The sequence below is a fragment of the Oryctolagus cuniculus genome, chromosome 3, assembly GCF_964237555.1.
Source record: "Oryctolagus cuniculus chromosome 3, mOryCun1.1, whole genome shotgun sequence".
In the NCBI taxonomy this organism is placed as follows: domain Eukaryota; kingdom Metazoa; phylum Chordata; class Mammalia; order Lagomorpha; family Leporidae; genus Oryctolagus; species Oryctolagus cuniculus.
In genome coordinates, this window is record NC_091434.1 from 76,873,282 (window position 1) to 77,161,639 (window position 288,358).

Consider the following 288,358-nt stretch of genomic DNA (forward strand, 5'->3'; position numbering starts at 1 on the left):
GTTGGAAGAAACTAAAGACATAATTAAATGACAATCTCCCTTATTCATGAATCGGAAGGCTTAATATTATTAAGAGGAAACTACTCTGCCACTTGAACCTCAGATCAGTGCACTCCCTGTAAAAATGCCATTGCATTAACTGACAAGCTAATCTGAAAAATCTTGAGGAAATTTAAGGACTCAGAATAACTTAAAAAAGTCTTTTAAAAAGAACATAATTGGAAGACTCATAAGTCCTAATTTAAAATTTCAAATTTATTACAAAGCTACAATAATAAAAGTATGGTGGTATAGTATAAGAATAGACATATAAATAGACTAGAATTTAGTCCAGAAATAAATCCTCATATTTGTGGCCAACTAATTTTTGATAAAGTTACCAAGACAATTCAATAGGAAAAGTATAGTGTTTTGAATACTTGATGCTGGAGCACCATGCAAAAAAATGAAGTGGAATTTTTCATCACAGCATGTACAACCATTAACTCAAAATGTATCTTTGGCCTAAATAGAAGAACTAAATCTTCTTTGAGAAAAATATAGGGGTAAAGTTTTGTGACACTGCTGGGGGAAAGCCACCTTAGATGTGATGCCAAAATCACATGTGTAAAAAGAAAGAAATCATACTTTAACAAAAATAAAACAAATTTGGTTCAAAGAGACCATCAAGAAAGTGAAAACAAAAATTCAAAAATGGGAGGAAATATTTGCAAATTATGATTCTGATAAGAAATTCATGTCTATGATATGTAAAAAAGCACTAAAGTCAATGATAAAAAGACAAATGACTCAATCAGAAAATGTGGGTAAATAATCTGAATTGACATTTCCCTAGACAAGATACACAAGCAGGCATCCCAGTAGCTTGTCATGATGGTATGGTAGTTAGTACTCTGTATTGTGGCCTCAGCAACCTCGGTTTGAAGATACACAAGCAGTCAAAAGGACATGAAAACATTATCATTAGCCACTTGGGAGATGTAAATTAAAGTCATAATAAGATAAAGCCATAATGAGATACCAATTTGTACCCACTGGAATGATTATAATTTAAAAAGACAGATAATAATAACTGTTGGGAACCCTCATCCATGACTAGTGAAAAATTAAAGTGGTGCATGCACTTTGGAAAATATACTGGCAGTTCCTCAAGTGATTGAAAATGGAGTTCAATATAAGTCACCATTTCCAAACAAATGAAAACATATCTATACATAAACTTATACACAAATGTTCATTTTGGCACTATTCATGAAAAGTGAAAACAATATAAATGTCTATGAACCGATAAATGGATTAAACAGAATGTATATACACATAATAGAACACTATTAAAAAAGGAAAAAATCCTGTGACATGCTACAATATGTATGAACTTTAAAGTTTTATGGTTAGTGAAATTATTGATTCATATCAAAATACATATTATATGGCTTACATATGAAGTCTAGAATAAGCAATCCATAGATATAAGTAGGTAGTACTTAGCCAGAGCTGGAAAGAATGAGTTGTGTTGAAAAGTGATTGTTAATGGATATAGGTTTTCTTTGGGAGTAATGAAAATATTCTACAATTAATTATGGGGCAGTGAGTTAACCATTGCCTGGGATGCTTGCATCCAGTATCTAAGTACCAGTTCAAGCCCCAGCTACTCTACTTCTGATCATGCTCCCACTAATGTGCCTAGGAAGCAGCTGATGAAGGCTCAAGAACTTGAGTTCCTGCCAACCATGGGAATTCTGGATGGAATGACTGGCTCCTGGCTTCATCCTGGTCCAGTTCAGGATGTTGCAGCCATTTGCAGACTGCACCAGTGAGTGGAAGAGCGTTCTGTCTCTCCTGCTCTAACTTGTTCCTCTTTCTATTCCTCTGCCTTTCAAATAAATGATAAAATCTTAAAAAATAAGGAAATACAATAAAAGTGATTATGGTGTTGGTTGCACAATTGTGTGTATGTATGTTAGAAACCAATACATTGAAATAAAAATTGGAAAAGCATTGAATTACTATTCACTTAAAAAATGAATATGTGAACTGTATCTCTATATGATTATTAAATATAGAAAAATGAAAATGAAAAATAGATATTTTCAGATAGAAAAAGCCAGATAATTAGTCACCAGCATACTCATCAACAGAAGGCATATACTGTAGATGAAAGTTTGATGACTTCAGAAAGAATGAAGCATAAGAAAAGGATAAATAGCAAGTAAAACCAGATGAGTATTGATTATGTGAAACAAAATTAGATCTGTGGAGACATAATACACAGACACACTTGGGAGAGATTCATACACACAACAGTAGCACAGAAACTCAGAAGAGGGTAAATAAGATCCTCACGTTATCTGAAACCATGGTCAAATTACTATATATTTTGACAAATCAGTAAAATATGTTGTAATCTCTAGTAAAATCATTAAAAGAATTGTAAAGATATATATTACTTTCAAGATAACAAAACAGAAAATAGCATGCTTAAATTGAGTAATTTAAGCAGAGTTTAATAAAGCAACAGTTTATAAAGGTATGAGGAAATTTAAAGAAAACATAACACAATTCAACGAAAAGAGGTAGCATATCAAGAATGGTGAAGAGTCTGAAACTTTACTCAGTTTGTCTGCTGACAACGTTTTTTAAAAAATATTTATTTATTTATTTGAAAGTCAGAGTTACACACAGAGAGAATCAGAGCCAGAGAAAGAGAGAGAGAGGTTTCCATATGCTGTTTCACTCCCCAATTGGCCGCAACAGCCAGAACTGCGCTGATCTGAAGCCAGCAGCCAGGAGCCTCTTCTGGGTCTCCCACACGGGTGCAGAGGCCCAAGGACTTGGGCCATCTGCTGCTGCTTTCCCAGGCCATAGCAGAAAGCTGGATTGGAAGTGGAGCAGCGGGGTCTTGAACCGCAGTCGATATGGGATGCTGGCACTGCAGGTGGTGGTGGCTTAACCCTCTATGACACAGTGCTGGCCCAAGAAAACTTTTACTGCTAGTTCCATGGATGCTGTCAGAAAACACAAGACACAAAGGATAGCTTCATCATTCACAGAAATGGCGGTAGCCAGAGCATTAGCACTGATGCAATGTTCCAGGTTTCCATTCCCATAGGATAAAATGGAGAGATGTCATGACCTCACATGCAGGGGACTGCAAGGCCGTGTAACTACTCAATGGAACTTCTAGTGTGTAACTGTTCAATCTCCTCCTGGAGATCTCCCTTGCATAAGCCCAACCAGAAGGCAGGGGACAAGAAGTACTTTGATATTATCCTAAAGTAGATATTTTTTGGATCCAGTACAAGGTAGAGAAGGATGAAGTGAAGATCTGATAGAAAAATAGAGGAGCGGGGAGTGGGGGAGGGGATGAAATAACAAAATAATTCTGAAGAAGGATAGAAAAAGAACATGGAACTGGTCAAATAAGATAATTACCTAGTAGAGCAGTAGATTTAATCTAAAATGTCTAAGAACCTTCATCAAAAGCAATGACTGCAGATAGCATAAAAACTCAATGAGCAAATATCATATGTCCTTTACAAAAGACAGCCCTAAAACCTAGAGATACAAAAGTGTCGACAGTGAAAAACATGGAAATCGATGTGCATGAAACATCGGTCAAGAGGCTGGCACTTGGTGCAGCCGTGGACGTTGCTCATGATGCCAGCATTCCATGTCTGAGTGCCTGCTGGGTTGGAGTCCTGGCTCCACTTCTGACCCAGCTCCCTAATGAATCCCCGGGAGGCAGCAGGTAATGGCCCAAGTACTGGAGTCACTGCCACCCACATGGGAGACCCAGAATGAGTTTCCAAAGTTGTCTTTGGTCTGGCCTAGCCCTGGCTGTTGTGGGCATTTGGGGAGTGAACCAGCAGATGGAAGATCTCTCTGTCTCTCTGTCTCTTACTCTATCTCTGCCTTCTAAATAACAAAAGTAAATAAATTTAAAATTTAAAAATCTAGTTGTATGAGAGTACTTCAAAAATTCATAGAAAATGGAAATAAGAATACATTTTTTTGGTGTCAAAAATTTCTGAAATCCACATATATGAGGGGTCTTATAGAAGTTCATAGAGGGACCAGTGCTGTGGTGTTGTAGGCTAAGCCTCTGTCAACGGCTCTGGCATCCCATATGGGCACCAATTCGTGTCCCGCTTGCTCCTATTCTGATCCAGCTCTTTCCTATAGTCTGGGAAAGCAGTAGAAGATGGCCCAAGTGCTTGGGTCCCTGCATCTATGTGGGAGACACAAAAGCAGCTCCTGGTTCTTGGCTTCAAACTGGCCCAGCTCTGGCTGTTATGGCCATTTGGGGAGTGAACCAGTGGATGGAAGACATTTCTCTCTCTCTCTCTCTCTCTCTCTCTGTAACTCTACCTCTCAAATAAATAAACAATCTTTAAAAAGAGTTCATAGAAAGTGTATATTATGAAAAACTATGTAGATTTCAAAATTATTTGCACTTTAAACTTATGTTTAAATTCTATTTTCTATGACCTTTTGGAAATACCTTCATGTTAATATCAAGAAAGAATCAAAGGCAAAAAATTACTCGAGAAACAGACACCTTGAAATGCTAAATGCTTCAATTCTGGGGCTGGCCCTGTGGCACAGCACACCTACAGTGCTGGCATCCCACATAGGCACTGGTTCTAATCCCAGCTGCTCCACTTCTGATCCAGGTCTCTGCTTTGGCCTGGGAAAGTAGTAGAAGATGGCCCAAGTCCTTGGGCCCCTGCATCCACATGGGAGACCCAGAAGAAGCTCCTGGCTCCTGGCTCCTGGCTCCTGGCTTCGGATAGGTGTAGCTGTGGCCGTTGTGGCCATCTGGAGAGTGAATCAGCAGATGGAAGACCTCTCTTTCTCTCTCTGTTTCTCTCTTTCTGCCTCTGCCTTTCTGAAACTCTGCCTTTCAAATAAAATAAATCTTTAAAAAAATAATAAATGCTTCAATTCATCAAGAAGACCTTTTTATAAAATTCCATACTAAAATTTATCCCTAAAATACAGCCTAAAATATATAATGCAAAAATAGAAATAAAACAACAGCAAAAATAAATTCAGAATTATAATGGGAGAGTTGTTTCAGGAAATGATAGAACTAACAAAAAAATCAATAAGTATATAGAGTAGGTAAACACATTTGACCTAATTGGCCTACACATACAGCAATAAATCAAACAATGGAACACCCCTTACTTTCGCATATACACCAAATATTTTAAAAGTTGGCCACATGCTGAACCATAACACAAGCTTCAACAAATTTCAAATAACAGAAATAATGTAGAGCATATTCTTTGATAATAAAACAATTAAATTATATGCTTTAAAAAACCAGAACAAATGACAGCTAGCACAATCCCTATCACAATGGAAAATATGAAATATTTTGAATTGAAAAGTCATGAAAATACAAGTTACTAAATCTTGAAAACCACAGCTAAAATAATGTCTGGAGAGGGGGAAATATATCTTCTAATGTAAATATTACTAAATAAGGAAAGCTAAGTAGCAATGATTCATAAGCATCCATGACAAAAGAAAGAATTATTCCTAAAGTTAATAATACAATCTTGAAGAACAAAATAAAAAGCTTTGCTCTATTAAATATTAAACCTTATAAATTAGAGTAATTAGCAACATAATATTGGCTAAATCTGATCGATAAACCAATAGAATAGACAACCAAATTATGACAAAAAAGGTAAAGTTGTGAGCAAAAAAAGAATCTTTCCAATGAGTCAAATGACCTAATTATGCAGAAAACAATAAAACAATTTGTACAACTTTACACCAAAAGAAAAAAAAAGAATCTCAGGTGGGCCACAGATTTAAAATGAAGGGCAAAACAATACATTTCAAGAATTTATAGGAAAATTTCTACTCAGGATATTAAAAATATATTCATGAAATGAATAAATTTGGCTATCTGTAAGAATTTATGCTTATAAGAGGCCATTAAGAGGTCAAAAATGTAAGCCCTAGATAAGAAAAAGATACCCAGAATCCTATAATCAACCAACAGCTAGTTATCAGAATATAAAATGAATATAAATGAGTAAGAAAAAGACAAATAATTCATCATAAAAAAACAGAGGATATGGTGTGAATATTTGTTCCCTTGAGTTCAGGGGTTTGGTTCCTAAAGTCTCATGTTGATAACAGCGTAGAAACTTCATCCAATTATGATGCTTGGAAGTGGACTCTTCGGGATGTGATTAAAATGGGTTGGGTTGTTAGGGGGACCCACCATGATTTCAATCCTGGTGACTTTATGAGACACACAGACATGGACACACACATACTTGCTGTCTCTTGCCCTGTGATGCCCTATGCCATCTCCAGACTCTGCCAACAGGTACACCAATGGCCAAAACAATGAGGCCAGCCTAATCTTGGACACCAAATTTAGTTGCCTTAGATATTTCACTGTAATAACGAGAAGCTGGCTAATAGAATCAACAAGAAACTTGAGTTGGCCCTTAATAAAAAGACATCCAGATGACAAATAATCACAAGGAAAAGCGCTTTACCTAATTAATAATTAAAAAATCAAATTCCACAATGAGATATGTTATGGGTTGAACAGGACTTGGCTCCCCAAACTCATGTATATGTTTAAATTCTGAAGTCGTATGTTAAGGGTTGATGGACTAAAGATGGAGATTTGATCTTGTTGTGTCTGAGAGGTGGGCCTGGTAGGAAGTCTTTAGATGATTGGGGCTTACCTGCACAAGAATATTGGTTACTTAGGCCAAGTTCAGCCTATCATCTCTCTTTGCTTTCACAGATCAACTAAGTATATCCACTCTGCCATTGCCAGTTCCTGCCAGATACCAGTCTGTGCAGGTGACTGATCCTGAACTGTGACCTCCAAACTATAAGCTGCAATAAATATTTTCCTTCCTTCCCAAGAAATTTTAGTTACAATAACCAAAAGTTGACTAATACAAGATATTACCATGTGTTTATCAGAATGTCTATCGTGAAAATTCCAATAATACATTCATTGTCAAGGATGTGAAGCACTGGGTTAAGCTTAGGCATTGCTGATGATATGAAAGCTGGTACAATCAATTTGGGAACTGGGCAGTCTCTACAAAAGTGTGCAAATATCATGGCCTCACAATGCCACTTCTACATATATACCATGCAGAAATGCATATGCATGTGCACTAAGAGAAGTGTACAAAATATCTGTGACAGCAGTGTAAATAATAGTCGAAGTTGGAAACAGTCTAGATGTCTATCTGTAGTGGAATGAATAAATGCATTGTGGTATTTACATACAGTAGAGGAAGAGGGACCATGAACAGGTACTGCAAAGGCCTGGAAGAATATCACAAATGTAATGTTAAGGGTCAAGCAACAAAGGGTCGAACTGTAGGATTCCATTTATAGAAAACCTAATCCATTGTGTTTATTGATGGATATTTAGAAGGCTAAACTGCAAATAAAAAAAAAGACTTGATTTCTATGAAAATCTGGATTGCAGGGAGGGGCAAGAGAGAACTTTAGGGGCTCTTTCAATAACTCATTTCATGATGGGATATCAGTATTTTCCTTGTGATAAGTCATCATACTTTTTTTTTTAAAGATTTGTTTATTTAGGCAGAGAGATAACAGGAGAGACAGACATAGATAGATCTTTCATCTGCTACTTCAGATCTTTCATCTTTTAGTTCACTCCCAAATGACTGCAACAGCCACATCTGGGCCAGGCTGAAGCCTGGTGTCAGGAACTCCTATGTGGGTGGCAGGGGCCCATGCACTTAGGTTATCTTCTGCCTTCCAAGGCACGTTAGCAGGGAACTGAAATGGAAGTGGAGCAGCCAGGTCTCAAATTGCTACTCCATTATGGGATGCCATTGTCCCTGGCAGCAGTTTAACCAGCTACACTACAAGGCTGCCGCACATCATACATTTTGCTTGTGAAACCTTTTCTGTTTGTGCGTTGTCTTTCCCAACACAAAGGGTTTAGTAATTTGATTTGCCAAACAGAGGGAGACAGGAAAACAAGGAGGAACATTTTCCTATAGGAGTAAGAAGTCTGAGATTCCTGAACAGAGGCAGGAAAGAGAGGTGCAAAGGGGCAGAAAAGGTACACCATGAGAAGGCACGGAGAGACAAACCGCTTCTTTTGCAATGTTAGAGGCTGTAGTCCAAAGGGATGACAGCCACCGGGAGGCTGGTACTGCTCTTTGGTACCAACAGATCTGCTTTATGGTTTTAGAACTCTTTTGTCAGGTACAGGGAGGAAAATCTCCCATATTAACTTCCTTTTCATTGAAAAATGCCTGTTTTTTTAGGCAGCAGGAGGGCTGCCTCTATTCCATATCGAATAGTTCTTTATTCATAATAATTTCTTCTAAACTCTTGGATACAAAAACTAGTTCTTTTATTGGCTAGCTTCAAAAATATGAATGAGCTAATTGTTTTACATTTTAATTTCCTTGTTTTATTCAGGGAGAAGAGAGAGAAATCTTTCATATGCTGGTTCACTCCCCAAATGCTCACAGCCCAAAATTCAATTCAGTTCTCCCATGTAGATAGTAGGAACCAAAGTGTTTGAGTCACAATCCACTGCCTCCCAGGGTTCACACTACAAGGAAACTGGATTGGAAGTGGTGTCAGGACTTGCATCCAAGCATTTTGTTATGGGATGCGGGCATTCCAAGCTGCATCCTAAACACTGTGCCAAGCACCCACCACTGAATGAACTAATTCCGATAATTCTTGGTACAGATACTCAAGATATGACCAGTAGTAAATTCCATATTTAATGTCAATCTAAAGACCAAAAAGAAAAAAAAAATAAAACCTCTAAGACTTTCATTCTTGGGGACCTGCTCTTTTCCTATTTGACACTGGGGTGAGAGGAAGCACCTATGTATTGTCCCTGGATTTTCAATAATTGGAATGCCTGGAAGGGAGAAATACACTTGAGATCTTATTCCAACCAACAGATACTCTTCCTTGAGGGTTGGATATTATGCTGGGAAGTGAAGCAGGACACACTAGTGGGAGATAATACGGCCAGTGGCCAAAAAATGTGTAGTGTCCACCTATCTTACTCTGCAACCATTGCCTGCCTCACCCTGCTGTCAGAACACCCAAACCTCAATCAACTCATTCTTAGAGTAAAGGGCTACTGGATGGAGTTTTGCAGAAAATTGGGATAATAGTGGTGACTAAAGCTTCTTTGTTTCTTTAGTTCAAGCTATCTGCAAATATATAGCTCCCTTTGCTTTGCTAGAGTGACCACAATATAACTGTATACTTTCACATTAAACTCATTTACAACCTGTGCTTAGAATCCAGACCATAATTCAGAGAATTAGATATGAATGAGGGCTCTGCCTGGCACAGAGCATCAATAAATTTTGGCTATCCTGGTGATTAGTATTAACTAGATCCCTGAGGGGCGCCACCATTGTGTCCTGGCTTGGCCACTGCATTGTATAAAGCGTCTTGGAGAGTACACCCAGGACACACCCGCCATTTTCTGGGCCTTTACTTTGACATTTGGAAAAAAGAATAACTTGGATTTCATAAACTCCTTGATTCAAAGGTTTTCTTTCTTCATGGGATATCCCCTGTTCCTTACCTGCTGGGAGTTACACCCTTCCTAGATACAGCCAGTGGTGGGTGTCCCGGTGGAGAAGGGGACGCAGAGATGAGGGTGTGGGTTGCCATCTCTCTCTCTTTTTAAAAAAGATGCAGTTTTTTAGAAGTCAGAGTTACAAAGAGAGGGGTAGAGAGAAAGCTCATCCATATGCCGGCTCACTCCTCAAATAGCCACTAGGGCTGGGGCCGGTGGAAGCCAGCGGTTTCTTCCAGGTCTCAGGTCTCCGGTGCAGAGGCCCAAGCTTCCGCCACTTCCCCAGGAGCATTAGCAGGGAGCTGGATGGAGAGCAGGGCGGCCCGGACTCAAGCCAGAGCCCATATGAGATGCGGGCACTGCAGGGGGTTACATAAGCCCACATGGCAGCACGGGTTGCCATCTCTTCAGGATGGCGGCGTTTGCTTTTCCCTGGACAGAGGCTGCGGAGGTTAAGACAAACTGGTGAAACAGATGCTAGGGACAGACGTTACCTAATTTGGTGAAAGAACAGAGTGTGTAAAACATTCGCAAACGCTCAGCAGTGCGTGGAGATATGGTCAGGTGTGGGAAGAGCAGGAACAGCTATCGCCCAGAACTTCGGAGGCGGCTGCACGTGAGGTCATTACCATTCCAAGCGGTCCAGGTCTTAGAGAAGGTGCTTCTGGGTTGCAATCCTGACTGCATCAGTTACTAGTACTCTGTGTGAAGCCCCCATTTCCTGATGCGCAAAATAAGGTACGTATTTAATTTCGGGAGCTGCTGTGAGCCTGGGATGGGAAAAGGCAGAGTAGGAACTCATGAAATGAAAACTGCTCTCATGAAAAGAAAATAATCTTTCCAGTTCCAGACCCCTCCTGGTTTACTCATGACTTCCTGAGGAGTCTCAAAATCTCAGTAGTTGTCTATGAGCGTACTCCCTGCTCTCTCTCCCTCCTCTCCCCACGCCGCGCCCCAATCCTTGGCTTCAGAGTGCATGAAGAGGCACCTGGAGACGGACCAGGGCAAACCTGGCCCCGTGGACCCCTGGCCTCCTGGCCCGGTAGCGCCTGTCATGGCGGCCCAGAGACAGCTTAGGTGATCTCAGATCGCAGAGCTGGAAGAATGGAAGAGTCTGAGAGTCAGCGCTGCCCGAACCCCTGCCTCGCCGGCGCGCTCCGCTCCGCTCCGCCTGGCAAGCCGTGCGGGGAGCACGGGCTCCGCTTGGAGCCTGCCTCGAGCAGCGCTGGGCCCGCCCTGGCCCGGGCTTAGCCTGGCACTAGGGCGCCCACCTGGGGAGGCGGCGGTCGGGGCCACCCGAGCAGCGGCGAGCTGAGGTCCTGGGGCGGGCTGCCGAGGACCGACGACACCTCCCCCGAGCGCGCCGGGCCCCTCCGCGGGCCGGGCCGCCGCGCGCGCGCCCTCCCCGCCCCCTCCGCGCCTCGCCCCGCCGCCCGCGGCCCCCACCCACCGGCCGCTCCTCCCCTCTCCCCACCCTCCTCCTCCGCCCCCTCCCCTCCCCCGCCGCCTCGCAGACTGCTCAGCCGAGCTGCTGAGCCGCCGGGGCCGGAGCGCAGGCGGCCAGGCCACCGCACCTGCAGGGCGCTCGGGCCGCCGAGCCGGCATCCCGCCTCCCGCCTCCCGACACCCCGCAGCCTAGGCGCCCGGGCTCCCATGCCGCCTGAGCCCCCGGGCCGGCAACCATGACCACTTCCCTGCAAGATGGGCAGAGCGCCGCGGACAGGGCGGCTGCCCGGGACTCGCCGCTGGCCGCCCAGGTGTGCGGCGCTGCCCAGGGAAGGGACGACGCCCACGACCCGGCGCGGGCCCCCTGGCTGCACGCGCGAGCTCTGGTGCCGGCTCCGGACGGGACCCGCGGCTGTGCTGCAGACAGGTAGGCAGCCCTCGGAGGGCGCGGGGGAGTGTCCTGGCTTGGCAGCGGGCGAGGGGGTGAGGAGGCGGTCCTAGGAGGTGAGCCATGTGCCCAGAGCTGGGCCAAGTTAGAGAAAGTCTCCGAAGACAATTCTCTTGGAGCTGGCTCCTGCCGGATCAACAGGACATTGCGATCTCACAGCTTATAAATAGCATCACCGTTTCATTGAGAGCTCGTGGTCTCTCTCGCCTTTGCCCATCCGTGTGATCTGCAGGGAGTTGTGTGGAGCGGGGCGGGGGGCGGGGAGCAGCGTGGTGGGAAGAGTGGACTCAAGGTTCATTACCCTCTGCCCCTTCTGCGTGACCCTGCACTCTGCCCCTTCTGCGTGACCCTGCATTTAAAAAAAATCTTATTATTAAAAAAAATCGTAGCATAAATGAGTTCACTTCCCCCCTAGAGTCTTAGAAAGACCCCGGCGAGGAAGCAAAGCATGGATTGACATTTGAGCAGTCTTGCCGCTCAGCAGAAAAGAATAGAGGCATTGAAAGGTTTTCCCATCTCCATAGCATTTAGCACTAAGTGCCTTCAGAGTTGCACGTACTTCAGGGAAGAAAACCCGCTAGAACAATACCAAAGTCTGTAGTCCTTTGTATTCATACATTGAAATGGTACTTTTCCCCCCCAGATTTTCAAAGTGCTCCAACTTCTGTGAAGTTAACATTACTCTCCAGTGGACTAGAGTACATTTATACCAGCAAGTTCTGTTAACTTACCTCCTCAAAAACACTGCCTCGCTGTTGAGTGTCTCTGAGCACTTGAAAAATCAACAGACTGTGTGTGGGCAACATTGTGAATGGAATTTGAAGTGAGATGAACCAAAGCTATAATTAATAGATCATAACTTCCAGAAGTGATTAGTAAAATATCATAGGGATGAATTCACTCGGTGTAACTTAGGGACTTTGTCCATTGCACGGATTCGCAGCAGTGTCTACCTCCTCAGGATTTTCTTTGCATTAATAATTACACAATCCACATTTCTGCCTCAGGAAAATTACAGGAGTGCTGAACATGGAGTTTCCATGCTTGGTGACTTATTCGAAGTCCCGCACATTTCCCTAAAAAAGATAGGAATACTATAAGAGATTTATTTTTGTCAGTTAACATATTTTATTTTTACCCACAGAAAGGGCAGCACGGACCTCTTCTGTTTACTTTATGTAATATTAGCGTCATCGCTGAGTGCTGTGTGTTGGCCTTCATGCACTTTTTAATGCTGACAGCGTTTGTCTTTTACATTCCGTTCTATGTAAATTACATCCTATGTTCTCTTGCTGTAGGAGAAAAAAGAAAGATCTTGATGTTCTGGAAACGCCATCTATTCCAAACCCCTTTCCTGAGCTCTGCTGTTCTCCATTTACATCTGTGTTGTCAGCAGGCCTCTTTCCCAAAGCAAATTCAAGGAAAAAACAGGTATGCATTGCTAAACTTTTTAACGATTTTAGGTGTTCTAAATCCATAAGGTCTTTGATGAATTCCAGTAAGTTACAGTACTAACAAAGGATTAGCCTGGGCTAATCTTAATCATTTCACTGACTGGCACAGTCCTCTGGTGTTGCTTTTAATTTTAGGGCCTCAGTTTTCCCAGCTGTATAACAGGAATGTTAAAGCTTACCTCTTGGGATGGGTTAAAAGAGAACGTGAGTATATGCAAAGTGCAGCGTCTGGGAGTTTTTATCATTTGCTGAATAGGTGAATAGGGAGAGCATTAAGTGACGATAGAGTATCAATTTTAAGTCAAGGCTTGGAAGGGAGTGGGGAAGTGGTGATGGGGTAAGAAAAGGCTTGGCTCATTTCTCTTAGCCTGTGTAATCATTTGTATTTTCAAAGTCAATCTCATTTGCTCAGGCAAGTGTTACTGTGAATCTGTAGCACAGGCAATTGGAGTTTAGGACTGCATATGTCTTCTTCATTTCAGTGAATGCCTCAGTCTGGAGGCTTGTGCACAGAAGGCAGATGACCTGTAAGTAATGGTCAGAAGGTGGACTTTGTTTTTCTGATGTTTTGGACTTACTTCAGCAATTAAGATTTTAAGAACCAAGCAACCAAAAAGAGATAAATCATGATGATGCATTCATGAACAATAAAAATAAGGTTTTCTAGCATAATTCATCTCATCATACACTTTCTCCCAGTTTTGAACTAGCAAAATAAAGAGAAATTTTGCTACAAAAATTCTCCTTGTTTTTATTGGAGTAGAAGTGACAGATGTAGGCAACCAGGTACCCGTGAAGAGGGGTCTAATGAGGAGAAGACAGTTCGTCATTTTCCCCACCTACTGTTCTCTTTCCCTTTTCCACATCTCTGTTACCTTTGATGGCTTCAACAATGTGTGTTTATATTTTTACAAATGGAAGAAATAACCTAGGAAGTAGATGATTTCTTCCTAATTCACAGTAATAGAAACTGGAGGATTTGTGCTTGTAGGGAAGTCTGGTATATATACTTTTTTTGGGAGGTGAAATCTAAGTGGTGCATGTGTTTTGCATAAGGATTGGAGGGAGTTACTCTTCAAGTGCATGGGAATATTCTGAGTTGGCATCTTTGATAGGGGAGGCCAACCTGTAAGGGATGCGCCTATACATTTGGTTGGGAAGATAGACGAAGAAGAGATTCTCTTGAAAGATTTGCTATCAGGATGAGGTTTAAAGTCAAACCCCAAGTAAAAAACAGCCCTACTGTCATAAGCCACTTGAGATTTTCCTTTTGGGTGAGGTTGTAAGTTGGAAGGAAGGTTAATAGATTTGATTGCATGCCGTAGTGGGAAAAGGAGATATCTGATAATGACATATAGTCATCTAGGGAAATTCAGTAGATAATTTCATTAATTATAGAGTGTCTGCTATGTTATTCACAACATTCTAGGCACTATGGCACCCAATTGAGCAAAAATGCCATTCAAGGAGTGTTTCCTGAAGTGGGGTTTTCTTTGGGGTTAAGATAGGGAATGGGAGATGAATAGGGTAAGAGATGTAGAGGGAGAGAGGTGTCAGCTGACTCTCACCTTAATTCTGTGAGTGGACACTACCAGAATGCCTGTGACTAAGAGATGTGTTAACTGGACAGAAGAGTGAGAACGTGTGTTGATAAATATACATCAACACTGGAAGAAAAAAAGAGAAGGATGTGCCTAAGTGTATGTGGTCCTCAGACTAGAGGAAGACCTGGAGAATGAGGGTATTTCTTCAGATCATGTTTAGCGCATTGGAAACTGGGAAAATGGTGAGATGCTGCTATTGACTTCAGTCATTTTCTGCGCTGGCCATATGTCCTGTGTCTACAGGGAGTTTCTCAGAGAGTACTGTACCCACATAGAGAGTTGTGCTGCCTCCTGAACAGAGGGTCTTGGCCTAGCTTGTGAGGACCAGTTCCAGGGGGTTGTGCCCACCTTAAAATGGCCATTCTTGTGGATCTCTTCCTTGGCCCAAGGGTTGGGGTCTGTATGAAGGGAAGGCTATCCTAATTTTGCAGAAGAGGAAAGTTTCTGTTTACTTTCTTTGATATTTCCTTTCTCTTCCTCCTAGACTTTGCATCTAGAACAGATTCCCTAGTTTTCATTTCTTTGTATATCCTCAACTCTTTGGAATCAGAGAGATTTTGAGAATAGATGACTCTGTCAGTCAGTAATTTCTCTAATCTCATTATCTTTGTGACACACATTTCTCCTTTTATAAGATGGTCTGCCTGGCCCAATTATCTCTAACCTTCAGCTGAGATGGCATAAGTGACTGGATATGACAGGTTTTTATGAATATTGTTTGTGGTTGAAACATGACAGGAGAAGATGTCTATTTCTTTATATTTTATTTCATTTGTTTTGTTTAACCATCTGATCATTTCAGTAAATTCTTTACTGCTGATAGAAAAAGTGAAGAAGTATATTTTCTATTTATAAGTAAATGATCAGGAATTTTGAGAGAATCCAGACTACAATGTTAAATTTCATCTGGCCCTTCAAAACCACAGTCAAAAATCTCTTTAAAAACCATGAATATTTTTTTCTTTTTCTTTTTTTTTTACAATTTGAAATGGCTATATAATGCATGAAAGGTAAAGCATATTGAAGCAGCAAATAGGATATGCTTTATCTGTTTTCACAAATAAAATGTCCCAAAGCATGCAGCACTGTAGGCTTTCAGTATTACTGGTTTAAAATGAGAGCTAGAATGAGAGAGAATCCATACTCCTTATCCCCTCTCCCTCTTTTTATATTGCTGGCCAGAAATATTCTCTAGCCATATGTCTTTGTGTTTACCAATAGAACAGATTTAAAGTGTTACCTTTCTCTATATATACTTGGTTCACAAAAGTCACTTGTATTAAAAATGAATTGAATTGTGCATTTATATGTTATCTTTATATGTTAATTTCAGATAGAAATTTACTAGGAAATTTCCCTTAACAATAAGCCCTAAACATCTATTATTTGATGAAAAGGAAAGAGTAACAGAACTGTAATCCTGGAAGCAGAATCAGTTTTTGTCTCATGCTTGTCAACCTGGAGGAAGTTTTTATGCTTGGACACAGTGTCAATTGCCTCCTGGGACCATGCAGTATAACTAATTCAGAATAAAGTCTCTTAGGATTCTGAAGATTAAAACACAAAGTAGTGGAAAACTGTGCCATGGGATATTTGAGTTGGGAAGGGCTTTTAGATTATCCAGCATAGTGATCTTTTCAAACAAAAGTTTAAAATGAATGTAAGCAACACCTTGTGGCTGATGGTGGCACAGCCAGGATCCAAGGGGTGAATTTCTTAAGGCTTTAACAGTCCCTGTTTAGGAAGCGAGGAGCATAGAGTAGTACCAGTAGTGAATGTGTGTTGGTGGTGTTAGTTTCAACTTGGCCCCTAATAGAATAAGAGCAGGGGTTTCAAAGGCCCTTGTAAGTGTTTATCTAAGGACTCAGGGTCTCTGTTTTTTCCCCTTCCTGAAATATCACTATCTCTTCGTGTTTTTTCCTCTTCTTTCCTTTCCATCTCCCTACAATTGGCATAAAAATGATGAAGTAATAGGTTATATTGTCAAGTGCGATTTATTACTATGAAAAATAAAATATATCTTCTAAATAATAAAGAAATTAGTTTTCCATAGGCTCTGTCTATGATATTTTCCCCTCAACTATGTTAGGAATTTGCAGAGGATAAGTAGATCTCTGTCCCCCAAATTAAAGGCCTCGTACGTCTTTCTTCTGGGATGTCAGTAGTTATCTCAGTTTGTCTGTGCTCAAGCTGTACATCATATGTGATCCTGTAGGAATCCTGTGTGGCTGTTACATTAATTGACATTGCATATGCTCCTTTCCCTAATATACTCAGAAGTAGAAATAAAGAAATTCTTTCCCCATATTCTCATGTCTCCAGAGTCAAATGATTGAGCTTTCACCTCATTTACTTCATGTGTTCATTTTATAAAAAATTATTTTCTTTCTTGAAGTAGTTTGAATTAAATCTTGTATGGTCTGTCATTGCATCCCTACCTAGTTTTATTTGTATCTCTGAAAAAAATGTGTTTTTCTTAAATAACCCAAATGTCATTATGCCCTAACAAAAATAACAATAATTCCTTGGTATCATCTAAAACCATCCATAATCAAATTTTCTCCATTGGAATGGCACATAAAGTCTTCAAATTACAAACTGGTTATGTTTCAAAAGACTGCAAATTAGCTTTGTGGAAGTTTAAATTCATTTTCGGCTGGAAACAACATCATAAATTGTATTTTGGCCCTCCAAGCTATTTTACACTGTTCTATTTAATGGGAAACGAAACACAAAAATATATGCAGAAAGAATAATAGAAACAGTACTTGTTCCTATTAGGGACTCAAATAAATCTATCTTTCCAACTGTCATTTGCTACTTTTGCATGCTGGCACTTGATGAATATCAGTTTTTCCGAGAGAAGCATTTGAAAGAATACAGATCTTTGTGGTAGGGTTGAAGCAGGCAGGCTAAGCAGCACTTCTCAAAGTGTGGTCACGAAACTATCGTCCTGAGGGTACTTGGACCTCTTGCGAATTCCATTGAAGAATAATCTCCTGGGAAGGACACAGGCATGGGACATATTTTTCTCTTTCAAGTGTATATGTAAAGTCAATGCCACTCTGGTGCTTTACCATTTTAAGCCTCAGACTTTCTGACCTTGCAAAATTGTGAACACCTGTATTTAGTTGAGAGGAGGTGACAGGAATTGGTATTGATTGTTTGGCAGAAACAGAGCCTCAAATGAACTTACCTCAAAGGTTGTGTTTTAGTACCTGAAGGCCAAAAGTTCACTGCTCTCATGAGAGACTGGAATTGGGAACTAGAAAAATCAGCAAAAATCTAAGCAGCTCCTTTCTCTGTTCTTTCCGCTTGTTCTACCTACATGCACAACACATAGTCACTACTTCTGCCTGCTAAGCAACTTCGCTTTCTGACGTTGCTTGGCGGTTCTGCTTGCCCTAATTTCATGTCAACATCTGTGGCCCTGCATGTTTTCTTGTTCGGGTAACTAGTTAGAGTCTCTTTCTGGAGGGAGACATTAGCCTGGTGTGCCCAGCACTTATTCAGTCATTTATGGTGAAAGGACAGAGGGACCTGAACCCTTGCTCACTAAGCGAGGCTGTGGGGATAGATTTTGTGAGGCCATTCATGTAGCATATGGAGGACAGGGAAAGCCACAATGGACAGATAGTGCCCTAGGAGAAAAAAGAAAATCTCAAATGGAAACCAAGAGGGCACAAAAATTGATTCTTAGCACAAATGTGTGATGATCCAATGATTGGTTTGTCTGACTTAGCCTAACCAGTTCATAGTGTCCGTTTCCTTTGCCTCAATCCACCCACTTTGCATGATGCCAGCCCTTCAAGATAATCAGCTTCCTTGGCCAGTGTTCTCAGCTTACATCTTAGTGAGGGCCCTTAGCCCAGAGGATAGGAGATAGCTCAGGGTACTCATCACCTCATGCAAACCTTCATTTGCAGCAGAACACACCCACCTGTACTCTAAAATTTAAATCCCCTAGCAGTTCTTTATCAAGGTTTTATTTCCCGTGTGAAGGTCACCTCTAATTTTTGGTTACTTCCCAAGATACATTTGCAGTCAAACCTTTATCTATAATATGAGTTTTATTTTTCACTTCTTTGAAAGCTCAGCTTTTAGTTTGCTTTTCCCTAGGGGCATACTTTATGTTCTATTAAGAGATGGAAAATTGGAGTCATCATGCTTCAATATAAACTGGGTCTTAATTAATATAAAAAAGATTTCTTCAGTCACAGATGTTACTTTGGAAGATGTCAATATAGCTGGAATAGTAATAAATTCTATTGTACAAGTATATAGTTACATGTACTTGAGTGGGGATAGGCAGACTTGAGAGTCATCTTTTTGGCATTTTAGATAGAGAACAACTCAAGCGAGATGCTAGAAAGTAGCCACAAGCCTTTGCCAATACAAAGGAGTAGAAGGAGAATGGGACTTATTTATAGGACAAATGGGAGAACTGACTTCTTGCTCTTTCTTTTGGTCTATTTAGTATTTTTTCAAGGCCATAGAGGGAAAATACACAAATAGGAGGTTTAATCTTCTTAACCACTTTGCGAATTCTTATATTCCACGAGATCATTAAAAATGATCTTACACTTTTTCATAGATGTAATGCTACATGTGGTGGCTAGGTAGTTATACTAAAGTGTTTTAGCCCATGGAAACTCCAAAGAATAATGCACTTTCAACATCCTGTGCACCATTTTTAATGTTGCTTTTATGAAAAGATATGCATCAATAGGATGTGATTGAAAGATACTGGATTGGAAATGAACAAACCCAGTTTCCAATGTGGTCTTGTTAGATGTGATGTTAGTCCGTTACCAATACTTCTTGGACTGAGTTCTGCAATTTTCTTCTGCAGGTGATTCTGATAGCTCTTGAAGCACCAAAAGTCTTGTGTGATAAATCCAGGACTGGCGTGTGTGAGGAGGGGAGCAGGGCCTCTATTCAGACTTCCCACATGGTTACCAAGCCTCTTTTGATGATAAGCACTTAGGAGTGCATGACCCAAAGGGTACTGGGGCCACCGTCAGGGAGATTATGGGGGAAAGGAGGGTCTGATTGAATGAGAACTTGTGCATCAACATCAAGTTTGAAGTATTAGAAAAAAATCAGAGAAGGCATCACTTGCAGGAGGAGCCAGGTTGAATGCTGAAGGTAAAGTACAAAGGCAAGTATTTAAGAAGTAAGAACATGCACAGAGATGCAAACTTTTGAAGCTGGAGTAGTTCCAGTGTGCACTTGGCTTTTCTTGGCTTGAAGGGTGTGGGGTGATCATAGCCTTTATGTCATTCTCTAAATTCCTCTTGCTCCACCCTCAAATCATCCATTTGGTTGCTCAAGCACAACACCAAGGAGAACATCTTCCATCCATTATCCACACAGTTGTTTTAGGGAACTTTAGGGAATGTAAAACACATCATGTTAACTCCTTGGTTGAAGAATATTTTGACAACTTAGAATAAAATCTGAACATCGTACTTTGGCCTACAGTACTCCACATGCTTGGCTCCTGGCTGCTTCTTAAACCTCATCTGCATTCTACCCTTTGTTTATTATATTCTAGCCATAATCCTATCTATTTCTGAACTTGGCAAACACTATTATTATTTTTTTTTTTAATCTCAGAATTTTAGGCGTAAATGTTTTTGTGCTAGAAACTTCTTTCTCTGGCTCCATTTTATACTTTAGATCTCAACATATGGCACTCTTTTGTTTAAGGAATACAACTTCATACATTTAATATATACAGATTTGGGAACATGATGCTTCCCCTCCCCCATCTCCCTCCCACCCATACTCCTGCCTTTCTTCCTCCTCCCTCTTCCTTTCCCATTCCTATTTTTTAGAGAGATCAATTTTCAGTTAATTTTTATACTCAGAAGATTAAGTCTACACTAAGTAAAGAGTTCACCAATTAGCATGAAGGAAAAAAAAAAACAAAAGCACACAAACAAATAAGAGAAACATTGTTCCCCAACAGCCAAGGCAAGGACTATTCAAAATCATTGCATCTCAAAGTGTCAGTTTCACTCCTATAGATTACATTTTAAGTACTCTATTAGTTACCACAAATCAGAGACCTTATGGTATTTGTCTTTTTGTGAATGGCTTATTTCACTAAGTATAATGGTTTCCAGTTGCATCCATGTTGATGTAAATAACAGGATTTCATTTTTTTACTGCAGTGTAGTATTTCATAGTGTATATATATCATAATTTCTTTATCCAGTCTTCCATTGATGGACATCTGTGTTGATTCCATAGCTATTGTATTTGAACTGAAATGAACAATGGGGTACAGATAACTCTTGTATGCTGATTTTGAGGCGGCCTTTTTGGACCAGCCTATCTAAAACCCTCCCTCCTAGTACATTCCTGGGTTTATTTCCTTGCCTATACTTAACATAATTGGAATAATCTCATTTATCTGTTTGCTCTAATCATTTGTTGTGTTTTCCTTTCTTCAAATGGACTATCTTGGATCTATTGATCTTGGGTTCTTTCATTGAAAGAATGAATGCGTAAATGGATGATTAAAGAAATAGGGGCCCGGGCACCACAGGCTTAGCTGGTAAAGTCGCTGCCTACAGTGCTGGCATTCCATATGAGTGCAGGTTCGAGTCCCGGGTGTTCCACTTCCAGTCCAGCTTTCTGTTATGGCTTGGGAGAGCAGTAGAAGATGGCCCAAGTCTTTGGGCCTCTGCACCCACGTGGGAGACCTGGAAGAACCTCCTGGCTCCTGGCTTTGGATCAGCACAGCTCCAACTGTTCTGGCCATCTGGGGAGTAAACCAGCAGATGGAAGACCTCTCTTTCTCTGCCTCTGCCTCTTTGTAACTCTGCCTTTCAAATATATAAATAAATCTTTTTTTTTAATAAAGAAATAGTTAAAGCCCCCTATCCCTCCCCTGCCCCCCTGTGAAGCCAGCATCACATATGAGCACCAGTTCATGACCCAGCTGCTCCAGTTACAGTCCAGCTCTCTGCTTTTTCCCTGGCTTGGGAAAAGCAGCAGAAGATGGCCCAAATGTTTGGGCCACTGAACAACCCTTGTGGGAGACCTGGATGAAGTCCTGGCTTTGGTCTGGCCTAGCCCTTGCTGTTGAGGACGTTTGGGGAGTGAACTAGCAGATGGAATATCTCTCTCTGCCTCTGTCTCTCCCTTCTCTCTGTAACTCTGACTTTCAAATAAAATCTTTTAAAAAGATGAATAGATAAAACCAATTCTATCAAATTAGATTTTGACCTTCGGTAATCATGATCATTCTTCTTCATTGAATTCTTAAAATTATTTCTAATTCTATTAACAGACTCTGTTTACAAAAACAGTTATATGGTAGGCTCCTAGACGAATTGGATTTTAGCAGTACATATCTTTTGGTTTATTTCTTACATAGGGAATTTTCATTATGTATAATGAAATTAATGGTCATTTTTCTGATTTTATATATTATTATCTTAGTATAGTTATGATGAGAGATGCTCAGTGAGCTGCTATGCTTTTTTCTAGCTTGCTGTGTGTTCACAAAACCCACCCCTTAGAAAAACTCAAGTGGAAATATCAGTTGGGTTTATATGAGTCTGGTAGAGCACGAGGTAGTGCTGGCAAATGTCTTAATTATTAAGTATTAATGTTATTGGTGAATTATTTAGGCCATCACATGGAAATGGGGAGACTTACCCCTTAAATATACATGAAGACTTAGCAAGAGGTGTTCAAACTCATAGATTTACAGGAGTCAGTTTCATCTGGGTCGTCATCTTTTTTGCCTAAAAATTATCGTCCTGAGAATGCACCTGTTTTCACCATGACCTTCTCATCTGGTATATTACCCTGGGGCAGGGAAACCTCTAGGGCATCACATGCAGGGAAAGCTTCCCTTAATGATTAAGCAAAGCACTGCAAATCAGAAGAGTTCCTTTCTTTTTATGCCTTCACCCTACTTCTGCAAATGGTGAACTGTAGCTGGAATTGAAGATTTTAACTGGTGTTGAATTGCTTTGCATTCATATATATGATAGTGTGATGGTAGTAATAGAAAGTTTAATTTTTAAAGCTTTGAGAGAGAGAGTTCCTATCTGCGGGTCCACTCCCCCGAGGCCTGCAACAGATGGAACAGGACCTGGCCCGGAGCCAGGAGTAGGGAACACAGTCCATGTTTCCCACATGGATGGGAAGAACCCAATTATTTGACATTACTCTTGCTTCCCAGGGTCTGCATTGGGAGGAAGTTGGAGTCAGGAGCTGGGGATCAAACACATGCACCCTGAAGGGGGATGCAGATATATTAACATTTAGGCTAAATCCCCACTCCCAATTTTCAATTTCACTTCTAACACGGCTGACTGTTGTTAAAGAATGTAGTATAAAACCCTTGTGAGGGAGTTTCCAAGAATGAATCGAAGGGGTTATCAGTGAGGAATATTGAATGCTGGAAATGACCTTTTGTCATGTATGTAGATGTATTTTTCATGATTCTGAATATGTATTTATATGCATTAGGAGGTAGAAGAAAGTGCACATATAAACTCGGACATGACATAGGTTAGTGCTGCAGGTGAGGTTATCTGGGAAGCCGACTTTGGAACAAATCTAGGTTTGGGTGCAGGAAGTTTTCATAGAGTTATTAGAAACAAGACCTGCAGGAGTGGGCATGGGGAGGAGCTGGGCTGTAGTGCAGCCCCTCAAAGATGTTCATCTATCCCATAGGAGCTCTGGAGCTGCAGACTTACTCAGAATTAGGGCAGATGAGCTGCTTAGGAAATGCCTGACCTGCGGCATGGTTGCTCTCTTTAGCAGAGTGTTGAGGCCTGCCGGGAGACCTTAGCCACAGGTTCTTTGTGGCTGAAACTCCCGGTACCTGGGAGAACAGGCATTTCAGCCATGACGAGGTGGATTTCGTGGTGTGCCACAGCATCTACTACAGTTAGGGACTGATTCTTTTAAATGTAATAGAAATCTTTTCTGGGAGTTAGGAAGTTTTCATGATAAACTGGATAAAACTGAAGGAGAAACTTGTACATGATTTCTTTCAAATTTTGTGTATGTGATTCAATATTGTGGTTAAATCTATGTTAGCAAATCATAATATCAATTATTAACTGAAACTCCAGCCGATTCCCATTCTATTTCACCATAAGATATTTTAATATTTTCCACTTCCTAAAAAATTATATGCTGGCTGCTGGGCTAATGTTTTGAGTGAATACCATTTGCTTTCATTAACAAGGGGAAATTTTTATCTTGATGAATACTACATTTAAAACAAATATTTCTAATTTTGTAGTTGTTTTGTATTTAATTACATTTAGCCAAAATTGAGAGAAATGTTTATTGATATAATTATCAAAATAATTCTGTATGCTTCCTATCTCTTCCTCATACTCCCCAGAATTCTTAGTTCTGTGTTAATTTTTTACTGCATTCAGCTATTTGTCTTATAAGGTATAATCTATAAATTTCTCCCTGATTTTAAATATTTTTTCTCAGGATGTATATTTATACCTCTATTGTAATTGAAAAAGTTGGATTTTATCTGATAGAATGTAAATCTGAATTGGCTGGTTTGAGGGTGAGGACTCACTTTTCAGTTTGCATGTTTGACATTTTCCTTAAATCCAATAAACCAAATATGGGATCTTAAACTTTTGATGAAATTATATTTATGATATATTTTGAGGCAAAATCTTTTTTTTTTAAGATAGGTAATTGAATGCCATTAAAGTCCTGGTACTTTTTTTTTTTAAATATTTATTTTATTTATTTGAATGATAGAGTTACAGAGAGAGATAGAGACAGAGAGAGAGGTCTTCCATCAGCTGGCTCATTCCGCAGATGGCTGCAACAGCCGGAGCTGCGCGGATCCGAAGCCAGGAGCCAGGAGCTTCTTCTGGGTCTCCCATGTGGGCGCAGGGGGCCAAGGACTTGCGCCATCTTCCACTACTATCCCAGACCATAGCAGAGAGCTGGATTGGAAGAGGAGCAGCTGGGACCCAAACCAGCACCCATATGTGATGTTGGCGCTTCAGGCCAGGGATTTAACCCACTGCGCCACAGCGCTGGCCCGGAGACAAAATCATTTTAGTAAAATGAAAAAGAAAGACATCTTGCAAAAAGACGTATGAATAAAAGTGCACTTAGGACAAAGAGAAATAAATCATTAATGATTATGTCTTATTGATAAGTTTTCCAGAAATTTTGGAAGCAAATGAGTTTTATTGGGTAACAAATCATTTTCAAGAGGGTAGTTTACAACTTGTTGTTTTCTAAATTTATTTATTTATTATTTTTGCTGGTAAGAGGAGCAGAGGTGGAGAGAGAGAGAGAGAGAGCGAGCGAGCACGATCCCCTTGGCTGGTTCACTCTGCAGATGCACACAACAGCTGGGACTGGGCCAGGCCAAAGTCAGAAGTTGAGAACTGAATTTGGGTTTCCCACCTGGGTGATACTGTTAGATGTTAAAAGGGATCCTGGTCAGGATAAATGTTTGAGTATTGATTTCCCACTCTAAGCACATTCTAAATTTGGATTATCCTTGCTCAGAATCCGTTCTTTGTCTCTTTGGTCCTCTTGTGTTTTCAGTCTTAGCAGCACACTCATGCCAGTGAAAAGCACATGTACATGAGTGCAGTACATGCTTTTCAGTGAAGCCACATTCACAGTGGAAGATGACTTTCATTCTTGTGAAGGGTGACATATGTGTGTCAAGCACAGCATTCAGATGAAAGGGCTACTTTGGTATTATTTAACTGTGTATTGGCAAGACTCTGGCCAGTATCTGGTTTCTCTTTAGAGCCATTTTGCATTATATTACAGTACTCTTACTGTGCTGTGCCAAGGAAATTAAGATCAGCTGGAACAGTCTGTAGGTCATTGGCTTGGAATCTTAGGGCACTTGGAACTTGATGTTTTGTTTTAATGACCTCATTTAAGCTGAACCTGCCTTTGTCCCAAAGGTATAAGGGCCCCTTTACAAAACCATGTCTGCACCTTGGGAGAGATATGGGAGAGACTCAGGGAAAAAATGACTAAATATTTTAAAATACTGGGTCCACCTCCATGTATGGAGTACTTAAAAAATAATGACTCTTTAGTGGAGAGAAATGAAGAGAAGTCCTCTTCAACATGGATTCAGTCTTCAAGTCCTGTGATATGTGAGACTGCTTTGAAGGCTGAAGAATGTAGTTTTAAGAAAAATGAAAGGAAGAAAAGTTTACAGAACATGTTGCAATTTGTGGGTCTTGTACTCTGGCAGATGCATTCTGAAGAGATTTCCTGTAATTTCTGAATGGATTCATTCCATTATTAAGGAATGAAGAACCTCCTACATAATATTGTCGGAGTGACATTATACATGTATGATGTGTACATGCACATAGGGTGTGTGTTAGAAGACCGTATGGGAAATTGCATGATAAACAGTGCACACCTTTTTCCTTCATTAATATTAATTGAAAATGGGGAAATACTCATCTTCAATGTACTCATTCATTCTCCAAATGCCCACAGTGTTTGGGGCTGGGCCAGGCCTAAGCAAGGCACTTAGAACTCAATCCGGGTTTTTCACATGGGTTGCAGGGACCCAGGTGCTTGAGCCATCATCTGCTACTTCAGAGTTCGTGCATTAGCAGGAAGCTGGAGTGGGAAGCATAGCTGGGACTCTAACCCAGGCACTATGATATGGAATGCAGAAGTCCCAAGTGCTGCCTTAACTGCTACACCAAGTATTAATCCCCTCCATGAATTTTCTGGAGTAAATTAAATTTCTTAGGGTTGTTGCCTACTACGAGATGGCAAAGGCTGTGTAATTACTTCCGCATGAAGTAATTTTGGGAAATTCTGGCAGGAACACACGAGAAACACTGGTGTGGCTTTCAGTGCTTTGGGAGGTCTGTCTTTCTAACCCTCAGGAGAGTTGTTGATCATCTTTCTTCTTGTATCTTTTCCAACCAAGTGCTTTCTCTCTGGAGTTGCTTTGATTTTGTTGGTACCCCCGTCATTGATGTCGAAGCCTTTGGGGTTTAAACATTTGTGGTATCTTCCATTTCCATTTCCATGACCTTGCAGGAAATTGCTCTTGCAGGAGTCTGAAGACCACCTCATTCCTACTTCTCAGTCCTTGCTTTGATGTCTCAGTATTTCTGGACACTTTTGGCTACTCTTTTCTCCTTGAATCACCTGACTTCTACGTCTTACAGGTCTCTGTTGTAGGATTCCATATTGATATTTCTTAGAATTTTTCCCTAGAACTTGTTTTCATTTTACTGCCACAGTGATCTCCTCTACTTCCACGGCCTCAGATATAACTTGTCTAAGGCTGAGCTAGATCTTTGTCTTGGGCTGTTTCCCAGAGATCTTTGCTTGTATACCCAAACACATCTCAAACTCAGAATATTTCAAATTGCTTTAATAGTTTTCCTGTTAACGTGCCCCTTCTCCAGTGTTTCCCTTGATTGGGAATGGAATAATCTCCCATACTAGAAAATCTGAAACCTTAGTTAATCTTTGACTTCTCTCTATTCCTTTCTGTCCTCATCCAGTTGGATACCAAGTCTTTTTGGAAAAAACAACTGTTGGATTTACCTATTTTTATAAGCTCTCTGCCGTTGCTGCAAGGAGGCCAAATCATCTCTTTCATAACTTCTTTGAAACTCTCCTCACTGATTACTCTATTTTTAGTCTTATTCTACTCCTGGAAGTGTAATATTATTAAAAAATTTCTTATTGTAAAATTCATAAATCACAAAGTTAGTCATTTTAAAATGTACAATTCACTGGCATTTAATACATTTACAATTTTTTGCCACCATCATCTTTCTCTAGTTTCAAATCTTCATCAACCAAAGAGGAAACTCTGTACTCATTAAATAGTCACTCATCAACCTTTTCCTGTTAGCCCCTGGCAACCACTAATCTACATTCTGTCTCTGTGGAGTTACCTGTTCTGTACGTTTCATAACAGTGGAATCATATAATGTGTGACCTTTTATGTCTATGTTCTTTCGCCTAACCTGTTTTTGAAGTTCATCCATATTGTAGCATGTAGTAAGATGTTTCTTAACATGAAACAATTCCAAGTGTGTAGAGAAGTAGCTATATTTTTCTTTTTAAGAGCTGATTGTTCATTTAGTATGTGATCACTCCTTATTTTTGCCTTTGTTCTCTATCCTGTTTGGTTTCTCCTCTCCTTCTAGTTTGGGAGCCAATGCTCTGAGTATCCTTTCCTCCCACATTTTTATACCTTCACAACATATAGTACCCTAGCATGTTTTAATGACTTGTGTAAAAATATTTTGTATATATATTTCTGCAACATGTTGTCTTCATTTGACATTTTTGCTTAATCTGTATTAAAGAATGTATTTTTAGTTCATTTTAATTTTATATCATTGTACACATCTATTCGTAAATTTTTGTTTCCCAACTGAAGAAAATTCCCATCATAAGAACCCATAATTTAGTGTATGCTCTTGTGCCTGTGTTCAAGGATTTTTCTACCGTATGCATTTAGAAATGGAATTGCTATAGAGCAGGTGCACATTCAGTTTTGCTAGACCTTGCCAAATAGCTCTCCAAAGCAATTGTACCCACTATATGCATCTCCATTTCCACACTTTCTCATCAACAGCTGGTATTTTTCAGAATTCAACACTTTTGCCAATGTGGTGAATGTAATAAAATTTAATTACTGTGTTAATTTGCATTACCTTTATTTCTTGTAAGGTAGAACATATTTTTCATTTGCTTTTGACTATTAGTCATTCTTCTTTGTGATTTATCTATTTATAAATCATTTTAATTATTTATTTATTAGAGGAAAGGAGAGGTGGGATGAGAGAGAAGGAGAGAGAGAGAGAGAGAGAGAGAGAGAGAATGAGAATGAGAATGAGAACGAACCATCTACTGGTTCACTCCCCAAATGTCTGCAATGGCCAGGAATGGGTCAGGGACAAAGCTGGGAGGTGGAAACACAGTCCAGGTCTCCTATGTGGATAGCAGGAACCCAGTTACTGAGTCGTCACTGCTGCTTCCCAGCATTTTCTTTAGCAGGAAGCTGAATTCAGGGGCCAGAGCTAGGAATTGAATATTGGTACACTAATGTAGGACATGGTTATCTTGATGGCTAGGCTAAACATCCACTCCCAATGTATATTTTTGTATTGAATGTTAAAGATGATTTGTCACAGTTTTTTATATGATATTGGTAGTAATCTTTTTGTGATTATAAACATTGCTATTATCTTTTCTCAGTTATTATTATTAGCTTTCACTTTGTTTGCAGTACCTTTTATCATAGACTATTTTAGTTAAATCTTGTGTGCTTTTGTACATTTTATTTAAGATTTTCTCTCTCTATGTCATGGATGTATTTTCATTTAGTTATCTTTTGTTTTTAAAGATTTATTTATTTATTTGAAAGAGTTACACAGAGAGAGGAGAGGGAGAGGGAGTGGGAGAGGGAGAGAGAGAGAGAAAGAGAGAGAGGTCTTCCATTGGATGGTTCACTTCCCAGATGGCTGCAATGGCCGGAGCTGAGCTGATCCGAAGCCAGGAGCCAGGAGCTTCTTCCCGGTCTCCCACGTGGGTGCAGGGGCCCAAGGCCTTGGGCCATCTTCTACTGCTTTCTCAGGCCATAGCAGAGAGCTGCACAGGAAGTGGAGAGGCCGGGTCTTGAACCGGCGCCCATATGGGATGCTGGCACTTCAGGCCAGGGCGTTAACCCACTGTGCCACAGCACCAGCCCCTCTTTTAGTTATCTTAACATTTTACTTCTCACACTTGTGTCCTTCATACAGCATAATTTATTTTCATGTATGATGGGAATCAATGTTTTCAAATGAATAGCCATTCATGCAAGCACTGTTTATTCATTACTTCTTTTCCCTCAATCATGCCCTTTATTTAGGTGGAAGTAATACTTTCGAATGGCATATCATTGTCACTGTTCTCTTAACACCCTTCCATGGATCCCCCATCACTCTTCAGATACTTCTTTAATAGAGTCCTTGAGGCCCTATGTAGCTGGACCACTTTGCTAATCTCTCTCTATTTCTTCTTTACCCACTGTGCTTTGATGATATTGAACTTCTTTCAGTTTTGTGTTGTGTCCTGACCTAATGAGGATGAGAAAAATGCTGAATTTCCTTTTGCCTGTCTTCTCAGTCTTTAAGTAGCTAGCTCCAGTTATGTCCTTTGGAAGAATAGCTTGAGACTTCTCTTCCCCTATCAGATATGTTGGGTGCCCTGCTTGGGCAAGTCAGTTACATTGCACTATCAATCTGTTTCTTTTCAGTGTTTCATGATTCAGGAAGCTCTCAGAGGGCACCAGAAGCCATGTGTTCCTCAGGAATCCAGTGTATTTCTGTATTTTCTCATTGTGCTGGGCACACTCCAGGTCCTCCATAAATATTTGCCTAATGAACAAGGTTCAGATAATGCTCTCATCTCTCCCCCAATCAATCCTTTCTTTTCTTTTTTCTATTTTTTTCTCTCCTTCCTTTCTTCTTCCTTCCCTCCCTCCTTCCTCCCCTCCCCCCTCCTCTCCTTCCTTTCATTAAAAAAAAAAATTGGAAACAAAAGTGGTTTTGTAAGCAGGTCAGGCCCATGCTGTGGTTACTACTACAGAATAGAATTCTAGAGGAGGACTTTGTTGAGCCACCCATCTTATAAGGTCTAACAAGGTGCTTGATGGAACAGAATCAGTTTTATTCTTATTGATGTGTTCCTTTTTCCCCAATATTAGTTTGGACTTGCTTACTTTATTTCTGAATTGTAAAGTATAGCAATAGTACAAAGTTTAAATATGAAAATGTTTGTTACTTACTTGAGAAAAATGGTTTTTCAAAACTATTAAGACAGAACCCTGAATTGTGAGGGTTTGTGTTGTGTAAAGCAATGTTATTTCCTTTCTCTTATACCTGCTAACAACAGTATCATAATACAACATTAGCAATGATACCATTTTCAGGAAACTTTCAAGTATTATTATACTTATGCTGTATCATCTGATTGTAGTAAGTAGAATATTTAGTTTTTTCCCATTTTGGAGATTAGAAAATAGGTGTAAAGATCAAGGGTTAAAACATACAGATGATGCCTGGCAGCCAGTACTTACTCCCAAGTTCTCATATTTCGCCTCAGTCCCTGTTACCTCACACAAAATCAATAAGTAAATCTCTGTTTATAAACTACATAGAGAATACCTTCTCTGTGCTTTCAATATTGTGGGTGCTAACATAGTGAAATGTGTATTGAGATAATAATAAAAGATGATAATAAAATGACAAAAGATAATAAAAAAGATGAAACTTAACCTTAATCTATTCTGATCCCTCTCTACATCTGTAATGTTTTTCCTATGGTATTGGCACACTGCCTTCAAGAAATACAAAAAAAAATCCTTTTTCTTATTATTTAAATAAATGTCATAAAGTTTTAATATTGTTTTTAATTTTTAGATTTTGAATGATTTTCAGAAACAACTAGGGAAATTGGATCATTCTAAGATCAGGATGTATTCTGACTAAAAAAGCTTATCTGTACATGGGGTGCTAAATTTTCATTGATGAGTTCCTTGTCTGGGATTTAATTGAGATTTAAGCCAGTAAAAATCTTGCCCTGTGGCCTAGAAAACCAATGGACAAGGTAGATGACCTGGAGAGGAATGGATTTCTCAATCCTTTTTTTCCCCACTGGGCAGAGGCCAAGTCACCTGAAGAAAATAAAGATTTGGCAGTGGACCTGTCTTGCCACTGTGTGATCACCATAAGCAAGTCAAATACTCATCATTAGAATAAATGTGGGGCTATAAATATCAGTGCTGAGAATACTGATTTTTAAAGCATGGAATCAAAAGATGATTCAAGTATTTAGAGATTGAATTAGGTTCCATTTTAAAAATGAAATTGACAACCCTTTACTTTAGTTATCAGTATAATTATCCTTCAATCTTAGAAAGGTTGTTTTATATGTATGCTTTATGGTATCAACTATCAAACTTCAGGGGACATAATATCACTTAGAACATTTGATAAAAGTGCATATTCCTGAGACTCATCCCTGCAGAATCTATTTCCATAGGTCATGATATGAGAACTTCTAGCAAGCACCTGCTGGGAGAGTCTTATAGTTCTGGTGCAGATTGAAGACCACTTTTGAAGAAACCCCGTGGCATGATTTTATTGAGTCACTGTTTGGAAGAACATTTTTCCCACAGAGGAAGGATTGGGAAGAATCTGCTATCATGGGAGGAGGTGTTACTCTTGTACCCTTGTACTTTGTACAAATTTGTGGTGGCATAATATTTTTTCTGAAGAATCACATCTATCTAAATATATTTTGTGTGATTAGCTTTTGATTGAGTTTTGTGGTGTCTTTTAAATTAAAATATATTAACTGTTAAATTTTGCCAAAGAACTAATCAACAGGAATTGTCAGTGCTCCTTTCTTGTATTCTTAAGTGGTTGCTGAAGGAGCTTGCACAGGGGGGCGCTGTTTAAGTACGTTTTTACCTGTGAAGAGTTCCAGATACTTACAGCAGAGGGAGCATGCTGTAAAGAACTCCAAGAGCAGTGACCTGAGAGTTTCAACTTCAATTATTCTAAATTGCATTATTAATTCATCTCATTGAGACTGTTAGAGAACTATCACTCATTGAAACTAATGATCTATTTAAGAAAGACAATCTGAAATTCTTGTAAGTTAATTTAAAGGTCTCTTTCAAACCTGTATTTAAACAATTCTGGTTCATTTTCACATTTTCTTGTGAACAGTGGCTGTAGCTAACATCTCTTCTGGGTTGGATTTTTTTTTTTTTTTTTAGTTGCAAGACTGGAGATTCTGATGTCAAAGGGTTAGACATCGACAGATATTTCTTACAGGTTATTTGTGGAATAAAATGTCATAGGGTTTGCCTAAGAATTAAAGGTTTATTTCAGACTATATAAGAGAGCTTCAAAGAATTCATGGAAAATTTCTCTTAATTCCGTTTTTTTCCCCACAAACATTTGAAGCCCTCTTGTATTATATCATTTGCCCTCTTTTCTTCCAAAGTGAGTTCCTATGCAGATATTTTGTTTATAATTCGGGGTCCTTTTTGCATAGCATTTTCCTATACATGCTTTTATCAGTTTGCTGTGAGTTACAATTGACTAAATTGACTTGAACTAGGTTAAACAGGAAAGGAATGCCTTCTTTGTCATTCTTTATCTTAAACTGTCAACTCTTTTTGAAGGTTGAAACTGCTCCTTTTTTATCTCTCCTGTTTTTACTATGAAACACTGCACTTAAAAGTGTCACCATTGGTGTTTCAAATAGATGCAGGCTATGGTGAATGAAAGATGACTATAAATCCTCTAGAACCATGAAGAGCTCTGATTATTCGAGGAGTAGAATACAGCAGAAGTGGCTGTGTGGCAGTAGGCTTTGAGAGACTGGCAGCTTCCCTTTCCAGTTTCATGAGAACTCTGAGCTGCCTCATCTGAGCCTTGCCTGACAATATCGAGAGTACCATGCTGGAGAGGCCACGTGTGAATTCTCTGATCAGTAATGTCAGGTAAGCCCAACTCATTAGCCATCCCTGCCAACAGTTACAGATGACCTTCGTCAACACTGTGTAGAGCAGAATCTCCTACATAACCCTGTCTCCCCATTCAGGAAAACCATGAGATCTAATCAAAGGGTTGTTGTCAGTCCCTGCATCTTGGGGCCACCAGGAAAATCATGAGACGGGCTAAGTTCTTGAGAGAAGAGAAATTGGAAGCAACAGGAGAGATTTTATTTAACCTTTCCCTTTTGTAGGAAAAATCTTTTTTATTTTATTTTATTTTTTTATTTTTTGACAGGCAGAGTGAACAGTGAGAGAGAGAGAGAGACAGAGAGAAAGGTCTTCTTTTGCCATTGGTTCACCCTCCAATGGCCGCTGCAGCCGGCGCGCTGCAGCGGGTGCACTGCGCTGATCCGATGGCAGGAGCCAGGTGCTTCTCCTGGTCTCCCATGGGGTGCAGGGCCCAAGTACTTGGGCCATCCTCCACTGCACTCCCTGGCCACAGCAGAGAGCTGGCCTGGAAGAGGGGCAACCGGGACAGATTCCGGCACCCCAACTGGGACTAGAACCCAGTGTGCCGGTGCCGCAAGGCGGAGGATTAGCCTAGTGAGCCGCGGCATCGGCCTTTTTTTTTTTTTTTTTTTTTGGAAAAATCTTTTCCAGACAGATGTAGTGACATGCTCAAGGTCATCTAAACAGTATAGTCTCAATCTGACTGTTATCCTTGTCTCTAGAAGACCCTGTAAGATCATTAAATTTACACTTTACAACTGATGAGTGAAGGCAGGCATTGTGGTGCTGCGGGTCAAGCTGCCACCTGTGACTCCTGCATCCCATATTGGAGGGCCTGGCTTGAGTCTCGGCTACTGCAGTTTCTATCCAGCTTCCTGCTAACATGCCTGGGAAGGCAACGGATGGTGGCTCAAGTACTTGACTCCCTATTATCCAACTAGGAGACCTGGATGGGGTTCCTGGCTCCTGTCTTCAGCCTGGCTCAGTCCTGACCATAGCCGCCATTTGGGGAATGAAACAGCAGATGAAAGGTCTCTCTCTCTCTCTTTCTCACTCTGCCTTCCAAATAAATAACTAAGTCTTTTAAAAGTTATCTGTTTTTTTTTTTTTTTAAGAAAAGACATATGGATGTAGCCTAGACATAGTTAAAGAATTACTATGACGAATTTTTGCAATTAAAAAAAAAAGCCAGCCCAACCATTCTGTATTGCTTAACTACTATTAGGAAATTTTATATTCCAGTGTAATTATGTTTCATTTAGTACCAACTACAGTAAATGATACTAGAAAAATAATCATACACAAAAAAGTATGCTCATATCATACATAGGCAGTTTCTACAGTTATACAATTTGTAAGCCCCAAATTCCCTGGTAAATTGGAAACTTGGAATGTGCTTTACTGCAGAAGCAATAATAATCAAAATTCAATTTAATACATAACACATCTAAAGTATAGTGCTTAAAATAATCACCCTTATCAGTTTTCTATGGAGAAAAATATTCTCGATTCCAGCTTAGTATCTGTGAACCTGTCAGTGCAACCATTCGTTTGTTTGACTTTGGCAGAAGAACTTCTGTTTGCGGAGTGATGGTGGAGAGCACCTCACCTTGCACCAGCTGGTGGCAGATGTCTTCTTAGTCCTCATAATGAAGGGAAAGAGGGTCCTGGGAGAGTGTGCTGTACTTGGTGAAGAGGGAGAAGCAGGGGAGCAATAGCAGGGTTCAGGACTGCTTGTTGAGTCAGTTTGTTAGTTCAGGTCAGCTCCTAGTGCTTTCCCATCCCTCCTGTTCTGAATATCCTGGGGATTGGCTTACTTGTTTTTCTTTCCAGCCTTCCCAGTAGCTTCCTCATTCAAAGGTCTCAGTTCTTAAGCTCACTAGACCATAGGACAAAGTCTTTCCATTTTTCTGAATGTTTTAATTGTGAGACCATGTTTCCTTTTCTTTTGCTTTCCTTTCTTTTTGCCTTCTGGTTTTTTGTTTGTTTGTTTGTTTGTTTGTTTGTTTTTGACAGGCAGAGTGGACAGAGAGAGAGACAGAGAGAAAGGTCTTCCTTTGCCATTGGTTCAACCCTCCAATGGCCACCACGGCTGGTGGGCTGCGGCCGGAGCACCGCACTGATCCGATGGCAGGAGCCAGGTGCTTCTCCTGGTCTCCCATGGGGTGCAGGGCCCAAGGACTTGGGCCATCCTCCACTGCACTCCCTAGCCACAGCTGGTCTGGAAGAGGGGCAACTGGGACAGAATCCGGCACCCCAACCGGGACTAGAACTTGGGGTGCCTGTGCCGCAAGGTGGAGGATTAGCCTAGTGAGCTGCGGCGCCGGCCGCCTTCTGTTTTGTCTGTTTCTGCTCTTCTTCCTTCCTTTTCTCCTCCTCCTCCTCCTCCTCCTCCTTCCACTCCCTCCTTATCTTTCCCATTCCTCCTTCCCTCTCTTCTTTCCCTTTCCCCTTTTTCCTTCTTTCCTTCCCTCCCTCCCTCTCTTCTTCCTTCTTTCCTCTCTACCCATTTTCTTATTTTTCTTAAAATAAGCCCAATTTCTTTTATGACGTGAAATTGTTAGCCTGTATAGTTATCCAAATTCCTCAGTTATTTTTAGATTTAGGGAAAGTGAGTGGCATTGCTCTGTATCTTTGCTGCTTATATAACTAAGACTAATCCTAAGTATTCCTACTCGATAATACACCTTGGAAAAGAGGGACTACATCACATTTTCTTTTATAATTCATATCATATAATTTTGAAATTTTTAATAATATCTGTTTAAATGGCTGAATTTGGAGATCACAGGTATGCATTTTCTTTATGAATGTATACTGTGAGAGGTTGAAAGACACTGAAATTATTTTAACATTCTGTAAATGCTTGCATATTTGCTCTGTGTTTCTAGCCCATTTGTTGCATGTAAACAGGGTATATGAAATTTTTCATTTTCATTTTATTTATTTTATTTGAGAGATGAGTTAGCAGGGAAAGCAGAAAGGGAGGGAGGTAGGGTGGGAGGTAGAGAGAGTGAGAGAGAGAGAAAGAGGGAGAGAGATGGGAGAGAGAGAGAGACAGCGAGAGAGAGAGAGAGAAAGAGAAAGAGGTATCTTCCAGCTGGTTCACTACTCAAATGCTCGAAAGGGCCACGACTGCCATAGGCCCAAACCAGAAGCCCAGAACTCAGTCCGGATGTTCCATGTGGATGGGAGGGGTCTCCACTACTCCAGTCATCACCTGTTGCCCCTGAGAGTGCACGTTAGCAAGAAGGTGGCCACAGGAAGGGATGTGGCTTGCAGGCCTCTTAACTGCTACTTTCCATGCCTGCCTCTATGTGAAATTTTAATCTGAAATTTTGCCTTTCGCTTTCTGTTTCACCTTTATTTTCCATTCTCACTGATTTTCTGGTTTTGTGGCTTGATTCTCTTGCTAGGACACCATCCAGCAGTGGAACTGTGCAATGACAAAGGCTGATGTGGTTAGTTAGCTAGTAATAAGGGAGTATCTGAAACTAAATGCCTCTGTTCCCTCATGTCAGCTTAAACAGTTCAAGCTTTTGTAGGTTATTCAAAGTCTGTGTTATTAAAGACTAGATCTAATAATCATTTTTTCCCAGTGAATTGTTTTGATGACAAATAAACTATTTTTCTTCAATAAAACAGAATAATTTACACTGTGACAGTTCCAGCATTCCCCAAGGATAAGACAAAATTGTACTGAAAAAGTTCAAGGTAATTTTGAGTTTTGTGTTACCTTGAGCCTGATTTGAAGAATAAAGAGAAGATGCCAAGAAGTCCCAACTTGAAGAACAAAATATTCTGCAAAATGTTATCTTTGTGTATTTACCAGTTTTTTGACCTAGTCATTCCAAACTATTTGCTATTTTTATCTTCTTAGGCCAAATGTACTTTAAATAATTCCTCTAGTCATCAAGAAGGAAAACAGAGCTATGTGAGACGCCTAGATAATAATTTTAAGAGAAACTTAGAATAATAATATAAGGAAGCTTTTGTTAAGGATTTTGTTTTTTTATTCCCTCTTCCCATTTTTAAAGGAAAGCTGACATTCTAAGGGGCTATTACTTTTTCTTATGTTAGGCTTCAGAATGGGTCATATTTTCATTGAGGCACACATTTTTAAAGAGCTTAATGTTTCAAAAGATGAAATAAGACTTTTTACTTTGTTGAAATGATTTATTTCTTTTCCAGATTGTATTAAAAAGTAACTGTTTTATGGCCCCTTTATCACTGTTTAATCCCTTATGTTTGGGAAAAACTAATTTTTAATTGTTTACAGAGCAGAATGCCTCTAGTACTCTGAGTTGGAAGTTCATATTTAGGTACAAATATGAATGTCACTTTTGTTTATATTTTCCACTGAGCATATTCCAGTGCAAGTCATGATCATATTTATACATTATTGCAATAGTGTCTAAGTGTCTTCCACTGGTCTCCTAGATCATACTCTTCTTTTCCCTTGTCATTGCTAAAGAACTCCTTCTAAAACTGTAAATCTGAACATGATTTCCATCTATGCTAATTCTTGGATGGCCTCCCATTGCTTACAGAATGGAGCCCTAGCTCTTTTCTGTTCCTTACAAGGTCCTTTGAGATCTGACTCCTAAACCACTCTCCTTTGTTTGCCATCTTCTCTCTCTCCACAGCTCCAGGCATAGCTAGCCATGCCAGAATAAATCATCCCCTATTCCAAATGGCATATCTTCATGTCCTTGAGTGAAAAGGGTAACATTCTCTGTGTGCCCTACTATGTCTACTGCATTTGTTCTCAAAGGGTCTGTAACATCTGTATCTCCAAGGTTGTTCTGTCTTCTCTTAACCACCAAATCTAGGCCATCCGATTCTTGGGAGTGGGGATCATTCCTTGCCCAACCTTACAATGGAGCCCTTGGCACAGTAGGGTTTAAAGAATGTTTGTTAGCACTCTGGCCTCATAATCAGCCCCTAAGGCATTCGGATCTGGCTAAAAAGCCCATGAGAGTTTCGCAGGCATGGAAAGCCAAGACATTGTGGCAAAAAAAAAAAAAAATAAATAAATAAAAAAAAAAAATAAAATTACCTAAATGAAAGATCTCTGAGTGAGATCCCAGCGTAAAGAACAGGCCATCAAAGAAGGCAGTACCTTTCTCTGAAGAGAGGAGAGAACTTCCACTTTGAATATGGCCTTGTCTAAATAAGATCAGAGTTGGTGAACTCAAGAGGCTTCCGTAGCCTTGGCAGCTTATGACAAGAGCCTTGGGTGATTACTGATGTCATAAATAAGAGTGCCAATTGTTAAATCAACAACGGGAGTCACTGTGCACCTGCTCCTCATGTAGGACCTCTGCCCTTAATGTGTTGTACTATGAAAATTAATGGTAAAACTACTACTCAAACAGTACTCTATACTTTGTGTGTCTTTGTGGGTGCAGTCTGTTGCAATCTTTACTTAATATATACTAAGTTGATCTTCTGTGTATAAAGATAATTGAAAATGAGTCATGGTGAAGAATGGGATGGGAGAGGGAGTGGGAGATGGGATGGTTGTGGGTGGGAGGAAGGTTATGGGGGAAAAGCTGCTATAATACAAAAGTTGAACTTTGGAAATTTATATTAAATAAAAGTTGAAAAGAAAAAGAATGTTTGTTAAATGAAAGAAAGTAGGCTTACTAAACTGAAAACTTATCCATTTGTTTACATATTTATTGATTTATTTGCACGCCTTCAATTCTCTGGTCATCTGGGCTGGTTCAGTTATTTCAGTTGTTTGTCTAATAAATACGTACTTTGTTTCTTTTACATGCAGACACTGAGCTGGGTTCCGGTGAATGATATACACATGGATCTAGTGGGTGTGGATGTAGAATTGGAATCTGGCATTTGAGGAGTAAAACCATTTTCATGAGGAGTTTGCATCCAAGGCCTGATTTTGAATTTTATTGTTAAGTCTGATCTTGAAGAAGAGTAAGGGTACATTTCTCCTCTTTCTCTAAATCCTGCTTTTGTTTTGACAGATTTTCCTTTATTTTAAAAGTTAAAGAAAAATATTTAATGAATATGTGAAAATGTATAAAACATTTATGGTAAGAGTATATAGCTGTAAAATCACTTAAGAAGAAATTTTAGAGGAAATTGATTGCTTTTTTCTGTCCTTAATTAAGACTACTTCAATTAACACACTGGTGATTGTCAAATTGTATGTGAATCCAAAGTTCTCTGTGCACCTGTGGTAGTTAATGAACATTGTTTAAAAGTCTTTGAGTAAATAATTACACACAACCCCTGTACTTTGTGAGAAAGAATATAGTTGATATCATCTTGGAAAGAGAGGCAAGAAAGTGTTACACATGGATCTTACACTCATTAGCTAGATAGCTTTTGGTATCAGCAGACACTACATTATCAAGTAATACAAAGGTACTTTTAAAAGTTCATTGAAATGGAATCAAAAAGTAAGTGTATTTTAGTACCAAAAATTCTTTAAATCCTTGCATAGTTTTTTTTCATAATACACATTTCTGTGAACTTTTTGAAGATCTGTTAAATGCGTGGATTTCCACATTTTTTCCTGTTATTTAACAGAATATTTTGATCAATATATAGCTAACACTGTTTTGTGAATCCAAAAAAGATAGATATTTTTAATTAGATTGGGTGAGTGCTGTGTCACTGTGGGTTAAGCTGCCATTTGCTACACTCACATCCCATAATTGTGGCCAGTTTGAGTCCTACCACCTCTGCTTTCTATTCAGCTTCCTGCTAATGCATCCTGGGAAGCAGCTAATGATGGCTCAACTGCTTGCATCCTGCCACTCAGGTGAGAGACCCAGAAAGCATTCCTGGCTCCTGGCTTTGGCCTGGCCTAGCCCTGGCTGTCGTAGGCATTTGGTGAGTGAACCAGTGGCTGGAAGATATCTTTCTCTCTCTCTCTCACTCTGCCTTCAAGTGGAAGAAAATAAACAAACTATACATCCTAAAAATTGGATGGGCTATAGATACAAGTTGTTTTAGATCTTATCTATTGACTTTCTATCATTGTAACTGAAGATGTCTAGATCTTTGACAACCTCTCTTCCCCTCCAACACCCTTCAGTGTCATAATACATGTTTTGGTAATTTTATTAATATGACTATGTAAATGTCATTCATTGCTATATAATGTATTATGGTTATAAATATTTTATCAGATTTATTTTTTGAAAGTCAGAGTTTTATAGGGAGAAATACAAAGAGAGACTTTCCATCTGCTGCTTCACCCCTGAGATGGCCACAGTGGCCAGGGCTTTGGCCACACTGAAACTCGGGGCCAGGGATTTCAAGTGGGTCTCCCACATGGGTAGCAGGGGTCTAAGCACTTGGCCATCTTCTGCTGCTTTTCTCAGGCCATCAGCAGGGAGCTAGATCAGAAGTAAAAGGCCAGCGCCGCGGCTCACTAGGCACACCGGGTTCTAGTCCCGGTCGGGGCGCCGGATTCTGTCCTGGTTGCCCGTCTTCCAGGCCAGCTCTCTGCTGTGGCCAGGGAGTGCAGTGGAGGAAGGCCCAAGTGCTTGGGTCCTGCACCCCGTGGGAGACCAGGAGAAGTACCTGGCTCCATTAAAAAAAAAAAAAAAAAAAAAGAAGAAGAAGTAAAGCCACCAGACACAAAGAACTGGTGCCTATAAGGGATTTTGGCATTGCTGGCAGCAGCTTTACCTGCTATGCCACCATGCCAGCTCCATGATTATATTTTTATTGTGAAAATTTTCATTATTCCTGAGGTTAGTAATGACTTTGTTTCATTTGCTGCCTTCTCTCTGATCTTATGACCAAATCTAGTCACTCTCCCCAAGAAATCAGGAGAGCATTCCTAGCAGTTTCCATGTGGTGACTGTGTAGGTGTCTGCATTTGCTTCTTCGTCCTGCGACAGCTCTTCCAGAACTTTCCATCCTTCTGCTTCTGTTTGGCTGCTGTCTAGATAGGTTGCTCTTTACAATTGCCACAGCACTGTTCTGCATTTGGGATTTTGCTTTGTCTTTATTCTGAGAATTCCTTTTGTCTCTCTTCTGTATTGTATTCCTTGTTTCTTAGTCTTCTTTCTTTCTTTCCCTCATTCAGTGGTGTAAAAAAAATTTTAGGGATCTTTAGGGATCTTTACAAGTCTGAAAATACCTTTAGAGTAAGCATACAATTCAGCAGTAGTTTTGCTAAACATAGAATTCTTGTCTTTTTTTTTTTTTTTTTTACTCTTTTGAAAGCCTCTATTTGTAGGTTTTTATTTACAAATTGTTAATAATTCCAATTCATTAATAATTTTAGTTCTCTGGGAACTGTTTTTTCCTCTTCTTGAAGCTTTTAGTGCCATCTCTTTTTAAAAATTTATTTAAGAGAGGATGACACAGAAAGAGGGAGAGAGGTAGCAAGGAAGGGAAAGGGGGTGGGAATCTTTCATCTGCTGAATCGTTCCCCAAATGACTGCAACAGCTAGGTGTGGGCCAGCCCGAAGCCAGGAGACAGGAATTCCATCTGGGTCCCTTACATGGGTGACAGGGACTCAAGTCCTTGGGCCCTCTTCTGTTGCCTTCCCAGCCACATGAGCAGAATGCTGGATCAAAAGTAGAGTAGCCAGAACTTAAACCAACATTCCAAGGTGGGTTACCTCCTGCATTGCCAGCAGCAGCTTAACCTGCTGTGCCATAATGCTGGCCCCAATTTCATCTCATCATCACTGACGTTCTGGAAAGTCTTGGTGTGTAACATCAAAAAACAATTTCTTGTGCAGGGCACTTTATACTTTTTCATTCTGGAGACTAGGCCTTTTGATTTACTTTTGTTGTATTATTTCTGTAGTACGTCCCCACCTTCTATTTGTTTTTTCTTTGTTTTGTAATTATTTGATTTGGAGTTTGGACCTCTTGAATCGAATTCATTTTCTTTCTTTCTTTTATTTATTTATTTTTTTGCCTTCGTCCTTTTTTTTTTTTTTTAATCTTATACTTTCTGGGTGATTTTCTCGATTCATGTTTCCTTTTGAAATAATCTTTTTGTTGCAATGATTATCTTTAGTATGTAAGAACTCTTTTATGATTCCTAAATATTCCTTTTTTAAACTTTCATAGTATCATGATGTTATATCTGCCAACTCAGATTATTTGTGGATTCCTTGTCTATCCATTGTGTCTGATTCTTATCTTTGTTCTTTATTGTCCTCCCTTATTTCTCTGATGGAGATACTCATCAAATGTTGGCTTTTGGCTGCCTATTCATGTTTCAAAATGAGGACATAAAATGATGATTGAAAGCTTTGTTTTCTACCTAATGGCTTACATGGTAAGGCAGTGCTAATGAAGCTTACTGGGAATCCACAAGGGAGTAGTTCTCTTCTTGGAGGCCATTTAATTTTTCTGCATGTGCCTTCTCCAATATTCTGCTGGTGGAGGTGAATCTGGTGGCTTAATGTGTGGGAACTAGGTGAGGACAGGGTGCTTGGAGGGTGGGTATCTCAGTATTGGGATGTAAATTTTTTCACCTGCATCTCCTCTGACCCTGGAGTCTCTTTTTTATCTGCCTTGGGCGGAGGTAGTGAGTGGCCTCACTTTGCAGGATGGGAACAAGGGAATGTGGAACATTAAAGATCCATTGGGCAGATACTCGTGCCTATTACTTTTTTTAAAGGTCTAGTCTAGTTCCTGAATATTTTGGGGATTTGTAAGCCTTGGTGAATTGTTGCTCATTGCTTTTACTCTTGGGTTTCAACTCCTTCTGTTCTCCTAAATATTTCTCAAGCTTCCATCTACTGTATGTTTTCATCTGTTAAAGTTCATGGTTAAATCTGTCTTCTGATGTCTTCATAGATAAAGTTTGTTGTTGTTGTTTTTCTTTTTAAATTATTTATTTACTTGAAAGAGTGATGGGAGTGTGTGTGTGTGTGTGTGTGAGAGAGAGAGAGAGAGAGAGAGAGAGAGAATCTTCACTCCCCCAGTTTTCACAACAACCATGGTTAAGCCAGACTAAAGCTAGAAACCAAAGATTCCATCTGGGTCTCCCACATGGATGACAGGAACTCAAGTACTTTCAGCCATCAGGTGCTGCTTCCTAGGCACATTAGCAGAGAGCTGGTAGGAAGTGTCTATCTGGGACTCAAACTAGGCCTCCCAAGTGGTAGTTTAACCTATTGACCACAATATCTGCTCCCTGCTGTTTTTGTTTGTTGTTCTTCTCACTTTGCATGAATTTGAAGAGGAAGAAGATAAAGTGCTTTGGTTATTATTTTGTCACCTTGAACCTTTAAATCCAATGAAACATATTTACTAATTCATTTGATTTTTAATTGTATTCTTCTTAGTATTTAGAAATGCATAAGGTCACAGTACTAAATTATTTTAAATTATTCATAAACAAGTTTTGTTCCATTCTTTATTTCATTAGCCCATGGTACCTCCCTGAGTCCTTGCAAAGATTCATTTTTATCAACGTCTTTTAAGCATCCTCGTGTATTTTTGCTATAAATATTAATAACTCTAAAGGTTTAATTATTATAGGTATGCTTTATTTACTTTGCCTTTGGCCTTAACAGTTTCTCAACAACTTTACTTGAAAGCACTTAAAAAAAAGTGTAGGGCACTATATAACATGAGGTAGTTTGTACTAATTTATATTTAACATTGGTTCTTGCACCTTTGCAATCACATGTTTATTAAACATAAATCCTAACATGGGGAAATGCAAACTCTTGGAGAATCATAGACCAAACAAAAGTTAAGGGCATGGAGGTCGAGCTGAAATACCACAACAGAAACAGTAGAATTAAAAGAAATAAGAAAACTGGGGGTAAGTGGTTAGATCAACTTTCATTAACTGAAGACTACGTCCACATATAGGAAAGTCATCTGTATAACATAATGCTCTATACAAAGCACATACAAAGTGAGCAGATAGAAGGGAGTTAGTCTTTCTGTAAGGTCATTAAGTTATGCTCCTATTCTTTTAGTTTTCCAGATTGTGAGTAGATTGCCATGCACATAAATTCAGACTATGAAGACAAAGACTGTATGAATGCAGTGTGTCTAGTGACTGACACTAGCTGCATGCTTGGATCCAAGCCTGGTGGCATCCAAGAGGCAGGGCCTCCAAATCAGAGCTGGCGTGTTCAGGGCTAGATCCCTAAGGTCCCACTGAGATAAGTTGTCGACGAGGCAGAAACTCTATGCCAAGTTTACCAAGTATGTCTGCTCAGCTTCCCAGAACAGCAAGTACTGTTTTGGAGAAGGCAGTGGATTCAGGAAATAGTTCCTGAGGATTAGAGAGGAATGCTAGGGAAGTAAACTGCCCTGAGGCCTTTGGAAGGCTGTGGGCTACAGTGCACCAGTTCTGGAGGAGACTGTGTCTCCCTGTGTCTGCCCTCTGAGACTTAGCAAAACAGCAGGATGGTGTTGCAGGACCCAGGTATATCTGAGCAGAACGGCCTTTCCCCTTGACATTGTTGCCCTGTCTATTTCTGTCTGCCTCTCTCTCTCTGTCTTTCAAATAAAAATGAAAATAAATGAACAAATAAATTTTTATAGGACTATTAAGGCACTTGGACCTGAGGTTCTGTATGAGGTGTTATTGGTTGGAGGGATGGGTAAGGAATAGTAATTTTTCTTTTTGGCCATGAAGCTTCTGGACACTTTTGTCATTCACTGCATAGACACTTGCATCCTGGAGTTTGGTCAGAACCCCTTATTTAATGGCCTGGGGTGGAAAGTGTCTCACTGGTTTGATGACCATAGAAGCAAATACTAGCGCCATCTCATGTGCTCATTCTCCATGCTTAGTCTTAGAAAGTCTCCATATTCTGCACAGAATATTGATGTGAAAGACTGTTTTTAACTATCAGCTTATCTATTTAACTTCTAGGATGGAGAGGAACTCTGTTAAGTCCATAGACAGAAATTGCTATGTATTATCTCCAACCAATTTGATGTTAGGATAAAAAATAATTTCTTGGGCTGATAGAAACTCATGATGCTGGATAATTTGACTATGTTAACTGCATAACTGATGTAGGATTACAGCCAAGTTTTTGTATGTTACTACACATGTGATTTAGCTGTTTTCAAAATAAATAAAATGGCAGTCCTATAAATATGCATTGGAATAGTGTGAGCTTTAATATCAAAATAATGGCATTAATGTTTTCTATTGATAGAGTGAAGGCTCTATTGTGTCTTGTTTGAAATTTTTGAGAGTTGAAACTACTTCTATAAGTCAGTATCCAAGTAGATTGAGACTTAGGTTCAGATGATGAACACTATGGAGGAGACATGTTTAGTCTCACAGAATTCATCCATTGTCAGAATGCCTTGTGTTATCTATAGGGCATAAATTCAAAGTTGGTTCATGTTAGATTATAATCTAAATAATGCTTTTGTTGCTTTTATCTCCTCCAAACTGTTGCACTTGTTCTATTTGAATGTGGTTTAAAGTTGTGCCATTTATTTTATAGCAGAATTGATATAAGTATAGTTCATTCAAGATAGTCACTGGGAGATGTTTTTGTTTCATAATTTTGGAAGAGCACACTTATTTTTAGATATTGACAACAGTCTTAAACATTCCCTTTTGTGACTGATCTTAATTTCTTGAGAGCATATGCTGCCGAGAGGGAGCAAAAAGTTAACAGTTTTAAGGAATGAAGTGGGCTGACTAGCAAATATCTGAAGACAGTCTTGAGGCTCTGCATCTCTTACATGTAGGGCATGGGATTAGGGGCCCTACAGATAAAGTTAGTTCTCTTTGCACCATATGAAGACCCAAGGAGAAGCCGGCTATCTGCAACCAGAAGGAGGGTTCCTATCAGAACCCAAAATGCTAGCACCCTCATTTTGAACTTTCAGCTTCTAGAACCATGAACCATGAGAAATAATTTTTTGTTGGTTGTAAGCCCACTGCTGGTACTCTGCTATAGCAGTCCAAACTGATTAAGATGGGAACATTGATGGAATAAGGATATAGTTGGATTTTTTTTCTGTTTAGCTGCAAAGTAGAACATTTTAAGCATGCTGTATTTTTTTAAAGGATAAAAGAATTATTGTAGTTTTCATTGAATTAAATGCATTCTAGTAGGATAGTTTCTTGAAACTGAAAATATAATAATATAATCCTCTTGATGCCCAAGTGCTTGGGTCCCTGCACCTGCATGGGAGACCAGGAAGAAGCACCTGGCTCCTGGCTTCAGATTGGCACAGCGCCGGCCATGACAGCATTTGGGGAGTGAACCAATGGAAGGAAGACCTTTCTCTCTGTCTCTGTCTCACTGTCTAACTCTACCTGCCAAATAAATTTTTAAAAAATCCTCTATAAATAGCAGTTATATACTGATCATACATCTTAATACCTATAAAATTTCATTTTTTAAAGATTTATTTATTTATTTGAGAGGCAGAGTTACAGACAGCAGGAGAGACAGAACTCTTCCATCTGATGGTTCACTTCCCAAATGGCGCCAATGGCTGGAGCTGGGCCAGTCCAAAGCCAGGAGCCAGGAGCTTCTCCCAGGTCTCCCACATGGGTGTAGGGAACTGAGCACCTGGGCCATCCTCCATTGCCTTCCCAAGCCATCATCAGGGAGCTGGATGGGAAGTGGAGCAGCTGGGACTCAAACATTTGGGATGCATTGCTACAGGTGGAGGCTTAACCGACTATGTCACAAAATCAGCCCTCACACCTATAAAATTTCTGTAAATGATTCATTGATTGCAGGGGAAACCTCTGTGTGTGATGTATACATCCAACATACAAAATGGGTAATTCTACCTTGAAATTGTAACATGGAGCCAATATGCTGGATTTATTCTCATAGCTACCAATAAATAAATATAATTCAAAAGAAATTCAAAAGTTTAAACAGAATCCAAATCTTTCCCCATACAGCCTTTCCTGCAGGAAGCTGAGCATTCCAAACTGTTATATTGATTTTAGAACCATGCTACTAAGAATAGTTTTCAACTCCTCCCCATTTATGCCAGAAAATAATAGTCTTTACTTTGTGATTAAGCTGTCAAATAGATAAAGGAGGCTGAAAATAAAAATATAGGTTTATTTTAAACATTTTATAATGGAACTCTATATAATGAGACCTATGTTAATAACTTCTGAGACAAACATTTTTTTGAAACATTTCATGCATTCACTGCATTTGTATTTTCTGGTATGTTTGTTAAATCAGTATCATTATCACATAGTCACACTTCATAAATATTTGAACTTGAGGTAAAAAAAATGCATATTCTCCCACAATTGCAGTTAAGAATACTTTTCTCTCTCCACCTACATACAACTCTGTAATGATGTCCACATTTGCTTTTTCAAAGTTTCTGCTGTGACCACTGGCAGAAGCAGCAGAGCAGAACAGATGGTCTGTTGATTTGAGCAGAGAAATTCTTTGGCCCTTATTTAATTCAGAAGTTCTAGCCAATCTGCTCAGGAGAGTCTAATGAGAGAACATAAGGATGCTGCTGTTAAGATGAGGTGCATTGGCAGCATTTCTGCATTTCTTGCCATGGCTGGGCATTGTTGTCAGTTTTCTTATCTCTATAGAACCAAATAAGGATCATGTCAATAATAAAAGTGTTTTTCCATGTGGCGTAACATTTTCAAGAGGCGACTCTGTTTAAATCCTGTTACCTAAAAGGAGATTTAGAACATTGGGAACTTGGGTTTATCTGTTAACATTTGATGAGAAGTTGATAATCTTATTTGGCTAAAAAGCACTTTTGATGATCACCGAGGTTCTGCTAGGGAAGGTAGGGATGAGTAGGTTGGAGGTCATGAGCAATGCTGAAGTTCCCTTTGGAACCAGATGTTTCTTGCAGAAGTTGCCATGACCAACACCATCATTAAAGAGCCTTCCTGCTTACCCACTTCTGGGGTCTACTGCATTGATTCCACTTTATCCACACTCTTGCATGCTTTTAATTCTGTGAGAAGTTTGATGTCCGGTGGTTTCCTTTCCAACTGGTCCTGATTTCTAGAATGAAAATTTGCTTCAGGTGGTAATACAAAATGCCATTTTCTGATCAGTAGGGTTAGCAGACTCTGAACTGGGAAAATAAAAGGGGGTGAAGATGTTTGTCATGAGTTCTTTATTAGAAATTAAACTAATTGGCTGCCTGATTTCCTCTTCACTTCCTTTTTTATTGGCAGTAATATTATTTATTAGTCATGACTTCAGAATTGGCAGATGTAAGCATAAAAGATGATTGTGTAAATTCCCATATTACAGGCAATTCCTTTGTTAAAGGCAAGGATTATAGAGAAATTGCAGTTAAGCTTGTTTGGGGAATACAGCATTCAAATAAACTGAATTTCATTTTGTTAGTAACTAATGGACAACTTTCATAGCAGAGAAACTGCACTGGACAGAGCAATTCACCTGAGCTGATGAATGCCCATCACCATGCTTGAAACAGAAAGGGTGTTCATTAGTGAGGGGCTCCTGTTGAAAGAATGGCTTCACTTGACACTCACTCATTTATTTATTTGTCTGCATATAGAATTCTAGGTTAAAAATAATTTGATTTGCAAAATGTTGAATGTATGAATCTATTGTCATCCAGCATCCAGCTTTGCAGATGAAACGCTTGCAACCTGATTCCTGCTATTTGTAAGAGGTTTTATTATTATTGGTAGTAGTTTTCATTCTTTGCTCTAGAAGCCTTGTATTTTTTCTCTTATTGTTGGGATTTTGATATTTCATCAAAATATGTTTAACATTGTCTTTTTGGAGAAAATTATTCCTGCTTTGTACTTGGTGGGCTCATTGATTCTCAAGCCTGCAGCCTTTTATTCAGCTAAGAGAACATTATGTGTTTCATTATTTTCTCTCTTCTGTTTTCCCCTTCTGGGTCCAAATTTTGCCAAGCATTATGTCAGCCTTATGGCTTTGAGCAAGTTAACCTCTCACATCTTTGATCATCAATTGCATTATTATAAAGTGGAAATTATAATCACCAGGAGGCCAGCGCCCAATATGGTAATTATTTTCTCTCCTTCATATATCTTGTTCCTTTAAGCTTATCATTTTGATCAAGGCACTTGAATCTAAATATAGACTTCTGGCTCTTAAAGTGATGTCTAGGCTGTTTTTAGCATGAAGGTTATTGGACGTGATTCTGTCTTCTTCAAGGTAGCACTGCCTCATTTATGAAAGCTTCTTTGGATATTGTAGCTTAGTTATATGACAGATTCAGCACCATAGAAAAGGGTCAAAGCAAATGTGGAAATGAGAGAATGTTAAATAACAGGGTGATTCTTAGAGTTTGCTTTAATGTAGTCTATAAAGAAAGCATTGGTATCTATAGTTCAATGAATGACTCTGGATTCATCTTCCCCAAAGAACAGCTCTGGTCATGTCACTTTCCTTCTTAAAAACCTTCACTGATGGGGCTGGTGTTGTAGTGTAGCAGGTAAAGCCACTGGCTGCAATGCAGGTATCCCATATGGGCACCGGTTTGTGTCCTGGCTGCTTTATCTCTGACCCAACTCACTGCTAATAACTTGGGAAAAGCACTGGAAGATGTGAAGTGCTTGGACTCCGGCCACCCATGGGACCTAGATGAAGCTCCTAGGTTAAGCCTGGCTCAGCTCTGGCTTTTGCAGCCACTTGGGGAGTAAACCAGCAGATTAAAAGTTCTCTCTCTGTCTCTCCCTCTCTCTCTGTAACTCTAACTTTAAAATAAATAAGTAAATCATTTTTTTTTTGAAAAAAGCTTTTATCAATCTATATGCACATGATTTGTGCAACTTTTGAACTACTTAACATACTACATTGGTTTAACTTTGCACAGGAACTATGTCATATTAACCATAACTCATGTACATTGTGCATTCAGTAAATATGGTTCAATGGATAAGTGAGTGGATATGTTGTAGCCATGCTGCCTTGTAATGTTTTACATTGAGCAAAGTGGATTCACAGTTTGTTTTTTAATGGCACTGATTGGTGGCTGTTGATATTTATTCTGCTTTATTGGGATGTAACTGACAAATACAAGTTGTGTATCTTTAAGTTGTACATGTTTTCATGTAGGTATACACTGTGACAGGACTGACACAAGCAAGCCAATCCCATAACCTTATATAGTTACCTTTTTATGTATATGTGTTAAAACTCTTACAGTTGATCCTCTTCGTAAATTTCAAATATTGATTTTTATAAGTAGCTAGAAGCACTTGCTAATGACACAGGGATACTGTCAGATATTTGGGTAGGAGTTATTCAGCTTCAATCCTATTCTTGTCAAGATATTTTATGAGAAAAAAATGAAAATTAAATAAAATGCTACTGGTGACTGAAAATATTGTGCATTTTAATGACATTTCTTATACCATCTGACTTGTTCTGCCCTTGGAAGTAGTTTAAAAATACTGACATTACATGGGATTGATGGCAATAATTCTGCTGAGAATTGAAGTCTATTTCAAAATGCATCTTCTCTTCTATTTCTTTTCCACTGATGAAATTGAAAATACTGACAGCCAGTGTACTTTCTTTTGTGGTTCTCAAACTTTTTGTTCCCCCAGAAACTTTTTATTTAAGGAATACAAACTTCATGCTTTTCATAAATACAACTTGAGGAATATAGTGAGTCTTCCCACTGTAACCACCCTCCCACCCACACTCCTACCCCTCTTCCTCCTCCCTCTCCTATTCCCATTCTTATTTTTTACTAAGACCTATTTTCAATTAACTTTATACTGTTAACTCTGTACTAAGAAAAGTGATCAAAAAATTGTATTAAAAAAAAACACAACCAAGTGTTCCTCAACAGTCGAGACAAGGGCTGTTCAACGTCATTGTATCTTGAAGTGTTAATTCCACTTCTCTAGATTACCTTTTAGGTGCTCTATTAGTTATCACAGTTCAGGGAAAACATATGATATTTTTTGTCCTTTTGGGACTGGTTTATTTCACCAAGTATGATGTTTTCCAGTTTTATCCATTTTGTTGCAAACAACAGGATTACTTTCTTTTTTCTTGTTTTACTGCTGTATAGTATTCCATGGTGTATATATACACCATAATTTCTTCAGTTGATAGACATTTGTGTTGATTCCAGATCTTAGCTATTATGAATTGAGCTGCAAAAGACATAGGGGTACAGATAACTCTGTCATATGCTGATTTCATTTCCCTTGAGTAAATCCCCAGGAGTGGGATGCCTAGGTCATATGGTAGGTCTATATTCAGATTTCTGAGATACCTCTGTACTCTCTTCCATAATGGCTGTACCAGTTTATGTTCCCACCAACAATGGATTAGGGTACTTTTCCCCCCACATCCTCACCAACATTTATTGTTTGTTGATTTCTGTATGAGAGACATTTGAATTGGGGGTGAAGTGAAACCTCATTGAGCTTTTGATTTGTATTTCCCTGAAGGCTAGTGATACTGAGCATTTTTTTCATGTGTCTGTGGCCCATGTGGATTTCATCTTTTGGAAAATGCCTATTTAAGTCCTTTGCCCATTTCTTAACTGGGTTGCTTTGTTGTTGAGTTTCTTTTTCTCTTTATATATTATAGTTATTAATCCTTTATCAGTTACATAGTTTGCAAATAATTTCTCCCATTCTGTTGGTTGTCTCTTCACTTTGCTGACTGTTTCTTTTGCAGTGCAGAAGCTTCTCAATTTGATAGAATCCCATTTGTCAATTTGGCTTTGATTGCCTGTGCCTCTGGGATCTTTTCCAAGAAGTCTTTGCCTGTGCCAGTGTCTTGCAGGGTTTTCCCAGTGTTCTCTAATAATTTGATGGTATCAGGTTATATTAGATATTTAATCCATTTTTGAGTGTGTTTTTGTGTAAGATGGAGATCCAGTTTTCCCAGTACCATTTATTGAAGAGAATGTCCTTGCTCCAGGGATTGATTTTAGTTCCTTTGTCAAAGGTAAGTTGGTTGTAGATGAGTGGGTTGATTTCTGGCATTTCTGTCCTATTCCATTGGTCTATCAATCTGTTTTTGTACAAGTACCAGGCTGTTTTGATGATAACTGCCCTGTAGTATGTCTTGCAATCTGGTATTGTGATGCCCCTGGCTTTGTTTTTATCCAAAATGGCACCTGCCCTCTCTTGGCTAGTTATAGGACACAGGTGCTGGGTGGTTGGGGAGAGAGAAATATGCCCCCTTTTTTGTCCTTTAGGTTGGCAGGTACACTGTCCCCCACAGGGCTGCAAACCAGACCGCCATCAGGCTGCCCTCAGCTTTATTGCAAGTGGCTTGAGCTGCGGCAGTCTGGTTTCACCTCACTTCAAAGCTGGTGAAAGGGCTCTTAGCTGCTGAGGTCTTAAGTTGCGTGTGTCCACACCCTCCATGTTGTTCCACAGTGTGCTTCTCATTTGCACGGAGTTTCCTCTGCTGTTTTCTCCTTAACTCTTCTCTGAGACTATGTTCTCTCCACTTGGTTTTAACTATCCAATGTACTTTTAAAATTTTATTTATTCAGGGAGGGAAGGAGAGAAGGAGAGAAGGAGAGACACAGAAACAGAGTCAGACAGACAGACAAAGCTCCTGTCTTCTGGTTCACTTCCCAAATGCCCACAATGGCCACAGGACTAGGTGAGGGCAAAAGCCAGGAGCCAGAAACTCAGTCCCTGTGTGAGTAGCAGGAACACAATTACTTGGGACATCACTTGTGCTTTCCAGTGTCTGTATTAGCAGGGAGTTGGAATCAGGAGCTGGAATCTTGAATTGAACCTGGGTACTCAACTTGCAATATGGATATCTAAAAAGCAAGATGTGGGGCTGGCGCTGTGTGTAGTGGGTAAAGCCTCTGCCTGCAGTGCTTTTCTCTCTGCCTCTGCCTCTCTGTAACTCTGCCTTTCAAATAAATAAATAAATAAATAAATAAATCCTTTTAAAATCAATATGAAGAAGTATAGGATAAGGCATTGTATGGAAGTTTATTATATATGGCTGAAAATATGTGGTAGAAGATCAGCCATAATCTTGTGATTTCAGTGAATAGGATGACAGATTTGTTGCAAGTCAACATATTCCTTTGTATTTTGGCAGTAATGATGATTGTACTTAAGCTTTCTGAGGACTTTTGAATTGTAAAGATTTGTTCTCAGTCATCCTTCTGAACAATATACAAATTCAGAAAATGAGTATATTTTTGAGTTATATATTTATTTTTTTACCCTTGTAACTGGATAAATACTTATAGACCATTTTAAACTTAATTTTATACATTAGGTAGAAGCCCTGAGAGTTAGTAGAGGACCTGGGACTAAAAGTCAAGTCTTTCCACTTAATTATAACAGTATTAAATTCTAACAATATTAGCAAAAAAACAACACACTATTATTGCATTAGCCTACAGTTGGGAAAAAGTTTTGGATCCCTAACGTAATTTATTGACTACTATGCTGGAAGTGAAAAACAGTAGGATTATAAAGTTCAAAATTTGTTAAGTCAGGGGCCGGCACAGTGGCGCAGTAGGTTAATGCCCTGGACTGAAGCGTTGGGATCCCATATGGGCACCAGTTCGGGACCTGGCTGCTCCACTTCCAATCCAGCTCTCTGCTATGGCCTGGGAAAGCAGTAGAAGATGGCTCAGGTCCTTGGGCCTTCACCCATGTGGGAGACCCGGTTGAAGCTCCTGGCTCCTGGCTTCCGATTGGCGCAGCTCCAGCCATTGAGGCCAGTTGGGGAGTGAACCATCAGATAGAAGACCTCTCTCTCTCTCTCTTTCTCTCTCTCTCTCTCTGTCTCCTTTCTCTGTGTAACTCTGACTTTCAAATAAATAAATACATCTTTTTTAAAAAAATTTGTTAAATCAAATCATTGCAAGCCAGGGACTTTGTGTGGGTGTGTGTATGTGTGCACATAGCATATATTCTTTCCCATTACTACTATAAAGAAACTGAAGCATTGAGAAAGTAAGATGCTTGCTCAGGATCACATTCTCATTAAGTATCAGAATTGGGATTCCAATTCTGGTCATCTGACTTTAAAGCCTGTCAGTGAAACCCAGAAATGTGATCAACTTTGGTTTCACTTTCTAATGAAGCTTTTTAATGCATACAGATTTTCTAAGACAATAAAGATTAGCTTTAAACCCAAGATCACAACACTAGTATTAGAAAAGGTTTCTTAAACATTATTTTATATCATTGTGGAGCATACCTATGTTACAATTCATAAACACAAACTTTTGTTATAGTGCTGATTAAAATGTCTTACTTGAAATAGAAATATGATGCAAATTTAAAGTTGAAGTGTACACTGTAAATTGAATGAAATGTATTTTTTTAAAAGATTCATTTATTTATTTGAAAGTTAGAGCCACAAAGAGCAAGAGGGAGAGGCAGAGAGAGAGAGAGAGAGGTCTTCCATCCACTGGTTCACTCCCCAACTGGCCTTAACGGCAGAAGGTGTGCCAATCTGAAGCCAGGAACCAGGAGCTTCTTCTGGGTCTCCCACTTGGGTGCAGGGGCTCAAGGACTTGGGCCATCTTCCACTGCTTTCCCAGGACATAGCAGAGAGCTAGATTAGAAGTGGGGCAGTCAGGACTTGAACTGGTGCGCATATGGGATGCTGGTACTGCAGGCAGTGTGTTTACCCGCTATGCCACAGCACTGGCCCTGAAATGTATTTGTTTTGCCTTTCTTGTGAGAGATGTTTCCACTGAGCATAACATTCTAGGTTGGCCTTATTGTTCTCCTAGAATTTTTATAAATTTCTTGTTCTTGTGGGGAGCAACCCGGACTGGACTGAGTTACTGGAATTAAGACTTATTCTATGCATCTGCTCTCCCACAATATGGCGCTGGGAGAGGAGAAAACAGCTTCTACGCAGCTGCCTCTTGCCAACTTGAGTGATGACCTCCAGGAGCTGATCCTGCTCCTGATTGGAGGAGAGCAGCGTACTCGGCGTGTGGGCAGCCGAGTTGGGATTGGCGGAGGAGGACTATAAAGGAGGAGAGAGACAACATGCACAAGGAACATCTAAGGGGAACATCTGAGGGAACACCTGTGCAGCCCCCGAGAGAGCCGGCCGGCGGTGTGCCGCTCCCCCGCGGAAGTGGGGAAAGTGGCCAGGGGGAACCGCCCTTCCACGGAGGTGGAAGGGATGGTAGCCAACCCGGGAAGAACCAGCAGCAAACCCGGGGAGGGCCGAGCAGACGAAAGAACAGCGCAGGGTCCTGTGTCGTTCCTCCACGAAGAGGGGGAGCGACAGTTCTGACTCCTTTTAGTTCTATTCAGAAATCAGATGTCATTCATTTTATTGGCTCTTCAAGGATTTTTTTTTTTATTCAGACTACTTCTAAGATTTCTTCATGTCTTTGTGCCTAGTAATGGTTTTCTTTACATTTCTCTGCTTCATGCATAGTGCTTCTCTCTGGCTTTCCTCAGTGCTGGAGTGTTTTGGCTATTTGAAGAACATTTAAAAATATTGTTTTTATTCCAGTTCTTTTCTACCCTTAAAACTTTGAGTCAAATATACCTTGTGCTCTTTTTCCTCTCCCTTTGCCCTTCTATTGGTGTGAATGTTTTTGTTGAGATATTCCAGTTGACTAATTTTCTCTTTGGCTGTATTCAGTATGCAGTAGGGTCATATTTTGAGTTTTGAATTACATAATTGCACTTTTCAGTTCTAAAATATCCATTTTATTCATTTTTTATTTTATTTTATTTTTTATTTTATTTTATTTATTTTATTTTATTTTATTTTATTTGATTTATTTGACAGATAGAGTTAGACAGTGAGAGAGAGAGACAGAGAGAAAGGTCTTCCTTCTGCTGGTTCACCCCCCAAATGGCTGCTATGGCCGGAGCTACGCCGATCCAAAGCCAGGAGCCAGTTGCTTCTTCCTGCTCTCCCATGTGGGTGCAGGGGCCCAAGCACTTGGGCCATCCTCCACTGCCTTCCCAGGCCACAGCAGAGAGCTGGACTGGAAGAGGAGCAACCGGGATTAGAACCTGGCGCCCATATGAGATGCTGGCGCCGCAGGTGAAGAATTAATCAAGTGAGCCACGGCACCGGCCCCCATTTTATTCATTTTTATATATTAAGTTCTTTGTGAGTTTTGCCATCTATTATGTTGAACACATTAATTCCAATTATTTTGAGGTCCATATCTGGTAACTCCAGGATCTAGATGTTTTTCTGTAAGTTCTCTTTCCAACCCTGTTTCTTTGTTATCCTGTTGATTTTTAATCAAATGCTGGGCACTGTGTATAAAAATGAAGTTTTAGATCAAATAATCTTTCTCCTCAGGATATTTACTCAATTGCCCGACTGGAAAGAGAGCCTCAACCTATCCGTGAGAATAGCTCATATGGCCAAAGATATTGCCACAGGGAAGAACACTGGCTGATGTAGCTTAATGATGCAATATTTAAAGCAATGCAAATTTAAGTAGGAGGAAGGGAGGCCTTAAAAATAGCACCTCTGTCCACTCTGGCCATGAGAAGTGAGGGAGAGAATACAGATACAATGTAAGAGTGTCATAAGGAAAACAGTGACCTTCAGTGATAGTCAGGATTCAGTTATAATGACATAGAAGCTGAGAGAAGAGGTTGACTTTTGTGAGATTTTATTCATGAGTAGTTGTGAGATTTAAAAATTTAGTAAAAGCACGTTAGTAGTTGAGGCAGTGTGGATGAGGAGGTAAGAAATGATGATGAACTTGCTCTTTAGCAGAGATTATGAGGCCTAAGAATGGACACCTTGTGATAAACATCAACAGCGGGGTGAGGAGGAATTGCATAGAGATCTGTGGTGAGAAACTCAAGATAGCCTTGTTGAAACTGGAAGGAAGGAAAATCTTCTCTCTGGTACAGAGTTCTGTATTCTCTTTAGTGGTTTCAATGACCCTGTGGAGGCCAGGGGGAGTCTACATTCATGGAGGTGCTTAGGTTTCATTTTATAATATAAGAGATGAAAAGAACTTGACTTGGGAGAGCTTAGGACTTGGTATTACAATATTTATGGATATTGGGTATGAACAGTGGTGCATATAAAAATGACTCCCAGATTTCTGGCTCATGCAGCTCGATAGATTCTAGTGCCATTCACTGAGCTAGAAACAGGGGAAGAGGACTAGGTTTGGGTGGCAGATGGCAACACCATGACTTTGCTTTGGATTTTTTTTTTTTAGCTTAACGTACATTTGAGTCATCCAAATGGGAATATCAAATAGCCAAGGAAATACTTTGCTTCACAGAGATATCTGTACAAGAGATAGAAATTTGCAAGCATCTGTCTATAAAGTGGTAGTAAAATCTTGGGTCTGAATAGGTTGGCCAAAAGAGAGGATAGCCAGCAATGTCAACATAGTGCTGAAGAGCAAATAGAGTGAAGGATGGAGAGTGTCCATTTTGCTTAACTTTATGAAGATCGTTGATGAAAGGGTTGGATTAAGACCTTTTCAGTAGAGGTCTTAGATTGTACTTTTAGTAGTTTGCTGGCTAGAGAAAGAAAAGAGAGAGATTTTAGATGGAGAGGAATTTTATTATCTTTTGTTTTTAAACCAAGGTGTGGAGCTGGTATTGTGGTGCAGCAGATTATCCCACCACCTGCAATACCAGCATCCCATATTGGTGTGCTGCTTTGAGTCCCAGCTGCTCTCTTTCTGATCCAACTCCCTGCAGATGTGCCTGGGGAAGCAACAGAAGATGATCCCAAGTACCTGGGGCCCTGCCACATACTTGGGGGACACAGATGGAGTTCTAGGTTCCTGGCTTCATCCTGGCCCAGCACTGGCTGTTGCAGCAATTTAGGGTGTGAGCCAGTAGATAGAAAATTTCTTTTCTCTCCTTATCTTTGTTTCACTGCCTTTCAACTGAACTAAATAAATCTTTAGGAGCTAGCATTGTGGCCTACAGAGAAAAGCCACTGCCTGAGACGCTGACATCATACATGGGTGCCATTTGTGTTTCACTTGCTCCACTTTCAATCCAGCTCCCTATTAATGCCCTGGGGGGGGGGACCAGAAGATGACCTGAGTGTTTGGGTCCCTGCCCAAACATGGGAGACTCAGAGGAAGCCCCTGGCTCCTGGCTTCTACCAGGCCCAACCCGGGCCATTGTGGCCATCTGGGGAGTGAACCAGCAGGTGGAAAATCTCTGTATGTCTCTTCCCAATCTTTTTGTAACTCCAGCTTTAAAAGAGAGAGAGAGTGAGTAAGAGAAAGAGAGAGATCTTACATTCACTGGTTCATTCCCTAAATGGCTGCAAGAACAGGGCTGGACCTAGCCAAAGTCAGAATAGCCTGGAACTCCATCCAAGTCTCTCACATGGATACAGGGGCCCAAGCACTTGGATCATCCTCCACTGCTTTCCCAGGTGCATTAGCAGGGAGCTGGATTGGAAGCAGAGCAGCCAGGACCCAAACTAGTGCTCATATGAAATGCCTACATCACAGGCAGTTTATGCCACACTGGCAATCCTTGAAAAGTTTGTATTTATATTATCATTATGTTTATGTAATATATTATGCATCACTACATATAATACTGTAGGAAAATGCTTAATCCTCTTATTTCTTTAAAACTATTTATTATTTCTCTCTGAGAAGTAATAATAAAGCTAATATTTTCTCTCCTCATCTTCTCTTTTGTACTGACTGATTTTAGCATTATAAGATAAGTTACTTAAAATTATTGTGTGATTTATCAGTTTTAAATCATCTTTTGGCCCTTACTTACTGAGAGTCAGCTGATATACTGTGTACTCCCATTCTTCCTTCTCCAGGTTGTCTTCTTTCTTATCAAAAAGTTTTATAATTTCTATATTTTATGGATTATATTATTTATTTTTATGATAAAACTTCATATTTATGCATGATTGAAATTTAGTCCCATAATTCTTTTCACTCTTTTTTAGCCATCTCTTAGATGTATCTTTTAGTAAATTACTCAAGAAGATCCCATGAGAACAAAATTTGACATGTTTGTAAAATGTTGAACAGTGTTGCCTTTATAGTTAATGTTTGCCTGAGTTGCACATCTCATCGATATTTTCTTTCTTCACGGAATTCATTAACTTCACCACATTCAGTGGAGTAACTAGAAGGCAATGTTGTCTGCTGTTGTGGGATGTTGGTGTAGAGAACTAGGATATACCACCTGCCCTACATGCTCACCCCTTAATAACCCACTAGAAGTTTTTGCCTTGCTGTCCACAGGACTCCAGTAATTTCACGAGGCAGTCTTAGTGTTGACTATTTGCTTGGGAAATTGTACGAGCTTTCAGTATGTCTTTTATTACAGAAAATTTTTCTTATATTTTATCTTGTGTGTTTCTTGTTTTCCGGGGTTTTGATTTTCTTCTGTGAGGACTTCAGTTACATGAACTTAGATCTCCTTTACTTGTTTTTACATCTCTATTTCTGTCTAATGCTTCTTAAGTTTCAAACACTTTTTCTGCTCATGTTGACTGATTTTTTCCTTGTTTGCTGTTCAACTGTGAATGCACTGTGAAGTTCAAAGTAGAGCAGCTGAGGTTTCTTCTCTTATTGCCTATTATTTTTACCAATGTGAGATTACTTATATTTTAGGTATTTTTCTAAGAGGGAGTGGGTAATATTGTCACAGGTTCTGGGTTTCCTCAGCCACTGCATTCCAGTATCAAAACTTCCTATAATTTTAAGTGGGGTATGAAAACCTTTATACTAGGATGAGAGAGTGTTGGACGATGTTCAGACTCCCACTTCTCTGCCCTGCTCTTTCTCATGTAGTTCATTGTCTCTCATCTGGTTTTTCTGAATTTGTCCTCACCATCATTTTGCTTGTGTGTGGACTCTGCCATTCTGTATGTTTTTATCACTCCAGTCCCATGGACTTCGTAGATTCTAGAAATCCTTTTGATTTATGGTTTGCTGAAAGTACCTTTCTTATCCCAACCATGTAGAAAAAGAAGAGAGTATCTTCTGTCTTAACAAAGGAAATATTCTCCTGCTTCTCTTCCTTCTCTTTTCCTTATCATTTTGATTTTAAGGGGAGTTATGAAGAAAGGTAGGCAAATTTTGGACAATTTTTCTTAAGGTCAGATTTAATTATTATGAAATTTGAAGATTGTGTAGATAAGGCCTGTATGTTTTTCTGGCCTATACTTTTATTAATTACAACTTAAGTTGCAAGATTGTATACAGGAAAACAGTTTGATGGCTTTCATATATATTTGGCCAGTTGTGCTAATTCTACCTCCCTGGCATCTTTGAAATCTTGCCTTCTTCCTGTTCTCGTCATTTCTGTTTCTCTCTTCGGCTCTTGCACATGTTCCTGGTGGTTTTTCTTGCCTTTGTGCAGCATTCTTAGAAACAATATAGTTCATCTTCCATACTGAGATGAAATTCATTTCATACCAAATATCTCTGCCCTTGAGGATGAGGTTCAACTCCTCAGCCTAACATAGAATGACCATGTCATCTGGATCCTTCCTCCCTGTATTTCCAAATTCATCTTTGTGTATATTTTTGTTTGTTTTAGCTTGGAATTACTATCATTCATGGATCTTTGGGAGAGCTTATCTGATATCTCATGGTGGAGTTAACCCCTATTTTTGTTAGTGATTCCAGCACTTTGTTTATAGCTGGTTACAAAACTTATCACATTGTTCTAAGTCTATATTTATTCTTGAGGTAAAAAGACAAAGAGAAAAAGACAGAGCAAGATAGAGCTAGAGATTTCCCAGCTTCTATTTGCTGGTTCATATCCCAAAAGCCCACAATGGCTGGTGCTGGTCCAGGGCTAGTGGCTGTTATACAATTCAGGTGTCCTGTGTGAGTGGCAGGAGCCCAATTACTTGAGCCATCCTCCCTACCTCTCAGAATCTACAATAATGGCAAACTGGAGTCAGGAGTCAGACCTGGGAGTCAAATTCAGGCACTCAAATGTGACATGTAGATGTCTTAACCATGAGGTTGGAGACCCTTACTGTTGCAAGTGTGTTTAAGTGTCCGTCTGCCTTCTTCTAGATGATATGATTGGCACTCTGCCTGTGGGTTCCACATCTATGCAGTCAATCATGAATCAAAAATATTTGGAAACAATTGTGTTTGTGAAGATGATGTGTATACATTTTGTCCTTGTCATTATTTCTCAAATGGTACAGTTTAACAACTATCTACATAGCATTTTCACTGTACTAGGAATTGTAATTTCAAGTTCACAAGAGGTTATGCATAGTTTATATTGAAATACTGTGCCATTTTATATAAGAGAATAGAACATCTAGGGATTTTGATAATTTCAGGGGGTACTGGAGCCAATCCCTCACAGACAATGAGCGATGGTTTTAGTTTGTCGCTAGGCAGGGATAAAGTTCCTAGACAGCAATTTCAGGTATAGTATTGAAAGGAGCATTTTAAAATACTTGAATGAACTCTGGCTTGGTAATATTTATCTTCACTGTAGCTCCCAAGTCATTCAGTAGTATATTTGAAAGAAAAAACAATATTACAGTTGAAATTGGTGTGAATCCTAGACATTCATGATAGTATGAAAGAACTATTAGGGGGCCGGCACCGTGGCTCACTTGGTTAATCCTCCACCTGTGGCGCTGGCATCCCATATGGGCACCAGGTCCTAGTCCCAGTTGCTCCTCTTCCAGTCCAGCTCTCTACTGTGGCCCGGGAGGGCAGTGGAGGATGGCCCAAGTGCTTGGGTCCCTCCACTTGCATGGGAGACCAGGAAGAAGAACCTGGCTTCTGGCTTCAGATTGGCTCAGCACCAGCCATAGCGGACATTTTGGGGGTGAACTAACGGAAGGAAGACCTGTCTTTCACTCTGTCTATAACTCTACCTGTCAAACAGAAATTAAAAAAAGAACTATTAGAGTAAAGGCAGAAAATGGGAAGGCTGCAAATCAGATCTAGGTCATCAAATGTGAATAAATTGATACTGTGTCACACACTTAAAGAAATGAATGGTCTTAGTAAAGTGATGTGAGCTGAACTAGAGGTTCTGATTTTAGTTCTGTGAATGTAGACAAGCTATTAATTGCCATAACAATCTATTTTAAGGTTTTTCTGAAACTGGAGTTCCCAGGACTACATTGAGATATAGTGTTCACATTGGTGATCATTAACAGAACTGTGTCAGATAGCGAAAGAATATCCAAATGTTCATACATGGAGACTATGTGTTTTTGTTCAGAATAAATCATAAGGCTAACAATTGTTGGGATGAGAAAGAGTGTTGTCTTCCATGTAATCAGAGTGACTAGTCTTTCCGCATTGAGTGTACTGTGTATGGAGAGCACTCTACTAAGTATCCTGGGAGAAACAGAGGATATAAGAGCCAGGGTCTAACCATTATGGATTCTTTGGCAATGGGTGGGAACCATGGGGGTGTGTGTAAGAAAACTAGGCCTTATGAAAGGAATTACAAAAGCAATGCATTAGTAAGTAAAGGACAAGATGTGAGCAATGTAAAGTCAAAATCTTAGAAATGTGTAAGACAAAGAATGATATAATTTAGGGGCTGGGATGACTTCCTGGTGGAATGAATTTTGATCTGCCTTCAGTGAAGATAATGAGCCTGATGAGCAATGAGTTATACTGAATGGGTACACAACAGTGTCCAGGGGGAGATGGATGGGCACAGCAGATGTGTTTTGTGTAAGGCAGGAAATTCTTTGGTTAAAAAAAGAATTTGTAGGACTTGGAAATCCAAAAATATTCTTCGACTTTACAGCTCTTTTTTTGTCTGTATGTTTCTGTATGGACAGTGTTTTGGGTGACAAGGACTTAGAAATGCTCCTGCCCTCATGAAATCTAGATTCTAAATAATATAAAGTACATACACTTAGGAGACAGCAGCTGAAGCTTGATTAAACTAGTATTTGGCAAATGATAGTGATGGTAGAAGAAGGACAGATATTGTTTGAATATGTAAAGTGAAATTAAATAATTCAAATTCTACAGGGCTCTTGAGTAAACTCAGAATCAATTTTTAAAATTATATATATTTATGGAGTAAATTATGATAATTTCATACATATATATATATAAAATTTGTAATGATCAAATCAGGGCAATTAGCATTTCCATCTTTTGAGTTGTTTCCTTTAAAGATTTATTTATTTATTTATTATTTATTTATTTGAAAGCCAGAGTGAAAGAGAGAGGGTAAAGAGAAAAAGAGATCTATCTACTGTTCACTACTGCAACAGCCAGGGCTAGGCCAGACCAAATCCAGGAGACAGGAACTCTATCTTGATCTCCCACATGGTGACGGGGACTCAAATACTTGGGCTATAGTCTTCTGCCTTCCAGGTACATTGGTAGGAAGCTGGACTGGAAGTAGAGGAACTGGGCTTTGACCCAGCACTCTAGTTTGGGATGCAGGCATCCCAAGAGGTGGCTTAGTCTGCTATGCCACAATGCCTGCTCTGAATACTAGCAGTTATTCCTTAAGTGTATTTTGATACCTGTAATTCATTCTTTTGCTGTCCCTTCTCCTCTACATTTCCTAGCCTCTAATGACCACTAAACAAGTTTCTATCTCTATGAAATCAACATTTTAGCTTCTGTATGTGAGTGAGAATATACATTATTTGCCTTTCTGTGCCTGGCTTATTAAACTTTATGTGATGTTCCATAAATGTTGTCACAAATGACAGAATTTCATTTTTTTTAAACTTTTATTTAATGAATATAAATTTCCAAAGTATGGCTTATGGATTACAATGGGTTCCCCCCCATAACGTCCCTCCCACCCGCAACCCTTCCCTTTCCCATTCCCTCTCCCCTTCCATTCACATGAGGATTTATTTTCAATTCTCTTTATATACAGAAGATCAGTTTAGCATACATTAAGTAAAGATTTCAACAGTTTGCTCCCACACAGAAACATAAAGTGAAAAATAATAGATGATTTTATAAGTGATGATGAAATCAGATCAGACCTATTGTCATGTTTAATCCCAGTGAGAGTCAAGTTGGGAATTGCTAATTTCTTCTTTTTTTTTTTTTTAACAGAAGATCAGTTTAGTATACATTAAGTAAAGATTTCAACAGTTTGCACCCCCATAGAAACACAAAGTGAAATATACTGTTTGAGTACTCGTTATAGCATAAAGCCTCAATGTACAGCACATTAAGGACAGAGATCCTATATGAGGAGTAAGTGCACAGTGACTCCTGTTGTTGACTTTACAAATTGACACTCCTGTTTATGGCATCAGTAATCTCCCTATGCACCAGTCATGAGTTTCCAAGGCTATGGAAGCCCCTTGAGTTCTCCGACTCTTATCTTGTTTAGACAAACAAATGACAGAATCTCATTTTTATGAGTGAATAATATTCTGTTATGTATTTGTGTTTGTATCTGTACCATATTTGCTTTATCCATTCACACACTGATGGACACTTCCTTGCTCCATGTCCTGGCTATTGTGAATAATGATGTAATACATGTGGAGTGCAGATGTCTCCCTGTTGTACTGGTTTCCATTCTTTTATATACCTACTCAGAGGTGGGATGACTGGATCATATGGTAGTCCTAATTCTAATTTTTTGGTTAAAGATTTATTTAATTTATTTGAAGGGCTGAGTGACAGAAAGAGCGAGTGAGAGCGAGAGCGAGAGCGAGAGAGAGAGAGAGAGAGAAAGTGATTTCCCAACCATTAGTTCACTGTCCAAATGGTTGTGATGGTTGAGGTAAGAAACCAGGAACTCCATCTGGGTCTTCCACATGGGTGGCAGAAGTCCAAGTGTTAGGCCGGTCCATCTTCCACTGCCTTCCCAGGTACATTAGCAGGGAGCTGGATGAGAAACAGAGAAGCAGGATTCAAACCAATGTTCTGATATGGGCTGCTTGTGCACCAGGCAGCAGTTCACCTGCTGTGCCACCATGCTGGGCTCCTTAATTTTAGTGTTTTGAGGATGTTTCATACTGTTTTCTATAATGGCTGTGCTAGTTTACATTCCCACCAATCAAATATGAGGTCTCCTTTCTCTGCATCCTTGCTAGCATTTGTTGTTTGATTTATTACAGCTATTCTAAATGGTATGAGATAATATCTCATTATGTAAAATGCCTAACACTTAGTAAGTAATTGATATACTTGCTGTTTCACCCTCTCTTTCTACCTCTCAATTCTAAAGATAACTGATGCTATGAAAAGGGAAGATCCTTGAATGATGCATTCAAAATGAAACTTTCAGGAGAACTGTGAATTCACTTGGCCGTGAATGATCAGTGGGGCTTAAAGAGCTAATGAACATTATGAACAAAGAGGTGGAAGCAGAGAACATGTTTTGAGGAGTTTCAGCAAGTTCTTGAAGTTGAGTGGGAGGAGAGGTTTGGAACCTTGCACTTCTCTGGAACCTATGTAGCATTCCTCTTCTGCCCAGATCCCAGCTTGTACACTGTTTGACTAATTGTTTTCTGTGTTGCCATGCTTCAGATCCTCAGGTAAGCGAGATCAGGAGTTGATTAACTTTGAATTTCCCATAGTGGATAGTGTAGGAATTTACATGGGGTAAGGCCCTCAATATGTTATTTATTAACTGGGTTAATAAAACAAATACTTAGGTACATCAGAAACAAAGGCTGATTAAAGATGATTTTTTTTGCTAATATTATATATCAAATTTCACAGTACAATGTTAGAATGATATTGGAGAGGAAAACGTTGGACTTTATTAGGGCCAGATTATGTTTTCTCCCTGGCTTATTGATGTTAATGACTGTGGCTTTAGCTGAGCTCTTTTGCAGTATCTACTTCTTTCTGACGCCATTTCTTAGCTGTCTGTTCTTCTGGTCTTAGTTTCCTCAAATATTGGATGGCTGGTGCTTACCTCATCGAGTTGTGAAGTTAAATGAAAACTACCCCAAAGCAGGTATTTGGCGTAATGGTAGTGACTCTGATTAGAGCTCCTGCCTCCTACATCAGAGTAACTTGGTTTAACAATCAGCTTTGGCTCTTGACCCCCACTCTTTGCTAATGCAGACTCTGCAAAGCAGCAGGTCATGGCTCAAGAGGTTGAGATCCTCCCACATACATGATAGACCTGGACTGAGTACCTGCTACCTGAATTCAGTCTGGCCCAACTTCTGGCCATTGTGGGCATTTTGGGAGTAAATCCGTGAATGGGGCCTCTCTCTATTTCTCCTTCTGCCTCTTAAAAAAATCTATAAAAAAACTAGCTCAGTATTTGGAACATATTGAGTGCTTACATGTATGTTGTTCATGATCATAATAATACTTACTTCTATTATTCTTAATGACACACATGAACACATGAATATATAAATATTTTGGTGACAAAATATACTCCTGTTCAAGAAATAACTGAGAAATAACGTAAATAATATATAGTGCTATTAAATAATATTCTCATATTAAAGAAAAATCTCTGTATGTGTGAATTTGATTTTTGGAGATACAAGTCCTACCTTTGATCTTCAAGGAGAATGAGTCTTAGACTTAATTCTCTGAAGTGAAAGGAGTCCTTTTTACTTTCTTTTTTTTTTTTTTCAGCATCTTATCTGGGCTATTCCAGGCCTTATTCAAGGTTTATTTCCTTGATCCTCACAATAGTTCTGAGTATTAATCTGAGTTTTCTATTCCCATTATAGAGCTGAAGAAATTAAGGCTCAGTTGACAAAGTTAGGGAGGAGCAAGTGACTAACAATGATTAAAAAAAGGATAGGCTAAGGAATTTTGAAACATAGCACGGGAGTACAATAAAGCATAGTCATTAGGGACACTTGAAAAGGATTAGTGGAAAAGGAGACCCCCCACCCCGTCCAGAATGCACATGCCATCTCGTTAGTCTCTTCCTGTGTTGACTATGAAAAGTTCATGGTTCATTTTTCAAAACCTTTATGGCTACATAAAGTCATAATTGCCAAATTTTGTTCTTTGTGATTTTATTGAAGATTTGGAACTTGAGTTTTCAAGTGTTCCAAAGAGATAAACTATCTCACTTCAACAGTTAGTTGTCTGCCAAGTGTCTTTTAAGCCAATATAGAGCAAGCATACTTCACTCTAATAAATAACAGGATTTGGACATTGTTTTGAGTTAAATAATTTATTTCATTATCAGGCTTGATAGTATTATAGAGAAACAACATTTCTAATTTCTCAGTTGCTTACAATTTAAACACAGAGTCAGCTTCGAGACCTTTACTCTTTATCTACATCAGTTTGCAAGGTCTGTGTATTCTTTCCCTCAGTCACTTTTCAAAGCAAATATCATTTCTTCCTTGAAGCCTACCCTGATCTCATCTGTAATGGGTAGTTTTTGAACTTTGGTGAACCGCTGATATTTGACATTTAATCAGTTTTTCTCAGCTAATACTGAAACAGTGCCAAATCTTAATCAATGGTACTTGGCATGTAGTGGATGCTTTGCTTAATGATTTAGTGAAATGAATTGCTTTGATTATGATGGAAACCTAATAGGGTATTAGAGACCAGAGACAACACTTTGTCTAAATTAAGAATAGAAGAATAAAAAAAGCCAAACATTATGGATAATTTTCTTAAAATTGTATAATTACCATGGGATTTCTTATTGTTGGTTTGCCACAAAATGGCTCAAAGTTAGAGCAGGATCTTTTACTTCACAAATGGTAACCCCATGCCTGTATTCATAGGATTTTGTAAGCACTTTTCTTTTTTTTTTCTTTTTTTAATTTTTATTTATTTATTTTTTTGACAGGCAGAGTGGACAGTGAGAGAGAGACAGAAAGAAAGGTCTTCCTTTATCATTGTTTCACCCTCCAATAGCTGCTGCAGCTGGCACGCTGTGGCAGGCACACCTCGCTGATCCGAAGGCAGGAGCCAGGTGCTTCTCCTGGTCTCCAATGCAGGTGCAGGGCCCAAGCACTTGGGCCATCCTCCACTGCACTCCCTGGCCACAGCAGAGAGCTGGCCTGGAAGAGGGGCAACTGGGATAGAATCCGGTGCCCCAACTGGGACTAGAACCCTGTGTGCCGGCGCCGCAAGGCGGAGGATTAGCGAATTGAGCTGCGGCGCCGGCCAGTAGTTTTCTTTTAAAAGACCACAATAAACCTAAGTAAATAAGGAGCAAATTAATGTTCCAAACTAAATCTTTCAGTGATTTTTAAAGTTATTCAGTCTATTCCCTTACCCCTGCTCCCACTTCCATTTTAAAGGATTGAAGGGTTGGAGGTTTTGTAATTCAAAGTAGGGAAACTTGAAGTTGTTTCTCTGTCTCTTGAGAAATTTGAGCTCAGCATGGGTATAAAACACACTCAAGTGTGAAGCAGTAAAGTGAGCCCTTCCTGGTAGCAATCTAGATAATGAAATGGAAGGTTTGTATCTAGGTGGCTGAGAATATTCCATTTTGCCTTGTTACCACAACAGTCATGTTGTAGTGTAGATGTTAGGAGGAGCTCCTCTTCTGCCAAAGGCAGTGGGTTACTGGGTGGGTTATGGCTGAGGAGCACTGAGTAGGTTTAGTAAAACTTGTCAAGCTGTCCATCTGTCAAGAGGGGATATCCCCAGTGTAAAAATTCACGCTAATTTTAAACATTGCAATACTACAGTACTTTTTGCCATTTTGACCATTTTCTCAAAGAAAATTTTCTTTTTAGCCATCAATATTTTTTAACTGTGAATCACCTCTGACTCCCTAAATACATTATAGTACAATGCAGCGTGCTTATTAAAATTTTGAGATACTTTGAGAAGTGACTATTTTTAAAAATCATTTTAATGAAATAAAATAAAAAAATGACACATCTCTGTGCTTTTGAAAAATGCTAGTGCTTGAAATTCATGTTATAGTTTGATTGCCCTCCTTTGTATTTAATAGTAGTATTTAAGTTGATTGTCAATATGATGATTAACAGGTAATATTTAACAGTATGTGACCTCCGTGATAGCTGCAAAGTCTACAGTGCAGAAATTCTATCTATTTAGGAGATGAAATGTATGAATATACATTAAAATCTTTTATTATATCATAAAAATTTAAATTAGCACTTGCTACAAATTCTAACTTTATAATTCCATTGTGCTTCATGTAATATATGTCAAATAATCCACTAATCAATTTTATGAATAGCATAAGTAAATGTAGTTCATTTACATATGTATATACTTTAAATAGACCAATGTAAACAGTTGCTTATCTGCCATATGTTGAAATTCGTTAGTATAGACATAACCACCTTGTCAACAAAGATGGCATTGAATTGCACTGTTTTGGAAAAAAAGTTAAGCGAACTAGATGCCTGTTAATCTGGTTCTTTAAATATCATAAACAAAAGTATCAGAATGTGTTTCCAAGGACAAAGGCGAAATTTTCCGGGCTTTGATTGGTCACTGCCTTGTCCTGTCCCACAGCCATCCTTAATTGGCTTTGAGTCGATTGGAATCACATAAGCAGGGTGACATTTATTACTTCCCTGGTTGTTTCTTTGCACTGAGCCCTGAGATTCCCAAGGAGTAACCGTTAAAGATTTCTTTCATTTCGTCTATGACCTGCAAGGGGAAATCATTCTCAGAAGAGCAGGCATGAGTTTGAGTGCAAGAAGAGTGACTCTGCCTGCAATAACACCACTAGTTCTACAGAAAAGGGTATGTGCCTTCTTTCCCCTTTTTCTCTCTTCATTTCTCTTACTTTTTTGGTTACTGTGTATATATTAATATGTTGGTAGCTTTAGTTTCATATTCTTGAGAGAGGCTGTATAATTCACTGAGGCTATAAGTAACCAAAAGATATATTATTGGCATTGAACTGGGGAAAAATTCTGTGCTAGAACACGGCTATAGTAAGAAAAAAAAAAAAAAAAAACTCCATGTGAAAATAGTTTGGTCTCAATTTCAGGTCATTGTGATTTAGAGTCTGTTGAAGCTTTTTGTTTTGTTTTGTTTTGTTTCTTCTGCGACTTCAGGTCTCTTCCTGTAGTTCAACAGAAAATCTGCTTGCAATTATGTTTTATATTTCTTACTGTGGAATAGTTTCATTTCGTATAATTCTTCATACATCTCTCTCTTTACTGTTGAGTGGACTGTGTAGTTGTTTTACTGTTTAGGTGTCACCAACTTATTACCCTCAAATTTTTATCTGTTTCTATTGATTTTATCCCTATCTTCTTAAGAAAAACTTTCCATTAAATTCCTTTCTGAAAGGGTTTCTGTTAATTATTAACACAATCAATTATATGTATGAGAATATTTATTAGATGCTTTATTTAATATTTTTATAAATATTATTTTCATGTCTTACTTGTAGCATTGCTTTTATACAAGATAGTAAATACGCCATATGATATGGCTATACTAAATTTCTCTTGTAAGTACACTACAAATACAAACATTGCACTGAACTCCTTAAAGAATCAAATCTGTTGCATAGAAAGGGAAGGCACTGAAACCCATTTTGGGCAATGTGGTTTTGAATGGTTTTAGTGAGAGTAGAAACTGTATTCAGCTTTTAATAGTTAACTGTTAACTATTAGTACATTCTGTTAAGTCAAAGGTCATGTTGTAATTTATTTGAAACATGAAAAATCTAACAGCTAACATGTCTTTCTTTTAAAGAAATATCTTTTTTTGTATTGTCTTTGACTTTCAAGTTTGCAGATTGCTGTTTTAACCAGTCGATCGTTTATTATTGGAGCATTTTACTTGGCATTGGGATGGCTATAAGGCAATTTTACCAACATATGTTCTTTATCTTACTTGATGCCTTTCTCTCAAGAAAATTTAATTAAAAATATTTTGCTTTGAGCTTGCGTCTTTATTTTGAATTGAAATGAGCATAGCAAGAATAATGGCAATCTAAGTTCTCTGATTTGTTGGGGGGTGTGAAAAGGTTTATTAATATATATCAGACCCATGCTTTTGAGTTTAGTGCAGTTTAGATTGACCAAGAAACTCTCTGCATGGTTTGTGTTTGATGACATATTGGTATGATAGAAAGCACACCATCTGGACTCTGTTTGGTAGCTGTGTGGCCTTGGAAAAATGATTTGAACTCTAGGAGTCTTTGCTTCCAACCCTGTACAATAATAGCTGAGAGGTTTTTAATGAAACATTTATTTTGTCTTATTTGTATCTATAATTCTGTGAATCAAATAATAATAGTTCATATTTTCATGGTCATAATAAAATTCAAATAATTTTTAAAGATAGATTATAAAACATTTTGGAATGATGCTATCATTTTCAGGAACCGTAGGCCATACATCTAGGGGAAATTTCTGTGAGTAGAACTTGACTAGGAAATGACTTCTAGTACTGATTTGTAAGTAGCAAAACGAAGTTATTTTGGAAAGCTGTGATTTTTATTGATGTTAGATCTGAGCTACCAATGATGCATAATTGTGATTCCTAATTTTTTAATAATAAGCTTCTTGTTAGGTGTTTATTACAATAATTATATAAGTCGAAGTACTCTAAGCCCGAGTCTGTGTTACTCATGTTTAGCGAGTTCACAAACTAAATGCTCATATAATTTAGCACTCTATTCTTTACTGAAATAACTCATTTGCTGTTTCTTTCTTTTGACATTTTAACCCATAGAGGACCCATATGTCTATTACTTTTTTCTGAAAAATCTTAGTATTTTTCATACCAGTAATTGTTTTTTATGAAAAAATACCCATATTAATCTGATCATATCATGACTTCTTTTTTCTTATTCAAGACAAGAAATTACTCTACTCCTGTGGTTCACGTATCATTTTCTATATGCCCACACAATTTAAAAAGATCTTAGAAGTCAGTTCAGCCATTTATCAAATATTTCAGGGACAACTTCTCATTTTCCCAGCAAGGCAGATGCTTTTTCCTTGAGGTTGGCGTAAAGTTTGCTCATCCTGAACAAGTGGCTCTCAGAAGACACTTTACCAACTGAAATCCTAATCATTTGAAGGGTAGAGAGCTTTTCTAAAACTGCTCAGTAGCATGACTGAGTTGTTTTCTTATCTATTAGTGTGTCTGATCTTTCTTGAATTTTTATACATGGTCCTCAGTGTGGTACAACCTGTTGGTCTTTGGGTGGCAGGGTACTTTGTTAGACTATCAATTTCTTACTTTTACTTCTGTTAGAATTCAAGTTCCCTGGCTCTAGTGCATCAGGTTCTATAAAGAAAGTTTAGTTGTATCCCTCAGAAATGATGACATCCTCATTAGTCATCCAGAATGAATCGTTTACCTCATAGCATTTTTCTCAGATACCTACTGGGTTATGCCTTTTCTTTTTGCTTTTCTCTTTTTTCTTTTCTTTCTTTCTTTTTTAATATATATATATATATGTGTGTGTGTATATATATATATATATATATGAGAAGACTGAGTCTCTTGGCTCTTGGGTGTTGAGTGTCTTAAGCAAGGTCACCCAGAAGGTCAATGGCAAAGCTAGAAATAGAATCTAGGTCTTGTGACTTCCAGTGTGTTTCTTCTAGATACATGTTACCTCCTGAAATTAATATGTTAATGAAATTGCCATATGGTGTGTATAATTACCATTCAACTCCAAGTCTGGAATTAGCTTAGGCAAATCCTTTCATCTTCCTCTGCATCTCCACCAACTCCCATATGTTCTAGTATAGAAACCATTTTATTCAGAAAGCAATTGTAAGTGGCCAAGTGAATGTTAAGTGTGTGTGTGTGTGTGTGTGCGTGCCTAATGGAAAGATAAGTTATACCTGAATCTCTAGATTGTCACATCACCTCAGGAAAACATTGCAAGGTCCCTGGGAGTTAACAAAAGACTCCAAAGCATTGCAAGATCTGAATTACAAACTATAAAAATTGATACTATTTTATAAAAAGACTGCAGAGTTAGCTGTCTATATCCTGATTCTGTGGGTCAATGTGCTTTATACCTCTATTGGATTAACGTTGTTTTGCAAATGTTTGCAAGGATGTTTGCATTCTTTATCCACAGGAAAACTATGAGATGTTCAGCAGCACACATGATGCTTGAAGCATCTTCTGAAATCTTAGAGAAAATGAAGCATGATTTTTCCAATAGACTTTTGTTAAAATTTGAATTCTTTAGAAAAATATAAATGTATGAGTATAACAAGGAGAGATACCATTTATGAGAAAATCTAATTCCTCCTTCCTCATATAATCAGAGTCATTGCTGATTTTCTACAAATGATTTTGTAAAGAATACAAATCATCATACCACTATTTTTCGTAGGAACTTTTAAACATATGCAGTCCAAGAGTTCCTAGCATACAGTGTGGGGCAAGACCACAGCTGCACAGGAAGCCTCTGCTGGAGCACCTTAGCCTCCTTGGGCTTCCTGTGGCAGCACTGTCCGAGCTCCCGCTCCCAGGGTTGTGCACCCAGCGCTTTGTCTAAATCTCAGTTCAGACTGTGGTCTTGTCCTAAAGACTTCTAGCCCTTTTCTCTTCACATTAGTCTTCTCAGTGTATTAATTCAATATTCAGTATGATATTCAGTAACATGCCTTTGTTACTCATTTGTCAGGTCAGCAGCTGTTGCCCTATGCCATCAATTTTATTTTAACGTTTATAGTACTTCAAACTTATTAGCTCTCCGTAAGTGTGTGTATATTTTGCTTCTTGGCTTCTCAATTTTGGCTTTTAATTGTGTCTGTGTCTTATTTGTTTTAGTATTCACTTTTGAAAACTTCTCCTTTTCTGCTTTTTGCTCTTGCAACTATATTTTACTGTTTTTGAAGGAACAGTCCTTTAAGTACAGTGCTGTGCTTTGTCATCTGGAAGCAGAATTTAATTTCATGTAAGTGGAAAACTCAAAGGACAGCAGAATTAACAGGGAAGGGATTCATTTTTCTTTCAGTTTGCAAGAAAGATTAGTCCAAAGCTAATGTAGCACCCCACAGTAATCTCAGGCATCAAAACTTCTTCTTGCTTTCTGTTGTAGCTTCCTAGTATGAGTCCTTTTCCCTTTTATGGAAAGATAAATGCAAATCTCCAGTCATCCTGCTCACATTCTTGGCATGGAGAATGGGCAGGACCAAGGGCAGGCTGGCTAGTTTCATCCCTTGTTAACATGCCGCTTTGGGTATTTGGGAGCTTTGCCTTCCATCATATTGTCCAGGATTGTGTCTATGGCCGACTCTGGACACAAAGGAAGTTAGGAAATGCAGGCCTCAAGCTCAGCACACTGCCCCCTCACCAGAATCAGGATTCATTAGGAAGGAAGTAGGAAAGGGTGACCATTGCTTGGCCGTTAGCCACCTCTGCCACAAGTGCCTTGAACTTAATAGCCATTCAATAAATATTTGTCTCTTGGATTTATTATTGTGATGCTAGTGATGAGATATGGTTATACTTTTGGGGGAAGATATTTGGCACAGTGATTAAGACACCGCTTGGGATACCCACATCCTGTATTGGTGTGTCTGGGTTCAAATCCCACCTCCACATTTGATCCAGCTCCTTGCTAATGGCGCACATTGGGTGGCAGTAAGTGATGGCTGAGGTACTGAGGGCCCTGGGGACCGATGCAGGGGACTCAGGTTAAGTTCTGGGCTCCTGGCTTTAGCCTGGCCCAGTCCTGGATGCTGCAGACGTTTGAGGAATGAGCCAGTGGGTGGAAGATTTCTCTATTTCTGTCTGTCTACCTTTCAAATCAATAAAACTAACTTTTAAAAAGAAATATGGTCTTGTTTTTTGAAAAGATATACCCTTTCTTGCATGGAGGTGGCAGGTGTGGTAAGTGGGGAGTGAACAGATTTCCTGAGCAGAGGAGGGTAATGGAAGTCCACAGACAGTGGCCTGAGTCTCGGGGTGCACTTGCCTAGAAGGGGCGAGTGCTGTGGCAGTGGATATGGTTACTGCTTTTTATCTAGAGTCCTCATTCCCTCTAAACCTTGACTTTTCTTGTGCCCTTTTCATTTTTATACAGGATAACCTAGTTGTAGACTGACTCTGGAAGGGTGTCACACAGAAGAATGATTTGGGTGTTTTCGCACAATGTTTCCTCTCCTGACAAGTGAATTTTTATGAAGTGTGGTATAGTAGAAATCATTTGTATATTTTAGAGCTAGGAAGTTCTGAGTTTGAACTCAGCTCTGTCAGTAGCCATTGTATGACTCTGGGCACATTTTTTAAATTCTTTCTGAGAATCAGTTTATCTAGGAGATAAGAATGCATCATCAGGGAAAGTTGTACGAATTACATGGGATAAATATGTAAAAGAATTTGGCACACAGTAGAAGTGTAAATTCTTTTTTTCCTACCTGTGAAGTGACATCATTTACTTATCTTTTAAACAGCTTGAAATTGCCCTGTAACTAAAAATTTAGTTTTTTGTGCCCTGACCCACTGAAAGTCATTACCTAAAAGTTTCCTATAGAGAATGAATCAAATAAAAAGTGATGGTTGATAAAACTTTCAAACATTTTTCCTGTTGTTCCCTTTCTATAATTTTAAGAAGACTCTAATTTGAATTTTTAAACATTAATCCAGCTATTACAGTCAGATATATATTTTTTAAATCTAGAAACATAGATTTTTATACAACAAAGATAGAAGGTTAGATTACTCCGTTTTGGATATTTTCTGGAGTGTTAGGCATGGTGTCGTGTGTGCTGTGTATTTCCACATGTTAAAACTCTACCTAGCATTCAGACATGGTTTCAGTAGGCTAGAGGCATCATTGCAAGGTTGTTTACATGAAGATCACTGCTGGGCCCAGGCATCCAGCACAGAGAAGGCACAAAGTCTGTATATATGGATTAAGCATCCTTAGTCTGAAAAAGAAATCTGCAACATTTTTAAAGTGAGATCTTGGCATTTTATTTTTTATTTTATTTATTTGAGAGGCAGAGAGAGACAGAAAGAGCTCCCATCTATTGATTCAGTCCCCAAATACCCAAAATGGCCCAAACTGGACCAGCTCAAGGCTAGGAATAAGGAACACAATCCAAGTCTGCCACATGGATGGCAGGGACCCCAGTACTTGAGCCCTCACTGCTGCCTCCCATGGTCTGCATTAGCAAGAAGGTGGGATCAAGAGCCAGAGCACATAGAATTTATTTTTCATAATAATTCGTATAGTTAAGAACTCTAAAAAAATAGATTTAAATTAGAAAATGAACCCAGGTACTCCTGTGTGGGATGTGGGTGTCCTAACTTTTGTCATATCTAGTGGGCTAAACTCCCACCCCCAAATCTGAAACTTTGATCTCTTGAGATGATGCCACAACTGGAAAATTTCACACCTGAACTCGCATAATTGGTCTCAGTCAAAAGGCAGATACACTAAAAATATTGTATAAAATTGTCTATGGGCTATGTTGTTAAGGTTTACATGAAATATAAATGAATTCTGTGGTTAGACTTGGATCCCATCTTCAAGATAGCTTATTATGCATATGCAAGTATATTTTCAAAACTTGAAAAAAATGACATATAAAACACCTCTGGTTCCAAGAGTATTGGATTAAGGTTGGTAAATTTACCATTAGCTGGGAAACAAGATTTTTATGAAAACAAGATTGGAGCTCCCTAAATACTGACTTTTTATTGGCATTTCTTTTTTCGACATTTGTCTTTCTGTTGTTTTTCCTTCATGTATTCCCAAGTTTCATTCACTGGGGTGAAAAGCTGCGTACTCAAGTCTTTTCATTATCTTCATCCAGCTCCAACTTACTGCTATGGGCAATTTTGTATACTCACTGCCCTCCACACAGACCACTAAAAATAAAAACTATTACACTCTGGTCAGTATTTACACATTCTTTTTAATTCTCAACACAGCCCTAAAGGGAAGGTGGCCAAACCCATTAGGGTGAGGAAAATTGGCTTGGAGGAGTTTTGTGTCTTCCCCAAGGCACTCACTGAGAAATGACAGAGGAGGGACAGGGATCCAGGAGCCAGTTCTATGCCTGAGAGATCACTGGGCCACACGTGCTACAAAGCTGATCTTCCCGGTGTAGCCGCAATGCCGTCTCCTTGCACCTGCAGGCTAGCACGGCGACACATCCTGCTTTTCTGCCACTCTGCCTCTGGTTGTTTCTCCTTGCTGTGTTTTCAGTCTTTCCTCAAAATGTGATGACTAACTCAACACGTCAGCGTTCCTTAGAGCTCAACAAGACTGTTGGGGTCTCCTGGAACTTATTCCATACATGCCTTATTTTACTCTCAAAAAATTGCAGTAATACTGACTTTAGATGGTAGACATCAGTTTGCCAGCATTTTGCCCATTTTACAGTATGAGCAATCTGGACTCATAACTGATAATAAGCTGGTCGTGCCTAGAACAGACTCCAGAGTCCCAGCTACTGTGGGCACCTGGACTGAACCTCCATGAGAACAGACACTGGGCCTCATATTATTTGGTAAATTACAATGCATGGTCCATGCTTGGCAGGGAAAGGAGATTAAAAATAGCTCTGCTGATGAACAGTCTGAGACTTTTGCTTGGGGCAGTCTGTAGGGCTGGCTGTCCTGGCTGTGCCCCAGCACCCTAAGCCAGATCTTGAAAATAAGAGTCTCTTTTTGGCAGAGAAAGGAGAAAGACTTCTGGCAATTTCAAATACTAATCCCCCCCCCGAAAGGATAAAGATTTTCCACCTCTGTAGAATATTTAAACTGCTTGCTGCTAAGACAGTTCCAAAATGGGAATTCAGATATTGTTCTGGCACAAACAGCATTGTCAGAGAGTGATGATAGCCGCCTAATCTGACATACAACTTGTACATACACATTTAGTTGTGTTTGGAACAGTTATGGAATACTATTTTTTAGTTTCAACAGACAAATTAGCATGGTTAGTCCCATCAAAATTTGAAGAAAAAGTTTGACATTACCATTCTAAATCCCAGGGATAACTTCAAGCCTGAGTCTCCACAATTTTCAAATCCTTGCATAGTTTTATTGCAGTATATTTTCTGTGTATTCCAAAAGAAATATTTTAGCACTGAACTTTTTTTGCACCAGACTAAATTCATACTTTCAATTCCACTTTCCATGAATTTTTGAAGTACGATCACATACTCCTATATGCCTCTTTGTTGGAATTTAAGATGTAGTGTTTGTCATAATAATTCACATAGTTAAGAACTCTAAAAAACAGATTTAGACTTTGTTACAGACTTATAGTTGTATCAAGCAGAAACTTCATAGGATTAACAATATTATGGTTATAGTTTTCTTTTTCTCCCAGAAACCTTTTATTTAAGGAATGCAAAATTCATGGTTTTAATAAATACAACTTCAGGAATATAGTGATTCTTCCCACTGTGCCCACCCTCCCACCCACACTCTCACCCCTCTTCCTCTTCCTCTCCTATTCCCATTCTTATTTTTTTTTTTTTTTAAGGGAAAAGGTTTATTGGGGAAAACCCAGCAGATCGGAGGGAAGGGGCGAAGAGGGAAAAAGGGAGAGAAGGAGAGTATAAGAGAAAGACGGAGAGGAGAGGAGCTAACGAGAGAGGAGAGAAGAGAGCAGAGAGCGGGAGAGAAGAGCCAAGAGACCCCATTCTTATTTTTTTACTAAGATCTATTTTCAATTAACTTTATACAATATGATTAACTTTATACTAAGTAAAGAGTTCAACAAATTGTATGAAAAAAAAAAAAAAAACCACTGTGCCTCAACAGTCTAGACAAGGGCTGTTCAAAGTCATTGCATCTTGAAGTGTTAATATTTTTCCTTTTTCTGTTTCCATCAACTGAGAGATAAAGGCTCCCTCTTCTGGCTGTTTCGGGATTTGCAATTTTTCTAGCAAGATGCTGAGAAAAGTGGGGGAAAAAAAAAAAAACGAAAGCTGCTTTGGGACATTTGTGTATATTTATGTTCTAATGTTTAGTTACCTAATATTTTTATCCAAGATGTGGTATAGAAGCAGAAGTTTAAAGCAGCACAAATTTTGGACAAGCAATTTAGAAAGAACAGAGCTTCAGGTTGGAGCCCAGGGATGGAGTACCCTGGCTGGCTCTGGACCAGGCCGACCTGAGTCCACTGGATAAGGCAATCTCTCCCTAGCCTTAGCTTCATCATTGGTAAGAGAAGAGAATTTTAGCGGCTTTTCCTCCAAACCCCTCTAAACTTTATTGTTTTGTATTTTAAAAAATAGATTATTTGGAAGGCAGAGTTAGAGAGAGAGAATAAAAGAGAGATGAGAGAGAGTTGTTCCATCTGATGGTTTACTCCCCAAATGGCCACGATGACCAGGGCTGGGCCAGGCTGAAGCCAGGAACCAGGAGCTTCTTCCATGTCTCCCACATGGATCTTCTGCTGCTTTCCCAGGTTCATTATTGGGAAGTTGGATCAGAAGTAGAACAGCTGGGACATGAGTCGGCAGTTGTTTTGTATTCTAACAGTATTGAATCCACTTCCTTGACAGGAAAATTCCTATGCTTTATACAGGTTTTGCACTGAAGTAAAACATATTTAGAAAGATGAAAGAAAATTAAAATTATTTGGGTACAAATCAGTTGTTCCTACAGCTGTCATAGCATGGGAGTGTCAGGATCTAAACAGTGATGTTGCATGTGCTACTATAAGTTTGAAAAAAATGATACCCCCAAATGTCTCAGAAAGACTGAACATAGTATCTGTCATTGATTGTATGGCAGCTTAAATTATAAAAAGCATCATTATTTTATGTTTCCAATTAAACTTTAATATAATGTTAATGATACATACCCCTAAGACTCAGAGAGCGAAATGTGAAAATAAAGTGCCTTAAAAATCAGTGAAATAAGTTTGTCCATAAAAGTTCTTCTGTTGATGTCAGATAGGTCAATAATTGAAAGAAAGACTGATGCTTCTTGGCTTCTAATAAACAGTAGTATCTTTCCCCTCCTCATGTTTTACCCATCTCTCTTCTAACACTTCTCCCTCTACCCCTCCCCAAGTTGCCTTTTTCTCACTGAATGAACTTGTTTTTTTTTTTTTTTTTTTAAACTTAGATATGTCTTATACTTATTCTGGAATGAAGTGTTGCTTACAGACTGAAGTGAGATACTAGAAAAATTGTGTGTCCAGCATAAATATGATTTGTCATTTTGTGCTTTAAATATGAATATACATTAGCATTTGTGAAATTTTTTTTTCATTCTGAAGATGAATTAGTCAGTCTTAATGTCTTAGCAGGAATTTCATGAGGTTTCAAAACATAGAAGTACCAGAGAACACCTCTTGGGGAAGATCATTAGACACACTGGTGAGGCCGGCGTTGTGATGTAGCAGGTGAAGCTGCCGCCTGCAACACCAGTATCCCATATGGGTGCTGGTTTGCATCCTGGCTCCTCTGCTTCTGATCCATCTCCCTGCTAATGACCTGGAAAAAGTGACAGTAGATGACCCACGTGTTTGGCCACTGCACGCACGTGGGAGACCAAGAGGAGGCTCCTGGTTCCTGGCTTTGGCCAGACCCAGCCTCAGCCTTTGTGACCAACTGCGGAGTAAACCAGCAGATGGAAGATCTCTCTTTCTCTCTCTCACTGTAATGCTTTCAAATAAATAAATAAATCTTTTAATAAAAAAAGAAAAAAAATTATTGTAAAATTGTGATTTGACCCACTCTGAATTATATTGGATTTAGGTGCCAAAGTACCTGGTGTAGATTTGCGTTTGTAGGGTTGGTAGGGTATTTTACGACTTAGTGTTTTCCTTCCATTTATAATGAAATTGGAGCTGTTCCTTTTGCTTTTCCCTCCTTGCCACACAACAGAACAAACAAAGAAATTCCATTTCTATCTTTGTAGAATTGAGCCTCCTGTTAGCTTACGGCCTTGCTTCTACCCCGTGGTGAGAAGGGAGCCTCCAGGGCTTTTACACAAGGCAGGCAGAAAGGGTGAAGAACAGACTTGGAATCAAAGTCAAGTACAAAAGCTTTAAGGAGATATTTTCAGCCTCCTCTTGCTTGCAGCCTGTCAGGCTTCTCTTGGTTGGAAGCCTAGACAAGGCGTGACTCTGCAGTGTCATTGATCCAAGCTGTCAGGTGTGGCCAGGCTAAGTTGCTTTCATACCAAGTTTTGGGCGTCTCATGTAATGAGGCTGTCCTGGGCCTCTTTACCCCGACACAGAATCAGAAAATCAAAATACCCATGCGTTTTGAGTGTATGTCCAGAACTGCTGCAGAAATGTGGTGACTTAGGTTGAGCCGTGTCGTGAGCTTTAGGATAAGAGCCAGATGTCAAGGATCAAGTGAGAGCAGAAGGACCTGGATCCGTGGAGACTGGATAGAACTGCTCCCCACACCCTGAACCTGCTGCCCATGGTCGCCAGTGTGAGGGGAAGAGCAAGCCTCAGTCTGGTGAAGGCATCTGAGGGCAGATTTTCCCCTTCCTTGTACCTGAATGATGAAGTCACTGGATGGTTCTTTTTTTTTTTTTTTTTTTGACAGGCAGAGTGGACAGCGAGAGAGAGAGACAGAGAGAAAGGTCTTCCTTTGCCAGCCATTGGTTCACCCTCCAATGACTGCCGCGGCCGGCGCACTGCAGCCGGCGCACCGCGCTGATCTGATGGCAGGAGCCAGGTACTTATCCTGGTCTCCCATGGGGTGCAGGGCCCAAGGACTTGGGCCATCCTCCACTGCACTCCCTGGCCACAGCAGAGAGCTGTCCTGGAAGAGGGGCAACCGGGACAGAAACCGGCGCCCCGACTGGGACTAGAACCCGGTGTGCCAGTGCTGCTAGGCGCAGGATTAGCCTAGTGAGCCGCGGCGCTGGCCATACTGTGTGGTTCTGTATCCATATTCTTTGACCAGCTTGCAATTATGTCCACGACAAACACATTTTAAATCTGACTTCCATATTGTTCCCTTTTCCTTTATGCACCTTAAAGAGTATCCTCCTTTGTGGTGTGCCCCTCGCTGGCGTGCAGTGATGGAGCTCTGTTCAGTGGTCCTCTTCCGTAGGACTTCCTGCACCTGCTGTTCCTCACTGCTCTGCATAACTTAGCTGCTGCGATCTTTGTGAAGTAGTCTGTTCACTGCTCCCTGTGCAGTTTTTCTCCTTCCTTCCTTGGTATGTGTGCTTTAACATCAGTCCCACCTTGATGTATTCCTGCCTTTTTTTTTTTTTTTTTTTGACAGGAAGAGTTAGACAGTAAGAGAGAGACAGAGAGAAAGTTCTTCCTTTCCGTTGGTTCACCCCCCAAATGGCCACTACGGCTGGCACGCTGCACCGATCCGAAGCCAGAAGCCAGGTGCTTTCTCCTGGTCTCCCATGGGGTGCAGGGCCCAAGCACTTGGGCCATCCTCTACTGTACTCCCGGGCCACAGCAGAGAGCTGGACTGGAAGAGGAGCAACGGGAACAGAATCCAGCACCCCAACTGGGACTAGAACCCTGGGTGCTGGCGCCACAGTCAGAGGATTAGCCAAGTGAGCCGCAGTGCCGGCCCTGCCTTCTTTTCTGACTCTGACAGAATCCCAGATGTGAAATGACCACAGAAATCACCTGCTCTCCCTTGTTTGGTTAACAGATTTCATGAAACCTCACCTGTGGTTGCTCTTGGCTCTGTGTGTGCCTCTTCTCTTCTAGTGGTTGTGATACTCCATCAAGTTTCAGTGCTACGCTTTTGGAATCCCTGATATTGTCTCATGTGGGGCTAGATGTGATGGTTTTACCATCACTGGAAGAATATTTTTGGTTGTCCGTTGTGCTAGCCCCACAGTGCATTAAGCATCGTCATGGTCCTGTTGGCATGCGGTGTTCTGAGCAGAGCGGGTGATGGACAGTGCACAGAAGTATATACACATGTGTGTGCTGAGCGAAAGGCAGGACCTACAGGAGGAGGTCATTGAAAGCTTCCCCACAGAAAAAATGGATTGTCTGAGATCTGACAGAGAAGCAGATGGTGGGGAGACCGTGTTCTCGTCAGAACGAGCAGCAGTGCAATATTCCTGTGTCCAGAAGGAGTACAGCTTTTTAAAAAATAACTAAGGGGAAAAAACCCTGACTGGAACCAGAGACTAAAGAAGGGATTTCAGGGAATAAAGTTGTGTCAATCAATTCCTGTAATTCTGTTGTTGCTGACAAAATCTGTGTTGAGTTAGTGTCATATAATTAATTAAACATGTAACATTCACAATCAAGTAAAATATGTTTTTGAAGATCGCTTTGGTGCACACCACGTGGGATGCCCACATCCTGTATCAGAGAGCCTGGGTTCAAGTCCTGGCTCTGCTTTTGATTCCAACTTCCTGCTAGTGTGCACCAGTGGAGACGGCAGGTGATGGCTCAAGTACTGCCACCCATGTGGGAGACTTGGGCTGAAATCTGGATTACTGGTTTCAGCTGGCTCAGCCCTGGCTGTTGTGCACATTTCAGGAGTAAACCAGTGGATGGGAGATCTGTCTGTTCCTCTGTGTCTGTGACTCTGGCTTTCAAATAAAAATGACAATAAATAGATATTCAAAAAAATCCCTCTAGATGGAAATAATTTAAGACTTCTTTCGTTACGTGCTTTCTTTAAACTATGTACTGTTTTGTGTTAGTAAATATTTGGCATCTAGCAAAATAATACAGGGAGGAAATAAGAAAGCAACAGCTTTTCCTCAGTGGTTTGGGGTCTTTTGGACAGTGCTTTTGAACTACAACATTTCAAAATCTCTGTTAGAGATTCGGAATAAGAAATAATGACTATATTATTTCCCATTCCCTTCAAGGGAACACATTGAATTTCTTAATTCTAACTATCTGAGAATGTCTCTTCTTATCTGAAAACACTGCATTCCTTATTTGGAAGAACACAAAAACTCAGGGCTGCTCGTGACCTCGATATAAAAATATTACATGTGATTTGGGTACATTGCCTATCTTTTAACTATAACAAAGAAAAAAAATCTTGAAACATTGGAAGATGTTTTATAATCATACTGTAGTTGAATAACAAACCTTTGAAGAGCTATGGAAGTAAGCTCCACTTTGCTACCTAGTTCAGAGCAAACTTCTGAGGGTCAGGTTTCTTATTTTCTGAGTTACATCTCAGTAATGCATATGAGTATATCTTTTATGTAACTATGTGTAAGTTATATGAATTTTAATGTATAATTAATAGAAAATATATTAGTGAATTTTTCTGTGATTAAATATTATCTACTTTTCATCACAGTAATATACTTAAATGTGGTGTTTAGATTAAATATTATTTTTTATGTATTTAAAATTGAATTTAAATTTTCCTAAAATGCAAACATTGAGGATAACCATAGATAATCTTGCCTCAAGTAGCTTTTTTTCTCTTTTTTGTTCTTGCTCTCACTTCACCCTGTGGATTCTTGCTTGTGTATGTAGATTTAGTCTGTACTCATTTTTTTACCTGATGAATGACAATCGCATTTCTCCCCTCTCTCCTCTGAAGAAACACAGAATAAGTGGAGCACACCTAGGGAGTAATTAATTGCTTTCCAACCATGGCAGCTCTGAATCCCCCTTTCAACTCTGTGGCATGGTGATATGACTATTTTGCAACCCTGAGCTTGTTTCAGATATTCTAGAATGGATCCAGATTGAAGAAGGAGGCGGCCATCAATATCTTCCCAGTCCCTCAGGGCACCAGCAAGGAGGGGGAAGGCTGAGTGCGTGATCTTCACTCTATTTGTTCTTATGACTTTTCACAGAATTGGTTCTGAGACTCTGAATTTCAGTTGAGTATTGCCGAGAAATGTTACGTGTGCCTTAGAGGAAAGATGTTACATATTGAATTGACTTTCAACTTCTATCTCTTCATGTATATATTTGTAAGAATAGCCTATACTTTACATTTTTAATATTTTGTCTTTTAGTCTAGAAGCATTAGGGTTCTCAAGCTTTTATTCTGAACAGTTACCATTTGTTGTTGTCTTAATTTTAACATTATTGTGTCTATTCCTTTAAAATTGATTATATTAATTTTTAGTCTCTCTCCTCCACTTACTTCTTAAGGAGGACAGTCTAGGGGAGGAGTTCATGTATAAAGTGTATCAACATGTCCTGATAGGGTGTCAGCCAAAACAGATTTGCTCGACTCAAATTCTAGTGGATCCCTGCAGGGGCAGCTGTGAGCGTGTATTAAATCTGCCTCATGCAATGCCCTGTGCTTCGAGAGAGCAGTGTTTGAAGCTGTAAACTCCTCCAAAGGCCAAGGTTGTTCTGATTGTTAGGATTACAGTGACACAGAAAGGGCTTCCAACCCAGCCAGTGTGTGCGTGCTTGGCCTTCCCTGGGCACTCTATCTGTTTCGGCTGCTGGGATGTTATAAAGAGACTTATCAGTGCCCCATGTCCCTGGCCAGTCAACTTTCAGGCCACTGATGAAACAAAGTTCATTCCTGTTCTTTAGGGTCCAGGCAGGATTTATTCCTGTTGCATACAATTTCAAATGATCTTGTAGATAAATGGATAAGAATAATATTCTTGGGGCTGGTGCTGTGGCGTAGTGGGTAAAAGCTGCCACTTACAGTGCCAGCATCCCGTATGGACAATGGTTTGAGTCCTGACTGCTCCACTTCCTATCTAGCTCTCTGCTATGGCCTGGGAAAGCAGTAGAAGATGGCCTAAGTCCTTGGGCCTCTGCACCCATATGGGAAACCCAGAAGAATCTCCTGGCTCCTGGCTTTTGGATCCCCATTGCAGCCAACAGTGAAGTGAACCAATGTATGGAAGACTTCTCTCTCTCTCTCTCTCTCTCTCTCTCTCTCTCTCTCTCTATTTCTCTCTGCCTCTCCTTCTCTCTGTGTGTAACTCTGACTTTAAAATAAATGAATACATATTAAAAAAAGAACTATTTTCCCACCCATATTTTTAGCTTTATAAAGCAAACTGGGAATTTTGTTCACTGAACTATAAAGGTATAATATCTCTTTATTAAGCAGCATGATTATATTAACTGTAAATCAGTTTACCTCTCCATATATAGAAGAAATAGGATATCAATATTTTGATGTAATTTTAGTGATTCTTAAGAACAGCTCTACTATTCAGTTTTCACATGGTCACAAGTCTTTCACATAGTTTTAATCCACACTAGTCATGTAGCTTTTGTAATGAGTTGACTTTTTTTCTTATGTAGGAACGTTTATTGAAGCAAGGTTTTTGGCAGGAGGCCCGTTCAGCTCTACTAAAGAATTAAGGCTTAGATTGTCTTTTCCTTTTCCATATATTTTAAGGAGGAAGAAATAGAATAAAATGAGACTTTTTAACAAAGGCACCCCATTGGTAGGTTAAGGAAGTTGCATAATCACTGGATGGATCTAAAAGTCTACAGGGATTTACTGTTGGGGAATATCACTCATAGAGAAGTGTGTATTTTGGACAAGTGTCAGAATTAAATAGATCTTTAAAAGTATAAGCGGTTGAAATGGAGTTCAAACAAAACATTTTTCTCTCAGCAGCTGTTACTTATTTTAAAAATGAATACATGCATCTATTCCAGACATTTAAGTGAGCCTAGCCCCTCTAAATTTGTGTGTCTCAATTCTTTACAATTTTTTATTTCTAATTTGCAGTGACTTAGTCTGAACATTATAATGGCATTTCACAATTGGTTAGTTTTTCATTTTTCTAACTTTACCCACTGCTCTATCCTTGCCTTCTTTTTGAGTGTATAGCACATGCATTAGAATGGCTCCAGTTTTTCATTTTATTTTAAAAAACTATTTATTTATTTGAAAAACAAAGTCACAAAGAGAGAAGGAGAGACAGAGAGATGGATATCTTCCATCCACTGGTTTACTCCTCAGATGGCCACAACGGCAGGGGCTGGGCCAGGCCTAAGTCAGCAACTTGTAACTGTATCCAGATCTTCCATTTGGGTGACAGGGCCCAAATCCTCCTTTCCCAAGTGCATTAGCAGGGAGCTGGATGGTAAACGGAGCAGCCAGGACTTGAAGTGGTACTCATATGGGATGCTGGAATATAGCAGGCAGCAGCTTAATCGACTGCACCACAACACCAGCCCCATCCAATTTTTCATTTTCTTCACTTCTCTGAAACAAAGCAGGTAGTGTGGAGGTACAAGGAACGTTTTCAGCAGCCACCAGTCATGCTTTCATCCACCCCACCCCCATGTCCTGACCTGACCTGTGTATTAGAGAACTGAAGTGTGACTCAGCATTGCCCTCCTGGGGAGGAGCAGTCCCAGGAGCTGGTCCTGCCAGTTGTGAACACAGCAGCAAGGCCATGTAAGGAAAGGCATCCTTAGAATTCCACCAGTTTTCTAACACAGATATAAATATGAAAAGCACACCCTTCGGAACAAAACCCACTTAGATGTAGATACAGAAAAATATTGAGACTCTAAACTAAGGGGGGGAATGTCTGGCTGCAGGCTGTATAGACCTGTGAAAACCTGTAATCTGGCCCAGCCAAAGCAACTGCAGATGAGACTCAAAATTCAATAAGTCCATAGCAGGCTAATTTTTAAGTTAATAATTTTATTGATGCCATAAATATCCCAATGCCCTTGGCAGAAAAAAAAAGGATTCCCCACCCAACAGATCTTGGCATCATAGTGAACTACATGTGTGTCTTAACAAAATTTAAGAGAAAAATTCAGAGACAATCACATCTGATTTTGACAGTACATTTTCATCACCTTTCTGATATGCCCTATGGCCACCTCAGTGACTCCAGAACTGCTGTAGTACATTCATTTTACCTAGGATTTTTTATGATGAAAAATTGTATGTCTGTTGTTCATTGAAAAGAATTTTAATTTCCTGAGCATAAAAATGTGAGGTATACATTTCCTGCCAGAAAGTATTTTGAGAGTCAATTTTACAACTACATATTGATTGCCAGTGATGTGCAAACCACTGTGATAAACCACTTTGCAGAATATATGAGGTTCACTCAGTCTGTGGATCTTTGGGAAGCAAGTGTTGCATGGTCTAGGTCCTGACGATGCAATGAAATCAGCAAGTAGAGATTTGCCTTAAAAGGTCTTGCTAGCATAGTTGAAGAGAAAGACATGCAAACAGAAAAAGCACAAGATAAGGGCACATTACTTTGGACACTCAGGGAGGGCTTTCTAGAGAGAGTGCTGTTGGAGCTGGGACCAAATGTAGGTACAGATTTCCCAAAAGAAGTGTGTTGGTGGTGGTGGAACACTGAATTGTGCTTTAGGCAGAAGGCATCACATGTGCATCTAAGAAAGAATGGCTGCAAATGAGTGTTGTGTGTGGTGAGGCTCACAGAATGGCCTATTCAATAAGGCATAGTCCCATTTGGCAGGGCTCTTCCCTTAACTCAATTTGCTCCCAAAGGGCCCCACCTCCAAATACCATCCCCTGCATTTGGAGTTTCAACATACAAATTTGCAGGGGCATGAACATTCAGTCTGCTGCAACATGGCTCGTCCCAAACAGGCCAGTTCTCCCACAGCTGCTGTCTTGGTGAGCAGTGGCATCTGCTTCTACCACGTCCAATAGAAAAGTGGAACTACTCCACTGAGGTCCAGGAGGAAAGAGAGTCCACTCTGATTATGTGAACAGATATCTAGATTGATGCCCATCTGTGAAATAATCAGTCTCCTGGGGGACTCTGGACTTCATTTGTCAAACATCTTCCACCCTGAAGCTGAGGCAGCGGCACACTAATAAACTGGCCCTGAAAATATAAGATTTTAGGAAGTTGGAGGGGGCCTTTGTCTCAGTGGTTGGGGTGATCGTGTCACACATTGGAGTGCCTGTGCTTGAGCCCTGGCTCTGGATCCTGATTCCAGATTCCTCCTGAGTCCATTTCCTGAATTGGTGATGGCTCAAGTAATTGGGTTTCCGTCACACATGGCGGAGACCTGGATCAAGTTTCCACCTCCTGCCTTCCACCTATCCCCTTCCTAGCAGTTGAGAGCATTTGGGAAATTAGCCAGGAGATGGGAAATCTTTATTGCTCTTTCGCCCTCTCTCTGCCTCTCAAACAGATGAACACAAATTAGAAAATTTTAAATGTTTTTATGTAATTTTCTAAGAGAAGATTTTAAGGACCATATAATATTCCATTCTATGAAAGTACTGTAGTCTATTGATTACAGTATTCAACCAAAAGTATAAAGTAGAACAAACAGAAAAAAATACTAAGAGGGATAACATATTAAGTTGCTCATCAACAGTCAGGGTGAGGGCTGATCAAGTCACCGTTTCTCATAGTGTTCATTTCACTTTAACAGGTTTCCTTTTTGGTGCTCAGTTAGTTGTCACCTATCAGGGAGAACAAGTGGTATTTGCCCCTTTGGGATTGGCTTATTTCACTCAGCATAATGTTTTCCAAATTCCTAAAAGGGATCACTTTTCAGTTAAAATTTAAACACCTAAGAATAATTGTGTGTTAATTACAGAGTTCAACCAATGTTACTAGAACAAAAAAAAAATACTAAAATGGATAAAGTATTACATTGTACAATATAAGAGTGGGAATAAGAGAGGGAAGAGATGTGCAATTCAGGACATGCTCAAGCTGACTTACCTCAAACGGTAGAGTTAGAAACATACCAGGGGATTCCAATTCAATCCCATCAAGGTGGCATGTACCAATGCCATCTCACTAGTCCTAGTGATCAATTTCTGTTCACAATTGATCATAATGATAGGACTAAGAACCAAAGGGATCACATAAACAAGAATAGTGTCTGCAAATACTAGCTGATAGAATAAAAAAGGGAGAGTACGATCCAACATGGGAAGTGAGATACACAGCAGACCCATAGAATGGCAGATGTCCTAAACAGCACTCTGGCCTCAGAATCAATCAGCCCTTAAGGCATGCGGATCCGGCTGAAAAGCCCATGAGAGTATTTCAGGCATGGAAAGCCAAAAAAAAAAAAAAAAAAAAAAAAAACTAAATGAAAGATCTCCACGAGTGAGATCCCAGTGGAAAGAACGGGTCATCAAAGAAGGAGGTATCTTTCTCTGAAGGGAGGAGAGAACTTCCACTTTGACCATGGCCTTGTCTAAATATGATCAGAGTCAGTGAACTCAGGGGGCTTCCATAGCCTTGGCAGCTCATGACAAGAGCCTAGGGTAATTACTGATGCCATAAACAAGAGTGTCAATTTGTTAAGTCAACAACAGGAGTCACTGTGCACTTACTCCTCATGTAGGATCTCTGTCTTTAGTGTGCTGTACATTGAGATTTAATGCTATAACTAGTACTCAAACAGTATTTTTCACTTTATGTTTCTGTGTGGGTGCAAACTGTTGAAATCTTTACTTAATGTATGCTAAACTGATCTTCTGTATATAAAGAGAATCGAAAATGAATCTTGATGTGAATGGAAGGGGAGAGGGAGTGGGAGAGGGGAGGGTTGCGGGTGGGAGGGACGTATGGGGGGGAAGCCATTGTAATCCATAAGCTGTACTTTGGAAATTTATATTCATTAAATAAAAGTTAAAAAGAAAGTACTGTAGTCTGCCATTTTTATATTGCTGAATATTTAGGTCTATAGAATTAGAAATAACAGTTGTTCTTAATTCCTTGCAAAGGATTTGTTCCACTGCTCCCTTCATATACCAAAATCTGTGGATGCTCCAGTCCCTTATACAAAGTAACCTCCTCCTGTATACTTTAAATCATCTCTTGATTACTTTTAATGCCTAATACATTGTAAACACTATGTAAGTAATTGTTATATTGTGTCATTTAGGAAATAATGACAAGGGTAATTTTTTTATACAGGAGAGATGATTTTTTTCTCCTGCATCTTTTCAATCAATGATTGTTTGAATCCATGAACATGGAACCTGTGAATAAAGAGAGCTGACTACAGTGCTTTGCTGGATACGTCAATGCCTAAAGCAATTTCCACATTGAGGATAGATTTATCAAGATAGTAAAATTACTGGATCAAAAAATTAAGTAGAATTTCTTAAGGGAATGGGCCTTTAATGCATTTGAGAAATTTTCTCTCATAGATGTACAAAATAGTTTTAGCATTTTAGTTCACCCCATCAATGTAAAAGAGTGGCTTTTTGATGCACTGTCATTAAGAATAATTAAACATTGGTAGGACACAATTGATGTATCATTATAGTTTGTTTTTAAATTTCTTAAATATGAAAAGAATTTGTTTTTGTAAGTTATGTATTTTTATATTGAATTTTCTTGTCATCCCCAATGTGTACATATGTTTTTGTGTTGGCCTTCCTGTGCTGTTGTCATCGGTATTTATCTTTCTGCAATAATTTAAATAACACATAATAGTGGAAATTCTAATACATAGCACAGCTTGGTAAATGTGGAAGAGTGGTTTTAGATGAAACTCTAATTCTGTGTAATTAAGGATAACAGTGGCTGCTTTGATAGATAAACCTAAATCACAGTAAGTAAACACTGTAGAAGTTCATTACATGCTCATGTCAAAGTACCATATGAGTTTTACTAGTTAGGAATCTTCTATGTACTCTTTTAGGGACAAAGGTTCATTCTAACTCATGGCTTCCCTATTCTCTGGATCCTTGTCATGACTTCCATTCAATGAGAGAGGGTGGCAGGAGAGTGGAGTATGCTTATAAGAAATATTTTTGGGCTGAACCTAGAAGCTAAACATTCTATATGATTACATTCCATTGACTAAAATTCAGTCAGATTTGGTCAACATCTAGCCAGTCTTTGCCCCAATTTCATAGCTGAAATGAAGAAATATTTTCATGCAGTCTTATTCTATTCCCTGCTTTTGCTACTGGAGGATATCTGGGAATAAATCACCAGTGTTACTTGGATCATTTACAGAATTTAAATATGGAATGGAAAATTTAAAATATTGCTGAGTCAGGGTTAGTATTGTAGAGCAGCATATTAAGCCAGCACTTGAGATGCCAGCATTCCATATTTGAGTACCAGTTCAAGTCCCGGCTGTTTGCTTCTGAGATCCAGCTCCTGCTAATGTGTCTGGGAAGGCAGCAAATGATGGCTCAAGGGCGTGGACTCCCAGAACCCATGTGCTTGACCCAGATGGACTTTCTGGCTCCTGGCTTCATCCTGACTCAGCTCTGGCTGTTGTGAACATTTGAGGAGTGATCCAGCAGACAGAAGATCCGTCTGACTCTTGTCACTCTGCCTTTCAAACAAATCAATTAATTAAAAAAATCCATAAATTAGATAAATTTTTAGCAGACCAGAGTGGTGGAAAAACGATATTGAATAATCATTGAATGCCCCATAGATCACATAAGAAAAGAAAGTGGAAGTTGTTGGCCAGAGTGACTTTGACACATGAATATTGGATAGGCAGCAATCATTCAAAATGTAATAAACTTAGAAGTAGAATATATATGAGAAATCTTCAGAAATTTCATGGAAATATGTATTATGACAAAACTATGTATAGATTACAAAATTTTCTTGTACCAAAAAGTTATCTTTTAACATTTATTTACTTATTCATTTGAGATGGGTGCTCACATCTGCTGGTTCACTCTCCAAATACCCACAAAGGCTAGGGAGTTGGGGGAAGTCAAAGCAGGAGTAGGAAAGCAATTTTGTTCTCCCACATGGAGCTTCACTATTGCCTCTGGAGATCTCCATTAGCAGAAAGCTGGAATCAGGAGTTGGAGCCAGAAGTAGAATCCAGTTACTGCAATGTGGGATGCAGACATCCTAGCCAGCATCTTAACTGCTAGGCCAAATACCTGCCCCTCAACTTGTCTCTTAATTCCATTTTTCCATGAATGTTTTGATGTTCCCTTGCATAAAGGACTATTATGCAATAAGTTTGTGGGCTTAATAAAATTATATTTTAGTAGAATATCTTTATGAAAAGTCTACTCATGGATGGGGTAAACAATATTAAGCCAAATATCTGATAGGGGTTGATAGTCAAAATTTATAAAAGAGTTCATACAACTCAAAGGTAGAAAAATAACAATTAAAAATGGGCAAAAGATTTCAATAAATATTCCTCCAAAGAAGACATGAAAGTGAAAAACAGGTGTATGGAATGGTGTTCAATATCACTAATCAAGGAAATGCAAGTTTAAACCATGCTGAGATTTCACATTATACTCATTGAGATGGCTATTATCAAGAAGACAAGTAACAAATATCATTGAGGGTGTAATGGAAAGGATGTCCTTATACATTGTTGATGGAAATGTAAATTGTCACAACCATGTGGAAAACAGGAGTTTTCTTAAAAAATTAAAAATAGAAATACTGGTGACCCACCAATCACTACCTCATAAAGATATCTTCTATGTTCATCACAACATCATTCACAAGAGCTGAGGCATGTAAACAATGTATGTGGCCATGGATGTGTGAATGAACAAAGAAAGTGAGATATATATGTACATGTAGTGATGTACATGTCTATATTCTATAGCATACATGCAGTTACAATGAAATGTTTTGCAACCCTAGAAAAGGTTATCCTGCCATTTGCCACAATATGGATGAACCTAGAAACCTACTAAGTGAAATTATCCAAATACCAAAAGAAAAATATTGCATGGATGATCTAACGTGTAATCTTTTAAAAAGTCCAATAAACAGAGATAGAGAATAAAAACATAGTTTCCAGGATCAGGGAGATGTATGGTGGGAAATGAAAAGTTGTAGGCCAAAGTAGCAGATATACAGTAAAAACAAATCTAGAGATTTATATGGTAAGAGTAGTTAGTTTAGGTTATATTATATTTGGCATTTTTGTTAAATGAGTTGAGTTTAGCTGATCTTGTCACACACATGCAAAATGAATAACTATGTGAGATAGGGAATGTGTTAATATGTTTTACTGTCATAACCATTCTACTATCTATGTGTATCTATGTGTATTTTTGTTTTATTAAAAAACAAAATAAAGCAAGAATATTAACCTTTTGTTGTTTCTGCTTACACAGGTGATTAAAGTGTACAGTGAAGATGAAACCAGCAGGGCTCTAGAGGTTCCCAGTGACATAACAGCCCGAGATGTTTGCCAGTTGTTGATTCTAAAGAATCATTACGTCGATGACCACAGCTGGACACTCTTTGAGCATCTGCCTCACATAGGTGTAGGTGAGGACACAGAATCATGGTTTTAAATTATCAAATCACTGTCTTCTTATAATGTAAATCACTTGGAAGAAAAGTTCCTGCAAATGTATACAACTAGAAAGGAATTGTGAATAATCCTTTTCTTTAGTCTTTTCATTATTGCTTGTTGGTGGTTAAGAGATGGAGTACCACATATGGAAACAAGGATAGATGTCGCTCCCCCTCTTCGTGGAGGAACGACACAGGACCCTGCGCTGTTCTTTTTTCTGCTCGGCCCTCCCCGGGTTTGCTGCTGGTTCTTCCCGGGTTGGCTACCGTCCCTTCCACCTCTGTGGAAGGGCGGTTCCCCCTGCCACTTTCCCCACTTCCGCGGGGGAGCGGCACACCGCAGGCCGGCTCTCTCGGGGGCTGCTCAGGTGTTCCTCATAGATGTTCCTGGTGCATGTTGTCTCTCTCCTCCTTTATAGTCCTCTTCCACCAATCCCAACTCTGCTACCCACATGCCGAGTACGCTGCTCTCCTCCAATCAGGAGCAGGTCCTACAGTTTATTGGTTGAACTGGAGGCAGCTGTGTAGAAGCTGTTTCCTCCTCTCCCAGCGCCATATTGTGGGAGAGCAGATGCATAGAATAAATCTTAATTCCAGTAACAGTCTAGTCCGAGTTGCTCCCAGTTGCTCCCCACAGATAGAGGTGTTATATATCCCATACCGCTTCATGTAAATAATGATCTGTGGGAATTTTGGAGGTAAAACAGAGTTCAAATTAATGAAAAGTTAAATTTCATAATAATCTTTCATAGCATGTTAAAAACTTTATGAGTAGTTGATAAAATAAGCTGTCATTTGGTCTGCTTTTGGGGTTGATAGTAGTAACCATAATGGTGGTTCTCTTTATTAGAGGGCATACCCTAAATTTTTCTTGAAGAAATTACTATTTCCTCCACATTTTTAAGACATAATTTAAGAATAACCCTTTTAAAAGTTTTCATTGTAAATGTATCTCTGTATTGTTAACTGTGGAGATTTTTCAAAAATTCCTTTTAAGTTATAAAGAATCCATTCCTCCACAATGAGACAGGATTCTGCATGGATTTTATTCTTTGCTTTCTTATTTTTATGGATATTAATGTTAGAAAATAGGCTCACATATAAGTAGATAAGAAAAGAAGGAGGTTGCTATGGCAATGACATTTGGTTCTTTGAACTCTGTATTAGTTTCCTGTGGTTGCTATAACAAATTATTACAAACATGGTGGCTCAGAGCAACTGAAATTTGTTCTCTCATACTCCTGGAGGCCAGAAGTCCGCAGTCACCATCGTTGAAAAATCAGTGTTGAAGTCAAGGTGTGGTTGGGGGTTGTGCTTCTTCTGAAAGTGTTAGGAGAGAATCCGCTCCTTGCCTCCCCCGCTCCTGGTGGCTGCCTGTATTCCTTGGTGTGGGCTGCGTCTCTTGATCCCAGCCTCTGGGTCAGAGACCCTTCTCTGCTTCTGTCTGCATCAAGTCTCCTCTTTCTTATAAAAACGCTAACACTCAGGGATCCCCCAGATAATCCAGAACAGTTTCATTTCATTTCTTCATTTAATCATATCTGGTAAGACCCCCTCTTTTTTATTTTTGTTTTTATTTTGGGGGCCAGAGAAAGTGACATTCACAGATTCCAGAAATTAAGATGTGGTTATTGGCCGGCGCCGCGGCTCAATATGCTCATCCTCTGCCTGCGGTGCTGGCACACCAGGTTCTAGTCCAGGTTGGGGCGCCGGATTCTGTCCCGGTTGCCCCTCTTCCAGGACAGCTCTCTGCTGTGGCCAGGGAGTGCAGTGGAGGATGGCCCAAGTACTTGGGCCCTGCACCCTCATGGGAGACCAGGAGAAGTACCTGGCTCCTGGCTTCGGATCAGTGCGGTGCGCCGGCTGCAGCAGCCATTGGGGGGTGAACCAACGGCAAAAGGAAGACCTTCCTCTCTGTCTCTCTCTCTCTCACTGTCCACTCTGCCTGTCAAAATAAAGAAATAAAAGATGTGGTTATCTTTTAGAGACTACTGTCAACCCAGTACAAACTTCTTTGCATTATATGTTTAAAAACTTTAATAATCAGTCATCAAATTCATTTTAAATAATGTATCAGTAGCAGTTCAATTATTCCTTTCAATTTGTTTTAAAAAATGTAAAATAATTTTATACCTAGCTGTTAGTCCTTTGCTTTCTCACATAGCTGCCAATACAAGCTGATAAAATTGTTCCTTTGTTTAATGCATTTGAGGGTTTATATCCCAGAGCAATATGCCAGAGCAAGGTTTGCTACAGAGGAGAAGTCTCCTTTTCTCTTATGAAGAGGTATAAAACACATGGTGCTGGCAGAAAAAGCGTTTTCTCACAAAGATTCACTTTGAAAACATTCAGAAAGTGATTTTGCTTAACTCTTCCTGCATTCCCTGGGCCCTTTAGAACGTGTTGGTTTGCTTCTAATTTGACGACTCATCCTAGAACTTGTCAGAGCATCGGGGAGAGGAGAGCGGAAGCCGGTGGAAAGGAAGCTGAAGTCCTTCGCCATCTCCCCAGGGGTTCTGAGCCCGAGCAGCTCCCCAGCTGAGAGCTGGTGAGCACAGTAGTGCCAGCTGTTGGAGACAGCTGAGCCCAGATCATTCCTTGCTGCAGAGAAAGCCAGAATTCTGAATGGTGTGGTGCTGGCCTGTGTGACGTGCTGTCCTTTCTTCCCAAGCAGGCTGATCTCTACATGCATTGTCTTCGTTGCCATTGTGACCAATTTAACTTCTCTTCGTGATCATTGATTTCCTGGAAGTATGGTGTTAATTCTCCATGGGTATTTTCCATCTTCCACATTATTCATTTTCTTATATGCTGGCAGAAATATAGCTGTTAGTTTGCATAATGTATAACTGCAGTATTTTATACTCGAGTTTTTCTTTGGGGGCACTTAAAAAACTTTTTTTAAAATATATTCACTACAATTTATCTGTGACAAACCATGTTGAAGTTTAGTAATAAAAACCTACTCTGTAAATCTGGGAGTGTTTTTCAGTCAGAACTCTGAGAGTTACTCATGTTAAGTAACAAAATATATAAGTCTTGATACAAACGCTTAAAATGGAACACTGAAAATTAATTTGAGAGACATAATAAATTTAAACTTTTAATAATAATGCAAGTATACTTCTCCATCACTGTATTTTCTGAAATAAAATCAAAGATGTGAGAATATTGTGTTCTGGCTTCATCAACCATGCGTCATTAGACCAAAGCATTTGAGATGGAGTTTTAATTTCAGAGCTTTCTATGTTCATTTCCTTTTTTTCTTACACTTGGGTCATGTATTTAAACAGAAAAGTTGCGGACAATAATTCTGCCCCAGTTCTAATATGTGTTAGGTTTAGCAGCTTACAGTTCTTTCGTCTAACACTGTTACAGAGTAACCACTGTTGAGGTGCTGTGGATTTTTCCCAGCCTCAAATAAAAATGGATGTGTCTTTGAAAAATGTTTTGCACTGCTTATTAATAGTCATAGTGTATTCAAATAAGTGGTGTGAAGTAACATTTTTCCATTTGTATTTTAAATGAATGAAAAGCACTAAAGCAGTTTTCCTTTTTAAATATAATATGCAGTTGCAGCTGAACATTGGACACTTTCATTTGTGTCTTCTGTGTGTGCTATGGATACTTAGAACCAGCCTGTCAGCTCTGCATATTGTTCAAAAGACATTCATGATGTCTCCTTAACCAAAATGATCAATTTTAAGTGCATAGAATTCTAAAAACAAAGGGGTGGTACACAGCATTTTAAAAGATATTTTTAGGGACAGGCATTTGGCATAACAATTAAGACACTTCTTGGGACGCCCACATCCTATATCGGACTGTCCAGATTTGAGTTCCCACTCTGCTTCTGATCTAGCTTGCTGCTAATTCACACCTTGGGAGGCATTAGGTGACAGCTCAAATACTGGGATTCTTGTCACACTTGTGGAACAGCCAGATGGAATTTTCCAGGCTCCTCACTTTGACCTGACCTAGCCCTGGCTGCAAGGGGCATTTAGGGAGAAAAACAGTGGATGGAAGATCTCTGCCTTATTTTGTCTCTCTGCATTTCAAAGAAGATTAAAAATTTTAAAAAATTAAGTACTCATGGAATGAGAGCAGTTAAGATGCCTACATCCCACATCAAAGTACTTCAGTTCAGTTCCCAGCTCCAGCTTCCTGCCAATACAGTAGTGGCTCAAGTAGTAGTCTTCCTGCACTGTTATGGAAGGTCTGGTTTGCATTTTGGTTCCTGGGGTTTTGGCCTTGCATTTGGGGAGTGAATCAAGATCTTGTTTTGCTTTCTCTCTCTCCCCCCTCCCCTAAATATTTTTTTTAAAGATTTATTTTTATTTATTTGAAAGACAGAGTTAGAGAGAGGTAGAGACAGAGAGAGAGGTCTTCCAACCGCTGGTTCACTCCCACAATGGCCAGAGCTGCGCTGATCCGAAGCCGGGAGCCAGGAGCCTCTTCCAGGTCTCCCACATGAGTGCAGGGGCCCAAGGAGTTGGGCCATCTTCTACTGCCTTCCCTGGCCATAGCAGAGAGCTGGATAGGAAGTGGAACAGCCGGGACTAGAACTGGCGCTCATATGGGATGCCGGCATTTTAAGCCAGGGTGTTAACTCGCTGCGCCACAGCGCCAGACCCCCCTCAAATCAATTTAAAATTTTTTTCTAAGTTCAATGAAGTGCATATTATGGAAAACAATTAATAAATTTCAAAACTTTCTTGTACCAAATTTGTCTTAAAAATATTTATTTGAAAGTTACAGAGAGAGAGAAGGAGAGACACACAGAGAGATATTCTATCTTCTGGTTCACTACCCAAATGACTGCAATGGCCTGGCCAAAGCTGGGCCAGGTTGAAGCAAGGAGCCTGGGACTCCATCCTGGTCTCCCACATGGGTGGCAGGTGCCCAAGTATATGCACCATCTTCCACTACCTTCCCAGGTGCATTAGCAGGGAGCTGGATGGGAAATGAAGCAACCAGGACTCAAACCGGTGTTTATATGGGATGGCAGGGTTGTAGGCAACAGCTTAACCTGATGAAGCACAGTGCCAGCCCCTAAAATTGTCTTTTAATTACATTTTCTATGAATTTTTGGAAGTACCTTCATATTTATTTTGGCTGAGCAAGAGGATCATGTAGAAATTACAAGTTCTTAAACTCATATACAAAGAAACATTGTTGGCCGGCGCCGCGGCTCACTGGGCTAATCCTCCACCTTGCAGCGCCAGCACGCGGGGTTCTAGTCCCGGTCGGGGCGCCGGATTCTGTCCCGGTTGCCCCTCTTCCAGGCCAGCTCTCTGCTGTGGTCAGAGAGTGCAGTGGAGGATGACCCAGGTCCTTGGGCCCTGCACCCCATGGGAGACCAGGAGAAGTACCTGGCTCCTGGCTTCGGATCAGTGCTCCAGCCGCGGCGGCCATTGGAGGGTGAACCAACAGCGAAGGAAGACCTTTCTCTCTGTCTCTCTCTCTCTCACTGTCCACTCTGCCTGTAAAAAAAAAAAAAAAAAAAAAAAAAAAAAAAAAAAAAAAAGAAACATTGTCATGTTTGGCACCTTAAGAGTACTGTCAATATTTCATATCTTCTGCCCAGAAGTATTAATGTATACTGCTAAGAATCTTAACAGAGAAAATCATTCCAGGCAGCTAATATCTTGACTCTGTTACCAATATTTGATTTTTCTGATTTGGGATAATATATGATATGGTCCTGGTTGTACACATAGCTTAATAGATGTTGAATTTGATATGTCAGCATCGCAACACTTCTCATTCTTTGAAAATGTAATGATCCAGATTTTGTAGCTGGTGTGCCTTTCTTCACAGCCACTGGGTGTCACTGTAGCTCCCCAGATGGAATCCTCTGCTATTAGAGTCACTGAAAGAAGTTGGGGCAGAGAACTTCAGCTTCCAGTCCTCGGAAACTTCATGGGGTCCATGGTTATCTTGCCCCCATTTTATTCCTAATTGAAAACATGTTGTGATGCAGTGACAATTACACAGTATCTCAAGCACATAGCTTTAGACTACATGGGAAGAGGAATTCATCGTATTTTAGTATCATTGCTACGGACGGCTGAGATTTCCTTTGTGAGAATCCTTGTGGAGTGGCTTTAATAAGCAAAATGAATGACTGGAGACTTTTAATGAAACCATTTTTATGTGTGCATCTATATCCAGAAGTTCTCTTTAAGACAGAAAGCAATACATTGGGCAGTGAGGGACACGTTCACCGCCACCTGTTTTTGAAGCTGTTTCTTCTTTTTTTAACCGAAGAGGTACAAGTGGTTTTCCTTTTATCTGGAGCTGATCTGTGGCTGTAGTTCTGTGCTGTTTATAATCTACCAGCCATCACCATAGTGACAACCCTCATCAACAGCTGAAATAATTACAAAGCCTTTGGGACATGTAGCCCTGTGTTTGCTTCTGTCCAGGGAATTCTATGCCTTGACCCCTTGCACTTTGAGGACACATGGTGTCCTGGTGGCACATACACTGGAAATGGAAAATGTTTAGTAACTAATGTGACAAGTACCCATAACTAAGTCTCTGTCCTTGATGTGTTATACAATGTGAATTAATGCTATAACTAGTACTCAAACAGTATTTTACATTTTGTGTTTCGATGTGGGTGCAAATTGTTGAAATCTTTACTTAATTTATACTAAATTGATCTTCTGTATATAAAGATAATTGAAAATGAATCTTGATGTGAATGGAATGGGAGAGGGAGCTGGAGATGGGAGAGTTGCGGGTGGGAGGGAAGTTATGGGGGGGGAGCCATTGTAATCCATAAACTATACTTTGGAAATTTATATTTATTAAATAAAAGTTTAAAAAAAGTCTACCTCCTATTCAACTGACTATTCCTCCACTAATTCTCACAGCCTCCATCCCATCATCGCTTCTCAAGGTGTTATTAGCATTGCAACTAATCTTTTTGCCTCTGACTATTCCAAGGTCATTCATCTGAATGCAGACCTGGTTCTCTTTGCATTCAGGTCCAGGATCCTGTGTGGAGCCTGTAGCACCCTGAGGCCTGCCTGCCCCTCACATCTGCATCCTTTTCTCACCCCCACCTCCCTTATGTCATACTTCAGACAGCTGTTTACAGATTCCTTCATTAACCACAGTTTCTGTTTCTTTGTTCATGTTTTAAAATTTTCAAGAAGCCCTTTCCTGTCCATCTTTGCCTGGCTAACTGCAGTGCATCTTCCAAGGTTTAGTTATTGTAGTTTTCAAATGGTAGGGAAGTATAACCCCTTAGCCATTTCTTAAAAATAACTGTGAAAACAAGATAAACAAGAGAACCTTCAGCTGCCCAAGCTGAGTGCCAGCTGACCTGGTGCCACAGTCTGGGGAGAGTTGAGAGAAAGGCAGCTGGAGGCATCCAGCACTCATCCTTGTGCAGTTGGATGGCCTTTTCCATCTGGGAGCAGATAGGGAGACCCATCTACCTCTTCCACATGCCCAGCTCTCAGAGCAGATTACTGCCTTCTGAAGCTGTTCCTTGGGGTGCTCAGGATACTTGCTGGCACCACCTGTTCCCATACATCCCTTGCCTGAAAAACCACAGAGAGGTGCGAGAGGCATGAAGGGCGTTAGCAAGGAATTGTGTCTGGGGAGGGTGACACTCCCGCAGGGACTGCTGTAGGTAGTACAGCAAGGAAATAAGGCTGTTTAAAGCAGATTATTTACAACAGCATTTAGTTAGAGAAGAAAAACCTAATGCTTAATAGGAGAGTGCTATACATTATGGTATACATTACATTCAATAGAATGTAATATTATGCAGCTTTTGATCATGTTTTTGAAGTGCTTCCTTTGAAGACTGATGGGAGCAAATGTAAGGCTGTAATGATGATAATTGAATAACTGCAATGACTAATTATGTACAATGTTTCCTAAATTCTGCGAAAGTTATATACACATATGCATGAATAGATCCACAGAAAAAGGCATAAAAGGAATATATAGAAAGGTTGAGTGCTTATTTCTTTTTGAAAGGTTTAACAGTGTGCTATCAGTTGTATGCTTTTTTTGTAAAATTTTCTCAAAGGGAAATAGATTATTTTAGTCATCAGAAAAGAAATAAGCATGATATTTGAGGTTCTTCAAACTCAGATTATCTTCCAGAGGCTCCTAGTTGGGCCCAAAATATCTGTTGTCTTTGATGCTGTAACATTTTCTACAGCTATCTTAGTAGTGACCACATTGCCAGACGATGATTCTATGACAGCAGGGAGCCTGCATGCGTGCATCATTGTAACTTAGGGTTTAAGACAAATAAATGTATTTTGAGCTAAGTTACGCTGAACTGTGAGGTATCTTATCAAGTTATTCTCAGGATGGATTACCCAAGTACATGGAAGGAAGAGACTTGGAAACAAAGCTAAAGAAGTCACACGCCATGCGCTGATGGAATTTTATTCTGAGTCCTTAAAAGATGCATTGAGTAACTTGGAAATTAAGGAAGCTGTTTCTAAACTCTTCAGATACTTACCCAGTCTGTTTGAAATAATATATATGCAAACACTTTCTGGAAAAATACAGCTTTCTATGAATATAAGTTGTGATTGTTGGTTCTGAGTTAATACAAAGACTATTTTGATTTGCTGAAGAATGAACTGCAAGGCCTTTATAACCATCATGCTGAAGTGTCACGATTTTCCTATTATTGCACTAGGGGAGTTGATCTGGCAGTGGCAATTTTCTGGGGGATCCTGCTGGCATTAAGTAGTATTCTTAGGTTAAGGAACCTTTTAGAAATTGAGCCCTGTTTTATTCTTTGCTTCTGCAGTTTTTGTTTTGCTTGGTCAGAGGCTGTTCATTTTTATCTGAAAATAAGATTGACAAAATGTATGTAGTTTCTACCCAGCACAGAGAAGTACAAGGAGCATTTGTCTCCTGGAGTTTCCTGTAACAAAGGTATACAAAGAATTGTTTTCTGGGTGAATTAGAGGTAAAAGCCACTTTTGTTTCTTCTCTTATCAAGTGATGAGAAGAGTAGGGACTCAGGTTTCTATTTGAGCCCCACGCTGTACTTTCAGTAGATTCAGCCAAGAAATCCAGGCAGAAGGTCACAGGTGAGCACTTTCCATTCTTGGAGGATTGAGGTTTTTAAAAAGACTTTGAAGTTAAATCAACAGTTTCAGAAGAAACTTCTTTCTTCTTCTTTTTCTCTTGTTGTATTTTTTTTAACAAGAAGTTCCTGAAAATTTAACAGAAAACAAAATTATATAGTTATCATTATTTGGCAATATTTCTCTTGCCAAATAATACCTCACTGTTCCATTAGGAACAAAAATAAAACTTAAGCTACATGCTGTTTTTATTTTTCAAAAGCATTTAGAATTCTTTTTTGAAGCTTTGTTTTCCTTTTCTCTCATTCTTGATTGTTATTTTCACCTACATAACAGTGGCATTTGACAATTATAATTCATTTTTTAAAATAGGCTTGTTTCTGTGACATTTTAATCATGTGTTTAATGTGGTGTTTTAGATAGATTTTATGAAGCTTTAAAAATAACATTTTAAAAATAATAATGATGAATTTATGTGAAGGCTATATGGTATCATTTCCCAAATGGTAAGTCAAAAATTGTCTGGATTTATTTTATGCTTTGAACATTGCAACCAAGACCCCCTTGTTGTAGGATTGATCATGTGTCTTTTAGGTGATTAAAAACATAGTATAATTATTTAGTGGGATTTACCTCTTTGGTTAAAATTTGCGTGGTTATAGGATGGGGATAAAGAAGAGAGTCTTGGGAAACTTTATTGGAAGCCATCTGGCTTTTTTTTTTTTTTTTTTTTTTGACATGTAGAGTTACAGACAGTAAGAGAGAGAGACAGAGAGAAAGGTCTTCCTTCCGTTGGTTCACTCCCCAAATGGCCACTACGGCCAGCGCTGTGCTAATCTGAAGCCATGAGCCAGGTGCTTCTTCCTGGTCTCCCATGGATTGCAAGGCTTTGTATGACCCCAATATCATCACCATCACTTTTCTAACCTCTTCTGATGGCCTCTCCTCTTTGCTCACTCAACTTTGGGCTCATTATCCTCTTTGCTGTGCCTCAAGGACTCTTCTTTTTTTTTTTTTTTTTTTAAGATTTCTTTATTTAAATGGCAGAGTTACAGAGAGGCAGAGCAAAAGAGAGAGAGAGAGGGAGTCTTCCATATGCTGGTTCACTTCTCAAATGGCCGTTAACAGTGGAGCTAGGCCTATCTGAAGCCAGAAGCCAGGAGCTTCTTCCTGGTCTTACATACAAGTGTAGAGGCCCAAGGACATGGGCCATTTTCTACAGCTTTTCCAGGCCATTGCAGAGAGCTGGGATTGGAAGTGGAACAGCTGGGACACAACCTAGCACCCATATGGGATCCCAGCGCTGCAGGTAGCGGCTTTACCTGCTACACCACAGCATCAGCCCCAATGACTTTGTTCTTGCTCTTCCTCTAAACCTGCTTGGCTCATGCCCCCTTCTCCTTAGGGTCTTTGTTTAAACATTGCTTTCTCAATGAGACATTTCCAGGCAATCTATTGACAATGAATTCCTTTTCCCACTGCCCTTAGCACTTTCTCCCTTTTTCTGATCTATTTTTCTCTAATAGTTTGTCAACACCTTTTAAATTTCACATTGTATTGTTGTCTATCTTATTAGAATGAATACTCAATGAGAGTTGGTTCTTTCTGCTTACTGTCTTGTCCACTAAAAAATTCCCAGCCCCAAGATGATTGACTGACCCATTATTGTCCTTCAGTTAATATTTGTTGAATAGATGGTTGAATGAATAAGTCCTCATTGCCAGACTCCATGATATATCTTATAACAAATAAAAGTAGATAAGCTGTTTGAATAGAGTTCACACATACGTATGTCTTAGGGGGTTTGCTATGAAAAATGCTTGCAGATCAGATTGGAAGAACAAAAAGCTAGAGATTTGGAGATAAGAGACAGTGCTGGTCTTAATTCTGAACACCATAATATAAAGAGATCAAAAATCCCTAAAGTCTAAAATCATAAAAATCATAGTCCATAAGGGTTACAATCAGGACTATTGAAATCCTGAAAGCCACAATTCCCATTTCAAGCAGGCTATATAATAGAGGTGCAAAGCTGGTTTCTTGGAGGGATTGGTGAGTTTCTAGTTGTATGTAGGTAGTTGCATCATGGAACAAAAGCCTAGAAACTTTGTAAAGCATAGTTTTGAACGTGTCTGTGAGGATGTTTCCAGGGTAAAGTTGTGAGCATTGGTTTTTTACAGTTCACTATGCTATGCATTTAATCTCTGCACTCTTATTAATACTGGAGGCATGCATTGTGTAAGACTTTTAGACAGTTCTAATTTGTTTTATGCATCTTTTATATATTTGGCTGTGAAAATGCATTATCACAATATAGATTTTCTGTATAAGTATTCTGCATATACATAAAATATTGAAACTTCCTTTCTTAAGGAAATAATTTTTTAATATCTTGGCTTTTGGGCAACTGCATATGTATATCATGGTTATTCATTCTTGCTTTTGATCAACACTGTCACCAGTCTTCAGTTTTTCCATCAGATGTCCACAGTTATAAAGCTGGGTACACATAATTACCAACCCTACTGACACGTTTGTACATTTCACTTTTTGACACATTTTGTTATGACTGTGGTTTACCTACCATTAACTATATCTGAGTGTTTATACTTATAAAAACATGTATTTTGGGGCCGTCGCTGTGGCGCAGTGGGTTAACACCCTGGCCTGAGGCGCCGGCATCCACTTCCTGTCCAGCTCTCTGCTATGGCCTGGGAAAGCAGTAGAAGATGGCCCAAGTCCTTGGGCCCCTGCATCCATGTGGGAGACCTGGAAGAAGCTCCTGGCTCCTGGCTTCGGATCAGTGCAGCTGTGGCCAATGTGGCCAACTGGGGAGTGAACCATCGGATGGAAGATCTCACTCTCTCTCTGCCTCTCTTCTCTCTGTGTAACTCTCTGACTTTCAAATAAATAAATAAAGTCTTTTTAAAAAGTATGTTATTTTTGTCAATTTTATTATGTAAAGTGGCCTATGAAGTGTTCAAGCATGTTTTTGTTTTCTTGAATAAATCCCCTTTTAAACATGAACAAATGGCTTTAAAAAAATTATTTATATAGGAATTAGATTTTCAGGATTTTGGACTTTTGCTGTCGTAGACATTAGGGATTTTTATCTTTGAGGAAACCTTACATTTGGGACTATGACTCAGACCATTCAAGGCTGAGAAGGAAAAGCGTGAAGGCTTCAACTGGAGTGGGAACTGTAGGGACGGGGGTGTGTGCTGCTTGTGTGAGAGACCCTGGGGGGAGACCACCTAGTACCTGGGGCATATGGGAAGCGCGACCAGAAAAAAAATGCAATGAAAAGTTTTAATTCTACATTTTTTCTAGAGAGTGGGCTAAAAATGTCTCTAACAAATGCAGAGTTAAGAGAATTTAGGGGATAAAGAGTTTCAGAAAGGAAAAGGAAGGTGATTTTGTTTTGAAGTTATTCCTTTCATTTTTGGTAAATGTACATAACATAAAATTTACCATTTCAGTCATTTATAAGTGGCATTATATGTGTTCATATGGTTGTACCACTGTCAGAACCATTTATCTCTAGAACTTTCTCTCTTCCCAAACTGAAACTCTTAAATAATAACTTAAATAATAACTCCTTCATAATAACCCCTCATTCTCCTTCCCCTTAACTACAATTTTCCCCTCAATGACCTCTATGAATTTGATGATTCGAAATACCCCAAATAAGTGCAATCATTCAGTATTTGTCCTTTGTATCTGCCTTATTTACTTGCATATTATCTTTTTTTTTTTTATTTTTTTGACAGGCAGAGTGGACAGTGAGAGAGAGAGAGACAGAGAGAAAGGTCTTCCTTTGCCGTTGGTTCACCCTCCAATGGCCGCCGTGGCTGGCGCGCTGCGGCCGGTGCAACCGCGCTGATCCAATGGCAGGAGCCAGGTGCTTCTCCTGGTCTCCCATGGGGTGCAGGGCCCAAGCACTTGGGCCATCCTCCACTGCACTCCCTGGCCACAGCAGAGAGCTGGCCTGGAAGAGGGGCAACCGGGACAGAAACCGGCGCCCTGACCGGGACTAGAACCCGGTATGCCGGCATCGCAAGGCGGAGGATTAGCCAAGTGAGCTGCGGCGCCGGCCTGCATATTATCTTTAAAGTTTATCCATACTGCAGCACATGTCAGAACTGCATTTCATTTTAAGGCTGCATAGTCCATTGTATGTGTGCATTTTGTTATTCATACACTATAGATACTCGGGTTGCTTCCAAGTTTTCCTATCGCAAATAATGCCACTGTGAGCAGAGCTTTACAGGTATCTCATTCAACCTTTTTGAGTGTATACTTAGAAATGGATTGGCTGCCTCTCATAAGGGAATTCTGTTTTACTATTTACTGATGTTGGTGTGAGACAAACTCAGGTGGTAGAGAATCTTGAAGTTAGGGATGGAGCCAGAGTGAAAGCAGTTGCAGACAGGGATTTCACATCGAAAACTCACCAGGTGTAATGGCTGAAAAGAAGAGATTGAAGTCGTTAAGAGAAAAGATGGAAAGAGCTGAGCCAAGGACTGAGGCTTAGGAGAGGAGTGAGGGGAGCCAGTCCATGAGACAGAAAAGGAACGATTAGACTTAGGAACAGAAGCCCAAGTGTTCCTGCACACTGAGCTCACACTCATCCATATTCATTGAGCACTCCTACAAGAACTTCCTTCCAGATGAATAAGCTTCTTTTTAAGTATGACATTACTTTCAAGGGTTTGGGGGTTGGAGGTCACAGATCATTACCAAGTGTTGAATTTCTGAGACACAGATACTTTTCAGAAAGGTCCTAGAGACACTAAAAATGCAGAAAATTTCCATATTCCTTATTTGGTTATTCCCCATTTCCTCTTGTACATTGCACAGGTTTTTTTTTTTTTAATGTGTTGCTGAAGTATGACATACTTCATACCACAAAAGTTGAGCAAAACATATATAGACAACTTGATGAATTCTCAGATATTATCTATGCTTGGGTATCCAACACCCACATTAAGAGCTAAAATATCACCCTCACACTAGAAGTTCCCTTTATGCCTCCACTTACCCAGTGTCTCTTTGACCCTGATTTTTAGCACCATAGGTTAAGTGTCCCTGTTTTGAATCTTATGTAAGAGGATTCACACATTATGTACTATTTGCATCTGAATTCTTTCCTTTAATATTATATTTGTGAAATTCACCCATACTGTTGTGGGTTGTTGTAGTATATATTCCACTGTGAGCTTTTTATGCAGTTTATTCATTTCCATGTCAATAGGCACTTAGATAATTTCCACTTTAGGTTTATTGCAAATAGTACTGCTATGAACATCATCATAGTTCCTATTAAAACTTAGTATGTTCTTTTTCACCTCTTTAAAGCTAGCCTTGCTTAATTCATTTAAATGTCTTCCCACCGTACCTAATTATTTTCATTGTTAATACAAAATATATTTCCCTTAATATTAGTTTTAAAAGTGTAAAGTGCCACAGAAATTGTGTTCCTTATAAAACTGTTTCTGCCTTTGTTACAGTTTTCCTTTTGAAGCATCCATTCTTTTTTTCAGCTATCCAGGATAGGAGTTTCAAATGCATATTGAACCTGTCAAAATTCTTCATCCCTTAATGAGGTGAATCAGTCAACCTTGAAACAAATATTTTAATTTTGACACCATGATGAGTTAGAGGAAAAGAATAGCTCCCATATATTTACTGCAGGCTTGTTGTCAAACTTAAATTGCAATTTGCAGAGTAACCAAAAGAAATTGAGAATTGACAAAAAATGCATTGTGCTATGATGTTTTAATGTACTTTTCCTTTCAGATGAGAGTCTATTTGGTATTAACCATCAATATTACTAATTCAAAATTGGATATTTCAGAATTTGATTGAATTTTTTGTTGACTAAATATACATATATATTTTACATGTTTGTATTGGAATATTTGTATAGATATATATATATATATGAATGAAATTTTAGATGTTCAAAGGAAACTTTGTATTATTTTTAATTCCATTTTGCCACGAACTTTTTGAAGCCCCTTTTGTGTGTGTTTTTCTGTCTATGTATCTGTCAACATACTCACTGAATTATTCTTTTCAGAAAGAATAATAGAAGACCATGAGCTAGTGACCGAAGTGCTATCCAACTGGGGCATGGAAGAAGAAAATAAGTTATTCTTTCGAAAAAATTATGCCAAATATGAATTCTTTAAAAATCCAATGGTAAGTAAAATCTCATTAACACTTATGGAAAATAGATGAATCAGTGAAATCCCATGCAAAGAAGAGAATCATTTTAAATAAAATAGGGTCCTATTTACTAAATTATAGGTAATGATTCTGGTTTCTTTGAAATTATACTCATATTTCTCTCTATTTGAACAATAATTAGTTAATATGATAGGCAGAAATTCAGGAATTTTTTTTAGCCATGCTGGCAAAGTCTGAATTGAGACAAATATGGTTCCTTTGAAAGTACAAAGAAAACCAGTGTTGGGGAATCATTGCTTCTTTTTTTAAAAAAATAACATTTTAGAAATGGATTATTATAGGTCTTTGAGAAGATTAAAAATCATTTTTAATACTTTTCTTTCTTTTTTAAAAGATATGTTTATTTATTTAAAGGCAGAGTTAAGAGAGGCAGAGAGAGAGAAGAGAGAGAGAGAGAGGTCTTCCATCGGTTCATTTCCCAGATGACTGCAATGGCCAGAGCTGCACAGATCCAAGGCCAAGAGCCAGGAGATTCTTCTGGGTCTCACTTGCGGGTGCAGGGGCCCAAGGACTTGGGCCATCTTCTACTGCTTTCCCAGGCCACAGCAGAGAGCTGGATTGGAAGTGGAGCAGCCAGGACTCAAACCAGCGTCCATATGGGATGTTGGTATTGTAGGCAGCAATTTTATCTGCCACTCCACGGCACCTGCCCATGTATTTTAAAACTTTTCATAGAACTTAGGAAATTTAAATGAAAAACTTTGTAAAATAAAAACAGACTGGTGATTGTTTAGACTGCTATAATTTAGCCAGATATTTGAGATTGACAGGGATCTTGCTGTTTCAAATTATTTTGTTTTCAGTGCAATAATTTCCAAGCTAAGTGGAAATAAGATAAAGACCAGTACATTATCAAGTAAATATTCCTTTCATTACAGTTCTCTTTAAAAGAAAATAAACATATGTCACATTCTAATGAAGACTAGAATCTAGAGGAGTCAGAATTGCCTCTGGGCTCATTATTTTAAATTGTTTTTGTCTCTGCAACTGTAGTATATTTTTACACTAAGTTTTGGATAATTGGATTGAAATGATGCTTTATGAAAAATATATAATATGCACCATAATAGAATATTTTCAAACCCTGGCAGACCTTGTAGGCTCTCCTTTATTTTAACCTATAAATAGAAACATAATGGGCTGATCTTTGACAAAGAAAATGGGAGTTCTAATAAAAATTAAATAGAGTTGCAATTTAAAGAGAAAGCATCTTCTTTTGAGTCTTTATTAAAAGCAAGAACTTAAAAGTAATATTTAAAGAAATATGGTTTAGTGCCCACTTTTGACTTTATTTATTTTTTTATTTAAACAAGGCTGGACATTCACTTTGAAGACCCCAAACAGTGTTTCTCAACTGAGGGAGGATTTGTCAGTGTCTGGAGACGTTTGTGGCTGCCACAGTTTGGGAAGGGGCCTTCATAGATGGAAATAGGAATGCCACTAACCACACTATAATGCACAGAACAACCTTCTGCAACACAGAAGTTTTAGACCAAAATGTTAGTAGAAAAGCTATTGAAAACCTCTTTCCTAAAGGAAGAATACTAGAATATATTTTCCCAAACTTGTCTGGCCATAAAATTTACTTATGGGAGTCCCAGTGCTTATTGAAAACACAGGACCTGCCCAGACCTGCTGAATCAGAACCTTCAGGAATGAGGGCTGGGGGATTCCTATTTTAAACAATTGCCCTGGGTGAGTTTTATGATTAAACAAGTTTGAAAAAACTATAGGTGAAAAGGACTGGACTCTTAGCTCCCTTGCCCAGTTTAAGTATTCGTTCTTCTATATGGTGGGCTAAGATCGTGGCATACCTCTGGCCCTTTGTAAAGCAGGGTTACAGTGTCTTAGTAAGTGGGAGGACCATGGCAGGATTTAGTTAGAGATGTGGGTGCAAGCACATTGTCCATGTGAGCGCACTGGTGTGGAACTTCCTGCGGCAGCAGCATCTGGGGGTGTTCACTGACATTTGGCCTCAATTCCAGACCTTCTCAGTAAGATGCCAGAGAGTGAGTCCAGGGATGGGTTTTTCAAAAGCACTGTGAATGAATTTTAGACTGGCTTGAAGGACTTCTGCTTTAGACTACTATATTGGTCAGTCATGCTGACTTTCCTGAAGTGGGTTTGGGGATAATTTAACCTGTATCTTTTCGTCAGTATTTTTTTCCAGAGCATATGGTGTCTTTTGCAACTGAAACCAATGGTGAAATTTCCCCCACACAGATTTTACAGGTAAAATATATTTTCACTAAAATATGTAAGAAATAATAAAATAACGGGAAATTTTGAGGTCCATATTTATACCTCCCCAGATTTTGGAACGTAATACCTTAAGTGATCACATTTTGCTGCAGGAAAAACTACCTGGATGAAAATTTCTCTAAGTCGGTGAAACCCTATAACAATGTCCTTTTTCCTAATTTTGGCCAATTGTCAAATGCTTTTACACATTTTATAACATGTGTAATGAAAGAAAACTTGAGAGTTTTACTCGGTGATTTGTGTTAAGATGTTAGCCTCTAGAAAAATAAAAATCCCCTGTAACATTTCAGCTCGTGTACTTTAGTGTTAACTTTCATAATCATACTCAATCCTACTTAGGTTTAAAATACTGAGCATTATAGGAGAAAAAGATATATTGCATATATGGGTTTCTTGTACTTGTTTATAGTTGTGATTGAAATCCTTGCATTTAATTGTATAAAATTCTAAGCTGGATTAAAATATTAATTTTCTAGTCAAAGAATATCTTTTTATGTCTGTTGGGCTCATTTATTCCAAATGGGCAGTGAGTGGTTTGTGATGGTCATTTTATAACTTGCAGTCTTTACAATAAAAGAACAATGTCAGGTATTTATTTTATTCTGACTGACTAGTAGATTTTACATCATAAGCTCTGTAGTTGTTTTTCACAGGTTGCTACTAAATAATGTTTCTATAAAGTTGCTGTTTGAGTGAAACCTTGGGCACCTCGTTTTCAGCCCAATATACTCTGATCTTAATGAAGGCAATGTTTAATATTTCCAATATATGTATGACTTTTTTAAGTAGGTATGTCTATCACAGATTTGTTTTCTGTTAGCTTTTTAATAGGTTTTATTTAATATTCACTCCTCAGACTATTCTTAGAAATGTGATTTGTCCCAAGAGATTTTTTCTAAAAGCTGCTGCTATGTACAGCTGGGTTCTCAGAGGTACCCCTGCAGAATATAGGGTGAATGGGTAAGCAACTGTGCCCTGAACCCCAGATCTCAACCCTCTAGATGCCTTCCTAGTATAGTACCACACTGTGGTGGCTTGGAATACTATTTTTCTGCCTCCTTTCCCAAATCTCCTATAATATGGTTATATTGCTTTAATGTTAAATTATAAAAACAAGAGAAATGGCAGGCTTTGGAATCAGAGAGCCTTGCCTGTGCCCCTGACCTCTTCTCTCCACTGAGGCAATGTTTCCACTTTTTAAAAGGTTTCTTCTTTTTCTAGTGTGACCTCTATGACTCTCTTTTTAAAATTTAATTGGTTTGGTTTAATAACTTGGAAAGTACTCAAACTAGAAAACCTACTTGCCTGTTTTGCATGTCAATTAATTAATATCTGTGGCTCATTAAATTTAAAAAAATTTAATAATTTACTTTAAAAAACGTAAATATCTACTATCAGCATTTCCCTGAGTAGCCTTTTAAAGTATGTTACATTGTTTTAGTAATAATTTCTCTTCCAGTTTTTCCATTTTGCATTTGTTTATTCATAGGCTTTTCTATTTCCTTCTTTCAGTAAGACACTAATGCATTCCCACTGTCTTTCTGAAGACGCCAAACACAGCCACTCTAGACTCCTAGCATTTTCATTCTTGTGTTCCTGACCAACACATGCCCACTGTCTCACTTAATTACTCCTGTGTGAGAAGCGATTTCAACTCTCAATGACTTAAAGTGCCCATTCACATTTTGCCACCAGTTCTGAGAGGCAGGAATCTGGGAACCGTTGAGCTGGGTGGGTCATTTCTGAGTCCTGTTGCATCAATGGCTGGGCATTGGGAATCCTGTTCTAAGATAGTGTTTTCTTTACATAGGCCTCAGGGCTCCTGAGCCTCTCTTTTTCTCTTTCTTCACATGGTGTCTCAAACCCCAGGACTTTTCCCTTTTACTACTCACCCCTGGGGTGAGTCACATTTCTTACGTGACAGCAGACTTCCAAGAATCATCCATGGACACTATCAGGATAAATAAGTACTACATCTAAGCCGGCGCCACGGCTCAATAGGCTAATCTTCCGCCTGCGGTGCCGGCACCCCTGGTTCTAGTCCCCGTCGGGGTGCCGGATTCTGTCCCGGTTGCCCCTCTTCCAGGACAGCTCTCTGCTGTGGCCAGGGAGTGCAGTGGAGGATGGCCCAAGTGCTTGGGCCCTGCACCCCATGGGAGACCAGGAGAAGCACCTGGCTCCTGCCATCGGATCAGTGTGGTGCACCAGCCGCAGCGCGCCGGCTGTGGCAGCCATTGGAGGGTGAACCAACGGCAAAAGGAAGATCTTTCTCTCTGTCTCTCTCTCTCTCACTGTCCACTCTGCCTGTCAAGAAAAAAAAAAAAGTACTACATCTAGATAGTATCACTTCCACCATATCCTATTGGTGAAAGCAACGCCAGGCTTGCCCAAACACACAGGGTTTAGAATCATACTACACCTCTCCATGGTTCAGTGGCAAGATCACTTTGTAAAGGAACATGTGGGATGGGTGTATTGTTTCAGTCCTCTTTGGAAAACAAAAGGTGCCCTATCCAACCACAGGAGATAAAGAAGAGAGTATTTACTTCAGTGTCGTCAAGGAGGTGAACTTGGCTCAACTTCCTGCTTAACCATCCAAGTTAGGATTGTGGTCATAATGATTGTATCATAATGAAGTTGTTTAGTAAACCTGTAACCAAAGAGCAAACCATGAAAAATGGTGAAAAGTAGCAGGACTTAATAACTCCCTAGATGTGACCAACATTTTGTATGGTGATTAAAAGAGCTTATAATTTTGGTGGTTGCCTAAGTAGTGATTGCAAAGAATGTACATTTTGTGTACATGTTTTCCTTTGGAATTTGTTTTAGGTTTTTGAAAAATGTATTTCTGTTGTATATATATTGTGATTTCTGTAATGGTATTGATGCTGCTTGATTTTACATATTTATACTTGAAATTCTAACATGATTAGTATAAAGCTAAAGCATCATGGACTCAATAATAGTATAAGTACCTGATTTTCTTCCAGATGTTTCTGAGTTCAACTACATATCCTGAAATCCATGGCTTCTTACATGCGAAAGAACAGGGAAAGAAGTCCTGGAAAAAAATTTACTTCCTTCTGAGAAGATCTGGTTTATATTTTTCTACTAAAGGGACATCAAAGGTAAATTGAAAAAGCAGTGAGTGTTATGAATGGTATATTAGCTGTAAATTTAAAACAAACTTTATTTTATTCTATTAATTGATATGGAGAGTTGGTAGTTTTTAGGGGATTTCAAACATTTTACAAAATCTATTTGAATTTTAACTACTCAGCTTTATTTAGGACTTTTTTTGGGGGGCTGCATCTTGTTCATCAGTGAAATTGTGGATAATAGGTCCAGAGTATAGGAAATAATATGGCTTTGAAGAATGCATGTGTTCAGATGTGGAGAAATTCTAAGTGTGGTTATTTAATGCCAGTAGTAACTATTATAAATCCTCATTGACTTGTAGTGGAAGATGCAGCATTTTTTAATGTTATTTTGTTTGAGAGCATAGATAGCTGTAAATGGGGTAATGATGACACCTAAGCATGGAGTTAAAAGTTTGGGTCATTTTGTTTTTTTCTATTGTTAGGTAGAAATGGACAAGTAGGAAAACATGTGCTATAGTCATTATAGTTGAGCAAGGCAGAGCTGACGCTGTTTTTGGGCCTTCTGTTGCTGAGCGTAGCCTCTGTTGGGATCTGGATGCTTTGTTTCAGTCCCACATCTATTGCTCCTTCCCCCCACCACAAGCTTCCTTCTTTCACCTTATCCTAGCTACACAGGCCTGACAGAGTTTGTGCCCTTTCTTCTTTTTCCCTCAGGCCAGATGACTTATCTTGACCACTTTTGAACTTCTGATGATCAATTAGTAACACTCAACTAAGTCATTAGTGCTCTGTAGTCATTTTCTATATTATTTTGTCTCCTTACGAGATTGTAAATCCTCAAGAAAGTTATGATTTTTTGATGAGGGATGGATGTGTTTATCTGTGTGATTGTGTATATGCACCTGGCACAGGGTTACTACATATGTATGTGCAGGTTTCTGCTTGCATACACATAATCAAACACATTTGTGTGTTCCACAGTGCTCAGCACTATGTTTCTATTTATCTAGTCTACATCTGCTAATCCATATAGGCTATGGGAACTGGTTCAAATCCTGGCTGCCCCACTTCCAGTGTCAGCTCCTTGCTAATGCACCTGGGAATGCAGTGTAACATGGCCCAAGTCCTTGGACCCCTCCTGCAATCACATGATAGAACCAAATGGAGTTCCTAGCTCCTTGCCTCAGCCTGGTCCAGCCCAGCTCTTGTGACTATTTGGGGAGTGAACCAACAAATGAAAGATCTCTCTCTATCTCTCTTCTTTCCCTCTGTAATTCTGTCTTTCAAATAAATAAAAGTCTTTTAAAAAGATTTATATGACCATATGGAACTTTAAAATATCAAGGAGAGACAGATTGATAGGGTGGGACCAAGGTAGGCAGAGAAGTTTGGGGAAGAGAAAGAGACAGAGAAGGGGAGAAAGAGGGGGGGGGGGGGGAGAGAGAGAGAGAGAGAAAGAAAGTTGATTAGAGGCACTAATGCTATGACTATTCCAGTAATCCAGGGTGAAGCATCTAAATGGAAATACTCAGAGCATAGCTAATGATCGAGAATCAGATATTTGGTTAATGGTCCTGAAAGGGGATGTGGGGCCATAAAGGAGTGATACTTGACTCTTTTCCATTGTCCCCAAACTATGGTTGCATAGCTTCCTCCTTTCTCTTATATACAATATTCTTTTGTTGCTGTTTTTTGCATGGATATGCACATGGTGTGTGTGTTTCCTTCAGGTATAGTATTTCATGGAACCATGTTACTAATTTAATAACCAGTTGTCTTGAAGAAATGCTTCTAGCACATATAATTTGGCTACTAGTGTTCCATCATACAGGTGTATTTAATGTTTCTTGAATATTCAACCTAATTTGCAGAATTTTCTATGATAAATATTAGGGTGAATATCCATTTTTATATTAAGGTTTTATACTGTTAATTATTTTAATGAAGTTACTGTTTCTCAGGGTGCTTCTAATATATGGATAACATATGAACTGTTTTAAAAATAAATACGTGCTGTATCATTTTTTAATTTTAACATCAGAGCAAGATGGCTTTTGAATCCCTAAATCATGCTTGTCTTATTCTCATTTCAGTGTTTCTTCACTGTAAGCTGTGATAATATCTCTTAAACTCATAAACTCTTATTCTTGAACACTTTCTCATTAAAATCCACTGCCCATAATTTTTTAAAATATTTATTTTATTTATTTGAAAGGCAGAATTACAGAGAGAGGGAGAATAGAGAGAGAGAGAGAGGTCTTCCATCTGCTGGTTCACTCCCCAAATGGCTGCAATGGCCTGCGCTGGGCCAGGCCAAGGCCAGGACTCAAGAGCTTCATGAGTCCCCCACATGGGTGCAGGGGCCCAAGCACATGGGCCATCTTCTTCTGCTTTCCCAGGCACATGAGCAGGGAGCTGGATTGGAAATGAAGCATCCAGGACTTGAACTGGTGCTCATATGGGATGCTGGTAATTCAGGCAGTGGCTTAACTCACTGTCCCACAATGCCACCCCCTCCTTTTTTGTAAAGCCGCCCATCATATTTCTGTTTCACCCTTCACTTCCTTCCACTGCCACCTATTATACAAAAGTGGTCCTCATTCCTCTCCTAGATCCGTGCTCTCATTCCTGCAATGGACTTTCCCTTGGCAGAATTGTGAGCATGTAATTTATATTCTTGAACCATACTTTAGCTCTCTTAAACATAGTAAGAGATATATGCCTTCCATCAATGAACTCATATTCCATATTCTACATATGAAAATGATTTTAAATACCCCCTCAAAGAAAAACAAATGAAGCTTTCTTCATACCCTCCATGATTATGGCCTCAATACACAGTTGGCAGGTTATCTAATGACTACTAGGCCATTTCTACCCAGCAAGAAGACCCTTTCTTTCCTTGTCTATGAGGTCTTGGTTGATGTTTACTTTCTAAAAACGTCCAGGCTGTATGGGAGCTATGATTCTTACAGATGTGGCTATGAACTATATTTACAGAGGAACCTGTAAGGACCCTCCTTTCCATCACCGCCCTACCCCAGACACAAATGCATGCTAAGATTTTGCTAACAATGCCAGCACACCATGCCATAAGTCTTTCTGGTCTGTAGTAGTAGAACAGAAATACATCAAGAGAAGAAACTAATTATATTTCTTAACTACCTTTCAATATCTCTCAAGCTGTCTTTTAATCACATTCAAATTTCTAAGCTGTCTTGACTTCTGCAGTACAAGGGATTTTTAAAAGCCTCCTGGGAGCCGGCGCCGTGGCTCAATAGGCTAATCCTCCACCTTGCGGCGCCGGCACACCGGGTTCTAGTCCCGGTTGGGGCGCCGGATTCTGTCCCGGTTGCCCCTCTTCCAGGCCAGCTCTCTGCTATGGCCAGGGAGTGCAGTGGAGGATGGCCCAGGTGCTTGGGCCCTGCACCCCATGGGAGACCAGGAAAAGCACCTGGCTCCTGGCTCCTGCCAGGATCAGCGCGGTGCGCCGGCTGCAGCGGCGGCCATTGGAGGGTGAACCAACGGCAAAAGGAAGACCTTTCTCTCTCTGTCTCTCTCTCTCACTGTCCACTCTGCCTGTCAAAAAAAAAAAAAAAAAAAAATAAAAAAAAAAAAAAGCCTCCTGGGAAATGCATATTATGAAAAAACTATGCATACATTTTTTAAAAATTTGCATCAATATAAAATCGCCTTTTAATTCTACCTTTTCACAAACTTTTTGAAGTATCCTCCTATCAGTGGACAGAAATGGTTTTATTTCATTTGTTAGAAATCAGACACTTACTAACAATTCCGTTTCTGTCAAGGAATCAGGCTTTAACAGCTATGGCAGGGACTGGTGCTGTGATGTAGCGGGTAAGGCTGCCACCTTCAGTATTGGCATCCCATATGGGCACTGGTTTGAGTCCCAGCTGCTCCACTTCCAATCTGGCTCTCTGCTGTGGCCTGGGAAAGCTGTAGAAGATGGCCCAAGTCCTTGGGCACATGCACCTGAGTATGAAACCCGGAAGAAGCTCCTGGCTCCTGGCTTCAGATCTGCACAGCTCCAGCTGTTGCGGCCCTCTGGGGAATGAACCAGCAGATGGAAGACCTCTCTCTCTCTGTCTCTCTCTCTCTCTGCCTCTGCCTCTGCCTCTGCCTCTCTGTAACTCTGCCTTTCAAATAAATAAATAAATAAATAAATCTTAAAAAAGAAAGGCTATGGCAATAAGAATACATTTCTCCATTTTCCTCCTTTGTTCCAAGGACCTAAACTGGGTCTTTTTTATACAGTTGTCTTTTCTGCCTTATTTTCCATGGAGTTAGGAACTACAGTGATTTGTTAGATTAAAATACTTAACAATAGTGATATACAGAGAAACTACTACCCTACCAGTTATCAGAAATGGAGTATAGCCTACCAGTAAATGCCAAGGTACTTTCTCTGGATTTGAATAGGTTGTTCATATTGCTGAATGGTCTGTGGACTTTTTTTTTTTTTTTTTTTGAACACTGCTTCTCAACTTTCAGTACATATGAATCACCTGGGATCTTGTTAAAAAATGCAGATATTGATTCAGTAGTTCTAGGGTGGGTCCTGAGACTTTTGCATTTCTAACAAGCTCCTAGGTGCTGCTGGTGCTGCTGGCCCGAGACCTCACTATTGTAACAAGGTTTTAGAGAACAAATACATTTTGGCCAGCGTTGATTATGCATTCAACCCCAGATTGAAGAACTTCTCCAAGTTATTAACCTATCACAGAGTAATAGGACCCAGTGATTTCCCATGACCAGCTCTAAATCTCCTGGATTTCCCAGAGAAGAAATAACAAGTCATGAGTCCACTTTATCTTGAAAATCAGGTACATTACACTGCCGGATAATTTCTCTGAAAGTGTTTGTACAGGTTCCCTTCTATTCGCAAGGCCAGGCACTCAGGCAACTGTCAGTGCTGCCTGTGTGGTGTTGTGCAGCTCACAAATGCAAGGAAAGATGGCTTCCAAAGGAACATGGATCCTCGTCCTTCCTTTTTCTTCTCTAACTTGCATGGAAGTGCAAACCGACTTTCATCTCTTTGCTGAACTACCATTATTTGAAACCTGGATAAGGAAAATATTTTTAAAAGTCATTCTTTGCTATACTTTTCTCTCAGATTCTTTGAAATGGAGGTTAAAGAGAATAGGAAGTTTAAAATAAGAATGAATGAAAATATATGTTAAATCACAAGTTTCTACTTTTCTTTCTTTTTTTTTTTTTTTGACAGGCAGAGTTAGACAGTAAGAGAGAGAGACAGAGAGAAAGGTCTTCCTTCCATTGGTTCAACCCCTTAATGGCCGCTGCGGCCTGAGCTACACCATTCCGAAGCCAGGAGCCAGGTGCTTCCTCCTGGTCTCCCATGGGGTGCAGGGCCCAAGTACTTGGGCCATCCTCCGTTGCCTTCCCGGGCCACAGCAGAGAGCTGGACTGGAAGAGGAGCAACCAGGACAGAACCGGCACCCCAACTGGGACTAGAACCCGGAGTACTCGGCGCCACAGGCAGAGGATTAGCCTAATGAGCCTTGGCGCCAGCCACAAGTTTCTACTTTTCAACATAAATACATAAAATTGTTTCTAATTCCTGGTTATTTAAGGACACTGTGACATAGTTTGTCTTTCCTTTGTTTTTTGTGACACTGTGCTAAAATTCTTTAATTTTTGCTTGAGGTATAGACTATGCAATATGATAGAATTATAAAGATTATAAAAATACACCCAATTCAACCCTCACATGTATTTTTATTTTTAAGGAACCACGACATTTGCAGTTTTTCAGCGAATTTGGCAGTAGTGATATATATGTGTCACTGACAGGCAGAAAAAAGCACGGAGCACCGACTCACTATGGATTCTGCTTTAAGGTACAGGCTTAATATTTTGATAGATGAATAAAGCAAGCCTCAGCCTTTTAGGTAAGCTTGAGTTTCTTTTAATTTCTTTTCAAAAAGAGACAGCTTTCTCTTCTATATAGGAAAATTTTAGTGACTTTTATTTCAACAGGTGTTACCTTCGAGATATGCATTAACGATAAACAATGTGCTGTGGCCTTCTAGCCTAACAAAGCAGGAGGGCCCCGAGACCTGAAAATGCTCTGTGCAGAAGAAGAGCAGAGCAGGACGTGCTGGGTGACTGCCATTCGATTGCTTAAGGTAATGTTGCCGGAAGCATCGATTTACGTTACATGCTGCAAGTACCGGAAAAGTTGGAAAACGCCTGTATTTCCAGATGAGAACACTCACCGTGAATCTGTGTGGCATATGAGAAAGAAGGAAAGTAGCTACCCCCAAGTAGAGTGGCATAACCTAATTGATCTTTATGTGTGGAATAGATATTCCATTTTAGATACGTTCTGATTTTTATTTTTGTGGGAGGATTACATACATATCTGGCATAACTGAAGGAAATGGTTCCTGCTCATGGCAGGCGGCATTTTTCAAACATTGGCAGCGATCAAGTGTGTAGTTTAAAATATAACCACCTGTCTATGTTTAATACAATTGTTTTATGATCCATTTAAGTGTTTTATAAATTTCACTCTGGAGTAGTATGATGTAAATTACTGCACAAATTGCCCTATGAATGCTTTTAAAACATTTAATTTTGTGCTAAGTAGAAACTACAACTTTCATAAGTACAGTTTGTTGGTGAGCATTTTGAAATGAGTAAAAACACAAAATTGATTTCCTCCAGAATGTACAAGGGACACGTATTTATTTTTGAAAACTGTGTACCAGTAAATTTAACACAACTTTAAATTTATAAAATTTGTCAACCGTTTCCTTTCTAAGACAATTCTCTGATAGTCACTACTGAGAAAAAATTTTATTAAAAAACTACAATCCAAAGAGTGCTTATCTACATTATAGTTGGTATCATTGCTGCTGAAGTCAACAAAAATACATCATTCATAACTGTAACATCTTTGGTGTAAAATGAATCTTCAGCATTTTCCAAAGTGCTCTTTAAAATTCATGCCTATGCACTGATATATAAATTGCCAATGTATAGAGTATGTATATTATAGATATACTACATACATGATCTATTTATTACCATAAAGAGTCAGATTATTTTTTAAAAAAGCTAACTTTTTGATATATTTAGAAGTAAAAACCAGAAGCAGTGGGGTCTTGTGAAGCCTGTGGGTCTTACCATGTTATTTAGCCTGAAGAAGGGGATGTAACAAACTTATTAATTGACTTTTAATTTGTTCACGTTTTTCCTTCTACTATTGCATTTTTTACTCTCCTGTAATTTGTTAGCCTCTACCAGCATCCTAGGCAAAAGGGAGAACTCACCCTAAAAAAGGGCAGAATAAGAAAAATTAGAATTATTAACTATCATGCCGGGTTTAGAGGAAAGATTTATTTTGTATTCTTTTATTTTTTTAGTTGATATAAAATTTTCATGACATAAAATCATGTCATTTAATGCATTTTAAATATTTGCAACTATGACCTTCATCTCTTTCCAAAACATTTTCATCACCTCCAAAGGAAGCTTTATACTCTAAGCAGTTCCTCCCGAGACCTGGCAACCACCAGTCTGCATTCTGTCTCCATGGATTGACCAGTTCTGGATCTTTCATGTAAATGGAATCATAGAATATATGACATTTTGTATCTGACTTTTATTTGGTATAATGTTTTGCAGTTGACTCACAATGTAGCTTGTCTCAACTCTTCATTCCTTTCCATGGCTGTATAATATTCCATTTTATGTATATGCATTTATATTTATTTGGATAAACACTTTGTTTATCCATTTACCTATTCATGGACATTTTGGTTGTGTTTAACATTTGGCTATTGTTAAACTGCGGCTATGAGCATATTGTGTACTTGCACTGGTTTGAGTATCAGTTTTCTATTTCGGGGGTAAATATAATTGCTGGTGATATGATAAGTCAGTGTTTATATATTTGAAAGGCAGTGTTCATAGAGAGAGAGAGAGAGAGGGAGAGTAGGAGAGTCAGAGAGAGAGAGAGTTCTTCCATCCATTTCCCAAATTGCTATAATGGCTAGGGCTGGGCCAGACTGAAGCCAGGAGCCAAGAGCTTCCTCCAGATCTCCCATATGAGTGCAGAGACCCAAATACTTGGGCCACTCTCTGCTGCTTTCCCTGACCATTAGCAGGGAGCTGGATCAGATGTGAAACAGCCGGAACTCGAACCAGTGCCCACGGGGGATGCTAGTGCTGCAGGTTGTGGTTTAACTGCTGTACCACAACACTGCCCAGAAAGTTTTATTTTTATAATGGTTTAAATAAAGCTTTTGCTTTAACTGTGAAATTTATTTATTTTTGCTGTTTTGGCAGGTAGCTACTATTGTTTGTGAGATGTTTGTTTCTCATATACTCCACTGTGGGGAGGTTGTGATTAGTAGGAGTTCTCATGAAATATAGTGGCTATTGTGTTGATGTCATTATTATAAAATGTGGAAAAAAAGAAAAGAAAAAATAACTTTAGAGGGTCTTGGAGATAAAGTTGTTGAGGCAGGAGTAGCTACTATAGGTAACCAGGGACGTAGCATGGACTCACCCGAGAAGCCTTCTGAAGCTGTATACTACCCAGCCCCATCCTGGAGGAACCCGAGTTCCTGAGTTACATGTGTCTGTGGGATGATGACCCGCTGACATCCCCCAGCCCTCTCCTACCAGTGGTTATGGGGGTGGGAGAGGTGAGGAAGAATCCCTTGCGGTCTCTGGTTTTCTTTGGCTTCAAAATCCTGGAAGTTAGGATAGGTTAGAGAGAGGATCCTCTCTAACCTTGCTAGCCCAGTCTTTCTCCCTTCTACCTTAGGCTCAGCGTTAGACACTTGCCTCAGAACCAGGAGGTGAGCCCATTTTCTCTAATTAGTGTTTCAGTGAGATTGAGGCACCATTGATTGGACTAGGATAGACTAGCATTTTTTGGTAGTAGTGAAAAAAAGATATATGATACCAAAAACACTGACATAAGACAGGAGTTTGGCCCTACACTTGGGATGCCTGCTCGAACATCCTATATCAGAGTGCCTGCTTCGAGGCCTCGCTTCAGATCCAGCTTTCTACTAAGGTGCATCCTGAGAGGCAGTGGTTTTGAGTTAAGCACTCGGGTCCCTGCCACCAGCATGGGAGACCTGCTTGCTCCTCACTTCTGCCTGGCCCAACCCTGGTCTTGTGGGCGTTTGGAGAATGGACCGGCAAATGGGAGATTACTCTCTGTCTCTCCCTCTCTCTTTCACTGTGTCTTTCTGCCTTTCAAATAAATCAGTGCATTTTTTTTTTCAGTGATGCTAATGAGTTTAAAAACGTTTACTCATTTGTAAGTCTGCTTCTCTGGGTGCTAAGAGAACATCCTGCCGTGTGCCATCAAGAGCTTTGTGGAGGCAGAACCTCTAAGAAACATGCTCTGTCATGATCTGTGGGTTGTCTGTCTAGCCTCTGACAGCCTTTCTGCAAGGATTGATGCTGGTGATTTCTTGATCTCACCTGAAGTGTCAGGCAAGGACAAGTCACGAGGTCCACAGTCAATATGCTATAGATTATAGGGTGCAGCCGAGTTTACGTACGTTAAATTTTGAAATGCATGTCCAGGAATTGATGAAATTCATTAAAGGCTGTCTTTAATGCTTCTATTTCTGGGATACTTAGCTTCTTTTTGTCTTGTCTAACTTTTATGTCTCATCTGATAGATCTCAAAGCCCCTTAAAGTTATAGATTCCAAGTTCAAAGATATTCTGAGGTGTTAGTTTTCTATGGCAGCTGTAATTACTGTCAGTGCTATGGCTTAAAACAAGTTTTGGCCTGCATGTCTTTAATTTGGAAGTCTGAAAAAAGTCATGTTCTGTTAAAATCCCACTGTCACCAGTGTACCAGGACCGTGGTCCATTCGGGGGCTCTAGGAGAGAATCCTTTTCTCTTGTTCTTTCCTGTTGTCAGAGGCCACCCAGATGCCTTGGCTGATGGCTCTTCCTCCGCCTTCAAAGCCAGCGACATCTAAGTCCTGCTCACCCTACCATCCACTTGGTTTTGTTTCTTCTGTCTCCCACTTCTGTTTCCCAAGCCCTTTTGATTGCATTGGGCCCAGTTAAACAATCCAGCATTATCATCTTCATCTCACAGTCAGCCTTCATTCCCTTTTGCCCTATAGCCTAATGTATGTTCGAGTTCTTGGGATTACGATATGGACGTCTGTAGGGGAGTGTTGTTCTATCTACCACATCCATTTGCCCTGTTCATTTCAATAATGGTGGCACTTTCCAGATGAAGCAGAAAATGGAAGTGGGAATCCATGAGAAACTTTATCCTGGAGCCAGTAAGAAATCAGACAGGAAAGTGATGTGAACTGCTTCACACTTTGTTATCCAGGTCACAGTAGGCCGAGGCTTGCCGTAGGCTGGCCAGGGCAGACCCAGTGGTGTTCCAACAGAGGAGGGAGTGGCCACTCATTGACAGCTAGGCTCCTGTTTGGTTCCCCTGGCTCATGCAGCTTTAATACCTCCTGTGTCTATTGTGTTATTTCCAACATTTGTCATTGTTCTTAGTGGGAAGGAGCAGGGAGGTAGTCTGTATTATGTTGATTTTACTAGAAATGCCTTCAATTTCATTACACCAGATTTACTAGATACAGCTTATACCAAGAATGTGGCCTCTTAATTCTTGATTCACTTTCTTTTTTCACATTCATGTATAAACTCTTCGTGTAGGTCAGATGGAGGCACTCTTTTTCTCTCTGGAGATCTAGTTATATATAGAATTATAGAAAATCTGAGACTTAAAAATGAGAGATTTGCTCGTGTGTAGTGTCCTAGTCTCACGTTGTCTCTTTCCCTCCCCTTTCTTTAGAACTCTGCCAGCTTCCCTCTAACATATTTTGGTCCCCTCTCTGCCCCTCCATAGGACAGGGAATGTTAAGGTGACCCGTGCCTTACCCCTCGGCCAGAGTTAAATACCTACTAAACGCCTCCAACAGCACAAAGGCAGCTACCTAACCGGCAGGTACCCAGGACAATACATCTTTGAAGAAAACAGTCTGATTAGTAGGTAGAAGGCTTTTCAATCCTGATAAATAAAAGGTAGCTAAGCAGCATGTTTCTTGTGAAAGTGTTGGCTTGAGGTTATTATATATTCTCCAAAATGAACTTGACTAGAAATTAAACTCCTCTGTCTTCTTTTTAAAGTTATTGTAGGCTAAGAGTTGATTTAAAGCAAATTTCATTAGGTCCCATTAATGTCAATCAAACCTTAAATTAAAAAATAATTTTTAGAAGTTGGGAAATAATTGGATAAAGAAGTCAGCACAGAGAATTTTAAATGAATGTGGGTTTGTATTCATGTTAAAAGCAAAATCTTGAAAACAGTGACTCCTTGAGATTCCCTCTGATTTTTTTTTTTTTTTGGCCTAATTACCAAATGTATCTACTTTGCTGGAACTGCTTTTTAAGGAAATAGTCCCTAGTGGAGAAACAACTCTGTTGGGATGTTTAAATGGAATTAATCGTACTGGTGTGATTTAATTCCTAGGTATCTTTCTCTTTATATATGAGACCTAACTTAATTAAGGCAATGGGCAGGGGGACACCCATGTGAACACTCAAGGCCTTGGCAGAGTGGGGAGTGCCCAGGAATTAGGCAGGCAAGCAAGTGGGTAGTTCATGGGCTGGCACCTGGCAGTGCACCAAGTGCCAGCCATCAGAAGAAGGTCGAGACAGGGAATAGAACATGGGACTCTCAGAAGTTTTGTTTTTACTTATTTAGAGAGGCAAAGAAAGGAAGATCTGGAGACAGAGTCAGAAGGTTCCCTTCTGTTGGTTCACTCCCAAATGTTCACAATATTCATAGCTGGGTCAAACCAAAGGCAGGTGCTGGAAACTCAATCAAGGAGTTCCATGGGTGTGGCAAGAACCCAGTCTCTTGAGCCATTACAACTCCCCCCATCCCTGGGCCTGAATTAGTTAGAAGCTGGAGTCAGGAATTGCAGCTGGAACCCAGGTCCAATACAGGGGGCTGGTTTCCTAACCCCATAGGTTAAATGCTTGCCTCTAGGACCTGATTTTAAAATTCATTGTAAGGGTTGGGCCTGCGTTGCATGAAGTGCTTGGGCTCTTGTTCTGCATCCACTATCCCTCCCAGCTTCCTGCTAATACACACCAGGGGAAGTGGCAGTAGGTGATGGCTCAAGTACTTGAGTTCCTACCTCATACATAGGAAACCCAGACTGGGTTCCTGGCTCCAGAACTCTGGCTTAGCTCAGCCCTATTGAAGGCATTTGGATGGGGGTCTCTCTGTGTGTGTCTCATTGCTTCTTTTTTCTTTTAAAATTTTTTTAAAGATTATTTATTTAAAAGATGGAGAGGGTCCAGCACCGTGGCTCACTTGGTTAATCCTCCAACTGTGGTGCCAGCATCCCATACGGGCACCGGGTTCTAGTCCCAGTTGCTCCTCTTCCAGTCCAGCTCTCTGCTGTGGCCCGGGAGTGCAGTGGAGGATGGCCCAAGTGCTTGGGCCCTGCACCTGCATGGAAGACCAGGAGGAAGCACCTGGCTCCTGGCTTTGGGTCTGCGCAGCTCTGGCCGTAGCAGCCAATTGGGGAGTGAACCACTGGAAAGAAGACCTTTCTCTCTTTCTCACTGTCTATAACTCTACCTGTCAAATAAATTAAAAAAAAAAAAAAGAGAGAAGGAGAAAGAGAGATCTTTCATCTGCCTGTTCATACCCCAAATGGCCTCAACAGCCAGGGCTGAGCCAGGCAGAAGCCAGGAGCTGAGAGCTTCCTCTGGGTCTCCCACGTGGGTGGAGGGGGCCCAAGCGCTTGAGACATCTTCTGCTGCTTTCCCAGGCCATTAGCAGTGATACCTCCTTGACAAGTGTGACATTCATATTGTTTCTCAAGACAATAAGTAATTATTATCCAGACCTACTTTGTACCATAAAGTATGGTACCCTTCCCATGTGAAGTTTCTTGTTATTGGACAACTCCAGTGGGTTGTGATATCATTTGCTGCTAAGAATAAAGAGTAGAAATGCCACTTCCTACATACTAATAGTAGTGAACTGGACCTTAACTTGTGTGGGTCCATTTGGAAAATACTTTCTTTTCTTTTTTTAAAAAAAAGTTTTATTTATTCATTTGAAAGTCAGAGTTACACAGAGAGAGAAAGAGAGGCAGAGAGAGAGAGAGAGAGAGAGAGAGAGTCTTCCATCCACTGATTGACTCCCCAATTGGCCGCAATGGTCAGAGCTGTGTTGATCCAAAGTCAGGAGCCAAGAGCTTCTTCCAGGTCTCCCACATGGGTGCAGGGGCCCAAGAACTTGGGCCATCTTCTACTGCTTTCCCAGGCCATAGCAGAGAGCTGGATTGGAAGTGGAGCAGCTCAGACTCAAACTGGCACCCATATGGGATGCCGGCACTGCAGGCAGCCGCTTTACTGGCTACCCACAGTGCTGGCCCCTGAAATACTTTCTTTTTAAATATGTCCTTTCAGGGCATCAAAGTTTATCTTTCAAAATTATTGCTGTTTTACTTATTTGCTTTAAGAATCTCATAATTCTTTATTATACTGGTAATGTATAATCAGTGAACATGTTGATTTTCCTAGACCATCAATGTTTTTCCTCTGTTCACTCTGCAGTATGGCATGCAGCTCTACCAGAATTATATGCATCCATATCAAGGTAGAAGTGGCTGCAGTTCTCAGAGTATATCACCCATGGTAAGCACCATGTTTTTGAACCTATATTGTATTTTATAATTGCATTATGTTAATTTGCCATCATAAAGGTATATTATAGTACATTATCATTTTATTTTTATAAAGTAAAATAACTAACAACATTCTTGTATGATGTTATATTGAACATTTTGTTTTTGAGTTTACATGTTCTTAACTTATATGATAAAATCATAATAAATTATTTCACTGAGGTGTATATATATATGAATTATTTCACTGAGATGTATAATGTTATACATTAAAGAAAATTTTATAGATTTGTAAGAATCATGTGTGTTACTCTCTATCATTACCACATGTGAGGCTTTGATCTTAATAAGATGGTTTGTAGGATATTTTCCCTGTTATTGAAGATTATGCTTTTCTTAATTTTTAGTTTTGAATGTTTTTGATTATCATAATATAGTAAAAAGATGCTAATGATTTGAAAGGCTAAAAGCTGCAGTATGTGCACATATGAGCTCTTCTGCATTCTGGCCTTCTAACAATAATTCTGTTTTTAAGTTTTAAGTCTTTATAAAGCAGACTGCTTTCCAGGAAACCCCAAAACTGCAAGCCAAATATAGGTCATACATTACATTAACTCCAGCACTGCTTCTCAGATTTATGCTAAATGTAACTTGGATATTTATTTGCAGACACACACTGACACATCTTTTCCCTTCTTTCGGATCTAATTTTAATTTCCTTTGCATTAACACAAAAAATTTATTTATGAACTAAAAGTTTATGTTCCACTCTTTTTGCTGCACTCCTTAATATTGAGTATTATGGGAATTCATATGTATGTGCCTGTGTTACAAATCAGTTCATGTGTATTTTTGAAAACTGCATTTCCACTTAGGTTAAAAATATGCTCTTCATGGCTGTGACCAAGGAAGGTGCATTTATCCCACATGTAATGTAGCAGATGAAATGCTCAGTTCTAGGAATGAGGCATGAAATAATGTTGATTATGAAGACTGATAGACTAGAGAGAAAAATAACTCCAATTTTGTAGTTATGTTGCTTTAAGTTATGGAAGAATAACTTCTCATCTTCATATCATATTATGTTTAAACCCTAAAATCAGAAACTAGGAAATGTGATGAATTTTTATAAAAGCAGTCTCTGTAAAGTGAATTTTTTTATAATTTGTCAGCTTACTTATCTTTCAATCCATATGTATATAAAAAGAATAATGCATTTTATTATCTTAATCCTTTCCTAAATCCCTCCAAATTTCTTTTAGAGTCTAATGTTGTTAAGATGAGCTTATTAATCACAGCCAAGTATTTGGAGGCAATTATTGTTTAGTCTCCTCTTAATTCATAGGAAAAAATTTCTAAATGGAGTACCTTCCATTATCATCACTGTCATTAGCATACAGGTATGGTGTTATTCTTGCTGTTTTCCATGGAAAGGGATCTGCTGTTGGTCAGATGTGTTTGAGAGCTGGGTTGATGTGGCTTTGCTCAACACCAAGTACTGGAAGACACTAACTGAATGAATCTAACTGGAGTCGGGATTATAGCAGAAAAGGGTCTGGTGCCTTTGTGGTAAGGACCTGACCTCTATGGGCATTTTTATGATCAAAGGGGGCAGAGGTTGAGAATCATACCTCCACTGTTCACAATAATGCCCCTGTTCTGTGAGGTGTTTGTGTTTGCTTTGCTGTCTGGACAATCTGTACTTTTCTACATGGAAGAAGTGGTGACCTAATAGATCCCAGTTCTCCCCACCTGCCTCTGTTGTCACTCATCAGAGGCCATTTTCAGTGAGCAACACAGAAAGTTCATCTATTTTAGTGATGTTTTTAAAGGAACAATATTCACTTCTAAATTTTTCTAGCTGTTTATTTTGAGAAGGGAGAAGAGAAAGACATACGGTAATGAGCTATGTTCTCTATAGCACATAACAGCCATGATGATCAGCCTTGAAAATGAGGATCAGCAGCAGCAATTTCAGAAAGTCAAAGACATTTTCTTCCATGGAGAGAAAACAGTGTTCGTTGACAAGCAGCAATTGTTAGTATGGCCCTGGCTGGGGTGCTGTTAACATGGCCCCATAGCTGCAAGTTGGGTGCTGGGAAAAGGCCACTCATGCTTTCTCCTTCACTGTTGACCCTGGACTAGAGATTCTAAACTGCAGTTTCTTTCCTGTATCCCCCGACTCTGCTACATACAGAACCCTAGATAGGTAATATATTTTACTGCCTTTACCACAAGCTGTCTGTGACACCATGGTCAAGCCATTGGCACCATGCAGTGTGAACAAAGAGAGATGGTTTCATAATCTCTAGAGAACGTTACATCTCTGGTGTCCCGGGCCTCTGTATGAAGCAGTATTTGGGGAAATTCTAGACCCTTCAAATAGGATGACAGAGTGTGTGGCTACTAGGAGCCCCCAAGGTCAACATTTTACTGGCAAACCTAAGAGTGAGTGTATCTAACCTCATGGTATGGCCCGGATAACCCAGGATATATCCAGGCCTCTTCTTAGAGAGAAAGCCAGGCCACCAAAATCACGGACCCTTTTTTAAGGTCTGCTCTACTATTCCCCTAAGAAGAAAGAGCTGATAAAAGGGACAAATATTTGAGAAATACAACCAGTTCTGAAGTCCAACCAAATTACTTTCCTATGAGAAAGAAATTGAGCTGACGATGACCTTTTGAGTTTAAGTCAGACTCCGCTTTACTTCCATTTCTTTGTCCACCAAAGGTAAACTATTAATTTTTCATCCACCACCTGCCATTCAGTAGAAAACAGTTGCTTTATTTCCGTGTTTTCTCTTTAGTGGTGTTAATGTAACAAATGAAAATATTTCCTATTTGTAGTGCAGTCTCCCTACTATGTCACATAATTATAGAATACAGATCTTGTTTTACATTTTGGCTTCCTGTACTGAATGAAACCTAAAAAAAGGAATGACTGATTATGTTTATTTTTCTTTCCTAACAGTGTTTTTATGTTATCAGGGACTTGCGATTGCAGAATCCATCTTGGCATGTGGAGGTAGAGATATTATAAGGATAAAGCGATCATTACGACTGAGGCTAGTTACTCTGTGGTTGGGGCAGGTGGACGCTTTTCATTAATGTCGGCAAAGCAAAAGTGTATCCAACTAGTCCACAGCCCAGCACAGAAGATCATGGGGTGAGAAGGGCAAACTAAGGTGTGACAGCAAATAGAGATTACAGAGACAGCATCTGTCTGGAAAGAGCAGCTGTCAGTTATAAAAGCTCCTGTAACAAATGAAAGATTGCACGCCAGATCTCTAGAAATATAGATGAACCGTAATAAGATTGTGGGCCACTCCAGCATGGTTTGAAGAGAAAATAAGAAATGCTAGTAAGTGGGATGTGTGATGCAGCGATAACGGACCCCTAAATTTCTTTGTGTGTATGTGTGTGTAAAGCTTTGTTTGAAGCCTACATTTGACAACAGTCTGTTTGACCAATCTAGAAATGACTGAATCCATGTAGATATAAGTCAGTTTAAGCCCCGCGTTCCCTAATGCAGGATGGTTCATACTTCACCATTGTAGCTCCAGTTTTGGTTTTGGTCCTCAATGAATTGGTGGAAAATAACTGTTAAATATTTCCCATGTTTTTTTTTTTCCTTTTGAGGATTTTTAATTCCTCTTCATATTATATAGACTGAGTGAGAATCCTGACCAGTAATTTTGACGTTTGCCTTTTTTATTTTTAGTATTCATGACTTAATGTACATTGTTATACTTTATAAAACATGATTGTCAAGTAGTGCCCCAAACAAACAAAAAAATAAGACCCAGGTTCTGGATATTTTACTTTCCTTTGAGAATGTGAATACAAAATGTAATGAGCAATAAAACAATGACTTCATTATTTCTTTAAATCATATTTGTTTAAAAATGTATTCATCTGTGTCATTTCTTTCATCATTTAGACTTATTTTTCAACTCTCATTTGGTCATATCCTCACAAGATGAAAAAGTGTTCTGGGGGAGGCACTGGTAGCAGAGGGGTGTAAGCCATTGCTCCCGGGGGGACCCACATCCCATATAAGAGTGCCTGGGATGGAGTCCCAGCTCCATTTCTGATCCAGCTTCCTGCTAATGTGCACCCTGGAAGGCCCTAAATGATAGCTCAAGTCCTTGAGTGTCTACCAGTCACAAAGAGATCCTGATGGAGTCCTTGGCTTCTGGCTTTGGTCTGCCCTAGCTCCAGCTGTTGCAGGCATTTGAGGAGTTAACCAGTTCACTCTCTCTCCCTCTTTCTCTGTCATTCTGCCTTTTAAGTAAATACATCTTTAAAAAACAAAAATGTTCGTATATTAAATCATAGAAATCTCAATATAGAATAATCAAATTATTACACACAAATGTTATATTCTAAGTAAGATGAAGGTTGATGAGATAAACTTTTTAAATATATTCTAATTTGCCCTGTTATGAAACAAGAGTACTATTTCTAAAGAGATATTATATGTCAGTCTAACATAGTTTTTGTACATCTTGATTCATAAATCCATAAATAGGTGGATTTGACTTTTAATTAGTAATTGATATATATCAAAGCTTAATAGATTAATTCAGAAGTAATGGCTATTTTCAACCTTCAGAATGGCCATTCCTGTTTCAGTCTTCCTGTTGTGCCAGAGAATATGAAGATAAGGTTGTTCCATAAGAAAGACATGCCTTCCTGGAAAGCTTTTAAACTATTTTTCGGTGCTTAGTTCAATTATCTTGACAAATAACTGTAATTTATTAAATCAAAATGTTTTACAGCACCATTTTATCTTGAATATAATATATTAACTTTTTGATTTATTGCCACTTTTGGAATCCCATTCTAGAATAAATAAATATATAAATAAATAAAAGAAAATTTTAAAAAACTTGTTCATGGTTCAAATGTGTTTTCTTTTTCCAGAGGAGTATATCAGAGAATTCTCTGGTAGCAATGGACTTCTCAGGTCAGAAAAGCAGAGTTATCGAAAATCCCACAGAAGCCCTTTCAGTTGCAGTCGAAGAAGGACTTGCTTGGAGGGTACACAGAGCTTCATTTTCCTCAAAACATTTATAATTTGAGCTTGCTTTACCCAAAAAGTTGAAATTTGTTTCCTCTTCTTTGCACAGAAAAAAGGATGTTTACGCCTTGGCGTCCATGGTAGCCCCACTGCTTCTTCGCAGAGCAGTGCCGCAAACATGGGTATGTCTGTTAACAGTTTTGTGACTGAACTGATAGATGGACCTTTACATGTAGTCACTAAGTGGATATTGTAGAAAGTGCATGCAATGAAATTGTTATCACTTCAAACAAAGCTTTGCATTCATCCATTTTATTTCTTCAGCTATCCACCGCTCCCAACCCTGGTTTCACCACAAAATTTCTAGAGATGAAGCTCAGCGACTGATTATTCAGCAAGGACTTGTAGATGGGTATGTTTGGTATTTTTAATCTCAAAGATAGTGATTCACATCTATTCTACAGATAGTAATTATTTATTCAACACAACATACCCAAAGAGGTTTTGATTTTGGCTTACTGTAATACAAAAGAGCTTTTTTTCTATAAGGGTGGTGCCATTTTATTCTAGCAGTATCTTTGTAATACCTGTACATAGTATGTAACTAGTATTTGTGTATAAGTGACCAAATAGCAGAATAGGATGCTTTGTTCTTAACCAGTATCACAATTCTGTGCCAATTCTGGCTTCTCAGATATTAATTGGTGGGGGAAAACTGAACTTGTTTTTGGATGTCACCATTTTGAGTTAAACATATAATTAAAGACTAAAGTATGGTTTATATCATGACCTTATCTTACATTTTTTTTTAGGCAGAGTTGCAGAGTGTATAAAGTAAAAAGCTATACACACACATAAACATTTTTTTCTGTCTACATCCCTGTTGTCTTTTATTTTTTTAAAAGATTTTATTTATTTATTTGAGAGGTAGAGTTACATGCAGAGAGAGAGAGAAACAGAGAGAAAGGTCTTCCATCTGCTGATTCACTCTTCCAAATAACCGCAATGGCAGGAGTGGGGCCAATCCAAAGCCAGAAGCCAGGATCCCCTTCCAGGTTTCCCATGTGGGTGCAGGGGCCCATGCATCTAGGCCATCTTCCACTGTTTTCTCAGCCCAGCAGAGAGCTGGATCAGAAAAGTAGCAACAGGGACATGAACCAGTGTCCATATGGGATGCCAGCAATGAAGGCAGAAGCTTAGCCTACTACACCACAGCACCTCCCCAGTCTTTTGTCTGAATTTTAACACAAATTTATAAAGTAACATAAATGAATACAAAATGGAATATTTATAATCTGAAAAATTAATTTCTTTCTCAAATTTCTCAGTGTTTCAGAAACTTTCTGTAAAGCCTGCTAAATTTCCTTCCTGTGTGCAGAACAAAGATGGGAGGTTTTATTGAGGTTTGGATGAGAAGTAAAACCAATATCAATTTAAATAAGTGATGATGGGATCTTTTATCTTCAAAGGTTAGCTTAAGATGATGACAAGGTTTTGAAGTGATTTAATACTGACATTTGGATAAAAATGCATCTTCACATGGAAGATTATTAATAGCAAGTCAGCATTTCACTAGACTCTAAATAAGAGAAGATTTTAATATGCTTCTCTCCACGGAGTGCAGTCTTTTTGGTTATAAATTTGAACAAGAGCATAACTACAATCTATTGAGACCAAGAAAAGAAATCACAAAGAATTATTAAAATGTTTGTAGGATTCTAATTTCCTTTATTTCTGAGCCCTGTTTTTGTAAACTGAACTGAATAATTATCCAAAGAATAACACAACTTTTTAAATTTTTATTTCTTAATGGCATTTCTTTGGAAAGATGGTGTCAAGTGGTCCACTAGGTGGTAGTGATGTTCTGTTTGGGAATGGGGAGAGAATTGCAGATTAATTTCCCAGTGAAATGTCCTTTGTCCCAACTCCTAGTGGTGCAATGTCAGAATCTAACACAGCACAAAGGAAATGGGTAATTTCTTCAGACATCTGTGATCCTTCAAATTTGGCTTCCTCTCTGCCTAGGCACAGTGAGATTAGTACCAGAGTCACCAGTGGGGACCATTTACAAAGTGTGTTTGCCAACAATTAGTACAAGACTGATTTTATGCTGCCTTGCCAGTAAATAAGAATATGTGTCTGGCAGCCTTTTTCTCTTAGATCCTTAGGCTGTGTCTGATTTGTCTAGCCTGACATCAGAGAGGCTTTTCCACTGCATTCTTCCAGACTAAAATGCATGTAATTTGGGTGTTTCTTTTACTTAAAACATTTGTGTTTAAACAATAAATGATCTCAAGATTGATTGTTCAGAATGTATTCTTTTCTTACTTTGTGTTGTGTATGTAACTGTGAAAGTCAGACTTAAATGAAGAAAGAGTATCCAGTGTACAGGAAAGGATAAAATAAAGTGAATTTATTCTAAATAATCATCTCTTTAAATGGGGGCCTAATGTGACCCAGAAGTTAAAATAACAATATGCTAATATCTTAGTCTGTGAGTAAAGCTATATGTGAGTATCCAATTTTCCTGTGGAAAAGGGACATAGTACTAATTACTGATGCCAGCATATTTTTATATTGATTTTTGGGAGCAAACAGTCTGACAAATGGGCTGTATGTTTGTCCTATTGAAACTGTATCAGCACCCAAGCCAGTATTAAAGTATAAGATTATATTATGCATTATACCATATCATTTACCAACTTGGGTAATCTTACCCATTGCACCCACAATTAAGGATCCCCAACTATAATTTATGAATATGCTTTCTGGATGTGTTATACACTATAATTCTGTGAAACCCATGAGTAAATGTAAAAACATATTGAAATTCCTTCTCTCTTTTTAGAGTTTTCTTGGTACGGGATAGTCAGAGTAACCCCAAAACTTTTGTACTATCAATGAGTCATGGACAAAAAATAAAGCACTTTCAAATTATACCAGTAAGTAATTTGTGATTTCACATTTGTATATTAGAGATGATCTTAATGCATAAGCTTTTGGAAACTTTAGTTTTCTTTTGTTCCTTTTTATTAAATATAATTTGGAAGCTTGTGCTTTGACTAAAGTTAAGTTTGGCAGAAATGGTTTTATGAGCCTGAATTAATATAAGAAATACAGGAATTGTAAAAATTAAATTTTCTTTTTTCCATGAAATATGATTTAGCAATATTGTATAGACCCCATGCCACCTATTGTTAAAAGGCCACTAAAGATACGTTCTCCTGAATTCTACTAATGGTTCTTTAGAAAACATTATTTTAAAGCTCTTTCTCTTCCATTTTCTCAAAATTGATTTTTCATTGTTTTGTTTTTAATCATTATGGATAAAAACACAGGTGCTATGAAACTGGTGAACATTGAAACTATTCTGAGCACATTTTAAAATGTTCTGTAATTCTGCTTCTGGTGCCACAGTTTGCTGTGGGATTTTGTTGCTTTTGCCGCTGCTGCTGCCACTGTTGTGTGTGTGTGTGTGTGTGTGTGCGTGTGCGTGTATGTATGTGAAGTGCATATTGGAACCAGGTAATATGGAAGATTCAGTCTACTTTCATGATAGGGTTTCTTAAGATTACTAAATTGTTCATGCATCCTTTTGAATTGCTTTTTTTTTTTTGTGCTTATCGAAAGGGTGTAAAAATATCCTCCTTACTTCATTGAGTATGTGGTCAATGTCCCCAGCAAGTGTGAGTTGTTTAATGCCAGATGACTTCACTGCCAAAAAGAAGACAATTGACATTCCATTAATGTAATATTTGATTGTGTCAGAATCAATTTGCTGATGGAAATTATGTGAATATTCATTTTAAATACACTAAGTGAGGCTGTTAAGTAGACCACACTTAGAAATGGAAATTAATTTTTGTAAGTGGAAGCATTAAAATCTTCTGTTTACTTTTACACTGGGTACTACGGCTTTCTCAACGCTCATTGACTCAAAATAGTCATACTACCCAAACTACACAGAATGTTGGCATAATTACAGGTCAGTAAAGTGGAATCACACTGCTTTAAATGAGGAACAGATTATATTTCTTTTAAATGCAATTGATGTTACCTAAAAGAACTGGACATGCCACAGTATTCTTTTCACTATCATTCAGTTATATGAACTTATCAATTTTGGCATGGTAGGGCATGGAGAAAAATTGTGCAATGACATAGGATTGTTCTGGGTAATTTGACCAAATCTTGACCAGTTTGTTGATTTTCCTCCTGCAGATTGAAGATGATGGTGCAATGTTCCATACACTGGATGATGGCCACACAAGATTTACAGATCTAATTCAACTGGTGGAGTTCTATCAACTCAATAAGGGTGTTCTTCCTTGCAAGTTGAAGCATTATTGTGCTAGGATGGCTCTTTAACCAAATCAGAAGTGACTTGTGAAACTATTGAAGGAAAAAGAACTCAAGAAGAAAATTAAGAGAGAGACCATAAATAAGGGTGAAAATGTTAACCATGGGGAAAAGAATGTATTTCATCTCAAGTTACAAGAAAGAGTTATACATTGCAAATAAGCAAAGACTTGGATTGACATTATATTCATCATTTAAAGTTCATTAGTTAAAAATTAAACTTTAGGAAAAAATTGGCTTGATGTGTTCTTGTGTTATTTTACATTACTATACTTTTTTCAAATATGCATACAGATGTACATCAATCTTTCCTTCTCTACTATATAATATTATAACTTTAAAATACAAACTAGGAAACAATAATGGGATTAAAAATGAATTATTTACAGACTGAGCTTTAATTATACTGTTTTTTATTATTAAGAACAGTGAGAAAAACTTGAGTTATCAATTAAAAGGAGCTATCCACAACTTGTTAATAAAACTAAACTACTTCAAATTATGTATCTTCTGATTTATTATAATCTTCAAATAGCATATTTTTACATAGTGTATTAAAATTATTTTGAGATATATAGAGTTGTTATGGATAAATTTATTACATTATTGAATTACTATACTATGAAATCTATACTGGTATTCTGCCTACTGGAACATAGGTTTAGCATGTAATCTATGACAGCACAACATTGTCATCTTGGATAGCTCATATTTGCCCCATATTCTGACTTTCAGAACACTTTAGACAGTCAGTAACAGAACATTAACCCAATCAAAACAGGTGAAATGAAATATTCAAAATCTAGAAAGATCCTCATAGATAACTCCTTGTTTTCTTATTGCCTAGCTGCTTTTCAGTTTCTTACTATGGCAGCTCCAATATGGAAGCCACACATTTTGAAAGCTTTAACAGTCATTTCCTTCTTACTTCTGTGAGATCAGCTGGGAAATTTTGAGGTTGTGATGACTGTTTCCATTGTATTGTGGTGAGGGTATTCATTTTTCTAAAAAAATAGAAAAAGCAAACATGAAATAAGCATTAAAGTCATACAAAATACTGTTTATCTCCTCTAACTGCCCTTTATAGCAATAACATGGGAAATTTTAAAAAGTTTTTTTTTTTTTTTTTTTAAATATTACTTCAGGGGCTGACACTGTGGCATAGTGAGTAAAGCCACCACCTGCAGTACCGGCATCCCATATGAGTGCTGGTTTGAGTCCCAGCTGCTCCACTTCTAATCCAGCTCTCTACTATGGCATGGGAAAGCAGTAGAAGATGGCCCAAGTCCTTTAGACCCCTGCACCTGTGTGGGAGACCTGGAAGAAGCTGCTGGCTCCAGGCTCCAGATCTGCACAGCTCTGATCATTGTAGCCAATGGGGAGTGAACCAGTGGGTGGGAGACTTCTCTATCTCTCTCTCTCTGCCTCTCCTTCTCTCTGTGTAACTCTTTCAACTAAATAAATAAATCTTTAAAAAATATATTACTTCAAAATGCATACTTCTGGCTTTTAAGCCAAAGCCATAAACTGTTGATAATAAAGCATATAAAGGGCCAAGCATAGTGGGGTAGTGAGTTAAGTTGCTGCCTGCATCACTGGCATCCCATATGGGCACTAGTTTGGAGTTCCAGCTGCTGCACTTCCAATCCAGCTCCCTGTTAATACCCCTGGGAAAACAACACAAGATGCCCTGGGTAGTTGGGCCCCTGCATCCATATGGGAAACCTGGAAAGCGCTTCTGTCTCCTGGCTTTGGCCTAGCTCGAGTCTGGACACTTAGGGCCATTTGGAAAGTGAACCAGCGGATGGAAGCTTTCTGTCTTTCCTTCTTTCTGTAACTGCTTTTTTAAATAAATAAATAAATAAATCTTTAAAAAAAATAAAACATGAAAAATTCAGAAAATGCTAATAAAATCAGTTATCACTGAAAATAATTATTGAATTTTAAAATATTAAGTTGATTTTCAACCAAGGAAAACCCAATTCTTAAACACTGAAACTTGAAACATTTTTCTATTATAAACTTCCAGTATGGTATCCACAAGACTTGGAGGACACTTTTTTTTTTTTTTTTTTTTTTTTAACAGGCAGAGTGGACAGTGAGAGAGAGAGAGAGAGACAGAGAGAAAGGTCTTCTTTTGCCGTTGGTTCACCCTCCAATGGCCGCTGCGGCCGGCACACCGCGCTGATCCGAAGGCAGGAGCCAGGTGCTTCTCCTGGTTTCCCATGCGGGTGCAGGGCCCAAGCACTTGGGCCATCCTCCTCCACTGCACTCCCTGGCCACAGCAGAGAGCTGTCCTGGAAGAGGGGCAACCGGGACAGAATCTGGCACCCTGACCGGGACTAGAACCTGGTGTGCTGGCACCGCAAGGCGGAGGATTAGCCTATTGAGCCACGGCACCAGCCCCACTTATGGCTTCTAAATGGACCCAGAGGAGATAAACACATTTGCCCCATTCAACCTCTCAGAATGGCCCAGAGTATTTCTGATTTATTTCCAATTTATAAAAATGGTTTGTGTCTTGAAATGGAATGCATTTTCTTATTTTGTACCTAGTTTAAATAGGCAGAGTCTGAAAATGAAATATTTTAAATACTAAATTCTCAGCAACTTACCAATTTGTGCTTGTCTTTGTTACTTGCTTCTCTAACATTCATAATCTAACTTTTTATTGTGGGACCTAAATTTTGTATATAATTTCTTATTTTGGTCTTAAAGCATGAATCAAAAAAATTATTGAAGAAAGGTTGAAGGCTGGAAGTCACTGTTTTACTGATTCTTTCTGAAAAAAAGGATCTCATGTATGTGTGTATAAGTCCAATATGGCAATAACTCTGAGAATGTTAGACACATCACCATTAATTACAGCATTAAAATGCATTCCTTAGAAAAATGTGAATAACCTTTAGATTGTTTTGCAACTGGACTTGGCTATATTCTGTTACTTCGCACCATCTTGAATGGGGAATTGAATAAGTAAGCTCTGTTTTCTTTCAGTTTTGTTCACATATGGGAGTTTCACTCTACCAGAATGAAAGAACTCAGCAGACCACTTGGTCCATGTTATTCTTTTTTCGTTCTATGAGTATTGAAACATTAGGTAATTCTTTGAAACATCTAGAAGATCCAGTCAAACAGGAAATAATTAATAGGAATGTTTCCATTCAGAATAATTACTTGCTTCATTTGTATAACAGTATAAACCCTGACTGGTTTGATTAGTTTATATGGAGATATTTGTTTTGTTCTAAGTTGGTCAGCATCAGTTCATCAGAGTTACCTATTGTCTCTGGCTTTTGAAAACCAACATTGGAACTTCCACACATGGTGGTCATATTCTGATGGTGATGTCAGACTTCCATGGATAACAGCTTCTCCAAAGAGGAAAGATTGGCACTGGGGACTGAGCGACTGAGGCTTGGTGCCCCAAGCCGACTTCACCATTTAGAAAGCTGTCCTCTCTACTGCCAAGGATTGTGAATCTTTGCTGTGCCGTGGACCTCTTTCTTCAGTAGCCCGGTGTCGCCCAGGCTTCACTGCACAGAATATCTTTAAATGTATACAATAAATACATAGAACTCCTAAGCAAATTAATTATATAGAACCATAACTGTGAGAGTATATGTGTACGTGACAAACCTAGGCAGAAACCCTGCTCTATTTTTTACCTGCCGTATCTCCTGGCTGTGTTACTGTTGATCCTGTAAGGTGTCCAGTTTTCTGTCTTCTACAGGGAACCGGATGAATGATTCACAAAGTTGCCCAAACTGCCAGTGGGATACAATAATTTGCTCGAGGTGCAAGGTTCTTGTAACCCTCATTGAACACTGAATGAACCAAACCTCTGTCTACCTTTGATGGGATGCATCGAGTTGTGCCAATCTCTGCTCTTACACTTTTACCCTCTGTGATGTTTAGGCATGCTCATAATTGAGAAGCTGCTCATAATGTTTCTAACAATATATTTCTGAGGCCACAAGTTAAAGATTTACAGAAAAGAAAGGCTGACCTATTGGCTGAGCACATAAGAATAGTCACCTAAAATACACTGCAGAGATCCCCCAAGTGAATTTCTAACCATCATAAATATTTGTGTCTGCATTTGGTTTATCATATGAGTAGTTCTTTGCCATGCCAATATCCTTTGTAAGTATAAATAATTCATCACTTTCTAATTCAACTCCATGTATTACATACAGCATTAGAAGCTGGAGGTAAGATCGTAGCTCTGCCGTCTTTCTTGATGGATTTGAATTCTATCCCATTACTCAGTAACTATGTAGCCTTGGACAAATTAGTTTCTTCACCTCTATAGAGGAGATCACCACTGCCACCACCATCATCACCCTTCCTTGAGTTGTCTTGGCAGTGAAGTATATCATTCATATGAAGTGACTTGCCTAGAATCTTAATTGATAGGCATTTTTCTTGCACTAGTGATTATGTGCTTAGGGCCTTCATTTCCCAGGGCCTCCACATCCCCCTTCCATTGAGTGCCTTCACTGTGCTACTTCTGATTTGCCCTTCTTGCCAAGAATGTGACATTGCACATTATATATTATGCTTCTGCCCTTGGTATAGTCTTTCATGCAAGGCTGCTTTTATAGAAGTAACCAAGAACACTACAGTGGAGTGCTGACCAGTCCATCTGTATGGACTGTGTGGAGAACTCTACTGAGTACACCTGTGCCAAATACTATAGACTCCCAGGCTTCTTTTCTGTTTAAGAAGATGAAATGTGATTTCGGGTTCTTGCACTCTAGAGCTCTTCCCCAAAATCACAATGGTAGATAGGATGGAAAATATAGGAGGTTTGAAACTCCTTTTAGAGAACTTGCTTGGACAGCGTGAAAAATTGAGTAATGCATGGCTGGGTAGGGAAGATGAAGAAACTCCCTACGTGATTGGTACATCCCTAAGAAATTAATAAACCTCTGGTTCACACACCTGTATGGTTGCTTATATGCTCAGTAGCTCTTGCTCACGTCAGAAGCTCTTTTAATGTTAGAAATTGGGAGCTGCAGATGATGATCTTTCCTGACGTGCTTGTTAACTTCACTCTCACAAGTATTGTGTGCCTATCATATGAAATGCACTTTTGGAGATGCAAAGTGGAATAGTAGTGTAGATATACAACTGTCTATCTTAGAAGGCAGACTGTGTAAGTGTTATGCTACAAATACAATGAGAGAGGGATACTGATTACACTTGCTGAAAGATGGAAGGAATAAAGTAGGTTCCTGGAAGATCTGTAGGAGTTAGATTTACAAAGCCCTGGAGAAAGGACTGTGTGCTGTCATCAAAGGGGAGGGGAAATGCTTTGGCAATGTGGAAAGGGCACCAATTGAATTTAAGAGTTTTTCAGTGAATGATAACTTTATTGTAAGTGAAATATGGAGGGAATTAAAACAAAAGAGGAGAGTTATGGCAAATGAGACTGGAAAGGCAAATTCCTGCTGCATTAAGGAGAGCTTTAATGCTAAGCAAAGCAGTTTATATTTAAGGAAAACTATAGTGAGGTACTTCAATGTTTTGCCCATTAAATTTTTGCCTGGCTGAAACCATGAATGGACTTTATTTAGCTTTTTGCCTCTGCCCTGCACATGATAAAATTGGGGAAGGAAACCAAAAGACGATCACCCAGCAAGGAGCTATTGAAATAATCTTGGCAGCAAACAGAAGAACCTGCTCTGGAGCCATGGACATGGAAGAGATATTCCAGAGGGAACCTCTGCAGGGCTATCATAAGGTAACAGATAAGAGGGATCATTGAGAAGCAAAGAGACCAAGAGGATTAATATTTATATGGGTGAAAATTGTTGATTTTAACACCAGAATTAAAAAAAAAGATTTATTTATTTGAGAGGCAGAGTTACAGAGAGGCAGAGGCAGAGAGAGAAGAGAGGTCTTCCCATCTACTGGTTCACTCCCCAAATGGCCACAATGGTCGAAGCTGGGTTGATCTGAAGCCAGGAGCTTCTTCCAGGTCTCCCTCGTGGATGCAGGGGCTCAAGCACTTGGGCCATCTTCCACTTCTTTCCCAGGGCATAAGCAGAGAGCTGGATCAGAAGTGGAGCAGCCAATGCCCATTTGAGATACCAGTACTGCAAATGGCAGCTTTACCCACTATGCCACAGGGGTGGCCACATGTCATCAGAATTCTTAGAGCAATAACTGCTTTTATTTGTAGATGAGGTCTTAAGTCTTGATGGTAATGAAAATAATTACAGAATACTTTGCATAGGAAGTTAAGAATTAGGACACAGAGGTGAAGAAGGGAGATATTTGGAGAGTAAATCAAAGGGCCTAATAAGATGGTAGAAGACTGGAAGTGAGAAGATGGCCTTTGAGAAAGTAAACAGACTAAGTGGCAAAAACGTTCTTAAGAACAGGGGTACTGGGTCCACATTTTTAAGGATGTTTACTATGTAGTACTATAATTTAACCACCTTTCATCTTTCCACACCTGAGAAATGAGAAATGATAGTCCTTGCACATAAAAAATGCCCAAGGGGAGTGGTGTTACAAAAAAAAAAAGTTATGAAAAGTCATCTTGCACCTCAAGATTCAGGTGGTATGTAAAGGTGGAACACAGGCAACTGAAAGTTTGGCAGGAATAGGAAATCCAAACTGCAAGACCAAGTAACAGAAATTATGATTTTATCATTGGTCTTCCAGATGGACAAAGTTTAACAGAAACTAAAACCAATGTATACATTAGCATAGACAGGTTGCCCTCAGCTAGCATGTATTTGTACTTTTTTATACACTACACATAGTTTATATATAAATTTACATGAGATAAAGACAGAGACCTATAGCAAGAGGAAGGGAGTTCATACCCAATGGTTCATTCCCCAAATGCTCACAACAGCTAGAACTGAGCCAGTGCTGGAACTAGAAGCCGGGATTACAATCCAGGTCTCCCACAAGGGTGGTGGGAACCAAGTTACTCGAGCCATCACTGGTACCTCCCAAAGTCTGCACTGGCAGGAAGCTGGAGTCAGGAGATGAAGTTAGGGATCAAACTCAGGCACTCTGATGGCAGTATGTGGGCATCTTACCCACCTGCTCCTAAATTGCACTTTCTGTAATAATATATATTTTAAAAATCACTCTTTGATTGCCTTACCAAAAACTTTTAACTCAGACCTCATGTTTTCCTTCACCTACCTATACATCACCATCTCTGTACTACCAATTCAACCCTAAAGAAACTGTGAAGCTGTATAAAAGATAACTTTTTAGACTTTTCTTATTTGCCCTTTTAGCAATTTTGGTGCCATTGACTAATCTCTCCTGAACCCCCCTGTTCCTTTGGTTTCCATGCCAACAGGGTGTTCATATTCTTCCTGTCCTTCAGGACGCCTACTCTCAATCTCCTTTATGGAATTTACCTTCCCTACTCACCTATTGAATATTATTATGCTTAGCTATATCCTGGGCTTAATTCCTTTCTCATTTTATTCTACACCTGTAGACTCTATTTTATACTAATGGCCCTAAATACCATCTTATGTGGTATATCTTAAGTGGCTTGTAAACCTGCACATCTTCCAGAACTTTAGATCTATGTGTTCAGGTACTTTGTCAAAATCTCTCTTGCTACACTTTATAATTATATAAAACTCCACATTTCTGTGGGTGACCGCCTTCCACATCCAGAGAGCACCATGCTCTGTATCGTTGTCACAGCTAGGTACTGCTCTCCACCTATGTTGCCATTACATAAGTCTGGGCCACATTCTTCTCTAGACAATGATAGAAGACTCTTTGAATCATCTCCACTTCCTCCTTCGCTCTAATGCAAAAAGATCTCTCCAAATACTCATCTCATCATAGTACTCTCTTACCTGAAGGCTTCTATGGCGCCACATTACCATTGGAAAAAGTATATTCATCATTTTCACAAGGTTTTTCCATGTTTTGGCCTTTGAATTTTCAAGATCACCTTAGCCACTCTCCTTTACATTCTATTTTCCAGAAAAGATTCTATTCTGAAATGTGTTTCTTTAACTATGGCCTTGACACATATGGTTAGTTCCCTTTATCTTCAATGTAATTGTAATCCTTTACACTTATTTCTGATCCCGTTAACTCTTTTAACCTTTCAGAGCTTTATGTAACACACCACTTTCTTTAGAACAATTTCCTTGACTACAAATTAGGATGAGTTGCCCTTCCAGCTTTTCTTCAGTAGCATTCATCATACTCTAATAAATTACTTCTTAATTTTTGTTATCCCTACCAAATATAACTTCCTGGCAAAGAAAGGTTATCTTGTTCACGATTGTTACCTCAGAAGTCAGGAAAATGCCTAAGGATGTTATTAAGTGCTCAATAAAGATGTGTTAAATGAATTCACACTATGATGAGAAGAAGCAGAATTTGCAAAGAACATGGAATCACTTCTTGACCTCCTGAAACTGAGATTCCTGTTTAGATACCTTTGAGAAAATGACACCTGGTCTTTGTAAATGTGATTGTAAATTTAACAGAGGAAAGGAAAGATTAAACTATACAAAAAATAAAGGCAGGAAGAATGGAAGGAGGGAAGGAAAAGGGAGAGAAAAAAACTCTGTAGATGAAGTCATGTTGGCCAGTTGTTCCAACAGTGAAGATGTGTGCGTAGGTAGATATGGATAGATCTCTCATTAGAATCAGTATTCAAGTGTACCCTTGGTCATTCACTCGATCATGATCATGATGACTTCAGTTTCCCTCCTTTTCTACTTTGTTTTCCTCCATTGAAAATTTATGATGAAGTAAAGCTCATTTAAAATTTACTTTCACATTTAATCCAGTAGAAATACATAAGAATTCCCATCACATTTTCCTGGGTCAATAATAAAGTATCTTTTCAATTCTGTTTTAAAAAATCGCTAGTGTCTAAGGACTCCAAATCTATGAAATCTATACAACAGTTAATAAATCCTAGCATAGCTTTTCTCTGGAAGTAATGTTTTTAACATTTTCTAGAAGAATAAATATACAGGAACACTTAGAAAATGATGGATTGTCACTACAAAAATTAATTAAAATGCATTGTTAAGCAAGAGTGACAAAAATGATTTTATAATAGAATGACATGGTCATTGTATAAATCAGCTGACTTGACTGGTTTCTGTTGTTGTTGCTGAGGGATCTACAGAGAAGAAAGCTCCTTTTCCTGTCCTGACTTCAGGAAGTAGAGACGAACATCATGATCGTAAACAGCTGTGCCACCTTACACATTTGTCACCTATCAACCTCAAGGGAGATAGGAAAAGCTTATCTGTTGGGACTATTGAAGGATGTTAACATCTACATTGTCCAAAGAGGTGGAATATTCTTTCTATACTACAACAAGTGGAAGTGGCCTAACCAAAGGAGAAAGTCATAGTTTAGGTGAAATTGAGGAAAAGGTGGTCACTTGGGCTTTCCTGAGAATCAGAAATCTGGATCCCTTCTATACACGGTTTTGTGGCTAGGTGGATGATTGGAGGATGCCTAGGAGATTAGCCTCTAAGTATTTTATCGATGAGAGCTGAGACCAGGGCTTCTGTGATAGAATGCAAGGTTAAAATATGACTGTCCAGAGTACCCAGGGTGAGGTGATGGCAGATGACCCATTTGATGCATTTGATAAAATGTTTTTAGCAAACAGATCAAATGGTGCTTATTGCTATATATATATATATATATATATATATATAGCGTTTGGAGAGTGACACAAAGGGCCTAGTAAGACGGTAGAAGCCTGGAACTGAGAAGATGGCCTTTGAGAAAGTAAACAGACTATATATATAATATATATATATATATATGTATCTCTCTCTATATATATATGTGTGTGTGTGTATATATATATATATATATATATATATATACAGCTACAGCCTTCATTATCTGGGACCATGCTTTGAATTTCAATAACATGAAATTAATTGTACTCAGGTGCCACTGAGCAAATTCCTAGCTCTTTAAAATGGAAAAAAAATAGAAAAAAGAATTAAGACACTTCATGGAATTAGAAAACAATCCATTTTTAAGTTATGATGGATAATCGGCACTTCAGAAATCCGATATCAAAGTTCCTCGGTTCTATACCTGATTCTGCTCCTGATAGCAGCCTCCTGCCAGTGCAGAACCCGGGATGCAGCAGTTATGGGCTATGTACTGACTCTTGCCACCTTTGTGGGAAACCTAGCTGTGTCCCCGATTCATGACTCTGGCCCTGGTTCAGCCCTAGCCATTTTTTGGTGAGTAAACCAGAAGATGGGAACCCTCCCTCTCTCTGTCTTTCAAATATAGTATTTTAAAAATAGATTATATGGATTGTCTTTTAGCCAGAAATTCTGTTACTAGAAATTTATTCTAAGAAAATAAATTGATTCATTTATTCATTTGTTCACTAACTCATTCACACAGTGGATATTTTGTTAATTTTATATTTGACTATAAAACACTAATGTATAGTAAGGCACATTCACTGAGTTTATGAAATTTACATTCTGGTAAACCATAGCAAGCATTTTTAAGATATTTAAAAGTTACTCTAAAGGAACTAATAACAAAAGCAAGAGAATGGCAATTGTCTGTTAGATAAGATATCCTACTCTTAGGATCATGCCGTTTAAAGGGAGACAACAGTTAAAAAGATCTGGCCATGTGAGAGCTGTGTGAGTTAATAACTTTCCAAGCCATAAGAAAATATGTATGAAAACTCCAAGACAAAAAATAAAATGAAATATCTGAAGAACAAAAGGAAGATCCATCATCACTGAGTAAGTTGGGTAAGGAGGGGTTGTTGCACATACTAGTGAAGACATTGGCACAGGTAACATTCAGATTCTATGGGCCTTTTCTAGCCATGTAAAGGAGTTTGGGTGTAATTCTAAGGGTAATGAAAAGTCATTATTGGGTTATAAAAAAGCAAGTAAAAATGATGAAACAGGATTTATATTTGGACAAGTTCACTCTGGGAGCTTTGTAAGAAATGGAATGGAAATGGAAGTAGATGCTGCCTGTAGCATCCTTTATAATAACAAATAATTTTAAAACAACAAATACTTTTCAATAGGGGATTACTCTGAATCATAATAGGCTGTCATAATCTACATATACTGATATGAGAAAATTCCTACAATTTTTGAGAAGTATGTCATAGATGGGTGGCTATGTATGTGAGTGTGTGTGTACAAATGCTGGAAGAATGTTCACAAAAAATATAGTAGATAGAGTTGAACTCACTCACCCCATCATATGAAATCAGTGAGATATTGGGATGAATTTATATTTCATTTGGTCATTTTTCTATGCAGTATTTATGAATTAGTATACTTTCTACCATTAAAAAAACCTTCATTTTAGGGAAAAAAGGGAATCTCTACATAGGAAAAAAATCATTTAAGTCTTTTTATACTCTCCAATTTCCTACATTTCACTACTTTTGGTTATTTTTTTAATGTGAACTGATATTCTTTTCTAGAAAAATACATATCTGCATTCTTGTCCATCCAACCTATTAGCTCAATCTAAGCACATTGCTCTTCTGACAAAACATATGGATTCATAATAATTCCCCATTAACTATCAATGGACAAAGAATACACATCTGGGTAAAATCTCGCCTGTTCCTTCAGGAAAGAAGTCTAAATTTAGGCTGTCTCCGTAAGCCGTAGTCCTCGTAACTCAAAGAACCTAGAAATTTTTCATTAAAAGAGACCTGTTTTTATCTTCCGAGGCTAGGCTAGCTCCCACGTTTTATCCCGAAGGACTGACTGGTAAAGATTACAAAGTGGCTTCAGCATCAAACTCCTGAGTCCTCTTCCAGCAGCGTTATCTTAGACATACATGACTACTACACAAGTCCTGGGGCGTCTGAAGGTTGTTTGAGCATATTTTCTAAAAGGGCACTACTTTCTTGTTGCTGTCTGTTAAATATTGTAACATTTTACTATGGTAAAAGAAAGTAATTTACCTGGAATTACAATCTACCTGGTAGATTTTTCATCCCTCCAAAAAATGGGAAATAGTTTTTCTCTCTTCTAAGTGCTAGATGCTGTCTCTCCTGCTCTTACCATTTGATGACCCCATCCCTATAACACCTTTTCTTTGGTTTCTCATTGAAAATAGCTTAGCCTTTGTGCTTTCTTGCCCTTGTGTATCTTAGCTTCTTGGTGCTTTTCAAAATTGTTCTTTACTCCATATCACAATTATTAACTTGAAGTTATTAAATCAAGGCTTCCAAGTAAATACCCAACCTCTTTGTGTAATAACTCAAATCATCCATGAGGTTTCTGGTTCTTTGAAAGCTTAGTTGTGGGGCTTAGAGATTTGATCATGATTGGTTAAATATCATCAATACTGCTGAATGCTCCATTGAGTGCTTTCTTTACAACCATGGTTTTCCCAAGAATTTGCAGTGTATGTTTACATAAAATAAACATCTTAAATGGTGTATCTTCATTACTGAAAAATTAGACATTAGCAAAAAATCGTCTATAATCTTACAACCCGTAACAAATACAACATTGGCAACAAAATTATATTTACGGTGAAAATAAATTATACATTTTACTTGGACATTTTATATTAACAATCTCACATCCATTTAGTCTCATTCTTTTCTGGACATTTGACTTATAAGCAATCATATATTATTCCTATCTTATGTACACTGCATGGAAGATGTGAGGATATGTTTTCTCCTTTAAAATATATTTTTATTAATTTGATGGTGAAATTTTTGGAAATGGAAGAATGCTAAAGACATTATTTGTGAAGAATTTATCCCTCTGATAAATGTTCATGTTGCTTGCAATAAGGTGCCTAAAACACTGTATTTGCATTCTGTTTGGAATTTTAAGATATGAGTACTGAACATGAGATTCAATCTTAGTGCAGTGTTACTGAAAGCATGATTTGTTATTCAAATGCATCAAAAACTTTTTTCAAAGAATCTGTCATCACTCTGAACTGGGGCCCTCAAATCTGTATTTGTAATAAGCATTCGGATGATTCTGATGCTTACCAAACTTTGAGAATCACGAACTTAGCACACATGACTATTCCTATCAGTGACTGTCTTTTCTAAATGCTTCACAATTTTCAAAATTAGCAAGCAAATCAATTCACCAGATTCCTGTTGTGAAAAATGGCAGAATCTTGTTTCACTGGTCACAGAGCCAGTGAAGAGGCTTTTTCCTCTCACTGCACTGCAGTTGTTTTCTCTCAAGCTTGCAATGGTGAAGATCTCTATTGGAATTGTTCTAACACAGCATAAATGGAATGTTTCTCATGTATTATTGAATTTCAAGGTTTTAAATGTTAGAATATTGATGCACTAAATGTAATGTAGTATTGGTTAATCCAACTAAAATTAATATTATGGAAGGCATATGTGAAGCTTAATGATTTTTTTCAAGTTCTGTCCTATAAATCCAAAGAATTAGAACTATGTTAAGGGACAGCCAGTGGATGTCACCAGTGCACCATGAATTTGCAGAACCAAGCCAGGAATAACTGGCTGTTGATCTTATACCTTCCCAACATGCATTATTTTTTTTCTGTTCCTTATGAATTATTGACAGATTCTGTGCCAATTAGTTCTACCAGTTGGTAGGTTTGTTATCAAGTTAAGCTTCAAGACAAGAACCTGCACTCAAATGATTAAAAATTTAGAGGCAGTTGATTAAATATGCAGATAGTGTGTGAAGCTATTCTTGAAACTATTATATTGCCTTTTGATACTAATGATTTGTATAATTAATAAAAAAAAGCTTGAAAACGTGAAAGAAAGAAGTGATGCATTAAAAGGAATCAGGGTAAAGCCGAGAGGTAAGAACATCACCTGATCAGAACACACTTACAATTTAGCGTAGTTTTAGCTATTTTTTTCTTTAAGATATGATTCCATTTTAGCAAATTCTGTGTTACTCAATTCTACAATTGTTTTTGGAAATTACTTGTTGGATAAGTGAGTGGTCTGAGGGCTAATTAAATGCATTTTGTGAATTGTATACCTTTATCTCCAATTAAAAATCTTAATTACTCCAGTGAATTTTGCAATTTGAAGGTTTGTTGTGAAGTCTAAGGAATGAAGCATAGATGTCCAGATCAAACTGAGGCTGTTACTCAGATCCCTTAGCTTACAAAAAGCTATTTTTAGTTAATTATAAGATTATGAAATTGTCCTAAGCAACTCTGACCTCCAAAATTAAGTTTCAAAATACATTTTTCTCTAGATCGTGGATTCTTCTGTGCTCTGCATGTGAATTTGAAGTCAGTCTAGGAGTTTTCACTGTGTGATAGCACAAATGACATTTAAACTGGTTCTGCCTCTGTTTCTTTGCTATGTTAGCAAATTGAACCATGTCAGGGATAACAGTCATTGCAAGGGGTATGCTCAGTGTGAGGCAGCACTATAGGCGCTGCTTAGTTTACCTAATTTAATCACTTTTTAAAAGTCGTGCAAAGGAAATTCTGCTATTCTGATGTCATGAAAGAAAAAACAGAGAAATAAAGTGCAGAAGCTTGCTTTGAAAACATTGGGATTCTTATCCCCAAGATGTTTTTCAGATGGACTCTTTTTCAGTAGCTGATTCTTTCGCCATGCTAAGACCCAGTCGTGGCATTGAATACTCTCCCTGAGTAATATGCCAAGTTGACTTAGGGCTGGGAGTGCTCACCTCGGTGTGAGCATCAGGGCTGCCAAGCTTCTTGTAATTGTTTGTTAAAGTGGGTTCAGACTTTGCTGACTGCACAATTGAATATAGTTATTTTGGAGACTGTGAAATCATATCCATGTAAAACATTCATGTTTACAGGTTAAGCTTTGAAGCATTATTGTAGAAGGCAGGAAATTGAAGAAGATGCTTGTAGTGTTATTTAGAGATGAAACAACCATGATGAATGTAAATATTAGCCTCAAGGCCATGTGCAGAGTCCAGATTTAACTCTAGCAGTGACTATCTCTTCTTATGTTGGGCCCTGAATATCGCCTGATCATTTTTCTGAAGATTCCTTTCATAACCACAGGGTTTCCCCTCTCCCTAGGTTATCATTAACTATGTGTTCTCACATCATCCTAAACATAGGATGATAGAATTATACAATTATACCTGTTGGTACACACTGTGTGTGAATGGAATGTCAATTGTAAAATGATTTAAAATGATTAGGAACCAAGGTTAAATGATTGAGGAACCAAGATTGTAGATTTATAGAGTAAATATGTTGGTGGCATATTTGTTTTCATTTCCTTCCTATTTCAGGATTGTTTGTTGGCTTCTAGTATTTTGAAAAAGCTGTTTTGCAATTGCTTATACATGTAATTTTCAATTATTATTTAATGGTTATCTAACACCAATCTATATATGCACCTCTGTATCTCTATCTATGTATTTATGTATCTATCAATCACCTATAATTTATCTAACACTTAAAAAAACACTGCAGGCGTTATGTTGAGAAAACCTGTCTCTGGTTGTTTCAGTTGGAAGGTTCCTGGGGGAAGCAGTATGTGTCAGGGGATGCGTTGGGGAGGGTGAAATGAAAACATCATGAGTGTTAGGCATAGGAAGACCAACTTCCCACTGGGGTGACTTTGGCTAGAAAACTTCTGTGTACTTCTATTTCCTTTTACAGAATTAATTGTCATAAAAATTGAGATCATATATGCAAAACATGAGACCTAGGACCTAGAACTAAATAACTTAACAAATATTATTTTCAAAAATCCTTTTGTTGTTGCCGATCAGGGAGAACATATGATATTTGTCCCTTTGGGACTGGCTTAATTCACTCAGCATAATGTTTTCCAGATTCCTCCATCTTGTTGCAAATGACCAGATTTCGTTGGTTTTGACTGCTGTATAGTATTCTACAGAGTACATGTCCCATAATTTTTTTATCCAGCCTACTGTTGATGGGCATTTGGAAACCTGTTGAAGTGAAATGGACACTACGAGAAACAGTGACTTGATCAGCTATTGTCCTGACTGTTGATGTACAATGTAATACTTTATCCATTTTAGTATTTTCTCTTTGTTTTGTTCTAGTACTATTGGTTGAACTCTGTGATTAACACACAATTATTCTTAGGTGTTTAAATTTTAACTGAAAAGTGATCCCTATTAAATATAACAGTGGGAATAAGAGAGGGAGGAGATGTACAATTTGGGACATGCTCAATCGGACTTGCCCCAAATGGTGGAGTTAGAATCATGCCAGGGGATCCCAATACAATCCCATCAAGATTGCATGTACCAATGCCATCTCACTAGTCCAAGTGATCAATTTCAGTTCACAACTGATCACACTGATAGGTCTAAGAGTCAAAGGGATCACACAAATAAGTCTAGTGTCTGCTAATACTAGAGATAGAATAAAAAAGAGAGAGAACGGTCCATCATGGGAAGCGGGATACACAGTAGACTCATAGAATGGCAGATGTCCTAAATAGCACTCTGGCCTCAGAATCAGAGCCCATGAGAGTATTTTAGGCATGGAAAGCCAAGACACCCTGGAAAAAAAAAAAAAAAAAAAAAAGAAGAAGACCTAAACGGAAGATCTCTGCGAGTGAGATCCCAGTGGAAAGAACGGGTCATCAAAGAAGGAGGTACCTTTCTCTGAAGGGAGGAGAGTACTTCCACTTTGATTATGACCCTGTCGGAATAAGATTGAAGTCAGCGAACTCAAAAGGCTTCCATAGCCTTGGCGACTCATGACTAGCGCCTAGGGAGATTACTGACGCCATAAACAAGAGTGTCAAATTGTTAAGTCAACAACAGGAGTCACTGTGTACTTACTTCTCATGTGGGATCTGTCCTTAGTGTGTTGTCCAATGCAAAGTAATGCTATAACTAGTACTCAAACAGTATTTTACACTTTGTGTTTCTGTGTGGGTGCAAACTGATGAAATCTTTACTTAATATATACTGAATTGATCTTCTGTATAAAAAGATAATTGAAAATGAATCTTGATGTGAATGGAATGGGAGAGGTAGTGGGAGATGGGAGGGGTGTGAGTGGAAGGGAAATTATGGGGGGGAGGTCATTGTAATCCATTAACTGTAATTTGAAAATTTATATTTACTAAATAAAAAATAAACTTAAAATCCTTTTGTTAACATTTTCTCTTTTTGTGAACATAATGATCATTCAATAAATTTTATTAAAAGGATAAACTATTACAAATGCATAAGCAAGTTTTAAATCCATTCATTGTCATTTCCATCCTTATCAAATTCCTTTGCTGCCTTATGTTTTTCAAAACCGTGATCCTGTTGTCTCAAAAACTTCTCTGAGTTTTGCTTCCACTGATAACTACATTTGTTTTGGTAGACTCTCATGGCCCCACTTTTCATATCTGCTTTCCTAGACGTGGACTTTTTTCCTCACCCAAGGCCTCCTTCACTATTCACAATCTTGCTGTACTTCAAAGTACTACTTAAAATATGCCTTTTCCATGAAGTCTTCCAAGAAAAAAATTAGATTCATACAGCAAGCAGTTCTCTCACAATTTTACATTTCTGAGGATATGCTGAGATGGGCTTTGTCAAATTAGCATATGTTTGAAACAGACTATGAGGTCCTCTTGAGCAGGGAATGTATTTCATATGGTATGTTTTGTCCCCTTGATGCTACCTAGTAAGCTAGGCATTCAAATATTTGCTGATTTAAATAATAGATACATTTCCAACCAAATCATATCAGAAAAAAATAATATAAAACTAGTTTTTCAGAATTTTATCAGTAATTTTGGCTATTTTCTCTCTCCATCTTTACAAGTATTTTCTTCCTCCCATCCTCCTTTCTACTTTCTCTCCGTTCCTTCAATCCTACTTTCCTTTTTCTTCTCTCTCTCTCTCTCTTTCTTGAGGGATAAGAAAGTAATTTGAAAGAAATGTTTATGTAAGGAAATCTTCAAAGTTGTTTTTTTTGTCCATGATTGCTTTAAACTCCAGTAAGTCTATGTAACATTTGTAGGTCATCTCCCATGTCCTAGGAACTCTTCTAGGTGCTAAGGAAATGCAACATGAAAAAGACAAGATCCTTGTCCTCAAAGAACTCATAGAAAGTGAGGAAGACAAATCTATTAACAGATAAGTATGAACATATGACTGGTACAGTGATAGAAATAGTAGGTATAAGGGAAACATCCCAAATGGGAAAATTTAGTCTGATTTTGGCTGCCATTCTTTTCTTTTTGTTTTTTAAAGATTCATTTTATTTATTTGAAAGATAGAGTTACAGAGAGAGAGGTAGAGACAGAGAAAGAGAGAGGTATTCCATCTGCTGGTTCACTCCCCAGATGTCTGCAATGGCCAGAGCTGCGCTGATCTGAAGTCAGGAGCCAGGAGCCTCTTCTGGGTCTTCCATGCGGGTGCAGGGGCCCAAGGACTTGGGCCACCTTCTGCTGCTTTCCCAGGTGCACTTGCAGGGAGCTGGGTCAGAAGTGGGGCAGCCAGGACTTGAACTGGTGCTCATATGGGATGCCAGTGCTTCAGGCCAGGGCTTTAACATGCTGCACCGCAGCGTTGGCCCCTGCCATTATTTTCAAAATAAATTGGTCTTATCCATGAAGGTCTTGATGCAGTGGGAATATACACTTGTCTTATGCTTTACTTTCTGCTGAATTAGTTCAGAAAATTTTAGTATTTTAATGTTCCATTTTGAACATATGCATATGTATATGTCCATATGCATATATGTGTGCATATGTATGTTTGTACTTCATTCAGACTTTCTCCATTTTACACAGAAAACTCTCTGTGTTCCCTTGTGTGGCAATGTGGCTAACATATTCCTATGATGTGCCCTTATTACTTTACAAAATCATCAAGAATTTGGACAAATTATTTTCTTAATGTCAGCACCTGTCAAGATAATAATGAATTATATAAGTATTTCTGTATCACTTGATGCTTTTCAATATATTTTTATGTGGATATCAGTTTTAGGAGTAAATTTTTCAGCAAATATCTGTCATGTTCATTGCCAAGTACAATGGACAGAATATTTGGCAAATGGCACACATAGTAATTCTTTCTTCACAAAGGCCGTCCAAAATATTTAAGCAGTTCTTGTCATGTCAAGGAGTGCCGATGCACTTCAAGTGTGGATGTTTGATTTTATAAATGTTTTTCCACTTTCCACAGGAACATCAACACATAATTTAAATTTAAATATATTTAAGGATTTGAAAAGTCCTGTGTTCAGCCAGTAGCTTAAATTTCACCATCTCGTCATACTGTGATTGGTGTAAGTGTGGCAGAGCCTGAGAGGGTGGGCTTAATCAGCACGGACATTTGCAGAAAGTAATGAAATTTAATAATAAATAATTCCAAGAGGCCTCGTTATGCTGGAACATTAGTATCAAACTGAATATACATGTTGACAGCTGTACCAATAAACCTGAGAGCTTGAATACTTACCATATAAAATAATGAAGGTCCTTTAAAAGGCCCGGCTGCTCCTGTTCCAGCAGAATGGCTGCTCGCTTACTTTGTTTTCTTTCTCTATCAAAAAGGAAAAGGGTTGGGGGGGGAGGTGTTCCGGGTTTGCGATCAAAGACAGGCCTGAAAATAAATGTAAGAAAGAAAATAATTCCTCAGGAAGCCTATCAAGCTATCTCTGCCATCACAATCAAGACTATATAGATATGGCTGACCACAGCAATTTCTTTGATAATTCATGCTTTATCAAATTGATATCATTATTTTGCATTTTAATTATGAACAGGAATATAAGAAGATTATTTAATCTCTAGTTCTCAATTCTGAATGCAGAATTTGAATACGAACTCATTTGTTGCATTAAACTTAATAAAATTACGAATCAATAGTTAAATATTGTACCTGAGGACAGATTATGTTATTTTTGCAGCTTCCAATAGTTTTGCAAAAGATAAAGGAAGCAGACAAGCTCCATAAGAGTTGCTTGTTACAGACAATGGATAAATTTTGGCATTAAATTGCTTTGCATTTAAAAATACCTGGTATACAGCTTTACATAGAGAACTGCCAATATAGATGATTACAATTTAACTAAGCCAGAACAGAATCAAATATATTATGGAATCAACTGAATTTGGTAAAGGACTCATCCTAAGGAGATTAATTTTTAGGTATAATTGTACAAACACTGGCATCATTGAAGATAAACAAAATAATCACCTTATAAGATTTTTTAAGTCTGTACAAAGGGCTTCAACAAATTTTCATTTTCTTATACTGCATCCAATAAAAAGAAATGAAACAATGAGAATGAATCATCCTTCTTCGATTTTGTGTTTTCTCATAAATCTATTGAATGATGGAAACTTGGCACCTATTTACTCCTTGTAGTCATCAGCAAAATAAAATATATCTGACTTGAATTGTCTGAGGAAAAAAAGCCCTGGAAATGCATTTCCTGTATTTCTGATTAAGAGCATGTTGTACATAGTACACTAAAATTATATGCCAAAAGCATTGGATTAAAGCTGTCCTACCTATCCCCAGTTTATGTGTATTTGAATCTATGAAGTGACTTTTGGCAGGGATTTTGTGGTCTGCTACTTCTGTGCCTTCTCGGATCTGTTTCTAACATTAAGCTGACTGTCCTCCCATGGTGTCCTTGTCACCCTCCGTCCAGCAGTAACACAGACCTAAACCTTGGTAGAATTTACTAGCAGTCATCAACAGTCAATTTTCTCCCCTGCCAGGCACATGGAGGACAAATCCTTGAAATGAGTCAACACTGGAACTCTTTTCTGGTGAAAGCAGCAGCATGGTGGTGAAAAGCCTATTGCGTCTTTTTTTTTTTTTTCTTAAGATTTATTTATTTATTTGAAAGAGTTATAAAGAAAAGAGAGAGAGAGAGAGAGAGAGAATCTTTGATATGCTGGTTCACTCCCCAAATGGTGGCAACAACTGGGGCTGGACCAGACAGAATCAAGAGCCAGAAGCTTCTTCTGGGTCTCCAATATGGGCACAGGGACCGAGGGACTTGGGCCATCTTCCTCTGCTTTCCCAGGTACATTAGCAGAGAACTGGATCAAAAGTGGGGCAGCTGGGACTCAAACCAGTGCCCATATAGGATGCTGGAGCAGTAGGTGGCTGCTTAACCTGCTGTGCCAACACGGGACCCAGCCTGTGTGTCTTATTCCATTTGCTCCTGACCCTGTCAAAGGCATGGAGATGACATTAGCACAGTCATGGTGACACTTTTGTCACCTGGACTCCTGGGTAGAAAAGAGCCCCTCATTGATCTGCTCTGCACTTATGATGACATGGATAAGAAAGAAATATCTTTATGTTAACCAATTAGATTGTTAATATTATTTTAGGCTATTTTTCTACTAAACAAAACCTAGTTCCACTTAATTCTTGAATGCTCTGATACAGGGTATTTCATACCCCTTACTCATCCTATAAATACTAGACAGTTTTAGCTTACTGTTGGCTGGCTGCCCCTTTAGATTAGGAAGGTGTTTTTTTTTTTTTTAATTCCATTTGTATGAAAATGATAACACATACAGTTACCCCTTGGTGGTTGGAAAGAAGGTGATGGACAGAAAAAAAGCCAGGGTGATTAGGAATAAGGACACTGTCACCCAGTGAAATAACTTAGTAAAGTATCAGAGACCAATGGTTGCTGGTGGAGGGGGTTAATTCAAAGTGGCAAGTCCTTCCTCATTTCTGTCTGTAATTTCAATAAAATGCTAGCACTTCCTAAATTCCAAGCCGTGTCTGTGTAAGTTCAGAATTCAATTGCTTCTTATTTTTTAAAAAGATTTATTTATTTGTTTAAAGGCAGGGTTACAGAGAGAGGGAAAGACAGGGAGCAAGATCTTCCATCCACTGCTTCACTCCCCAGATGGCCGCAACAGCCACAGCTGGGATGATCCGAAGCCAGGAGCTTCATCTGTGTCTCCTACGTGCGTGTAGGGGCTTAAGGAGTTGGACCATCTTTCTCTGCTTTTCCCAAGTCATAAGCAGGGAGCTTGGTCAGAAGTGGAGCATCCAGGACTCAAATCGGCACCACATATGGGATTCAATTGCTTCTTATGGCAAATACTTTGAAGTAAAATTTATTCAAGAATTAACATGAAAAATAACCATAACTCTAGTTCGAGAAAGTGAATCCTGATGCTAACATAAACCCCATGAGTGAGAAGAAGAATTATTAGTACTTCCTCCCTTCAATTTCATTTTCCACTGCAGACATTTAACACACCCTCCAAAATTAATAAATAACATGTTGTCACATTTGCTTCATGCTGTTTTGAAGAAATAAAACATTATAACTCTTTATGTCGTTTCTTTTCCCAGAGCAATCACATTCACAAATTTAATGTGTACTTTTTATGTTTACTGCTACAATGGACCTATTCATAAGAGATATATTATTTTAAGTGCTTGAAAAAAATGTAATGCTATCATTGTACACATATATCCTATAACTACTATACAAAAAAGCTAAACACTAATTTGAGATCTCTCTATATTGATTATCTATTTTCTTATAACTCTATTAATCTATCATCCTATCTAGCTGTATGTGTGTAGTTCATAGAGTACCTAAAAGGTAATCTTTAGAAGTAAAATTGATACTTTGGGGTGTGATGATTTTGAACAGCCCTTGGCTCGATTGTTGAGGAACAGTGTATTTTTTTTCATACTATTTGTTGAACTCTTTACTTAGTGCAGTGTTAATCTTACGAATATAGAGTTAACTGAAAATAGATCTTTATAGAAAATAAGAATGGGCCAGCGCCGCGGCTCACTAGGCTAATCCTCCGCCTAGCGGCACCAGCACACCGGGTTCTAGTCCCGGTCAGGGCGCCTGATTCTGTCCCGGTTGCCCCTCTTCCAGGCCAGCCCTCTGCTGGGGCCAGGGAGTGCAGTGGAGGATGGCCCAGGTGCTTGGGCCCTGCACCCCATGGGAGACCAGGAGAAGCACCTGGCTCCTGGCTCTTGCCATCGGATCTGCGTGGTGCGCCGGCCGCAGCGCGCCGGCCGCGGCTGCCATTGGAGGGTGAACCAACGGCAAAGGAAGACCTTTCTCTCTGTCTCTCTCTCTCACTGTCCACTCTGTCAAAAAAAAAAAAAAAAAAGAAAAGAAAAGAAAATAAGAATGGAGATACGAGAGAGGGGAGGAGGAAGGGTGGGTAGAATCAGTATGTTCCTATATTTGAATATATGAAATTTATGAAGTTTTTATACCTTAAATAAAAGTTTTGTAAGTAAAAAACAAAAAGATTATCTCAAAATATATCCATTTCTTGTATGCTATTTATTTAGATTTTCTTCAAAGTTTTTGCGTTCCAAATAATGTTGCAAAATATTTTTTTTTCTTTCTTTTAAAAAGATTTTATTTATTTATTTGAGAGGCAGAGGCGGAGAGATTTTCTTTCTTTTTTTTTTAAACTTTTATTTAATGAATATAAATTTCCAAAGTACAGCTTATGGATTACAATGGCTTCCCCCCCATAACGTCCCTCCCACCCGCAACCCTCCCCTTTCCCACTCCCTCTCCCCTTCCATTCACATCAAGATTCATTTTCGTTTCTCTTTATATACAGAAGATCAGTTTAGCATACATTAAGTAAAGATTTCAACAGTTTGCACCCACACAGAAACATAAAGTGAAAAATACTGTTTGAGTACTAGTTATAGCATTAAATCTCAATGTACAGCACACTAAGGACAGAAATCCTACATGAGGAGTAAGTGCACAGTGACTCCTGTTGTTGACTTAACAAATTGACACTCTTGTTTATGGCATCAGTAATCACCCTAGGCTCTTGTCATGAGCTGCCAAGGCTATGGAAGCCCCCTGAGTTCACTGACTCTGATAATTTTAAGACAAGGCCATGGTGAAAGTGGAAGTTCTCTCCTCCCTTCAGAGAAAGGTACCTCCTTCTTTGATGACCCGTTCTTTCCACTGGGATCTCACTCATGGAGATCTTTCATTTAGGGTTTTTTTTTTTTTTTTTTTTTTTTTTTTTTTTTAGAGTGTCTTGGCTTTCCATGCCTGAAATACTCTCATGGGCTTTTCAGCTGGATCCGCATGCCTTAAGGACTGATTCTGAGGCCAGAGTGCTGTTTAGGACATCTGCCATTCTATGGGTCTGCTGTGTATCTCACTTCCCATGTTGGATCATTCTCTCCCTTTTTTATTCTATCAGCTAGTATTTGCAGACACTATTCTTGTTTATGTGATCCCTTTGGTTCTTATTCCTATCATTATGATCAATTGTGAACAGAAATTGATCACTAGGACTAGTGAGATGGCGTTGGTACATGCCACCTTGATGGGATTGAATTGGAATCCCCTGGTATGTTTCTAACTCTACCGTTTGAGGTAAGTCAGCTTGAGCATGTCCCGAATATTTTAAGTTGTATCTTCTTATGATAGTTTTTTAAAAATATTTATTTATTTATTTGAAAGAGTTACACAGAGAGAAGAGAGGAAGAGTGAGAGCAAGAACGAGAGAGAGAGCGAGAGAGAGGTCTTCCATCCGATGGTTCACTCCCCAATTGGCTGCAACTGCCAGTGCTGCACCGATCCGAAGCCAGGAGCCAGGAGCTTTTTCTGGGTCTCCCATGTGGGTGCAGGGGCCCAAGGACTTGGCCATCTTCTACTGCTTTCCCAGGCCATAGCAGAGAGCTGGATCGGAAGTGGAGCAGCCAGGACTAGAACTGGCACCCATATGGGATGCCGGCGCTTCAGGCCAAGGCGTTAACCTGATGCGCCACAGTGCCAGCCCCCTTATGATGGTTTTGTTTGGGCTGTTTTTGTTATTGTTATACTATCTATCTAGGAGCTGACTTGCTGGATTTTAGATTTTGAAGATTTCTATATTACAAGGGACAGCCAAAACACTCTCCAAATTGGTCCTTACGCTTTTTGTGACTACCAGCAATGTATGAGAATGACCTAAATCCTGATCAACATTTAGTGCTAAAAGACCTTTTTTGCCAGTCTGATGTAGGTTTGTATTTCAATAAAACTAATGTGTGTGAGTATGTTCTCAGGGACTAATGTTAACTTGAAATTCAACTTTCCTGTTCTGGGATTTGTCAAATCCTTTACTCATGTTATTGTTTGCGTATGTTTATATCACATGGAGGAGTTCAAAAATATTTTCTTGATTCTCCCTTGTGATATGTGTTTCGGATGTCTCCTTCCAGTGCCTGATGTGTTTGTAGGCCTTGTTGATAGATCTTTAGTGCAGAATTTTATGTTTTGATCTGTCCAAGTTAACCCATCTATACATTTGTAACTCCTAATAATTTGACAGCCAAAGCCACAAATATTTTTTGTTTTTATATGTAAGATTTTAAAAATTAATTCATTTCATTGACTCAAAAGACAGAGACAGAGAGAGAGAGAGAGAGAGAGAGAGAGAGAAAATCTCTCATCCACTGGTTCACTCCTCAAATGCCTTCAATAGCCAGGGATGAGCCAGGCCAAAGCCAGGAGCCACGAGCCAGGAACTCAGTTTGGGTCTCTCACATGGGTGGCAGGGACTCAGCTACTCGAGTCATCATTTACTGCTCCCAAAATGTGCTTTAGCAAAAATTTGGAAATTTTGCATTCATGTTATTTCATTAGCCGGATTGAATGTGGAGCCAGGACTTGAACACAGGCACTTCAATATGGGATGTAAATGTCCCAAGCATTGTGCCAAAAGCCTGCACATGTATGCAAGTTTTAATCATCTTGGAACTTACATGTGTATAGAGTGGTTAATAATCCTATTTTATTTTTGCTATTATCTTTAATATGGGAAGCTAATGTACCAGTGCCGTTTTTGAATAGTTTCTTGATAGCATATTTTCAATGCCTCTTTTAGCATTAAACAAGTTCACCTATGTGCATTCTGTCTCTAGGACTCTTTTCCATTTATCAGTTTGTCTTTCTTTCTATTCTATAAACACATTATATTATTTCCACAACTTTATATAAAAATCTTCATTTATAGTTAACAAGACCTCATTGCTCTTTGTTCTTTTTCAGAATTGTTTGGCTTGTTTTAGAGCTTTGTTTTTTTAGATGATGTTAAGAATCAGTTTGTCAAAGTGTATTAAAATTTCTACTGTGCTTTTGACTTGAATTGCATTGAATTTATAGTTGTCCATGGCATTTTGACTTTCTCACATTATAGTAATATACCTGAATAAAGAATCAGTACATACCCTATCTTTTAATGTTAAGGAACAATAGCATGTATGCATTACTTCCAAATCTAATGGCATTCTCAAGAAATGTGAACCTGTATTGGAGGTACTTTAGAAAGAAGAGCAGGTGGTGTTTAAAAATGGAAAGGAATTTGGAGAGGATTCAATTTTAAAAACAGAAATAGGAAATGAGCAAAAAAATGTAACCATGGCAGAGAATGAAATGACATATTATCAGGTATGTGGATGGAGAAAAGAGTGCTGGGAGGAAATCACAAAGAATACTGGTTGCATTGTTTGATTCTTCAATGTCTTGAAATTGGAAACTTTTCGAGTGTGTTTCAAAGTGGTAACCCTTTCCAGCAAATAACAAATAAATTAGTTTCAAAAACTACCGCCAAGTTCAAGCTCTAGAATCTGCCAGTTTAAATGGTGTGTGCCAATGCATTCTTGTACACCCCACTTCCCTCTGCCAACTTCAGTGCTGATTGGATACTGATGGATGACATTACTCTGTTCCACTGCAGCACTTCATAAACAACATAATGCAGTATCTGCAGCACGATGGCAATTCCTCTTTTTCTACCAATTGTGCTGACTGGAAACAAATGATTTTCCTAGAACAGGGTTTGGATGGATATAGGGTGCTGGATCCATCTCTAATAAATGTGTCAATGTGATATTAAAACAAGATGTATATGAACTTATGATGAATGCAAACATTTTAGGAATAAAGCAAATTTACTATTTAAATGCACTTGGAGTGCCATAAATGATAAAATTTGATAACAGGGGAAACGTCAATCTGTGCATATTTGTTAGGTAAACATTACTCTTTGACATTAACTAATGTTAGTGTTGGATGTCCCTAGTGTTTCTCTTTGTGATTATTTCTAAAAAATTACTTATATCTTTCTCACAGACTTATTTTTAAAGAAGATCTCAAGATAAGATTAACAATACTTCAGTGAAAAAAATGTAATTACCAGACATTTGACCAAAACAGAAAAGTCACAAAAATTTCAACCTTGTCTATTTACAGGTGTATGATCACTACTAAATTTGTTGACATTAAATGTAAATTACCTATTTATTTCAATAGCTTAAGAATTCTGATAGAAGGGTGCCAAGTGGCCAGCTAGACTAAGGAGACTCAGTAATACATTCTAAAAGAACTTTACATCAATAGAGTTGGAATTGTATTTGTGGGTAATTATTAGAGCTGTAAGGCTTTTGCATGATCACCCCATCAAATTCTGCCATTTGACCGATGAGAAAACCGAGCACAAGTTCTTCTCTAATTTGTAGGTTACATGCAAGATCATTTTAAAGTCACGTTGCTGCCTCCCTCTTCTGTCATGGGCTATACTTCCTTCCTCTATACATAGAAACCTGTAATTCCTTGACTCTGTCACACTCTTTGTTATAGGCCTTTGTATGTGTTCCTTCAGCTTGAATGCCTACTCCTGCATATACCTACTCCACCCTTATAACTTCCTACATTTTTTTGATTAAAAATACTAGAATTCATTATATGCTTACTATATGCTAAACACTGTTATAAGCACATGACTTAATTTAACTCATGATATTCTCCTACTAGCTGGTGAAGTATGCAATATTTTTTTTTGAAGTTTGCACTATTACCACCCTCATTTGATAAATGGGAGAAGTAAAACATTGAAATATTAAATAGTTTATTCAGGAAAACAAAGCCAAATTACCGGATTAAAGCCCTGACAATGTATCTCCTAAGCAGGATATTGTGAATTCTGTGTTATCCTGTACCCCACGGGATTCAGCCCAAATTGCTTGTTCTGACAAGTCTTTTCCTGGTCAGGTAGTTTCTTTCTGAGCACGCACCAGATCACTATGTATGGAATCCTCCATGGTGAATTTTAATAGACTTCTTTGTAGTCTATCCTAGTGTGAGTTTCTTGAATTCAATAAGAAGCATTACATAGCATTAAAAGTTTGGACCTAGGATGGCACAGACCTGGGGTTCAATCTTAAGACTACAATTTATTAAAGATGTGATATTGACAAATTATCTAACCTATTTTAGGTGGGTTTTTCTCATCTGAAAAATGGGAATAATAGTAGTTGATTTGGGGCCAGCATCATGGTCTAATAGGTTAAGCCACCGCTTGCAGTGTTGGCATCCCATATGAACTCAGCTTCAAGTCCCAGCTGCTCCACTTCCAATCCATGTCTGTGACTGTGTGCAGGGGAAATCAGTGGAAGATAGTCCAACTCTTTGGGCCCCTGCACCCATTTGGGTGGGATTCCTGGCTCCTGTCTTCCACCTGGCCCAGCCCTGGTTGTTGTAGCCTTTTGGGGAGTGAACCAGTTGTTGGAAGGTCTCTCTCTCTGTGTGTAGCTCCTGCTCGCTCTCTCTAACTCCACCTTTCAAATGAAATAAGTCTTCAAAAAAAAAAAAAACCCAGCTGATTCATTATGAAGTTATTAGAATTATAATTAAAATTTGTGTTAAATGTTTATTAGAAGATTAGAATTAAGTGTATTGACACATAATTGTTCAATGTAAATTAGCTATTACAATAATAGCCATCTATATCTTCTAAGTTTAGTGCTGCCTTAGTATACATATATGTTATACATACATCTTAGTATAGGTATATGTTTGTTGCACAGATGAACAGACTTCTTTCTGAATCTACCAGCTACTGACACATTGTTTCCTGAACTCTGAAGCTTAACCTTTAATACAGAGAGTATTCCTCCTATAACTCTGATATCTTGCTGCTTTGGGTCCTCCTTGGTAATCCATTTGTCATCTTAGTTGACACATCAATTCAACCTACCTATGATATTATTTAGCACACAGGGAACAGATATGGTTTTTTATTGACTGGCATTTTCTCAACTGAAGGAAGAATGGACCTTGACCAAATTTTGTCCTTTAAATAGCTCCTCAAGCAGAAGGAAGGAGCTATCACAGAGTGGTGAGCTGAGCCATCAAGTTGCTGCCTGACCTTCGTGATTTTATTCTGGCTTTTCCCTTGACAAAAGCAGAACAAAACTGTAAAACTCTTGGTTCTCTTCCTCCACCACTCAAATGGTATGGGTGTATGTGTGTACAGAAGTGTGACCCACACATTACATTTGTCCATAAGGGTTGGAAAAGCAATGTGAACACTGTAGTGAGAAAAAGCCATCATAGAAACTTAAACTTCTTTAAAGATTTATTTATTTGATTATTTATTTGAAGGAGGGAGGAGAGAGAGAATCTTTAGTTTTCTGGTTCACTGTCCAGATGGACCCAATAGCCATGATTGGGCTGTACCAAAAGTAGGAGCTAGGAACTCCATCCTGGTCTTCCACATGGGTGGTGGGAGCCCAAGTACTTGAGCCATCACCTGCTACCTCCCCAGGTGCATTGGCAAGATTAAAAGTTAACCATGACTCAAACCAACATTCTAATAATGGATTCTAGCATTGCAAGTTGAGGCTTAATTCACCACACCACAGTTCTGGCCTAGGCTCTGAAGTTTCTGCCTTAAAAAAATGCCATTGAGTAATAAACATTTAGCTTAGTCATTAAGATATCAGGGCCTCCTGACTCCAGCTTCTCTGCAATGCAGACCTTGGGAAACCTGGTAATGGCTCAAGTACTTTAATTCCTGCCACCCATATAGAAGACAGATTTCATGACAGCTGCTGTCTTTGGTCCGAGCCCAGGCTCCAGCTGATGATGGCATTTTGGGTGTGAAACAGTGAATGGAACCTTTCTCTCTCTGTAGCTCTATTCTTCTCAAATAGTAATAATAATTGTGATTTTAAATATGACATTGAAGTTATGAAGCTCAAACATCTCTAAACAAACAAATAAGCATAGAGAAAGCAATCATTAAAAGAAAACTTCCCTAAATGAATGAAGCTCTTCACAAAGAACCCCATTTTAGCACCAATGTCAAAGCGTTAGGGACTCACTAATATTGCCAGCATCAATGGGCCCTATAAATTCGAATGGTCAAATGTTACAGTGAGCACAATGGTGTGAGCAGATATGCAGATAAGTGAGAACCCCAAATGAAGATTTCTGAGAGTTTTGGAGGTGGTTCTAATAGTTAAAGAAAAATTGTGTCAGGAACAATATAATGCTAGTATGTGACAGATAAACATTGTTTATCTTTATGACTAGTCTATTCAAACATAAGCCAGAATAAGACTGTAAAATAAGAATATGACCTGTATACTTGTTTAAACAATTTCAATGGATTTCCACTGTGTGACTAACACAACAGAGAGTCCTTACTATGACCTGTGACAACCTCCTTGATCCAGGTTCTGCTTCCCTTTGCATTGCCATCCATTCCTCTGTGTGCATGCACTCAGACTCAGGGGAAGTGCCTCAGTGCACCCAAGTCTTTCCATCTCAGAGCTGTCACGCATGGTGTGCCCTCTCCACAGAACACCTTACCCCAGACTGAGGCAGAAATTCTTCCTTCTCTTATTTATTTGAAAAGGATAGCAAGATGTGTGTGTGTGTGTGTGTGTGTGTGTGTGTGTGTGAGAGAGAGAGAGAGAGAGAGAGAGAGAGAGAGAAAGAGAGAAAAAGAGATAAAACACTCACATTTGCTGTTTTACCCCCCAACAGAGCATAAGAACTGAGGCTGGGCCAGGCTGAAGTCAGAAGCCTAGAACCACAATCCAGATCTCCCACATGGATGACAGGGACCCAACTTCTTGAGCCACCCCTGCTACCTTCTAGGGTGCATAGTATTTTGAAGTTGGAATCAGAATCAGAGCCAAAACTGAAACCAGGCACTCTAATATGGGATGCACATGTCCCAAGCAGCAGCTTATCCGTTATGCCAAATGCCTACTCCATTCATTATCCTTCTAAGTTTTCCTTTTAAATTTCATCTCAGAGGCCTTTCCTGGCCACCTCACCTTTGTGCACCCTGTGCTTAACCGTTAGTCTTATTAATATCTTCATAAAACTCTTTGCAATGTGAATTATGATTTGTGCAAGTTTCATAACACTAGCTATGGCCTTTCTTCTTCAATAGACTGTAAGTTCAAAGAGGGACTCTAAAACTGCCTTTTGTATCACAGCATAGCAAACAGCATACTGCGTAGAACATACTGTGTTTACTGGTGTTCAATAACATTTCTTGAATGAAGAATGAATGAGCTGATATTTCTAATTTACTCTCATAGAGATCTATTAGATGAATCAGTTGCATGTGTTGGAGCCCTAAGCCAGTAACCTCCTATTTTTATGAGCATCCATCAATAATGCCTCTACAATCTTCTCTTTTCTTGGCAGAGGAGGGAATGCAAAGCCAATTTCGAGAAGGGCTTTCACATGGCAGTGTATCTGAATTCTGGTAAAGGTGGAGACATTGAAAATTTAATATGCATTTTTATATGCAGGGGAATCTGAGGGATACAAAGTGAGCAAGATGTGATCTTTTTCCCTGACACGTCTTGCAATTTAGGATCTGGGAGTGGTCTTATAAGCAGGGAAGTGTAGTGTGAGTGTGGTAGATAGCATTAAGTAATGTTTGCTGTAAGTGGTATGGGGGAATACGGATACTACTTGGCTTTAAAAATAGAGTTATTTATTTGTTTTGAAAGTCAGAGTTACAGAGAGAAGAGACAGAAATAGACATCTTCCATTTGCTAGTTCATTCCTCCAATGGCTGTAATGGCCAGGATCGGACCAGGCCAGAGCCAAGAGTCAGGCGCTCCATCTGGGTCTCCCATGTGGGTGGAAGGGGCCCAAGAACTTGGGCCATCTTCTGCTGTTTTTCCCAGGCCATTAGCAGGAAGCTGGATGGGAATTGGAGCAGCAGGGATATGAACCAGCCCCAGTTTCACAGGTGGTAGCTTTACCCACTATCCCACAATGCTAATCTTTACTTGGCTTTTTTAAAATAGCATTTTGTAGGCAGTGATTTTATACTCTTTCTACTTTATGGGCTTTATTTATCCTTAGAATCTATATGCCATTTCTAAAATCTACCTCATGGTCTGGTAAATCCATCTGTGGGCCATTCACTTACCTATTAAGTCAGGGAATATCTTTTGATCTACAAAAGATCAGGGCTGTGCCATCCATGCTAGGCACTGGGACCTTGCTGTGAACAAGAGAGAGGGGATCTGTGCTCCCATGGTGCCCTTGCCTTCATGAGAAAGGCAGACATTAAATAAGCATATTAATATTGGATTTTGGCAAGTACTTTGATGGAAAGAGAATGGTAAGACACAGAACCATTAGTGGATGAGGTGGAGATCACTGTATGTAGGATGGATAATGAGGAGAGGCTCCCCTAGGGAAGGTGGCATCTGACTTGAGATTGAGGTCTGTGTGTGAGCTTCCCATGGGAGAGTGAGAGGAAGAGCCTTCCACCCAGAGAAGGGCAAAAGTTAGGAAGCACAGCGCTATGTGTGCAAGACCCAGAAAACTTGTATAGTTGAGTCAAGTAGGGACAGAAATGGGAGGAGGTCAAAGAGGAACTTCTTGGAGGACCTGCCAATGGGGCTCAGCGTTTGTATTTTATACTAAGAAAGAGCAAGGAGAAGTTGTTGAAGAATTGTAAACATTAGATTGACAGGTTCTGATTTACATTTCTTTTTTTTAAAGATTTATTTATTTTTTGAAAATCAGAGTTACACAGAAGAGGAGAGAGAGAGAGATCTTCCATCTGCTGGTTCACTCCCCAGTTGGCCACAATGGCCAGAGCTGTGTTGATCTGAAGCCAGGAACTTCTGGGTCTCTCACGTGGGTGCAGGGGCCCAAGGATTTGGGCCATCCTCTACTGCTTTCCCAGGCCATAGCATTGAGCTGGATTGGAAGTGAGCAGCCGGGACTCAAACCAGCGCCCATATGGGATGCCGGCACTGCAGGCGGTGGCTTTACCTGGTACGCCACAGCACAGGCCCCTGATTTACATTTATTAAAGGATTGCTTTAAAGAAAGTTAGAAGGGATTGTCTTATGGTCTGAATATATTCTCCAAAATCTCTGTGTTCAAACTTGATCTTCTTCACTGTGGTATGAATGAAGCCACACACCTACCCTTAATGCCTTTGATGTTTATTGATCCCCAGTATGTCTTCCCCAAGGGTTTGGGAATGAATTATAGAGACTCAACTGCCCCTATAGTTAACTTCTCAAAGTTGACTTCTATTCTTACAGTTTTGCCATTATCAAGGAAAGTAACAGTCCATCACCCCACAGACCCACACGAACTATGTCCCACCTTTGCCATTCCAAAGATGAAGTAGGCAGGCATATAGGTTAAAATTGATTAAGTTTGTGAGCTGGAAGACCATACCTTCGCCACACCCCTATGTGACCTCATGCCCTACCTGGCCACACCTGGGTGCCCACCAGCCAATCAGGTTAATTAACCCTTTGGAAGCAGGTTAAAAGCCCGGATGTGGTGTGTCCGGCCGGCCCTTCTCTTCTTCCCTGGCCTCTTGCCGGGAGGGGGCTTGCTGTAGCCCTGTGCTTCCAGGCCATGTGGCTTTCAGGCCATGTGCTCTAGGCTTTCTGGCCTGGATGCTCCTCCATGTGGCTGGTTCCTGGTGCTCGGGATGAACCTAGATTTACCTCTCTCTTAATAAAGCTCTCACTCTCCTATGCATCTTTCACACTAAATAAAGTACCATGCTGCCTCATTTATCTGTGCTGGTATTTAGAATTCTTCTCTAAATATTAGGCAAGAACCCTTTTGGGCTTATTAATATTGGGGAATTATTAATAAGCATATGGTGAAATCGTATGGCACCTCAAATTCCGGTAGCATATGTAGCACCCCAGATAGCACTTCTGGGGAACTTTAAGGGGTCACATTTTTGTATAAATGTTAGGGGGTCATGTCCGATTTCAAAGGAACTACATGGGTCCTATCATTGGCACTCCACAGAAGGCCACACCCACTGTACACCCACCAGAGGCCCACATGGGAACTGATGATACACTTTTACATACAGCTTTGTAAAGGAGATTCACTGCCTTGACTCCCTTGCAGAGTCTTAGAATGAATCAGCAGCAGCCTGACTCTAATGTATGCTTTGCAGTAAACATCGGCTTTTTCCCATCACCCTGATGCCAGTGACTGGTTACTTGTGCATCAGGTGAGCACACCCAGTGTTTGGATTCTAAAGCAAATCTTGCCATTTTAAGGGTAGGTTAATAGCATTACGTTGTGGGGCCTTGGGCCCTGCACTCAGAATGGCTCATTTGATTATAAGAGAGTTGGACTGAACTTCCTGCGGCCTTGTTTGGTTTTTCTGCTCTTCTATCAGATGAGAACTTAAGGATCTCCTTTTTGCATTCTCTGACCTTACCTTACCTTGCTGTGTAAGGACACAGCAACACATCATGCGTAGAATTCTCAGAATCCAGTATTGGACAGATGAGTTTCTGTTGCTTCCTTTTCTATTGTTTTCAAGTCTCAGGTATTTTGTTTTAGCAGCACAAAGAGATTAAGACAGGATGAAAAGGGAACATTAGAAACTACAATCTCTGAGATCACCATTAGATACCTCTTTGAAATTATATAATGCAACTCAACAAAAGGGTATTGTGTAAACTTTTATGTGCCCAGCATGTGCAGAAATAGAAAGGTGGATGTTGCTGGGTTTTATCAACAATATTACTGAGTTTTTCTGTTGGGACATAACAGCCATATTTTTCAGATTGATTTCCTCACTCATTTTCAATTTCCTTTTCATGATTAGGAAAATCGAAAGCAAATGTTTGGGGTCCTTTTAACCTTCTCACCTCAAACCCTCTTTCTCTTTCTGAGCAGATCTGTAATTTCCCAAAGTAATGCGTGGCTGTGACACACGGTACTTATCCCAAAGAAGCAGGTTCTGCTGGGGGTTCATGCTTGAGTCCATTTTTCTTATCTTTCTCAAATGGCCGAAGTTAACTGATTTGAAAGGGCCTCATTTTAAATTACATTCATTCAGTGAAAACAGAAATTAACACTTAGAGACATCTATATGCTAATGATTGTAGCTCAGGGAATTCACTTCTAACCTTTTCAAAAGGCGCTGGTAAAGAGCCATTTCACTTGAAAGCAACTTAGTAAAACTGGTAGATTAATTAAATACCATAAAATTTCTTTAAAAATCTTTATTTCATTTATCATTTATGCCATTATTTTTTTCCTTTTTATGTGAGCTACCTTGGTTCAGATTGTGCCTTCTAGGACACATTAGTTAGCAGATTATTTGACATGAATTATGCAGAATGGAAAGCAGTAATATAATGCTATGAGTTTAGAAGACAGTAGGAGAACAAAAGACAAACAAAGGAATTCTGTTCATCAAGCCACTCCTAGCTTGTGTTACAGCTCTGTGCACATCTTTAAGGGCTCTTTCTCTGTCAGTGAAGTCCTGAGCAAGGGCACAATCCAGAGAGTGGTAAATGGAATTGGGGTATAAACCCACACTTGCCCCTTTATTTACATGCCTTTGTACAGTTAACAAATTGCAAAGTTGTACATGGAATCCTTTAGTGTTTGTCGTTTCTCTATCTTCACCTGCTATATTTGCTTATTTACTTAGGTTAGGTATATATATGATTTCATGTGTCTTTAAATTTTCTTATCAGGATAAGAAAACTTTTCTCATTCTACCTATGTCCTGCATAGTGAACTCTGTTAAGGATTTTTGTAGTGGGATGTGTTGTGTCAGATTGCACAAAGGGGAGATCATATACTGAAGCAAGCATCGTCTTGAGAGGATTGATTCATGAAGCCAAATATTAGATTGTTTTAATTTCTTACTATTGCATTTTGAGACTTATTTAATCCTTTACTATAAAGGTTGCTCACAGATATTTTCTTCCTATATTATAGGTGGCTGTGTTTTCATTCTCTTTCTGACATCTTTTGAAGAAAATTTCTTAATTTTGATGCAGTCAAGTTCATCAAATTTATCTTTCATAGATCTTTTCCCAATTCAAGATTATAAAATTTTCTCCGATATTTTCCTTGAGAAGTTGTATAGATTTTATTTTAGGTCTGTGATCCATTTTGAATATTTTGAAGTATGATGAAGGGTATGAATCAATATTTATTTTTTGGATATGGATATTAAATTGTTCTGATAGCATTTTTCTGCATTGATTGCTTTTTGCATCTTTGTAAAAAATTGATCATATATGTGTGGACCTATTTCTGGATTCTCTTGCATTTAGTTCTGTTATTCTATTTGTCTATTTCTAAGGCCATAGTAAATTTTGAAAGCTTTTAATTCTCAAGAGAGTTTGTTGAGTGCCATTCTGTCAATCTCCCCCTCTTTCCATTTAGCTGGACATCTCAATTTAACTTTCCTTTTTTAGTGAAATTAGACAAAGTGAGCTTAGCCAATGATTTGAAATGGTATAAATGGACCAGCATTATAGAGCAGCAGCCTAGGCAGCCACCTGTGACGATGGCATCTGGGAGTGCTAGTCCCAGTCCTGGATATTCCATTTCTAATCCAGCTTTCTGCTAATGTGCCTGGGAAGCCAGTGGAAGGTATCCCAAGTACGTGAGCCCCTGTCACCCATGTGGGAGATCCAGATGGAATTTCTGTTTTGTGGCTTCAACCCGGTCCAGACATGGCTATTGAAACCTTTTGAAGAGTAAGCCAGTACAGGGAAGATCTCTCTGTCTGTATGTCTGTTTTTCTCTCTCTCTGTTACTCTTTCAAATAAATACGTACATTTTAAAATATAAAATGGTATAAAGCTTTTTTTTTTTACATTTTTCCCCAATTCTGCTCTCCAGTTTTCATTTTATTGGATTTGTGCTTTTTGTGGGATAGGGTAGAGAAATGATGGAAATGCATTGGCAGACAGCTTTCTGTTGCTACAAACCTACAGAAATTAGCACAAACCATCAAATTAATCATGGTGGGCTGAAAAAAATCAAATAAACCCAAGAATGCTACACCCTTTCTAAAGGATACCTGCTAATAAAGGTGTCCATTTATTAATTATTTAATTTTTCTCTATCCTTTGTGGTATACATAGTGGGGAGAATGTTCACTTTTGTTTTAGACCTGACATTAGGGGTTCTGAAAAGCAGAGGCAGACCAGAAATCCCAGAGCAAGATCCAGTTGAGCCTGCTTGAGAGCAGGGCTTTCTCAGGTAGGATTCCACTTATAAATCCCTGCTGTCAAACTGTGACGGACATCACTTCAGAAGTGGAGAGAGCCATCCTAAAGGAAGAGTCAGCAAGTGTGTGTGTGTGTGTGTGTGTGTGCGTGTGTGTGTGTGTATTGCAAACTGGAAGGCAGAGGACGTGGTTATCAGTCCTTTAATAGGTTCAAGCTGATTGGTGAGCTCCTTGTGGGTGCTAATGAGGCTATTTTTATACTGATAGCTATATTATTCCCAGCAATTGTCATGGTTACACGGACAAAAGGAGAAAGCGAATGCTAAACTTTCTGAATAAAGGAGATGGCATGAAATTGGAATCATTTAATAATTTATTCTAATAACAAAAACAGCTCCTTCCTAAGATGAGTTAATGAACTCACCTTACCTTGAGACTATAATTCTCCACTGACATCAGTCTCCTCATCTGTTAAAATGAAGGGGTTGGACTATACAATTTTTAAGGTCCCTTCCACCACTGAAAATTCTGATTCTATGATTACTTAATATATTTCTTAGTTGCTGGAGGTTTTGCATTTACTATATGTAGAATGGAAACAAAGAAAACTTAACTTGAAAAGTTTGAAATTTATCTGAGTCAAAAGCTTGAAATCAAAACAGAGATAGGGTAAAGATGTTCGAATTAAAGAAATTGATCTCTGGTTTATTTTGAACCGCATGCAGTAACCTGCCCATTTAGTGGCACCCTGACAAGATGGCGGGGAGCATTAACACATTGAAAATCCCTACAGCCTTGGTTAGAGGAACAATTTTGTATTCATGGTGGGTTAATTCTCTTGAACACATAACCTGGTGTTTGTGCTAACTCCAAATCTCTTTCAAAATGATTCTCAAACACAATTTGACACAAACACATCAGACTAATACAGTAGATATGTCTCTCACATATTCTTTGTCAAAACTGCACCTGATCAAATCAGGATGCTCTTCCCCAGATCTGAACAGAATCTATCAGGATATTAAACCAACGGGTCAGAACTATCTTATAGGAATCTACAACCAGATTAAGGCTATTATATATGTGGGCCACAAATAGGCAAGGCTTTTTTTTATCCTATAACTTTTTTATATCATAACATCTACAGAAAGCAATTATATTTCTGGAATCAAATACATGAAAACATTAGATCATTAATTTATTTTATTCATAAAATAATGTAAATTGGGGCTGGCATTGTGTGCAGCTGCTTAAGCTAGCATCCCTTACGGATGCCAATTCAAGTCTGCTTCTGATCCAGCTCCCTGCTAATGAGCCTGGGAAAACAGCAGATGTTAGGTGATTTTTAAAAGTAGCTGTTTATTTATTTGAAATGCAGAGATACAGATAGAGGATACACACACACACACACACACATACAAAGGGGGTGGAGAGAGAGAGAATTTTCCATCCACTGGTTCTCTCCCAAAAAAGCTGCAATGGTAAGAGCTGGACCAGGCTTCAGCCATGAGCCTGGAACTCCATCTGGGTCTCCCATGTGGGTGGCAGAGGCCAAAGCACTCCGGCCATATTCCACTACATTCCCAGGCACATTAGCAAGGACCTGGACTAGAAGTGGAGCACTCGGGGACTTGAACAAGGGCTCATATGGGATGCCAGTGTCACAGGCAGTAGCTTAATCCACTACACTACAACATTATCCCTAATATTTTATACTCTATACCTTTGTTATGCCTCGTAATTTGACAAAAGGCTACAAACAATATTCTATATATTCACTTTTGTCTTACAATAGAGAACATTTTGCAACCCTATCTTCAAGTAACAATCTTCTTGGATAGATAAGGTATGGTTAGCAGTGCATGACAAGGAGCACTGTTGGTAAGGGTCTAGGGCACAGAAAATGTTCATAAATTATCTATTTATTGTGTACCAGGTACTGGGCACACCTCTCACTATGACAAGGATAGTGTCATTTCTGTTCTATAGATTATAACCCTGAATGTGAATCTAAGGGTATTATAGAGGCAAAAGCAAAAAGCAAAGTTACACATCCAGAAAGCTCTTGATCTGGAGTGAGATCTCTTTGGTCTGACACCAAGGCCTGTTGCATTCCCTCAGCACCAGGGAGAGCAAACAGGTTTTATCCCGTCTGTCAATGCTGGGTCATTGATAGTGGTAATTGGAATGTTGATTGAGAAAGTTTCTCAGAGCTCATCTGGGATCAGAAGGACGTGCTTTGTTCTAGTTGTGGTGTAGTGTGGACTCTCAGCAATTCCTATGTCTGCTAACTTAGTGCACACACCTAAATTATTGGAGAAATGGGGGAAAGCTCAGTAGAGTCTGAAGTGCTCAGGGAAACTTTTCAGGAAAATTAGGTGTGAGTCTCTCTTGATTGATGGGTAAAATTCGGACAAGCAGACAGAAAGCAAAGTAGCATTCCAAAAACACCAGTGGCAATGACAGCGAACTTTTAAGGCAAAGATGGTATAGTTTTTATAAAGCCAAGACACTGCCTGCATGCCTGTGTTAATAATGGGGTGATGAAACCTGAGTAGATCATTGAAACTGGCTAAAAGCCCTTTCTCATTTATACGGTATGAGCAATATTTCTATGTTTCATTAGGTGCCAATAAGTTATCCCTTTGTTTCTGCATTTGGTTTTATGGATTCTATTGTTGTCATGATGAGAGCATAGGGAAACCATGTAATGACAGGGAGAAGCACTCACTGGGGGAAAGAAAAAACACTTTGAAGCAGTGAGGCTCCCAGACTGCATCTGGGCACAACGCCAGCTTTTCTGCAGCTGAAGAACTTGCCACAGAAACAGCTGGCAATGGCTACAATTCACCTGTAATAAAGACAACGGATACAGACCACTCAGCACACTAATCAATGATTTAATAATTGTGTCAATGAAACAGATTATTCAATTGGCTTTGGGGGACGGGAGCACCCCTCAGCAGTTACATACTGCTTTTCAGAATGGCCTGGCTTTCCTCAACAGACTTACCCATTTCACCCCAGTACTTTTATTTTAAGACTCTCCTGGTTACAACTTTTATATCAAAATATATTGGAACATCATATGCCCCTTAGACCAGTGTTTATTGACATTTATGGAAGAGGCAGGAAATTCTAGTGAGTGAATAGAGCCTTTCCCCATTCTGTCTATCTGGGTTTGTAGAATCTGTCCCTAGTGGCAATACTGTCCCCTTGGGGGTCATGCAACATCTTTGCTCCAAAGGAGCTACTGCTTCCTGGGATGCATTACAGTTCAATATCACTGACAGGTTTTCCAGAAGCAGTGTGTATGTAGTAGGCTGCATAGCACTTCAGATTTTCACTATCTTTTCCTTCTTTTTCTGCAATATTGTGAGTTGTCCTCAAACCCAGCCAAGAGCATCCAATTATAAGTACAGTTCCCTATTGAGGGCCTGGGACAACATTTTCCTCCCACTTACTGATGCTTCAATGAACAAATGCAGTGAAATGTACAGTTTTTCATTCCTGTCTCTGTACTGGCCAGCAGAGCAGCTTGCTAGTGTCCTCCAGGCCTCTGCAGTCCCCTTGCACAATCCACTGAGATTACAACCTTGGGAGACACATGGTGCTTTGGTGGGTAGTGTGATCACAGCAGTTCTCACAATGACTTCACTGCTACGTCCTCCTCAGAGTGTTTCTTCATAGCATTTCTTTTCCTATGCTGTCTTCTTTTTAAAAAATTGTATTCGTGTGAGAGGCACACACATGCATAGAGCTCCCATCCACTGGTTCACTTCTGGAATATCCACAAAGGTTGGGAGGGTGGAGAAGCGAAGCCAGGAGCTGGGAACTCAATATCGGTCTCCCATGTAGGAGGCAAACACTCAACCTCCTGGGCCACCACTAGCTGCCTCTTAGGGATCTGCATTAGCAGGAAGCTGGAATCAGGAATGGAGCCAGGATTTGAACTTAGTCATTCAAAGATGAGGCAGGCATCCCCTGGGGTCCTAAGTCCTGTGCTAAATGACCACCTCTGCCCTCCCCTTGTCTTCTTAATTTTACACTATTTAGTGACTATGATCTAAGCATTAACATGTTAGTTAAACCTAGTAGATTTTAGGGATCTGATCATTAATGGTATTGAGTAAGATTAAAGTTAGGTCTATCCAGTTGATGAGCCTGTCACAACATTTGACTTTTATGAGAAAAAAAAAAGGGGGGGAGTATACATGATTGCACAACTTTTCTTTAATATTTGTTTATTTTTTGAAAGGCAGAGTTACAGAGATAGGAGAGACTTAGAGATCAAAATTCCATCTTCTGGTTCACTTTCCAAATGGCTACAATGCCCAGGGCTTGACCAGGCTGAAGCCAAGGAGCCTGGAACTCCATCCAGGTCTCCCACGTGGGTGGCAGGGGCTCAAGCTCTTGATAACATCTTTTCTGTTTTCCCATGTACATTCACAGGAAACTGGATTGGAAAGGGGACAGACGGGACTCCAATTGGTGCTCATATGTGATATCGGCAACACAGATGGCCGCTTAGCCCACTGTGCCACAACACTGGCTCCAGCATAATCGGCTCTTAAAAATCATTGATAGGTGTGCGGAACCTCAGACTCAGCTAGGTTAAAAAAATTATGGCCTTCCTCCCTCTGACAAGGGCAGACCAGTTTAACATGGTGTATCCCTTTCCCCAGAGGCAGGCTCCAGTAGTTATTTGTATGCCAAATTCCTGTGATCCTGGCATCTGGCTCCCTGACCCTGACTTTTGTTAATTCTTTAGAATTTGGACATTTTTTGTTTGCTATTTTCAGTGGTGAATCCTGGTGCTCACTTGGAGGCAACCATAGAAGTCCCTCTCAGCATTCCAATATGTATGATAGGATTAGGAAAATTTTGCATGTACAGAAATATATTTATGTAGTATTATTTTAAAAACTCTCTACTGTCACTCTCCTTATTTCTCTTTTATCCTGGGTCTCCTTAATTAAGAGTGATCTATGAGAAGATTGTGGCCCTCCTAAGAGTATATGTATTTTAATGGGTTTGGTTAAGGCCTAAAAATTATTTAAGACACCAAGGATTGAGTCAGTGATGATGGAATTTCAGGCAGAGTGACAGATATTGAAGGATATACTTTTTGGCCAGAGGCCCTGCCTGATTCTATTCAAATTTCACAAAACAGAGAGTTGTCTATTCTATAAGCAAAAGCACAATATAATTTCCTTCTTTTTTCCCCTTCATAATTTTGACATAAGCAATGCAGTGGAAAGCAGGTACAGACAGGTAGTATCCATTATGTATGGGGGCAATTTTATTAAGGATCTAGAAAATCCCTCCATTGGAGGCATATTTAAAAAATACTATTGGCATCCCGTCCCTCTGTGTTACTAGTGAATGACATGTCAATGTCTTGATGCCTGATCTTAATTATTCACTGTCTGCCATTTCCAGAGCTCTGAGATGGCATTCGTCTGTGCTGACACATGGAATATAGCACAGAGCATTAGTGGACTCCAAATAGGAATATGAGAACAGAGAAGAAAATTACACACAGAGGGATTACATACATTTGTATAAATATATATGCCTATGGAAATGTTGATGCATCAAACCAAGTTAGTGTAAGTGGTGAGAGCACCATTTCATTCACACATATAAAAAGCCACAGTGACTGAGCCTTCCTGACCATCCCCATACCCCATAGAGCCTACTGGATTTTTTAATTGGTAGCTGTTAATGTGTATATGATGTTTCCTCTTATATAATCTGTAAAGCATTCTTTAGAGGATAAATTGAGGTGAGAAATGTGACAATGTGTTGAAGATTACAAGATAGACATTGGAAGATACATTTTATAAATTACACGTGTAACTTTTCATATTATTTGCTTATTTTAAAATTGTGAGTTCTCACTTCTAAGGTAACAGGGTTGACATTAGTTGGATTTTCACTGAGAGTAGAAGAATGTCACAATTGTGAGCAAGGCGCATAACAGCACAGCCGAATGAACCAATGAATTTGATTCCCGGTTCTGCTGATAAAAACCTCATGCCATGGGCAAATCATCCACTCTCTCGGGTTTTTTGAGGACTCATCTGTAAAATGAGGTGGTGTGTCAGCCAACTCTAATTTTCAGAAAATCATGGAATTTTTTTAAAATATGAAATGTCTTATAGAGGGAAGAGAAAAGTTTCTACTACAAAGACTTGTTTTCAGCCATAAAAATTAGCTTTGGTTTAGCACCCCATGTCATGTTAGATTGTAGGAATGTGAGAAAACTGACATATTGTTTTATTGCCACATACTTTTATCAACTGTACTGTTTCCAGGACATTATAATGTATGGGAAGACCCAGTGAAAACTAATATAAACAAAAATAAAAGTTTGGGGAAAATCTTTCATTGCTAATGGATGCTTTTTTTCCACTCCGATTTGTCTGTCCACACAGAGATAACAAATGAAAAGTTTTTATCTTTTTAATGTTCCCCTCAACTCCTTCCTCCCTTTATTCCTTTCAACCTTACTTGATCAGCATTATCCCTTATAGAAAAAAAGAGTCAATCAAATAAAATAGAAACTAGTTTGGAGTATTATAAACCATAGCTATTGGTTGTCAATAATTTTCTGAGAACCCATTATTTCTTATCATTTGTGGAAGATGAAAGTTGAGACACAAAAAATTACAGCAGAAAACATGTTTTTAGCAGTCCTCTCCTAGGAAATCATAGGCTTCCATATTATATGCTCATATTATGCACCCAATGTCAACCTTTGGATATTCTTCTGAAATATACTATTCAACAACCGGCTTGCAAGTTTAGTTATTTCTCCATTTTCAAACTGCTTTGCTTGGGGCCAGTGTTGTTGTGTAGCTGGTAAACCTGCCACCTGCGATGTCAGCATCTCATTTGGGCACCCATTAGAGTATCTGCTGCTATACTTCCAATACAACCCCCTGCTAATGGCATGGACAGAGCAGTGGAAGATGGTCCAAGTACTTAGGCTCCTGCATTCCTATGGGAGACCTGGATAAAGCTGCTGGCTCCTAGCTTTGGCCTGGCTCAGCCATGGCCATTATAGCCACTTGGAGAGTGAACTATCAGATGGATGATCTCTCTTTCTGTCTCTCCTGCTCTTTCTGTAGCTCTGAATTTTAAGTAAATAAATAAATATTTAAAGAAAAACTGCTTTTACAAATTAGTTGAATGCCTTAATAATAGGGTAGTATTTGAATAATAATTTGAAGAGTGCAAAGGAGCAAGCCTCTATAGGTACTTATGTTGGTGAAGAGCATCAAGGCTGAGGGAAGAGCAAGTGCAAAATTCTTGAGGAAGTAAAGAGCAAAGATAAAGGAATAACAAGAGGCCAGTGTACCTTGGTGTTGATGACAGAAGTAGGAGAGAATTATGTTAATGATAAGAAGGGGCAGGACTTTGTAGGCCAATGTAATGAAATAGATGATCATTGGAGAGTTTGGGCAGTAGAATTACTTTAGCCAAATGATACTCTAGTACTATATTTCTGTAGTAAGTAAGAAGTCCAGTTAAGAGCCAATTAGAATAGTCCAGGGGATAGATAATTGTATTGTGCAATGCAAGAATAGTGATGGAGATGATGAAGAATGGTCTGGGTTTATTTTGCTAGAATTGTTGAAAAAATTTGTCAATGAGTGGATAAAGGATGTGAGAAATAAGTATGGGATCACTCAGTGGATATGGCCTGAGAAATTGAAAGCTTGAAATCGCCATGAATTAAGGTGGGAAGATCAGGCATTTATTTTCAGATGTGAATTTTTGATACATATAGGACAAAGAAATATTTTTTAAATTGTTAATTAGTGTAATTTTAAGTAATTATTTTCATTAAATTTAAAGTTAAGACAGGAAATTGAGAAAGGGAAAAATACAGGGTAAGCCATTATCTCGGTTTCACTGATTCACACATTATAAGCACTCTGTTGGGTTCTGAGAAACAGAAAAGTGTTCAAATATGAATTAGGCCATTAACACTATAAAATTTAATATTTACCTGGTAAAGGGTAGAAATGGGATTCATTTGAACAAAAAGGGTGCCCTAATGTTTGGATTTAGGAAAGTAACTAGGGGGGGGCGGCATGTGAAAAGGCCTTAAAATGGGTTGACATTTTATATTCCTGGATGAACTTCTCACATCTTCCAGAAAGATTATGGAAGAAGAAGGCATTTTATTACTTGTTAATAATTTTGTGAAAATTTTGAAGGTAGTCTAAAAGAACAATCCAAACCAGACTTTCTCCAGACAGTCCCAGAATTCTACTGTTCAATGTATGTAATATATTTACTTACCTCAGATGTATCTAGAATGGAGTTAGCTGTGTATAATCCTTGGGAAAACTGAGAAAATTATCAATGGTTAAAGAAGGCTGATCAAATCTGTAGGAGTCATAGATTCAAGGTTATATTTATATGTAATCTAAATTCAAGGTTATATTTAATTAGAAAAGAACTCAGATTCTTGTCAAACCTCCACATCTAACTCACTAAGCAAATAAGATGGGTGGTAGACCTGATGTCTGTTGAGTTTGACATCAGCTAAGAGGCTGTAGGTAAGTGAACACAGCAAAAGAAAAAAAAAAAAAGATAGCTCTTACTCTGAGGGTCATGTAATCTAATTGGAAAGACAAACACAAGGACACATTTCTGAGAACTGCTTTACAGCATGATCTAAATATTGCCCAATGATAAGGTAGTCTTTGAATGTGGACAAAGGATAGAGTGGTGATTTACATTAAAGAATAATCAAGGTTGGCTGGGTTGAATCAAAGAGGACATCCTTGAAGGTCTGGATCTTAAGGCAATATTGGCAAGCCACTGGATAAGTCAATGTTAAGAAATTAGAAGCAGGGATTTTATGAGCTAAATGAATGAGACTTTATAGGAATGCTGATTCTAGGTTTTCCAAGATTCACAGAATATATCTTCATGTGCAGAAATCTTCACTCATATTTGTGCTTTTTCCGTCTGCTAGATTTTCCTTTCCTTTCCTGAAGGCTGACATCTGTCTAATACCTGAGTGGTGACAAATGTCCTTTCTGATAGGCTCTTTTCATTGACAGTTGTAACATTTCCTTTTGGAATTCACTGACTGCTGCCTTTACAAAATGAACACTCTAATATCATGAAAACTTTCAAGAAAATGCAAGGTCCCATACAGACAAATCTCACAGCCCAGGTGAGTGGTGCAACGTTGCTTCTCAGGATGTGACTTCACAAGGAATTTGGAGGTACCACCCTTTTGACTCAGCAGGGGCCTTAAGCCTTGGAGCTCTCCAGGCAAGAGTCTAAGGACCCCTCTACACATTCAACAGAACAGGGAATCAAATTGGATTTTTTTTTTTTTTTGGTCTACTCTGTGCAGTGTGTTGCTGAAACCAACAATCCAACAATTTGTAATGGTAAACATTGGAGGTTAGATGCCAAAAGGAAAGCGCTGTTGCTTGTGGAGGTGGAACCATTATGTTGCTTTTTGAGGGCATGTTTGGGAAGGCTGAAAAAAGTGTGACAGCATCCTGTGTTACCTGAGCACAGCACATTGAAATATCACATAAGTGATGCATAACATTTAATGAGTCGGGACTGAAAACTTTAATTAGCTTGTAGGGCTTTTTATTATTTTATTTTTTGTTCATTATATTTTCTGCTCAGTCTCGGTGGATGTTCTGCATTTTCATCATCAAATGACTGGCTGGCTATTTTTGTCAAACAAGAAGCCTGAAACCATCCAGTCTGAGTGTGGAGACAGTCTGCCCGCTCTGTCAACAGGATGAAAGTGAGTCTCGGGCTTTTTTAATTACAAGGATAACATGTTCGCTCATCTAATAATGAAGATGGTTAGCAATTTTAAATTTTAATAATCAATTACTGAAAGTAATTCTCCATTAAACCACAAGAGAGCCATTAAATCTCAAAAGATGGAACATGCTGTATGTAACAGTAGCAAATTTTCTATTTTTAAATATCATTAGGGAATATCTGATTGTTTCATTTCTCTGCATTTCTTTTACCTTTTTCCTCATGCAGGCCATCTCATTTTCCACAGGAAGACAGCACATGATCTTATAAATAATAAAAGAAAACCCTTGCAAGACTTGATCCAGGGGTGTGAAATATGTGCTAAGAATGTAATTTATTTCAGTCTGGCATATTTTGACTGAATAATAAGGAAGGTGACTAATTAATATTATACTATGCTGTGGGCAAGGCAGCACAGTGGGCTAATCCATGCTCCCTTCACCTCTGGAGACCTGCATCCAAGCCTCAGAGGAGTCAAATGCATTGCACAGGGCTTAGGGGAGGGAGAGGGAAGTGTCATATGTCTTTTTGGGCTGTGGGGACCCTGCTCATATTCTCAAACCACCCTAAACATCAGCCTTTGCTCCCAGGTGATGAGGGAAAAGACAAATGATTGCTTGTGGGCTATGGCAATTTGGCCGACTTACATGTCAGGGGGAGATAGCTCTGTGACAGCTTCAGCTGCTTAGGCTCCAGTCTGGTTTTGCCAGCTCACTTTCATTCCATTTGAATATTTGGAAATAGCTGGAAATAAAAGTGGTGTGTGTTTGGGCGTGTGTGTGGTGGTGGTGGTGATGGGGGGGGGGTATTCAGGAAATGTGTTAGATAGGGAAGGTCAGGAAAAAATGAATGATTTAGAATGAAATTAGCTTTTCTGTTAGAAGCAGTTAATTCCAATTCTATAGTATCTCAATCTGAAAGAATAGAGGGATCTTGTATTTTAATTCAAAGGCCTTTGATTGACTCTGAGGCAAAGGAAGGACCACTTTGAGTCTAACCAGTAACACTACACTCAGCACTCACTCATCTAATCTGAGGGATGCAGGGAACTTGACTGTAACATGGCTAGAGGTGAGGCGCTTATCATCTTCTCATCTTCGATTGTTTTTCTGATGAGGAGTAAGCCTGTACTCCTGAACTGTAGTGACCTTTACAAGAAGCAATGCTCTGCTTCTCTTGGAAAGGATTAAAACACAAACCAAGCCAAAGGAAGCAGAGCAGGTTGGTGGAGATAGTGGGGGAAGAAATAAATAGGGGAGAGTTCATGGCATGGTAATTATGATACAATTCACTTGCACTAACTCACAGGAAATTTCAAGTTCCTAGATATTTTAAGTTTCCTATTGTGCTCTCATTCTGCTACATGGAATTTCATCCTCATTAGAACAATCCCTGGGGAGAAGCTGATTTGGTGGAAAAAAGCAGAATAAATATAGTTGACACAGGATAATTTTGAGCTTTGTAGGCCTAATAGACTTAAAGAGGTTAAAAAAATTGTGAACGTTTAGGTTCTGCTGTAAATTTCAATTACCTGGTTTTGATGACTACTTATGTTCTACCTTTCTATTGTTAGTATGTGTGGCTTGGATCAGTGGTGAAGGTGATATGTTTCAACTGGGACGGAAACATCCTCGTGGGTAGCTTTCGAGTCAGAAATCCTTCTGGCAATAAGCTCTGTAAGTGCTGGGGAGCAGATTCCTCACTAGTGGGTGTGGTTTCATTTGATAACTTCATGCATGCCTGCATGTTCATCCCCATCCCATTTTACACAGAAATAAATGAATCCTCAAAAGGACAAGCAATAGGAAGCATTGTTTATTTTATTTCAAATCTATATTTAGAGGCAAGTTCTAGCTCCTGCTGTGGTGGTTTAGTGAGATTGCTATTTTGGGGATGTTTATTACTTCTGTAATGTGTGTAAAAATAAGATGACCCAGGGCATGATGACTCTAGCTTCATGCTGACTGCTAGCTTTGTTTGGGCTGTTTTAGATGGGTCCCTGGGGTGCAGGCAGGTAACTGAGCAACACACATTGGGTTCTCAGCTATTTGGTTTGGAGGTCAGGCTGTGAATCCTTTCCCCTAGGAATCATTACTGCTTTAGAGTGGGAGTCAACTCATAGTGGCTTCCCTATGGAATGTCTGATATTCCACAGATAGTTGGAGAGAAAGGGCAGTGCCAAATCTCCCTCACCTCCCCAGTGGTGTTTGGGTTGTTCCCTGGGGGTGGAAGAATTGTCCATGGCATCATTGAAGGCACGATTCTAGTCCATAGAGAAGATAGAAGAGTTGGGGACTGAGGGCACTCAAGGGAATCCTCTGCCACTTGCTGAGAAGCAGAGAACAGAGTAAGAGCAAAGCCTTAGAGGAAGCCTCATCTAACACCCAGGAGAGACAATCAGGTAACCTTTCTAGAAGGCACATGGTTCGCATCATTGAAAAAGGAAAGCTCTAGCTGCAAACTGCTAGTGAGGATCTGAATGACTCATGAAAATCAAAGTAGTGAGCAGCCCTATCTAAGCAAAAAGAGAAGACCTCTGATTGAAAGCCCTAGGTTTGCTGCAATATGAAATTGTGTGTAGGGAGACACATTACTTCACCATGAGGTCTAATGCAGCAAGAGTGTGACACGGTGGGATAGTGTCAGCTGTGAAGTTGGATTGTTCTGGTGGAAAAGTGTAGGCTTGAAGTTGGATTGTCCTGGGTTTGAGTCCCAGCTCAGCCACTCATCAGCTCTGTGACATTGAGCCATTTACTTAACCGTTTTATGCCTCATTTTTCTCATTTGTTAAATGAAGATAAAACTAGGGCAGAGTTTCTCAACTTTCACGCTATTGGCATGTTGAACAGAATGATTCTTTGTTGTGGGGGCTGCCATGTGCATTGAAGGAAGTTTGGCAGCATCCCTGGCCTATATGTCTTAGATGTCCATATAATAACCAATTTCCCTAAGTTCTGACAACCAAAAGTGATTCCAGACATTGCCAAATATTTCCTAGGGTCAAAGTGGTTCCAGTAGAGAACCACTTTAATAATGTTACAGTGGGAATAATGAGGTTCTATGGAAAGCACTCAACATGGTATTTGGTATATCATAGATACTAGATATTATTTTTATGCATTGATAAAAATATTAAACAAAGCAGATATTAGGAGATGCTATTCATTCTCTAATGGTGTGGGTGAATGCTCTTAGTTCAGAGTTCCAGGTGGCCTTGCCATCTTTTGCCTTGAACAAGGATAAATGGGTTAAAAGCGACATTTTTTGGTGTTTTCATTCTTAGTTCATATACATGAAGTTGATGCACTCACAGCTCACCTGGTGAAAGGTTTGCACAAAAGCAGCTTCATGATTAATTGATTAAACACTGCAGTGTTCATAGCATATTCTAGGAGACAATTACAAGTTCCCCAGCGTAACAGATGTCTGGATGCTGAGTAGCTGGCCACAATATTTGTATTTAGAAAGAAATGCATGCCAGTTAATATGTGGACTTTCATTAAAATTTTGTTTAAATTGCTTTCTGAAAAATAAAGTCTTCTCATGTTTTGTTAATACAATCTAAGTAAGAAGGATGATATTCTTCTCTGTTTACTTTGTGCATGTTAATGTTTTTTTTTAAAGATTTATTTTTTATTTGAAAGGCAGAGTTACAGAGACGCAGAAGCAGAGAGAGAGAGAGAGAGAGGTCTTCCATCTGCTGAGTCACTCTCCAGATGACCACAATGGGGGGAACTATGCTGATCCGAAGTCAGGAGCCAGGAGCTTCTTTTGGGCCTCCCATGTGGGGCAGGGGCCCAAGGACTTGGACCACCTTCTGCTTTCCCAGGCCAAAGTAGGGAGCTAGATTTGAAGCAGAGCAGCCAGGACTCAAACTGGCTGGGATGCTGGCACTGCAGGCCTGAGCTTTACCTGCCATGCCACAGCACTGGCCCTATAATGTTCTATATCATTTGCTATTATTTGATAGCATTTATAAAATATAATAGTTAAAAATGAAATTCTTTAATTCAGTGATTAAAAAACAAACCACATAACATAATCCACTGAGTCTTGGCTTCACATCAAACTCCTACTTCTTCAGCAAAAGCAAATTTATGATTACAAATAGGAATAGGCATGACTAATCAAGGTAATTTTTTCCTGTATTAATCTTAAACTCCTTAAGAGTCATCAGGGTTTTGTTTCTTTCGATCCTGATTGAACTGTTGAATTTTGCAGAAAACATTAAAAGTTACACAAGGGAAATTAAATTAAACAAAAAACACAACTGCTATTAAGACAACATTAAAGTGGGATGGAGAAAAATGTATATTTTTAAAAAAGACTTATTTATTTCCCAGGCAGAGCAACAGAGAGACATAGGGAAAGAGAGGGAGGGAGGGAGGGGTGGAGGGAGAGAGAGAGACAGATAGAGAGAGAGAGAGGGAGAGACAGAGATCGTCCATCTGCTGTTTACTGCCAGATTGGTACAATAGCCAGATGTAGGCCTGGTCAAAGCCAGGAACCAGAAACCAGGAGCTCCATCCTGATCTCCCACATGGGTGGTGGGGGTCCAAGCACTGGGGCTATCATCTGCTTACTTCTGAGACATACCAGCAGACAGCTGGATTGGAAATGGAGCAGCCAATATTCTACCCAGCACTCTGATCTGGGATGCTATTGTTGCAAGTGGTTGCTTAACCTATTGTGCCACAAAGCAGGCCCCAGAAAATATGTATTTTTAAGATCTAAAAGTCTGTGTCTATGTAAAAATAAATCTATCCATCTGCCTATCATCTATCTATCTACATATCTACCAATGCATATCAAAGACATCTTTGGCCTCAGAATAATTACCTTTCAACTTGCATTGGTAATATATGAGTTTGGTTCTCTCATTTAATATATTTAATGTGAAACTCAAATAATCACAAAACACTGATTTGACAGATAGTATAGGCAAATTCTGGGAAAATAATATGCACTATATAGGATTAAAGCTTTTATTTTACAAGTTACAAAAACAAAATTTGATAATATTCTATTTAAACCTATATTGTATGATCTTCAAGGTCATCTATAAGTTGTTCTTAAGTTTCCAGCCCTTAATTTTTCAATACTGTTATTAGCCCCAAATACAAATTTTCAAATTCCTTACCTTTTCTCTTAGGAGATGTGTTTTCAACACTTTCTTGATGCTATGGCTCAAAATCCAGCCTCCCAGTCTTCTTCCATTGCCACAACTATGCCTTTCTTCCATGCTCCTTCATTACTTAGGTGAATTTATTTATTTATTTTTTAAAACATTATTTTTGTACTGGCTTGCATATTTATTAGTAATTTTGTGTTGATTGAATGTGTTTTGTATCTTTCCAAGGAGATTGTTATTTCATGGAAATCATAGACTATTTGACCGATTTTTCTCAAAGTACCTACCTAACTATTTTGACTATTTAATGAGTATGTGTTTGGATGAATTAGTAAATATTATATTGGACTATTTGAAAGTGAAGTTTTATGCAGCTGTTTTTTATTGAAATAATTAAAATAACTTGATGAATCTGTATAATTGCATCCAAAATATCGTTCACTTAGAATGATGCACTTGTCTGATCTGGGCTTATTCTCATTCTGCAGATGGAAAAACTGAGTTCATACATAATGCAATGGGTGTAAACTCATGAAAGGCAGATGTGTAACTGATATCACCTCCCCATTTTCATCTTGAGTGCCATCCCTTCCCACAGGATGGCCAGTGAAAATACAAAGTAATATAAAATAAACAGTGATACAGGATTTCCTGGGGGGCAGTATATTCCATGCTGGAGTTTAGCTCATACTTTAGGGTCACACAAATGGGCATTAGGTCTATCTTGGACACTGCTCCTCTGAGAGAACTCAAAGGAACAACTTAAACCCCAAGATTCATTTATTCATCTGGTAAATGGGATTAATAAGTGGACCTACATCAAATAATCTAACACATTTCATATAGTTTGCATGGCATGTAAAAATATTGTTAATAAATGTTACCTGTAATTATCAACAATATAGGGTTTCTAGAATTCAATAGAATTTTAATTATGTTAATTGAATGTTATTTTTAAATAATATATGGAATAAAATCCATATATTTATAATATGCTTATATATTATTCCATATAGTTAATAGTGTACTCTGTGTAGTACATGAAATATTTTGTACTATCCATATGTTGTATAGTATATCTTTCTACTTTGTCTCGTTAAAGTCTCCAGGAATTTTTTTCATTAAATTATGTAGAGAGGAACATTTTTCTGAGTTTTCTGTTTAGAAAAGTTTAATGTTATAGATACTTTTGTTTTCATTTTCAGGAGAACCCACAAACCATTATAAAATAGCTTTCAACAACCTTAAAAATTACTTTATATATAGTATATATATTATATAGTATATATTATATATATATATAGAGAGAGAGAGAGAGAGAGAGTATATATATATAGTTACACAGAGAGCGAGAGCAAGGGGGTGAGGTATCTTCCATCTGCTGGTTCACTCCCCAAATGAAATGGCTGGGGATGGGCCAGGCCAAAGCCAGGAACCAGGCATTTCATCTGGGTTTCCCAAGCACTTGGGTCACCTTTTGCTGCTTTCCCAGGTCATTTTCAGGGTAGGTGGACCAAAAGTGTAGCAGTTGAGACTTGAGCCAGCGCCCATATGGGATGCAGGCACTGCAGGTGGAGGCTTAACCTGCTGCACCACAGTGTCGACCTCCAATATGTATCTTATAGAAGCTTTTTCTTTCAAAAAGTGAATTAAAAAATAATAGTGAAGTAAATTTGCTATTTTATTCTTATGTAGCACAATATTTTATGGCTATTTCTTTGAAAACAGATTTAATAAAATATATAATTAACCCGAAGACCAAATTATGGATTTATTTTTATTAATTCCATATTTTATCTGCTTTAGTATTTAACCTACACTTCCTTTTTTCAAATGGCCAGCAACAATAACTTTCCAGAAAACCTAAATGCTATATAACATTAAGTTTTTCAAACATTTCCTAGTATCTGAAATCAAGTTAGCACAAATGCCTTTCCTTGGTCACAAGCAGGTTTGAAGTATGGCTGTACCAGGCCAAACTCCAAGTACCTACTCTACATAAATTTATGTCCCAAAGGAAAATGCATTATGCTTATAATTGAAGTTATCATTTCTAATACCACCATTAATGCTGATTGAATCTTGAATTTGTGTTGGAATCATTTATTTGAAGACACTATGTCTCTTAAAAATTCATGTCAAGTACACCCTATAAAGGTTAATCTATAGTCTTGAAGCTATTTCTTAGGCTGTCGCAACCTGGAGAAGGTCAAATTATGAATCTATGCAAAAATAAAAGCCTAATTTTTAATAGGTTGAGAGTTAAACCTATTTTATAGAAAGATGAGGTTTGGAAATTTAGCTTAAGGGTTTTATTTTTAAGTATTAAAAAAGTTGATAGATATGTTAACAACATCATTCATTTTTTAAACTTATTGTTTCATTTTGTTAAATCACAGTTTTCATCTTAAAGCATTTTCTCTCCTGTTCGTATGGTGAATTCCTGAAACAAGTGATTTCCTTCCAATCCATTTCTTTATGTTCTTCCCTGTTCATTCATCCCTTTTCCTACAAAGATGGCGAGCACCACTATCTACCTAGATGCTTTAAGTAGAAATTCAATGGGAGGGTCAATCTGGATATCTCTTTCCCCTCCCTTAGCCACATCTTATCAGTCTTCAGGTGCCCACTCTATCTTCTCACAAAGAACTGCAGAAGCCACACACACACACACACACACACACACACACACATCTTTCTAATCTGTCTGCATTTACTTTAGTATGAAGAACAGCTGTGTAATCATTAAGCAGGACCAGATGAAATAAGCACTTTTGTCAAATAAAAATAATATACTGACAAACATGTAAATCCAATCTAAATTATTTTCCATTTATCAAATTCATTTGCTTTGCATTCCAATTAGAGAATTATTTCAGAGACACAACTCTAATCACAGTTTGCCCTTCCTAGCCCCTTCTCATGATCTTCCATTGTCCTCAAGATAAAGTCCAAATTCCTTTTTTGCGACCTACAAGTTCCTGCATGAGCTGGACATAGTTAATTTCTTCAGCGTCATATTTTGCAAGTTTCCACGCTTGCAATTTTGCTCATTTTATCTCTGTTCTTTCCACATATCATTTCCTCTACATGGATTTTCTTCATTGACTCCTTGCTTGACTAAATCCAGTTCATCTTTTAAAACTCATTGTAGCTAACATTGTCTCTTACTGCCCTAAACTGAGTTAGAAGCTCTGTTGACTTCTATAGAATATTTAATTCAATTTAATGCTTACTTTTTCCACTCTTTCTTACTTTCTCTATTTAATATGTCCCATGAGGACAAGTAACATTGTCTTTGTTGGATGTCTAGTGCTAACATATAGGAAGGTGCTTAATACATTCCTGGGCAAGTTAGTTTTTCTCTCAAGTTAGCCTCATTTCCATGTATCAAAGATGGGGGTAACTTCACGCGGCCAGCGTTGTGGCATAGCAGGTAAAGTTGCTACCTATGACATCTACATCCCATATAGGCATCAGTTCATGTCCTGGTGGCCTCACTCCAATCCAACTTCCTGCTAATGGCCTGGGAAAAGCCATGGAAGATGGCCCAGTCGTTAGGCCCCTGCCACACAGGTGGGAGAATGGATAAAGCTCTGGCTCCTGGCTTCAGCCTGGCTCAGCTCTGGACATTGCAGCCATTTGGGGAGTTAGCCAGCAGGTAGGTGATCTCTCTCTCTCTCTCTCGCTCTCTTGCTCTTGCTCTCGTTCTTGCTCTAACTCTGACTTTCAAAAAATAAGTAAATCTTTAAGAAAACAAAATGAGGGTAACTTCATAGGGAAGTGGTGAGGATTACATGAGATGATGCTGTGTAGTGAAACATTTTTATGTCACTCTTATTTTAGATTACTATATTTCTCCCTCACTGTCTACTCTCCAGTATTTGTTTATTTTCCTAAATTTTGAAGCTATATTTTCTTTCCAGTAGAGGAGAAATTTAGAGCATGACATAGAAATGGTAGAGGAAAATGGGAAATGAAATGGAATTACATTTTCAACCCCTTGCCAATTCACATTTCTGTGCTTAGGTTAAGATGGCTATAGCAAAAGAGGCAGAAGTGGAGGAATTCTTCAGGGCTGCACTGTCCCTGGTTGATAAAAAGAGGCACAGGATTTGAAAGGACACCCTCTGTCCTCCGTGTGGAGTCCATATGTTGTGACTCCTGCAGGTCCGAGAACTTGAGTTTGCCAGGTTCAGGTTATAGGGATTTACCCAGCAGTTAGGGAAGCAGCTTTTACCTCGTGGGAATACAAAGCTGGTGAACATCGCTTGCCAGGCGTTGCAGAGACTGGACCTAGATTCAGGAATCTTGAAGTGAACTTTGTGTATCTTCCTTTCTGTGTTCTCTTGCTAATGGCACTCCACGCCAGCCTTTGTCCTAGCCTTCTCTCTTCTCTTCTTGTTGGTTCTGACTTGCCATTTGATTTTGAAATTAATATGTCATCCTGTACTTCTGCAAAGTTTGACCATGTTCACTCATTTTTTAGTTCAATTAATTCATTCAACAAATATTCATTTAGCATCTCCTACATTTCAGGAATTCTTCATGATACTAACTAATAATACCTAAATACTATACACATAAAAGTCCCTGCTCTCAAGACACTTGTGGTCTAGCAACATACAAATTACTGCAAAAATATACTAATATATATTGAGACTAGGATAGAATTCTAGTAACTACCAGTGTGGTAATATTTTTTTCCATTTTCTTTCTTTTCTTTTCTTGTTTAGACTAATGGTTCTTTTTCCTTTACCCTTAAAATTTTATTTGTAATTTTTAAAATATAAGCATACTGTATTTCATGTATTTAAAAGATACAATTCTAAGAACATAAGGATACTTTCCTCCCTTCCCCCTCCTTTCTTTCTTAAATTTTTACAATAACATACTTTCAATTTACTTTGTAATCACAGGCTTAATACCCCTCTGTATATTGTGATGTTACTTTCAAGGTGATAAGCAGAATCACCTACGGGAATACTGAGGTGTGTTTTCAGGGTTGCTCGAGACAGCTCCATGGTTTCATTCTGCCTGTTGACTGCTCACAGCCTCCTCTTGTGTTCCCTCTGAATGCACTATAAATTCCCTGAACTTGGTGCTTGTCTGACCTGCTCTGACTTGCAGCCCATCCTCATAAAAGGACATCATGTTTCCCTAGGTCATGGATACTTTATCTGGGAAGTAAATGTATAGGGTGGGGGAGTACTCATGAATGAATGACTGTTATGTTCAGGTAATGTGTTTGCATTTTTTAGATTTATTTATTTATTCGGAATACTAATAGAGAGAGGGACACACACACACACACACACATATTGACAGAGAGCGAGAGAGAGAATCTTCCATCTGCTGGTTCACTCTCTCCTCATGTGGGCCCAATGGCCAGGGCTGAGTCAAGCTAAAGCCAAGAGCCAGTAGCTTCAGCTTGGTCTCCCACATGAGGAGCAGTGGTCCAAACACTTGGGCCATCTTCTGCTGCTTTTCATAGGCCATTAGCAGGGAGCTGAAATTGGAGCAGCTGAGACAGGAACTGGCTCCCATATGGAATACTGGGGTCACAGTCAGTGGCTTTATCTGCTAAGCCACAATGCTAGCCCCTCTTTGTATTCCAATAGGGAATCTCTGTCTTCCCATCTAAGCTCCCTACAAAGGACCTCTATTGATCCTTTCAAACATTTTGTTCACACTAACAGAGAAATTTGGTTAACAGTGTTTTAGTTGCTTGGCAAATCTCAACATCTGTGTTGCCAGTTGGGAAATACTACCTTGAAACTCCAACCAAAGCCAGAATCTTAACTGCTTTTCATGCCAACTGTTGCATGTGCCCTTCTATTCTTTTTAAAAGATTGTGAATCTAAAATATTGTGAGATAATTTTGAAATTATACTCATTAAACACTTAAAATACAATATAGATCTTTCTTGTGTTTGACATTAATAATAAAGAAGGAATCATGGGTAAGACTTTGAAGAGGTCTGAATAACTGTTTAAGTACAGAGATGCGATCCAATTATAGAGCTGCATTATTTATCAGCAGGCTGTTCCTGCCATTCCCCCTAGCATTGTTTTACCTTAAATATCAATACATTTATTGTCTTGGGCCCCAAGATTCACCACTCTGGGAGTTATTGGTTGCTTTGAGGGCAAAGCCTGTTTTAGAAGGCAACAGAAGCCTTAAATCTTAGTGTTTCCCAGCTGTCATTCTCCTGTCCTAACCCTCTTTAAAAGGGTTTGGGGTTCTCCTTTCATTACATATGCATAACTTCCATTAGCGTTAATCACATGCTCCATTTTAGAGCCGTTCTGGCCCCTCCGGTTAAATGGGCGTTTAAGCAGTTTTTAATGCATTATATGTACTTATTTTTTAAACGAGTATTATATGCCCAATTGGCTGGAATGAATACAAAGTCCATCAGGTGAATACAGATTTATAATTGTTTTTAAAGCAAGTATTATTTACTCGACCAACCGTGACAGCCCTTTTGGAGTCATTCCAGCTGAGAGGGAAATACATGTCTCTGTCAATACCAAGTAAACCTTCATGAAATCTTTTAGTGAGGTTCTCTCAGCTAAGCTTAAAGCTTATCTGGCTAATGATTTCCTTTCAACCTCTCTCTCTCTATTCACAAACAAATTCTCAAAATCTTCTGCACTATTTTTAGCTTGCATTATCATCATCTGTGAACTAGATGAAAGCTACACAACATTTCATTCAACTCAAATAAACTTGACAAATTCAGCAAGACCTGCATTGTGTACACATAGCATTAGGATCTGAAACTGAAGGAAATAAAAACGTGCCGGGTTCTCAAGCGAGATACAATTGACCTACATGAGCTGTAGGGTTTAATAAATGATTTTGTATTATAAATTACCCTATCTGTCTAAAGATTACTAAAACTAGGTGAACTCAAAAGAAGTTAAATATATTCCTCCTCTCTTCTCAGACATACAATTAAACTCCTTTGTGCTCTTTTTTCATAGATTCAAAGTATGTTACTTATCTTTTCTCCTATCTGAGTTTGTAGAATTATCCTAATATTTTTTCCCAAACCTTTATACTTTTGTAACATCTTCACCTTTTAATATACTAATATATTTTATATAGAAACATTGGGATTTTTAAAAAGATATATATATATATATGTATGTATATATTTATTTGAAAGGCAGATTGACAGAGGCAGATAGAGAGATATTCTGTCCTCTGGTTTATTCCAAACTGGCCACAACAGCCAGAACTGTGCCAGACCAAAGCCAGAAGACAGGACCTCCCTCCCGGTCTTCCATCAGGCTGGCAGGAACTCAAGCATTCAGGCCTTCATCTCCTGCTTTCCCAGGCACATTAGCAGGGAGCTTGATTTGAAGCGAGTAGCTAGGACTCAAACTGGCACTCCAGTATGGGATGGTGGAGGTGTGAGCAGTGCCGCAACACCAGCCCCTAAGATTTATTTATATTGGTTTTTAAGCCCAAGAGAAACACACCATGTCATTTTAGGCAAAGTATTCAGATTCTCTGTCAAATGAACTTGGTACTCTAAGCCACAATGTAAATATATATAAACTATGTCCTATGGTTGATAGAATTCACGTTAGTTTTGAGAAGAAAATGTATTGCTTTTTAGCAGAAAAGTGTAGCACATAAAATTTCAATTTCTGACTGAATGAAATTTCAAAATTTCAAAAGTACTTTAGGAAACCTTGCCATCTTTGTCATTCACGGAACGCATAAAGACTGCTCATTGGTGTGGCCGAGGGCTACTCCTTTCCACGTTGTACGGGGACGACGATCATGCCTGTAGTATCGCCTGTTGTTGTATGCAAGTTCTGAGGAGGGTCTGACACACTGGCTAGTAGCACCTCCTCATGCAGTAGGACTGTGGGTCCAGGTGTGCTGCAGCTGCTGCTGGCCCACAGTCTCCAAGACAGTCATTTACTTAGGATTCATGTATTCCCCTGAGTCTGCTGTTGAGGGAGTCTCAGTTGTAGCATTGCGGTTCAGAAAATAGACAGTGATGGGGGGAATATGATCTATCTACTTGAAACAAACAATCAAAACCCAAAAAACCTCACCCTCATAAAATATATCATTGTATATTACAGTAGAAAACTGAGTTTGGGGGCCAGCACTGTGGTGTAGTGGGTTAAGCTCCCACTTGTGATGCCAACATCCTAATGGGCACCAGTTCGAGATCTGGCTGCTCCACTTCTGATCCAGCTCCATGCTGATGTGCCTAGGAAAGCAATGGGAGATGACCCAAGTGTTGGGCCCCTGAAGCCACATGGGAGACCTGGAAGAAGTGCTTGACTCCTGGTGTCAGCCTGGTCCAGCCCATTGCCACCACCGGGAGAATGAGCCAGGAGATGGAAGATCTCTGTGTCTCTCTCCGTCTTTTTCTCTCTCTGCAACTCATTCAAATAAATAATCTTTTTTATTCAAGTGAGTTTATATCATAAAACACTCCATGTTGAATTTCTCCCTAATTGATAATTTGTCAGCCCAGCAAATATTTATCTCTGCATTACTCAATTACAGATTAATGCTATTCCATGTGTGATAGAAAAGGCAGTTGATCTTAATATTGTTTGATGTTTTTTTTATTTTTTTTTATTTTTACTTATTTTTTTTTTATTTTTGATAGGCAGAGTGGACAGTGAGAGAGAGAGACAGAGAGAGAAAGGTCTTCCTTTGCCGTTGGTTCACCCTCCAATGGCCGCCGCTGCAGCCGGCGCACCGCGCTGATCCGATGGCAGGAGCCAGGATCCAGGTGCTTTTCCTGGTCTCCCATGGGGTGCAGGGCCCAAGCACCTGGGCCATCCTCCACTGCACTCCCTGGCCATAGCAGAGAGCTGGCCTGGAAGAGGGGCAACTGGGACAGAATCCGGTGCCCCGACCGGGACTAGAACCCGGTGTGCCGGCGCCGCAAGGTGGAGGATTAGCCTATTGAGCCACGGCGCCGGCCTGTTTGATGTTTTATACTATTATTTTTCTTTTGGGTCTACATCTTCCTCCTTTTCTTATTCAAGTCCATTTACCTTTCTCCTTTTTTCTTTTCATTCCTCACCATTCTCTTCTTCCACAAACACTGATTGCAAATTTTCTACTTGTTTCTCTTTGAATAGACTTTCAAACATTTATTTATTTGACAGGTAGAGTTATAGACAGTGAGAGAGCGTGACAGAGAGAAAGGTCTTCCTTCCGTTGGTTCACCCCCCCAAAATGGCCACTACAGCCTGCGCTGCACCGATCTGAAGCCAGGAGCCAGGTGCTTCCTCCTGGTCTCCCATGCGAGTGCAGGGTCCCAAGCACTTGGGCCCATCCTTCACTGCCTTCCCGGGCCACAGCAGAGAGCTGGACTGGAAGAGGAGCAGCTGGGACTAGAACCCGGTGCCCATATGGGATGCTGGCGCCTGCAAGCGCAGGATTAATGAAGTGAGCCACGGAGCCGGCCCATGAATAAAATATGGTTCAAGTCTTTAAAATCTTGATTATTTAATATAAGGGATATAAAAAGATGACAATTCATACTGATAAGTGTGTAAGTATGGTGTTAACAAAAATGCCAGTAGAACAATGTTAGTTGATATTTTTTCCAATTTAAAAATTTTGTTTGATGTGAATATTTCAATATATGTGTAAGTGGTAGCAAGAGTCTTTCTTAGATGGAAGAAAGGCATTTCCTTGGAAGGATCAAAATAATTCTATTAAAAATTATTGGGGAGATTTCCAATGCCCTTCTGAGTGAGTATCTTGGTTAAATGTATGCCTTTTTTAGAATATAAAACACATAGTTAATAAATTCCATACAATAAAAATATTAAATATAGAAGTAATAGCTTGACCTCAAGTTGGAAATTATTACCAGTATCATTACAAAACCAACCAACCAAAAGTATAACTTATCAGGGAATAAAACAAACCTATAAATGTTATTGTAAAAAGATTATAAAAATATTTGCACTGTATTTCCCCCTTTTTTTTTCTTAGAAAGACTTTTAACATTGTTCATAAGTTAAAAGGGAACAGCTCTAGAGAATAGCATGCATTTTTTTCTTAACCTCCCACACCATAAGCATATTTTCTTTACTATTTTATAAGCAACTGACTTCCTTTTCTATGTTCTTATTCCACAGTGAAAAGTCCTCGGTGAATGGGCCACATTTTCTTACACATACGGATCCCCACAGCATAATCACGCAGATTAACTGACCTGAATCGTTAATTGTTACACTTGAAGAGCTCTGTAAACTCCATCAGAGAGGTGAGTGCAAATGTGACATTGGCCATGGCATTTTCTTCTTTTGTTGTTTGTTTGCTTGTATTTTAAAATTGTTTTCTATTCCCTGGTTATTTTCCATTTTAAAAACAGTGTTACAGAAATGTTTTATTAGAAATTAACTACTTGCATAGTATGTTCTCAAAAAACCCTAAGTCTTCATTAGTTGGAATAAACTCTAGGTTTTTCTGAATGCTCACATTAACAAGGCAACAGTCAATGGCAGCTTATTCCACAAGCCTTCCAAGTAGCCATTACAGGGAAAACAGGTAAATAAAAACCATCAGTCTCAAAGCAGTGCTACAGTTGCCTTTCAGTATTTATTTATTGATACTAATTCTTTTATTTTCTCTTCCCTTTGTGATGTAAATGGAATTAAATGAGTTTTCCTGGCAGGGAACAAAACAAAACAGATAAGACATAACCAACCAAAAGTTCACATTACAAAAGAAAAACAGAACTCTTTACATGATATTTCACTGTAAAAAATTTTTCCACTGCATTTTTTCCATACTTCCTTTTTTGAAAAGCCAAGTGTTGAGGTATACATTTCTCTCTCTCTTTTTTTTGTTTGAAAGCATCTATCTTGGAAACATCTTGCTTTGTTCTTAAACATTTCCAGATATTTATTTGTTAAAATATTCAAAACCTACCGACATAATTTTAAAAAGAAGACATCAGTTTGGTAAGGCACATATTTTCTCAAAAAGTCATTTCTTTGGGAAATCAGAAATGCATTCTGGTTTTCAGAGGTGATGAATAGCAAATGTATTTGAAGGAGTTGAAGTGTTGTGCCTCTCTCTCCCTCTCTCTCTCTCAGAACCCCCTAAAATCCACACTGCCACTGAGCTGATTTCACATTAAAAAAGCTGCCCTAAATACACACTGACAGAGAGATAGAGAGAGGGGCTGCAGATCTGTCTGCTCTCTCACACATGCCACCATGCACACACACTCAGGTTCTGCATTGTTTAAAAAGGCGATGCAAGGGATCCTTAGCTAATTCTTGAAATATAAACTGGCTTAAAATATAAACTATGGGTTTATAATTACGTGTGTTTTGAGACCGCAGTTATCTGATATTTGGTTTTATGTATATTAGTAACTATAGAATCACTGTCTGTCTGAATCTGGGAAATATTGTGATTGATCCAGGCCAAAAAAAACAAGACTAAAAAGAGAGTAGGTATGCTCTAACTTGGTATGGTTGTATTGACAGGTGCTTTCTTAATTTCCTTGGATGGTACAATGAAATGTTGAGAACAATCTACAGTGATATAGAGAAATGGAATTTCTATATATCTCTATTGAATGTGACACAATATAATCAAAGAATGCACATAATTAAGTGCTATAGCTCAAAGCATCTTTGAAGCAGGAATTCTGCTGATTTTTTTATTTTATGTGATTGCTTACAGATTAGTTCTTTATTTGCTCCTAAAGAATATACTTAAACACTCAATCAATGAATAACCTACAGCAGTTTGTTGTAGATTCAATAATGGGGAATGGTGCATTGTACCAGGATAGTCAGATATACCCATAGGGAGTGTCAGTGGTCAAAATGCTTCCATTGCCAGAAGGTAGTCTGAAAATGGTCTGGAAATTCAATACAGCATTGACCCTACATTGTATACATGATCCACAGTCAGTTTCTCAAGCCTACTTGAAGTTTTAAAAAGCATCATTTTTAAAACAGGCAAGGAATTTTTGAAAATCTATTTTAAATGAATTTTGTGTTGGTTTGAAATAGTTTTAAATATATCAGTTTAAATAAGCTGAATGGAAGAATATAAACACTTATATTTTAGGTTAGATATATCTAAAATTACTTGATTTTTAAAATAATCTAATGAATTCTTAAAAGTGTTAAAATAATTTAAACTAATTTGGTGTTTTTACCAATATTTCTATTTGCATAAGTGGTGCTAACTGCTCATCTACTTTACTCTCTTAAAATTCTCTGATTATCAAGCTGCCAGCAGCCACGTATAAACACAGATCCTGTGCTGCCTGATTTCTGTTACATTTATTATCCTTTATGAATGGATTCAGAATAAAAGTGGCAAGATTTCCGTGTAAACAGAGTAGAGCCATTTACCAAATGTCACACCAACGTGTTGCTTTTTCCTACATTCTGAGAATTGCCAGTATATTTTGTTAAAATACACAGCAACTTTACACTCTCTAATTATAGATTATTCCATTTGTGTAGCTATTACAAACTGTGTTAAGATTACAACTTTGTTTGTCTGAAATTGAAATGAGATTAGAAATTAGTATTCCTACTAATAGAAATAATAGCATGAATTGGAATATACTTAACTTGAAAATAAAAAAATTTTATGTCTTCCTCATACATTCACTGAGTCTTTTCACAAAACTTTATTAAGTTGATAATACACATTAAAATAGAATCACCTAAGATAAATTTTAGCATGCATTTTGTAAATATTAGTTTTTTTAATTTCAAAATTATAAAGATAAGTACATTTGCATTTTAAGAACTGCAAGAATACTTAAGTGTATGATAATAAATATTATGAATATATATAGATAATGTCTGGATGTGCATATTTATGTACAAAGATATATCTTCAATATCTCACTTGGGCAATATTAAACATATAAATGAGGCATAAATTCCACACACCTTAGAAACTGGTGCTAAAATCTTAGCTTGCCATTTATGGTTATTTGTCTAAATGACATGGACTAATCACAGAAGCATCCTATGATAATCCTTAGACAGCATCCTGTTGACTTTTGGCATGCAATTTCTTTATATGTTAGACTTCAGAAGTGTATGATGGTAACAGTAATAATTCAAATGTGATTTTTTTCTCTACATTGTTTGATTGGTTTACCTTTTTTCAGCATATAAACTACTATTCTGGGAAGTTTCATTAAATCTTATGGCTTATCAGTAAAGTAGCTTTTTAAAACTCCTTCACAGAATTGGCTGGTGCTGCAGCTCACAGTGGAGGGTGGCCCAAGTCCTTAGGTCCCTGCACCCACATGGGAGACCAGGAGGAAGCACCTGGATCCTGGCTTCAGATCGGCGCAGCACGCTGGCCATAGCAACCATTTGGGGGTGAACCAACAGAAGGAAGACCTTTGTCTCTGTCTCTCTCTCTTACTGTCTAACTCTGCCTGTCAAAAAACAAACAAACAAACAAACAACAAAAAAAACCTCCTTCACAGAATCTGCATAATAAAAATACAACTTTACTAACTGTAGATGGAGAAATGGTGGTATGATTTGAGTTACTAACTCACACAACACAATGAGAGTTAATTTTAATGATTCACTTTTTTTTATATTTGATGCTTTCCTATTTTATGATGAAGATTATTGTATCATTATTATTTTATAAGAAATTAGAAATTTTAGCTGATTTTAATCTACTTTTTAAAGATGTAGGGGCCAACTCTGCGGCATAGTGGGTAAAGCTGCCACCTTCAGTGTAGGCATCCCAAATGGGCGCTGGTTTGAGTCTGGCTGCTCCACCTCCAATCCAGCTCCCTCCTATGGCCTGGGAAAGCAGTAGAAAATGGCCCAAGCCCTTGGGCCTCTGAACCCATATGGGAGACCCAGAAGAAGCTCCTGGCTCCTGGCTTTGGATAGGGGCAACTCCGACCATTTCGGCCAACTGGGGAGTGAACAAGTGGATGGAAGACTTCTCTGTCTCTTCTCTCTCTGTGTAATTCTGACTTTCAAATAAATAAATAAATCTTTAAAAAAATATGTGAATGTTTGCCATAAAAATCCTAATGTTTGCATATTATGAGCACGTCTATATGTAACATGAGCAAAGTGCCTGGGATTGGACTAGACACATAGTAAGAGGTGTAGTGAATACTAAGTCTCTTCCTCTGTTCTGCATTTTATAGTCATCAAATTGATTCCAATGTTGTGTGCCTTTTATGAGAAAGCACTACATTTTCTAATTTGGGCAAACCAGCTGGGAAATTTTAGTGTACCTTCAAAATAACACAGACTATATAACAAAATCTGCTTAAGAACTGAGCTCAAGAGGGCTAGAGAACAGAAAGTAACAGGAAAAGTTTATTTCTGCCCTGGCTCAAAATCATAACCCAGTAGTAACTGTTCTGAAGTTGCTCATTCAGTTTAAAACTAAATAGGCCCCAGATGATAGGGCTGTGAATTCTGTCCTGTTCACAGTTGTTTATCCAGCTCCTAGCACGCGGTAAGTGCTCAATAAATATTGGTTACACGAATGAATAAAGACAACTCCATGTGTCTTCTCATTTTCCTCTTTTATAAAGACATGCAAATTAATTGAAAATTGCTGTAATGATCTTGTGATGTTTCCAAAGTAATTAGAACACTATTTCAACATAGACAAAATTTTTCAATTACTGTTTTTTTCTGAGATTGAAGCTAGAGCACTTCCAATATGATCTTGACTCATGCTCCTTATACTACGGAATCCCTCATTTGCATCTCTATTTTTCCCTTGCCAAATGTTATTATACCTAGCACAATAATCCTACCTCAACTACTGCACCGGTGGGAACCTAATGATCTTCATTTACAGATCCTGATTTCTTAAGTAATTCTTTTTTTTAGACAAAGACCTCTACTGTTGATGTTTATGGGTAAAATCTTGGTAAGCACTCCTCACATCCCCAGAAAACAGTACATGATGTGCCTTCACTGATGCACATATTTATAAGAAAGAAACAAGAAAAAGACCCCTCCCCCACATACACATATACGCATAAGCTTTTTTTTTTTTTTTCATTTTCTGAAACCTAACAGCATTTTGTTTTCCAGAGCTCTATAAAAGTTCAGCACATAAAAGGTTAGGAGCCTGACTTTTTTCTGTCGTGTATATCTTTGAAAAATTGGTTTATGAAGAGTCATACATCATGTAGCTAGACATATGGGAATAGTTAAAGATTAAGGTAAATAGACAAATTGAACTGCTTTAAATCATTTTCCTGGTTTCAGTTTTATGAAAGAGCTTACGAACAAAAGCTGACGTTAAACAATCACAATAGGCTCTTCTATATGTTTTAGACAGTGGTAAAGACTTTAGTGCCAGAGACTGTTGCATCACCAATAGTTACATCAATTTGATTGGTGTCCAGATTTCAAAAATGTTACCTTGTCAAACCATAACCTTTTCCAAGTCTTTCATTTGTCATTGTTTTGTAGATTATATCATTTATTTTACATTACCTGTATCAGAAAGCATGGATCATGGATTATAAGATTTTTTTATTACATATTGGTTGGTTTTTGTTGTTTTAAATAAAATTAATACTGTAGGCATTTCTGTTCAAAAGGAACTAATCAAATATTTTGGAAGGAAGTTTGATTTCATGTAACAAACATTACTGTATCTTCACCTAAGGAGACCTTTGGTTCCTTTTTTTGCTTTAAAAAAAGATACTTTAGGACCACTAAGAGAACATTTTTAATAAATTGGGTAAATATACTGAACTTTTCAGGGTATCTGATACATGAATACCCTGTGGAGAGAAGCTAGCAAGCGGCCAGACTTTAAGGTGGGTCCCAGGAATTTGTGCAGTGGCATGGTGACAAGCCCCTTCTCTTATGAAAACTGCTACCGGATCTTTAATGTCCACACAAGAGAGAAGGATTTGAAATTTTGTGGTCTCATTTGAAAGACCCCTACATAGTAAACTGCATGGAACTCAATTTATCTACCTCAGGACGGCAAGAAGGCTTTGTAGCCCCTGTACCACTAAATCTAAGAAATTCTGTGAATATATGCCTTCATATTCACGTAGCACCAATCCCCTTCTTAAAAAATAATAAAAATAGCTAAGTCTATGATCATCAGGTTGATATGGATAAAAATCTATTAACTTCTCATCATTACCACAGCTCTCGTATCGGAGTGCTTCAGTCATGGGGCTAACACACCTCCCCTGGAGCCCTGCAGACACAGAACGAAGGTCTTTTACCTATTTCTTTGGTGGTTTCCTTTTTTAATACATGTGCTTGATTTAGGAACCACTGATGGTAAAAATGTAATTGTAGGTGTCTATAACTACATGCCCAGCCAGAGATGTGAGCCCGGCTGGCATATCCAGCTAACAGGGTTTTCCACATTCCAAGTAATGTGAGTGGTAGGAAAATGAGTAACTTCTAGGAAATGTTGATCCAGTGATTTGCAGACTTTGATTTGATTCTGTGTGATATAACACATATATTTATGACCAGCCTAGTGACTAGTACATATGAGGCACTGGATAAATGTTAGGCTTTTTTAGTTTTATGTCTTCTAATTGTTACTAGGAAGACACATAAGAAACAATTTAGTAAAATTTGCAGGATGTACAGGTGGGAACTTTTTTTCCATGAGAAAGTTGAGTGTAAATTAGGAAAACAGCATCGTTTATATTTTGGGAGAATTCTAGAAATATGTAGACTGGGAATCTCTCTGGGATTGGGTGCCTGTAGCAACTGTGACCTTACTCTGTCATTATGATGTCTCCAAGCACGAGTCTGTTATCATTTGATAGTTTTAATTCACTTAAAGGATGAGCTTTTTGTTTGCTTTTTAGGTCGGGTGATCTAAGTGGCTTTTTTAGATGAATACTGTTTATGCCTGCCTAAATTATTACTATAAATTCACGATTTCCAATTCCTTCACTACACATTTAGCCCATCATCCCAGAAAGATCTATCCATTATTTAAAATTGAATGTATGTATTCTCTGTATGTGTTCTTTTCGGCCGTGAAATCCTATTTCAAAATATTACTAAAGCCAATGCTTAGCAGATGCTCTTTCATGTTTATCAGACCCATTTGGTCAGATGTACTCAACACCGTAATGGGATTTATTTGTAAAATGAAGGGAGTTGAAGCTAACAGAAAACAAAGTCAACACAATTGTTTGATAGGAGCTGTCTTGGTCACCTTTGAAATGGATTGTTTAAAAAAAGTCAGATTTATTAAAATTTGGATTCAGCGATAAAGTTCATTTTCTTCCCACTGTTACTGGAAACAATGTAAATTCAATATTTCATTATACATTATGGTACTGAACATGAAATAACCTTTCTCATTATGGTGTTGCCATTAGTTTAGATTTTTCTCAGCTATCCCAGCAATTTAAATAATGAAAATGTATCCTGAAATATCCATAAAATTTGACAACGATCACTGAAGCTATACTCTGATAGAATGAATGCACTCTGAACAACTAAGAAAAAAAAATCTTAGATCATTTTAACTTTCTCCAGTATGCTTGATCACAGAATGATGTTAAAACATTTTTAAGTTTAAGAGCACATTTAAGTCACTTGTGATGATAGATATACTTTTTAAAGTTTCTTAATATTGGCTGTAAAGCAAGTGTCAATGAGCTCGAACTGCATACAAATTATTTCTCTCCCTACCACGAGTATCTTCAAAGCTGTGGGCACTAGAGGGTGCTCTTGGAACTAATACTGACAATGAGACGCCTCAACTTGTTCTTTCACAATCAATACTATCAAGATTCAAAAATATTCCAAATGCAATCATATCATTAATGGCGTTTAACAGTGGGCTCTGTGACTGTCACCAGCACAGCTTCCAAAACAAATCAACAACACAGCAGTGAAGGAGCCCCCAAACTTGACAATTATTTGTGGTTGAAATCAAGATTCTCTTTCTCTCCTGCCCGCCCCCCTCCTTTTTTTTTTTTTTTTTTTTTTTTTTTTTTTTTAATAAGCTCACACTTTTTCTTCAGGATACATAGATTGGTATTGCATTTTTATAAATCACGAGCAAAATGGACTTGTCAGGAAATGAACATTTTCTGAGGAATTTTAGTGCCCATAGCCACAAAAGATTGTTTCTTAAAGGGATGGAGAGGCCGTGAGTCCAACTTTTCCCACAGTGCTTCTGAGACGTTCTGGGCATTGAAGGATAGTTGCACACGAGGATGCCCCAGTCTTGTGTGGGAAAGTGTTGCTTTCTATGGAAGTGGAGGAATCATCTCCTCCCCGACCTGTGGTTATTTATAAAGGCGTCATTGCTAGTTGCCTTTCTCAGACCTTCCCTGCAGGCATGATCAGACTCAAGCAGACAGCTATTTCCCTTTAATTTTCCACAGCAAGCCAGTAATGCTTATGATTATTGTGAAGTCAGGAAAAGTTTAGTTTCATCAAGTGACATGTAGTGATACAATTAGTTACTTAAGCACTTCTCATAAAACGTTCCACCATGGAACCTAGCTTGTCAGATGCAGCTAAATATTAGCATCTCATATTAAACACAAGAGCAAAGCTGCTTCGTGGAAAGCACAGCTGACAGCTCTCAACATGAGCTGAATGATCACTCTCAATTGTAATCGATTCTGTAAGTACTGAACACAAACCCCCAGGCAATTGAAGAAAATAGGATGATGAAGGACTGCAAACTAATATGTTACACATCTTCATTGATTAGACATTGATTAACCATTATTTTCCTGAATGACAAACAGCTAGTGGTAAAGTAACTGAGGCTTGTGATTTATTTACATCTGAGACAGAGATGACTTCTTTATTCAGCTGGTTGTGAGCTAATGCTGCACCACGAAACAGCAAGAGTTTGACAATCCAGACGGCTGTGTTCTTTCTTGCTTTTTAAAAAATCCTCTCAGGCAGTCTTCCTAGGTTTCCGGCATGTTTCTATTAGACATAAATTTAACGAGATTTAAAAATGATCCCTCGAATTCCAAAATACAGAACATGCACCTGTGGTATAACTACATTTAAAGGGAAGATCGTTTTATAGAGTCGGTATTTACAAGCATATTGATCAGTGTTTATTGAACTTTTAATTTAATTCTCTCTTCCCTTCAGTGCCTTATTGGCAATTATACACAATTTTTGAATGAGCTGAATACGAGTTTCTCAATGTCTGTTGCTGCTTTTGCTTCCGTGAAACCTATTGCTTTAGAACTATGTGAGGTTACTGAATTACAATATGTGGAAAGAGGCAAATGTTTTCAAGCTTAAGTAAGTTCGGGCTCAAATAAAACTGGTAAATTATGGATACTGTAGATATTATGTTGTAAAATATTGCATCAGTGTATTAAAATTTCCTATATCAGTTTTAATAGATCCTAAACAATATGCCCATTGGAAAATTTGAACTTGAATTTTCAGGCAATCTTTTTTTCTATTACAATGAAGAAAAGACTGCAAGATGTTCAATGAAATAAACTGGATTAGTACCAAGTTAAAATCAAATTATAATGAGACTAGCATTTTCCCCTAGCTTTCTGAAGTACTCTGTGCATTGAAGGTCTGTGGGAAACATTATTTACACGCAGAAATAATTAAGATGTTCTGGTATTTTTCATCATAATGGTCATGATAAAGACTTTTGTTGTTCAAGAAAGCATAATTTGCTTCTCCGTTGGAATTTGATTGTAAATTAGCACTAATTAATGTTCACTTAAGTGTTGCAGATGTGTGATATATCTAGTTAGTAGCTAAAGGGGTAACTATAAAATTCATTCTGTCAAAGTACATGAATTTACAGTAATGATTAGAGTGTCATTTTAAAAAATAAGAGTTCATTATCATTTCCAGTGTTACAAGTCAATCTTAACATGTACATGATTTAGGAAAAAGGAAATTAGTAAACCATATCATTTAAATTAATATAGAGATGGATTCAACCCCACCCTTATTAGTTATTGAATTATCAGATCTGTGGTTATGAAATTTCATTGTCTTTTGTCTTTTAATGTAATTCTAACTGTAGTTTAAGAAATCAAATCTGTTCTTTAGGGACATGGCTGGTTTTATCATAACAAATATATGAAAATGCCTCATCCCAAGCAGTTTTTCTGGTCTCACTTAAGACTCTGGGCTTTTGGGTACATGTATATTAACTCAAGTTTCTTAAAGATTTGTTGTACAGTTTCAGAATTTTAGCCATGGTTTAGAGAGAAAAATATATGTTCATTTCTATGTTCTTAATTTTGACTATTGAAAACCTAGTCCATTTGTTGAAGGACCCCAGCTGTACTCTAAGGGGAAAAGACGTGGTTAAGTGTTAAAAGAGGAAGAGTACATAGTTGGGAAAACATGTGGCGCTCCAACTTTTTCAAAGGCAACTAAGCATAAGCGTGACTCACCAAGTTGCCCTTAGTTAAAGTAGATCAGTGGACTCATGCTAACTATAAAACGCCTGCTTAGTATTATGGTTTTTTTCAGGGCTGATATACTTTCCCCCTTAGCGTTACACCATGCTCAGAACTTAGGGGAAGGAAAGTGTTGATTGGCTAGTGGAGCATGAAGAAAGAACAAATGAAAAACCATGCAACTGCCATCTCCCAGAGGGAGCTTGGAACCCCAGAAAGAAGTCTAATAGTACGCTGTTTCCTTCTCCGTCTGCGTGCAGGTGACAGCACCACGGCAGGGGATTGTGCGTAGATGTGAAAGTCAGGAATCTGAGATTTTATAGAAGCAATGATGATTTGATATGTGCACAGCAACCCCCTTTTGGGAAATGAAAGGCACCTCCTTTGGTGTTAGCTGTCTTTTCCTTTGAGTGTGTGTGTGTGTGCATGTGCTTATGTGCGCTTATGTGGAGCTGCGTATGCTCCAGTTTCTTCAAGCATATTTAATATCTTTAAATTTTTAAATGAAAATGTAGCTGTCAATTTTAAACTAATTTGGATGGACAGCAATAAAATGCAAACCTCACTTCAAATTAGAATTTTCAGTGAGGATTTCTAATGGAAAGTAATTGCTGACAATAGGAAATGACAAATTACTAATTACTTAGTTCAATTAGACTTTTGTGCCTTTGGTCCTAAGTGGCAAGCATACAGCAAATCTTGCACTTTTATAACAATTAATGACACTAAAACTATTTAAACTGCCAACAGATGTGAGTAAGAAGACATGAATTGAAACCTACTTCATTTACATACTATCCCTATTTTGTATCAAGTAAATGGTGTTTAATTTTTATGCTACAATTAAATATTACTAGAACAGTGCACTTTTCACAGAACTTCATACGGCAAAATATGACTATTAAAAAGCTGGTCAGAGTTAATGCTCTCTTTTCTCTTATCACAGCAGTATTTCTCTTCAAAACATTCTTAGAGTATGAATTTCTGTCTGTACTGCATTCATGGCTATCCGTTAGCGTTAAGGAAATAGCGGCACTTCTGTTTCTTATTTTCTCCTCTTTATATATTTTCTTTGCTATTTTGGCCATATTTAATTCCTAATGATCTCTTTAGAATCTATATATTATCTACTTCCTTTCTGTCCCAGAAGACTAATTCAGGTGTGGTTTTATGAAAGGTTTCTGTTTAAAACTTCAGTTTCATTAACTGCCTCTGTCCTGTTAACTTCTGGCTATAGCCTACAGTGAATTTCATTTGATATTCCCAGTGCTAATGTTGTTGGTGATTTTGATTTCGAAAATATGGAAATTTTAATGTTTCCAATTATAATCATGAAGATCTTTTTTTTTTCTCTGTAGGTCAGCAGCTCAGTAGCCTACCACTGATGCATTTGGAATGAAAAAAGAAAGGCAAAAGACACAATCATGTTTGTAATGATCAATTTGGCTAGTAAGACTTTAAATGTACTTATTCTTTTTTAAGTATATAAAAAAGTATTTACTTGTGAAATGGAAATAATGATGCTTATCATTACTGAAGCAAATTCACCTGGAATCTTGTACCTACATACAATACAATAAGGAAAACATTTTTAGGCAACTAAACAAGCCATCAAAATGAACATTAGAGGATGTTATGGGAAAAGAAAATCCTGAGACAATTAAGGACTTTAACATCATTGCATATCTCAGCAAAGAAGTGAGTCACATGTAGAAACCCAAACTGCCTATCATTTTCCAGAATTCTCAGGGAGTTTCTCAGCCCATGAGATTCTCCACATGGCACTAAAGTTCAGGCAGCCAATACTTGATCACCTGCCCAATGTTTTGGGTAAGACTGCAAATATCCCATTCAGATTAAGAGTGTTTTTCTTACACTTGTCACTTACAGATTAGAATGATATCATTTGGTACCTCATTACTACTAAGAGATGTAATTGGATGAACAGAAGCTTTTTGTTCCAATTCTACTATAAACAAGGGAGAAACGTAAATGTATCTGTTTTATCACATGGAGGCAGGGACAGGGACACATTTCAAGCCCAAAGACTTGAGTATAAACAGATTACAAGTGCTTTCTCCAGGGCTTTTGCTTTTTTTTTTTTTTTGACTTACACAATTAAACTGTTGTTTAGAAGCAATATGGTAAACGACATCCAAATATCCAAAGGTAGTTTTTGGGCAAACCTCTGTTGTTTCACCACAGCTGTAGTTTTCTTTTCTTGCAAGCCCTGTGAACTTTAAGGGCTAGAAATATAACAGAGAGCGTACCAGATAATAGAGGAAAAAGGAAAAGCTTAGGCAGGGGGTAGGAGGCCTGGGCAGGGACAGACGAAAGAAAGACTTTCACAAATCACAAGAAAAATGGCACTGGCATTGTGCCTAAAAAAAGATAATGTGGAAAAGAAGCAAGAGAGAGATAGACGTAGCAAGTACACTGAGAGCAAAAATGATAGAAAAAAGAAGTGGCCTAATTAGGAGAGAGGAAAAAGGAGAAAAAAGGATGAAGAAACAGGGGAAGGACAAAAGAAATGTCAGGAAAGAAAAAAAGAAAAAATAGAAAGAAACAAACCTAGGCAAAATAACAAAACCTCTGAAGCTCAGGGTACGTCCTTCCTTGCCACATACAGCCTGAGCTTAGAATGTTTCAGTTGATTCAAACAGTCAAGGAGTGAATGATTTCTTTCCTAGCTTCCATCGTCATTATTGAGACATAAACATTATAAAAAGCCACTTTGGTGATTTAGGTTCCTTCCGTGGTAGTTACCTACCTCTGTGTTACAATTTATGAATTACGGGAAATCACCGTATGCCTACTTCTGCAAAATTTGTATTGTGAACATGATTCACACAGGTTCTATGTACAGTGAAAACTTTAAGGAGATTTTTAAGCTCCAAGAATTTTGAACACTTTCTTTTTTAAATAAGCAAGCATGTTGAATGTCTCAGTTTTGAGAGAACTATGTTTTCTAAATGATATTTTAGTATCCAAGATGACTTCAAAAAGTTCATGGAAAATGAAACTAAAAGACAATGCACATTTTCAAAGCACTTTTTGAAGACCCCCTCATACATACATACATATATATATATACACATACATACATACATTTCAATATATGTATCTATGAAGGTACCTCAAAAAGTTCAATAAAATATAGTTAAAACATATTTATTTTAATGCAAAACATTTTTGAACTCCAGGTACAGTTTTTTTTTTTTGTAATATACATTTTCCAAAGTTTTTTTGAAGATTCATGGTAAGCATGCATTTCAGAATTTGTTCAGAATTTATTTAGATGATCAGGTACTGTATTTTGTTAATTGCTCTCTAGCTTAAGTATTCAAGTACAGTTCATGCATTTCTTTTTATTATTTGAAATAATTGTGACCAGAAGAGTTTCAGGAGTTTTTCAGACTTTGATAAATTTTCATAGACATTACCAATTGAGCATCTGAAATAAAAAGATGTGAAATCTGAAAATCTCCAAAATCCAAAATTTTTAGTGTTCTAAAAGCACTCAAAAAGTTTAAATTTTGTAGTATTGTGGATTTGGGATTTTTTAATTATGGATGTTCAAGTTGTGCTAAAACTTGATTCTGGTCATGTTTAATCTTTCCAGATAGACTGATTGAAATTTCCTCATAGAATTCTGTTTCTATTCAGGGAGAGTTTGACTTAGTGAATGGCTACATACACAGCTATCAGGTTTAAAATCTTTGTTTCCACCATCATCATCTTCATATAATGAGATTCACAGAAAAAATATGCATATAAGTGTGATGGAAATGTCTTGTGGAAAGGATATGGATTGGTCACTTAGTAAGTGGAATTTGAAATCATAAGACATGTACTCCTAAGGAACATTTTCTCAGTTTCTGCAAGTTGCCTGACTTCAAAAGTGAGCCCTTAGAGAATACTTACTGTGTTAGCAGCTGAAAGTCATGGCACATTTTTGTGCATTTCTTGGTAATAGTGTCTGATTCTCAGAGAGTGATTTGAGTTACTTTATATGAAAATAAAGAAGACATTGCACTCCTGATTGTTTTAAAAAGCAGAAAGTTTTCACAAAAATTAAATGCGCTTTTGGAATTGGAATGATTTAGACTTATGTCAAGTGCCTTTCTAGCCAGGAGCAGGAAAAGTGTCCTGACAGCAGGAATTCATATGTGGAGGCATCTTTCTGGGGATGAGATGCAGGGGAAGGCGACTTGAAGGAAAAAAACAATGTAGTGGTGGGGCACTGCCATTCAAGCACAGAATGCTATATGGACTGAGTCGAGTCTTGCTGTGTGAATAAAGAGTAAATTTAAGAATTTCAACTTTAAAAATACAAAACACCTTTTCTTTGCTTGGTTTACAAAAAAATATCATGGAACATTTCTATCTTAACTAAATTGTTGGAAATTCTAAAGAATACCCACGCATCAAATAGGCTCTGGAAATTCGACATGGAAGTTTGAAATGCACAGGATTCTGTGCTAAAACCAGGAGAAATTCTGCCTCTGAGTCGGCCATGATGTGATGTGACATGAGCAAGTGTTTTAAAAGCAAGACCTCAGATTCTGTCTTTTCTAAATTGGTATTATTCTTAGTGGAAAGTGAGAAAACATAGCAATTACTTAGTAAAATGTAGTGCATGCTAAAGTATTAATAGCAGCAAGACTTTTATGTCTTAGTAGTCATTAAAGTATTCTAAAATGAAGTCTTATACTATAATGCTTAAATGCTGTTTTCCAAAAGAATAATCTGTATTAAATGATACTTCTATTATTCTAAATATTCTTAAGTCATAGAAACATGTACAGAAATACAAAAATATATTTAAATTTAAAATTTAAACAAAGGGAAAATGGAGAGGAGGAGAAATAAGGAATAAGAACACAGGAAAATATTATCAGTGTAATATTTGAGAATAACAAAAATATTTTGTATTATTTGGAATATAACCTTTTAATAAGTAGATTGACATGAAAATAGATTGATATCTTTCAATTTTTTTAAGATTTATTTATTTATTTGAAAGGCAGAGTTACAGAGAGAGAGAGAGAGAGACATTCCAACTGCTGTAAATGGCCAAAACCACTGGGTGCAAGCCAGGAGCCAGGAGATTCATGAGAGTCTCCAATGTGGGCATAGGAGCCCAAGCATTCAGGCCATCTCTCTCTCTGCTTTCTCAGACTCATCAGCAGGGAGCTGGATCAAAAGCAGAGCAGCTGGGATTGAACCGATGCCCATATGGGATGCCTGTGTCTCAGGCAGTGGCTTAACTTGCTGTGCCACAAAACCTCCCCCTGAGAGATCCTTGAATTTGGAATATATTTTGACTTAAAATCATTCAGATTACTTGAACAAATATATCTAATGCAGATTTATATTTGAGCTTTTAAAATCCTTATATTCTATCCTAATTGTACATAGTTACAAATGGTTGTACAGTATGTTAAAAATCTCAGACTCCTATAAAGTGCAAAAAAGCAAAAAAAAAAAAAAGAAACACAGAGAATGAGATACTGGGGTTTGTAGAGGCTGTGAGGGCTCTCTTAGTGTAACTTGTGCTGTGATTTAAGGATCCCTGAGCCTTTGTCTTCCAGGCTGTACATAACTGCTTCTAGTGAGGGGACTCTCACTCTTATGTGGTAGTGTCTCGTGCACAGTACTAGAAATCCAGTTTCTCATAGTTGGGCTAATGGATATCTAGTATAGATCATTTTGACTCATGCTAAAGTTTTTTTGAAATTAGATCATTCTAGACACTTTTTTCAATGTATATTAATTTTTAAATTAAAAAAGTATTTCTCTAAGACTTGGCAATTTTTAACATTTTACCATGTTCACATCATATGTAGATATTATACAATACAGATATATACTATTTGTCTTGGTAACAGCGATAGTAATATCCCAAGATATAGGATTAATGACAATGATCATAAAGTGGGGAAAGAAGGGTATATTTTTATATTCGTAATATAATTCAGTGAAGCAATAGTTTTAAAAAATATTTATTTATTTATTTGAAAGGCAGAGTTACAGAGAGGCAGCGGCAGAGAAAGAGAGAGAGAAATCTTCCATCTACTGGTTCACTTCCCAAATGGCTACAATGGACGGAACTAGACCAATCCGAAGCCAGGAGCCAGGAACTTCTTCAGGGTCTCCCACACAAGTTCAGGGGCCCAAGTACTTGGGCCATCTTCTTCTGCTTTCCCAGGCCACAGCAGAGAGCAGGATTGGAAGTGGAGCAGCTGGGTCTCAAGCCTGGGGCCCATATGAGATGCTGACACTGCAGGCAACAGCCTTACCTGTTATATCACAGCACTAGCCCCTGAAGCAATATTTTTAACTATATACCAAGTAATATGACCTCCACACAATGTGTATTCTTTCTCTCTATGTATTAATGCAAGAAACACAAGAGCAAACATGATATTTGTCTTTCTGATTTAACTTCTTTTGCTTAGCTACTGTATAAAATATAAATTCATTTCGTTTGAAAAAATATAAATCTGCATATAGGGTGTGAAAGACATGGATCTTAACATCCAGGAGCTCATAACTTATAAGAAGAAAGACAAGGAGAATAATTACAGCGTGTTGCAGTAAGACTAAAAGTAGATGTATGAGCATACTGCTGAGGCATTCCAAAATAGAATGTAATCGATTTATAAGGAGATATGCTGTAGTAACTGAAACCTGCAATGAATGGCAGGACAAAGGGAATGAGGCAGGAGAAAAAGCACTGAGTCCAAACAACACATTATACATGGGGAATTGCAAGACAGCAACCAAATCAGCTTTCTTCTGGCTTTCATTGATGTACAAAAACAACTTACTGAGTTCTAAGGTTTGGATATGGGTTTAATGTGTATCTCAATGGTTCATGTGCTGGAAGTTTGGTCTTTAGTATGGCAGTATTGAGGTGTGTGGACCCTTAAGAGGTGGGTCTAGTGAGAGTTCCTTAGGTCAGCTGAAGGTGTAACCTCAGAAGGCTTTATGGGACTCTTGTCTCTGGCTTCCTGTTTCAAAATGTGATCTCTTCTCCCATACACACACAGCCTTGCCACTGTGACTGGAGCTGAGCTGATGCTGTTGCCATCCCTTGAGCCTATGAAACTGTGAGCTACATAAATCTCTTTTGTTTATAAACTAACCAGCCTTAATTATTTTATTTATGAAAAATGGACTTTGGTATACAACAGACTGTATTATTTAATTTATACATGATTTTGAAACCATTGCCACAATTAATGTAATAAACATATCTATCACCTCTAGAAGTTTCCTTGTACCTCCACTTTTTTTGGGGGTGAAAACACTTAACAAGAAATTTCCCTTTAACCGTTGATGTACAATTTAATACTTTATCCCTTTTAGTATTTTTTTGTTCTAGTTAATACTATTGGTTGAACTCTGTAATTAACACACATTTATTCTTAGGTGTTGAAATTTAACTGAAAAGTGATCCCTGTTAAATGTAGGAGTGGGAATAAGAGAGGGAGGAGATGTACAATTTGGGATATGTTCAATCGGACTTGCCTCAAATGGTGGAGTTAGAAACATGCCAGGGGATTCCAATACAATCCCTTCAAGATTGCATGTACCAATGCCATCTCACTAGTCCAAGTGATCAATTTCAGTTCACAATTGATCACACTGATAGGTCTAAGAGTCAAAGGGATCACACAAGCAAGACTAGTGTCTGCGAATACTAACTGATAGAATAAAAAAGGGAGAGAAGGATCCAACATGGGAAGTGGGATACACAGCAGACTCACAGAATGGCAGATGTCCTAAACAGCACTCTGGCCTCAGAATCAGCCCTTAAGGCATGCGGATCCGGCTGAAAAGCCCATGAGAGTATTTCAGGCATGGAAAGCCAAGACACTCTGGGGGAAAAACAAAACAAAACAAAACAAAACAAAAAAACAACAAAAAACACCCAAAAACCTAAATGAAAGATCTCTGTGAGTGAGATCCCAGTGGAAAGAACGGGCCATCAAAGGAGGAGGTACCTTTCTCTGAAGCGAGGAGAGAACTTCCACTTTGACTATGACCTTGTCTAAATAAGATCGAAGTCAGCAAACTCAAGAGTAGCCTTGGAAACTCATGACTAGAGCATAGGGAGATTTCTGACGCCATAAACAAGAGTGTCAATTTGTTAAGTCAACAACAGGAGTCACTGTGTACTTACTCCTCATGTGGGATCTGTCCTTAATGTGTTGTCCAATGTGAATTAATGCTATAACTAGTACTCAAACAGTATTTTACACTTTATGTTCTGTGTGGTGCAAACTGATGAAATCTTTTCTTAATATATACAAAACCGATCTTCTGTATATAAAGAGAATTGAAAATGAATCTTGATGTGAATGGAATGGGAGAGGGAGCGGGAGATGGGAGGGGTGCGAGTGGGAGGGAAGTTATGGGGAGGAAAAATCCATTGTAATCCATAAACTGTACTTTGGAAAATTATATTTACTAAATAAAAGTGTTTATAACAAAAATAAAAGAAATTTCCCTTTAAATGAATTTTGTAATTGGTTAACATATTTTTTTATGGGCACTGTGTTGTACAGCAAATATCTCGACGTTACTCAGCTTCTTGCATAGCTGAGGTTTTATACCCATTGAAAAGCAACTCCATGTTTCCTCCTACTCCTAGGCCCTATAAACCACCATCCTATTCTCTGCCTCCATGAGTTTGTCTACTTTAGATACTTCTTATGTATGATACTATGCAGTATTTGTTCTGTGACTTGGTTATCTCACTTAACATCATGTCATCCATGTCATTAATGATTTTTGCATCCAACTCTAAATCATCTCTGTTAAATCATTCTCCATTTAATGATATATGAATCCACTCTATAAATGAATATTGAATGCTATCCATATTCTAGCTCTATGTAGGTGCTAGACATAGAGAAATGAATAAAACACACATGCCTATAAAAGATGATATTTTACTGAATTGTGATATATAACTATGATAAATTATATCTATGTGTATATATAATGCTAATAAATACATTATAAAGAAAAATGTAAAGCAAAGTGAAGTAGGAAATCCAGATCAACAAAGGAGTGATCAATTTGACTTTTTTTTTTATTGTTGATCATTCCAGTTGGAAGGGATGTAACAGATTGAGAACCAGGTACCTGATGTGTTGAAGGGACAAGAGGAGAATAGTACAGCCAAGCTGAAGTTAGCAAAAAGGAGATCAAGATGGAATTTGAGAATGAAAATATGGCTTAGTGTGTCACTGTGAGAAATCTGAACTCTCTGGAAAGCCCATGAAGGTTCTGAGTAGAATAATGATGTGGTATGACTCACACTGGAATAGGATTATTTTACCTACTGTGTTGAGAATAAACCAAAGCTGGTCATGAGTAAAAGAACAAAATCTGGTTTTCTGGGGGGATAAGGAAGGGGTGGGGTGGGGAAAGTCATTACTAATGACTTGGACTAGGATAAGGATAATAGCAGTGGAAGGAGTGAAAGTAAGTTCTCTTCTGGATTTTCTTGAAGGAAGAGCAGGCAGGATTAGTTGAAGAACAGGATGCAGAATATGAGAGAAGTCATGGATGACCTAAGAATTTTTGGCCTGAGCTAAACTTAAAGAATGGAGCTCCTGTTTTCATAAATGGGCAAGGGTATCAAAGGAATAAGGTATGGAAGAAATGTAAGGAGATTATGAGTTTGAGAGATGAAGTGAATATTCAGGAAAAAAATGCTATCTAGGCATTTGGATACACCTGTATGAGTCTGGTGTTCTAGGAAGAGATGCTGCTCAGAAATATACCTTACGGAGTCAACAGCATAAAGTACATGCTATTTAAAACCATAAAACTAGATGAATTACCTAAAAGAATGAGTGAAGACAGGATATTGAAGTAATTAAAGACTAAACCCTGGGGCACTACCACATTTAGAGATTAGAGAAACTGCAGATGAGTGGCCAGGGACCTGTGCAAAGCGTGGTGGAGGTAGTTTTCTAAAAACCAGGTGAATAACGCAGTCACAACTGTTTCTTTCAAATGTTGCTGAAGTTCAAGATGAGAACTAAAAATTGACCATTAACATCATAAAAGTCATTGGTGATGGCTATGATTTGAGTGTGTATCCCCTTAGAATTCATGATGAAATCCTAACCCCCATGATAATGGTATTAAGAGGTGGTATCCATTGCTTGTGACTAGATTATGAGGGCAGAACCCCCAATACTGGGATCAGTGCCCTTATAAAAAAGAGCACAGAGGACCGGCTTGGGTTGTCTACCGGTTGTGAACGAGAGAGTGGACCCTTAGCAAATCCTGGATCTGTCTGCACATTGATCTTGGACTTCCCCAAATCTAGTATATTTTTATTGTTTAAAAGCAACCTAGCTTATGGCGTTTTGTCTTAACAGCCTGGACTAAGACAATGGATCTTGATGAGGAGAGGGTTGGTGGAGTGAAGGCAAGGAGAAGCCTAATTAGAGTGAGTTCTGGAGATGACAGGGGAAGACAACCGGGGGACAGTGAATCCTCTGCAGGGAACTGTCTATGAAAGAAAGGTGAAAAGTGGGTTTTATAATGAAATGAAAATAATTCCATACTTTTTAAGATGGGAGAAATTTATATAAATGGGAATAGACCAACAAAGAAAGAAAAAACACAAAGGAAATGAGGAAATTATAAATGCAAGTATTTTTAAATTCATTTTTTTAATCTATTTACTTTCACTTCTTATTTGAAAGATAGAAAAACAGAATTAGACAGTTAGTTCCATCCCCTGCTTGACTCCCTAAATGCTTGCAACTGCCAGCACAGGGCCAGGCTGACATCAGGAGCCAGGAACTAAATCCGGGTCTCCCACATGAGTGGCCCAGGGACTTAAGTCATCACCTGCTACCTCCCATAACATGCATTAGCAGGAAGCTGGGGTTATGAGTGCAGCTGATATTCAGATCCATGCCCTCCAATATGGGATGCAGGCATCCTAAGCAGCAACTTAGCTGCTTCAGCAAATGTCTGCCTTGAGCAAGGTTCTTGAATAGACGATAGAGGATGGGCTAAAGCAGACAAGGGGAGAAGCTGGCCACGTGAGGAGACAACTCTTTATGTGTTTCTCACGTTTCTGTGTGTCTTCTGAGCAAAGTCATTTATTGCCTTTTTGTTGTGCACTATCCTCTCAAGGATGTTTGCACAGCAAAGAGCCTTTAAAGTTAGAGCTAGTATCTATTTCCCTTTGGAATGAAGGCAGGTTTACTTACTGTCCAGTATAATAAAGATAATATTCCCCCACTGGGGAAAGGTCAGGCAAGGTTGCTCACACTCCATGTAAAATATTCAGGTTCCCTAAACTCAACATTTCTTTTCTGTAATGCACCCCACTGTCTATGCAGATGTCATAGATCCTGATCACACTGCCTTAGAGATTTGGGGCTGAGGGAACTCTGTTAATCAGAATTATTGAGAGAAACAGAACCAATAGGATACACTCAAAGACACTGTAGACCCTCTGTATCTGTGTGTTCAACCAATTGGAGAATGAAAATATTTGGAATAAGAAAATTGCATTAGTACTAAACATGATTGACATTTTCTCTAGCCATGATTCCTTCAACAATATAATAAAACACCTATTTGCACAGAACATATTGTTTTTTTTAAGATTTATTATTTATTTATTTGAAAGTCAGAGTTACACAGAGAGAGGAGAGACAGAGAGGGAGAGATGGAGAGAGGGAGAAAGGGAGAGAGGGAGAGAGGGGGGAAGAGGGGGGGGGGGAGAGAGAGAGAGAGAGAGGTCTTCCATTCAATGGTTCACTCCCCAATTGGCCGCAATGGCCAGAGCTGCACCAATCTGAAGCCAGGAGGCAGGAGCTTCTTCCAGGTCTCACATTTGGGTTCAGGGGCCTAAGGACTTGGGTTATCTTCTACTGCTTTCCCAGGCCAAGCAGAGAGCTGGATCGGAAGTGGAGCAGCCGGGTCTCGAACCGGTGACCATATTGGATGCCGGTGCTTCAGGTCAGGGCGTTAACCTGCAGAGCTGTAGCGACAGCCCTGACAAAACTTACATTGTATTATGTGTTTTAAGTAACCTGGACATGCTTTAAACTCTAAGGGAGAATGTGCATAGGTTATATGCAAATACTACATCATTTTATATAAGGGACTTGAGCAACCTCAGATTTTAGTATTCATGAAGGGATACTGAGGACAAGTATGTAGATATATGATATGTATCATAAAGAGGTACATATATAATATTGTATGTAATGACACACACATACACACACACATATACACACACAGAGTGAGACAGACCCACAGAATACTGTGATGAATTGGCTTACATAATGGTGGAGGATCTGTGGGAGACCCAGGAGAGCTGATGGTGTTGTTCAGTTCTGAAGCAGGTGATCAGTGTCTCAGCTGGAAGCCAGTTAGGCAGAGAGAAGTTCTCCCACTAAGCCTTTATTCTCTGCAGCATTCAAAGGATTAGGACGAAAACTTTCTGCAAAAGGGGAGGGAAATCTGCTTTACTCAATCTGATTGAGTAAAATTGTTTCAAACATCAATCTCTTCCAGAAACACCTTCACAGATGTTCCCAGGAAACACTGTTACATAAAACTAATCATAACGGGGACCAACACAAGAAAATCACAAATTGTACTTCCTGTGATTTACATGAGTGATAAAATGTCCTTTGTGTACAACCCAGGGCACTCATGGCCTTGGATATTACCCATGAAACTGTGGTGTGTGAAATTGTCCCGTGAAAGTAGTGTAGAAACATCACAGACCCTTCCTAATTCTTGATAGGCCACAGCTAGGAACCAGAGTTAACGTGTTAACAGAAAGGGAGATGGGGTGAAGAGAATAAATGCAAGTGGTTGTCTATGCCGGCTTCAGAGAGAGAGAGAAAAAAAATCTTCCTTTCAGTGGTTCACTCCCCAAATGGTTTCAATGGCCACTGCCCAGCTCAAGCCAGGAGCCAGGAGTTTCTTCCAGGTCCCCATGTGGGTACAGGGGGCCCAAGCACTTGGGACGTTTGCTGCTGCTTTTCTAGGCCATTAGCAGGGAGCTGGTTTGGAAGTGGAGCAGCCAGGACTTGTACTGGCGCTCATATGGAATGCCAGTTCCATATTTTATTGAGTGTGAAATGGAGTGGGAAACATAACATGATATCCTTAGTGGCATGGAATATAATTTAAAATGATACTGAGTAGTATGATTGTGAGTAGTTTAGTGTAGGCAAAGATTTAGGGTGGAAGTTCAGTAAAGAAAGCTAGGGAGAAGCAAAAGATTAGCAGCTTATGTAAGAGAATGATTGCCTGATGGATTTTAAACTGGCTGAAGAGGGTAGTGAAGAATTCAGGGCTTCAGGGCTTGTGTGGCAAAGCGGGTTATGCTGCAACCCTGGCAATCCACATGGGTGCTGGTTGGAGTGTTAGCTACTCCACTTCCTATTCAGCTGCCTGCTAATGTGCCTGAGAAAAGCAGAGGAAGCATGTTTCAAATGCTTGGGCTCCTGCATCCATGTGGGAGACCTAGAAGGAGCTCCTGGCTTCAGCTGCTCCCAACCATGGCTGTTGTGGCCATTTGGGATGTGAATCAGTGGATGGAAGCGCTCTCCCTCTCTTTCTCTCTCTCTCTATGTATGTGTAACTCTGCCTTTCAAATAAATACATTTAAAAATTTAAAAGAAATCAGGGCTTGGGGAGTCAGTGAAGAAGTCAGGAACAATAGGTTGTAGATCTGTTTCTCAGACTAGTGGTACGAGAAAAAGTGAGCTGGAAAAATGTTCTGGTTAATTCTCATACTAGCTATTCTTCCTAGTGTGCTGCATCTAAATTATTTTTTCACAACCTGATTTTTTTTCCTAGGTACTCTGTGCTCGTCAAGATAGCAGTATTTACCCAATTCTCTTAATGTCAGAGTGACATTATTAAAATAATGAAGTCAGTGTGTTCCCTATTTTTAGAAAAGTCATGTTGGTTTCCAATGCTCACCACATTCTATTTTATTTACATTTTTTCAAATGTACACAAAATATTTATTTTAGCATGTTACTCATTATTTATACTAGCTTCATAAAACTATTGTTTAGAGATTTATATGCATGAGATTAATGACTTCCAAAAATTTTTTTAAATGAGTTCCTTATGTCTCCAAGGCAAATCATCTTTAACCTGCTCCTTTTTTTTTTTAACTTGAAAGGTAGAGTTGCAGAGAGACAGGAGAGACAGACAGAGAGAGAGAGAGAGAGAGAGGTAGAGAGAGAGAGAAAACTCAGAGTTCCTATCTGTTGGTTCTCTCCTCAAATGTCCGCAACAGCCAGGACTGGGCCAAAATTGCAAGTTTGGAATACAACCCAGATCTCCCATGTGTCAGGAAACCAATCATATGAGGCATCACCAAGACTCCCATGTTCTGCACTGGCAGGAAGCTGAAGCTGTGAGCAGGAAATTGACCCAGGCACTCCAATACGGGACATGGGTGTCTTAACTGGCATCTTAGCTGACAAACAAAACACTCAGCTCCCAAGAGTTTTATAATTATAAATTATATCATCATCCTATATTAGAATATTGTTAAATCCTACCCCATATAGGACTCATTTGAAAATTTATGATCAAACCTCATTTTTAAATGGTACTCTTGTATGTGATGGTTAGCTAACCCTTCTATTGCTTTTTGCTCTTGCCACATTATGCCAAAATATTTTTGTTTAATATTTTTAAAACATTGTGTATACTGCACGTATCTGAGACAATTTAACATAATATGTGATAAGAATCAAGTTCCATAACGAAAAGTCCATGTCTGTTTACCCATAGGAATGAGGTTTGTTGGCTTCTCCCCTGCTAATTCCTCCAACCTCAATTCCCCTCTCAGGATCTTTGGAGATTCTTCTCATTAGCATATCATTTCCATTATGGAAAAGGAACTTAGTGTACATAAAGAACACATGACAAATACTTATTCAGTGAATAGTGTATATATACTGAAATCCCTCATACTCAAAATTAATTCCTTAGTATTTGTCCCTCGGTCTTCATATGCTAAAGATGCATGGAGTTCTCTTGATTTTGCTTCTTTTACCTGGCTTTGCTTTGGTTCTCATCTCCACTCCTGCAGGCACTAAAAAATCTTCAGATTCTAACAATTGAATCTGTTTGTTATCTTAGATAATTTTGAAATCTACCCTTCATTCTTAAAGCTTTAATATAGAAAAAGTGGGAACAAAAACCGAGGATGCTTTTAGGTGATTCTGGCATTTCCTTTTCTGTCATGCTATTGTGGTTTTCTTCCCAGATTTTTAAAACATTTTTTCTGTTAAGGAAATGACTTCTTACCTCCTTGTAGTTCCTTTGCCAGCACCGTATAAACCCTCAGAAATGCATTTGCTCAATCATAGACGTTCTGGTATCCCCTAATTGATGACAACTAGAGGCTTGTCTGTCAGCATATGTGAGGCAAATATATCTTCCCTTTTTACACTTTCATTATGTTTAGAGAAAAAATAAATTTCCTCTTATTTTGTCAGAAACTTGGGAATGATTTAAATCTGAGAAAACACAACTTAGGTTTCTGAGGGAGTTTCTATTTCAACACTTCAAGTCATCTGACATTTCTTTGCACAGAACTGTTAAGTGATGAAGGAGAACTTGGAGACAAGCTCTTTGAACAGGTTCACTTGGCAATTCCTCGGGTTCGTGTTCATGTGATCGTTCAGGCCTCTAGAAGCTTGGTTAGTTTAAAATATTCTCAAACTAGTTTTCTCCTCCCAAGCAAGTGTAACTTCCCTTCACATATCGTGACATCTATTCACCAAGGAATGGGGAAGCTTCTTTATTTTGAAAAATGAAGACAAATTTTTTTAAAAAGTGTTATTTTAATTTACTGAGGTGGCAGGCTTGCAAAGGCCAAAGTAATTAATAATATTAATAGAAGCTTGGTTGGGACTATTTCTTCACAAAAATTGATGTTTTGGTTGTGATTCCAGAAATAATGAATATTGGCTGTAAACTTAGGGAAATACGGAGAACAACAAGAGAGTTTTAGCTTAACACTACATAGCTTTGATGGAGACATGGGAACATTAAGTTTAATTTTTGATACATTTTTCCCTTTTTTGGTTAATGCTTTGCTCAGATTTTCTAATTTGGGGATTAATTAATAATATCACATAAAAGAGTAAATTTTTTTGTTTCACAAGTAGAGAAATATAACTATCTATGCATATCTATCTATCTATCTGTCTGAGAGAGGGAGAAAAGGAGAGAGAGATCTGCTATGAATTGCTTCACTCTGTGAAAGTTCATGATAGCCAAAATTGGGCTAGGCCCAAGCCAGGAGCCAAGAATGCAATCCATATCTCTGATTTGGCTGTGAGGTACCCAAGTACTTGGACCATCACCTGCTGCCTCCCAGGGTGTGTATTAGCAGCAGGAAGCTGGAATTGGGAGTGGAGCTGGTACCTAAACCTAGACAATCTGATATGAAATATGGCATTCAAAAGGACAGCTTAACTGTTGGACTAACCACCTCACTGAGAAGCCCATCCATTTTATTGAAAAATTTGCTTTTATTTATTACAATAACTGCAATTGATTTGTAATTTGTATTCGGAATATTTTTCTTATATTTGCATATCAAATTCTGTGTTTTTGCATGATCTGTAATATCTCTCTCTCTGACTCTCCTTCTCTGTGTATCTCTACCTCTCAAATAAATAAGTAAATCCCAAAAGATTAATTTTAGATGAAGACCTTTATTTTAATCTTCACTGAAAAAAAACACATTCAATGCATGCAAAATCTGTCATTTCTCCAGCATAGTCCAAGCCCTTATTTTACTTTTGCACTTATTTCCTCCTCTTTCCTCCTGTAACAAAGGAAGTGGTGTGCTGTATCTCTTAGAAGGTTTGTTACAGGGCTGTTTCTATGTCTTCCATGCTTATTTACACTCCAGTCCACTTAAATTTTGCTTCTACTCTCACTACCCTATTAAAACTATTTTAGTCTAAAGCTTCGATGGCTTTCCGGTGAATAGATACAGTGGATTTTTATGCTGTCTTCATTTTACTCTAATCTCTTGTGTGTTTGTCACTGTTTCCCACTTTCTTTTTTCTTATTTTAAGGCATTTGTTGCTACAGCTACAATATTTAACATAACCAAATTTAATTATTTCAAATCATACAATACAGTATCTTCCAGTTTCAGTTTTGATTTGATTTTTTTATTATCCCCCACATCAAACTTCCAACTTTGAAAACTTTCAGACCTAGAGAAAATGTTCAAGAATAATGAAAAAAAAAATCCTATATACCCTATAGGTTAATTTTCCAGTTGTTAATATTTTGCAGTATTTAATTTCTTTCTCTAAAAAGAGTGAGTGTTTGATTTACCAGTTGTGATGCCCATGTTTCACCTTAAAGTAACTGGCTTCGATTCCTGGTTTCAGCTCCTGCCTCTAGTTTCTTGCCAAAACAGACCCTGGGAGGTATCAGTGACAGCTTAAGTATTGGGGTCCCTAAAACACACATAGGAGACCTGGATTGAATTTCCAGCGCCAGGCTTTACATCTTCCAAATCCAAACATTGTAGGCATCTGGTAGTGAACCAGCAGATGGGTGTCTCTCTCTCTCTCTTCACATAAACAAGTATTAAAAAGACATTTATGTGTACCAACATCAATATCATCATAATTTCTATATACATTTGAAGAAAACATTTGTGCTATATTCTATCTTAGAATTTTAATTATTTAAGTTCATATACTTTAATCTATAATCCATTTCAAGTTAGCTTTTGTGTGATGATGGGAAGGATCAAGGTTCAATTTTGTTCACACGTATATCCAATTTTTCCATCACCATTTGTTGAAAGAATCTTTTCTCATTGAATTACCATATCACCTTTGATGAAAATCAATGGGCTATATTAATGTGAGTATATTTCTGGACTTTTTAATCTTGTCCCATTGTTCTGTGTGTCTATCTTAATGTTAATCCCACATCATTTAAATTAATATAGCTCCTTAGTTTACATTAACTCCATTTGTCACGATCTTAGTTTGAAAACTTACTCTTACTTAAAAAAACAAAAACTTTTTAGTTTAAAATACTTCTAGCTGTACAGAATTATCGAGAACATAGTACAAAGAATTCCCATGTATCCACATTGAATTTTCCCCATCATTAGTATCTGACATTGGAGTGGTATATTTGTCACAATTAATGACATAATATTCATATGTTATTATTCCATAATGTTTATACATTAATTCCTCCAGTGCTTTTTGTTTGCTTGCTTTGTTTTTCCAGTTACACGATCCTGTGAAGGATACCACATAACATTTAGCAGTCATGTCTACTTAGGCTTCTTTTGGCTACACATTACAGTTTCTCAGACTTTTGAGAAAAAGTTTTTTTCTTTTAAAGATTTATTTATTTATTTGAAAGTCATAGTTATGCACAGAAAGAAATCATCAGAGAGAGTTAGATAGGCAGAGAGAGATCTTCCATCCTCTGGTTCACTTCTCAGATTGCAGCAGTGGCCAGGGACGATGCCAGGAACCCTAAGATTCTTTAAGACTCCTATGTGGGTGCAGGGGCCCAAGTACTTAAGTATCCTCTGCTGCTTTCTCAGGCTCATCAGGGAGCTGCAACAGAAGTGGAGCAGCTGGGACTTGAACCAGCAGTCATATAGGATTTGGGTGTCGTAGGTGGCAAGTTAACCTGCTGTGCCACAAGCCAGCCCCAGGAAAATTTTGAGTTGTACTCATCATGTGTTTTTTAGATTATATCTGAAATACTCATGATTACATGGAAATAATGTGGTTTTTGGGAAGAAGACACAGTGGTAAAATGCCATTTTCTTCACATCAAGAGTATGTGCTGCATATGTAATTTACCCATCAAGGTTATCAATGTATCAATGTATATCAAGGGCTCAGCTGGTGAACGCGACTTGTCATGGATGGTATTAACCTTGATTTCCTGATTTCATTAAATTCCACTTCCATAAGAAGAGAGTATTACAACAAATTATTAGAAAATTATCCACTTAGGATGTTCTGTCCCATTTGCTTATGAAATCCTTTGTTTATATCAGTATGGGCACATGGATATTTATTTTATACTTTGGTTAATAATAAAATGTTAATTATTTTATTTTCTTGCTCACATTTTTTTTAGCTTTGGCCATTGGGACTTCTGTTAGTTGGTTCCTGTACCTTTGAACATACTCTTATTATGGCATGAGCACTTCCTTACTTCTTTTAATTTACGATGTTCCAAACTCATCTTATTTAATTACTGCCCAGTTCCCAGGTTAACTTTAGTGTAAGAGATAAGGGCTTTATCTAAATTCATCTTATTTGCAAATAGATATCCAATTCTTTCAATGCTATTCGTTGAAAAATTATTTCTTCACTGAATTGCATTTGAGGCTTCATAAAACATTGGTTGTCAATATATGTGAAGGTTGACTTCTAAGTTCTACATTTGGTTACAGCTCTTCATATGTCTATTATTTTGCCAACACAATGCTGTGTTATATTTTTTGCTTTATAGTAAGTCTTGAAATTTGTGTCAGTTTTTTTTATTTTTATTCTTTTTCAATATTTTTCAACTAATCTAGGCCTTTGCCTTTACATAAAATATTTAAAATCAGTTTGTTTATATCTACAAAATAGCTTCTGGGGACCTTGACAGGGATTCTGAAGAATTTATAGATCAAGTTTGGAAGTATGGGCACTTTAATGATATTAAGTCTTCCATTCCATGAACATGGAATATCTTTCCATTTTTTGGTCTTCTTTGATTTCCTTCATCACTGGTTTATAGTTTTCTACTTCATAGTAGTACATAGTTTTTTTAATTTGTACCTAAATAATGCATTTTTGGTTGTCTTGGAAATATTGTTGCTTTATAATTTCTAATTCCAATTGTTTATTCTTGGGATATAAGAAAGTAATTACTTTGCGTATTGTGTATTGACCTTGTCTTCTTAGAACCTGAGATGTTTACTTATTATTTCCAAGATTGTTTTTTGTTTTTTAAACGTTCCTTGGAGTTTTCCACATGGCAATCATTTCATCATTTTATTTATTCTTTTATTTATTTTTCTTGTTTTATTAAACTGGTATAATTTTCAGGATGATGTTGAAAAGGAATAGAACAAGAGGATATTTTTGCCTTGTTCCCAACCTTATGGGGAAAGTATGTATTCTTTCACAACTAGATAGGATGCTTACTATAGGCCTTTTGCCAATCTTTATTGATTTGAAAAAGTTTAGTGAGTTGAAATAGTCCTAGTGTCACTTCCAATGAATTCTATGAGTTAAAAGAATGAGAGGCAGTTATTTGGCTTAGCAGTTCAGATGTTGGTTAAGGCACTTGCATCCTCTATCAGAATTCCTGGGTTTGAGTGCTAGGTCTGGCTTTTGACTCCAACTTTGTGCTACTGTGCACCATAATAAGCAGAAGGTGAGAGCTGAAGAAGTTGGTCCCTGCCACTCATGTGGAAAATCTGGAATGAGTTGCCATCTGCCACTTTGGCCTGGTATAACATTGTCTGTTTTGGACATTTGGTGAGTGAACCAACAAACATGAGCTTTTTCTCTGTTTCATTCTCTCCTCCTCTCTCCTTCTCTTCTCTCTCCCTCCCTCTAATAGGTAAGTAATTAAATAATTGAAAATTACAAAAGACAAAAAAAGTAAAATTCATAAAACAATGCCAGATTCCACTTAAATAAAAGAGAAAAAAATGGCTCACTTTCAAGAATAAGAATTTCAAAGAATATGCAACCATTCTAAACCCATCATGGTTTGTCTTGAATCATGAATTGTTTATGTTTCTTCAGTATAAAAAATACATCTACTTTTTCTAAATCCCACAGACTCTTATCCTGTTACATTATAATGAATTTCAAAATATGATTCCTTTAAATCAAGTGCAAGAATATATTAGCCTCTTTCCTGTATTGATCTTGACCTATGAACAAGAGATGAGTTATCTGTTCTTCACACTCAATATACAGTGGTGAGTTCGCACAAAATAACAACAACAGACTCCCTTGTTTAAAAGGAGAAAACCAGAAAGCTCCTATCCATCGATGGTCCTTAGCAACTCTAAAATCCAGTCAGGTGCACATTGCCACTTTTTCAAAACTGAATCTGTTATTGTTACATGGAAATAACTCTCAGGCTTCTCATTGTAAGATTTTGGTTCTGACATTGGACTCACCTTTCCTTTCTATGCAAAATAGTCTGTACTTATAGTTAAACAGTCTTCTCAGCTTTCTTTTTGCCTGTAGAAAATCAAAGGTCCAAATACTTCTTTCATTCTATAATATCAATATTTTAAAAATATAAACACATTCCTCAATACAATCAAAGCAATTTATGAAAAACCCACGGCCAACATCTTATTGAATGGGGAACAGCTGGAAGCATTTCCACTGAGATCTGGTACCAGAGAGGGATGCCCACTCTCACCACTGCTATTCAATATAGTTCTGGAAGTTCTAGCCAGAGCTATTGGGCAAGAAAAAGAAATTGAAGGGATACAAATTGGGAAGGAAGAACTCAAACTATCTCTCTTTGCAGATGATATGATTCTTTACTTAGAGGACCCAAAGAACTCTACTAAGAGACTATTGGAACTCATAGAAGAGTTTGGCAGAGTAGCAGGATATAAAATCAATGCACAAAAATTAACAGCCTTTGTATACACAGGCAATGCCGTGGCTGAGGAAGAACTTCTAAGATCAATCCCATTCACAATAGTTACAAAAACAATCAAATACTTTGGAATAAACTTAACCAAGGATGTTAAGGATCTCTACGATGAAAATTACAAAACCTTAAAGAAAGAAATAGAAGAGGATACCAAGAAATGGAAAAATCTTCCATGCTCATGGATTGGAAGAATCAATATCATCAAAATGTCCATTCTCCCAAAAGCAATTTATACGTTCAATGCAATACCAATCAAGATACCGAAGACCTTCTTCTCAGATCTGGAAAAAATGATGCTGAAATTCATATAGAGACACAGGAGAGACCTCGAATAACTAAAGCAATCTTCTACAACAAAAACAAAGCCAGAGGTATCACAATACCAGATTTCAGAACATATTACAGGGCAGTTGTAATCAAAACAACATGGTACTGGTACAGAAACAGATGAATAGACCAATGGAACACAATAGAAACACCAGAAATCATCCAAACATCTACAGCCAACTCATATTTGATCAAGGATCCAAAACCAATCCCTGGAGTAAGGACAGTCTATTCAATAAATGGTGCTGGACTCTGGCCTCAGAATCAGCCCTTAAGGCATGCGGATCCGGCTGAAAACCCCATGAGAGTACTTCAGGCATGGAAAGCCAAGACACTCTGGGGGAAAAAAAAAAACTAAATGAAATATGAAATATCTCTGCGAGTGAGATCCCAGTGGAAAGAACGTGTCATCAAAAAAGGAGGTACCTTTCTCTGAAGGGAGGAGAGAACTTCCACTTTGACCATGGCCTTGTCTAAGTATGATCAGAGTCAGTGAACTCAGGGGGCTTCCAAAGCCTTGGCAGCTCATGGCAAGAGCCTAGGGTGATTACTGATGCCATAAACAAGAGTGTCAATTTGTTAAGTCAACAACAGGAGTCACTGTGCACTTACTCCTCATGCAGAATCTTTGTCCTTAGTGTGCTGTGCATTGAGATTTAATGCTATAACTAGTACTCAAACAGTATTTTTCACTTTATGTTTCTGTGTGGGAACAAACTGTTGAAATCTTTGCTTAATGTATGCTAAACTGATCTTCTGTATATAAAGAGAATCGAAAATGAATCTTGATGTGAATGGAAGGGGAGAGGGAGTGGGAAAGGGGAGGGTTGCGGGTGGGAGGGACGTTATGGGGGGAAGCCATTGTAATCTATAAGCTGTACTTCGGAAATTTATATTCATTAAATAAAAGTTAAAAAAATAAATAAAAAAAATGGTGCTGGGAAAATTGGATTTCCATGTGCAGAATCATGAAGCAAGACCTCTATCTTTCACCTTACACAAAAATTCACTCAACATGGATTAAAGACTTAAATCTATGACCTGACACCATCAAATTATTAGAGAGCATTGGAAAAACCCTGCAAGATATTAGGTACCGGCAATGACTTCTTGAAAAACACCCCAGAAGCACAGGCAGTCAAAGCCAAAATTAACATTTGGGATTGCATCAAATTGAGAAGTTTCTGTATTGCAAAAGAAACAGTCAAAGTGAAGTGACAACCAACAAAATGGGAAAATATATTTGCAAACTATGCAACGGATAAAGGGTTGATAACCAGAATCTACAAAGAAATCAAGAAACTCCACAACATCACAACAAAGAACCCACTTAAGAGATGGACCAAGGACCTCAATAGGCATTTTTCAAAAGAGGAAATCCAAATGGCCAACAGGCACATGAAAAAATGTTCAAGGTCACTTGCAATCAGGGAAATGCAAATCAAAACCACAATGAGGTTTCACCTCACCCCAGTTAGAATGGCTCACATTCAGAAATCTACCAACAATAGATGCTGGAGAGGATGTGGGAAAAAAGGGACACTAACCCATTGTTGGTGGGAATGCAAACTGGTTAAGCCACTATGGAAGTCTGGAGATTCCTCAAAAACCTGAATATAACCCTACCATTCAACCCAGCCATCCCACTCCTTGGAATTTACCCAAAGGAAATGAAATTGGAAACAAAAAAGCTGTCTGCACCTTAATGTTTATTGCAGCTCAATTCACAATAGCTAAGACATGGAACCAACCCAAATGCCCATCAACAGTAGACTGGATAAAGAAATTATGGGACATGTACTCTATCAAATACTATACAGCAGTCAAAAACAATCAAAAACAATGAAACCCGGTCATTTGCAACAAGATGGAGGAATTTGGAAAACATCATGCTGAGTGAATTGAGCCAGTCCCAAAGGGACAAATATCATATGTTCTCCCTGATTGGTGACAACTAACTGAGCACCAAAGGGGAAACTTGTTGAAGTGAAATGGACACTAAGAGAAACAGTGACTTGATCAGCTCTTGTCCTGACGGTTGATATACAATGTAATACTATATCCATTTTAGTATTTTTTTTTTTGTTCTAGTACCATTGGTTGAACTCTGTAATTAACACACACTTATTCTTAGGTGTTTAAATTTTAACTGAAAAGTGATCCCTGTTAGGAATTTGGAAAACATTATGCTGAGTGAAATAAGCCAATCCCAAAGGGACAAATACCACTTGTTCTCCCTGATAGGTGACAACTAACTGAGCACCAAAAAGGAAACCTGTTAAAATGAAATGAACACTATGAGAAAAGGTGACTTGATTAGCCCTTGCCCTGAATGTTGATGAACAACTTAATATGTTATCCCTCTTAGTATTTTTTTTGTTTGTTCTACTTAATACTTTTGGTTGAATACTGTAATCAATACACAATTCTTCTTAAGTGCTGAAACTTAACTGAAAAGTGATTGCTGTAAAATATAAGAGTGGGAATAAGAGAGGGAAGAGATGTACAATTTGGGACATGCTCAAGCTGACTTACCTCAAACGGTAGAGTTAGAAACATACCAGGGGATTCCAATTCAATCCCATCGAGGTGGCATGTACCAATGCCATCTCACTAGTCCCAGTGATCAATTTCTGTTCACAATTGATCATAATGATAGGACTAAGAGCCAAAGGGATCACATAAACAAGACTAGTGCCTGCAAATACTAGCTGATAGAATAAAAAAGGGAGAGAATGATCCAACATGGGAAGTGAGATACACAGCAGACCCATAGAATGACAGATGTCTTAAACAGCACTCTGGCCTCAGAATCAGCCCTTAAGTCATGCGGATCCGGCTGAAAACCCCATGAGAGTACTTCAGGCATGGAAAGCCAAGACACTCTGGGGGAAAAAAAAAAAAAAAACCCTAAATGAAAAATCTCCATGAGTGAGATCCCAGTGGAAAGAATGGGTCATCAAAAAAGGAGGTACCTTTCTCTGAAGGGAGGAGAGAACTTCCACTTTGACCATGGCCTTGTCTAAGTATGATCAGAGTCAGTGAACTCAGGGGGCTTCCAAAGCCTTGGCAGCTCATGGCAAGAGCCTAGGGTGATTACTGATGCCATAAACAAGAGTGTCAATTTGTTAAGTCAACAACAGGAGTCACTGTGCACTTACTCCTCATGCAGAATCTTTGTCCTTAGTGTGCTGTGCATTGAGATTTAATGCTATAACTAGTACTCAAACAGTATTTTTCACTTTATGTTTCTGTGTGGGAGCAAACTGTTGAAATCTTTGCTTAATGTATGCTAAACTGATCTTCTGTATATAAAGAGAATCGAAAATGAATCTTGATGTGAATGGAAGGGGAGAGGGAGTGGGAAAGGGGAGGGTTGCGGGTGGGAGGGACATTATGGGGGGGAAGCCATTGTACTCCATAAGCTGTACTTGGGAAATTTATATTCATTAAATAAAAGTTAAAAATAAAAAATATATAAACACTATTATTCTTTAAAATGTTTTCTAGGCCTCATATGTATTAATTTACAATCCATTCCAATAGACAACACCACGCCTACTAATATCTTCCAAATAGGCTATTCTTTAATAGGGACATCCCATGAGGCTAATACAATGCCCTCAAAATTCTCAGAAGTCCAATATTTTTCTTAAGAAAGACAGTCCCCAAGATTTGCCTAAAAAGCTTTTTTTTTTTTTTTTTTTTTTTATCCTTAGAAGTTGTTTTGTCCACCTGTACTGGTCCATGAAACACCGCCTTAAATGTAAGGTCTTGAAAAAGGTTTTACACTTTCACTCTGTATCTGCAGACCAGGCTTTACTGAGAGGAATATGAATTTGATATTTTTGTACGAGGTTATTTCTTACTTTTAGCGTTTTTTTTTTTTTTAAAGGCTGTCCTGAGTTCTTAGTCGTCCCTCCCCATTGTGCTAAAAACCAGTAAGGTTTATCCTTTTGTTTGTCTCTCTCATCTTTCATTTTGTCATGGGTAACTAGAAAAACTTGTTCTTGAAAATTTCCTTAGCAAGATTTCTGAGGTCATTAGATTGCATTTCTATTTTCCATATTGCTGTAGGCAACAGTTTTGCTAACTGTTCTGTTTGTGTATAACTTAGCTGCCCTTTTCACCAGCCTCAAGTAATGTTTCCCTGATTGTCCTTGAAGGCTTAATAGTTTCCCTCAGGCCGTTCAAGTTTTCTCAAACAGTTCCTGCTGGCTTCTGTACACTGCCAGTCTATGTTCTAGGTTTTAAAATCTGTGTTATCAGAGCACACTAACCATGCATTAAATCCTGTCCCAGTCAGCCGGCGCCGTGGCTCAACAGGCTAATCCTCCACCTTGCGGTGCCGGCACACCGGGTTCTAGTCCCGGTCGGGGCGCCGGATTCTGTCCCGGTTGCCCCTCTTCCAGGCCAGCTCTCTGCTATGGCCAGGGAGTGCAGTGGAGGATGGCCCAGGTGCTTGGGCCCTGCACCCCATGGGAGACCAGGAAAAGCACCTGGATCCTGGCTCCTGCCATCGGATCAGCGCGGTGCACCGGCTGCAGCGGCGGCCATTGGAGGGTGAACCAACGGCAAAGGAAGACCTTTCTCTCTCTGTCTCTCTCTCTCACTGTCCACTCTGCCTGTCAAAAAAAAAAAAAAAAATTTAAATCCTGTCCCAGTTATCCAGTACAACATAGGAAATTACTTCAGAACTTAGAAGACTAATGCAATGATTTCGTGAGTCAGTAATCTGAGCAGGACTCAGCTGGCCCATATGTGGGGTTTGCTTTACCTGGTATTGAAAAATGCAATTGGTAGGCATCAGCCAGTGCACAGGATGGCTGGGGAGGGTTAAAATGGCTCTTTACCAGTGCCTGATGCCCAGACAGATGTGTGTGTGTGGGATCAATTAGCTCCTCTATCTGGGACTTTTGAATACAATGTCTCCATCTGTACTTGTGAGCATGAAGCTGTTCAGGTAGATGGGCTGTACACAGTAGCAGCTCAAAGCTCCTGGAGAAAGTGTTCCTAGAGAGAAGGAAGTCAAAAAGAGTCAAGGCTTTGGACTGGGCACTGACTTGACAACACTTCTAATATATTCTATTAGAGCAGTTACAGTGCCCACCCAGATTCAAGGTCACTGATCATAGAGTCACCTCAGCATGGGAAGAGTCTCCTTTTAGTCATTTCTAATCAGCCAGTCTAGAAAAATTGACACTTAATGTATGTCCAAATTTTTCTTACAATAAAATGTTTAGGAAAGCTTACATTTTTAAAACTTGGTTACCAAAGACAACTGATGCTATTAGGAAAAATCTCTGTGTTTAAAAATTAAAATACACTCTGAAAATGATCTAGTTCTATTCCTTGCAAAATGGTATCTTTAACACTAAGGAATCACAGATTTATTAAATGTCAGTTCTGTTATTTTTGACATATATATTCAGTCATCTAGATTTCAGTGTGACTTCATACCTATGATATCTGCATAATTTCATCTAAGCTGGAGTACTTTGGAAGAGGCTAAAAATGAGATGGCCAAAGTCTCCATTTTCCCTTATTTTGCTCAGGGATTCTGTGAAAAATCAAATAATTTTTGATCAAAGATATCAATTAATATTCAAAATTATAAAATGTGCAATAGAGACAAAGTAGTACTATTCTTTATGGGATTCATGTATCTATCTATATATATATAACTCATTTTTTAGATACTTCAAAAATATTTCTAAGTCTGTTTTAATTACTTTTCTAATGCTAAATGTCTGTTGCTTTTCCTTAGTTGTAAAACAGTCCTAATCTATTTTAATGTTTCTTTTTACTCTGTTTCCAGCAAAGTTTGAAAAGCGTTGGTTGCTACCCAACTATGAACAGCAAACTTCCATACCTATTTTAGCTACTCTTGTCTCTTTAGTTGCACCCTTTTCAGACTAAGTAACATCAGCTCCTTTATCAATCAGTTGGCTCAATCAGCCATCCAGGAAGTTCACGATCCTCACACCACAGGTCCAGTAACAGGCTTTGGTTTGGATTTGTACAAAGCTTTATCACTTGAATGAAAGCGTTAGAATCTCCATCTTCAAAAAATATTCAACATAATATGAAATGTAGTCAAATATGCAATAGTAGAAATGAGTATTTTAAAAATTAACTAAGAACATAGAGGAGCTAGGTTCAGAAGTTTGGAATGTATTTTTCTAGAACAGGGAACATGTCTCTCAGAGTGCGTAGTAAATATGTGTGGAAAGAGGACTCTCACGGAGTGGTATTCAAAAAAGCCCAGGAAATGCTATTATGTTCAAATCCCCACAGGACACATAAGTGACAATATAAAACTGCTTCAAGATGATATTTAAAAACCATAACATAAACCTATTCTTCCAGTTTTGATGCACCCATGTCATTTTTAATTTAATGCTGTATTAGTTTAACATCCTGTGGATTTTGCCTAGAAAATGTTATTTAATTTTAGCGTGTGCTTCTCCTACTTCAGTAGTAGGCTTTTAACTATCTGTGTATCTCAAATACTTTCTTGCAGATTACTAAAAAGTCTCAGTGGTGCCTGCTTCAGTGACATGAATCTGACTGGAAGACATGCCAACTTTGCCATAGTATCATTATTGCACTTCATATTTATTCTGGAAATCATAAATATCCACTAGAGTATTCAGGGGAAGATATTTGGTGTAGCTTTTACACGTTACATGGGATGTCTGCACCCAGTATCAGAGTCCTGGCATCGCTCAATCTCCAGATTCCTGCTGGTGTACAGCATGAGAGGTAACAGATGGTAACTCAGTTGTGTGGTGTCATGAAACCCACGTGGAAGGCCAGATTGAATTCTGGGATCCTGGCTTCAGCCTGGTGAAGAACACGCTGTTGAGGGATGTATAAGGGAGTGAGTCAGTGGATTGGAGATCTCTCTCTCTCTCTCTTTCTCTTTCTGCATTTCAAACATATAAGATTTTTTAAAATGAAAACTACTGGGCCTGCGCCGCGGCTCACTAGGCTAATCCTCCACCTGCGGCGCCAGTATCCAGGGTTCTAGTCCCGCTTGGGAACGCAGGATTTTGTCCTGGTTGCTCCTCCTCTTCCAGTCCAGCTCTCTGCTGTGGCCCAGGAAGGCAGTGGAGGATGGCCCAAGTTCTTGGGCCCTGTACCTGCATGGGAGACCAGGAGGAAGCACCTGGCTCCTGGCTTTGGATCAGCGCAGTGCGCTGGCTGTAGCAGCCATTTGGGGGTGAACCAATGGAAGGAAGACCTTTCTCTCTGTTTCTCTCTCACTAACTCTGCCTGTCAAAAAAAAAAATGAAAATTACTAGACTCCTTTTCCTCTTTTTAAAAATGTGGAGTTAAATGTTTTTCTAAAAGAAATAATAATTTAAAAATCATAATGCATGGTTTCATGACTATATATAATAAGGAGTCAGTTGCTTTGATAAGTTATTTACTAGTAATTCAAACTCCACAAATCACTTATTTAAAAGTGAATTCATTAGTTATAGGACAGAGCACATTGTTTTCTTTTGTAGAGGTTGTATAATGTGGAACAAAAACAGACTTTTATTTCACTGGAATTCTTTGTTTTTAAATTTCAATATGTCTGCAATAATTTTGTATATAATTAAATTTTTCTTTATGTAAGGTACCCAAAGATGACAAATTAAAAACTCATGGTATTCAAAGGTTTAAAGAAAGAAAACTTTAAAATTGGAGATGATAATCTTTGGCATTAAGAAAACTATCCAAAACAATAGTACTCACTGGGTTGATATAATTTAACTGTAAGTTTTAAATACATTTTATTCATTTAACATTTAATTCTGAGACAATAAAGCAAATGTTTATAATGCTTTTCTCAATTAAATTATAAATTATGGCTGAATTATTGCCATTTCTATAGAGCTTTGTGTTTGTTGCCCATATTATATTATTAAAGGTAACAAATTACTATTTTCTAATTACATTTGGGTTCATCATGAATTAGTTTGGTCAACTAGTTCTGCATCCACCTTGTAGCCTTATTGATATCCTTCTTTGATGACTTTCTTAATATGCTTTAAAATGAGCAAGTCCTAACTTCTTAGCCATTAAGATATTATACTACATTTTGGTTACATTTGTCACACATGTTAATAATATTTCAGCTTGGGGCCGGTGCAGTGGCTCACTTGGTTAATCCTCCATCTGTGGCGCCGGCATCCCATATGGGTGCCAGGTTCTGTCCCGGTTGCCCCTCTTCCAGTCCAGCTCTCTGCTGTGGCCCGAGAAGGCAGTGGAGGATGGCCCAAGTGCTTGGGTCTCCCATATGGGAGACCAGGAAGAAGCACCTGGCTCCTGGCTTTAGATCTGCGCAGCGCTGGCCATGGCGGCCATTTGGGAAGTGAACCAACGGAAGGAAGACCTTTCTCTCTGCCTCTATCTCACTGTCTATGACTCTACCTTTCAAATAAATAAAAAAAAAATTCAGCTTGAATTTATTTATTTTTATAAACATCATTGTCCTTTTCTCTTTTTTTAATAAAAAAGTGTTTGCATTTTTTATTTCACAACTTTTATTTAAAATAGTTTTCATAAGTAGGATCTATGTATCTTTGGTAGGGTTTAACAAATTGGTTTTTATTTGATATATTCTAATTTTCTAATATGGAATTATATAACACATTAAGAAGTTATCACTCAAAACTGATTTTAAACTAAGGTGACTATTGTGATAGAGGGGTAAGAGCATTGTAAAATGGCACAGGAGCTGAGGCAATGTTTTCCTTCTCCAGTGAGGCTTTTGGCATTTTGTTTACCATTTTTGAAGCTCAGTAGATTCTTCGGCAAAATTGAAAAACCAGTACTTCATTGTTTGAAAGTGGGGAATTCTCCTGAGCCACATTGTTGTTCTCATATTCAGATTTCCTGATCATTAATTTCTTTCTTGGTTTGGATCACTAGCATTTTAAATGTTTATGAATAAGTACAGGGTTATGCTTACAATTTATAATCTCTATTTAAAAAAATTTGGGGACTCGCTCTGTGGCATATAGGGTAAAGCCTCTGCCTGCAGTGCCGGCATCCCAAATGGGCGCAGTTCAAGTCCCGACTGATCTCCTTGCTAACATGCCTGGGAAAACAGCAGAAGATGACCCAAGCCCTTGGGCCCCTGTACCCACATGGGAGATCCAGAAGAAGCTCCTGGCTCCTGGCTATGGAATAGCCCAGCTTTGGCCATTGTGTACTTTTGAGGAGTGAACCAGCAAATGGAAGGGCTCGCTCTCTGCCTCTCCCTCTCTTTCTCTCTCTCTGTACTCTGCCTTTGAAATAAATAAATAAATCTCTAAAAAAAAAAAAAAAAGAAAAGAAAAATTTGCTCATAGTCCTCTATTGATTCCTACCCTGCTTTATGTTCAGCTCCTATTTATATAATACCGGTTGCAAAAATTTTGAGAGATGGTTGGGAACCACAAAAGGAATCCAGTGTGAGCACAGGACCAAAGCAGAACAGAAAACAGCCCTTGAGACACATGTTAAGGGAGGAGGTTAAAAAAATGCCAGTTTCATGACACTCTCAGACCAAGCACTACCTTGAATCAGGAGCAACTCTCTCAATCCTTATGCTGGACTCTTGAGATACTTTCTGGGAGTAGGGTAGGGATGGAGGAAGGAGGAGGCATGGGAGGCAGTAATAATCAAATAACGGACATATTTTTCCTCCAGAAGATTAAAGAGTATCTTCTATTCCGTTGTGCAGATAGTATTATTACATAGTCAATAAATTAATGACTTTTTCTGATCAACATGGAATGTGATGGGTTCAGAGAACTAATGATAACATCTCCAACCTCTTGTCAACTGTACTTCAGACTTTAAAGTTGTGTCAGATGTCATATAATCATAAATTTTTTAATCGTAGAGTGATTTTTCTACAATAATGCCTAAGAAAAGGAAGATTGAGTATTATTGAATAGATGTGAACACTATTGGATGATATATTTTGCATAAATTCATCAATTCAATTGAATGTTGTATATGATATCTAAATAGTAATTCTCTGTATGATACACTTTGTGAGGGTGCATTCTATTACAAAGAATTTTAATACTTTAGTCTCCAAAGTCTTGGAGAAAACCAAAATCTTCGAATTCGGGGAAATCCAACAGGGAACACAACATATAAGAAAACAATTAAACAAAAACTGTGTGAATGAGTGACACCTCACCAGGAAAATAAGAATGAAAAAAAATTCTAAAGAAGGCGAAGATGCATATGAAGAGGCCTGGAAATGAGATTTCTGAGTGTGGTTAAGGTGTGCTGAATTATAACATTGGAGTGTGGAAAAGAAGCAGATCCTGAGGTAGAAATTGAGCATCAAGTTTTCAGCAGCATTAAGGAATATCAACACTTTATCACTGTTCAGTTAATATTTTAGAAAAAAATGAAAAAAGTGTTCCTTGACTTCAATGTTATTTTATATTTAGAAATTACACATTTAATATTTATGTAACAAAGCTAAATATAATTTAGAGCCCCTGATTTGAGAATGCATTTATTGATTACCATATTTCCTATATAGTAGGAATTTTTAATATATGTCTACTATCACACCCTTAGAGAAAATTCATCAATAGACATTATAAACAATCTATTAAATAAAAACAATGCCGTTTGAAGTTGCTGCCTTTTATTGGCTTTGTTTTTAATTTTTTTAATTTGACAGGTAGAGTTATAGACAGTGAGAGAGAGACAGAGAGAAAGGTCTTCTTTCTGTTGGTTCACTCCCCAAATGGCCACCACAGCATCGCTGTGCTGATCTGAAGCCAGGAGCCAGGTGTTTCTTCCTGGTCTCCCATGTGGGTGCAGGGGTCCAAGCACTGCCATCCTCCTTTGCCCTCCTGGGCCACAGCAGAGAGCTGGACTGGAAGAGGAGCAACTGGGACTAGAACCCAGCGCCCATATGGGATGCTGGTACCGCAGGCAGAGGATTAACCAAGTGAGCCACGGCACTGGCCCTGTTTTCAAATTTAATACATTTTTACTTACAATTTTTTCCTCTTGACTTATGTGAAAAGTGACTGCATTAACTTAATTTGTTGCTCAAAAACTTTTTGTACTACCCCAAAATGGTAAACTATTACTCTCTTTTATAGATCAGGTGTAAATCAATTAATACTCAAACATCCATTCTCCCAATAAAGGATTTTTTTTAAAATACCTATGTTCTAGGGTAATATTCATATTGTATTGCTTGGGATGTCATAATTCCTTTAAGATAATTGCTGAATCCTTAAGTCAAATTTTCTTCAGTGCCTTAAAAATCCATACAAATAAACAACAGTAAAGAGTGTTACACATAGCCCATGGCTAGACATACTAAGAAAGAGATGCCTATAAGCACAGGGATTTTCAAGAAAGCAGGAAAACCAAGGATTGAACAGAGAAAGAAAAGTGAGGAGGAATCCTATTAGGAGCACAACCCAATCACATCAGCTAGTGTTTAACTTTTTAGAACAGAGTCTCACATCCAATGGGAAAATATTTAGCCTGCTAACTGGTGGATTAAATGAAAGAAAAGAGCTTGAGAAGTGTTCGGGACCAGAAGAGGGGAAGTCTTGGAGAAGAAACTATATTTAAGGGAGGGAATGGTAAAGTAGAAGTGGGAGGTATTAATTAAAATCTTTCCTGTGAAAGAAAACATTTGCTGATAAAAAGCTAGTGGGAATAAGAAAATGCTCCGTTATAAATCTGCACAATTTTGAATAGTAAAAAGTCACAAAATTTAAAAGAAAATCAGTCACATATCAGAACAGTGCAGAATAACTGGCTAAACTAAGGGCGTACTTGAATAAAAGATAAAGTAATAACACCAATTCTCATGTTACTGTAACATTAATACAGAGAACAAATTCAAAGTAGTTCATAGATAGAATTCTCGTTATATGATACTTTCTCCCTTTCCCTTCCTCCTTCTCTCTTCCTCCCTCCCTCTTTCTTTCTTTTTGCTCCTTCCTTCCTTCCTTCCTTCCTTCCTTCCTTCCTTCCTTCCTTCCTTCCTTCCTTCTTTCTCTCTCTCTCTCTCTCTCTTCCTTCCTTCCTTCCTTCCTTCCTTCCTTCCTTCCTTCCTTCCTTCCTTCCTTCCTTCCTTCCTTTCTTTCCCACCACACCAAATGCCTGTCCCTGGTGGACATTAAGAATAAACAAAAATCTTCATATTTTCGTATTTTAAAGAAAATCACTTTTTAAAAAGGAAATAAAGCTATTGTGGCATAAGGATGCTTAATAGCATAATGGAAATCATGAAGATGAAACATTGTTTTCCAAAATCTCTCAAACAAAAGATGTATTTTGTACCCAGTGAAGCTGTCTTCTCAGAATAATGGTAAAGAAAAGCAGTTTAACCATGAGCAATTAAAAGATTTAGACTCACAACTCCTTTGTGAGGAATCTACTGTGGAGCAAATTTTATCAAACTTTATTGGCTACAAGAATTTTTGGCAAATAGTGAATATTGAAAGCATTTAAATGAATATAAATATGGAAAAGACACATACAATTCCCATAAGTGTTTAGAAAAGTAAAGATAATGCAGCTAAAAAAGAAAATATAAATTAGGAAAAGCCTATGAAGTATCATGTAGCATGTTGTAATCAAAAATTATTATTTCATGCTGAGAATCCAAATAGAAAATTAAAGGGCTGGCATTGTGGCTTAGAAGGCTAAATTGCTGCTTGCCTGGCCTCCCATATGGGTGTCAGTTCTTTTTTAGGTTGCTCCATTTCTGATCCAGCTCCCTGCTAGTGGGCCTGGGAATGCAGTGGAAGATGGCCCAAGTACATGGGCCCCTGCACCCAGGTAGGAGACTGGGATGAAGTTCCTGGTTCCTGGTTTCAGCCTGGCTCAGCCCCTGCTGTTGCAGCCATCTGGGGAATAAACCAGCAGAGAGAAGACCTCTCTCTGTGTGTCTCCCTCTCTCTGTGTAGCTCTGCTTTTCAAACAAATAAATACAACTCTAAAAAACAAGTAAAAGCCTAAGAAAGAAATGGAAGAATAGTATAATACACAAAAATATTAATATAAATATAATCTTTAGGAAAGAATACAAATCCTCTTAACTACCAAAATAATAGAAAAATAAAGAGCATTAAAAACAGAAACTTTGTAAAAAAAACTAAATATATTATAGTACAGTAAATAGTAAAAATCTGTAGATGCATGTCAGAACTGACCTCAAATATGTCAGTCATATGAATATATGTAAATGAGATTAACCATTTGTTCAAAAAGATTTGTAAATTGGCTTTCAGTCCAAAACTGAAGTTTGCCAAATGCAGGTGATGCACGTGAAGCTAAGTGACTCAAAACATTACAAATAAATAATATTAGCAAAGGTGTAACTCATGTGTTTGGCACTTTTGTGTCCACCTCTGTTCTTATCAGTTCTTCCTCTAACTGTAATCATGGCTCTGGATATGAACTCCAACTAGCTTTTTCACTTATTAGAACCTGGTAGTGCCTTACTTTAAACCTGCATGACCTCCCTGACTTCTAACACAAGGTCATCTCTAATACCATGGAAGGACAACCTAAATCAATCTGCTTAGCATTCAGGAACAATCCAGTTTACCGGAATTAATACTGGTGGATCCACATTCGACCAAGGGCCAATGGGTGAATATAGATAAATGATTCTCTTCTTCAGCTCTTAAATGAGTACATATGATATGGTTCTACAAGTCTTCTCAGAATGTTCTGCAGGATTAAGAATCAGTTATGTGTAACTAAAACCAATTTGATAAGTCAACATAATTAAACTTTATTGTCCTTCCTTCCTTCATTATTTTACCCATTATTCACTTCAGCTTTGTGGGAGGGTTTGTCTCAGGCTTTGGTTTTGGTGTTAGACAAGGGGAAAAACTCAAACAACAACAAAACAGAGATTGTATTCTAGATATTTGACAAACTTGAGTGCAAGATAGAAAATATTAAACAAATCATTAACGAACTTTTGTTAACTTCAAAGCTACAAGTCACAATAAAAATATACATTATCCTTATGGATATATATGTGCCAAGTAACACAATCGCTACAGACCATGCAAAGACAGACACCTTTAAATACGAGTTTTTATGCATGCTACCCACAGTCCTTTTAAGTATAGAAAATATATAATCCTGTGGAAGACTAAATCAGAAAATTAACAGTTAATCTTATGAATTACGTTAAAGTTGGGCATGTAAAAATTGAGAAAATATCTTTTCAAATGCACATGAATTTTGACTGTAAATCAAGTCTCACCAAGTTCTATAAAAGAGCAGTGATAGGAATGACATTCTGTGATCAAATGTAGAGGGAATATACACTAATAACCAAGCTATCCAATGGCCTTTCTTATATAGAAACCCATCAAACTCCCTATTAAGCAGTTCTTAGGTGAAACTGGAAACATAAATGTTCAAAAATACTGATAATGAAAATGTTACATAACAGAATCTCTGGGATTCTATTAAAGCAGCAAGAAAAAGAATAAACAATTAAGTAAATAAAGACTTTAATAAAGGAAATAAATATTAAACTCAAAAAGCAAAAAAACAGTAAGTTAATATTTTAAAAGTAGACTGAAAATAATATGACAAAATCCAGCAGTTATTAAATAGAAAACAAAAAAGTGAGGTAGAACTGAAAAATAAACTAAGAAATAAGCAGATGAGGCAAATTGCTAGCAAATTAATCAAGAAGGAGAAATAAACAATGTAAGACATGATCATTAAGCACCACTGAAACAAAATATATGTTTATAAAGGGGACAATGTTGCCTATTCCTACATATATGAATTTAACAACTTTGTTAAAATGGCTAATTTCCAAGGAAAATATAATTGATCAAAATTGGCATCAGTAGAAATAGAAAGTTCCAAAAATAGTAACTTCCATACAAATTATTATGATTATTATTTTAAAAGATTTATTTTATTTATTTGAAAGAGTTACAGAGAGAGGTAGAGACAGAGAAAGAGGTCTTCCATCTGCTGGTTCACACCCCAGATGGCCGCAACTGCCGGAGGTGTGCCGAACTGAAGTCAGAAGCCAGGAGCTTCTTCTGGGTCTCCCACATGGGTGCATGTGCCCAAGGACTTGGGCCATCTTCTACTGCTATCCCAAGCCATGCAGAGAGCCGCATTGCAAGAGGAGCAACCAGGACTAGAACTGGTGCCCATATGGGATGCCGGCGCTTCAGACCAGGGCTTTAACCCACTGCACCACAGCACCAGCCCCAACACAAATTATCAATCATTAACTCCACCCTCCCAGCAGGAAAGCATCAGGCTTATATATTTGCACAAACTCTCAAAGACAAGATGATGCCAGTGATACTTAACCTGTTCTAGAACTTAAACAAAGAGAAATTTCTTTGGAGTTTGGAATTTGTTCAAATACTTCATAAGAAGAAGTGTAACATTGGTATTTGAACCTGGTGAAGATGGCATAAAAGGAAATCAGGGAACAATATGAATATTAATGCAAACATACTAAATTAAATAATAGCAAATAGAATCAGTGGTATATTTAAAATAATATATCATGTAAGATTTATTTCATAAATATGCTAGTTTGGTATTAAGAAATCTATCAATATAATTTAACATATTGATAGATACAAGGAGAAAAAATGATCATCTTTGTAGAAGTTCACAGTCTTGAGAAAAACTTAACAATTCCTAATAAGAATTTAATGAAATAAGCAACAATATTACTGTGTAAACTAATGGCTTCATGACACTCACAAATCCCGTGGTTCAGTAATGCTGACCAGCCACAGTGGTGATTTGTTCCAACAGCTTGAAAACTGCATCTCTGTTGGGGACCAGAATGGGTGGGAATGACTCAAAGGCAGGGCCCTGGGATCATCGAGGGGTTTCTGCTTTCACAGGGTTGGCATCCAGACTGAGACAAGTGAGAAGCCAGGCCCACTTGCGGACTCTAATCAGAATGCCTGAGTGTCCTCTTTGTTTGGTTGGACTTCTCAGAGCTTGGTGACTGGGTTCTGATCATGTGCATGATGACAGGGAACATCTCAAGAGCTAATCAACTTTTTTTGACTTCTTTAATCTGATCTAGAAGTCATGCAGCTCTACTTTCATAGCATCCGGTTAGCAAACCCAGATCCAAGGAGAAGGAAATTAGCCTCCTTCCCTTGATGGGAGGTTAGTAAGGTCATGGTGCATAAATGAATTTTGGAGGGGAGAAAATGCTATGACTGGTTCTGGCAAACACAACCAGCCACACTTAGCCTCTTATTTAGGAGGGAGACACTAAAGCCTTATGTGCTAAGGCTAAGGCAAGATGCTCACCTTCTTCACTACTGTTTAACGGTGATTTAAGGGATTTTTGCCAATGTGATCACAGCACAGCAAATAATTAAAGGTAGCATATGAATTGGAAAGGACTAGTTTTGTCTCTGTGTGTATGAGAGAGACAGAGACAGAGAAAGAGAGAGAGAGGTAGAGAGAGAGGGAGAAAAAGGAAAAGAGAGTAAATCTGGCATACAATTAAGGAATCTATCAATATAATTTAACATATTGATAGGGCCAAGTAGAAAAAATATGGTCATGTTCATAGCAGCCATAGTCTTCTGACAAAATTTAAAAATTCCTAATAATATATTTAATAAGTTCAAATCAATTTTAACTGTGTAATGTAGTTGCTTCATGATGTGTACAGATTCCATGTTAACAGACATATTTTTTAGGAACTCAACAGATATACAATATTGTACTAGATATAATGGTTATATATGAAAAATAGACAGGGCTGGTGTTTGCCCTATACTTATAATCCAAGAAAATACACAAACAGATCAAGTATACAATTGCTAAAGCAGAATCGTAAATTGCAAAACTACTTCTTTCAAGAAGTTGAAATTTGGGGCAGGTGTTGTGGCACAGCAGATTAAGCTGCCACTGTGTTGCTCTATTGGAATGTCAGAGTTCGAATCCCCCCATCTCTGCTTCCTGTTAATGCACACTTTGGGAGCAGTAGATGGTGGCCCAAGGACATGGGTTAATTCCAACCATATAGTAGATCCTTGACTTCAGCCTGGCCCAACACTGGCTATTGAGAGCATGGTGAACCAAGAGATGAAGATCTCTCTCTCTCTCTCTTACCCTCTCTCTCAATAAATATAATTATACCTTTAAAATGAAGAAATTGAGGTGCAATCATAGATGATCCAAATGGAAAGGGCTTCTAAGAAGAAGTGGAGTGTGAAGAAATTATGAAGACATATACAAACCAGGGAGCAGAAACAAGGAGGAAATTTAGATAGGAGGACTGGTTGGTCAAAATGTGGCTACTTGTAAGAAAAGACTTCTATGCAGGGTTGGCATCTGGAACTCATGCACAATGCAAAGAACATTTTCAATAGCCCCATATGCTTCATTTTGAATCAAGAGCTTGAAGAGGGGAAAGAGATGCTTGTGGACTATCCATCTCAGTTGTTACACTGCTTGAAAGTCTGCAGGTGGGACAGGCATTTGGTCCAGTTAGATGCCTTTCCCCTATCAGCATACCTGGGCTCCAGTCCTGGCTCTGCTTCTCAATTACAGTTCTTGTTAATGCACACCCTGGGAGGCAGTAGGTGTTGGCTCAACTAGTTGGATTCATGCCACGTACTTTGGAGACCTGGGTTGAATTCCTGCTCCTGGCTTTGGCCTGGTGCAGCCCCTACTGTTGTTGGCATTTGGGGAGTGAGTCAGTTGATTGGAGCTGTCTGTCTCCCTGCATCTCTCATTCTGTCTCTCAAATAATAAAACTTTTGAAACCACCTACAATGGGCTTGTGATCAAAGATGCATAAAATAATAATAATAATAATAATGGAATTAACCTTTATATAACCCTACTATATACCAAACATTATGCTAAGAAATGCTAGGCTCAGCGCTTCTAGCATTCTTTTCTTCTGCACGGCTCCTTCTTTCAAATTTCACCTGGGCTCTCTGCTGTCACAGATGCCTGAGTAGAGAGCACACAGGGGGGTTGTGATCTCCCTCCCAGTCAGTGATAAGTGGGGGGCACATTTTGACCCACCTCCCATCTGTGTCCAAAGTCCAAAGAATAGCAGAGAGCTCAGGGGGTATTATTGTACATGCCCTTTTCATTAGCATTCAGTTTTGGTCTGTTGCTTATGATGAGATAGGACAAGCATTTTCAGGGTGCTCCATTAAATTTCTTCCTAACGCCTGAATCTCTTCATGATAGTGGGAAGATAAGATGTCCTTGTCCTCAATGTCCTTTTATTATTCACTCTAACCTGGTTCTCAAGTCTCTATTCACCCCCTCTGAAGCTTTCTTTTGTTAATCTTTGTAGATTATTTCTCCATTTTTTTGAAGACCAGGCAGTTGGCTCTTAAATGTTTCCTGCGGTCCTTTCATTTCACTGAATTTTAAATATTTCAGCCAATTTGAAGAGTTCATAATGATGAATAAGATTAAGCTTGGAGCTTAACCTTTTGAAACTGGGTGACGCGTTAACTCGGCTGGAACGCTGGTTAATTTAACAGCAGGAGTTGAATTAACTTGTCACAGCTCTGCCATTGTTAAATTTCCTGCTCCTGATCCTTGTCCCAATCTTGCACAGCTTGGTTGTCCTGGGACCTGAAGATGAGCTGAGGTGGGCACAGGGAAGGAAGGATGACATGCCTTGTTAGGTGGCAGAAGCGTGACCAGAAATGGCTGGATGAGGAATCCATTTTAGTTGAGGAAAATTATAAGAGGAGAGGACAGAAGAGGGAGGGGCTTGAACAAGCAAAATCAACACAAGGGAGTCTTGGGAGAGTGTACAGTGAGGAACAGAATGAAGATTAAGGTTACTAGAGAGAAGTACATCAAGCAGCAACAATGAGTGACATTACTTGAATTCCTGGGAATTTCATTATGCTCAGTACATAAGATCCTGTTAATAGTGGCACACAAAAATAAAATTATCTGCCTAAAAATATCCCTTGCATTGAGCAGAAATGAAAATTTTGACCCATGGGAATAATTTCGAAGAAGATCTCAATAAGAGAGTGAAGTTATTCTAAAATTGGTTCTGCTGAAATGTTTATTTTGCAGATTATCAGATCTTTGTCAAACATATTGGCTCCATGCAATTTAGTCAGGAACTAAAGGAGTGGAAGGACTGGGGAGGAAAGGAATCCAGGGACAACAAATCAAAATGGGGCCGGTGGGTGTGAGAGCTTAGGGAGGAGTGCAGAAGGGGCATGTATAGAAGCCTGGGCCAAAAAGCAGAAGGGAAGTAGCCCTAGCAGTTTGCTCTGCATAGCTCCCCTTAAACAAAGTGGCAAGCGTTGCTGGGCTGGAATGCTCAGTGCCTGTGTTACTCGCCCCTTGAGTAACTCTCAAATATGCATTATGGCAGGGTTGCGATTCACGCTCAGACAGGAAGCTCTTTGCAGTTGAGTAAGCTGCTCAGCCTTCAGGGCAGAGGCCTAATGACGCCAGAAATGCAGGCAAAATAACCAGTGTGCTTCTGAGCACCAGCCACTTTGAGGCCCATCAATAAAGATCACCTAGAGCCTATATCCCTTTCAATTGTTTCAGCGGTGCCTTAACTTAACATCGAAAGGACATTTTCTTTTCTATTTGTGTGATTTTGTTTCAGGGCTCATGTTATTCCACGGATGCTCTAACGGGTTTTCAATTTCCAAAGTAGCTGCCTGAAAAGACTGTTGGCTGTTCAGGAGCCTAACCAGCACTCAGTAGCTGGATCTGAAGCGGATTACTAAGGATTCCAGGGCCTTTTGCTTCTGCCCAAAATTACTTTAAGGTATAGCTTTCAGATGACTGGGTTGTGTCTGATGGATCAAGAGAGTGAGGCAAGTGGAGAGAAGGTGAAAGGCAAGCGCGGGAGACAGAGAACAAAAGGAATGTGTTTTTTTAAGTGCAATAAGAAAGGAAAAAAATGAAGAATTTCTTGTACAGTTTCAGGATAGAAACAAACTCTCAAAGCTTTTTAAATTCATCAATTGTTGCTATAAAGCAAAAAGAAAGTTTTGAATCCAGGTAACTAGAAGCCGATGCACCAAGAAGGAACCACAACCGCAGAAATCTGTTGAATTAGTGGGGAAGAATGAATTATCCTCACGTACCAAAGCAATTTGCTGAAAGCAATACTTGGTTTTGCTTCACACATTCCAAGCAGAGACACCAATGTTGTTGAAAGTTGGGCCGAAATGGAGGCATAAATCTTCATTGTAGCTTATACAACAGTAATGTTAACTATAATGTATCCTCTTTTCAACGGAGTTGTCATTTAAAAAAAATTTATCACGATCCATTATGTATAAAAGCATCATAATGAAAATAACATCTAATATGAGGTAAAACAGCCTTGTTCTCTAGCTTAGGATTGAGTTTTTCTAGTCATTAGGTGTCTGGATCATGAAGTCCAAGGGCAGCACTATATAGAAGCTCTAACACCATCTTGAACATAATGATTCTCTCAATATAATTTAGCATAACTTGAGTTTGATTGGACTTAACATTTCTGTTATATTACAATTAAGTAAGGAAAATTTAAATTTAAAGAGGGGTACAGGATTTCCCAAGCTCTAGCATACCTACAGTCTCAAATGAATAAAACAGTGGTTTCTACAATTCACTTCATGGCATAGTACATGGACTGGCACTCCATGAGAAATGCATTTGGAGACATTATTATCGTACGTCTCGTGGATGCGGTAAGGAGTTCCCTAACAGTGTTGACCATCAAATTATTATGTTTCACAGACAATAATCCTTATGTCTTAGAACAGACCTAACCTTCCTGAGAATATTAGTCATCCTTTCACTGATTTTTTTCTTAAAGGTGTTCAGAAATAGCTTTTATCTACTGCCTATTAGAAACCAGGAAAATTGGACATTCTCAGTTCCATCAGCATGATGTGAGCCTTCAGGTTCCCTGTGAGAAATACTTCACTGGACTCTTCGTGTGAGCTTGGGGGAGTCCTCAGCTCCTCATGGCTTTTATTTGTGGTGGATGGTGCCCCAGGAACTTTTTGTGTGCTAGTTAAAGAGGTGCTGTGGAATTGCTACCAGGAAAACCAGGTCTCAAGGTTTCCAAGAATGCAATGTATATTTCACAGCTGTAGAGAAACGGGGTGGGTGTGTGGACAGGACATTCTATACTCCTAGTCAAATGGCTATCCAGGCACCTCGGTGCTACTTTATGTGTCTGTAATTTCCATTATGACTTTAGACTGTCATCTTTCAGCATATTTTCATTTATTGTTTTTAGCTACAATCAGGGCAGTAATAGGAGAGCAATTCTAGGGAGTGAGGGTGCAGATAAAATATGTAGCGCCTGGCAATAGTGAAGTCTACTTAGCCACACCTCATATTTCAGTTCACAGAAATGTGTGTGGGGGCTGACATAAGTACTCCCTGTTGTGTTATTGCTTATGGCTCAGTAGCCCTTTGAGAAGACTGGAGAATAAAGGACTGCAGAGAGCGGGTGTTGTGGAAACAGCAGTGCTAGAGAGGGTGCATACAAGCTCCCGAGAGAGTTTTATGTTTTTTAACAAATGTTTTCTTGATGTTACCCTTAAATCCCACCTGTGTTTCCTTCTCTTGCCTTCCACATCAGTCGACTCTCTGCTTTACAGGCTTCCTTTTGAGGCATCAGTGAACCTAAAGGAAACCAGCATGGTGGGAATTTCAGGACAACTTGCGGCATTCTGCTCTTTCTTGGCAAGCGACGTGATTGAATGGCATTCAGACTCTCACTGCGGGGCCAGAGCTGATCAATAATTTCCAGGAGCTCCTTCTGACTGTCAGAAGCAAAAACCAAGGAATGTCGCCAAACCAGTTAGAAACGGCACCCTGACAGGAAAATTCCAGGGCAGTCAAAAGATAAGTTGTAACATTTGGTTATATGACCACGTGCTAAGGCTCCTTCTTGACAGGAGACATTTGGTTCCCATTTTAAGGCTACAAAGGGCTTTAACTAAGTATAGAGATATGCACATGATGAAGGAGTGTTTCAAACAGCTACATTAAGAAATTGAGGTTGTCAAATCTCCCTCTGTGATTTCTGAGGACAAAAAACAATCATCCAGGTGAATAGTAAAAGGTTCCATTAGAAAACTATTTTAAATGCTGTTTCCTGGGAAACTCTCCCCTAATGAGATAGAAATACTGTTATGATTTGTAAACTATCTTTTTCTCAATTTTCTATCAGGAAACTCTCCCATCTTTCAAAGTAATACAGTTATAGTCTTCTTTGCTTATTTGTTGAAGTGGTAGTAATAGGTCTAGTTTGATAGTTACTACCTGATTAGCTGGGAGTTCCGACAGTTAATGTTTTAAAAATTTTAAATAATACACTGTCAATGCAGACCAGTGCTAAATATAAGATAACATGTGAGTATTTTTTAGTATGAAGCAACACAAAATCTACTTTCTTTCTTTGTGTTATGCATGTAGGGAGTAAAAGACACAGTTACAAACATGACTGTCATCAAAGGCATTTATGGAGAGCTGCAGGTAGGATGCAATAGTAATACAGAGGAGAAGAAAAAGGAAACTGAGTTTTTGGAGTTCTTATTCTCTTGTAAATTTGTAAACTGATGCTCAGATTCCTTAAGCAGTCCTGTAGGTCATTAATGGCCAAGGTAGAATTTGAAAAGAATCCTAAGAGATTTTAAAGTGCTTGCTCACTCTTCAAAAGGAAACTGTGTCTAGTGTCAAAAAAAAAACCAAAAAGTTGGAGATAACAAGTCACTTTGTTTTTAGCCTCAGTTATTCCATCTGTAAAATGGAGATAGTAGTACATTCATCTCATATATTTCAAAACTCTCACACAGACTGATTATCAGGAAATCAGCATAGTGAACATTTAGCATCATCATCATCCTCAACCACTATTTCAAAGAGAATTCTAGAATTAGTTGGAATAAAAGTCCTTCTAAAAAGGACAAGGTTAATATTGATCAGCATTTTAAATGAGCCAGACTTGACCAAAAAAGAGAAAAATCATGGACATGTAGAGGGTGCATTGTACTGTAACACATAGGCAAGACCATTTTAGCTTAAATTTGAGGAGCCTTTTTAAAAATTATTTATTTATTTGAAAGTCAGAAATACAGAGAGAAGGAGAGAGAGAAAGAAGAGAGAGATATCTTCCATCTTCTGGCTCACTCCCTAAATGGCCACAATAGCCAGGGTGGGGCCAGGCTGAATCCAGGAGCCAAGAGCTTCTTCCTAGTCTCCCATGATGATGGGAGTACTTGGGCCATCTTCCACTGTCGCTCCCTGTCTTCGTGGAGGAACGACACAGGACCCTGCGCTGTTCTTTCGTCTGCTCGGCCCTCCCCGGGTTTGCTGCTGGTTCTTCCCGGGTTGGCTACCGACCCTTCCACCTCCGTGGAAGGGCGGTTCCCCCTGCCACATTCCCCACTTCCGCGGGGGAGCGGCACACCGCTGGCCGGCTCTCTCGGGGGCTGCACAGGTGTTCCTCTTAGATGTTCCCCTTAGATGTTCCTGGTGCATGTTCTCTCTCTCCTCCTTTATAGTCCTCTTCCACCAATCCCAACTCTGCTACCCACACGCCGAGTACGCTGCTCTCCTCCAATCAGGAGCAGGTCCTGCTGTTTATTGGTTGAACTGGAGGCAGCTGTGTAGAAGCTGTTTCTCCCTTCTCAGCGCCATATTGTGGGAGAGCAGATGCATAGAATAAGTCTTAATTCCAGTAACTTAGTCTAGTCCGAGTTGCTCCCCACATTTCACTGCTTTTTCAGGTGCATTATCAGGGAGTTGGATCACAAGTGGAGCAGCCAGGGCCTGAACCAATGTCCATGTGAGATGCCGGCACTGCAGGTGTGGGCTTACCCTTCTGTACCACATGGCTGGCCCCAAATCTGTGGCGTCTTTTAAACAGGACTCATTGAATAGGATTGAGAGGGGGCGTGGTATCTGGGTAGCTAAGCAGTGGTGGTAATGACAAATAATCCAGTCTTTATTCACTTATTCCACAAACAGTTGATGGAGGCCATGTTATACCAGCAAAATATCAGGTGCTGAATATATTTGATATTATAAAAAGTTTTATGTATTTGAAAGGCAGAGTTTACAGAGAGAGAGAGAGAGAGAGAGAGAGATTCCATCTGCTGGTTCCCTCCCCAAATGGCCGCAACCGTTGGAGCTGGGTGGTCTCTAACATGGGTGCAGAGGCCTAAGCACTTGGACCATCTTCAGCTGCTTTCCCAGGCACATGAGCAGGGTTTGTAACAGAAGTGGAATAGCCGGGACTCGAACTGGTGTCCATATGGGATACTGGGATGCCAGAACTCTGCTGTCACAAGTAGTGGTTTTACCTACTATGCCGCACGCCAGCCCCTGTACTAGATTTACAAAGCATGAGTCCTGCATGTAAGGTGCTCACAGTTAATGAGCCATCAAGTCATGAACGAATGCCCTGGGTAGTGGAAAGTGTTAAAGAATAGAGATATATACAAGGTACAGTGATGGCAATGAGCAAGCAGAAACTAAATTTCTCAAGAGGACTGAGGAAGTCTTTTCCAAGGGGCACTGCTTAAAGCAGTATTTTTCTTTGGAATTGTAATTTGAATTTCAGAGGATGTAGGGTCCAAGAGCTGTCCCAGAGAAATGAAGTCACAGGATCAAAATGCTAAACAAAGAAATTCCTCTACTTATAGAATGCAGTGGAGTGTGAGAAGGCAGAAATCTCTGAAAAATACTGTTTTACATCATCCAGGAAAAGCATATGGGCTGATGGTGGATGAATTTGGAAGAATTAATGGATGGTGGACTCTGTGTCAAAGGTAAAAGAAGAGACAAGGTAAATATGGTACATTTATAAGCTTGAATGTTGTCAGAGATAATTGTGTCTTTGATATACACACAGAAAGATAAAGAGCCATACAAAATGTCAGCTTGAGTGAGAGTTAATTATTTCTAGCATAGAGAATTTCAAGTAGATGTCAAGCAACAGAACTGAATGGGAATTATAAGCATTTTCTGAATTGAGTTTATTGTCTTTTCTACAGTATCCACAGCAGCGGCAGCTGCAAGGATGCAATGAATATGTCTGAGAAATGATGAAATCATTTTTGTTTGCTTTGAATCCATCAAGAGTGGGGAAATAAAAACAACATCCCTGTATCTAACAGGAATTAGACGGGGTCTTCAAAAAGTTCGTGGAAAATGTGTATGATGAACAAGCTGCATGGATTTCAATTCTGTTTGTATTAAAAAAAACACTTTTTTTAAATACTTATTTGGTAGGCAGAGAAACAGGTAGAGAGAGAGAGACATGGAGAGAGACAGAGACAGAGAGATCTCATTTCTGGATCACTCCCCAAATGCACACAAAAGCTAGGGCTGGACCAGATCAATGCCAGGAGACTGTAACTCAATCCAGGTCTATGAGGTGGGTGGCAGGGAGCCACTTACCCATCTCCTGCTGCCTTCATAGTGCATATTATCAGGAAGCTGGAATCAGTCATTGAATCAGAACTGAAACCCAGGTACTCCCATATAGGCTACACATGTCTCAACTGGTATGTTAACTGCTATGCTGAATACTCACTCCAATTTATCTTTTAATTACATTTTCCCCATGGATTTTTAAAAGGACCCTCATATGCAAACACACTTTGTTGCTCAAAGAATCTTTGGGATTATACACTATTCTTCTCTTAATTAGTATCAATAAATGAACTGACCGTGTTTGTGAATGAGATCATCAAAATAGCATTTTTATTTTTTTCTTAAAATAAGGATATATGAAAGCAAAGTACAATTGTTTTCACTGTATCTTCAGGAGTATGCTTTATCTTCAGTCGGTTGCCACTGTCACAATTGTTGTCATCGAGATCCTGATAGCATAGATGTCATGGCTGAAGCCTAATATGAGCTGCTCTCCTGTCCTCTATTCTGACTTTCTGAATAAAGACAAGCTTACCACATTCACTTGTTAGTTCTGAGTGAATTCTCCGGTTTGCTTAGTCTCAAAATAGGATAATGGTTAATGTATCTTTTTTATTCCTTGCTGCCGAAAAAGAAATATATTCTTGAAATGACATGAAGTAAAAATCCAAGTTAGTAAATAAAAATCTAAAAAGACCCTGCATTAAAAATTATTTATTTATTTATTCACATGAAAGAGTTAGAGAGAGAAAGAGAGATCTTCCATCTGCTGGTTCACTCCCCAGACGGCTGCAATGGCCAGGGTTGGGTCAAGTCAAAGCCAGGAACCAAGCGCTTCATTCGGGTTTCCCATATGGGTGGCATGGGCCCCAAAACTTGGGCCATTTTCTGTGCTTTTCCTAGGCCATTAGCACGGAGCTGGATTAGAAATGGAATAGCCTGGACACAAACCGGTGCCCATTTAAATTTGCATTTTGTTAGTAAAGAAACATAATATGCACAACGGATTTTAACTTTCATTTATCAGGGTGTCATTCTTGCCAGTCTTGCCTTCATGAGGTATCAAAATTTAAAATTATTAACCTCAAAAGTGTATTCCCAAAAATTTATAGGAAATTATCAGTGGACATAATTGAGTTAACAAAAATCAAAGAGGTGAAAGAGAATCCTAGGAAGTTTATGTTTGTTACTTAAACATTTAGATGATTTCAGATCCCTTGAGATATTCAGGAGTTACACAGTTTACTGATCAGGAGCGTGGATTTATCATTAAGTAGACATGTATTCAAGTCCTTGCTTCCCAACTAATTGTGGAATTCTGTATGCTTTATTTATCTTTGCTGAATACTAGATCCCCCAGCCTGGGCAGTGGTAAGGATGAATTCATGATAATGTGTGTAAAGCACTTGGTCCGGTGCTGCCATCATGTTGATCAATACATGGTACTAGCATTGAAATAATAGAGTTTTTTCTTCAGAGATAGCCTTAAGAGTTGCAACAAAGAAGAGCATTTCAGATATGCACAGGTAGGGGATTCAGTTACTTGTCAACACAGGGAAGAACAACAGCTTTAACCATTTCCTATGGCAAACACAAACCCTGTTCTGCCCACTCTCTCCCAAATCCTGGACGACTCTAACATCGATCCTGCTGGCTGATTCGCCCAATAATGCTTGCTGAAGGCTGAGTGCTTAAACAAATGATTTTTCTGTCGCCAGAGCTTTCCTGTGGTTGTCAGGAATGCTAACCTGAGCTTCTGCCAGTTTCTTCTACATGGGGAACTTTGCCCCTTCAGCTTCAATTCTGTTTGTATTCCTCCTCTGTCTTAGCTTTTGAGAAATGTTGAACAAGAGTGGATTTATAGCTATGGTCCCTGATGTGGGGCTTACGGCTTTGCCTTCTCACGTGCTGGATGGAGCTTTTCCCTCCAAGTACAAGTTCTAAGTATTGCCTGTTAATTTCTGATCTCCTGGGTGATTCTTTTGGAGGATACAGTAGAACTTAGACTTGGGGAAACTGTTTAACACATTTCTTGTCCCACCTCAAAACTCCAACCATGCATGAGGAGGCATCATGGTTTTAGTCAGTAGGAGCCTTGCCTAAAGCTGACTAGTCAAGGCCAAACGCCACCAGACAACTAGGTAGATCAGACGTGTTAGTATAGTGAGGTTTACCCTGGAATCTCATCTACTCTGGATCCTTGTGGACCTGGAATACTTCAAATGTGCAATAGTCTTCTTGCAATGATACTCTGAAAAGGAGCACATTTCAAAGACCTGATCTTCAGGGAGCTCCACTTTCAGAAGCCTAGAACCAGCTTCTACAGCTAGTTACTCAGTAATATTTAGGGTTAATTTCAAGGATCCCAGTGATTTATACCAGAAAAGGCGAGAGCAGTAGTCTCTTCTGCCTGGGGTTTGTCATTTGTCACTCATATTTTTAGAGGACAAAAGACAGCCAACTCAAAGCAATGTTACCATGAGGACACAGTGAATTAAGGGTGGTCCTGGAACTAGTGAGTCACTCTAAGAATTTGGTTCATTAAGAGTCCAGCCCTATGGCATAGTGGGTAAAGCTGTTGCCTGCAGTGCCAGCAACCCATATGGGTGCTGGTTCGAGTCCCAGCTGCTCCAATTCCAATCCAGCTCTCTGTTTGTGTCCTGAGAAAGCAGTAGAAGATGGCCCAAGTCCTTGGGCCCCTGCATCCATGTGGGAGACCTGGAAAAAGCTCCTGGCTCCTGGCTTCTGATCGGTGCAGCTTCGACCCTTGCGGACAGTTGGGGAGTGAGCCAGCGAATGGAAGATTCTCTCTCTCTGCCTCTGCTACTCTCTCTGTGTAACTCTGATTCAAATAAATAAATAAATCTTTTAAAAAAATAATTTGGTGCCCTAAACAGCACTCTGGCCTCAGAATGAGCCCTTAAGGATTCGGATCTGGCTAAAAAGCCCACGAGAGTATTTCGACATGGAAAGCCAAGATACTGTGGCAAAAGAAAAAAAAAAATGACCTAAATGAAAGATCTCGGTGAGTGAGATCTCAGCGGGAAGAACGGGCCATCAAAGAAGGCAGTACCTTTCTCTGAAGGGAGGAGAGAACTTCCACTTTGACTATGGCCTTGACTAAACAAGATCGGAGTTGGTGAACTCAAGAGGCTTCCAAAGCCTTGGCAGCTCATGACAAGAGCCTCGAGTGATTACTGACATCATAAATAAGAGTGTCAATTATTAGATCAACATCATGAGTCACTGTGCTCTGCTCCCCATGTAGGACCTCTGTCCTTAATGTGTCATACTATTTGAGTTAATGGTAAAACTACTACCAAACAGTACTCTATACTTTGTGTGTCTTTGTGAGTGCAGTCTGTTGCAATCTTTACTTAGTATATACTAAGTTGATCTTCTGTATATAAAGATAATTGAAAATGAGTCATGATGAAGAATGGGATGGGAGAGAGAGTGGGAGATGGGATGGTTGTGGGTGGAGGGAGGTTATTGGGGGGAACCGCTATAATTCAAATGTTATATTTTGGAAATTTATATTTATTAAATAAAATTTAAAAAAAGAATTTGGTTCATTAAAAGAAAAAAGATAAAAACTTTTGGTAACAATTTCCTTGATTTTACATTTCTTTTCTTCTTTGAGGAACAGCAAATGTAATAATGATATGCCCATCATTTGAAATTAATTTAAAAACCTACTCAGTTTACTACTCAAGATCAAAGCCTACATTTTTCTGACATTCTATTGATACTAATTACCATTACAGCTAATTGCCATTCATCTGAGGAAGGATATATATATATATATATATGCACATACATACACACATATCCATGCAATGTTATGTTTTATATACAAATGTGTATGTGCATATATATGTATTATGCACATATGTCATATTATAAGTATATATTACACAACAACAAGAATATCCATAATATATGGGTAGACATCAAGGAATTCATGGAAAATAAATTAAAACATAAGCTTATTTATTTTGGTTCAAAAATTTGAAACCTCATGCACTTTTTTAAGATTATTTATTTGAAAGGCAGAGTTACAGAGAGGCAGAAGCAGTGAGAGAGAGAGAGAGAGGTGGTTTCACTCCCCAGATTGCTGCCATTGCCAGAGCTGTGCCAATCCAAAGCCAGGAGCCAGGAGCTTCTCTGGGTCTCTCTCATGGGTGCAGAGGCCCAAGGACTTGGGCCATCTTCTACTGCTTTCCAAGGCCATAGCAGAGAGCTGGATTGGAAATGGAGCAGCTGGGACTCGAACTGGCTTACATATGGGATGCCAGCACTGCAGGGGGCGGCTGTATGAGCTATGCCACAGCACTGGCCTCCACACATAATATTCTCACAACATTCATTTTTGTGAACTTCTTGAAAACTTATTGTGTATACACACACACACACACACACATACATACACATCAATAATGTATTATTGGGGTCGGTGCTGTGGTGCAGCGGGTTAACTGGCTTGAAGCGCCGGTATCCCATATAGGCACTGGTTCTAGTCCTGGCTGTTCCTCTTCTGATCCAACTCTCTGCTATGGCCTGGGAAAGCAGTGGAAGATGGCCCAAGTTCTTGGGCCCCTGCACCCACGTGGGATACCCAGAAGAAGCTCCCGGCTCCTAGCTTTGGATCTGCGCAGCTCCGGCCGTTGCGGCCAATTGGGGAGTGAACCAGCAGATGGAAGACCTCTCTCTCTCTCTCTCTCTCTCTCTCTCTCTCTGCCTTTCCTTTCTGTGTAACTCTGTCAAATAAATAAATAAATCTTTAAAAATGTATTATTGTCAGCACTTAATAAAAGTGACTAAAATAAGTATATTTAAAAAATCCGTAATTAGCCTATAGAACACATAAAAGGTGTTGACAAAATCAAATGCAATAGAAATCAAGCATGAAGTTGAGTTAAAGATTTTGCGTAAGAAAAGAATTCTCTTCTGGATATCTTGCAACTCTGTGTAAGATCTTTCTGAAATGCAGAAACAGAAGCACAGCTATTCTCAGAGCTTTCTCCTTCTCTTTTCTCCTTCACATTTTATAAAACTGCAGTTTTATTGTTAGATAATATGGTAAAAAGATTCATTGTAAGGGTTACCTAACAACGTTGGTGGTGTTGATGAATAGTTGCAATTAATACATTCCCTTAATTAGTCTGATACCCAGAAGATGCACCTGGCAGGTCATTTTAATACTACAATTGATTTATAGCTGCTAGAAATGATTTTACCAGCTATCTTCAGAGAGTACAATTAGAGTGGATTTCATTTTTTTATGCATTTTCACTGAGGAATAAACATAAAAGGTCTATGTAATTCAGAACAAAGCAGCTATAATGTACTAATGGTTTATGGATTTTATTAACATTCAGCTAACATTAGAGGCAATTTTAGGGGAGAGCAACCTATTTTCTTTATGAAGTATTCAGTTTTTTACTATCTGAGTGCTTTGTTTAAAAAATAAACCTTGATATTATCTAATGAGTTGCTTCTATTTCTTATAGAAAATTTTATGTTACAACATATAAAAAACAAAATAAAATTTTTAAATACTATTTATTGATTGCATGTAGATGCATCTTTATACCATGTATTTACTCCTTAAATATATGTAAATTTAAAAATAAGTCATTAGGCATTCATGTGATGTAAATAGTGCTTCCATTAATATAATTGTTGAGCTAATGGATGAAGTCTATTAGTAATGGAGGGAGTTGCACTTTGTGGTTGAACAGGTAACAGAATAATTTAAGTACCTGATTACATATCTAGCTTTTAATTCTCTCTTTATCTGAGATATTAATTTTGCTAATCCGAAATCTTTGTTCTTTTCTCTTATCATCCACAACATAGGACCAATTTGCTTGTTTATTTTAAGATAGTAGGACAATGAGAAGTCAGTTCCATGAATAAGGCCAATAGTCCTTTGAAAAGTCTTACCATTTAAATGCACAGTTCTTATGTCTAATAAGAACTTTATCCAAAAAATGTCCATCAAATGGTCACTAAACCTGTTAGCTCAAGGGAAATCCACATATAAAAATAAAAATTCATTTAAAATTTACATTATGATTTTTATCATGGGCCTACTACATGTGAGTTACTAAACTTAAAAGTGCTGTGGTTTTAGGAGGGAAAAATAAAACCACAAGATTTTTGGCAAAATGGAGTTAGAGTCTGGAGGGAAAGGAAGGACAGAAGGAGTCATCAACTGATCCACGGACACAAAATAATAAGCTCTTGAATTCCACGATGGAAAAGTAAAGGGGCCTGTAAAAGGATGTGACAGGAGGACCCAACTGCAGGCTCATTCGTGTTTTACAGATTCTAAGCTTGAAATTGACAGTCAGGTCTCAGCCACACAGAAATGTGCCATAGCTCTGGTAGTGTCCCAACAGAACCCCTCTCCTCTCTTAACAACGAAGGTTCTTCTGGGCTCCCATCAGTAAGATTCAGTAAGGTACACTTGGCTTTTTTTGTTTGTTTGTTTAGTTTTCTTTTTTGATGTTGGTAACACGTTTGCAAAATTATTCAGGGTCTTGTCCAAAGTTCCTTCTTACCAATGCTATGCATTACAGATGGCTAGCTACAGTTAGCAATAGAGCTCAGGATCAGGTATTCTAATTCTCTGGGGATTGATCATCCACATAGATTTTAATCTATCAATTCATACAACATATATGTTTTTAGAATAGATATTGCTCGGTCAACATCATTCTGGATAGGAGAGGTTCACTCAAAATGACAGTTAAATGGGATTTTTCTGAAGCTATGAAGACAAAGTTATCTGTCAAGATGGTTTACCATGTTGATTCTATATCCTTTGTATAAAAACTATGTTAGAAAAATCTGTACTTGCTTACCAAGCAGTACACGTACATATAAATTTCTGAGATTCCCCAGGTAAATGTCCTAAATCTGATAGGAAACTACCTGATGACGTTCAGCAGGACTAAGGGGTCAGAGGCAATTGTAAGGTCTATGGATCGAAAGCACAAACCTTTCCTTTACGAATATTCTTGCATGACTCAGAGAGTGTTAAAGTATGATACCTGTTGACTACAAAAATCCCTGCTATCCTCTTTACCAGTAGGTCAGTGGCTATGCTGTAGGAGTCAGGAACTTGTTCCTAAATTGCAGGATAGGCACATTAGGAGACCATTTTATCCATCCCCATGCTTCTGGACAAGACAGTACTTACAAAGATCTCTGTGAAACCGATTGATGTGTAGATGTAATCATTTGCCCTTGGTGGTGGAGGTGGAGAAGATAGATAGCGTTATGTAGATAGGTAGCTTTGTTTGTTTCTGGTTTTGATGAATGAATACCTAAAGGTAAAATTCTCTGTGTGCACTGTGGTCTCAATTATATTCTGCTGTGGTTGTTACACTGCAGGAAGTTTGAAAAGCCTACCAGGATCTCTGATAACCATCTGTTTCTGGCCCCAGGTGTGAACTCTTCTAGAATCTGCCTTCACCTGTTGGCACCACAGGCTTAGGCTGCTGGTTTCATTTGAAAACTTTGCATCGAAAGAATATGAACAAAAAGTTGGTGTGGATCCTGTAGAGGAGTCATTCTTAGAATTTATTGGGTTGCAGCTCTTTGCTCCTGGCTATTGAAACAACTCTTGTTATGCTACTTTTTTTTTTTTTTTCTCTTCTGATTTAATTGCTGAAAAGCTAGTTATCCCTAATGCTTCTCCTAAGTCCCCATCCACCTGCTTATGAGGATTTGAGAGATAATAAGAAAAGACACAATATGAGCTTCTGGTTAGTAAATATGTTTTCGACATGAACAGATCAATCTCCATCACACACAAGAAAGAAGGCAAATACTTTTCTCGTTCAAAGGGTGCTCCCTGACTCAGAGGCTTTCAAACAGAAGATGAGGACACATTGCATCCCTACATGGCTGGGTTGTGACAGCCACCTAGAGACCACAGTTGGCATACTTGAAGCATCTCCATCACCTGGGAGCTTGTGAGAGGGAAGGAGGCTTAGATCGTGTCCCAACTTGTTGAATCAGAATCCGCATTTGAACAAGATCCACAGGTGATTGGAACAGTTGTTAAAGTTTGACCAACACAGCTTAAAACTCTGAGATCGCCTCTCAGGATGTTCCATTAACAGATAAACCTATGGGCAGAGAACACTATGGATGCTGAGGATGAAAAGTTTAACAAAACTTGGTGGTGCTCTGTCTCAACTCATGCCAACAATTTTTTAAGACAAGAGACCTAGCTTTAAAAAGAACTTGCTGTTTCTCTAACAGTGAAGGATTGAGGGCAGCAGTGAATGTCCTTTTCTTCTTTTTTTAAGTTTCCAGGATACTTGAGTAGTTAATTTCTGCATATTAAAGCTTACACGACACGACTTTATACTGTAATTTGACAGAGGCAATCCAATGGCTGCTGTTATTGAATCCGTCTTTTCCTCCCTTCTCACTAGGCTATCTGGGTGTATAAATGCATAAGAACAATTAAAAATCAGAATATGTAAAAAGGATTAAACTTTTATTTAAACATGCATAGGGGACATTATTAAAAAATACAACAGTTGCCAATGATGCTAGCCACCAAAATACTGGATGAGTTCTTTTTCTTCCTTTATACTTTCTGTCAATTCTAATTGTTTCATAAGTGTGTGTTAGTCTTACAGTCAGACAACTATGCTATTTAAAACTCAATTCATATAGTTTTGTTCATAGAATTAAATGAAGCTATGTATTGAACTGCAGAAAGTCTGGAAGCACACCACAATATTTTCTATATTGTTTCATATTTTTTGTTTTCCATGTTACATATGTATTTCTTCTATAGCAGTTACCAATAAATGTCCAACAAGTATTTTTGAATGAATGAAGGCATGGGTGAGAAAACTAGAGACATAATCTTATTGTATGTTCTCTGTTTTACTCTTTCAGACTGTTTTAATAGTGAGGTACTTTCAATATAAACTTTGAGGTGCTGTCATTCTTAGGGATTGGATTATAGGAACTAATTTGTACACATGCAGTCGACTCAAGATTAGTGATAGAGAAATATAGTTTTCAGTATTCTATTTCTGTTTCCTTTCCCCCAACATTTTGGCATTTTGTAAATGATTGGTCTAACTAAACTTTCCCCAAACAAAAAAATTCTCTTTGCTCTGTAGTTCTTGAAAAGCAGTTCTTAGGCAAGTTGCTGAATCTCTCTACTGCTTCCTTGTCTATAAGATGTGGTCATCATTATGACTGTCTCATAGATTAGTTTGCGATTCAAATGAGTAACTACAGGAAAAGTACTTGGACCAAGGTCTGGCAGCAGTAAGTGCTCGGTAAATGTTAACTGTTTTAGAGCAGAGTACTTACAGTAAGGCAAGGATGTGTGTACCAGGCATTGTCTGCATGCTCTTTATATTTACTTTTTACTTCCAAATGATTTTTAAAGTTCCACTTTTATAGAAGAAACCTAAATTCCCACAGTATAGCAACTATGTAAGGATAAATCATGAATCTGGAATCTCAGCCCGAGCTTTCTTTAACTTCCAAGATTCCCAACAGTCCTAGCTTTTCATAGTTTTTAATAGTTTCTTTGTTCTAATGCATTACATAAAAACATCAGTAGTATTTAGAATAACTACCACCGGTGATTGCAAGACTGAAACTGATCATTATTTCTTTCTACGAGCAAAGTTATGAGAATAGCCCCCATAGAATTTACTTCTGCTAAGTGCTAATTTAAGCAGGAATGGAAGAAACATAGTTCAGAAGATGGCACTTACTCCTTACCACCAGCAAGTAGAAAATTGAAATAAAATTTTAAATGCCGATTGAGATTGGCAATAACAAACTGTGTGATACTAACTTGCAATTTGTCAACTCTGAAATAATTCAGAAAATCATGAATTCTCCCATGAGTGTTAGATAATCTCTTATGAAATAATCAATGGTCTGATTCTGGTTTTAATTGACTACTCATAGATGTAACAAAACCTAGATATTCTCATCTTCTACCGAAACTTGCTACTATTTAGCAAAGTGAACCAAACTTTAATGGAGAAAACAACTGGTCTTCTCTTTCACCAAAGAAGTTGTCCTTTTCATTTGGGATTGAGGCATGTTTCCTTTATTGCAAAGGGCAGTTCATATTGAGGCTGTCATTTATATTGATGTTCTTTTTTCAAAATGACACCTCCATGTAATTTTTTTCTGCAGAAAAATTGGACTTCAGTGTTCAGGGTCATTGGTAAAAGATCTTTCACTGATTCAAAATTCATTTAAAAATTTTAGAAGGAGTGGAGAAAAAAACAGAACAACTCTCCCACCCCCCAAGAGAAGTTCTATGTACCTTAGGTGGAAAACCTAGGGCATTTTAAATGGGCTCACCAAATAGAAGACAAGTTCTTTCCTTTGCTAATTTAATAACAACACATGGGGATTCCTTTCTCTAGAATTTCATGAAAACTTAAAATTATCATAGGACTGAGCACAGTTTGTTTGCTCCCCACAAAAGCAGAGATGATTTTTATTGACCAATCTTTGATCCGAGAGATTAAAGAAAGTACTGCATGAGCAGCGAGAAGGATAACACCACGGGGGTCAATAGGCTTTACTGCTATTGGAAATGAAAGAGAACCATCCCATTGGGGATAGGGTAATTTAGCATTCTTACTAGGAACTCAAGATTCTTTATTTTCTTTCCTTTTTTTGGAAAAAATATTCAAGTTATGAATAGTTTTCTCCATGGCTTCATACTATGGCTTCATACCAGGTCATTTGGAGGGCACTGGATTCACTAACATAATTCTGTACCATGCTTTTTAGCACAAATAGCTTGGCTGTCATATCCTCACTCCCTTGATTGAAATGTCCCTGGTAGACTTTTGGAATGCAGTTTGAAGGCTTAGTGACTCAATATTTTCACAGTGAATATAGTTCCAACCTTATAGAAAGTTGCCTTACTGCAGAGGTTATGTCTCTTTCCATTTTCCTTTGAAACATTGTGAATTGAGCACAATTCAAGTTCAGCTTCTTGATAAAACAAGATCTAATAAATCCACACTTTAATTACATGCCTTTTAATATCTTGTCTTCAGTGGCAGATTATGAAGCTTACCATATTAGAACTGATAGACAATAAAAGAGTTACATTTCCCCCCTATTTTCATAAATACGAGGTTAATATTTTTCTTTTACTTTGTGAGTCAGGGAATAAGAGTTGCAAGTGTAACATCTGGTATGATTGTGACTGGGGATAATTCTAAAATGCCACTGTTTATAGACTATTCACCAAGACTCCTAAGGCCTGACAAAATGTTTGTGTTATGCTTCTTCATTTCTTTGAAAGATTGCCAAAGAAATTTCATTGGAATAGTCAGTTATGTCTTTCATCCAATTTGCTAGACTTATTTATTTATTTATTTGAAAGCCAAAGTTGGAGGGGGGAGATATCGCCCATCCTCTGACCCACTCACCGCCAGGGCTGAGCCAAGCCTAAGTCATGAATCAGGAGCTTCATCCAGGTCTCCCAAATGGATGCAGGAGTCTAAGCATTTGGACTCTCTTCTGCTGCTTTCCCAGGCACATTACCAGGGAGCTGGATTGGAAGTGGGGCAGCTGTGATATGAACAGACAACCATGTGGGATGCCAGCATCATAGAGGGTGGCTTAAACCACTGCTCCATAACACCAGCCACATCAAAGATGTATTTAAGGCCTGAAAAATTTATTTTTAAGTTTTTGTCTCATTATTTTTAACAAAGTTATTATTTGGAAATTTAAAAGGTCCTTCTTCTTTCCTATAAATGAATTTGGATAAGACAGGACTCTCATCATGATGTCATCAATTTACCACCTGGAACTATCCAGTTCTTGTCCCCTTGGTATCTAAAGCTGATTTAACATTGACAACCTTACAGTTTGAACAAAAATATTGTCTCACCTTATCTAAGGCTACATTGCAAAATATTTTCCAAGAGCATACAACTAGATTCTGAACATCATGCTTAACTCTTATCAAATTATTCCATTCCAATTTAATATTGTCACTAATAATAAGCATAATTCCCTTCTCCTTAGGGAGCAAAATCATATTTCTTAATATTTGCAGGGACATAATGCTGTAAGTTTAGACACTGGGTTATAATTCTTCCCATTTTTTTCTGGCATATGCTATTTTACAGTTATTCATCTAGATTACCCTAATATCATCCAGTAATTGTTTCTTGGACATAGAAAATTGTGTGTAAGTGGCTTGAAATAGTATATGCCTCTTTTTGAAGTGTTCACTTTGGTGATTAGTAAGATTCTGTGCAAAAAAAAAGTCTTTTTCATTAAATGCTATTAACATATTAATTTTTAACCAAATGTATCATAATTGAAGTTAATATAATAAATGAATCAGGTTGTTCAAATTCTTTCCTAATCTAAATGTTGATTTATCTTTGACCTGAGGCAAATAAATCAATTTTTCCAGGCATATGTAACTTAGAAAGAATCCTTTTTAAAGATTTTATTTATTTGAGAGGTAGAGTTGCAGAGAGAAGGAGAGACAGAGCGAGAGATAGAATTTTTTAAATAGACCTGAATAACATTTTACTGAAAGTTGCAAAAACATTTCTCATGCTTATTTTGATTTGGGCACTTTTGATTATTCTGCATGAATAAAGTTGGAAGAGTGGTGCTGTCATTCTGAAGTACCTAGCTCTGCTAGCTTGCTTTCTGATCCTGACTCAAATAAATTGTCAGTATATGAGTATCTGAATGCCAAGGAATAGTATGGAGTTCATCTTAGTGCTATAGATTCTGTTGAGTTTCTTTATGTTAAAGTACAGTTTATGTTATTTGTTGAATCATTACTGCGTATCAGAAATTGTCTAGCAAACACCAAACCATTTGTTTAAGATTATTTTGTCACTTGATGACAAAAATGAGTATAATATAGAAATTGAATATCGTTATTCTATGCATGCAAATTATCAATCTGTAGAATGTAAATAGCAGTTGAAAGATTGAAATAATTAAATTCTGCAAAGAATAGACTCCTAAACTTCATTTGAAAGCTCATTGAACTCAAGCTGGTTGACCAGCAATTTAATTGTTAAGAAAACATATGAGGAGTCTACAAAAAGTTCTCAGAAAAAGTGCATTATGAAAAGGTTATTTTTGTAACAAATTTGAATTTACCTTTTAATTTCCATTTTCCCACACACTAATGGAAGCATCCTCATACAGGGTATGTATGGAATACTGGAAACAGTATCAAAAGAATGCTTCTAAAAATAAGTATGAAGTTTACGTATATATTTAAATTATGTCACATTGTACATGCATTTGATCCATTTTAGATTTTTTAGATACTCACTATGTGCAGAAGTAGGGGACTGTATGTAATTTAAATTAATTTTAGCTAGGAGTGACTTATATTCCAAAAAGAATGGATTGATGTTAAAATTTGTATATCTTATGTGTTTTTGTTGTGACTCTGAAGTAACTCCTGATTGTTCAGGTTTAGGTGAGGACCTAAAAGCTCAAGAGAATATATTCTAAAGACTGATCATTGAACATCTATTTTCTATCATGTTCCCCTCACAAGCGATTGTTTCCTGGGTCCTAGAGTAGATAAAGATCCTAGACTTTCAAACAGATAAACATAGCTTCAAATTCTGTTCTACTTACTAAAAGGTAAGTAATCAATACTAAGCAATCTTAGGCATGCAACTTAATACTTTTCCTCAATTATGTTAGGTTAAAATAGGGCTAAGTATACTTGCCTAATAGAGTTATTATTAAGATTACGTGAAATAAGAAATAAAATATTTATCATATTGTTCTTGGCACATAATAAATATCAATTGTTTTACTTATTACTGTTATGAACTCTAGGGTTAGGACAAGATCTTTGTCATAGTAACTGAGATTGAGCATGGTGTTAGTGGGCATGGTTACACTTCAAAAGACTCACAGAACCCTTTACTGAAAGAAGCACTATTTCTTTGGCCATTGAAACCTCTAGGGAAGAAGTCCTGATGTTGTACCCTTTCTATAACACAGAGCCATCACTGCCCCTTTGCATTTAATGAATATGGTGTGGGTGTTTCAGAGAGCCTCAACACAATGTCAGTTGTTTGGTTCCTTTTGCATCTCCGCAGTTAAATGCTGCAGTGATTTACAGAGGATTTAGTATGTTTTGAAGACTCACACATTCCTACCTATTTTTGTTCTTTTCAAAATAAACACTCCACATCATTAAATAAAAAAAATGGCTATTATAACTTGATCCACTTCCCTTAGGGGTTCTTCTAAGGATCAAAAACTTCAGCCTTGATCTTAATATGCATGTCTACAGGTCTGTGCTATATTTTAAGTCTATAATTATGTTTTGAGCTGGAAATTTTTTAACTTCAGTATTTTACAAAGCAAAAGTAAAAATAAATTGAGTTTTTTAAAGGTGTGATTGTAGCATTTTGAAGAAAAGCAGGAAGTCTTTGATATAAACATGAAAAAATTCTCTCTTCAGAAGATTCAGGCCAAATCCTGAATTTTACCATATTAAGGAAATATTTAGTTATATCCCTGAAATAAGCAACATCAAGAATAAAAAAGTTTTATAATCAATTCATGCCTTTTTAAAGCTGTTCTCCTTTTCTTCTCCTTACTCCAATCTGTTTGATCTTAGAACTGGTGTTTGAGTACAGAAGATACACAGATTAAACTTGCATTTTTATAGTAAAAATATAAAAAGCCAATAGCAGTGGGATGCATATAGCTCCATATTATCCCTGCTCTAACCTATAGATTGGCACAAAAAAGGAATCATCTAAGTGATATTATTTCTCAACCTATATAATCATTGAGAAGAAATTACTTTTCTGAGAGAATTTCTGATTTTATAAAATAAAATCTCATGACAAAAAACAGTCTCTGCAGAGTTGGAACTTCCGTTTAATTTCATTTGAAAGATCTCAGGAGTGCATTATACTTATTTTACCTGGATCTGAATGATGAAAGATTAAGTTAAAACTGCTTGTGTTCAAACCTCAGTTTCTGGATACAATGCCATCTTTTTGGTTATGGAGCTCCATATACTATAAATCTTCACTGATTAATACCTGGGTAATGGAGTGATTCTTAAAATTCTGATAGTCAAATATGTTAAAAAATTCTGTAAGGTTTTAGAGAATCAAGTTTCTGTATGTTGAATGCAATGCAATTCTCACACTAACTACTGGGAGCTAGCACAGGCTTCACAGCGTAAGTGTGCAACCCTGAACAGATTCACCTCATTTGAATACCAGGGACATGCTCTGGAGCTCCTGGGTTACCCGTGCATCTGACCAACTGGACACAAGTCCAGAGGATCCTGCTTCTTCTATGGGTTCAATAATTCACTAGCATGACTCACAGAACTTAGGAGGAAGTGTTATAGTTGTGATTATCCTTTAATTATAAAGGACACAGATCAGGACCAAGCAGGTGGAGATGCATAATGTGGTGTCCGGGATAGTTTCCAAAATGAAGTGTCCGTATCCTTAGGATGTATTGCAGTACTAATCAATCAATGAGTATCATCAACCTGGAAGTCCACCTGAGCTTCAGTGTCTAAAGGCTTTCTTGACATTTTGTTATGTTGGCACAATAGACTGAATCACTGACCATGTGATTGAACTCAATCTTCAGCCCTTCTGTAGAGGTCAGGTTGATAGCATTTGATTCAGAGTTTCAACCTTCCAGTTATTGGTCTTTCCCACATGGCTAACCTCCATTCTGAAACTGGATAGGGGCCCACAATGAGTCATCTTGTTAGCATAATCTCAGATGTAATCTGATATGCCCACCATAAATAACGAAGACACCCCTATTGCTTGGGAAATTCTAAAGATTTAAGATTGTTTCCCAGAACTTGGAGAACAAGAACCAAATTCTTAATTATACAATACAGCAATTTTAAAGATCATGGTGTTGTTATATACATACTCTGCAACATATTAAACAAAAATAAATGTTTGAGATCTGAAATAATAATCCTGGATTGGGTCAGATGTCATTTGCTTGTTTCCAGTTCTGGCTGTCCCTGCATGAGAACATTCTTCTGCCATTCCTCCATAAAACTATATCCCATTACTTCCTTAACAAACTGAAGATCCACCTCTTCCCAAACCTCTTTGTTGTTTAACAAACCTGTTTTTTTTTTTTTTATTACCACAGTAACTTCACATTATATACCTAGATATACACATTATCATAACTTATCTGCCCATTTCCCCCCTTGTGGACATTTAGGTAATGACAACTCAGAGGAAACTTGCAAGTAATTGGAATACAAAGTTTTAAAGCAGACAGGAGGTGGAGGAAGAATCCAGACATGGGAGGATCTTCATTCTCAGGAAGTATCTTAGGTTCTATATTTTTCATACTTATACAAATTACAGTATAACGGGATTCTGTTTTCAGATAATGATGAGTGATGTAAAGACAGGAGAGGAAAGATGCGAGGTGAATTCAGTTTGGATGTTCAAGATAATCTCTGTAGATACGATAGATTGCACAGAATGATATGAAGGAGCTAGTCATGTGATGACCTCAAACAGTGCTCTAGCGAGAGGGAACAGAAGATGCGAAGTCTTCAAGACTAATCAGAACTTGGCATTTTTTTTGAGGAGTCCCCCCCACACACCCAAAAGGCAAAGGTAGCTCAAGATCAAAGTTTGAGGAAGAGATAAATTTGAATTAAGAATGCAGAAACTAGCATCATGGTAATAGGCTTGATTCTGAGTTTATTATAAAATCTATAAACTATAGAAACAGAAGAAAGAACAATCCCCAGGAGTAAAAACTAAGCATGGATAAAATGTTGATTTTTCAATTCAGTCCATGTTTAAATTTTTTTCCAGAGATTATTCTTATATATGAAACATTGTACATATTTGTGATTATTGCCTCTGGTTAAATTATTAAAATGAAATTAACAGATCAAATAGTATAAACACTCCTAGAGCTTTATATTTCATCATTTTCCTTCCAGAAATATAACAATTTGCCTTCCCATTTGATGGTTAAACTTTCCAAGGTACTATACCCTCACCAAAATATTTTTTTAAAAATACCAACACTTTAGAAAATCATAACTTGGAATTTGATATTTACTCTGTTTAATGACAATTAGTTTAATTTCTGCTTACTTTTTGGCCACTCTATTTCTTTTTTGCGTTTTGTGTAAACTGGCTGATTCATTTTAATGAAGGTTTTCTTATTTATTTGGCAGACAGAGTTAGACAGTGAGAGAGACAGAGAGAAAGGTCTTCCCTCCATTGGTTCACCCCCCAAATGGCCACTACAGCTGGTGCTGCACTGATCTGAAGCCAGGAGCCAGGTGCTTCTTCCTGGTCTCCCACGTGGGTGCAGGGCCATCTTCCGCTGCCTTCCGGGCCACAGCAGAGAGCTGGACTGGAAGAGGAGCAACCGGGACTAGAACCTGGTGCCCATATGGGATGCTGGCGCCACAGGCAGAGGATCAACCAAGTGAGCCACAGCGCCGGCCCCTGAAGATTTTCTTGATTCACTAGGTAAAAGTTTTTCATCCACTTCTGAATTTCTAGAGCATGTTGGAGGTATTTTTGCCTTTGTATTAAATAACTGCATGTAAATGTCCCTCTTTGATTTGAGATGGGAAATTTTGTTTGAATCTCAGCACAAGGTAACATGCAGAATCAGTGCTCAAAATGTATTGTTGTTTCAATAATTGGCCACTCATTTATGTTAGTAGTTACCATTGTAAGCAACTGATCTTGAGTTAAGTATTCTCTGAAATCAGAAGCATTAGGACATTTTTCATTAAAGTATCAGTTATTGAATTGGTACTGTTTGATCAGATCTCTTATTTAAAATTTAGTTTGCTGCATCATGGATTATTTTTTTCACTATCATACGACTTTTCCATTTCCTGTTATGATTTTGCACTCATTTCATTCTTCTTCAATGATTGACTTTTTTTTATTATAAGTACAATAGAATTTGACTTGCAGTTTAGTTTAGATACTTCAAACTTTATTGTACGTCAGAATAGCCAGGGGTGCTTGTCAAAGCAGATCAGAGTTTCTCATTCTGTAGGTCTAAAGTAAAGTCCAAGAATTTGCATTTCTAACTAGTTTCCAGGTGAGGTTAATGTGGTTTGTTTTCAGGTCACATCTTGTGAAACAGTGGTCAAAATGACCTTCAACATGGTTAGCATCTCCTCCAAAGGAAAACAGTCACTGCTTCTTCACAGAATTTTACTACTAATACTCGTCTTAGCAGAAGCCATAGAAATGAACTTTGAGAAGAAGAAAATTTTGCCTATAGCCTTGTAGGTAGACTGCCTTAATGCCTTGCATTTTCTCTTGCTGAGAAATCCTCCTGTAGAGAGGCCACCTCTGACAGAATTTTAGAACTTGTTCTGCTTTAAAGAACCAAGTGAGTTCAGAAGAGAGAACAATGAGGGATATGGAAGTGGGATGCGGGTGTGATCAAATGAGTTCCAGCAGATCTCGAACTCTCCCAACTCCCCAAATGTAGAGGTTGGCATTTTGGCTCTCCCTGAGGTTGTCTCAGAAGGGAAATGTCATGAAAGAATAAACCGCTGCTCAGGACAGCGCAAGTCCCACGGGGGCGTTAACTGGAACGACGTTTTTCAAAATGTGTGCCAGTTTCAAGTTGGCCATTTTGAGTTCACTTCACTGTAGTGGATGACGCATCTTCACACGCTAAGCGCAATAGAGACAAAGACGTGCCTTGCAACTGCCAGAGAGAGAAAAGAGTCCTCTGAGATGAAATGTTCACATAAGAAGCGGAAATGGTTTGTCCTAGTCACAAGCTGGCTCTTTGGGGGTTCACTTTCCTATAGTGACTGAACTGTAGTGTGGTACCCTAGCGAAAGAGTCTCAATAAAATTAGAACGATCATTTAAAAAGGGCAGGGGGAGAGAGAGACGTAGAGAGAGAAGGAGAGGGAGTTCTTTCTTTTGTGTGTGTGTGATAAGAAGCTTAACAAAAGTGGGAAAACGCTTTATATGGATGTGAGTTTTCCTGGCAGTCTCAAGCCGACACTCAGTTGCTTTATTATAGACTAAGCTACTTTAGGAAGCAAAGAGTAATGGACAGAGAGAGAATGCTGGAAACAAGTCAGGTGGGGTGGGGGGAGACCTATGGACAAGGAATGCTCCCTAACTAAAGTAGCAATATACATTTTCATTGTGTTTTTTACTCACTATTTCCTTAGAAGAAAAAGGGTATGAGACTTTATCCCAGAACTGAATTCTTGAAGTTCTTTTTGAAATATTATTGAATAGAAATATTAACTTTTCCATATAAAATAATGTCATATTTCATATGTACACATAAATAAGAGAAAAAGTAGCATAGAGGGATGGTATTGAAATAACCATTTTTAAAAGATAGATTTGAAGATATTATAGTGGGATAAGATATTTATGTACAGCAAATATTTATTAACATGGTATTCTATTTTATTTTTTAAAATTTCAATGGATACATAAAATTTCACATATGTTTCATTACATGTATGCATTATATAATGTCTAATCAAGTAAAATACATTTATCCTTTTAACATTTCCTTACAGTGAAAGCATACAAAATCCTATCTCCTGATTTTGTTAAATAGACAAAAACATTAATAATGTCTATAATCATCCCACTGTGCAACAGAATCTCAGAATTTCTCACTTCTGTCTAGCTACAATCTATTACCTATCAATCAATTTCTACTCTCCTTCCACTAACCCTTCATATCTTCTGTATTTCTGATTATAGCCAAACTTATTACAGTGAAGTATCATCTCATTGATGTTTTGATTTGCATTTCTCTGATGATTAGAAGGATACTGAGCATTTTTTTCATGTACCTGTTCATCATTTGAATATCTTCCATGGAGAATTAATTGTCTATTTAAATCTACTGCTTTTTTCATTTAATTTTTTGGCTATTTTTTCAAAGATTTATTTATTTATTTGGAAGTCAGAGTTACACAAAGAGAGGCAGAGAGAGAGAGAGAGGTCTTCCATCAGATGGTTCACTCCCCAGTTGACCTCAACTGCCAGAGCTGCACAGAATGGAAGCCAGGAGCTTCTTCCGGGTACCCCACTTGGGTGCAGAGGTGCAAGGGCGCAGGGACACAAGGACTTGGGCCATCTTCTGCTGCTTTCCCAGGCCATAGCAGAGAGCTGGATTGGAAGTGGAGCAGCTAGGTCTTGAACCAGCACCCATAGAGGTTGCTGTCGCTTCAGGCCAGGGCCTTAACCTGCTGCGCCACAGCTCCAGTCCCAATTATTTGATTTTTTTAAAAGGTTTTTCTTTCTTTAGTTTAAAGTCAGAATTACAGTGAGAATGTGTGTGTGTGTGTGTGTGTGTGTGAGAGAGAGAGAGAGAGAGAGAGAGAGAGAGAGAGAGAGAGATCTTCCATTACTAGTTCACTCCCAGGATGGCTGCAACAGCCAGGGAGCCAGAACTATCATCCAGGTCTCCCAAGTAGGTGGCAGGGGCTCAAACATTTGGGTCATCTTCACTTGCTTTTCCCAGGACATTAGCTGTGAGCAGGATCAGAAGTGGAATATATTGGACATGAACTGGCACCCATATGGGATGCTGGTGTCTCAGTTTCTCAGTTGGTGGCTTTACCAACTATGTGACAATACCAGCCTCTCTTCAATTAATTTTAATTGGATTATTTACTTGTTTTGTGGTTGAACTGTTTGAGTTCTTTACACATTTTGGATATTAACCCCTTGTCTGCTATTTAGTTGGAAATGCTTCCTCCAATTTTCTAGGTTGTGTCTTCACTCTGTCAGTTGTTTCCTTTGAAATGCAGAAGCTTTTTAGTTTGATGAAATTTCATTTGTTGATTTTGTTTTCATTTCCTGTGATTTTTGGATCTCATGAAGAATAAAATTCTCTCCCATTACCATGTCCTGATATATTTTCTCTGTGTGTTCTTCTAATAGTTGTCTCAAAGTTTTGGGTCTCCGAATCAGGTCTGTAATTCATTTGGAGCTGACTTTTGTACATGGAGAGAGACAGGGTTCTAATTTCATTCTTCTGCATGTGAATATCTGATTTTCTCAGCACCATTTATTGAAAAGACTATTTGTTTTCTAGTGCATGTTTATAGCACCTTTATCAAAGGTCTCTAATCCATTCCATTGTTCTCTTTTTTGTTCTTTTAATCTAAGGATATATTTTTATGCAAATATGTCTTTTTTTAATTACTATAGACTTTTCACCTAAAGTCAAGTGGGTAATGTCTTCAGTCTTCAGTCTTCAGCTTTGTTCTTTTTGCTCAGTGTTCCTTTGGCTATTCAGGATCTTTTGTGGTTTCCTATAACTTTTAGCACTATTTTTTTAGTTCTATGGAAAATGTCAATGGAATTTTGATTTTTATATCACACTGAGTAGTAAGCAAATATTAATATGAACTCTTTCAATCCATGAATACAGGATGTCTGTCCATTACTTTGTGTCCTCTTCAATTTTTTTTTTTTTATCAGTGAGTTACAGTTTTATTCTAGAGGGCTCTTAATCTCTTTGGTGAAATTTATTCACAAAATTTATTTATTTTTTGGTAGCTATTCAAATGGGATTGCTTTCCTGATTTCTTTTTCAGATGATTCATTATTGGTGTATAACCATGACACTGCCATTTGTACCTTGACTTTGTATCCTGCAACTTTGCTGAATTGGTTGATTAGTTGAACAATTCTAATAGCTTTTTGGAGGAATCTTCAGAGCTTTTCTATTTGTAAAATCATATCTTCTAAAAACAGTGACAGTTTGACTTCCACCTTTCCAATTTGGATTCCCTTGATCTCTTTTTCTTGTTTGATCTCTCTAGTTAGGACTTTCCAGCACTATGTTGAATAAAAGTAGTGAAAATAGGAATCCTTGTTTTCTTCCAGAACTTAATGAGACAATCTTAAACTATTCCCTATTCAATATGGTATTAACTCTTGGTTTGTTATAAATGGACTTTAATAGATGTGGATGTAGGGGCTGGTGCTGTGGTGTAGTAGGGTAAGACTCTGCCTGTGGTGCTGGCATACCATATGGGAGTTGGTTCAAGTCCCAGCTGTTCCTCTTTTGATGCAGATCTCTGCTGGTATCCTGGGAGAGCAGCGGAGAATGGCCCAAGTACTTGGGCCCCTACACCCTCGTGGGAGATCTAGAAGAAGCGCCTGGCTACTGGTTTTAGATCAGCCCAGCTCCAGCCTTTGTGGACATTTCCTGAGTGAACCAGCAGATGGAAGACCTCTCTCCCCACCTCTCTCTGTAATTCTACCTTTCAAATAAATAACTCAAAAAAAAAAAAAAAAATAGAGGAAGCTGTATTCCTTCTATGCCCAATTTGTTCAGAGATTTTGTCAGGCAGGGGTGCTGAATTTCATAAAATGCCTTTTTTACATCTATTGAGTTGATCATCAGATTTTTGTTCTTCACTCTGATGATGTACTGCATCACATTTGGTGATTTGCATATGTTGAACCATTCTTGCATCCCTGGGATGAATCCCACATGATCATGGTGAAAGACCTTTTCAATGTGCTATTTTTGTAAGCATGTAGATACTAAAATCATCAACATGATTGCAAGAATATATTTTCAGGCCGGCGCCATGGCTCAATAAGCTAATCCTCTGCCTGTGGTGCCAGCACACCGGGATCTAGTCCCCACTGGGGCACCAGATTCTGTCCCGGTTGCACCTCTTCCAGGCCAGCTCTCTGCTGTGGCCCGGGAGTGCAGTGGAGGATGGCCCAAGTCCTTGGGCCCTGCACCGGCATGGGAGATCAGGAGAGGCACCTGGCTCCTGGCTTTGGATCAGCGCAGTGCGCCGGCCGCAGCAGAGATGAACCAACGGAAAAGGAAGATATTTCTGTCTCTTTCTCTCACTGTCCACTCTGCCTATCAAAAAAATATATTTTCAACTGCATGATTTTCAAATATTTCTGGCATATAGTAAGTACTCAATATAATGTGATTTCTTTTTGAAGAAATAAATAGATAAGAATAAATTTGTGAGTCTGATTTCCAAAATAGAGATATGATAAGAAAAACATTCTATTCATTTTCCTCAGATTGTTTCTTTTTGTATTTTATTTTTGTCAGATTTATTTATTTGTGTGAAAGGCAAACTTAGGGAGCGGCAGAGGCAGAGAGAGGGAGGTTTTCCATGTGCTGGTTCATTCCCCAGATGGCCGCAATGGCCAGGGCTGAGCTGATTCTAAGCCAGGAGCCAGGAGCTTCCTCCAAGTTTCCCATGCAGGTGCAGGGGACTTAGGCCATCCTCACTGCTTTTCCAGGATGTAGCAGAGAGCTGGATTAGAAGTGGAGCAGAATGGACTCAAACCGGTGTCCACATGGGATGTCAGCACTGTAGGCAATGGCTTTACCTGCTATGCCATGGCACCGGCCCCCAGATTGTTTCTTGATAAACTGTCTTAGGAATAGATGGTTATTAATGTTGGTGGAGATTCACTAACAGTATGTATAGCTCAGAGAAAACTTAAGTTTGATAAGTCATATGTATTTTATTTCAGAATGAAAGCCTGTTTTTATAACTTGTTACTAATGCTCAGAGATTACAAATTAAAAAATAAATCTTAAAGGTGAAAGACATCTTAAAGACTATCTGGTACAATTCACAAATTTTATAGGTAAAGAAACTGAAGTGCATAGTGACTTACTCATCTGCAATCAAGTGGTGTCTATCAGTGTAGGCCACATTTCCTGATCCCAAGTTCAATGCCCTCTTTCCCTCTATGCCATGCTGCCTTCCTGTTGCCACACTTTGTATATAAATTGTGGAATCTCTGTTTAACACATTAATAACTTATCTTTAAAAGTACATTATGGGGGACAGCACTGTGGCGTAGCAGGTAAAGCCACCACCTGCAGTGCCAGCATCCCATATGGGCACCGGCTCTAGTCCTGACTGCTCTATTTCCAATCTAGCTCTTTGCTGTGATCTAGGAAAGCAGTAGAAGATGGCCAAAGTCCTTGGACCCCTGCACGCACGTGGGAGACCCGAAGGAAGCTCTTGCTCCTGGCTTCAGAATGGCATAGCTTCTGCCATTGCGGCCAGTTGGGGAGTGAACCAGCTGATGGAAGACCTCTCTCTCTCTCTCCTTTCTCTCTTTGTCTAACTCTGACTTTCAAATAAAGAAATAAATCTTTTTTTAAAAAGTACATTATGAATTACTGAAATTTCACTATATTCTGTGGCTAATGAACATAGTGTATTTGCTCATGCTCTTTTGGCTACATTTGTTACGCTGAGAATAATGTAACTGAAATTTTTTTAAAAAACATTTTATTTATTTATTTGAGAGAGAGAGAGAATTATAGACAGAGAGAGGGAGAAACAGAGAGAAAGGTCTTCTATCCACTGGTTCACTCTCCAAATGGCTGTGATGGCCAAGCTGAAGCCAAGAGCCAGGAGCTTCTTCTGGATCTCCCACACAGGTGCAGGGGCCCAAGGTTTGGGGTTATCATCTACTGCTTTCCCAGGCTATAGCAGAGAGCTGTATCAGAAGAAGAGCAGCTGGGACTCAAACCGGTGCCCATATGGGATGCTGGCATCACAGGTGGAGGCTTAACCTGCTATGCCATAGTGCAAGCCACAAAGATTTTTTTTTAAAAATCTAAATATTTATTTAAAATTCACAGTGATGAGAGAGATGGACACACACACACACACACACACAGAGAGAGAGAGAGAGAGAGAACCCTTCCATTTGCTGGATCACTCCCCATACACCTGTAATATCTGGGTCTAGGCCAGGCTGGAGCCAGAAGCTCCATTTGGGTCTCCCACCTGGGGGTAGGGACCTGAGTACCAGGGCCATCACCTGCTGCCTTCTAGGCACATTAGCAGGAAGCTGGATTGAAAGCATGGAGTAACCGGGGCTCAAACAGGTCCTCTGCTATGGGATGGTGAGATCACCAAGCTGTGGCTTAACCCACTGTGCCACAGTGTCCATGTCTATATAAAATGTTTATTGTACCTTCAGAGCACCATAAAGTTCAGAAATATGCCTTATTCCCCCATTTTCCCAGGTAAAACCACGTGTAAGAAAGTTATATTCCCCTTTGGGAAATAGCTGAAATATGTTATTCTTCAAGTGTTTACTCAAGATGCTTCATATCACATAATTTTTTTTCTTATTCCATGCACTGTTTCAAGCGCTTTTCTTGTAGGAAACTCTACTTATTAAATTCCCTTTTTATTCTGAGCACTCATTTACATTTTCTTTTATCTCTAATATTTATATACATCCCTTTAGGGTTGTTAACTACTCTTCATGAAGTGACTCATATTTAAGTTGAAATGTGAAGAATGAATGAATGAATTAATGATTGAATGGTGATAATCATTGCTTTTATAATAGTGAAGGGAACCTTTAGTTCATAGTATGTTGTCATGGTTTTAGGATAACAGAGTCTTACTGTTAAAAAACCCAGTTTTTTGCCTCAAAGGTTAACATTCATTTCTTACCAAGCTATTAAACTGGCTATTATGTTTTCTAAAAAGTGTTTCAGCATCATGTTATGTTCCTGCCTTTATGTGATGTACAACCTGAATTAGCATGACTGGAACAGATGCTAAATGACAGTACCCAAGTCACTTGTGTCCTATTTTACTCTTTACTTCATGAACTATGCTAGGCAAAGAGGATATTCGCTACCCAGCAGCAAGTGGCACCATATGTCTTCAGATTCACTGGATATAGACTTGCGATCAATTTACTGCCCACCTGATCTCATCATTGCTTTCTTAAAATTTAAGTGAAAGGGAACATGCATAGCAATAAAAGTCTGAATTGTAAGCATATCTGTTCTTATATATAAGTTTTTAGTAGAATTAATTTTTTGTTAGTGCCATTCAGGGAATAAGCAGTAATTTTTAGTGGTGAAAGTATAAAGCTGCAGAAAATTTGTCAGTTGGTTTTTGCAATGGACTGAATTTAAGATGTCTTTATGGAAAGTTTTTAACATTCAGAGATAAAGCCATTTTTAAAAATTAGAGATAAAGGTGTTATTTTGAAATTCTAACATGCCAGACTATTGGGGGAACAGAAAGAACTATATTAAAATTAAAAATAGACCATGGGAGCAAGCAAGCCTTTGAATGGTGACAAGTTAGAAAGCAGCCTTCCATGGACTGCATCCTTCGACCCAGCACTGGTCAATAAACCTTGTTGTGACTTCTATGCACCTGGGTCTTCTGCAGGCATTCCTATTTGCCTTTCTAACCTAATTCCCTCAGGAAACTTGTAGCGTCTCTGAAGACACAGGTCTGGAGCAGGGGCTGCTTTGCTTACACACACATCCCAAGGTTTAGACTGGAAGCAATGCAGCAAATTAAACCTCAGAATAAATGCTCAGTTCCTGGACTTCATTCAACCTAACTTGTGCAAGGAGAATGATTTGAATGTAAATGTCTGATCTGTACTTTTGTAGAAATACAGAAACAGTGCTTTTCATGAGACAGTTTTGAATAGAACCTCTACTAGTAAGGAAATAGGGGTCATGTACCCCCAGTGTGAGGGGGTGAGTGGAAGGACACACATCCATAACAATAATCATGAGACAATTAGAAAGTTTTTGCCATTTGCAGAGTAATAAAGAGGATAAGATGCATTTCCTCCTTCTGGTTATAAAGAAAGGAGTAGGATCACAAATCATGAATGCCGAAGAGCTGCAATTGCTCTGTGCTCAGATACTGGAGATACTGAGCAGGGATCTCATACCTCTGGTGACTACGATTTCCCATGGGTGGTTCCCCTACCTTACTCAACAGATACTAGTTGCAACTCTCAAATCTTAATATGTTATCCCTCTTAGTATTTTTTTTTGTTTGTTCTACTTAATACTTTTGGTTGAATACTGTAATCAATACACAATTCTTCTTAAGTGCTGAAACTTAACTGAAAAGTGATCGCTGTTAAATATAAGAGTGGGAATAAGAGAGGGAAGAGATGTGCAATTCGGGACATGCTCAAACTGACTTACCTCAAACGGTAGAGTTAGAAACATACCAGGGGATTCCAATTCAATCCCATCAAGGTGGCATGTACCAATGCCATCTCACTAGTCCCAGTGATCAATTGCTGTTCACAATTGATCACAATGATAGGACTAAGAACCAAAGGGATCATATAAACAAGACTAGTGTCTGCAAATACTAGCTGATAGAATCAAAAAGGGAGAGAACGATCCAACATGGGAAGTGAGATACACAGCAGACCCATAGAATGGCAGATGTCCTAAACAGCACTCTGGCCTCAGAATCAGCCCTTAAGGCATGCGGATCTGGCTGAAAAGCCCATGAGAGTATTTCAGGCATGGAAAGCCAAGACACTCTGGAAAAAAAAAAAAAAAAAAAAAAACCTAAATGAAAGATCTCCACAAGTGAGATCCCAGTGGAAAGAACGGGTCATCAAAGAAGGAGGTACCTTTCTCTGAAGGGAGGAGAGAACTTCCACTTTGACCATGGCCTTGTCTAAATATGATCAGAGTCAGTGAACTCAAAAGGCTTCCTTAGCCTTGGCAGCTCATGACAAGAACCTAGGGTGATTACTGATGCCATAAACAAGAGTGTCAATTTATTAAGTCAACAACAGGAGTCACTGTGCACTTACTCCTCATGTAGGATCTTTGTCCTTAGTGTGCTGTACATTGTGATTTAATGCTATAACTAGTACTCAAACATTATTTTTCACTTTATGTTTCTGTGTGGGAGCAAACTGTTGGAATCTTTACTTTATGTATGCTAAACTGATTTTCTGTATATAAAGAGAATCAAAAATGAATCTTGATGTGAATGGAAGGGGAGAGGGAGTGGGAGATGGGAGGGTTGCGGGTGGTAGGGACGTTATGGGGTGGGGAAGCCATTGTAATCCATAAGCTGTACTTTGGAAATTTATATTCATTAAATAAAAGTTAAAAAAAAAGAAATTGAAATTCTAACTCCACCATTTGGGGCAAGTCTGATTGAGCATATCCCAAATTGTACATCTCCTCTCTCTCTTATTCCCACTCTTTTTTTAAAAATATTTTTATTTATTTATTTGACAGGTAGAATTACAGGCAGTGAGTGAGAGAGAGACAAAGAGAAAGGTCTTCCTTCCGTTGGTTCACTCCCCAAATGGCTGCAACACATGGAGCTGCGCTGATCTGAAACCAGGATCCAGGTGCTTCTCCCTGGTCTCTCAGGCAGGTGCAGGGGCCCAAACACCTGGGCCATCCTCCACTGCCATCCCAGGCCACAACAGAGAGCTGGACTGGAAGAGGAGCAACCAGGACTAGAACCGGCGCCCATATGAATGTTGGCGCTGCAGGCAGAGGATTAACCGAGTGAGCCACAGCGCCGTCCCTCCCCCTTATATTTAACAAGGATCACTTTTCAGTTAAATTTAAACATCTACGAATAATTGTGTGTTAATTAAAGAGTTCAACCAATAGTATTAAGTAGTTGGAAACATACCAGGGGATTCCAATTCAATCCCATCAATGTGACATGTACCAAGGCCATCTAACTAGTCAAAGTGATCAGTTTCAATTCACAATTGATCATAATGATAGGATTAAGAATCAAAGGGATCACATGAACAAGACTAGTGTCTGCTAATACTAACTGATAGAATTAAAAAGGGGAGAACGATCCAACAAGGAAGTGGGATACACAGCAGACCCATAGAATGGCAGATGTCCTAAACAGCACGCTGGCCTCAGAATCAGCCCTTAAGGCATGCGGATCTGGCTGAAGAGCCCATGAGAGTATTTTAGGCATAGAAAGCTAAGACACTCTGGCAAAACAAACAAACAAACAAACAAAACAACTAAATGAAAGATCTCTGTGAGTGAGATCTCAGTAGGAAGAATGGGCCATCAAAGGAGGAGGTACCTTTCTCTGAAGGGAGGAGAGAACTTCCACTTTGACTATGACCTTGTCTAAATAAGATCGAAGTTGGGAACTCAAAAGGCTTCCAAAGCCTTGGCAGCTCATGACAAGAACCTAGGGTGATTACTGATGCCATAAACAAAAGTGTCAATTGTTAAGTCAACAACGGAGGCACTGTGCACTTACTCCTCATGTAGGATCTCTGTCCTTAATGTGTTGTGCAATGTAAATTAATGCTATACCTAGTACTCAAACAGTACTTCACACTTGGTGTTTCTGTGTGGGTGCAAACTGTTGAAATCTTTACTTAATATATACTAAATTGATCTTCTGTATATAAAGAGAATTGAAAATGAATCTAGATGTGAATGGAATGGGAGAGGGAGTGGGAGATGGGAGGATTGCGGGTGGTAGGGACGTTATGGGGTGGGGAAGCCACTGTAATCCAAATGCTGTACTTTGGAAATTTATATATATATATATATATATATATATATATATTAAATAAAAGTTTTTAAAAAATGAATGAGAAATTCTGATTCAGTAAACAGAAGAAATGCAGACGCATGTTTGTTGCTGATGGGGCCACCGGGTCAACAGTTCTCAGTGAGGCATCCACCCCTTGTACAGACTCATGAAGTTATTTGTTTTCCCTCTTGCTTCTGTTTGGGGAGGGGTGAGTGGGAAGTAGGAAGTACTCCAGATAGAAGCAGGGATTGGCTGGATTCTCCTAAATTCCAGACACAGCATTGTATCCTTAAATGTTTGGATGGTTAAATTTCAATTTCATTTTCCAGATAAACCCAAATAATTTTCTTATATAATTAGTCTATTAGTGATAAACTTCTGTGTCCAATTTGAAAATGGGAAAGGAAACATAATATATGTTACATTTTTATTTATTCTTGAGTGCTTGTACACTACAAAACACACATAGTATTTAACTAGTTTGTTTTTAAATAATCTCACAGAAGTTAAGCCATCTATTTGTACTGAATTTGCCTTGCTTCCAGAATGCTGTTTTTTATTTAATTGCCTTATTTTTAACTTTATCTTCTTGCTCTAGTTCTTATATTGACTTTCAGTTTTCAGTGTTTACACACATTATGTATTTGTAGACAATTCTCTTGTTCCGTTAGTTAGCCAACTGCAGGTACATTATTTATTCTTTTAATATTTTCTCTAGAGTAAATACCTCTGGTTCCTTAATTATTCCTGTTGATTTCTTCTGAGCCTCCTACAGTATGTCTCTCTTTTTCTCATAATGAGATCCCCAAACAGAATGCATATTCCTGCTTCAGTCTCTCCTGAATCTCAAAGAGGGGACTCTCTTCCTCTGTTTCCTAACATCTTTATGCTTTTACCTATGCAGTCTTGGAATAACAATGACCTTCATCACTTACCGAGTTTCAGGATGAACCTGTTCATAATTACCTTATGATAAGATTTAAAATATCTCAAAAATAAGAGCTCAGTCTTCATCTTGTCACTGCAAATTTTTGGTGGATCTGGGAAATGATCGTTAGTTATTTTAGGCCATGGTTTTCAAATTAGTGGCATTGTGCTTCGTGATGACCCAGCCTCCCATAAGCAGGTACAACAGTTAAGTCCTCTGC

The 288,358-nt window shown here is 38.5% G+C and overlaps 1 protein-coding gene and 1 long non-coding RNA gene across 8 annotated transcripts; one reads left to right on the top strand and one right to left on the bottom strand.

The window, feature by feature from the left end:
* Positions 1-2,611: 2,611 nt before the first annotated feature.
* Positions 2,612-11,033, bottom strand: LOC138848990 (uncharacterized). The gene is made up of 2 exons (XR_011387281.1): positions 9,602-11,033; positions 2,612-3,005 (listed from the first exon to the last, which is right to left on the bottom strand). It is a non-coding gene; the product is annotated as an uncharacterized lncRNA (long non-coding RNA).
* Positions 11,034-11,084: 51 nt separating this feature from the next.
* On the top strand, positions 11,085-138,206 carry GRB14 (growth factor receptor bound protein 14). 7 transcript variants are annotated; one of them, XM_051848580.2, is made up of 15 exons: positions 11,085-11,468; positions 12,788-12,920; positions 93,748-93,904; positions 109,091-109,212; positions 111,418-111,492; positions 114,513-114,650; positions 120,392-120,502; positions 120,695-120,790; positions 128,255-128,335; positions 131,297-131,350; positions 133,252-133,368; positions 133,458-133,530; positions 133,673-133,760; positions 136,197-136,290; positions 137,570-138,206. In XM_051848580.2, the coding sequence occupies exons 1-15, from the start codon at positions 11,278-11,280 to the stop codon at positions 137,714-137,716; spliced, it is 1,677 nt and encodes a 558-aa protein (XP_051704540.1). In that variant the 5' UTR covers positions 11,085-11,277; the 3' UTR covers positions 137,717-138,206. The 7 variants fall into 7 exon arrangements, with proteins under 7 accessions (XP_051704540.1, XP_051704541.1, XP_008256901.1 ...); XM_051848581.2 differs by lacking the exon at positions 111,418-111,492; XM_008258679.4 differs by lacking the exon at positions 131,297-131,350 and having other exon boundaries at positions 11,086-11,468.
* The last annotated feature ends 150,152 nt before the right edge of the window (positions 138,207-288,358 follow it).

Coding starts and splice junctions, on each gene's coding strand:
- GRB14 (XM_051848580.2), top strand. CDS start 11,278: ATGACCACTTCCCTGCAAGATGGGCAGAGCGCCGCGGACAGGGCGGCT. Junction 11,469..12,787: donor CGCGGCTGTGCTGCAGACAG/GTAGGCAGCCCT, acceptor CTCTTGCTGTAG/GAGAAAAAAGAAAGATCTTG. Junction 12,921..93,747: donor CAAATTCAAGGAAAAAACAG/GTATGCATTGCT, acceptor CTGCTTACACAG/GTGATTAAAGTGTACAGTGA.